General features: G+C 41.8%; 6 protein-coding genes, 2 long non-coding RNA genes and 2 pseudogenes across 28 annotated transcripts in view; 6 read left to right on the plus strand and 4 right to left on the minus strand.

The window, feature by feature from the left end:
• Positions 1–43,052: 43,052 nt before the first annotated feature.
• Positions 43,053–53,632, minus strand: LOC144462703 (uncharacterized). The gene is made up of 3 exons (XR_013490912.1): positions 52,433–53,632; positions 44,006–47,855; positions 43,053–43,863 (listed from the first exon to the last, which is right to left on the minus strand). It is a non-coding gene; the product is annotated as an uncharacterized LOC144462703 (long non-coding RNA).
• A 79-nt stretch (positions 53,633–53,711) lies between these two features.
• On the plus strand, positions 53,712–179,625 carry nlrx1 (NLR family member X1). 4 transcript variants are annotated; one of them, XM_033631404.2, is made up of 12 exons: positions 53,712–53,963; positions 88,775–88,828; positions 96,858–96,970; positions 102,159–102,552; positions 117,404–117,635; positions 130,377–131,544; positions 133,575–133,758; positions 152,179–152,274; positions 155,017–155,103; positions 160,965–161,216; positions 176,558–176,762; positions 177,890–179,625. In XM_033631404.2, exons 2-12 carry the CDS (start codon positions 88,812–88,814, stop codon positions 178,028–178,030), a joined length of 2,889 nt encoding a protein of 962 aa, XP_033487295.2. In that variant the 5' UTR covers positions 53,712–53,963; positions 88,775–88,811; the 3' UTR covers positions 178,031–179,625. The 4 variants fall into 4 exon arrangements, with proteins under 4 accessions (XP_033487295.2, XP_078022946.1, XP_078022944.1 ...); XM_078166820.1 differs by lacking the exon at positions 88,775–88,828; XM_078166818.1 differs by lacking the exons at positions 53,712–53,963; positions 88,775–88,828 and having other exon boundaries at positions 96,823–96,970.
• On the minus strand, positions 81,163–83,924 carry LOC144462701 (uncharacterized). The gene is made up of 3 exons (XM_078166822.1): positions 83,230–83,924; positions 83,052–83,126; positions 81,163–82,890 (listed from the first exon to the last, which is right to left on the minus strand). The coding sequence occupies exons 1-3, from the start codon at positions 83,340–83,342 to the stop codon at positions 81,429–81,431; spliced, it is 1,650 nt and encodes a 549-aa protein (XP_078022948.1). The 5' UTR covers positions 83,343–83,924; the 3' UTR covers positions 81,163–81,428.
• Positions 179,626–183,037: 3,412 nt separating the features above from the next.
• Positions 183,038–190,045, plus strand: LOC117259941 (uncharacterized). Of its 3 annotated transcripts, none has more exons than XM_033631756.2 (11): positions 183,038–187,274; positions 187,357–187,450; positions 187,518–187,743; positions 187,832–188,069; positions 188,150–188,264; positions 188,373–188,444; positions 188,543–188,709; positions 188,830–189,084; positions 189,166–189,489; positions 189,581–189,673; positions 189,755–190,045. In XM_033631756.2, exons 5-11 carry the CDS (start codon positions 188,171–188,173, stop codon positions 189,884–189,886), a joined length of 1,137 nt encoding a protein of 378 aa, XP_033487647.1. In that variant the 5' UTR covers positions 183,038–187,274; positions 187,357–187,450; positions 187,518–187,743; positions 187,832–188,069; positions 188,150–188,170; the 3' UTR covers positions 189,887–190,045. The 3 variants fall into 3 exon arrangements, with proteins under 3 accessions (XP_033487647.1, XP_078022951.1, XP_078022949.1); XM_078166825.1 differs by having other exon boundaries at positions 187,832–188,009; XM_078166823.1 differs by having other exon boundaries at positions 187,832–188,264.
• A 16,122-nt stretch (positions 190,046–206,167) lies between these two features.
• On the plus strand, positions 206,168–226,133 carry LOC117247236 (uncharacterized). Its single transcript, XM_078166821.1, has 11 exons — positions 206,168–210,241; positions 214,173–214,428; positions 214,557–214,659; positions 214,770–214,873; positions 214,964–215,236; positions 215,350–215,415; positions 215,509–215,736; positions 215,833–215,967; positions 216,052–216,114; positions 216,304–216,324; positions 216,435–226,133. The coding sequence occupies exons 3-11, from the start codon at positions 214,557–214,559 to the stop codon at positions 217,359–217,361; spliced, it is 1,920 nt and encodes a 639-aa protein (XP_078022947.1). The 5' UTR covers positions 206,168–210,241; positions 214,173–214,428; the 3' UTR covers positions 217,362–226,133.
• LOC144462803 (uncharacterized) lies at positions 218,209–219,615 on the plus strand (annotated as a pseudogene).
• LOC144462702 (uncharacterized) lies at positions 219,637–226,133 on the plus strand (annotated as a pseudogene). The gene has a single exon (XR_013490911.1). The product of XR_013490911.1 is annotated as an uncharacterized LOC144462702 (transcript).
• Positions 226,134–259,493: 33,360 nt separating this feature from the next.
• Positions 259,494–263,254, minus strand: LOC144462783 (uncharacterized). The gene is made up of 6 exons (XM_078167466.1): positions 263,194–263,254; positions 263,075–263,134; positions 262,780–262,858; positions 262,630–262,683; positions 262,453–262,527; positions 259,494–262,315 (listed from the first exon to the last, which is right to left on the minus strand). Exons 1-6 carry the CDS (start codon positions 263,252–263,254, stop codon positions 260,851–260,853), a joined length of 1,794 nt encoding a protein of 597 aa, XP_078023592.1. The 3' UTR covers positions 259,494–260,850.
• A 9,878-nt stretch (positions 263,255–273,132) lies between these two features.
• LOC144462706 (uncharacterized) lies at positions 273,133–283,472 on the minus strand. Of its 5 annotated transcripts, none has more exons than XR_013490917.1 (8): positions 282,473–283,472; positions 282,007–282,161; positions 281,306–281,454; positions 281,033–281,087; positions 280,681–280,925; positions 280,109–280,268; positions 274,169–274,827; positions 273,133–274,094 (listed from the first exon to the last, which is right to left on the minus strand). It is a non-coding gene; the product is annotated as an uncharacterized LOC144462706 (long non-coding RNA). The 5 variants fall into 5 exon arrangements; XR_013490918.1 differs by having other exon boundaries at positions 274,175–274,827; positions 282,473–283,471; XR_013490916.1 differs by having other exon boundaries at positions 273,133–274,827; positions 282,473–283,442.
• A 2,580-nt stretch (positions 283,473–286,052) lies between these two features.
• The window catches only part of LOC117259687 (EF-hand domain-containing protein D1), a 66,928-nt gene continuing 64,622 nt past the window's right edge, over positions 286,053–288,358 (plus strand). For 5 of the 11 annotated variants that reach the window (XR_013490913.1, XR_013490914.1, XR_004501866.2 and 2 more), the window contains exons 1-2: positions 286,054–286,657; positions 287,535–287,658. Coding sequence is in view for 8 of the 11 variants with exons in the window: in XM_033631290.2 (XP_033487181.1) it covers positions 286,374–286,657; positions 287,535–287,658 (408 nt within the window). In the remaining 3 variants the exon portion in view is untranslated. Of the gene's footprint in view, positions 286,658–287,534; positions 287,659–288,358 lie in introns of all 11 variants that reach the window. The other 6 variants (XM_078166832.1, XM_033631293.2, XM_033631291.2 and 3 more) reach the window with 5 other exon arrangements.

The following is a 288,358-nucleotide window of genomic DNA, read 5'->3' on the forward strand; positions in this document are numbered from 1 at the left end:
CTCAGAGCACAGTGTTCTGGTGGGATAATAAGGCACTATGAGCTCTCTAAGATATGACGGAGCTTGACCATTTAGAGCTTTATAAGTTAACAGTAGAATTATAAATTCAGTTCTGGATTTTACAGGGAGCCAGTGCAGAGAAGCTAAAACAGGAGAAATATGATCTCGTTTCTTAGTTCCTGTTAGTACACGTGCTGCTATAGTTGGCTAGTCTGAGTGGGCGGAAGTTCGCTGCATAGATCAGCCTCTCATTGGGCAGAATGAGCCACCCGCTGAAGTCCCGCCCTACCACCTCTGGTTGTCATAGTCGACAAATGTCCTTTACTAACTTTTGCGGTGTTTGATCATGCGGGGATGTAGCCATTTTTCTGCCATGGTTCGCGTCCTGTAGGCAATATTTTTGTGGGCGTGTTACACCAAAACCTGTTTCCCCCCGGCAATATTTTTGCAAGCGCACCGTTGCTGTGGCGCCACCAAGAACGATTGTGATTGGTTGAAAGATTTGGTTGGGCGTTTTTTTCTCCAATCTTAAAGTGAGAGTCGGCGCAGCCAGACCTTTCTTTTCTTGAGAAAGGTCTGGTGAGCGAGACTAATAGTTGGCTAACACCTCTGGATCCAGGGTGGACTTTTTTTAGATGATGTTTAATTACAGCTACCTTAAAGGACTGTGGCACATAGCCTGTTAATAGAGATATCATGTCTAATATGTGAGTGTTACCTAAAGGTAAGATTTCCTTAAGTAGCCTAGCTGGGATGAAGAAATCATTGCAGTCAATTGTTGAAGAGAAATCAGGGAGAAGCTATCAGGATTAGGTCTTGCAGCTGTGTTTGAGGCCAGATTGGTTCCATTTGAAGCCAGGAGGTCATGAATTTTGCCTCTAATAGTTAGAATTTTGTCATTAAAAAAGCTCATAAAATCATCACTGCTAAGGGCTAAAGGAATACAAGGCTCAATAGAGCTGTGACTCTCAGTCAGCCTGGCTGCAGTGCTGAAAAGAAACCTGGGGTTGTTCTTGTTTTCTTCTATTAATGCTGAGTAATAGTTTGCTCTGGCATTGCAGAGGCCCCTCTTATACGTTCTAAGACTGTCTTCCCAGTTTGGTTAATTGCCAATTCCTTAAAAATTTTCGCGATATTTGTTTTAATTTTCGGTCTTGAGAGTTGTACCAAGGAGCAAACTTTCTTTGCTTTGTTAACTTCTTTTTAAGAGGTGCTACAGAGTCGAGTGTTGTTCGCAGCAAGCCTGCAGCGCTATCGACATGATCAATTCAGGAGAGTTTTAAAATCCGTACGGGAAACCTCTGTTACAGAAGGACATGGAATTAAATTGGACATCGATAGAATCATTTCCTTAAATTTTGTGACAGCACTATCCAATAAACACCTAGTATAGTAACTGTTGCTGAGTGGCATGTCATCTAGTAGAAAGAAATCAAACGTTATTAAATAATGATCTGATAGAGAGGGATTCTGTGGAAAGACTATTAGGTTATCAATTTCAATTCCATATGTCAGAACCAGATCGAGGGTGTGGTTAAAACAGTGAGTGGGTTTATGTACACCCTGACTTAAGCCAATGGAGTCTAATAATGTGATAAACGCAGTAGCAAGGGAGTCATTATCAACGTCAACATGCCTCGTGGAATGTGGGTATTATTATGACTGGGAGGAGTGGATTCATTTAGACTGACATATTCATCTTGACACAGACAGGTTTCAGTGAGGCTGAGTAAATCAATCTGATTGTCTGATAATAATTTGTTTACTAACACTGCTTTAGATGATAGAGACCTGACATTTTACAACACATTTAATTCTCCTGTTTTGTCTTTCTGTCACAGAAGAGGTTTTAATTTTTATTAGGTTGTTATGCACAACTCCTCTTTGTTTGACTTTAGATTAAAATAATTTAGGTGGTCGGGGGACAGACACCATTTGTATAACTCTATGGGTGGGTAACTGCACTAGAAGCTCAGAGAAGCGTGTAAGGCCATGTTTACACAAAAACGATCCGCTGAAAACGGAATCGTTTCTCATTTTCATTTTGAAAGAAGTTCTGTGTTCAGACAACAACATTTTGATAACAATCGCCGTGCACACGGATCCACAAAAATGACCAAAAACGCTGTAGTATACATGCCAGGCCAGTAGTTGGCAGTGTGACTTTGTAATGAAACAACACATGCCTGCGCACATGCGTTTCCTTCGACAGAGCGATGACGTATAAACAAACATATGGCAACCGCACGAACATTTGTCTGGAGGGATGACGAGGTGGAGTTGCTATAGTAAATCTACACTTTAATGGAGAAGCGTTGATAAATTCAAAAGTGCAAGCAGCACAAACAGCGCTCGGGAGTCCGCCATTGTTGTTGTTGAGTGTTTTGTATTGTTTTTCCCCTCGTTCTTTTTTTTTCTTTACATTTGTTACCATGGTTTCCGTCTCTCATTTCCGCCAATCATTGAGATGGACTGGTACAAAAGCAGTAGTCCGCCCACCAGTTCTTCCTCTGTGCTCCCGCCGTTACCCGTGTCACTTCCGGGTCAGAGGTTGTGTGCCCGACAGGTATGGCTGCACGCTACTTCACCTCGTTGGTTGTTTCGTTTGGTCAGTGTGCTCAATGTATTTGTTGTGTTGTAGGGTGACTGTTTGTGTGGTGCTCCATGCTCCCTGTGTGTGCTGCGTTGGTTGTTTGGCGGTGGTAAGTGTCATCTCTCTGTGTGTTATGGTTGGTGCTACTAGGTGGCCAATATTAGTGTGGTCACAGGTAAATGCTGGAAGCTGCCTGGAGTCCTCTCTCCCTCCCTCCTCTCGTGAGTTTCTGTTGCTGTTTAAAAAGGTATGTATACAGTAGCATGCTACAGCATCATTTTTAGTGTATTTAGCAAATGCTAATGATTATTTTCCTTAATCAGGTGTTATTGTAACCACCTTACTGGAATCGCTGCTGCTTTGTTTTCACTGCCGTTTGTATCTGCTGCTGCTTGCATTCATGGCACTCCCCTGCACCCGTCAGAAGCTTCGCAGCATCACTTCCATCAAAATATACGCTGTGTGTCCTGTCTGCACGTCATGTGAAGGACGATTGTTTGGCCGCACACCACGGGCCGGGTACGATTTCTTTTACCGGGGACTGGTCCCCCTTATGTAGAGTGAATGAGTGTGTGAACGTGTGACTGAGTGTGTGAAAGTGTGGGTTCTTATGAGTTTTGCTTTCTTGAACTTTCTTTTCTTTTGGTATAATGGGGCAGTTATTAGTTGATATATTGGTTGTTTAAGCCTTAGACCTGTCCATTACTTATAGTTTTGTTAGTCTCTGAGTTTTCTTTTGTTCGTGTGTGTGTGTGTGTGTGTGTGTGTGTGTGTGTGCAACTCCACTAATTTGTTTAATCTTCCCCCCTTTTCAGTTGCTGTGTCTTGCTGTGTCCCTGGGAGTGGGCTTTTCTTCACTGAGAGTGTGTGTCTGCCACATTTGCCCGGTGATTTAAGTTTGTTTCTTTTTTTTGGTGGATCCCCCCCCCCCGCACTAGCCCTCGTCCATCCACTTTGGCCTCAGCCCTGATTAGGTTTGTTTCCCTTTTTTTGGTGTGAATGAGTTTAATTGGTGATCTTTTTAGAACAAAATTGATTATTTAATAAAAACTGTATTAAACTGTACCTCCTCGCCACGTTGTGATGGTTGACTTTCTCGCCCATGCCTAGTGACTGGAACCGAATGCGCATGTGCGAAAAGTCTCCATTTTCAGAGGAACTGCATATTACATGACAACAGAGATGGTGCCGTTTCCAAAAAATTGTACTCTGGTTTTCAGGCACCCAAAATGCCGCCGTTGTGTAAACGATCAGCCAAAACGCAACCAAAGTTTAACGTTTTCGGTTGAAATCGTCGTATAAACGGGACCTAAGACTGCGACTCTGATTCCTGGTCTCAACTCTGGTTGCAAAATGCTTTTGCTACTTGGCATGCAGTAAGGTAAATTGTAGTAAACATTGTAGTTAGTCTGCGTTATAGAGCTGAGGAAGTATTTGTGTGTGTGTCTGTCTCTACATGTGTTTCAATACGTATGTTTGGTCTGCTGATTTTACAGGGAGGGCACAACACTGTTTAGCGTTTTAGATGTTGACTGTGGATGGGTATGGTTATGTCTTACACACTGATTTAGACAGCATGCTAGTTCAGCTAATAGTGAATTGTCACTAATAAGCTAAATGACAGCTGTCCGTATGTAGACTAACTTGGTTTGACACCTATCGGTTTGACACCTATCGTATCGCAGATACTTTTAAACTTAGATGCTGGCTGAGACAAACAGCCCCCTCTCTCTCTACCAGCACTAATGCACTAATGTGCTGGTAGAGAGAGGGACAGGAGGACAGCAGGACTGACTTACCATGACTGATAAAACCCAAACTTCACTCAGTATTGTGATGTCAGGAATATTATGTAGGGATGGGAATCGTTCTTGTAGAAAACCGGTTCCCAGTGGTCCAATTCCTCAATATTGTTGGTCTGCTTGCCTAACAATTCAGCTTACTGATTGCGCAGATGCATTTGCGTGATGATGCATTTGCGTGATGACATCACACGCACGCTCTGTATTTTGGCTCAGAGTGTATCCAACATGGCGACGAGGTGAAAGCGCGCTAAAGTATGGTTACACTTCACTAAAAAAGACCATACTCAGACAATTTGCAACACCTGCATTGCTTTTATAACAACAAAGGGGGGAAATAGCTCCAACATGCTAAAACATTTAGGCACACAGCATTCAATTAATTTGCATCAGTGTGCCGTATTTGATACTCTGCTCGACGGTGCTGACTCTCAGAGCGGAGCTAGCAACACAACGTCCTCTGTAAATGCCATAGGTAATGTCAAACTCCTCCAGGTCCTGTCCTGTGTTAATGCTAGCACCATTTCCTGTGTCAGCCTGCTTTCACGATATAGTATGAATAATGTCCATCTCCACAATAACATTTAGATGTCGAGGACTGCCAGAGTCTGGCTAGCTCAGAGGCTGGCTCAGAGTTTGCTGCAGGTACCTCTCACGCACCTTTAGCCACCCCTTTTATCAAGGCAGGAAAGAGTAAAATGACCCAGGCTAAAATAAATGAATGTCACTAAGCAGTGACTAGATTTGTGGTGAAAGGTTTGCACCCTTTTGCCACGGTGGATGCCTCTGTATTTCGGTAGGTTAATTTGCTGCATATTGTCTGGTATGGCTCAAATGAAAATTAGAATTGTCAAAGTTGCATTATTTTAACCAGTACAGTTGTTCCCTGTTTCATTCATTCCCATTGCATCTTCTCTGTAGTGAGATGACAAAGACTCTCAACCCAAAATACCATCCCCCACGACAGTTTAACCATCTGAGTAACCATCTGATCCCTGCTTGGTATGGGGTTGAAAAGAGCAATCTGATCTGGTTTGTATAGTTAAGCCTTGCCATAATAGCTTATCATAGGGCTTAAGGCCCATTTATGCTCAACGTTAAATACGGATCCGGATACAGACGGAGCCTTCTGTCCGTGCTCCACGTTCATTTCGTCCGTATTTCTGCAAGTTTCCATAAAGCTTATGAATACGGGCCAAATAGAGCAGTACCACCGGAAACCGTGGGGGCAGTGTTGCTGTCACTACCCGATACATAGCTCTAGTGAGACATGAAGAAGAAATAACAATGGCGGAACTTTTTCGCCTTAAACAGTCAGTACTGATCAGTACTTCTTAAGAAGTCAGTCGTGTCAGTCGGATGAAGTTCAGTGACAAGTAGAAAACCACAGTTCACAGGATATCAGTAACACTGCCACCGAGGAGGAAGAGGAGATAGTAGGGGATGGGCAGCAGTAGCTCAGTCCATAGGGACTTGGGTTGGGAAGCGGAAGGTCGCCGGTTCAAGTCCCCGTCCGGACCAAATGTGGAGCGTGGACTGGTGGCTGGAGAGGTGCCAGTTCATCTCCTGGGCACTGCCGGGGTGCCCTTGAGCAAGGCACTGAACCCCCAACTGCTTGGGGCGCCTGACCAAGGCAGCCCCCTCACTCTGACATCTCTCCACTTTGTGCATGTATAGGTCCTGTTTGTGCATGTATGTGTATTTCGGACCTGTGTGTTAATGACAACGGAGTGAAAAAATTGAATTAATCCCCTCAGGGGGATTAATAAAGTATATAAGATTAATTTTTTTTTTTAAATTAATTAATTAATTAATTAGTCAGAGAGAAAAACACGCAGCAAAAGGTTAGAATTAGATGGCATGACAGTAAAGAATGGGAGATAGTTAATAGAGATTTGTCAGTAATCTTAAGCAGGCTTAGAGGAAATGCAATAGAAAAGTTAGAAAAGATGGGAGATATAATTTACTCATATGGTGCAGAGAGGTTTGGGGTGCATGAGAGAAAGAGGGGTGAGAGGGTACAGTCAGGTAAGTCTAGGCGGCAAAGAGAAATAGAGAAGTTAGTTAAGGAAAGGAGACAGTTAAGAAAGCAGTGGAAAAAGGCTACAGAAGAAGAAAGGGAGGGAATTGATGTGTTACAAGAGGAGCTGAGAAGCAGGCTAGCAGCTCTTAGAAGGTCAGAGCATCTCAGGAAAAAGAGGAGGAAGAAGGAATATGCAAGGACAGCTTTTTTCAGGGACCCTTTTAAGTTTGTTAAAGGATTGTAAAGGAGGTTGAAGAATATTTGAGAAATACATATTCAGATTTAGAGAAGAATAGGATAGTAGGTTTTCCACCAGATATTCCTCCATTAGGAGGTATGGAGCATGAGATGGATGTCAGGCCACCTAGGTGGAAGGAAGTTCAGGATAAAGCATATTTTCAGGATATTAGATTGTATCTTAGTATGGCAGGTTTCACAACAGGTTGGCAGAGGCTAGAAACAGGTATTATGGCAGGGTGTACAATTTATCCATTAGCATTTACTATGGTGATGGAAGTAATCATCAGGGCTTCCAAGTGGGTAGTAGGTGAGAAGAGACGGCAGAACGGGGTGCATCTTTCAGTTAGGGCTTACATGGATGACATGACACTGGTGACCACAACAATGCCATGTACAAAGAGGCTACTAGAGAAGGTAAATAAGAACCCCAAGTGGGCCAGCATGAAGATCAAGCCAAGTAAGTCTAGAAGCATCTCAATACATAGAGGGAAGTTAAGTGATAAGAAGTTTGTCATAGATAATGAGGAAATCACAACAATTAGGGAAAAGTCAGTAAAGAGCTTAGGTAGGTGGTACAATGTGGAGTTGAATGATGAGGAACAGGTGGTGAAATTTAGAAAAGATGTGGCTGAAGGTGTGGATAGAATAGATAAATCAGAATTCCCAGGAAAGCTGAAGTTGTGGTGTTTGCAGTTTGGGCTATATCCTAAGTTAATATGGACACTGTCAATTTATGAAATTCCAATATCCATTGTGGATAGAATTGAAAGGTCGGTTAGCTCCTATATTAGGAAGTGGATGGGCGTTCCTAGGTGTCTAAGTAGTGTTGCATTGTATGGAAAAGGGATACTTCAGCTGCCAGTGTCTAGTTTAACAGAGGAATTTAAATGTAGCATGGTCAGGACAGAGCTGTTGTTATCTGGGATTAAGGATGTGGAAGTTAGGAGTGTGGTTCCAAATCCAACCAAGGGGAGGAAATGGAAGCCAATATCGGCAGTTCAGGAGGCAGAGACAGCTCTTATGCATGCAGAAATCATAGGTAATGTTCAGTTTGGCCGGGGAGGCCTGGGGCTTGGCTCAGGCAAACCAGTATGAAATAAAACAGGTCCCAAAGATAAAAGAAAGCTGGTTGTGAAACAGATACGTAGACAGGAGGAGATATTAAGGGGTGAAACACTGGTGAAAGGAGGTTCCGATGACCCCAAAGACGTGTCTGTATAGTTAAGCTTTGCCATAATAGCTTATCATAGGGCTTAGGAGGTTAATCGCATCATGTCTGTGTGTTTGTGTTTGCCTTTCAGAGCTGGCCAAGCACATGCTCCTCTTAGATGTGAGGACAAGATGGAACTCTGTTTTTGATGATGGAGAGGTTCTGTGAGCAGTTTTCTGCCGTCCAAGCTGCAGCTATAGTTCCGCAGCTATGAAAGCCCATGGAGAAGGAGAGGTATGTAATGTTTGAAAAAAATGACATAAAACTTGGTTGAGTAAAGCTATTATTAAAGGAAACATATTATGGAAAATTCACTTTTTGAAGCCATTTATATGTATTTTGGGGTATTTGGCTTGCCCCCTGATCCACCAACAGTGAAATTTTAACACCATCTCATTGTTTTGGGGTCGGCTGAAATGAAATGCCTGTGGTTAAATGGTCGAATCAGGATAGTGATATACTATTACGTAATAGTATATCAACATTTGCATATCCAGCCCCCGTCTGAGGTTTCCCCACCCACTCTGAGGACTGAAATGTTTGTGACCATCGCCATCTTGAATTTCCCTATGCGGAGCAGGATTCTCAGTACACAATGGCTAGCCGTAAAACGTACCACTGCTCAGTTGTGGGATGTACAGACCCACACATTTCACTACATAGGCTCCCAGCTTCAGAGGAACAACGGTCTGTGTGGATTAATTTCATTTTTGATGGTAATGTCCCAGTGAATGTCGGAAAAAGCCTATACATACAGTACAGGCCAAAAGTTTGGACACACCTTCTCATTCAATGCGTTTTCTTTATTTTCATTACTATTTACATTGTAGATTCTCACTGAAGGCATCAAAACTATCAATGAACACATGTGGAGTTATGTACTTAACAAAAAAAGGTGAAATAACTGAAAACATGTTTTATATTCTAGTTTCTTCAAAATAGCCACCCTTTGCTCTGATTACTGCTTTGCACACTCTTGGCATTCTCTCGATGAGCTTCAAGAGGTAGTCACCTGAAATGGTTTCCACTTCACAGGTGTGCCTTATCAGGGTTAATTAGTGGAATTTCTTGCTTTATCAATGGGGTTGGGACCATCAGTTGTGTTGTGCAGAAGTCAGGTTAATACACAGCCGACAGCCCTATTGGACAACTGTTAAAATTCACATTATGGCAAGAACCAATCAGCTAACTAAAGAAAAACGAGTGGCCATCATTACTTTAAGAAATGAAGGTCAGTCAGTCCGGAAAATTGCAAAAACTTTAAATGTGTCCCCAAGTGGAGTCGCAAAAACCATCAAGCGCTACAACCAAACTGGCACACATGAGGACCGACCCAGGAAAGGAAGACCAAGAGTCACCTCTGCTTCTGAGGATAAGTTCATCCGAGTCACAAGCCTCAGAAATCGCAAGTTAACAGCAGCTCAGATCAGAGACCAGATGAATGCCACACAGAGTTCTAGCAGCAGACCCATCTCTAGAACAACTGTTAAGAGGAGACTGCGCCAATCAGGCCTTCATGGTCAAATAGCTGCTAGGAAACCACTGCTAAGGAGAGGCAACAAGCAGAAGAGATTTGTTTGGGCCAAGAAACACAAGGAATGGACATTAGACCAGTGGAAATCTGTGCTTTGGTCTGATGAGTCCAAATTTGAGATCTTTGGTTCCAACCGCCGTGTCTTTGTGAGACGCAGAAAAGGTGAACGGATGGATTCCACATGCCTGGTTTCCACTGTGAAGCATGGAGGAGGAGGTGTGATGGTGTGGGGGTGTTTTGCTGGTGACACTGTTGGGGATTTATTCAAAATTGAAGGCACACTGAACCAGCATGGCTACCACAGCATCCTGTAGCGACATGCCATCCCATCCGGTTTGCGTTTAGTTGGACGATCATTTATTTTTCAACAGGACAATGACCCCAAACACACCTCCAGGCTGTGTAAGGGCTATTTGACCAAGAAGGAGAGTGATGGAGTGCTGCGGCAGATGACCTGGCCTCCACAGTCACCGGACCTGAACCCAATCGAGATGGTTTGGGGTGAGCTGGACCGCAGAGTGAAGGCAAAGGGGCCAACAAGTGCTAAACACCTCTGGGAACTCCTTCAAGACTGTTGGAAAACCATTTCAGGTGACTACCTCTTGAAGCTCATCGAGAGAATGCCAAGAGTGTGCAAAGCAGTAATCAGAGCAAAGGGTGGCTATTTTGAAGAAACTAGAATATAAAACATGTTTTCAGTTATTTCACCTTTTTTGTTAAGTACATAACTCCACATGTGTTCATTGATAGTTTTGATGCCTTCAGTGAGAATCTACAATGTAAATAGTCATGAAAATAAAGAAAACGCATTGAATGAGAAGGTGTGTCCAAACTTTTGGCCTGTACTGTATGTATGCGCTAACCACTTCACATCAGATAGCTTCTCAAACTTCGGGTAAAGCACTGTCCCCTGCTAGTTTAGCATTGTTTAGCAGTAATGTGCAAAAGAAATACACTGCATTACAATAATAAACAAGCAGCGATGAACGGGCCCTCGCACCTTCACGCGACTGGGGGGGGCTGGCAGGACGCCTTCTGACGCGTCAGATCATTTCTGTCAAAGTTAGATATCGCAGGCAGGAGTGACTCTGCATATACTTGATACAGTGCTGGAATGACATATTTCACATTTTGTATCACTTCCTCTTTCCACTAGAGGGAGTTGGAGAGCGCACTAATTATACATCATGTACATCAAATATACACCACAGCATGTAACTTTCAGATACATCGAAAAATAAGTGTTTGATGAGACCTACTTCCTGTTGCCACTAGGTGGGTCTATCAGTATCAGGCAATATGGTAATGAAAATGTGTTCAGGGCGGGACTAATATGAATCATGTTAAGTTTGGTGGAGACAGGACAATTTATGCCAAAGCTACAGCAATTTCGTTTTTCATGGCGAGACCTCAAGATTCAACGCTCGGCAGCGGGCGCGCCATTCAACATTGGGCAAATCCTGTGATAACATTTGGTCACAACATAGTCACGCTTACATACACCAAGTTTGGAGCAAATCTGATTAAATCTGTAGGACAAGTTCGTTAATTTACAAGCCCTGGAAATGGGCAAAAATGCACAAAAGTGGCACAAGTAAATTCAAAATGGCGGACTTCCTGTTGGGTTTGGAGCATGGCTCCAAGAGGCTTTTTTATACGTGATAGTGTTACAGGTGCCCACCAAGTTTCATACATGTAGGTCAAACCAGCTTTGGGGGCTGCTTAATTGAAACATTCTATGGGGCGCTGTTGAGCCATCTTGGTGCATCAAAGCACAAAAATCACATCAGACAACAGGACTTGCGACCTGTGATGTGTATGCCACGTTTGGTGAGTTTTCAAGCATCCCTTGTCCCTTCAAAACAACATTGTGTTTGATGGCCAACAAGGTGGCGCCACGGTGACAGCGTTTGATGAAAACTCAAAAGCTTCATTTTTAAGCTTCATCAAGGTCTAAGGACTTAGACCAGCAAGTTTGAGGTGGGTCTGATTAACCTGCTAGAAGCGGGACATCAAAGAATGTATAAAGTAGCTTTCTGTTGCCAGAAGGTGGCGCTATGGCGGTGATTCAAAATTCCTCTGTAGATGTGTTCAGGGCTGGACTGTCATCATATGTGTGAAGTTTTGGCAAGATATTCCCACGTGGAGTCAAGTTACAGCAACATTTATCATCACGGCGAAACATCAAAGTTCGCTGCCAGGCCGTGGCCACGCCCTTCGACAAAAACTCAAAGTTTCCACAATAAAGCATCATCAACGTCTTATGACTTTTTTCACCAAGTTTGAAGTGGATCAGGTCAAGTCTGTAGGAAATGTACATTAAAGTCTAAAACATGACATTTCCTGTTGCCAGTAGGGGGCGCTATGTTTATCTCTAATTATTGACATGTAGATGTGTTCAGGGCGGGACTGTCATCAATCCTGTGAAGTTTGGCCAAAATTGGACCATGTATGCTGGAGTTATAAACTACTTCCTGTTTAGTGGCGAGACCCCTAACTTTGACGCCATCCCACGGTCACACGCATCGACGAAAACTCAAGCTTTTGATAACTTTTCATCTTCAAGGTCTTGGGATGGGACAGACCAAGGTTTGAAGTCAATCGGATGAAATCTCTAGGACTAGTTCGTTCATTTATGACCCCTGGAAATGGCCAAAAATGCACCAAAATTGCACAGTAAATTCAAAATGGCTGACTTCCTGTTGGGTTTAGAGCATGCCTCCAAGAGGCTTTTTTGTACGCCTCTGGGCGTTACATAAGCTTGCCAAGTTTCATACATGTAGGTTAAACTAGCTTCAGGGGCTGTTTCCTCAAACTTTTGTACAGGGCGCTACTGAGCCATTTTTTGGAACCCGCACACGAGACCCTTAAAATATCAAATTTTTCACCAGTTCTGAGATGTGTGCAAAGTTTCATGAGTTTTCGGGTATGTTAAGCCTCCCAAAAAGGCAATTCATTTGGAGGAAGAAGAATAATAATAATAATAATAATAATAATAATAATAATAATAAATCCTTGCATTTCAATAGGGTCCTCGCACCGCTAGGTACTCGGGCCCTAATAAAAAATCCTTGCATTTCAATAGGGTCCTCGCACCGCTAGGTGCTCGGGCCCTAAAAATCCTTGCATTTCAATAGGGTCCTCGCACCGCTAGGTGCTGTTAGCTTTCACATACCTAGCACCTCTGCAGAGTAGCCTTGGACCAAGACGTTCACTGCATGAACGTCTTGAAAACGTTGCCATAAACGTTCAAATAAAACATGTAATGTACTTACCTCATAGCCACAGATGTTATGAAGGTTTCCAGGTGTTTGTATATTCGTTATTGTTCAATAAACATGCATTTTATCCCAACAACGAATATACAAACACCCAGAAACCCCCGGAAACCTTCATAACATCTGTGGCTATGAGGTGAGTACATTACATGTTTTATTTGAATGTTTATGGCAACGTAAATCTATAAAGACCTGTAGGTGATACCGAAAAAAGGGGGGTCGTTTTCAAGACGTTCATGCAGTGAACGTCTTGGTCCAAGGCTACCTGCAGAGGTGCTAGGTATGTGAAAGCTAACAGCAAGCTAGCTACTCATATAATTGTATGAAATTGCAATCGATAATCGCAATATTGTCCACAGTAATCGCAATCGCACACATTTCCTAAAATGTGCAGCCCTAGTGTGAAGCAGGCGCAGCATGAAAAAAATAGGATATTTATCCTGCTAATGAACTCAAAGTTGTAGCTCCATATGTTGACTAGCTGCAGCTGACAGCAGCAGTAGAGACATGAGATGAGGAATCTGAAGTGTGTATAATTATAATAAAAGGAGCTCAAATGGATCAGCACAGTGATCACTCACAATGCTGCTCATTCAAGGACACAAGTGTTGCTGGCCTTTTTTCATGATTACGTTTAAAAAAAATCACATGAAAACACATAACTTTCATTCTCTGACTTTAGGCAAGCACATCTGGACAGTCACAGGCTGTTGTCCATCATGTGGCCTGCCAGACAGACCCACCACCAAAGAGATGCACAGTTGCCACACAGCTGTCTCTCAAGACTCTGATGCCACACTTCAGAAGTACGGGTTGGTTGACCTACACTGATTCATTTGTATTTCTAGTATATTTATGAATTTAAATACCATCTCCCCTTGCAGCTTGTTTAGACGTGTTGTCTTATTATGTATCAACAGGCACACAGACAACAGTGTCATGCACTGATGTTGGTGTTGGCACTTCAACAGTGCCCTTTACATCGGAAGAACCATTCTTCCACTCCACACCAATCAGGAGGCCATGTAAGAGACCACGTTTAGAAGTGGAGGATGACGATCCTTTAGCAGGCAGCTCCACTTCACAGATTGTTGAGCCACATGATTCCACCTATGATCCTGAGGACTCGGTCACAGTGCTCAGTGAGACATTAGAAGACACATGAGTTAACTTCTGTTATACAGACATTTTTATCAATGCATTTTAATTGATTTTCTACCTTTACTTCCGCCTGTTTTAAATTTCTTTGTCTTGTCAATATTTCTTTTTCTAATAGAATGGAATCTTCTAGCCCGCCACACAAGACATCTACATATATAGTGTAAGAGAAAAAAAAACACATCTACTGCATAGCCGCATCTTCCTCAGGACCAGAGGGTGGCAAAGTGGACCTCTATACTAAATCACGTTAGAGACATCCACACCCATGAAGACCCTCTTTATCCCCAGTGTCTGCACCCAAGCCGTATCTCCAGAGACAAGGGAAAGTGGTTGAAAGAAGGTGAGTTCTTCAAACATGCTCTGGACATGTAAAGATTGTCATTAATAAACTACTTATCTGCTTTTTGGATGTATTCTATGTCACTTATCTGTGTTTTACCTTGATTTTGTAGTTAAAAAAAATCCCTTTTCCTTTTTTCAGGAACACCTGCATTCCATAAATTGGAGAAAGTGTTGACGAACAAAAGGGTCCTGAAAGATGTGGAGAAGCTCAGCCCTCACTTCCAGACCTCGTCGCTGGAGTCTTTCCACAGTGTGACCACCCAAGAATGTGGTCTTCCCTTTCATTGGAATGTTGTGCAGGTGATTAAGCCATCACTGTACCTATGTGTTCAGTAACAATATGTGTACTCTCCATAACATTTTAACCACTATCTTTTCTTTGGTCACAAGACTCTACCTGGCTGTCCTGCACTTCAATGAGAATGCTGGACGACCCCAAGTAACATCTTCGGATGGTGAGCCACTGTTTCGAGTGAGTTTTCCCAAGTCCAAGAAGGGAGAGTGCACAGCAAAACCAGTGAAAGCAGAGCCAACGTTCCATAAGTTCCATAAAACTTTATTTAAAAAAACAAATTTAAAAAGTACCAAACAAACATAACACAAAATCATGAAAAATAAAATAAATTACTCTTTACACATTCAAAAAAAACAATCAAAACACACACTTTACTAATATTGCACGGGTTTGGTTTATGCAGTGACTTCTTCATATGAATTTTTATTTATTTTCATTTTTTGAATTGCAGTTTACATGGATAAACTGATGGACCTCATCTTTGAAGAGGTTTTCCAGGACCCTGCCCCGTACACTGAAGAGATGCAGCAAATACCTGTCCCCCAGGACCTCTGTGCCAGATTTGACCGACCTGACAAGCTGGAAGTCATCACCGGCTACGTCTCGCGGTTCAATTGAGGGCTGGTCTGAAACCCACATAGCGTCCTTCTTCATCGGGAAACTCTTGCCGTATCCTCAGCACCACACAGGCAGGCAGCACCACTCGGACTCTGCGGCCCAAAAATCCCCAACACCAGCTGAAAAAGCTCCTGTACGCCAAATATCTGTAATGGCTGTAGACAGATTATTATTTTTAAATGTCTGTCACAATAAAAAGGATATACAAACTGTTTTGTATTGTTTCAGTGTTTGATATTCAAGTTTCTCAAGTAAAATATACAAAACATTATTGTTAGCATTGTAAGATACAGTATATGGAGTATTTTGATGTACTTTTCACACTTAGTGTTTTGTGTTACATTAGAGTAAATATGCCAAAGCTGCTTTATGCTCTATTCCCCTCAGACATATGGGTCCGTAGTCGGCTCTATAAAGGCTGAAGACATTCTGCAGTGAGAACACATTCAAACACACAGGTTTGAGTCCAGGATGATTCACCATACATGATGGCGGTTCCGGGAGTTGATGGAGTCTTCTTACAACCTAGTAAATTTTGTAGTGAGTTACAGTATCCAGTTACAGAGGATGACATAAATGACAATTTCCATGTAAGAATTTCCAGTGTTCACACTACCTTTGGTATTTCAAGGCAGCACATGTTTTCTTCCTCTGTAGGCATTGTTCTGCAATTGCCGCAGGAACATCAGCAAAAGTTATAGGTGAAAACAATGTTAAAAAATGTTTAATGGAATTTGTTTTATTAGTAATAACAGAATGCAGTAGTAATGGGAATAATTTATGATTGTAGTCATTATTTTCTACATAAAGTTTATGTTTTATTAACTGAACAACTAACAATACTTGTGGTAGGGAACTTCTGAATTGAATTTCCATTATTGTCATCATACATCATAGTAATAAGTAATAAAGGAGTTAAATAAAAAGAGTACACAATATACATGATACAAATCCAAAAGTGCAAGTCCAGTAGTGCAAAGTAAGTAAGCAGATAATGCATAGTGTCCATGATGTAAACAGTTGTTGCCAGTGTAAACAGTTCACAGTTTAACAGGTGTTAAAAGCAGCAGTGATTAGAGTGAGGAGTTTAGGGTTTTGCATGGCTTATTGACTAAAACTTGATTTAATAAGCACTATCTAACAACATATATATATATATATAATTGATATAAAAACAAATAAAAGTTGTTTTATTAGTAATAAGAGAATGCAGTAGTAATGGGAATAACTTATGATTGTAGTCATTGTTTTGGAGAATAACTTATGATTGTAGTCATTGTTTTCTACATAAAGTTTATGTTTTATTAACTGAACAACTAACAATACTTCTGGAAGGGAATTTCTGCATGGCTTATTAACTAAAACTTGATTTAATAAGCGCTATCTAAAAATAAATAAAAGTTGGAGTAACAAACATAACTACTTACCATTGAGAAACATCTTGGTTTAACCGCTGCTCTCTCTCCTCTAAAACTTCTTCATCTGCATCTGGGTCGGACTCTGGGTCAAACATGTAACCTGAGAGTTGTTGTCCAGTCACCATTTTTCCTCACGCTACCCAGGTTGCTAAGTGATACTGAAGCCGTACTCGCATCAAAGAGCATGGATACCAAGAGGCGAAGCTCAATAGAACGCCCCATAGCAACAGACTCGCCCATGGTTTCGTCCTACCGTAGCCATTTTGGACTGTCAGCAGACCCGCTTGCATACAAAAACACACAGACAAACTGAAGTATATCGCTATTAATTATGCTTATAATGCTACTCACCTCGTGATAGCTTGGTCACAGCTGCTTTTTCACGTTTTTGTAAAGCAAAATATAGACTTTAAAAAAAAAACAAAACAAAGAAAAACAGCCTAGATGGCATCTCTACATATTACATCCACTTATGAGATACATATATATATATATATATATATATATATATATATATATATATATATACATACATACATACATACACATGTATATATATATATTTGTGTGTGTGTGTGTTACCTTCCCTCCAAAACTGGCATATTAAATTGATATTAAAACACTTCAAAACTTACACCTCAGGAGTTCTTACCTGTCGGGATCCTTCGGGAAATGGTGGAAGGCCAGGTGCGGGGTGTTCCACTGATAGTTGTTGCAGTTAATTGCACTACACTGTTTTCTTTTACTTTTTTTCTCCTCTCTCCTTGACATCTTGCATGTTGTCTGGGCGCAACGGTCCAAGCTCAACAGTCCAAAATGGCGGCAGCGCCCCTAGTGGCTGTTGGCAAAATGAAGGCTGAAAAGAGGGTTTTTGAGGGAGGCTAAAATACAGGATCACAGTGGAGTTTGACCAAGAAACTTCACAGACATGTCCTACTGGTGTGTAAGACTTATTTTTTATTCTTGAAAAAGGGGTATAATATGTCTCCTTTAAAAGGTGTTTGTTATTTATTTATTTATTTTGACTGGCAAGATTTGGCAATGAGGACCTAAGGAAAGCAGAGGAGTTTATGCTGCTGATGCAGAAGCATTACACATCCACACTTGTGGTCTCCAGTGAAAAATGTCCAACCTGTGGCCAGATACTGCCCATCCTTCAGAAGTTGCACAAACATTACACAGTGCAGACAGACGACTCTGCATTCACCAGGAGCATCAAGGAAAACATTTGGAATGATCTTTCCAAACGTTACAAGGTACGGTGACTGATATTTGTTAATTATTTAATCATTATATAATGATGAATATCATCATAAAGTTTATTCATATCTAATCTCCTTTTTTCCCTAAGTTTTTGTTGTTTGTTCCCCATTTCAAACTTCAGGATGATGCTATCCAAGCATTCCTGGAGGAAGCCACTGTGTTAGACCAGATTTAAATCCAAAATGAACGGGGATGAAGTCTGGGACAGAGTCAGGGCAGCACCAGTGGCAGCGAACACACAGACAGCAGCAACAGAAGAGGTATTTGAATTTGAAAATGCCTTTGATTGTAGCACATTTCTTTTGTGAGACCTTTTCTTGTTGCTCAGTGGTTCTTTCATGGTGAATTTCTTCTTAAGCTGTCAGAGCTGGGAGAGACACAGAGGCAGGCAGAAGAGGATGAAGAAGAAGATGACGATGTTAGTCTCGCTCTTTGTGATGAAAGATGATAGATTGCATGGATTACTACACTATTTAATTTAAAACTGAACCTTATGGTTATGTCTATAATTTCAGACGTCACCCACTTTAAGTCTTGTTAATTTGCAAAAGTTGATAATTGCAGGTGTATTTTATGTTAACATGGTCATTTTTCAAAGTAGTAGTATCGATAAAATCTTAACGATACCCATCCATAATGTTGACTGTTTTCATTTGGTGCAATATCAGTTTAAGATACTTAATTTTCCTTTGTCTTTTAGAGTACTCACAGCAGGGCCCTGGTGCCAACTTCACTGCCTCCACTACAGCCAGATTCCAGGATGTAGGATACCAAACGGACCCTCCACAAACCGTGTACCACACAGGCTGTGGCATCTTAAGAGATGGTAGTGATCAGCACACAGCTGTACAGGGCTACTCTGACGGACCAGCCCGAGAAGCAAAGGTTTGTAATACAGAAATTATATGTGTTTTTGTGTTTGAGATACAGTACCTGGAAATATTTTACAGTACTGAAATGATGTTTCCCAAAAGCTTAAGAATATATATTTCTGCATCACATTATCACATGCTGTTGACTTTGTTTTTTTTGAAGATTATTTTTCTGGGCTTTTTGCCTTTAATTGACAGGACAGTGTGTGAAATGGGGAGACAGAGAGAGACTGACACACAGCAAATGGTTGCGGGCCGGACTCGAACCTGTGACCACTGCAGCGAGGCAGTGCCTCTGTACATGGGGCGCCGGTACTATCCACTATGCTACCGATGCCCCCTGTTGACTTTGTTTTGATGTTAGAGCAGAAAAAAAGTGTGTACATATATATATATATATAGATATAGACATATAGACACACATACATACACATATTTTCTTACATTTGGACTTTTGAACATTTGAACACCTAAAGAGGGCATAGGTTTCAAACCATGTACGAGACCTTGTGTTGAGAAACTTAAACAGATCTAGTAGTACCTCATGACTCAACATATAATAATAATAATAATAATAAGTTTATTTGTATAGCACTTTCCAAAACATAGTTACAAAGTGCTTTACAGTATAAAATCAAAGACACGCAGCACGCTGCACGCAGTCAATATAAAAACAACAAAATGTGAAAACAATACATACAATCATGATAAAACAGTACACATGTGTAAAGACAATATGCAAGATACGACCCACTGTAAATAAAACAGTGTAAGACAATCAAGCAAAACACAGCCTTACAGCCTTACTGTAAAGATGGGTTTTGAGGAGTGATTTAAAAGATGACACTGACTTGGCTAACCTAAGTTCCTCAGGTAGGGAGTTCCACAGCTGTGGAGCTCTGACAGAAAAGGCACGATTACCTTTAGTAACCAGGCAGGCTGTAGGAACAGTTAGGAGAGTCCTGCCTGTGGAGCATAGGCAGCGGCTTGGCTCATAGGGTACAAGTAAATCAGTGATGTACGAAAGTGCAAGGCCATTTATGGCTTTAAAAGTAATTAGTAAAATTTTAAAATCTATTCTAACCTTAACAGGGAGCTAGTGTAGCACTGCAAGGATGGGAGTGATGTAGTCTTGTCTCTTGTGATCTGGAAACCTGCCTGTGAGGTTTTGTTGACTTGTGTGCACTGTCCGCCAGTCAGCCAAACTTCCACTACACCAGCTATGCTCCGCCTGCGCTGCCAGTAGACCTGGTTTCAGCTGGCGAGCTTTTAGCGCACCTTCGGCAAAGCCTTTAGGCACGAAACTGTCACTGCGCCAAGCTGGATCTGTCGACACCTCCCCCTGCTGCGCTGCCACACCCATCTCAGCGCACCTCGGTCTGCCAAACTACCAAACTGAGCGTGCCTTGGGTTGCGCTGCTCGAAACTAGCTCTGCGTGGGGTTCGCCACCCTGCGCCATGCTGGGAAACTAGAGGATCTTATGTAACCACATCATATAACAGCTGAGTGCTGATGTTGGTGTTCCCACATTATGTAGTAATTGACTATATTGTTAGAAACCTTTTGTAGTCTGCAGCAGATGTTTTCAACTTCATTCAGTCAGAGGACAGATATACAGTAGTTACTGTAATGTCAGATAAGTTACAATTATCATGTTACAGCTAAAATATAAGACAGCTACAAAATAAATACTTACCACTGTGAAACGTCCCGAAGCAGCTTTGGAGTTTTTTTGGCTTGTGTTTCTTCACTTAAATTGAAGAGGCATAGTCCGATAGAACAATTGGATCATACTTACAACCTGAAGCAGATGCAAGCGATCTATCAAAAAGAAGTCAATGCATGTAGAAGTGCAGTGAACGTGCGAGAAAAAGGAGTATTCTCTTTTAGTTGGATTTGTGGAATATTTGGAAAGTCTTTCATAAATGATTTAATAAATTTAATCTTAACTATATAAACTTTAAATCCATGGATGTCAGAGGATGCTGGGGTTGTTTGTTCGCTGCTTCTCCATCGTGAATGAATTTAATTCCTGAGCTGTCTTAGTGCAGGCTAGCACTTTGACAACCTGATCTCACAGAAATACGTGAAATGACTACGACCTCTTAACACCACATTCCGTGGTGGCAGCACGTAATGGAAATTACGTGCCGGTACCACGGAAACAATGCCAATGTAAAGTCAATTAGGATCCTTTTTCGTGGTGTCCACACGGATTCCCTGATTCAATAACGTCACATCAACCTCGTTTTCCTCAATGTTATCTTTAACATTCCTGTATACACACAAAAACACGGAAGTGTCCTTGATAACTCAACAATATGACAGGTTAATGTCAAGTCCATAAAATAAAATAAATGTATTTTGCCAGCTTTTGATAATGTAGGGCTTTAAGAGCATTGTGCTGTGTGCAGATGGGGCGCGTTCGACTACTGTTTTGTAGCTACTGTCTGCCGTGTGTGGGCTTCATTCCATTTCAGATTGCCATCCGTCTGCCGTAACTGAATCCAAACGCCACTAATAAATAAATAAATAAGAAGAAAAAAATAAGGCTGAGCACAGAAGAACCAGAGAGGAAACACCATCACATGGAGCTGTCTGAATTGGAAGGTGGCCGCCGCGGCAATCCGGCCGGCCTCCACTCCACCAGGGGAGAGCGGACCCCAAGCCAGTGCCACAGAACCAGTTGCCCCCCCCACACACATAGTTGAGAACTAAACTATGATAAATGACATAAAATATTAAGATGTAGGCCTAACATAAAATAAATTCGTTATTAAATAAATTAAAACATATAGCCCACAGTAGATAAAAGTAGAGCATGCTAAAAGTAAATACATTAAGGCTAAATAGTATCCAAGCAATAATAAATAGTGTCTAAACAATAATAAATTGTATCTAAGTTATCTATTAGGCTACCATTCCACTCTGTAAATAGATTTTAAAATTTCAATATAATTTTAATATTATTTTTGCTTATTTCATTATTGATTATTGGTTTTACTTTCTAGTAGTATTGTATTGTCTGAGGATGACTCATTTTAGTAACTATCTACAGTAAAAAAAAAGAAAAAAACAAGCAAAAAAACAAATAAAAATCATTTTATACACTGGGCCTTCAAAGTGCTCTCTGAAACTACACCTGGCATGGCTTGTGTCCTAAAAATGAAAAAATCAAAACTTTGTTGCAGAGCTAAACCAAATACATCATTGGAAAGGTCTCAACCTGGAGAGTAACATATGTCAGTATGAAGATTCTGCATGGCTCCTGCTTTCAGCCATTCACCTTTGAACCTTGACCTCAGTGCATGTTTGAGGTCTTATAACTCAGCAACAAAAGGGGGTACAGACATGGGACCAACTGTTATAGAGAGCTCTTGACCTCAACTATCATCTGAGTGTAGTCAACAACTGGGGGTGCTGTCAGATATGAGTAAAATATGGATAAAATTAATTTTTACCCATTTAGAAATTAGATATTTAAAATCTGATTATGCAAGTGTGTTTACCATCCCCTTAAAGTCCACAGTGTACTCTCAATTCAGTATTTACAACTTCCAAATCTAGGAAAAACACTTATATTTTTTAAAAACTACAATTCCCTGGGGCCGCACCATGCAGTTTGATACATCAGCAACATAGTTGTAGTTCTTCTGATTTGCAAAGTAGGGTTCTAAATAGGGTTGTAAAAAGATATATATACCCAATATATCTAATATCTAGTAAAGCCGAACTAGTAATGACACTGCACCTAGATGAACAATGTTAAGAAAAAGTAAAGATGTCGGCTAATTTTCGATATTTTGGCTAATACGCGTATTTAGGACGGTAGGTTTGTTTGCAGCTTGTAAAATAGAGTTGTAAAATAGAGTCCTAAAAAGATAGATCTACTGAATATATCTAATATCTAGTAAAGCCGAACTAGTAATGACACTGCACCTAGATGAACTACGTTAAGAAAAAAAGGAAGGATGTTGGCTAATTTTAGATATTTTAGATAGTACTCTACAAACGGCGTTTTTGGGACGGTAGGTTTTTTTGCGGCTTGTTGTAAAATACAGTCGTAAAAAGATACATCTGCTGATTATATCAAATGTCTAGTAAAGCCGTACTAGTAATGACACTGCACCTACATGAACTATGTTAAGAAAAAGTAAGGATGATGGTTAATTTCAGATAATTTAGGTAGTACTGTAGAAACTGCATTTTTGAGACTGAATATTTGAATAGGCCTATATCAAATATCTAGTACAGCCGAACTATCATGTTATTATTGGTGGGAAATTATAACAGAGGAATATATTTGCCGTTTTGATATCAAGAACACTTTCATGTTTTTGTGTGTATACAGGACGTTGTTGAATCAGGGAATCCGTGTGGACACCATGACAATGGATCCTAATTAGGGACCGAGCCTACAGGCAGAGGACTGCTCACAGAGCAGTCCTCCCTATTGTTTTTGGCTCCGTTTATTAATATTATTCTTTCTCCTGCCGCCTCTTTGAACTGGAATTTGACCCCCTAAACATGCTCAAAAACTCACCAAAATTTGCACACACATCACAACCGGTGAAAAATTTTAGAAAATCATGAAATTAACCCTTAAAGTGCCAAAATGGGCTCTCTAGCGCCACCTAGGCACACAAAAATGGCCGCCACGGCCTGTAGGAACGTCGTAGAAACATGAAACCAAAAGTGGCGTGTTCGTCTCATAGAGTGGAGAGGGCTCTAAAAATCGTCTAAAACTTTTGTCTTTAACTCGCTGCCATGGCCACAATTTTCACTGTACAGACACAATTTATACCACAAAACGTAGGAAAATTTGTCCAGCTCACAGATATGTTGACATGGAATCTCTCACACGTACACATTTTTGCTGAGTGGCTCCAAAGCGAAGGGAGCGCTGATTTTTTTCTCATTCACTCCCATGTAAACTCAGAGGAGAAATTTCTGGAAACAGCTGGGGTGCAACACATTTTAAACTCGCTCCCCGACCACATTTTTGACTCGAGAAATATAAAATGCGACACGCGCGTTCACGAGACGTGGCTGTCTCTCAAAATCACTTTATTTTCTTGCTTGGACCAACGGTTTGGGTATGCGAAGCATTTGTTGGAGGAGTTAAATCCCTTTATAAACAGCCTTTGGTGATCTGCTTTCCTGACGTGTCTGTGTCTGCCACAGGTGCGGGCAAGTCATTAATCGCCATGACAACGGCTGCACACACAGACACAGCCACAGGGTTCTCTGGTCTGTGTGTCTCACAATCTTTAAAGGACAGATTACAGCAGCAGAAACTTCATTTGAAACAGAACACACACATTATTAACCCCTACAGTGCCAAAATGTGCTCTCTAGCGCCACATAGGTGCACTAAACTGGCCACTGCAGCCCGTAGGAATGTCGTATCAAGATCAAACCAAAACTGGAGTGTTCGACCTACAAATAACACGCTAACACCCATGACCTAAATCCAACAGGAAGTGAGCTATTTGCCCTTTCAAAGTAAGATTTCCCCTCAAACGTGCTCTTAAAAAAAAACACATCTCCTCCTACACCATTTATTGTGTCGGCTTTAAAGACGCACACATACCAGTTCAACTGCTGCTAAACAGATCTTCTGTATAACTTTATCTCTCTCATGATCACATTATTTTGATGATTGGACCAGCGGTTTGGGAATGGGAAGAACTTCTTCGAGGAGTTAAATCTCCACTAAAACAGGTCTCTCTGTGTTCTGTCACTCTCTCTCTCTGCTCTTCTGCCAGGTGCACTTACTTCATCACCATGGCAACCGCTGTCACACACAAACTCACAGAAACATGATGTGTGTGTGTGTCTTAATCTTACATGCAGACATGACAGGGGCATAATCTCCATTTTAACCCTTTAGGTGCCAGAGTTTATTGAGGAAAATATTCCATTTTCATTTCAACATTTCAAAAGGCTGTGGCTTGAAAGTGGTGAGAGATAAAGGCATACTGTAAATGAGAAAACTATTCATCATGACCCAAAGTTTGTCATGGGAGTAAATTAACTTATCTAATTTGCATATTGTGACGTCACTAGGCAGCAGCCATATTGGATTTCATAAAGCTCAGTAAAACAACATTTTGAACATATTTACATAGTAAATTTATTTTGTTTTGTGTTGTTTTTGTTGTCTCTTCCTCAAAATAAAGGACGAGGAATCTGATGGGAATAAATTCACTCATCTAATTTGCATATCGTGACATCACTTATCCATACCTACAGCTACAGAAAGCATTCAAACATCAAAACGTTCAGCTCTGTAAGGATTTTCTGATGTTTGTGGCAACATGTTTGATATTTCTAAATAATTCACAGTGACGACATAAGCTGGGGCCCGAAACGGGCGCGAGTGCGAGGTCCTGCCAAACGCTGCTTGCAGCTTTAATTAGGGACCGAGCCTAGAGGCAGAGGACTGCTCACAGCGCAGTCCTCGCCGAAGGCGAGGACCCTCTTGTTTTTGCTGCGTGCGTTTATTAGGGACCAAGCCCAAAAGCAGTGGACTACTCACAGACCAGTCCTCGCCAAAGGCGAGGACCCCCCCTATACTTTTTGCTGCGTTTATTCTCACAGACCAGTCCTCGCCGAAGGCGAGCACACTATTGTTTTTGGTGTGTTTATTATTATTTCTTTCTTTCTTTCTTTCTTTCTTTCTTTCTTTCTTCCGCCGCCTCTTTGAACTGGAATTTGACCCCCTAAACATGCTCAAAAACTCACCAAAATTGGCACGCACATCAGAACCGGTGAAAGATTTTAGAAAATCATGACATTAACCCCTAAAGTGCCAAAATGGGCTCTCTAGCGCCACCTAGGCACACAAAAATGGCCACCACGGCCTGTAGGAACGTCGTAGAAACATGAAACCAAAAGTGGCGTGTTCGTCTCATGAAGGCCTAAAAATCACGCGCTGACACCCCTGACCTACAGTACAGGCCAAAAGTTTGGACACACCTTCTCATTCAATGCGTTTTCTTTATTTTCATGACTATTTACATTGTAGATTCTCACTGAAGGCATCAAAACTATCAATGAACACATGTGGAGTTATGTACTTAACAAAAAAAGGTGAAATAACTGAAAACATGTTTTATATTCTAGTTTCTTCAAAATAGCCACCCTTTGCTCTGATTACTACTTTGCACACTCTTGGCATTCTCTCGATGAGCTTCAAGAGGTAGTCACCTGAAATGGTTTCCACTTCACAGGTGTGCCTTATCAGGGTTAATTAGTGGAATTTCTTGCTTTATCAATGGGGTTGGGACCATCAGTTGTGTTGTGCAGAAGTCAGGTTAATACACAGCCGACAGCCCTATTGGACAACTGTTAAGATTCATATTATGGCAAGAACCAATCAGCTAACTAAAGAAAAACGAGTGGCCATCATTACTTTAAGAAATGAAGGTCAGTCAGTCCGGAAAATTGCAAAAACTTTAAATGTGTCCCCAAGTGGAGTCGCAAAAACCATCAAGCGCTACAACCAAACTGGCACACATGAGGACCGACCCAGGAAAGGAAGACCAAGAGTCACCTCTGCTTCTGAGGATAAGTTCATCCGAGTCACCAGCCTCAGAAATCGCAAGTTAACAGCAGCTCAGATCAGAGACCAGATGAATGCCACACAGAGTTCTAGCAGCAGACCCATCTCTAGAACAACTGTTAAGAGGAGACTGCGCCAATCAGGCCTTCATGGTCAAATAGCTGCTAGGAAACCACTGCTAAGGAGAGGCAACAAGCAGAAGAGATTTGTTTGGGCCAAGAAACACAAGGAATGGACATTAGACCAGTGGAAATCTGTGCTTTGGTCTGATGAGTCCAAATTTGAGATCTTTGGTTCCAACCGCCGTGTCTTTGTGAGACGCAGAAAAGGTGAACGGATGGATTCCACATGCCTGGTTCCCACTGTGAAGCATGGAGGAGGAGGTGTGGTGGTGTGGGGGTGTTTTGCTGGTGACACTGTTGGGGATTTATTCAAAATTGAAGGCACACTGAACCAGCATGGCTACCACAGCATCCTGCAGCGACATGCCATCCCATCCGGTTTGCGTTTAGTTGGACGATCATTTATTTTTCAACAGGACAATGACCCCAAACACACCTCCAGGCTGTGTAAGGGCTATTTGACCAAGAAGGAGAGTGATGGAGTGCTGCGGCAGATGACCTGGCCTCCACAGTCACCGGACCTGAACCCAATCGAGATGGTTTGGGGTGAGCTGGACCGCAGAGTGAAGGCAAAGGGGCCAACAAGTGCTAAACACCTCTGGGAACTCCTTCAAGACTGTTGGAAAACCATTTCAGGTGACTACCTCTTGAAGCTCATTGAGAGAATGCCAAGAGTGTGCAAAGCAGTAATCAGAGCAAAGGGTGGCTATTTTGAAGAAACTAGAATATAAAACATGTTTTCAGTTATTTCACCTTTTTTTGTTAAGTACATAACTCCACATGTGTTCATTCATAGTTTTGATGCCTTCAGTGAGAATCTACAATGTAAATAGTCATGAAAATAAAGAAAACGCATTGAATGAGAAGGTGTGTCCAAACTTTTGGCCTGTACTGTAAATCCAACAGGAAGTGAGCTATTTGCTCTTTCAAAGTAAGATTTTGCCTTAAAACTGCCTTTCCTAAAAAATCTTCTTCTCATACAGCGCTTATCCAAACGGCTTCAAACTTGCACAGATGACAGATCAACTCGTTCTAATCAAAAGTTATTCGTAACTTTTCCATTACTCGCTTAGTTTGGATTTTATGGCCTCCATAAGGTGAGATGTCAGAAAAACGTCCTGGCGATCTTCGAAAGCTGTCCCATAGGAAATGAATGGCAGCAGGGGGAAGAAAGACACCAATCTTAGGGCTTTTTCCAGCATTTACAGCGTCTCCATACTTTGTGTTACAGACTCCATTCCAGCTCTCAAATGTTGCCACACGTCTCATCTATTCACTCATGTTTTCATCTTTTCCATATCTTTTACCGTTTTTGATCTGTGCCTCTCAAAGTACCATGAGCAAAAGTGGAGAAATTCTCAGTTTACAATGGGTGTGTATTGCACGGAATGCTGTGAGCTAGAGTGGAGAGGGCTCTAAAAATCGTCTAAAACTTTTGTCTTTAACTCGCTGCCATGGCCACAATTTTCACTGTACAGACACAATTTATACCACAAAACGTAGGAAAATTTGTCCAGCTCACAGATATGTTGACATGGAATCTCTCACACGTACACATTTTTGCTGAGTGGCTCCAAAGCGAAGGGAGCGCTGATTTTTTTCTCATTCACTCCCATGTAAACTCAGAGGAGAAATTTCTGGAAACAGCTGGGGTGCAACACATTTTAAACTCGCTCCCCTGACCACATTTTTGACTCGAGAAATATAAAACGCGACACGCGCGTTCACGAGACGTGGCTGTCTCTCAAAATCACTTTATTTTCTTGCTTGGACCAACGGTTTGGGTATGCGAAGCATTTGTTGGAGGAGTTAAATCCCTTTATAAACAGCCTTTGGTGATCTGCTTTCCTGACGTGTCTGTGTCTGCCACAGGTGCGGGCAAGTCATTAATCGCCATGACAACGGCTGCACACAGACACAGCCCGTCGGAATGTCGCATCAAGATCAAACCAAACCTGGTGTGTTTGACTTACAAATCACGCGTTGACACCCATGACCTAATTCCAACAGGAAGTGAGCTACTTGACCTTTCAAAGTAAGGTTTCACCTCAAACGTGCTCTCAAAAAAACACATCTCCTCCTACATTGTTTATCGTATCGCCTTCAAACAAGGACACGTGCCAGCTCAACTGCTGCTAAACACATCTTCTTTATAACTTTATCTCTCTTACCATTACTTTTTTTTGATGATTGGACCAACGGTTTGGGAATGGGAAGAATTTGTTCGAGGAGTTAAATCTTCACTAAAACAGGTCTCCTGTGTGTTCTGTCTGTCTCTCTATGCTCTTCTGCTAGGTGCACTTACTTAATTACCATGGCAACCGCTGTCACACACAAACTCACAGAAACATGATGTCTGTGCATGTCTAAATCTTACATGCAGACATGACAGGGGCAGCATCTCCATTTTAACCCTTTAGGTGCCAGAGTTTATTGAGGAAAATATTCCATTTTCATTTCAACATTTCAAAAGGCTGTGGCTTGAAAGTGGTGAGAGATAAAGGCATACTGTAAATGAGAAAAATATTCATCATGACCCAAAGTTTGTCATGGGAGTAAATTCACTCATCTAATTTGCATATTGTGGTGTCATTAGGCGGTGACCATATTGGATTTCATAAAGCTCAGTAAAACAACATTTTGAACATATTTACACAGTAGATTTCTTTTGTTTTGTGCTGTTTTTGTCATCTCATCCTCAAAATAAAGGAAGAGGAATCTGATGGGAAGAAATTCGCTCATCTAATTTGCATATTGTGACGTCACTTCTCCATACCTACAGCTACAGAAAGCATTCAAACATCAAAACGTTCAGCTCTGTAAGGATTTTCTGATGTTTGTGGCAATATGTTTGATATTTCTAAATAATTCACAGTGACAACATAAGCTGGGGACCGAAACGGGCGCGAGTGCGAGGTCCCGCCAAACGCTGCTTGCAGCTTTAATTATTATTGTTCCTCCAAATGAATTGCCTTTTTGGGAGGCTTAACATACCCGAAAACTCATGAAACTTTGCACACATCTCAGAACTGGTGAAAAATTTGATATTTTAAGGGTTTTGTGCGTGGGTTCCAAAAAATGGCTCTGTAGCGCCCCCTACAATACTTCAATGAAACAGCCCCTGAAGCCAGTTTAACCTACATGTATGAAACTTGGCAGGCTTATGTAACACTCCAGGATCTACAAAAAAGCCTCTTGGAGGCATGCTCTAAACCCAACATGAAGTCAGCCATTTTGAATTTACTGTGCAATTTTGATGCATGTTTGGCCATTTCCAGGGGTCATAAATGAACGACTTCAAACCTTGGTCTGTCCCATCCCAAGACCTTGAAGATGAAAAGTTATCAAAAGCTTGAGTTTTCGTCAATGTGTGTGACCGTGGGATGGCGTCAAATTTAGGGGTCTCGCCAGCATACATGGTCCAATCTTGCCCAAACTTCACAGGATTGATGCCAGTCCCGTCCTGAATGCATCTACATGTCAATAATTAGAGATAAATATAGCGCCCCCAACTGTCAACAGGAAATGTCATGTTTTAGCCTTTACAGAATTGACCTGATCCATCTCAAACTTGGTCAAAAAAGTCATAAGACGATGACGCTTTATTGTGGAAACTGTGAGTTTTTGTCGAAGGGCGTGGCCATGGCCTGGCAGCAAACTTTGATGTTTCACCATGATGATAAACGGTGCTGTCACTTGACTCCACGTGGGAATATCTTGCCAAAACTTCACACATATGATGACAGTCCAGCCCTGAACACATCTACAGAGGAATTTTGAATCACCTCCATAGCGCCACCTACTGGCAACAGAAAGCTACTTTATACATTCTTTGATGTCCCGCTTCTAGCAGGTTAATCAGACCCACCTCAAACTTGCTGGTCTAAGTCCTTAGACCTTGATGATACTTAAAAATGAAGCTGTTGAGTTTTCATCAAACGCTGTCACCATGGCGCCGCCTTGTTCGCCATCAAACACAATGTTGTTTTGAAGGGACAAGGGATGCTTGAAAACTCACCAAACGTGGCATACACATCACAGGTCGCAAGTCCTGTTGTCTGATGTGATTTTTGTGCTTTGATGCACTAAGATGGCTCAACAGCGCCCCCTAGAATATTTCAATTATGCAGCCCCCAAAGCTGCTTTGACCTGCATGTATGAAACTTGGTAGTTACCTGTAACATTCTATTACGTACAAAAAAGCCTCTTGGAGCCATGCTCCAAACCCAACAGGAAGTCCGCCATTTTGAATTTACTTGTGCCACTTTTGTGCATTTTTGCCCATTTCCAGGGCTTGTAAATTAACAAACTTGTCCTTCAGATTTGATCAGATTGGCTCCAAACTTAGTGTATGTAAGCATGACTATGTTGTCACCAAAAGTTGTCACAGGATTTGCCCAATGTTGAATGGCGCGCCCGCTGCTCAGCGTTGAATCTTGAGGTCTCGCTATGAAAAACGAAATTGCTGTAGCTTTGGCATAAATGGTCCAATCTCCACCAAACTTCACATGATTCATATTTGTCTCGCCCTGAACACATTCTCATTACCATATTTCCTGATAATCATAGCGCCACCTAGTGTCGAAAGGAAGTACTTCTTATCAGACACTTACCTTTGGATTAACCTGAAATTTCAATGCTGTGGTCTATATTTGATGTTCACAAACATGACACATCATTAGTGTCTACGTGTACTGCAGAGGGTTTAATTTTGATGTCTTGCCATGAAACAGGAAATTGCTATAAATTTGGAGTAAATGGTCCGTTGTCCACCAAACTTGACATGATTCATATTTGTCCCACCCTGAACACATTTATATGACAATATTTCGTGATAGTCATAGTGCCACCTAGTGGTGAAAGGAAGTACTTCTTACCAGACACTTATCTTTGGATTCACCTGAAATTTCAGTGCTGTGGTCTATATTTGATGTAGACAAACGTGACATATCATTAGTAAATAGTAAATAAATAGTAAATAGTGGTGATTTACAAAAACACCAAAAACTGTTTTTACTGTTAAAGTTTGTTACTGTAAATAATATAGTACTTTATTTGTAATACTATATAGAAAATATACATTTTTACTGTAAAGACAAGTTTACATAAATATTTCTGCTGTTACAATTAAAAAAAAAAATACCTTATTTGTATTTTCAAATTTGGCTGTGATTTTTTTTTTCTTTTATTAAAAGCCTCCTTCAAATAATAGCCTGCCCCTATTTGTAGCCTGGTCCCAAATTATTTTTTTGTTAATAGTAGCCCCTGCTACTATTTGAGGAAATACGGTATGTATGTAACATACAGTCACTGGCCACTTTGTGTACACCTGTCTAATCTAATGCAATCCAGTAGAACGACTATACCATGATTATTTTTCCCCGAAGCTTATAAATTTTCGGTTATTGTTGACATCGTCTAGAAAGTGGTGATTCTACTTTGTTTATTATTGAGGTCATAGTGAATGATGGTGGTGTACTGGGGTGGTCTCCTAATTTTGTCTAATTGAGGGGGACAAATATTAGGAACACTTTTAAATATATTGCACTCCAGTACACCAACACCACCCACTACAATCTCAATAATAAAGTAGAATAATCACCTTTCTGACAAAAGCTGAAAATGTAAAATATTTGTAAACGTACAATGTGTGGCAGAGCTGTTGTATTGGATTGTATTAGATTGCACAGGTGTTCCTAATAAAGTGGTCAGTAAGCCCCACATTTACACCACCAATCCATGCCAGCTCTGGGTCTCCCCTCAGCCCCTGGTTGCTTGGCAGCCTCAGCCCCTGAGACCATGCTGATCAACTGTTATTATAAGCTTTTCTCTGTGTCAAGGGGTGTGGCCACTATGATGCCGCCCTCGCCACCAAATACGTTTGGCTTTTAGATGGCTTCAGCGACCTCATATCCTCACGAAATTGATACACAGGTCAAGAATGGCAAGCTCTTACATCTGATAGGGCCGTCGGCCATGGGGGAGACAAAATGCCTCTATAGCGCCCCCTTGAAATTTTCAAAAAAACCTCCCCATAGGGGTTTTCTTGGAGTAGGAAGATGAAACGTCACACCATGTCAGGGTTAACTTACTCTGAGTTTTCACATAACCGCTTCAGTGATGCGTGCTGCTGGCTCCCCGCGTTGACGCGGGGGAGTGAGGGCCCGATCACAGCTGCTTGCAGCTTTAATATTATATTGTTATCTGAGTGTAGAGAGAACACACATGCAAATAAGAGGCAGAACACAGCTCTAGGAAACATGTGAAAATTAACAAACGTGGGTGGGGGGAGAAAATGCTGAACAGGTCCTATAGCTGCAGGATCAGCACCTTGGGGAGCTCCGCGGCAGTCCTGACAGCTGTGCTCTGTTATATGATGAAAACAGGTCTGAATAATATTCCACAGATATTTAGTAAGATCTTTCTTGTATTAGTGATCCCACGCCTGCTTTACCTCCGGTTCTGACGGGCCTTCACCTCCCGCACGAGGAGATCCGTCTCCTCAGCTGTAAAACGCTCACTCTTTCCAGTTGGTAACTAGCTCTCCGCCATGCGCTCCAATCGGGCCTTTTTTAAAGGGAATGAGAGGTGACACTCTGATTGGTTTATTGAATGAAACGCCCAAAACACACCCATGACTAATTCACAGAGTAAGTCCAACCGTTTTAGACTCTCTTTTAGACTTGCACAGTCTAAAAACGCGCTGTCTAACTAGCAAGTGACTGGGACACGCCCATGAACCGCACGCCTGGCGCTTCGCGTTTTAGACCATATAAATAGGGCCCTATGTGTTTTTGAGGCAAATGATGACTTTCTGATTCTAGGAAACATTTATGGGTATATTAACTCTAACCAAAACAAAAATATGTTTTCTGAAATTACAAAAACAATTAAGGTTCTGTGTCAAAGGTATCCTACTGACATCTTTATTTTTGGTGGTGATTACAACATGGTGATGGATGAATGGCTAGATAGATCTCCCTCCAAATACCAAAGACACTTTTACAATCCTGTGTTACTTGATTTTTGTAGTGTGTTTAACCTAAAAGATGTATGGCGATTTGATAATCCTGATACCCACATCTAGACGTGGTTCAAACCAGATGGCTCAGTCAAATCCACAATTGATTTTTGGTTAGTGTCAGATAATGGGCCTGGGCTGGATCCAACTTCCATAATTTCTGCTGCACCTTTAACAGATCACTGTTTGATTAAACTTAATTTTATGTCCACAAACAAATACTTTAAAAAAGGTTATTGGAAATTTAATTCAAACCTCCTGAAAAATGAGCGTTTCTGCCAAGAAATTATTACAATGATCAATAATATAACCATAGATTCAAACCTCTTAACTTATAGAAGCAAATGGGAGTATTTAAAATACAAAGTACGCCAGATTTCTATTTCAAATAGCAAAATATTAAGCAGGGAAAGTAAGGAAAAATAGATGGAAATCATCACAGAAATAAACAGTATATGTAATAAATCATCTCTAAATGAGAACAGCAAACAAAAACTTATAATCTTGCAATCGTCACTGGATAACATCTATCTTTCTAAAGCCAAAGGAGCATATATTAGATCAAGAGCAAAATGGATAGAAGAGGAGGAGAGGAGTTCTGCATACTTTTGTAGATTGGAAAAAAGGAGACAAGAACGAAATGCAATAAGAACACTACTGATAGATAATCAAGAATGTACTGACCCAGACTTAATTTCTAAGGAAATCTTTAAATTTTACAGTGAACTGTACTCCTCTTCTTACTCATCCTCAGATGCTGATGCTTTCTTTGAGCATATTAAAAAGTGGATCCCCAGAATTGATGAGTATTTCAAAAGCATGTGCGAGGCTGAGATATGTATGGTTGAAGTGGAAAAAGCCATGAAATGCTTAACATTAGACAAGTCCCCGGGCTCAGATGGTCTAACAAGCAACTTCTATATACATTTCTGGGTACATCTTAAATATTTCTTTTTTTGTATGTTATAAGAAATATCTGAATCTCATATTCTTCCAACTACTATGAAGCAGGGGTTGATCACTCTCATCCCTAAGCCTGGTAAAGATTCCAAATTAATTTACAACCTTAGACCCATAACCTTGCTCAATACTGATTACAAAATATTAACACATATTTATGCAAACAGACTGAAATCTGGTATTACACAAATTATCTCAGATACACAATCTGGTTTTATTAAAGGGCGATCAGTTCATAATAATATATGACTTGTGCTTGACTTGCTGGAATACAACCATCTAACTGAGGATGAAGGTTTTATTTTATTCTTAGATTTTTTAAAGCGTTTGATATAGTTGAACATAAGTTTATTTTTAGCATCTTAGAACTATTTGGTTTTGGAGAAAACTTCATTAACATGATTAAACTAATTTATAAGGATACTAACAGTACGGTCATACTACCACAAAGCACATGTCTAAGATTCTCAGTTAAAAAAGGAATTAAGCAAGGCTGTCCCATTTCTCCCTTACTATTTATCACAGCGGCGGAAATGCTTTCAATTCTTATAAAAAACACAGATTTTGAAAATTTGATGGTGTTAGGAAAACAACTGGCAATTAGCCAACTGGCTGACGACACAACCATATTCATGAAAAATACTGAACAAATTCATTACCAATACATAGTTCCCCTCTAACAACAATTCATAATATCCCTGTTAAATCAACCGTTAAATACTTAGGCATACACATTACTAAGGACATTAACACTCTAGATAATCTCAACATTTGGAATACTTTCGACAAATGTAAATCATATTTAAATATGTGGTCTCAAAGAGACATCTCTATTATTGGTCGAATTTTCCTCACAAAAATGGAATGTCTGTCAAGATTCATTTACCCAGCCTATTCGCTATCACTTTCTAAAAGTGCAATAAAGACTATAAACCAAGCAAACTTCAATTATATATGGAATAGGAAAACATACTACATCGGAAAAGGAATTATGGTTAAAGGATACGAGGGAGGTCTTAAAGCCATCGATATAGATTGTATTAATAGCACCATTAAAATTAATTGGCTAAGATCCTTGTTAAGAGATGAAAATAGCCAATGGTTCCACATCCCAAACCACATTTTTATGAGTTTAGGAGGAATTAATTTTCTCCTTAGATGTGATTTTGATCTAAAAAAGGGGAACTGCCCATTGGTCCGACATCCCATTGTTCCGACCATATTAAACCCATTGTTCCGAAGTCTGTTCCGAAATCATCATGGTGCCCTGTGGTTAAGGTCTGGTTAGGTTTAGGCACAAAAACCACTTGGTTAGGGTTAGGAAAAGATCATGGTGTGGGTTAAAATGAAAAAGAAAGTGACAAACACATAAGCCGTGAGCCTGCTTCGCCTCAAGCCTTTCCTAGCTGACCCAGAGCCAGTTGCGGCGCACCATCAAGGCAGAAATACACCCGCTGGGAGCCATTCAGCACCGCGGACCGTCAGACTAACGGGCTGTCGGACCAATGACATGGACCCCTAAAAAAGATCCCCATCAAATTATCTGCCTTCCATCAACAGGTTTTGCTATACTGGAAAATGATTTTCAAGCATAATTTTGGTCCCCATAACACCCCATTATGGAATTGCAGGTATGTTTTACTTATAAATAAATCCATTTTTTACCAAAACTGGTTAGAGAAAGGAATATGGTCTGTAATGCATCTGTTAGATAACACTGGAAATATTATACCCTTTGCAGAATTTTGTTCCAAATTTAATCTTAATGACAGAAGGCAATACAATAATATAATCAAAGCAATTCCTTAATCTATAATTATAATGTCCAATAACTTACTTCAAAGTAATATTAACCCAAATCTTCCTTCACTATTGGTGAATGGTCATAATATCAATAACTTAAAATTACCTAACGTCGTAATCCAGCAAACCTTTATTAAAGAATTATATCCATTCTCAACAAACAGAAACTCAATTCTACAATTCTTCTCTAAAAAGGAAGTTGAGAGAGGTTTTGAGCATAACAATTGTTCATTCTGTGATGATAACATTGAAACCACAGAACATTTATTTTATGATTGCAAATTAATTAATGTCTTTTGGGAAGATTTACATGACTGGTTATTCCCCTAATTTGTCAATTTCTCTCATTTTTCTCTTTAACAAAAGAGAATATTTTATATGGCATACCTGTAAAAGATCCAACACATGACCTGGGAATTAATACAATCATCATCCTTGCAAAATTTTTTATACATAAGAACAAATTCATGAAAACAAAACCCCAAATCTATGTTTTTCATAAGGAGTTGTGTCATTATTTCTCATCTTTAAAATGCATGGAGAAAAAGATGGCTGTGAAGCTTTGTAATTTAGTAGAGGAGCTTAACCTCTCAGAGTTCCCCTAGCTTTCTCTCCTTATTTCCTATTTCTTTACTTATTAAGTTTCTTTTTTTTTATTTACTTATGTATTTATTTTCTTTACTCTCATTAATTGGGTAAACTTTTACTGTGACATTTTGACTATTTGTACTGTTAAAACCCTTCTTGAGGCTTGTCTGTAGCCTATGTGGTTGTATAACACTGTACTATGCCAAATTGTATTGTAAATTTGTCAATAAAGAAGAAAAAGAAAAAAGTAAACTTCTGGTCAAGGAAACACCACATCACTCTGTGTGATTATTTATCCCTGTTTTACAGGTATGTGGTCGATAATGTGAACTGTGAAACTGTTTCTGATCATTTTATAAGACATTTTGACTGTTAACCACTACTCTGAGACATTGTTCACAGCTAAAAAGAGTGTTAAATAAAAATTTGGTGGTGATTAATGGTTGTTGTGTTAATTTAAGAGCAGTTAAAATAGGCCAGTCAAATTTGACCGGGAACACTAAAGTAAGGGGAGGGGGGTAAACACGACAGGAGGGTTAAATACAGCCTCACAATTTTCTACTGATGTTGTTGGTGGGTGCGCCGCTTTAAGTGGTCCGACCGGCAACCTGTTGAGACGATTTAGTTCTGCGTTGCCCCTCCGACTCTTCGGCAAGGGGGCCACGGGGGGCTGGACTCAGAGCTATGGGGGCACTGGCCCGTGCTGGCCTGCCCCTAAAACTGCCAATGTGTATTATCCAGCCGATAAACGGTCATTCTAACAGTAGGGTTTGCATTCATAGTTCCAGATTTCAATTTCATGGTGAATAAAAGAGTAAGCAACAACTTATCAATATTTATAGGGGAGCTATTGGCTATACTTTTAGCACTCAGTTGGATTGAAAATGTAAAACCAAGCAAAGTGTTAATAGGATCAGATTCAAGCGATGCATTAACCAGTTTCAAGAGTATGCAGTCAGAATCAGGACAAGACACCCTGATGGAAATAGCTCAAGCCATCTTCAGAATCGAGAAAGTCGGAGTAATAGTGAAATTCATTTGGATACCAGCACATATAGAGGTTGCCACTAAAAAAGTAGAAGTAAATATAACAGTAAATTATAGTAAGGCTGAAGTTAAAAGTATAAATAAATCAGAAATGATTAAAAAAGTGGCAGGAAAATTGGAACAGGGAAACTGAAGGTAGACTTTACTACAGTATCCAAAAGAAAGTAGGAGAAATGAGAGAAACTAAACAGAACTAAAAGAGAAGAAGACATAATTTAGAGAATGAGATTTGGACATTCTGGTCTGAATAGTACACTTAAGTTTACTGGAAAACATGAAACAGGTATGTGTGAATAATGTAATATGAAGGAAACAGTAGAGCATGTTATCATTTGTTGTTACAAAAGGAACACATCAAACTGGAAATAAAGGAAATACTACAGCAGAACATGTAGGATAAAGAGTAATATTTACATTTTTGGAAAAGACAGGAATAGGCAGAAGAATAAGACCGTTATGATCCACACTCCAATTCAGAAGGTGGCGGTAATGGCACCTAAAAGCTGTTTGCCAACCGCCATTAAACATCAGAAGAAGAAGAGTAACACTGTGGGTCGGTCCCAAGTAGTCTCTTAAATTACTGCTAGTTATCTTACCCATAGACATATATACATAGACACCGCATCGACTGCCTGAGCGCGTCCTCGCCGGCCGCCATCTTGGATGGGTCTCGCTTCGCCTCCACAGTGCATTCACTTCTATTGAGGAAGGAGCTGTATGCACAAGTAAAATAGGATAACTCACTGAATTTTCAACTGATTTTCACGAGGTTTGGTTTGTTACAAACGGCACACATGTAGTTATGATACAGGATGCGTTCGTACATTAAAAATGCGGGATTTCATGCTTTAATACCTTCTGCAGATAGTAACGGCATGTTATTTAGGTCACAACACAGTTATTTTATTCACCTCAACCCCAGAGTGGAATATATATATATATATATATATAGATAGATAGATAGATAGATATAGATATACACACACATACCCTGTGCTGCTGCCGTGGTCCTGCCAGATGCCTCCTGCTGCTGCTGCCATCATTAGTCATTAGTCATACTTCTGCTGTTATTACACACATATGATTATTGTCACACATGTATACTGCCAGATATTAAAACCAGATATTTAAACATATTGTACCACAGTAGCCAGAACCATAACTATAATATTATTACTTTCATTAATGTTGTTGTAAGCTACTGTCATTACCATCTGTCCTGCATCTCTCTCTCTCTCTCTCTCTCTCTCTCTCTCTCTTTCTGTCTCATTGTGTCATACGGATTACTGTTAATTTATTATGCTGATCTGTTCTGTACAACATCTATTGCACATCTGTCCGTCCTGGAAGAGGGATCCTTCCTCAGTTGCTCTTCCTGAGGTTTCTACCGTTTTTTTTCCCGTTAAAGGGTTTTTTTTGGGGAGTTTTTCCTTATCTACTGTGAGGTTGCAAAGGACAGAGGGATGTTGTATGCTGTAAAGCCCTGTGAGGCAAATTGTGATTTGTGATATTGGGCTTTAGAAATAAAATTGATTGAATTGATTGATATACACACACACATACATACATATATATATATATATATATATATATATATATATATATATATATATACTGTATAAACACAACATACACAATGCAAAACATAGTATAAATGTATTAATATATTTTAATAAAGAAAACGCTTGATTGTTGATTGAGTTTATTTCTCACACACATTCTCTTTTATACCCACAGCCATCAGACTTAATAATTCTTTGTTAAACAGATGATCTTACAGACTTCTTTGAAATTTTCTTTTCAGGGATTAATAAAGTTCTTCTTATTCTTATTACACTGACTGCTGTGATCCCTCAAAAGTAGTAAAAAACATTTTCAGTATTTACATAAACACTGAAATTAATTTTGGTATTGGTATTATAACTATGAAAATGGGACTGTGGTCAAGATAATTTGAAAAAAGATACAAAAGGATGAGCAGCAGGGGATATTTGCAGCACAGCTGGTGGAAAAGTGAATATGTGCACAAAGGTGTGCTATACATAATGTGCTATACTGTGTTTTGTATTGTGTATATTGTATTTATACAGTATATAAATACTGTGTATATATATATATATATGTATATATATATATATATATATGTATATATATATATGTATGTATCCCACTCTGGGGTTGAGGTGAATGAATAAAATAACTGTGTTGTGACCTAAATAACATGCTGTTGCTATCTGCAGAAAGTATTAAAGCATGAAATCCCGCAATTTTAATGTACGAAAGCATCCTGTATCATAACTACATACGTGCCGTTTGTAACAAACCAAACCGCGTGAAAATCAGTTGAAAATTCAGTGAGTTATGCTATTTTACTTGTGCATACAGCTCCTTCCTCAATAGAAGTGAATGCACTGTGGAGTCGAAGCGAGACCCATCCAAGATGGCGGCCGGCGAGGACGTCGGCTCTGATAGGCAGCGGCAGTCAATGCAGCGTCTATGTATATATGTCTATGATCTTACCTATCCGACTTTGCTAGCTGTTTAGCCCCTCCCACCTGGGAAAAAAAATGTGAGGAGCTAGCGCTAGGAGCGATGAGCGAGCACATTTTTTTCTAACTCACTTAAACGTTATTAAGGTTTGAAATTGCGCATAATTAAGGGCGTGGTCACTTTGAGTGACAGGTCGCACCATCACGGGTGGCTAACTAGCATGCTAACTAGCCGCTGGCTCTGCTGTGCGGAGCTCGGCGGAGCTGAGCTCAGACTCGGTCGTCTGCTCGGCTTCAACTCAGCCAATTCATGCCCATGTTCAAGGCATTGAACCTGTCCTCTCAGCTGTGTTTGTGCCTTTTGGATATTTTTTCAGGCAAATATTGGAGTAATATGGCTTGCTGTTCGATTAATTATACCAACAGACCGTCCAAGAAGTCTGTGCTCCAGGTTTTTCGGTAAGTGAAATTCGGAAATTCTAGTATTATTTTATTTATGTTTATATGTTAGCACTAATTAGCGGGTATCGGTGTCTGCGGTCACTACGGTCACCACCTAGCTTGTCAGCAGCGTGTGTCGGTGTCTGCGGTCACCACCTAGCTTGTCAGCTTATTATTATATTATTAAGCCTTTATTTAATACATGTAAAATCACGTTGATACCGGAGGTCTCATTTTCAAATGCGACCTGTATCACAGCAGCAACATCCACATCAAGTTACAGAGCCACAGGCAATACAACACAAGCTTAGCTCGTTAACTAGCTAACCAGCTAGCTAACGGTTAGCCTTCGAGCAAGACGCCAGTCCGGGGATGCATCGACGTCAGAGCCTGACAGAGAAGTGTTAGGATTTAGGCATTTAGGGAGAGAATATTTTGAACAAAAGGCTGGGGCTGTGTGAGGTTTGAAAATAAAGGTCCACCACGTTAGTTAGCTAACGTGATGCAATGTTAACGTTGTCATATGAGCAGTGTAACGTTAACGTAACATTAAGGCTATACTTGTGTAACGTTATGTAAATTAAAAAGTGGCAAACTGTGTGAAATTACAATAAGGTGTGTAACGTGATTAAAAAACTAATGTGACATTTGACTGTCACATATAAAATATTAAGAAGACTAGTGTATGATATAGGCCTGTAGGCATGTAGTTACACAACAATAGATAATGCACAGACAGAATATGGGGACTGTGATGGCCACCTTTTTGTTTTGCTAACATAAATTGATTATGATCTGTTGAACATTGAAGTAATTTAAGTTGTATTGTTTGCATGTAAAGGTGTCTGTGAAGTAGGTTACCTAACACATATATTACTTTTAATATCTACTTGTCTGTGTAAAGTTTTCCTCTAGGTGACCCAGACAGACTGAACCAGTGGACACTCAACACGAGGAGACAGAACTGGACTCCAAACAAGACTTCCCATCTGTGCAGTGAACACTTTGAGAGTCATCACTGACTCCAGGATAAAGACACCTTTTTTTATACAGTACCTCACAAAGAGTCAAGAAACTTATTAGTTTAAAATGATGAATTATTGTCCATAATACATTTAAATGCATAACATAAATTACTAATTGTCATACATTACTAAGTATTTGATTAGGGCACAGCTTGCTCTGTACTATTACTGATAAGGTGAAATTACTGACACACCAGTGCAGTTTAGTGTTCCCATGATGCAAAAGGCCAAATGAAGGTTTTATCAATCAAGGAACATGACAAGTATTTACCAACTTTAACATTTTAGTGCCTTAGACAGCCGAACATAGCATGATTCCACAGTGGCAGTGAGCTTTGAGAACAGTTCAGTTTCCTTTTGATAGCAACAATTATTTTAATGTAGATGAATTGCATACTGTACATTCATACTCCAGTTGTCTTGATAGTACAGTTAAATTTAAAATCACATTCAAATATAAAGGCGAATGACAGCCACTTGCTCAGCAATAAGATCATTTTGGTGGTGAGTGGGCTTTTAACCAAGACAGGCTGTAGTCAATGTTTTCTACCTGTGTTTTTAACCTGTCATCTTTCTCTCATGTAGGACACTTGAGGAAAGTTACAACGCCTCGACCAATGTGATGTTTACTCCACAGTAAAGAAGTTGTTTCACAAGAAATTAAGATTTTGCAAATTATGACACTGGGTCCTAATCCATAGGTTATTATTATTATTGGAAATATAGTGGTGATTTAAACCATTAAGAAAATATAATCATTATTAATGGCATCTTAATGTTTTCATTTATGTCTTAACATTTACCCAAGTTTGCATTTGTCTTAGCAGAATGTAAAAAAAAAAATAATGAAAAGCTGATGTTATGTGCTGGTTTTGTTTGGACATTTCTTTAAGACAAATGAAGAAAATTCACTGAGAAACGATTCTCCTTTTGTGAAAAACAAGGAAATATCTGCACACTGAATAGTTTTAAGTCCCGTAGAAGGTATTATTTATTTGTGACGTTGTGACATATGAGAAGGTTCTGTGGGTATTGCTCGGTATTGAGGCTTATATAGTGAGGCTAAAAAAAACAACACATAACTGGCTGATTATCTTTCTGTTTGCCTCACTACAAAAAAAGTCACAATACCTTCGCGTGAGGAAGACCCTCTCAGAGTTGGCAACATAGCAAACAAGTGATACCTCCTTGGGGGCTTCAAAACTATTGTGTCCAGCTAATTCTTTGTTTTTCACTTTGAACCCTTTTATCCAGTCACATTCTTCTGTGTTAAAACTAGACTTCTAACAGAGCAGCAAACAAAGGTTACTCTCCAAAATCTTCTCAGGCTCTGCTGCTGGGTGTAAGGTGCTTAGTTATCTTCAAGTACAAAGTTGAAATAATCAGGCCCACACAGAAATGGACTGCTTAATTTTTTGTCAGTGACAATGTTAAACATTATTGCTTAATGTTTTATCTGTAGTGTATGATTTGTTTGCCCTTTCAATTGACAGTCAGATTTGATTGTGAAATACAACATTCAGTCAGTAACAAAGACAAAAGGAGTGCAAATATAAATAGAATTTATTGACATTTTAAACAAGTTATAGATGAATATCAAAAACTCAACATTAGCCTTGACAGTCTGGGCTATGATCAGACCTAACAAAATGTGTCCTAAAGCCCAAATTCAAAAGCAGTGACACTGCCAACTGTAAGCAGTTCACTGTGTTTGGAGGTGGTCTTTAAGACAATTAACTAATTTACTTAAAAACATATAATTTCTAACTGTAAACACATTTCCTGGCCTTATCAATCTTTGCTGGATTGCCACCAGCCTCCCACCTGTACCTTTGGGCCAATGAAGAAAATATTATCTTAATGCCAGGATGCTGGAGGTGAAGCTGGTGCAGGTCCTCCTTCATCATGCTGACCAGCTTGACACTGCTGACCTTCCTCATGTCACTGCCGCCACAGTGGATGATGAGGACATCTGGTGCTGCTCTTCCTCGCAGGGAGTGGGAGGGAAAAGAAGGAGAGAAGGCCTCCCCACTGCAGTCCACCCCAGCCAAACCAGCAGACACGGACGCCCAGCATACTGAGGGTGATTCCCAAGGTCTCTGCAGCTCTCTGGACACCACGCCGGACATAGCTGTCACCAATGCTCCACACTGCATATGAAAGTAAAATGAGTGTAATAAAAAAATTAGCGTTATATATTTAAAAAAAAGTTGAAGTTTTTTTTAAGATAACAGCTGAATCGTTGTTTCAAGGTTTGTTTTATAACGTTAGTTTCAGCTAAACTCAACTTACCTCAAGTTTTGTGAGGGAGCTGGCAGGGCTAGCCAAAGTAGCGTAGCTTCTTAGCCTCGTAGCTTCTTAGCCTAGCTTGTTAGCCTTAGCTAACTTAGCAGCGCCAAGCGAGGTGGGCGGGTTTAAGCAACCAGGCTTCCTTCGGCCGGCCTCTTTGCCCATTTTTGATTATCCGGGAGTTGGGCGGAGTCAGGCACTGCCAAGATGGCGACGTCCAGAGCGGAGTATTTTGAGCTTCAAATCCACTCTTCAGAAACGGATGGATGACGTCACGGTGACGGTGAGTCTATGGTTAAGAGACATGAGACGTCCTTTCCACTGAAGCGTCACGTGAAGCGACGTCCATTCCTGATGACCGCGGCACTGCTGGCTCTACTCCGTAAAGCAGCCAGCGTCTGGCATTACTATGGGTACATCCCAAATCTCATATTCGCTGACCAAAACAGTAGCCCCCACCCCCCGCCGTCATTACTCTGGTCATACAGTTTTGTATGTATTGAGTCATTTGCCGAAGTTTGTGCAATTACAGAACGGTCTGTAGCCCTGCTATTCCACTGTCACTGTGATGAGCATCATTATCATTATTACTATCATCATCATTATTATCACTATTATTAAATCCACTTGCCATCATTCAACAAGTCAGCTGCTGAGTGATTAAGACATATCAGACCTGTCAAGGCCAAAACACATCGGCGGCGTACGACGCACGTCAAAACAGCCGCCCCCATTATTTTCTATTTACAAACCCACACCGGCGGCGGCTCGAGGCGTGTCCACGTGCCGCGCCGCGGCACTTTACGCTATTGTCCTATTTTTCCAGTGTCGCCGCCCTTGAAAAAGCGCTATTTTGTACTTCCCAGCCTAGCGGACTGGAATGTGAAATAGAAATCCGGTTGACGCCCGCAGCGCGACGCTTTTTGTGTGTGTTGGAGGCGGCACTTGACTCGCGTCAATGACGCCACCGTCATATGACGCCGCCAGTGTGTTTTGGCCTTGAGTCTGCCTCAATCAATCAGTTTTATGTATAAAGCCCAATATCACAAATCACAATTTGCCTCACAGGGCTTTACAGCATACGATCCCTCTGTCCTTAAGACCCTCACAGCTGATCAGGAAAAACTCCCCAAAAAACCCTTTAACAGGGAAAAAACGGTAGAAACCTCAGGAAGAGCAACTGAGGAGGGATCCCTCTTCCAGGACAGACAGATGTGCAATAGATGTCATACAGAACAGATCAACATAATACATTAACAGTAATCCATATGACACAATGAGACAGAGAGAGAGAGAGACAGAGAGACAGAGAGACAGAGAGAGAGATGCAGGACAGATGGTAATAACAGTAGCTTACAACAGCATTAATGAAAGTAATAATATTCATTAATATTAATATTAATAATTAATATTACCTACAGGCTATTAAACATTATTCCACTCACATGACATGCAAGACAATTAATGATCGGCAAATGTGTGTGTGTGTGCGCGCGCGCGCGTGCGTGGTGTTATATCAACACGTGTGGTTTGTTGGACTAAGAGTCTCATCCTACTCTCCAATGTGCTATGTGTGAGCTCAGTCCTGCGTGTTCTTTAATGAAGCAATAGGAGAAGATATTCGGTCTCAGTTAATGTAGTCCCTGACGAACAACAAAGGTGTGTCAGTTCACGAAGTCTGACCTCCTGTCCTTTCCCTGACCCAGTATATTTGAGCGTAACAGAGTGTCATTGTGCACGCAAGGCGTTGTCCTCTTCTCATTGGCAGTTCCACTTCCTCCTTCACCACACCACGCCCCTGCCTCATGTTAATCTGACTCCTTCCCGCTGGCGGTGGGGGCGTGGTTCCACTTTATCACAGAACACAGGTCAACAACACAACTCCCTACACTTGCTGTACCTTACTATCTGTATATCACTTTCTATTCTTTTTTACCATATATGAAACTAATTATCTAAGCATTGCGGTATGTGCTCCTCAGACTTCATGTCTCTTCCTCTCCTGTACTTCTCCACTTCTGCAAAGCAAACACATTCAGATCAGCTGAAATCATCTCAGTATTCTCATTGTTCACACATCTAAAACTTATATAGTGAAACACAACTTATAGTAAAACACATAAAATCATTCTATTCCCAACAGTCCCCCTTTTGGCCTCATAGGACTGAGGCCACTTTTTTTTTCAGTCCCAATGTATCCAGGTCCCCCTTTTTAGGTCTTGTGATTACTGCACTGTTTCTTTTGAAACAAAAAGTTATAACTCCCCCTTTTGGTCTCATACACATGAGACCACTCATACTTTGTCTTCTTCTGAATCTGAATCTGAATCTGTCGGCGGTTCCCCCCAATAGGGTGGCCGTCTCCATTTGAGTCATCTGATACGGTGGGGGTTGTGGATGTTTTCTCTCCACTGCTGACACTATGATCCTTTCACAGAGAGTCCTGATGCATGGGATGCAACAACAGCCACACAATGCTAACACCCTGAGCATTCCCACCAGAGACAAAAATACCGATCCCACTAGATTCTTCCACTTACCAAACCATTGTTTAAACACTCCGCCTATGGGGTTATCAATACCTGAATGCTCATGCATCTCTTCGGACAGTGTACGTAGCCCTTCCAGTGCTTTAGTGACTGACCCATCTGGAGCTGTGTTATTTGGGATGACAGTGCAGCAGAGACCCTGGAACATAGAGCAGACACTCCCTTTCTCCGCCAAAAGCATATCTAAGGCAATTTGGTTCTGGATTGTCATTAGGGAGGTGGCCGCCAACTGCTCCGAGAGTCTCCCAACTGCATCTCTGGTGCTGTTAGCCAATCTGAGAACATTGTAATGAACATAATTAATTCTGTCAACATTCTTGTTAGGGGTGATGGGAAACAGTGCAGCTAGTATGGGTATGTTTTCAAAACCCGCAGTTTATATTGATCTGGAACCCCACGAGGAATGCCTATGGCGTCTATATACGTGGTGGAGTCAGAGCCAATGTCAAACGTGTCTCTTTTCTTTCTGCTAGAACTGGCCTGGGAGTCCCTCAGCCCTAAGAGGACCAGAGGCACTGCCAGTAGGACCAGTGCGCACGTGCCGGTCCAGGTAGATGGCAGGGATAAATGGAGGGTTTTATCTCCACAGTTTATCACAGAACACAGGTCAAATTTAAATCCCATGGCTGTTCCCCTCGTATAGTTCATACTTATCTATGCAGCTGTCGGAAGGTCTGCCTGTTCCCGCACTTCTTTTGGTTCGGTTTCGTGGTTGCTCTGTGGCTTTGTCTCTGGGGGAAGACTCAAAATATTAAAAAGGTAAAACAATAACACAGGTCAATACAAACCACTTATGGTGGCGTTGCTCTATTCCCAACAATCTCATCATTTCCTCTATAATGCATAAATGAATGTAAATGTAAAAAGTAAAGGTAAATATGGAGTGTAAATATAAAAATGTGGCAAGCAGACTTTCAGTATATCCTGGCCTGCTATATTCAATCGTACTCTGGGCAAAGTGTTGCTTCAGAGGAGCTTCTAACCTTCACATTGATCACAGGATATCTTTACCGCACTTATGCTGAACTAAGAGTAAATGTAGGTGTGAGTGAGTTTTTTTTTTTTTTTTTATTGTCTCTTATGTCTTCCAGTGTTCGGGCAGGTGTCTCTGCCACTGCACACTGACTCCAGTGATACCATGTGTCACCTTTTCCCTGTAGTTTGACGGCGTGGGACGTCCGTTCCACGACTTTGTAGGGGCCAGTCCACCTATGCTCCAACCACTTTCTTTTAATCACCTTGAGCAGGACCCACTCTGATGTTGGGTGCCCCTTTCCTTCTGCTCTCTCCCGAGCTGCTGTCACCTGTTTGGAGAAAGCTGACATCAATGCTGTTAGTTGGTCATAATACGGTTTATATTTTAGAGGACTTTCTTCCTCTTCTGTAGTTTGAATCCCAGCTCCCGGTCCCGGGAACTGTTGCCCTGTTTTCAGCTCATATGGAGTAAAACCTGTCAGTGAGTTAACAGAGCTCCTGATGGATAATAGAGCTAGGGGTAGTGCATCCACCCAAGTCATTTTAGTCTGGGCACAAATCTTGCCTATTTTTCCCTTAATAGACTGATTCATTCTTTCCACTCTGCCCTGTGACTGTGGATGATAGACTGTGCCAAATGTATGTTTTGGCCCCAATGCCTTCTCTACCTGCTGTAGGTCTTTGTTTTTAAAGTGAGTCCCGTTATCAGATCTGATTCGTTTGGGGAACCCGTGCCTGGGGATATATTGATTTCTCAGAAATTTGATTACTGTCTTTGCATCCTCTGATTTGGCAGGTATGGCTTCTGGCCAACCAGTGTATGCATCCACTGCCACCAGAAGACACCTGTATCCTCCCACTCTCTCTAGCATGTCTGTATAGTCAATAATGACCTCTTGACCTGGGAGTTTAGGGAGGGGAAATCTCCCCCTGATGTGGTTTCACTGTGGGTCTAACATTGTATTCTGTACATATCTTACATTCTTGGACGTGATTCTCAATCATTGCTGGCAAAAACGGGTGCCACAAATGAGTGAGATATCGCGCCATTTGCGTTTTCCCACAGTGAGTCACACCATGAGCTTCTTGAAGGACTGATCTCCTCAGCCCTGGGGACAGTGCAGGTCTCCCATCTGGAGACCCCCACATACCCTCTGTCTTTACTGCTCGTCTTTCTCTCCAGACTGTAAGCTCCTCTGGAGAGGCTTTCTGCTGTTCTGCTATTAACATATTTACATCACAGGGCGGCAGGAGGTCATGCACTGTTCTCTCTGTTTGTAGCATTACATACTGCTGACTGTATCCTGCCTTTCTTTTGGCTGCCACATCTGCTGCGTCATTCCCTCTGGAGACAACTGTCCCTGTTTTGTCATGACCCTTGCACTTAATCACTGCTACCTGTGCCGGCTTCATCAGAGCCTCCCGTAGTCTCCTCATGTCCTTCTCATGCTTAATGGGGGTCTTTGCTGCTGTTAAAAAGCCAGATCTGATCCACTGTGCCATTTCCACATGGATTGCTCCTACGACATAGGTACACATACATAGTCTACACATAGTCTGTGTAGATGTTCACTCTTTTCCCTTCAGCCCATTCTAATGCTGCAATCATTGCTTGGAGTTCAGCCAATTGAGATGATTCTTTTCCTGTCACACTTTCTGTAATCACTTCCTCAAACCCTGTCTCTGTCTGTCTTACCACTGCATATGCTGCTTTGAGTCCCTCCGTTGGATGTCTAAAACAACATCCATCTGTGAACAGTGTTTTTTACACATAGGGCCTAAGTCTTTGGCTTGATGTTTTGCATGTACTGCCAAGGATATGTGAGGGGAGGCTTCCTCCGCCGCCTCATACCACTGCAATTGCTCTGAGGTCAGTTCAACAGCTGCAGCCACTCCCTCATTTCCCACCAGTATGCAGGTGGATGTTATCTCCTACATTTTCCCTTCTATCTCATTATAAAATGCTTGTTGATACAGCTCGTCGCCATTCCTGTCATAATAAAGAGTTACATGGAGGGGATCGGGAGGAGGCGTGTAGGGATTTAATGACTGAACCCAGGGACGCCAAGACTGATAGAGAGTGCTAATGCCAGGCGTCTCCATGGTTTCTGGCTCGAGAAGGTCCCAGTAGATATCAGCCCAATGTCCTTCAGCCGTGGGGGAGGTATCCGCTGATAACAACATTTGCGAGGAGGAATGCACAGTTGTTAACGAGCAGTTCACAGTGTAGCCATTTGGGAAGGTCACTATCAGCCCATCTGGGTGCAGAGTATGGAAGCTCCACACTTCAGCAGCACATCTCTCCCCAATAGATTCACAGGGCATGACAAAGAAGAAACATATCTGTGTGAAAATGTCTGTTCAGCCTGGAGTATGGTGGTAGTGAGTGGTTTGGTGAGCGGCAGATTTTGTGGTTGTCCCGAGAACCCAGTTAGTTCAGCTGCTGAGAATGATATTTGGTGTTTAGACACAGGGAGATTCAAGGTGGCTCCACAAATAAAACACCCTCTACCGCCCTGACCCCCTCTTGGGCCGCCACGACCCCCACCCCTGCCTCTGAATCCTCCCAATGGGGAGGGCAAGGATCAACCCACTCTGGGGTCGGAAATAGATCTGGAGCGTGTGTGGGGGAGGGCGGAGGCTGCTGAACCATCTGATTGGTTGATTTTTTCTCTGCTTTTTTGCATCGTTGGTTTTACGACATGTATCTTCCAATTGGAGTTTCAACAGCTGAACCTGTGCTGACTCTGTACTGTCCTTCTCTGCCTTTCTCTGATGGCATTGTATATGACTTTATTAATCCTGTAAGCTTCACTGCTCTCTCCTCGTATTCTTCCCCTGAGTCTGTGTCTGACCATATCTGATCTCCCTCGTTGTCTGCTTCCTCTTCTGCATCATACTGACCTGGTTCTTGCGTCTTATTCTCACTCTCCCTTCTGCTGCTATTCCTCCCTGAATCTTCTCTATTCCCCCTTATTTGGAACACTGTTTCTGCTAGTGCTCTTGACTCTTCCCCTCCAGCCTCCACTTTAGGTGTACTGGTGGAGAGAGGGCCCTGTTTTATGCTCCTGCCGCTGCCTCTGCTATCTATGCTGCACACCTCCTCTTCCTGTTCCTTGCCCCCATTGAAAGACCTCAGGGGGTCCTGATGCACACTCTGTGCATTAGACAAAACGTTTGCTACTTCCTGTGTCAGTCTCTCTACATGTGCTAACCCCTGTCTTATTTCCCTAGTTACTTCCTGTTTAGCTTTCTCATACTCCTCCTCATCCACCACATCTGCATTGATCACTCCCTCCTTAATCACCAGCAAAGGCATTTGCCTGTTGCTCCCCAAGTATGGTGGTGGAGATGGGGCTGGGGGTGTCTGAGGTAGCTTGGGATACAATCTATTATGGGTGGGCTCTGGTGGTGCCAGCGCAGGAACTGGCACAGGAGTTGGCGGAGTTTGTTTGTCTCTGTTTTGTTTTTGTGTGAGTCTTATCAGTGTGTTTCCAATAAGCCATGGCAGTAACTGCCATCTGATGGAGCAAGGCGCGTTTACGTTCCTTCTCCTCCTTCTGGTTTTTTCCATTGTCTTTTTATGAGTTTTGGTTTATTCTCCTTTTTTGTATGTTCTACCAAATCATCTCTTGCCTTTACCTCTGCAGCCAGCAATTTCTTTGTAACATTTGCTGCCTCCTCATCGCCAGGAAGCTCATTTTGGGCCTGTAATGCCTTCCATAAATCATCAAACTCCTTTCCTACAGCCTGTCTCTGCTTATCTATTACTCCTGACAATAACTGTTTCCTAATCTCCCCACACTGTGTTTTTACTAGGATGGGAGGACACCCACCCTGCTCACGATAGTCCCTGTCAAATTCACCGTCCATGATGTCTCTCTGTCCCTCCTCTGTCCTTACTTATTTTACTCAGAGGGTACTACTCGTCACGATGTTACAAAACTTCACACAATTACAACAATACACACAATACTCAGCGCCACGTGACCGCTCTGCAGCGCAGTCCGCGCGGACTTATTTTCCCCTTTCTACCTTTGTGATTTTGCTGCTTAAGTTCCACCAAATGCAGGCCGACACACCCAAGCTTCTACACCGCTCTCCTAGGAGGGTGCGGGGTGCCTATGGCTCGGCGGCAAATGGCTTCTATCTTAAGGCGAAATTACACAACTTCCTTTTTTTTTTCCCACAGAACGCGACCACCGCACAGGCACGAAAAGAGTTGGAATTCGAGTCACCTCTAATAGACTCTACACAACTCTTTCGCCCCGTAAAAATAGCTGGTTGTCGGTAAGCCACTCACAAAACAATAACCCCTTAAAAGACTTATTTATTTACACTCCCAATATCAGGGTGGTTCTGCGGACCACTGAATAGATGTCTCAACATGAGCGATAGTATTCAGTGTTAGGGATCACATGGAAAACGCTCCCCTGCCCGCAGAACTCTGTAACCTCTTTTTTGTGTTGTAACAATCTACACAAAGGTCTTTCAACCTCAGACAACTCGTGTCTTCAGACTATATTCTCAGCTGTCCAAGGAGCAACCTTATGGGTTCCCCCCCGAGCTTATCAACCTCAGGACACTCGTCTTTTTCTTTTTTAGAGACTAGATGGAAAACCTAGTCTCAGGGCTTTTCACCCGACTATGTTTCATATTTAGGAGTCAAATTTATGATTTGCTCCAGGGCCTTTCACCCTGTCCTGTCGAGGTGTTGACTATGTTTCGTATTTAGGAGTCAAATTTATGATTTGCTCCAGGGCCTTTCACCCTGCCCCGGGGCATTTCACTTTTGTGTTTTAATTTTATTCCTTTACATTTTAGACTAGGAGACTGTAGTAAAATGACAACACAATCTTTTAGCATTTCCAATTGCAGGACTTCGATAAAACAGGCGTCTGCTTACCTTTTTCTCAGGCCGGCCAAGTGTTGTCACGATACTGTCGTCTTCGCTGAATAGTTGTCTTTATTCCGTCACTTCTCCGTCTTCATCACGTCGGGGTCACCAAATTGTTGGACTGAGAGTCCCATCCTACTCTCCAATGTGCTATGTGTGAGCTCAGTCCTGCGTGTTCTTTAATGAAGCAATAGGAGAAGATATTCGGTCTCAGTTAATGTAGTTTATTAAGCAGTAAAGGAATAAAATTACAGAGCTCTGGGTCTCAACTTCACGTCCCTGACGAACAACAAAGGTGTGTCAGTTCACGAAGTCTGACCTCCTGTCCTTTCCCTGACCCAGTATATTTGAGCGTAACAGAGTGTCATTGTGCACGCAAGGCGTTGTCCTCTTCTCATTGGCAGTTCCACTTCCTCCTTCACCACACCACACCCCTGCCTCGTGTTAATCTGACTCCTTCCCGCTGGCGGTGGGGGCGTGGTTCCTGTTTTGAAAGACAAGAGAACAACACAACTCCCTACACGTTCTGTACCTTACTATCTGTATATCACTTTCTATTCTTTTTACCATATATGAAACTAATTATCTAAGCATTGCGGTATGTGCTCCTCAGACTTCATGTCTCTTCCTCTCCTGTACTTCTCCACTTCTGCAAAGCAAACACATTCAGATCAGCTGAAATCATCTCAGTATTCTCATTGTTCACACATCTAAAACTTATATAGTGAAACACAACTTATAGTAAAACACATAAAATCATTCTATTCCCAACAGGTTCTGGACATGATCAGCTGCACATTTAACAGCCACACATCACCGACAGTCCGCTGAACAACGCAACGGGTTGTGAATGAAATAAACTTAATTACAACATGACAGTCTTGCACGAAATATCATTAACGTTACTCTTTGTAGTCACGTAGGCATGTGAACTACAGCGTTTCATTGCAAAGAATGCATGTAACGGGTACACTTGCGCTGTTTCTCCGCCATCTCGTTCAAATGAGCCAGATGAAGAGGGCGGGTATTTATACGTCATGGCGTTCAGCTGAAAAACGCTTCCGGATAGGAAGCTCTCGACCATCCTAGCTCGTAGCTGCTTAAAGCTTGCTGCTAGCTCCTAGCGCTAGCTCTTCGCTGCACAAATCAAGGCTATTCCAGAGCCCTTGACGGCACTGGGCTATTCAAGAGAAGGCTGAGACACGGGGTCAAACATGGGGGGTTGCACATGCGCAATAACATCTGGTCAGCACTGTCACCCTCCAGAATCGCAGCTCAAGTTACATTGCGCATGTGCAGTCCCCCATGTTTGACTCCGTGTCTCAGCCTTCTCTTGAATAGCCTTGGCTAGCAGTAGCACTATAAAAAGACTTGGGCCGGACCCTGTGTCTTTGTAGTCACATTACAATGCTAATTTAATCACCAGATGGAGTGAGCAAGAAAGGCCAAAGCAAAAGAATACAAGTAATTAGGATAACGTCAATGTCCGCATACAACGACCGATGGGAGACAAGGGCGCAGGGTGATAAGACGTCATTATGTAAGTGTGGTTTTATCTTCCATGACGTGACATTTCATTTATTGTTTGCATGAACATTAACTGTCAGCTGGTTCAGAGTCTGTGGGGACATAGACAACTTTATGTGCCACCAGCTGGCAGCCTGACGTTACTTCGGCTGGCTGCATTAACTTCACTCGTGTTTCCTGTTACCATCGTTGTGACAGATAGTGATCGGAACGCGATCATGAAAGTAATATCATCAAGTTTTTAAATGTGTCAATAGGTTAACGTTACTTCTTGTTTATGTAATTTTGTATTAAAGTCGGCCCTCCGCCAGTCTTTTGGGAGTAACACAGCACACTGCAGAAAAACTATGTTATGACACAAGGGTCAGCCTGACCGCTTCAGCCTATTTAAATGTTGTTGGTAACGTTACATAACTGCACATATAGGCTACCAATAACTGTGTTTACATCGTCAGAAACGTTTCCTGATTGTTAAGAGATCGAACTTGGCTTTGGTCAGTCAGTCTATAGAGCTGTAATTTCTCAGCTCTGAGGAGCTTCTTCTTTTCTTTTTTTTTTTCAAAAACTTTATTGAGAATTGCTGGCACACACAGATACGTATAAAAACAATACAAGTATGCTGGTGCAACCTTGACAAAAAATGACAGATATAAAACAAATCATTTACAATCAAAAGTAAACAAGAAAGACATGAGAAGTGAAGAAGACGGAGGGGGGGGGGGGGGGGGGGGGGGTATGGCAGGCATTTCACGTGAACACTTTATAAGTAGAGCATATATTAAAGGTTTTATAGCTTTTTTGTTCTGTGAGGGGGAGATCGTTGATATATACGGTTCCATTTCTTTTATAAACACAGAGGAATTTGTTTTTTTGTTTGTGAATTTACACTTGTGTATGTGAAACTTAGCCAACAGTAGAATTAGATTAATAAGAAAGAAAGCGTTCTCATCTTTACTTCTGTAGTCACAACAGCCAAATAAAAATCTGGGAAAATACTAATAATTAGGAATTTATTAATCTCATTCCACAGTTCACGAGTAAATTCACAATACCAAAATAAATGAGAGCATGTTTCGGGAAGAGATTCGCAGAAGGAACATTTTACATCAATGTCATTCTTCAGTTTTTGTAAAAAGTGTTTGACTGGATAGAATCTATGGATCAGCTTAAATGAAACTTCCTTTACCTTATTAGTTAGAAGAAACTTCTGTGGTAAAGACCAGACTTTTTTCCAGTTGATATTACTGACAACTGCATCCTTAAGAAGTAAGGCTGTATCATCTGCCAGCTGGCTGATAATTATTTTCCTATTGGCGATAGTAATGCCTTTTAAAGGGCTGGCTTTAATCTGTAAATTAAGAAGTTTTGCAGCTAGAAGGAAGAGGTATACAGACAGAGGACACCCTTGATGAATGCCACGTTTTAAAGGAAATCTTGGAGAAGTGCCGTAACTTAGTTTAATAGAGCTATTTCCATTTGTTTATAATGTTTTAACTGCTTTACAAAAGAAATTGCCAAAACCGAATTTGCTTAGAGGCACCATCATAAAATCATGCTCTAAGGAATCAAAAGCTTTATTAAAGTCTAAGAAAAGAATAAAACTGTCATCTTGAATGAGATCTGAGTAATCTAATACATCTAAAACTAACCTTACATTATTAGAAATATGTCTGTTTTGCATATAAAACCTGATTGACATTCGTCTATTACGGTATCTAGTACAGATTTCAGCCTGTTAGATAGTACAAGTGCAAACATTTTGTAATCATTATTTAATAAGGATATTGGGCGCCAATTATTTAATATGAGATGATCTTTCTTAGGTTTAGGAATGAGGGTGATAAGACCTTGACATAATGTAGGAGGGAGTGAACCTCTGTCTGTACTTCCTGCATATAGTTCTTTTAGAAATGGGGCTAAACTTTCACAGAACTGCTTTTAAAATTCGGCTGTAAAGTCATCTGTTCCAGGTGATTTATTGACTTTTAAATGGTTTATAGCATCAATGATTTCATTCAATGTAATAGGGCGGTCGCAAAAAATACTATCTGCTTCACTCAGCTGATTAATATTAGGAATAGAATCAAAAAAGTCAGAGCTAGATTGATGGCAGTACTTGGAGGTATAAAGATTACTGTAAAACTCAGCACAATAATTAGCTATTCTCTTTTGATCATCGCTAATTAACCCTTCAATTTTCAATTGCTGTATAGCATTGTTTTTAGATTGTTGTTTTTCTAGACTAAAAAAGTAGGCAGAATTCTGCTCACCTTCTTTAAGCCATCTTCTACGCGATCTAACAAACGCTCCTTCAGCTTTTCGCTTGTATATCTCATCCAACCTATGCTGTTGCTCAGCAAGCTCAATCTTTTCTGACTCACTGAGAGCCTCTAGTGGTCTGGACGATAAAGAAGTAATCTTAAGTATTGTATCATTTTCTTCTGCTCTTCTTATTTTTGCCAAATCACCGCTGTATTTTCTCAGGTATTCAGCAATCTCATACTTCATTAACTCCCAATTATTGCTATATACATTTTCATTCAGAGCTTTGTTCCAATAATGTCTAATCAATCTTTCAATTTCAGTAGTTACATCTTTATATTTAAGAATGGTGCTATTAAGCTTCCAGTATGAGGATTTAATGGAGGAGGGAAAAGACAATAAAGGAATATTGATGCTGATAGTTTTATGATCAGATAATGGCGAAGGCAGAATGTTTGTTAAGACATTTTTCAGATCTTTAGAGACCAGCCAGTAATCAATGCGTGACATGTTAGACAACAACTTGTTGCACCATATATAGGATTTCTGTAATACATGGGTATCTCTCCAAATATCAGTTAAAATAAATTTATCCATTAACCTCTTCAAATGAGAACTGGAGAAGTCGGAGTTCCTTGGAGGCCACCTGTCAATTTGATTATCCAGTGTAATATTGAAATCTCCACCAAATATTATTGAAGAATTTGGAAACTTTGAAAGCCAGTGGAGCAGTCGCTTTTCTAATGTATCAATATAAGTGTTATTTTCTGCTTGTGAATTAAACCCATACACATTGACTAAGATGTAGCTTAAGTTTCCAATCTTAAGAACAAGAAATATGAAATGGCCATCTTTGTCACAGTCTGAAAATAAAACTTTCCCATTAAAACGATTTTTCAAAATGCAAACACCAGCTGAGCGTTCTGACCCATGGGACATCCATAAATCTTCTCCCCACTGTGACTTCCAAAAATTAACATCCTGTTCAGTTGAGTGGGATTCTTGTACAAAGCAAAAGTCAGTGTTATGCTGTTTGCAATATAGAAATGTAGCTTTACATTTGCAATATAGAAATGTAGCTTTACGTTTGACGTGGTTTCTTAAACCTCTCACATTTAGTGAAATAACAGATAAAGACATAAAGAATGAAAAAGAGTAATAGAAAAATAAAATAAAGTGCTAGACCAAGTAAAGAGAACTTATGGTCACTAAGGGTGTACTTACTTACAAGTAGATGAGAAGAACAAACCCTTTTCAAAACAGTTGCGAACATCTAGTGTGGTTTCAAGTAAAGCAATAACCTGAGGAGACAGTAAAATACGCTCAGTGTAGCAAACATCCTCTCACAAAATTTAACCAAGGCACATTCTTCTTCTCTTTTTAAGCAGAGGTTGGTAAATTTTTAGGTAGGTACATAACTAAAAATAGCTGCATTAAACTGTAGTTAGAAAGGACTTTTATAAAGTACATGTATATCTTCAAAAAAAAACAAAAAAAAAAACAATAAAATAGAAATAGCAGCTTTTAACTTGAAGGCACCTCACTCCTTACTAACATTACCTTGCCAGTGTAATTAAATGTCCACTGTAGAAAAGAAAAAAAACAACCTCTGGCATTAGTCCAAAAGAGAGAAGAAGTGAAAAGTAAAATTGTAAACCTTACTGATAACACCTCATGTTAACATTGGCTCATCAACCGTGTTTCTATGGTGGGAATATTTCAGATCCATTCACAAAAGCACGGCCACCAACGAAGAAAGCCAGCTTGTTTTCTTTACGTGCCTTTTCCACAGCAGGCCACAGCCAATCTGGAAATCCATCGGTAAAAAAAAAGAGAAAAAATTTTTTTTTCTTCCTTTACCTCTGGAGGCACAGCCCGAGTTTTCGACTAACGGAAGTGCAGGAGCCTCGGCGATCGCTCACGCCCTTAACTTCCGGCGGTGCCCCCAGGGAATCACTGTGTTGTTTACAAATACTTCGGGTAGAAAACCAGCAGAGTTTAGCTATATATCACATTTTTCACGTCACTATATCACCGTGTAGACTAATCTGATGTTTGTTAAGTCTATCAACACAATGATTGAACAAACATTACTATTTCTGTGTGTTTTGTAATTAACATGGTTATCGTAGATTAGCTGGGCTAACCGTTAGCTGTTAACGTTAGCCGTTAGCGGTGTCTGTAATAACCACAGACTGTATAAAAATAAGGTAATAACTCAATAAACGGTCTGTGAATAAAATATTTTTTGCAGCGGATATCTTAGTTACAACATGAGTGAGCTAGCAAAGCAGTTTTGTGTTGCTATGTGTGGTATTTATTCAGTTATGGGAAATCACGATGTCTAGAAAGCAGCAGTGGCTGCAGCTGACAGGGACAGTTAGCAAAGCTAACATCAGGACGTCATCTATTAAAAGCCTCCCGTTGTCGGATACAACATGAAACTACTCCAGTTTGCTCAATCATGTTGTAACTAAGACATCCGCTGGAAAAAAAAAAAAAATCACGTTGATGAGACGGCGTTTTGGGTGGATCAGTCGCTATGGGCGCGGAGCTTGCTGTTTCTGTAGGTACACATTTCCTGGGGACACCTGCACGTCTCGGCCACGCCCCCTCCATTGTGATTGGCTAAAGCGCAGCATCGTTCAAACTCAAAGCCCTGCCCTCCCCCCCTCTGTAGTCATCTTTCACACAGGGCTGCTGACAGATTCTACAATGTAAATTGCAGAATCTGTCTTGAGAGATTAGGCCACAGCTGGTTCCTCTTGTGTCTGTCCTCTGTCGACAAGTCCTCTGCCAGCTTCAGGTTGTTGCTCTTCAGGAAGGATGAATTTTTCGCTGCACGCCAGATGGCATCGTGGTAGATCCGGGAGGTGAACTGCATTATGATGCCTCTGGGTTGGTTGTTGGTTGGTTTCCTGGACCCCAGGCGATGCACCGTATTGACGACGCCTGGTAGTTTTTCTCTGGCCTCTGGAAGAAGAGCCTGGCACACCTGGATGACTTCTTTTCGCACGTCCTGCTTTTTCTTCTCCTCCAAGCCGTAGAGTTTCAGGTTCCAGCGGCGGGTGTAACTTTCCAGATGGGCTAAGCATTTCTCATGTGTGTCACGGCTTGCTTCGTGTTTTTTAATCTTCGACTCGATGTGATCAGCTCTGTCCTTCATGGTCTTTATATCAGCACAGATAAAGTCAAATGCTTCCTTGACACCTGTAATCTGAGTAGCGTTTTCTTTGACTGCTTTTTTCACTTCTGCAATCACACTGGAGTTGTTACTGACCATCTTTTCCAGGGCGTCCGCTCTGTTGTTTATCAGCTGAGAGAGAGAGAACTGGGAGAGGATGGTAGCCATCCCCGTGTCTTCAACTTTTCTCTGTTTAACTGCAGGGGGCTTAGTCGGTGTAATGGGAAGAGGTGGAAGCTCTTCTTCCATAAATAATACCTGTACTTGGCCGTTATCTGCGTCGAGATAGTCATGCATGTTGTCAATGAGTGCATTCTTGGCCTCAATTAGCCCGTCGGGAGCGGGAGGCGTGGGTATAGCAGGCTTGCTAGCAGAGTTAGCAACACTCGCTAGCATCTTCAAAGCATCGCTTTTTCTTTTCTCAGAGCTTTTCATTTTGGCTTTCGGCATTCCCCAGAAGTAGCGAGTAGAGTTACTGTCGTTATCAGCTAAGGTAGTTCGTCTGTTTGCACCTCACACTTGCAAAAAACAGTTGGGTTTGCGTAGCTCGTCGTCGGACGTCGCCGCCATGTTGATGGCTACGGGCAGCAGTAAACAAACGCAGTAGTTGAGTTGCATCAAGTGAAGAAAGCGAGGGAAAAGATGTTAAGATGCCAGAAAGAAAGGGAATTTACCGGGATACATTGAACCACAAAGCCAGGGACCGGTATATGGAGAAAAGGAACGCTATAAATGGTTTGGACCTAGCCTTGGACCAAGACATTCAAACGAACCCCGTTTTTCGTTTGGGGGTTCCCGGTCTAGACCGATTCACGTTTCCATAAACATTCAAATCAAACATGTAATGTACTCACCTCATAGGCACAGATGTTAGGAAGGTGTACGGGGGGTTGCCATGTGTTTGTATATCCATTATTGTTCAATAAACATGCATTTTTATCTCGGATGTCTGAAATTTTCTTCACCCCTTCTTCGTCCTGCAATGAATGAGTGCAACGGCTTTCTACTGCGCCACAGCGCCACTATAGTGGTTGGGAGGTGTGTTGCACATTGGTAGTAAGAGGCTCTAGCCTTGGACCAAGACGTTAATTGCCTCTTACCAGAGATATTGGATAAAGGAGATACCCCACCGTAGGCTTATCCAATGTTAAGAAAACGCTTACTCTTCCTGTCTCCTAAGTGGGCATGGTTAGCTCTCCCTCCAATCAGAGCCTGTTCTCCCTCAACCCCCCTCTCCCCCCTCCCCACCACCTCGTGTTGATCAGAGGATCTGTGGATGTCTGTGTATGCGGATCGAGAAGCAGGTGGACGCAGTCGACTGAGTTCGAGGTAAGTGGTCAATAAGTAAATAACTGTAAGCTAACTGTGATTTTGCGCCTGATTTTACCGCCTGTTTATCAAGATCACGAGATCTCGCGAGAACTTGTTTTCTGAGACGGACAGGGCTCAAACACAGTTAACTTTCTCTTGATTTGTGCGGATGAAAAATGCAGCTTTAGTGTCAGAATGTTGGTAAGATGTGTGGCTTGTGGAAAATGAACCCAATATTTACTTTAGTGACTAGAAGGCGAAAGAATTGACCTTAAGTTGTGATCACGTTCATTTTCCTCATTGATGACAATACATTCAGAGCTGCCACAAGTCTCCTACGGGGGTGTGGCGCTGACGTCGCTGAATCAGGAAGTGAGCTGAGTGGGGTATCTCGCTTTATCCAATATCTCTGCTCTTACTACCAATGTGCAATACACTTCCCAACCGCTATAGTGGCGCTGTGGCGCAGTAGAAAGCCGTTGCACTCATTCATTGCAGGACGAAGAAAGGGTGAAGAAAATTTCAGACATCCGAGATAAAAATGATGAAAAAAATAAAAATGTTTATTGAACAATAACGGATATACAAACACACGGCAACCCCCCGTACACCTTCCTAACATCTGTGCCTATGAGGTGAGTACCTTACATGTTTGATTTGAACGTTTATGGAGACGTGAATCGGTCTAGACCGGGAACCCCCAAACGAAAAACAGGGTTCGTTTGAATGTCTTGGTCCAAGGCTAGGTCCAAACCATTTATAGCGTTCATTTTCTCCATATACCGGTCCCTGGCTTTGTGGTTCAATGTATCCCAGTAAATTCCCTTTCCTTTCTTGCATCTTAACATCTTTTCCCTCGCTTTCTCCACTCGATGCGACGCAACTACTGCAATTGTTTACTGCTGCCCGTAACCATCAACATGGCGGCAACGTCCATGGTGACGTCACTGTGCCCATTCCCTATACAGAGTGCGCTTGTTGTTCCAACTGTTTGTGTTTCCCAAAAAATCAGTTTTGTCTTTAAAAGCTTAGACCACCAAATGGTTTGTGCCACGCTGTTTTTTTTTTAAAAACTACATTTCAGGAATTGTGATGTTCCCTATTTCAAGACACTAACAAGCTAAAAGCCCTTTTAGAGACTCTAAAGTTCAATACATCTCAATATATGATAGCCTTTAAGAAAAACCAAACAGAATTAAAGCTAAAAGCAGTAATGAATGGTCCCTCGCGCCTTTGCACACATTGGGTCTCATTCATGAAAAGTTAGTAAATCTGTGTGTAGATTTGCACATAAAAGCCTACTCTACTAAAAACCTACTCCGGATTCAGGAATGCTGCGGGAAACTCAGATTTGACAGCGCGCTCCCAGTAATCAGCAATTAGCATGAATCCCCACCCATGGATAGCCAATGACCACCATATAAGGAGGTGTAGGTGAATCCTGTCGACCTGTCAGTCACGGCGCAAAGAAAGAAAGAGAGAGAAAGAAAAAATAATTTTTACGAAGCGGAGATCGAAATAATTTTGGGTGAAGTGGACTTAAGAAAAAACATTTTAATTTCTTCAGTTAGTAGTGGTGTGACAGGGACAGGCAAAGCGAAGGCCTGGAGGGAGGTAACAGATGCTGTTAATGTTGTCTCCGTAGTACAAAGAACCATGTCAGAGGTGAAGCTTAAATGGTTTGATATGAAACTGGAGGCAAAGAAACGCATAAACACGCACACACAAAAAATACAGCGGTCACCAAACAAACAGAAGATTCATTTGTGGGGTTTTGAATGAAGTGGGAACGGGAAACCAGAGATGTTTTGTGCGTAATGCTAAACTCTAAATCAGTGATGGCTGTCGGTATGTAGAGCTATTTAACATTTATTTTAACAAATTATACGGATAACATATAGCCTACAGCAGTTTTGTATGCATCACCTTCAAATTATTTGAATCTTAATAGCCTAAAGCTCTGTTTAATACAACGTAAATTAAACATTTTTCAAATCAGATTTATTCATTCAAATGATCAAAAAGCCAAAAAAAAAACAAAACAAAAACAAAAAAACGTGTTGTCTCAAATAATTCTTTCAGCTGGCGCGTGCTCCTTCGTGGCTCCACCACCTGCTGCCCCTGCTGAACCCAGGCACCAAGGCCGAAGAGGCTGTGATCTGGCTGTCCTTACGTATATTTTTATTATCATCATTCAACATGTAGAAAGAACGTGTAATCTATTGGGTCGATTTACATAGATAATTCACAATCATGAACCTAATCTGGATCTTAAACCTGCTTATTGCCAACTAATTTAACTAAATGTGTTACATTTTTAATATTTTGTCATGTTTAGATTATGTGTTTCAAAGGCATCTGTGTATTGTCTATAACAGAGTGCAATACGAATTAAAATTGTAATTTCCAATAGTGACAAGCAATATTTATGTGCTTTACTAAATTTACACAAGCACTACGAGTGGTCAGGAGCAGGAGTAGATTTTGTTAGTAGCTACGAAAAGATCAGAGCTACTAAAATATTGATGAATGCAAACATGCACGTAAATTTCCATCTGCGAACAGTTTACACACAAATTCCTTCTGCTCACATTTCATGAATGAGACCCAGTGGGAGTACTAGCAGCCACCGTATGGCTGATGCAGCCGTTCATTTAGGCCTGTGTGAAAGTCTGATTCTACACGCAGGGATGAGATGGTATATCTTCCATAGAGTAAGCATCATCAAGGTCTTGAGGTGGATCTGGTCACCCCTCTGGGAGGAGTATGTCAAAGTATGAAACAGCTGGTGGCATTATGCCTATAACTTAATTTTAGCAGGTAGATATCATGAGGCCGGGACTCTTATCATGCAAGAGAAACTTTAGGAAGACTGGACAGTGTTTGCTCAAGTAACAACAACTTCCTGTTTCATGGCGAAATGTGCAAAATGGTCGCCACACCAATGGCAATGCTGTTAGACAAAAACTCAGAATTTGTGGTGGATCTGGTCAACCTGCTAGAAGTAAATTACAGTATAAACATGTCATGTAGACACCTAATGGCCACGACTCTTATCATGCATGACAAATTTTAGGCAGAAGAATAGAATAGAACAGAATAGAATAGAATAGACTTCATTGTTATTGTGCTGCAGTGAGATTAGGAGGTATTCCCTGAGAGTGAAACAGTATAAAAACATAATACAGACCACAAAACACTGAGGCACATAGATGAAATAAAGCAGCACTTAAAATAGCGTGTTAGAGAGTAAAATAGCATGATGTTTAAAAAGTACACAATGTATTCTTAACTTACAACGACTTCTGTTTTGTAGTGAAACGTGTTAAACGGCTGCCATGACAACACTGTGTTTGTGGAACTGTGTTCAGCACTCAGCGTTTACAAGAATCATACACACACACACACACACAGACACACACACACGTATATATGTAATTATACATATGTGTATATATAGGCTATATACATATACATATATAAAATTACGTGTGTGTGTGTATATATACTTTTTTTTATTACATTTTTTTTAATTATAAACACATAACAACAAAGCAGACATACCAACACATCAAAATAGAAATAAAAAAGTGAAAAAAAAAGAAAGAAAAAACCCCCCAAAAAAACAAACAATATAAGACAGTAATAAATTAGAAGGATAGATGGGGAGGGAAGGGGGTGTACAATGTTATGAAATCATATATATGATTGTATACATATGAACATGGTTGCATATGCACATACATACACGACCATACACGCACACACTCACACATATGTATACATATATGATCATATACACATATATAGACATGACCATGTACATATATACATATGCACAGGTTTACAAATCATGTATGGTACCTGGTACAGGCTTTAAATCATAATAAAGCATGGTTTTAGGGTATTATAAAATCATATTAGTATAATGTCTATTTGAGTCAATAAAAGCATGTACAGTATCCCAGTGTCCTTGTAATCCTTTATCAAAGTCCAGAAGTAAGTTAGTAGCATGTTCCATACTTAATAAATCCTTTGAGCCATCCAGACAAAGCAAAACAAGAAGGTTTATGAGTCTTCCAATTCATGAGAATGATTCTCTTTGCAGCCAGGAAGCCCATAGTCAGAAGGACATGCACAGATTTTGATTTTATATGGTCAGGTCTGTGACCAAGAAGGCATGTGATAGGACAGGCAGATATTCTGACTTCTAATATGTCTGTTAAAACATTAACAACTCCAGACCAAAAAGTCCTAACTGCAGGGCAGTCCCATAGAAGATGTATAAAAGTTCCACGCCCTCCGCAGCCATGCCAACAATTATCTGATAAATTTCTACCCATTTTAGACAAGTGAAAGGGGGACAAATATGCTCTACACAATATTTTAAATTGTATAGTCCTATATCTCACACATCTGGATGATAACGTGCCCCTCCTCCAGATACTATTCCACTGTTCAGGAGTGAGTGAGGTATGAAGATCACTCTACCATGCCTGTTGAGTGGGAATGAATGGATTAGGTAGGGCAAGGGATAGAAGTTTATATATGTTAGAGACTATACCACGCTTTGTGACAGCTTGTATTAAGCTTCGGTCTAATTCATGCTTAAATGAAAGGGTAGTGTTACCATGTATTCTTTTATAAATAACAGATCTAATTTGACGATAAACCAAAAATGATGACTCTGGAATATTAAATTCACCTCTCATTTCAGCGAAGGAGCGGATGTCATTATCATTGAATAACTGTCCTACAGTGAGAACCCCAAGTTGTTGCCACAGTTTGTTATTCAATGGGGTCCCTCCAGCAGTCAATAATATATTGGACCAAATCGGACATGATGCTAATAATAATCCATTCACTCTCAGTCTATTATGTAGCATTTTTGTAATGGAGCAAGAAAAATTAATTAAGGAGTTTTTGAGAGTTGCTGGAGGTTTAGCAGAGTACCACAACAAGGCAGCCGAAGTATGGCCAGCTTTAGAAATAAGCATCTCCTCCAGCCACTCCCAACTGCCCTTCTTAAAGTATGGTTTATAAGCCAACACCATGGGATACCTTGCATTGAATGATAGATAATAACGATATACATCTGGTACACCAATGCCACCTTGTGATCTTAATACTGAAAGTTTCTTATGGCCTATTCTGGGTTTCTTTTTATTCCAGATAAACTGGGTAAACAGTGAGTTCATTTTTTTGAACCAAGAAAAGGGGAAATGGTATGGAATAGCCGAAATTACATATGTAATTCTGGGTAAGATATTCATTTTAAGAATTTCCACCCTTCCCCAAAGTGTGATGGGTAATACTGTCCATCTATTTAAGTCATCTTTAATTTTGGCTAATAAACTAGGGCCGTTCAAGTGGAAAAGTTTAGCAATAGATGAGGTAATAATAACACCAAGATATTTCATACAATTACTTTTCCATACAAAAGGTGTTCCAGCTAAATCAGATTGTGATGTATGTTGGTTCAGTGGCATCGCTTCACTTTTACTCCAGTTTATCTTGTACCCAGAGAGATGACTAAAGGATTCAACCATATCAAGAAGAGCTGGTAATGAAACTGAGGGATTACTTAAAGTGACCAAGATATCATCCGCGTACAAATACATTTTAAAGCTAAAATCACAAATAGAGACTCCTGTAATATTATTATTAGCGCGTATAGCACAGGCTAGTGGCTCCAGGGCGAGGACAAATAATAAAGGCGAGATGGGACATCCCTGATGGGCGCCACAATGCCAATTAAATAATGCTGATTTCAGCCCATTAGTTTTCACACTTGATACTGGTGTGTTATAAAGTGCCTTTACCCAGTGTATGAATTAAGATCCAAAATTAAATCTGGAGAGTGTGGCTAGGAGAAAAGGTCATTCAATTCTTCATGCCTATTCGAATGCCTTCATAGCGTCTAAAGACGCAGCAATACAGGAGTATCTAACTGATTTGCAGCCGTTATAATGTGTAAAAGTCTGCGCATGTTATTGGCAGAGAGGCGTCCCAGAATAAATCCAACTTGATCTAAATGAATTAGAGAAGGGACCACTTTCTCCAAACGCAGAGCTAATACTTTTGCCAGGATTTTATAATCATTATTTAAAATACTAAGCGGTCGGTAGCTATCCATCTGCAGGGGGTCTTTACCTGGTTTAGGGAGAACAGTTATGGTAGCACGCCGCATGGAGGGTGGCATTAATTCAGTTTCAATAATTTCCTAATATAGCATTAAGAGGATTGGTGAGAGAGCTTTATCAAACCGTTTATAAAATTCGATACTAAAACCATCTTCTCCGGGCGTTTTCCCAGAGGAGAGTTTTCCTAGTTGCAATCTGAATCTCGGTTTGGGTGAGCGGGGCATCCAGATCTATTTTATCTTGGGCATTAAGGGCAGGGAGTTCCAATCCATTAAAAAAAGTATGTAGTTCCTGATCACTCGCCTTAAATTCAGAATCATATAGTTTGGAATAATACTGCATAAATGCCAAATTAATAAAATTAGTATCAGTTTGAAGGGTGCCATTGTTATCTTTAACAGCTGGTACTGATTGCATATTCTCAACCTGCTTGAGTTTATGGGCAAGCATTTTCCCTGCTTTGTCTCCTGATTCGAAGTAGTGTCTGTGTAGCTGAAAAAGAGCATACGCAGTCTCCTCATGCAACAAATTTTGAAGATCAGCTCTAGTAAGTAAAGACCTCTTTAATTCAAGATTAGAAGGGTTTGACATATGCTGTTTCTCAATTATCTTAAGTTTATTCATAAGTTGGGTTTTTTTCTCAAAGCGTTTCTTTTTTTCAGCAGCTGCATAACCCTGTAAAACCCACTGTTGCAAATTTACATCACTTTTAACAATTCTAAAAAAAGGCCTGCAAATGTTTTTTTTTTCTCAAGACCACATTTACATAGTTAATGGGTCTTATTGTTTGTCCTCACAATGCTATTGGATAGAAAAAGTGTTTATAGGTCTGGTCATCTGGCCATGAACTCACTCTACCTGCAAACTTCCCGTTGAGCTCATCTCCTTTTTTTGCATGACTGGATTTGTCAGGATTAAAGTAAGTAAAATTCCTTAAATATTTTTTTTATGTCTGTTACAATGTCTAGAACATGTACATATTTAGTTATTTTGGAAAACATTCATCAAATTTGATTTATAGTTTGTTATGTCTGTTGTAATTCTACAACGTTGGGTCAGTGTGGTAGTCAAAATGGCCTGTGCTTCCTTACACATTACATAAGGTCACTGCACTTCTCACATGGTCACAAATTGAAAAAAATGTAGTAGAAATTTAAAGTATTAGATGATTCATTATAACAAAGCTCTAAATGTGCTTTTCTGTTAAATTTTTTACTTAGTTTAGCTTAGACCATAATTAAACACATGAATAAATTGTATGGGGTATTTGAAACTCCAGCATCTATAGCAGTATTTGAAACTCCCTAGTAGTATATAGGGACCAGCTTTGCGCGTGCACGTGAAATGCGCGTGCGTGCGCGTGCGCGTGAACCGCGCGTGCGTGTGTGCACGCGAAACGTGCGTGCGTGGGGGTGGTTCCGAATGAAACCGTAGCTATTGGCTAATCAAAAGCCCCTCCTTGCGGCCGGATGTAGGTGGTGTGCATATATATACAAGGGATTTTCTCAGCAGGACATCCTCAACTTCTTGGACGGCGAAGCTACGGCGGGAGGAACTCTGATTTTTTTTTTTCTTCAACGATCGCCTGTATTCTGCAAGACGTTTCTGCAACCATGTCTTCCTGCACCAGCAACAGTGGCATCGGGTCAAGCGACCGCCCAGGTATGTCTAATGACCCGGCGACGGTTGTGGATGCTCGGGCCCCTTACAAGAAAAGGAGACGTGTAGGAAGTGGTCTCGTTACTCCAGAGAATCGTGAATTTGAGCTAGAGCTGGAGGGGGTTAATGGGTATGTTTACAATGTTAAATATCAGGACTCTGTCGTTACACTCAGTGCGGCCACCGGTCGCAGTGTGGTTCCAGGCGTTGAAACATGGACGGTCAGTTTGATGCATAGAGATTGGAAATTGTTTTGGTCAGAGGTCTGCCCTGACCTAGACCAACCCGGTTTCCCAGAGAGTATTTATGTCTCGCAGTGGGTCAGCAAAACGGGCCCCGAGATGTACCGCGTCGAGACGGATCGTTTTAACAAACGGCGGGAGGACTTTATTTTTCTCAGTGTGTGCAAAGATCGAGAATCTGTGATCGCGAGCAGAGGCCACGACGCATGGGGACAACAACCCTACCCTCTTACACTTCAAGAGCGTGACGAGTGGTTTAAAACTGTTTTCTTTATTCAGTGGTGCGACTGGAGATCTCTGCAGAAATTGTTTGACGAAGCTGACAAGGGCATCAGAAGAGACAGGATCCTCTCTTCTTATCAGAGTGTTAGAAAACGTCTTCTTTTCGATGATGCGCAGGCTAATGCGCGGGGTAGTCACCTTCCTTCCCTGTGCCGCCCGAAAATCATCAGACACGTCGACTACTGATAAAGCCTAGGTTAGCATAACTTTTGTATTTTTTGTCATTTTAAATTATGATAAACGGTGTATAAGATGTTAATGTTTTTTTTTTTTTGTTTTTTTTTACAGGTAGTGTCCTTATCAACACCTGTGACGACGATGATACTAGAGGGTGTTGGGAAAACGATTGCGGTGGTGTGGAACCCTGCACACCTCATATGAAGTCGCATGAGGCGCTGCTTGTGAAGAAGAAGGAGAAGAAGAAGGAGGAGAAGGGACATGTCTCGACACTGTCCCTGACAAAAGACGACGTGGACACGATCAAAGACTTTCTATCACGCTGCCAGTATCACGCAGGGTGGGAAAAAACAAAAGCTCTCTGCAGCGGGTGTAAAATCAGCCACCCGAGTCAGCGTCATCACTCATGCTTGTTTGAATTTGATCAGATCAGATGTATGTATTTTGACCAGATTCTGGACTCTGTATTCAAGCAGTCTCTAGGAAAAGCTCTACATTACCTGTTTGCGCAGATATCACCGGGGGCTTTCTCACAAGACAGGCTTTTAGGAGCGGCCGAGACTCTGAGACACTATCTCAGACCCGGATGTGACGGAATATCTGCCAACGAGGAAATGGAGACGATGGAGGACCACAAGCACGAGACCGCTTTACGCAACGCCTTCACCGTGTGGACCAAGTGCTGCTGCTGCTGCATATCGACAGATTTGTAATATTTACCACAGAAAAAATGATGTTGTTGTTTGGGATCACAATAGCCACGTATCTTTTGTCGTGGAAAAGACGCCATGCCATGAACAGACTGACATCACTTCTGTACGGGGTAATTACCGGTGACTGTGTCCCACGCGACTGTGTTACATTCAACAACCATTTAAACGATATAAGGACAAATGTTATAAATTGGAATGATACCGTGTGTGCGGCAGCACACAGTTCATCAGCGGTTAAAGATGTGGTAACAGCATATTTCACAAACTGTAATGAGTCTGAGGCGTTTGCAACAGGCCACGTTATTTGTCTTTGTGCATTTCTTTGTGATGCGTGTGTTTTGATGATTAAAAATGGTGTGCCATTAGATGTTTGTGATGCAGTTCAGCACCTAGTGCGACACATGATAGACAGAGATGTGACGGTGTGTGTAAAATACCTAAACATGTTGAAAAACCATAAATAAATAAATAAAAGACGGTGTGTCGACCTCATTTTGGCCACTTGTGTTGTTGACTGAATATGGAGCGCACGCTAGACAAGATTTACCACGACCCCGCACACCCAGGGGGTCTTGGAGGTGTACAAAAACTTTGCGACGCTGTTAGAAAATGCACTGGGGAGGCTCCGGGGATGCCTGAAGTAAAGCGTTACTTGCAGGGGCAAGATGTGTATACCCTCCACGCTAGAGCAGCTGTACACTTCCCTAGAAATAGGGTGTTGGTTAGCGGTATTGACAAACAGTTCCAGGCCGATCTGGTGGACATGAGTGAATATTCAGCAGAAAATGACAATGTGCGCTACCTGCTGACATGTATCGATGTATTTTCTAAATATGCATGGGTTAGGTGTCTTAAAAACAAGACCGGTACATCTGTTGCAAAGGCGTTTGAAGACATTTTGAACGAAGGCCGCATACCTGTAAAACTCCAAACCGATCAGGGGACAGAGTTTTATAACAAACAGTTTCAACACCTAATGGAGGTGTATAAAATTAAACATTTCTCTACCTCAAACGAGACTAAGGCTAGCACGGTTGAACGTTTCAACAGAACATTTAAGACCCGCATGTGGAGATATCTAACGTCTGTTAATTCGCGTAGATATGTTGATGTCGTCCAGGACCTCGTCAACGCTTACAACAAGTCTCACCACAGATCGATAAAGATGGCCCCATCCGATGTAAACAAAGACAACGAGAAGCTCGTCTTTAACACGCTGTACAAGGAGAAGAAGAAACCGCCGAGGATCGTATCGTTCAAATATAATGTAGGGGACACTGTGAGAATATCAAAACTCCGAGGGGTGTTTAGAAAAGGTTATGAACAAACATATACAGACGAGTTTTTTACAATAACTAGGCGCATAGCCCGTGACCAGCCTGTGTATAGAATATCAGATTGCTCGGGTGATGAGGTAAAAGGCGCATTTTACGAGCCTGAGCTACAGCCGGTAATCATTGACAAAAACAAGGTGTTTAAAATAGAGAAAATAATATCCAGAAAAACTATAGGCCGGAAAAAGATGGCGCTTGTGAAATGGTTGGGGTGGCCTGAGAAATTTAACTCGTGGGTCTCTGAAAAGGACATCGTTGACGTGTAATATATATATATATATATCACGGGGCGTTATCTGTTTACACAGCCACTTTGGAATTGTCGCACGTCCCAACAACATCAAGAAGATGGAGAACAAGAACGGATTTTATGTCACGTTACCGAGTAATGCATCGCTACACGTGTATCCTAATAACAAGATATGGCGCTACCGAACAAAATTAGCAAAACCGATCGTTCTGAGCGAACCGTACGAGGTGGGGGTTATTGAACTTCAGTACCCTAGGGTGTGGTCAACGTTCCCTGCTTCTGACGCGGACGTGTTAATATACGACAGTAAAACCAACCAGACAGCCACTATAACACTGTTTGCAGGGTTTTACGACTCCATTCCCAGAATACTAAAAGAATTTAATGCTAAATGCATCGGCAACCCGATAATATCGCGCTTAGGTCTTCAATATAACAACATTACAAATCATGTTTATTTTTCGGGAGGAGAAGGATATAAGGTGACGTTCCGCGGGAAACTGGCCGAAATATTGGGTTTTAAGCCCGGTGAGCCGTTTGAGATACCGGTGACCCCTATTTTTAAGAAAATCTACGCCAGTCCTCACCCCGCAGATATTTTTGGGGGAGTTTATAATATATACGTTTACAGCGATATCGTTGATTATCAGCTAGTGGGAGACAGCCACGCGCCGCTCCTCCGATGTATAAATATAACGCCGGAGGTAGGTCGTATGCCCACTCTGACATATGACAAGCCACACTATACATCGCTCTCCAAATCTGTCATTGACGATATCGAGATATCGTTAAAAAACGATCAAAACCAGTATATACCATTCACGTACGGAAAAGTGATTGTTAAACTACACTTTAGACCTGTGAAGCAGTATTTCTAGACCTGAGAAAATGGCCTACACACCATATGTGCGTGACGATGCCCGATATATGACATATTACATGAACCAAGCGGGTGGCGAATTACCTGGATTTATAGGTTCAAGTACACAATACGGTAACGGTTTAGGCGGCATATTTCGAGGCTTGCTTAGAATGGCTGTACCGTTATTTAAAAAAGGATTCAGCATCGCCAAGCCACATTTAAAAAACGCAGCTGTAAACATTGTAGGGGATATGGCGTCCAACATTGCCAGAAGCGCTGTATCGAGACGACAGGAAGGAAACGGGTTGATGGTGATCAGAAAAAGATTGTCCAAAAGACCCCCCTCGTCGAGGGGTCGCAGCTCCGGCAGGTCCAAAAAGCGTAAAACGACCGTCAAAGTGACACGACGCATCAGAAAGAAGTCGGCCGCCAAGAGAAGCGCAACTTCCAAAAGACGCTCGGTGATTCTGCGTAAAGACATATTCTAGTCTGAGAAGAGAAAACAACAGCACCGGCCATGGCTCTCATACACAACCAGTCGGAAGAATGTGTGAAGACGGAGCTGGATCTGTTCACAGTGCCGTACACACAGACATCCATTGAAAAATCTACATTTGTCGAAATACCCCCGGTTTCGGCATTACGGGATGCCGGGCCTCTGGAATTTTTTATATCGGCCTGCGGCGAGGATTACATTGATCTAAACGATACCTACCTGTACATGCGCGCGAGAATCACGAACCCCGATGGTACCGATTTGGCCCAAGCCGCAGATGTGGGTTTTGTCAACTACCCCGGGTGTACGTTATTCTCGCAGGTGGATATCATGTTAGGAGACAGGCTTATAACCCAATCTTCCAACACATACCCGTACCGTGGGATAATCGAGTGTTTAATCAACTACGGAAAGGACACCTTGGATACACAGTTTAGCAGCGGCCTGTTTTGTAAAGACACAGCAGACCACATGAATGTTGCCTCCATAGCCGGAGATAACGAAGGCCTAGCCGAAAGAGGGCGATACACTGTCAACAGCCGCACTGTGGAATTAATAGCACCAATACACTCCGATTTGTTTTTTCAGGAAAAGTTATTGTTAAACGGTATAGACATTTCCCTAAAATTTATTCGATCAAAGGACGAGTTTGCCTTAATGACTGCGCAAAATAATCAATACGCCGTGAAGATCGTATCGGCTAGCTTATTTGTGAAAAAGGTGGCCGTGGCACCTGCCGTTAGATTGGCGCATAGCAGGGCACTGCAGCACACTAACGCTAAATACGCTATTGACAGAGTGGCTCTGAAAACATTTTCCATACCTGCAGGAACAAGAGTGTGCAACCAGGAAAATCTTTACATGGGACAAATCCCCAAATTCGTCATCATAGGCTTTGTTGACCATGAGGCATATTCGGGGAGCTATAACCGGAACCCCTTCTGTTTTCAGCATTACGATACAGAGTTTATTAGCCTGTACGCAGACGGGCAGTCTCACCCTGCAAAGCCCTTTCAGCCACTATTTCAGAGAGGCCAGTATGTGAGAGAGTATTTCCAGCTGGTACAAACTACAGGACGTCATTTAAAAGACAGGTCTCTGGCCATATCACGTAATGATTTCGGGAATGGTTACACGTTATTCTGCTTCAATCTGGAACCGGACGACGGTCGTGCAGGGAACGTATCACTGATTAAAAGTGGTAATGTGAGGTTGGAAGTCCGTTTCAGAGTACCTCTACAGCGCACCGTTAACCTCGTGTGTTATGCTGTTTACGATTCTGTTATCGAAATATCAAACAAGAGACAAGTACTTTTGGATTATTACTAAAAAGAAGAAGAAGCGGTATCAGCCATGAACACTATAGAGCTGACCGGCATCCTCAATAAAAGAATCATTAACGGGACAAATTTTTTAGGAGTCCTGGCATGCGACCAGCTGTCAAACCATAAAGGCACAGCGTTCCCAGCCATGCTGGTTGTGAATACACATCCCTCTAACATGCCCGGTGAACACTGGCTCGCTATTTATATTACGAAACAGAAGCATGGATATTTTTTCGACAGTTTTGGAAACCCTCCCAACAGCGACAAATTTCCATCGGAGATATACAGATACCTCGTTGAAAACTGTGCAGGCGTGTATTATTCCCAGAGGCAGGTTCAGAACAACTACTCTACAACCTGTGGACAGCATTGTGTCTTTTTTCTGTGTCATATACAAAGAGGAATTCCTTTTACAAGAATATTAAACATGTATAGTGCTAATCTGGCACGCAATGATGCTATGGTGTGCAAGTTTGTAAACAAAATACAGCCCTCTGTATGCCGTGGATATAATTTCACATGTGTACAGTGCAGCAACATGCAGTGTGATTGTGAATAATTCTAATAAATAAAAGAGAGAGAAAGCATGATCCGCAGTTCAGACATTCCATTTATTTAACACATTTGTAGAATACATTCATTTGGTCAAGAATTTAATAATAGTAATAATGTAAATAATAAAAAATACATTCAAGTGGTCAAAAGTTAAAACAAAAATACATTAAATTGGTCAAGAATTTAAAATGAAAAAATACATTCAAGTGGTCAAGAATTTAAAATGAAAATACATTCAAGAATTTAATAATAGTAATAATGAAAAATAAAAATACATTCAATTGGGCAAGAGTTAAAAACAAAAATACATTAAATTGGTTAAGAATTTAATAATAGTAATAATGAAAAATAAAAATACATTCAAACGGCATTCAAAAGTAAATATTAAAAAAAGATAAAGAAATCAGAACAACTGTAACAAAATTACACACATCCTTTTATTACTAAAAATCCTCCCACTGTGAAGTGTTTAGTCTGTGAGGTAGTGAACGTGTTGAAGCAGGTGTCCTTAGTGGGGTGCTAAAGTACCCAGGTGAGTCTATTACCGACCGTTTTTTCCCCTTGCTTTTATGGGCTGAAAAACTAGGGGCGTCTCCGATTCTTTTATACTCAGCTATATCGCCACGCACCTGTTTGTTAGGGATGGCCATTAAAGGTATGTTTAAATGGGCTAGGGTTTTTAGGAACACGTCCCACCCCAGTGGTCTAGAAATGTCTGAAATGTTGTGTGATGCAGTGACACTTTTCACCAGGTCATACAAATGAGTACCGTGGAGGGGACGACCGTTAACAACAATTTCAGCGTTGTCTGTCCAGGATAAAACATGCTTTGAGCGGGTAATTGCATCTAGAATGTATTCAGCATTTCTCTGACTTCTTTTGGGAATGTGTTTTAACACACCCTCTAAAACCGTGTCCTTTTTATGCCCATCATCATCATCATCGTCAGGTCTGCGGTCCTCGGGTCTAATTTCGGTATCAGGCATTGACAGGGTCAGTACAGTTTTTTCACGCTCACCCTGTCTCACCAATGCCAAATAACGCTGCAGTACTTGAGAGTATTTTTTGGCCTTTTCATATATGTCTGTGTCCGGTAGTTTCAAAATGTCAGACATGGCTCGGTCAAGATCGTTTTGTACTACCTGTCTTATGCTTGCAGTGTTTTGGTCCTGATACTGCTGCTGCTGCTGCTGCTGCTGTTGTTGCTGTTTTAACATGTCAAGCTGATGCTGAGGAACCAAAAACATCTTCTGCGCATGCTCCATATTCTTCTTTCTTAACCTCTGCTTATCAGGCTTGTAATAAATGGTATAGCTGCTCCAAGTAGTGGTAGTAAAAACCCGCCGCTCTGGTTAATCGTCTTTTTCTTCTTTAAATGTTTAACATTTTTGTCCGCAACCAGTCTGATGATGCCTCTCTTCTTTTTTAACTGAGCGTACTGTTTTTTAACTGAGCGTACTGTTTTTCTGTCAAAGGGATGTTACCTCTCAACACATTTAAAGCTATTTCACAGAGTGCATCGATAAAGTCTGCGCTAGCGCCACACACAATGACCCTTCTCATACCCGGCGTTGCTTTATATAACAACTCCAACATGGCTAGATTCCTCTGCACGCGTGACGACATTATTTAGCCCTTTGTTTTTTAGGCATATAACAACGTGCTGATTTGATAACAAAGCGGTTCTGAGCCTCAAGTGGTCTGGAGTGGCAGCTTTATAATCTATGAGGAGATACCCGTATGCAGAACTAGTGGCGTCATTAAACGCCTCTAAAAAATATTTAGTGTTTCCAGGAAACATCTGTTTGCCCAGAAGTGTAACCTGATATTTATCCCTAGGGTTTTTGAACAAGACAAGGTAGTTTGTGTTTAAACTAATGGTTCTGCTAGCCTTGCCTTGTATAAACAAATTTTGAACCAGATATATACAGCTGAGATTTCTATGGTGGACATATTTGGTGAATACATTCTGAACTTCTATATTGTTACTGGCGTCATTCATTAAATCGTCTATGACGAGTAGATTAGTCTTGTCCGGGGGTAATAACTCATCGTCACACAGGGAATCGGGTAACCCTTTAACAAAGTTGATGTCTCTTAATTTAAGGAGTTGGTCATATAAAGGCTGCCAGCATGAGTATACGTAGACCAAATTATCAATGTTATGTGAAATAACTATAGATGCATTTTCAATAAGACCCTTGACAAAATACGTCTTTCCACAATTTGAGGGACCACTCACCACCAAACTAAACGGATGCTGCAGTCTTGAGTCAAAAGAGATGTTAGTAGCCATAAGGCAGCGTGCTGTAGTCTGACAGGACTCTGCGCTTGTTATATACCACCTTGACTTTTTTGTGTACTATGTCATTTTTAAGATGAAACTTCTTTTTATCACGTCTGATGGTTTCCGCCTCTGTGATCACATGCATCTGAGTGTTCTGATTGGTCACAAAGGACTGGACCAACCCCTTAAGCGACTCGTGGGTGAGCACTGCTGCATTTTTGGCGTTAAGTGTGACACCCTTGCACTTGACCTGCGTTTTACCAAGTTTTGTGCAGTAGGCGTAACACTTTGGACCCCCAGACACAAACTCTGTGATATAATCTTCCTCTGGGAGCCCGCACACATCACCGTCATTGATCTCGTCGGTTAAGTCACCCAAGTATGAGCCTAGAGGGGGAACCCAATCACCTGGGCTGGACGTGAAAATGACGCTGTCCGTGTCACAGTACAGCACACGCTCCTGTAGCCTGTCCAACAAGTCATACAGCATCAGCCTAGCATAGGCGGTGGTCATAGCCCCTATGAACACATTCACATCATTCACTCTGGACGCCTTACCATCTGCGTGACACCACTGGACAATGGCCACGTCATCGGATATAAACCCAAACTGACGCACGTCATAATGGTCGCTGAACATGAGCTGTGTGAATCTCTCCGGTTCTGTAATTAACTCGCAGGAGGGCATGTTACTCCGCATGCTGAATCTGCCCCACAATGAGTTCAGGAGAAGCTTGTTACAATTCCTGACCGCCTTGTTGACACAGATTTTGTCAGCATCGAGTAAAATCCCCTCCTTTTCATGGTAGTCGCGTATGTACTGGGCTTTTTCTGCAGGAGTAGTGACATGCCCGGGGTAGCCTGACGCCTCCTGCTTACACTTCAAAAACGTCTTGACATATTCCTTGAACAATGTGTCTGTCTTGTTTGGGAAATGCCACACTTCATCAATGCAGACAATCTGGTACCCCTTCTCGACAGCTTTCTGAAGTTCAAATGAGACCCACACACCTGACAGCTGTCGCTCGGCGTCAGTATGCGCACAGACACTGGTCTGGTTTAACTCCTCAGCACACCTGCCACACAATGGAAACATGAGCCTTTTGTGACACCTGTAGGGTAGTACGGGGTGGTACAGACCTCTGGGAGGAAGCACGGTACACTTTACAAACCCGAAATAATTTTCTACCGGACCAAAATCTCGGTGGATAATTTGAGGGTGTCCAACTGGGTATTGTTTTTTTGACTGTACAGTAGGATACAGGCTTGTGAAATCGTAGTATCTGATTTTCTCATCTGCGTTATCAGCCTTGTGGTACATTTTGATGGCGTTTGTACGCCCTCCAAAAAGGGCTTGTCGTGGGTCGAGGCGTTCTTTGGGCCTGTAAGTGTTGAGGTGCGCCTGAACAGATGGGTCTGAACGTTTTAGCGCCTCCCACTCACATTCCCACATCACCACCACACGCAGACCATGCACGCTTTTCAACGCTGATATTTTTTCACAGAATGAGTGGTACAGACTGCCATAGGGTTTTTTGGTGACAGGATTCACTTCGGTCTGGACGCAACACTTGACACATCCGTGAAAAAAGCATCCCGCAAACTCGTAGCAGGTGTTTGTGGCCGTGTTATACCCGTCCACAAAAAACTGCCCAAATCGGTGCTCACCGCGGTTCAAAGCGTGTCTAATCTCGGAGCCTTCTACCTTGGCCACGTATTCCAGCCACTGCATAGACACCTCAGAATAGGTTTTATTCTGCTGGGTGTATGCGCCTTCATACGTGAGGGCGAGGGTGTCTTTGGGTAGAAAACGCGTTTTGAAAACGCCCATGCAACTCGACGCCAGTGTCGTAAACGCGAACGGGTCGAGGTCTGTGCACCTGATAAATGTCTCACGATAAATTAGACAGGCCTTGCGAAGCACTTCTACATCATTAACACAGTAGTGGCGAATTTCTGTCTGGAAATCAAAGGTTTTCTCACGGACGGTGTCATACCACATCATGAACCTATGCTTGTCGCTGTCAGACATGGCGTTGTACCCGTAATAAGAGGGGTCGGGGTATTTGCCCACATAGTACTCGTTCGCCTCGGTGTTGAACTTGTGCGGAAAATACCCCTTCTCCATGTCCTCAAAACCCATGGCAGCCGGTGTCCTGGATAAACGCATGGGTAGAAAGCTGAAAGAATCGATCCAGCGTTGCTGGAATGCCTTGTCATACATCAGGATGACCCTACTGCCACGCATGGTTACTGTGGGAGGGATCCCCTGTTGCACAAAATATTCCAGCAGTATGTAATTATCAAACCCAGAGGCGTTGTGTGCAATAAATGTGTACCCCTTATATTTTGGCTGCCGGTACCGTTTAACAAACGTGTCAACGCATTTCAGGGTGTTGAAACAAAATTTGTTTCCCTCTGTGTCCATAGCGCACACAAAGTTTGCTTCGTGCTTGCCCTCGTGATAACGCGTCTCAAAATCAAAAAATATGTATTTTGTGTGTGGGGTTTGTTTTTTCAGCGGCTGGATAAAACACTGGTGTACCGCATCGCTCTCATTTAGGGCCTCACCGCAGTGTGTACACTTTGGTGGTGTGCATTTATGCTGCGTTCTTGCCGCCTTGTAGGTTTTACCGCACTCTTCACAATATTTCACTTTGTCACACGGCGCTGCGTCGTGTTTAGAGTGAGGGTGTTTATGCTGATGATAGCAGTGTCTGGACTTGCAGATTCGTTTACACTCTGTACATTTTACAGTGGCCCCTGTGTGCATGTGACACGGTGTATAACAAACATTGCAGAGGTATTTACAAACGTGCTTAAACGGTTCTGTGTATGAACCGTAACAGTAGTCACACACATAGGTACCGCCAAAGAAACCGGATTTATTTACAATCAGGTAATAATGGTCATTGTGCAGGTACATCCACACAGTGCTGGCGTGTACTGCGTCATGGGTTTTGTAACACTGTAGGTGTTTACGCCCTGAACCATGGTGGAATACTACAATTTTTAGGTTTAAGTGATTTTCAAATTTTGTGATATCAGAGAGCGACACCTTGTGGGTTTCATCAAATCCTACAGCGCTATGCAGTTGTTTAGCATACTGCATTTTATCAGCGGCAGACAAGCTTTCATTAACAAAATGGGCGAGACAAAGAGAGAAACAAAGACTGTTCTGAGACCCATCGTTTTCAGGGTTATACAGGTGCCTTCCCTTCTTGGATAAAATTTCATCATAAGGGACGCTTCCTAGCCTCAGTCTAGAGCCAGCACCACTACTACCACGTGCCACGGTCACAACAAACTCCAGATCATCATCTGTCAGCGACGTGTCATTACTCTGCACAACTTGAGAGATCACCTCCAAAAACTCGTCAGCGTTATATGCGTTGTCAGAGCTTAAAACAGCTTGCACATCGCTGGCTAGAGATGGTCCTCTCAAAACCACATTTAATACACTACCTGCAGGAGAGTCCTCTAAGGCTGCACCAATCACGCCTGACAACCTCTCTCTAACACTGTCAATTGCCTGGGTGATATTATCAAGACTAACGTCTCTGAAATCGACCCTCTGGCGAAATTCGGCAGCGTTGAATCTAGGTATGTCACGGACACACAACTGTGCACCGCCTGTACTGGTAGACGGCACAGCGGGTGTTCCTTCTACCGGATTTCCTGCACCGTGTTGACAGACCATAGAGTTACTCACAGAACCGACAGCAACATGTTCAGCAGAGACCCCACGATCACACACATTCACACCAGAGACCCCACGATCACACACATTCACACCAGAGACCCCACGATCACACACATTCACACCAGAGACACTCACGGCCCCAGAACCGACAGCAGCATGTTCAGCAGAGACCCCACTATCACGCACACATTCACACCGGAGACACTCACAGTCCCAGAACTGACAGCAGCGGCATGGTGAGGCTATATTATCATCACTGTTATTATCATTGTCACTGTTGTTATTATTATTAACACCGATTTCTACAATAACAGCAGCATTAGATGTAGCGGGAGTAGCAGCAACACCAGAACCTGAACCACATGCGTGTGGTGGTGATGGCGATGATGATGAGGATAAAATTCTGTCTCTTAAAAACAACGCTGTTCTCTTCTCTATCCCCCGCATTCTTTTTAAAATGTATCTGGACCAGCGCATAACACTGCTGTGGCTAGCCAATACATCTGGTCCAGAGGGTGTGTTAAAACGTTCCCTAACTGTACCTGTCAAAGCACGCCGCCCCTCTGTAGTGCACTGGGACGAATCGACATTATCAGTAAAATGTGTGCTTTCGTCATCGGTGTCATAACGACCATCCCGACCTGAGTGCTCATTCGTTTTTAACAGTTTCCTTGGTGGTGCCATTATCTACGTCTACTTACTGTGTGTTCCTGTTTTTCTACACAATGCGTCTACTAGATTATTTATTGATGTTGTGGTTGTGTGCTGTAGTTCAATTAAGGTACCGACGCTCTGTTTAATCAACTGTACCTGTGTATTAAGGGCTCTGTAGCGTCGCTTGTTAGTTTTACTGTTCCTAATCAGGTTTCGCCGTTCGCTTGCCAGGAGGAGGTATCGCGTCTCGGCAATTCTTTTCTGCCGCTGTTCGCGCTTGATTAACCTAGCCTGCTGCCTGCACCTGATTTTGAGCAATACGTTCTCTCTTGCTAGAGCAGGCTCTGGTATGGGAGAATCAGAGGGTGAGACAGGGTCGGTAATAGGCTGAGGAGGAGTAGGTGGAGGCGGGGTGGACGGCGGGGACGTATGGTTTACGACACTCTCAACACCGGCATCAACAACCACCCCTACTGAAGGAGACAGGGGGAGAGGGACAGGAGGCTGAGGAGGGCTGGAGGGCGGGGGCGTATGGTTTACGACACTCTCAACACCGGCATCAACAACCACACCTACTGGAGGAGGCAGGGGGAGAGGGATAGGCTGAGGAGGGGTAGTTGGAGGCGGGGTGGAGGCTTGGCCTGGATATGCGTCAACAAATACCACGCTCTCATCAACAGCATCAACAACAACACCAACAGCTGATGGGGGAGGCCTGGGAAGAGGGATAGGGGATGGAGGGGGGAGGAGGACCCTGGGGGGTAGCGGCGGGGTGGAGGCCTGGCCTGGATATACGTCAACAAATACTATGCTCTCCTCTTCACCATTTTCAACAACAACGTCAGCAAAAACAGCGGGAGGGGGAGGAAATGAAGCGGGTATAGGTGATAATGTCAGTAAATTGGGTAAGTTACTGTGTCTGTAATCACCAGTACTGTCTAACAGGTCATCAAAATCTGGAATATAATCATCACCTCTTAATAATGTAGGGATTGTGGGGAGATTCCCCACACACACACCTCTCCCCGCTGCGGGAGCAGAAGCAGCACCAGTATCAGCAACGCCAGCCTTCACAGGTGTACTTGTAGAAAACAGATCTTTGCTTACTTCGTGCTGATGCTGTAGGCTGGTGTCCAGTGGTGGGAAGAGCGACTCCTGATGACTCCACAAAGCCTCTACAGATATTCCCTCGTGAAATAGCCGCCGGTGCGGAGGAGGAGGAGGAGATGGTCCGTGTTCCTCACTGATCGATGCCCTCTCACGCTGCTGGGCGCCCGCTGTTCCGCCGACTTCCTCTCGGCCGTTAGAAAACGAGTTCACAGACTCCCCGACCTCCTCGAATGTGTCGTTGAAGCACTCCTCAACACTCGCTGGAGCCGGTTCTACACCGCCTGATCCTTGTGCGCTCCACGCTCCACCCGCAGATAATCCCTGGGCAACCAGTAACGCAGCTACCGCAGCGTTTGTTTCTTGCGTGGCCGTCAGCTCAGGCGGTTGAGTACTGTTTATTAAAAAAAAATAAAATAAAAAAAAATACAACATTAACGTTATCATTATTATTAATATTATTATTATCATTATTAGGCTGCTATTATTATTATTATTATTATTATTATTATTATTATTATTATTATTATTATTATATATAACGACGTGTCTTACGTGAGAAATCCTTGTCCTGACGGTGTAACCCTCTGGAAATTTTCAGATGGGTAGTCCTGGTGAATCGCCCAGGCACTGTTATGGAAAAACAAAAAAAACGATATGTTAGCAGTATTCTGTATCCGACACATATTAGCATAATATTCATATAAAGTAGCATTAAAACATTATGTCTTACGTGTTAAACCCGCTAGAGAACTGATGGAGGGGTCTCAGCGGCCTGCGCTGTGCACTGTGGAGAAAGAGGAGGTAAAACAGATGTTTACAATGATGCCGCAAGCATTCCCCCATTAATGATAAATAAAATATATAAAGAAAACAGTCTTACGGTATAAGATCTCTAGCAGCAGAGGCTGGAGGGTCTGTTCTGCTCCTTTTCAACGAAAGTGAGCGTCTTTGTGTTGCAGCTGGAAAGTAATACCATTATTTAGCCTAGTAACACACTCTTTAAAATAATAATAATAAAATACATTCATTAGGTCAAGATTTAAAACGAAAATACATTCATTATGTTTAGAATTTAATATCAGTAATAATGAAAATAAGTAAACACACACACACACACACGATCACACACACACACACACACACACACACACACACAACGAAATGTTATTTTAACTTACGGCCAGTGCGGCGGGGTGCAGGGGCACGGTTTTCAACTCCGGAATCGTCAGCAACTGCGCCTAATAAGAAAACACTTTTTTTTTTTTTTTTGTAGTTGTAGTTTTTAGAATGTTTTTTCTGAGAAAAATTAAGTATCTAGAGAGCAATGTTATCCAATATAGTTTAGGCACGCTTACCGTTAATTGAAGCCATTGTCCGCAGTAAAGCAGTAGAAAAGGGTCCGCTGTGTTTCACGCAACCTAGCCTTTTTTTAAAGAAAATGTCCTCTGCTTGTTTCACAGAGATTTTTATACATTTGGGTAAAACATTAAGCAAGCACGACACACATCACTAAACCCTGATTGGATGTTGGTCTAGCCTTGCCGTATGATTGGCTACTGTACTTTCTTCACATGTTTTGCCCAGACATGTCTGAACATTTATTACACCAAACAGATGGTGCACAGCAGGGGGTCGTTGTAAAAAAAACACCTGGGCATTCTTAATTCCTCTGATTTCGGACATCCTGGCACCACTCGCAATGGTCTGGGGTAGGCGAGGTGTTGAATCAACACTTATCGTCTCTTTCCGGTCCGGGGCAGCGGCGGGGTGGGGGGGTGGGTGGGGGGGGGGGGGGGGGGATGTCTGAGGGAGGGGATTATTACGCAAGGAGGGGCTTTTGATTAGCCAATAGCTACGGTTTCATTCGGAACCACCCCCAGAAGGAGGCGCTATGTTTAACCAATGAGAGCAGGATTTCATATGATGTTTGTGGGGGAGGGGGATTGGGGGAGGGGCGTGTGGGGGGGGGGGGGGGGGGGGGGGGGGGCAACGCATGCACGTTTCGCGTGCACACACGCACGCGCGGTTCACGCACACGCGCACGCACGCGCATTTCACGTGCACGCGCAAAGCTGGTCCCTATATACTACTCTCCCTGTATCTTTGTAGTTTTTTGTTTGTTTTTTAACTTCTAAATGATCCTGAGCTATTTTTCTCAGTGTTGCCCAAGCAGCAGTTTGTAGCATTAGGAGATAGAAAAACGGGTTCTGAATGTTCTGGATTTGTTGGGGGGATGCCTGTTGCATTGTTCAGGGACAGGTGCGAATGGTCTTGAATGTGAACCTGTAAGTGCTCTGGGGGGATGCATGTGTTCCTTTAGTGATTCAGCGACATCTAAAGAACTGCTTTGCCCATCACTACACCAAAGTGTAATAACATCAGCTGGTTCAAACTAACTGATGAACAGAGGCTAATACAAAAGTGGTAAAGTGAGCTCAGCAGTGTGACATCATGTGGCATATAATATATATTTAAACAAGAGTTTAAACTGGAGAAGGATCTGTGGCATGAAAACAAAAAAAGGCTGTTTGTAACTTTAGAGTAAATAACACCAGAAGTCCTGAAGTCAGTGAAGATGTGACGGGCTGGACAGAAACCAGAGGATCTCTAACCTCTGTGATGGTGATGACGATGATGATGATGGTGTGGGACATGAGTTTCATATTCAGTTTGAATGTCAGAATGAAGCTTAATGACTTCCAGAGAAAGGTATTAGCCAAAGTATTATTTGAACCGTCCATCTAAAGTCATCTGTTAACTGGGTGTTTTGTCTAAAGAACGTTCTTCCTCTGTTTGAGTAACATTGGTTGTACTTTGGCCACGCCGTGTGCCATCCTTCTGTTATTGTATGTAATGTGATATGGTCTTGAAAATGAAAATAAGAAACTGAATGTATTTGCCATCATCCAAAGGTTTTTATCACCTTAATTGGGATCAGTGGACCAACAGTATCTCTTTAGCCCATGAATTTAACGATCCAATGCCTGTTGCATTGTTCAGGGACAGGTGCGAATGGTCTTGAATGTGAACCTGTAAATGCTCTGGGGGGATGCATGTGTTCCTTTTCATGATATATACTGTTATGGGGCTAAGTAAGCAATCAACCCTGCAAATGAATACTTAAATGTTCTGTATATCTGTTAAGACAAAGTGAGTACAAACACAGAAGTTCTGCTCCCAACTATGCCCAACGTTGCAAATTTTCCTATTTCCCTAAAAACTTACTAAAATGTAAAAAAATTGAAAACTCTTTGATTTCTACATCAGAGGCCTCCTAAAACAATATCTGAGAGGTCAAAAAAAATGTGCTCATTTTTTTCTATATCTGGGTCTTACAGGGATAACTAATCACCCATCCTCTGCAGGTGGCTTTAAAAGCCTCCCAAACAGTGAAGATCGATGAGACAGAATCTAAATTAATCTCAAAAAATTCAGTAATCCTTTTTTCGATAGATTCAACAAACTTATTGCTATTTAATAGGGAATTATTCAGTCTCCACTGTTTGGTTTTGCATAAGTTGGGTGATGGGAAAAAGGAGACAGAGACAGGTGCATGGTCTGATAATACAATGCTATGTATCTGAGAATCAATAATATTATGAGTGTACTGATTGGATAGCAGTATATAATCAATTCTTGAGTAGGAATTGTGCACTCTGGAATAGTAGGTATACTCTTGTGCACCCTGGTTTATCAATCGCCAGGTATCAGATTCACCAAGTAAAGACTGTAATTCCTCCATTGCTGTCCCTGATATTCTATCAGAGGATGACAGGGGCCCTGGACAATCTAATGGTGTCCTCGCTAAGTTAAAGTCACCAGAAAGGCATATAGGTCCTTCCACCGCTTTAGAAATTATAGGGCCAAGAGCTGAGATAAAAGTTGCCTGATGAGTGTTGGGAGCTTATATGTTTACAAGAGTACATTTGGTGTTGTATAAGAAACCAGATACTATAATGTATCTACCATCCTTATCTCTTACGATATTGCTAGCTTTAAATGGGACTGTTTTAGCAACTAGAATACAGACTCGCTTGGCTCTACCTGAGCCAGGGGAGAAAAATACCTGTCCCACCCAATCCTGTTTCCTAAAAATTCTTTTTCTAAAATTCTATTCAAAATTTAACATTTTTCTACTAAATCATTAACAATTATGTTTCTAATATCTAGATGTCTTTTTTCAAAGTCCTAACAATTGTCTCCCACTCCTATAAGAATTCATTTTTCACAAAAACAGGGGTATTCTGTCCTTTTCCACTTTAAGTGGTGTCTAAATGCATTTTTCCTCTTCCTGATTTGACTGTATTTAAAATAATGATACTTTTTATTGTCTACTACTTTTTGATAACTGAAAAGAATGTAACTGTTTTTTGAATTGTACTTTTGAATTGTCTGTATTCTGTCTTTTTTAGTCTTTAAGATTATACTTGAATGGAAATTGAACCTTGATCTTATTGTGCTTTTTTCCTGTCTCACCTGTGTGGCAGTTTGTGTTGATTGACAGCCCCTCCCATGGCATGTGCCTGTAATTGAAGACACTCCCTCTCATCATAGATCTCACCTGTGTGTCCTATAAAATGTTTGGTAGCTGAGAGGCCGTTTACACGTCGCCGGCTATTTTCATAAACGGACATTTCACCATCTCCGTTTTCAAAAAGATCTTCGTTTACACTTACCTGTGTATATATACACAAGAGCATGCCAAACCTATAGGTGGCAGTGTAACGAGAGGCTCAAGTCTTCCATGTATCCATTGTCACCATAGCAACATAGGTCGCACTTTTGACACAGGCGCAAGTTCCGGCGCATACTGTGACGTCGGCTGCCTATAACTCCGTTTATCTCCGTTTATCTCAGTTTACATGCAAACGCGCAACCGGAGTTTTCCAAAATCTCCACTCTGGCCGGAGTTTTTAGAAAGACTCGTTTTCAGAGGAGAAATCTCCGTTTGCGTGTAAACGAAGGGCACAAACGAAGGAAGATGTCTCCGTTTATCAAAATCACCGTGTACGTGTAAACGGCCTCTCAGTGTCTTGTAAAACCCTGATGAAGACGGTCTAGTCGAAAAGTTGGTACTTGAATTAAAAAAAAATATTTTTGCATCGAGTCTTAGAGTGTGCGCCTGCTCCTCCAGTGTTTGGTTGATGTTGGCATGTGGTGGAATGTACAACACTGAGCTAACGACCAATGTAAACTCCCTCGGTACATGATAATGACGGCATCCGATCAAAGTTGCTCTTGATTTAGGTAACAGCTCATGGACACGATCTCCACATCTGACCTCCGCTGACTGTTGAAAATGAACAATGGGTGAGACCAGGATGGAAGGATCGAGCAAACTCTCTGTAAAAACCATGAATTTACAGACCTTATTGTGCCGTTAAAAAGCCATCCTGCTCCTGTGCTTATTCAGCTTATTATCCAGCACATTTGGTAGAAGAGTATTCAGAAGAGGGGGCCAGTCTTCACATTTCCTCAGTGTGACAAGGACCACGGCACAGGACCCTTGTGTCCTCCGTTTACCAGGAATGGCGTCAGGTGATGTCAACCATGAATATTCCCTGCTGTCCTATGATGGTGGTGAAAACGTGCAGAATCTGTTCTGTATGATACTGTATGATAGAGCTCGTATGGATGGTGCGCACCATTATTATCTGTATCATCTTCTTTACAGATCTGGCCAGTGGTTGTTGACCTATCTTTATCTTGACCAAAGAGTTGAGAGAGAGAACAGACTGACCAGTTGACAGTGACTATTCAAAAACTGACCCCTTTGTAGATTGCTAGCATAGAATCAAAACTCAAAAAATTAAAAAGTGAAATTTCTAATCTTAATTATTTCTTCACAAAATACAAACATGGTTTAGTTGAGAGAAAATGAAAACCTGTCCCTTTGGAAAGTGTTTCTTAGACATAATGCAAAGGCCAGGCATGCCAGTTATTGCATTCTCTACCTTTTTGATTGAAATTATTGAAGGCACCCCATGCAAAAAGTTATGCCTAAATTCCTTGAAATGGAATGCATAATGTGTATACTTAAAGTCTAACATCAGCCAGCAGTCTCCATTTTCCCTGCATTAGCTGGTGCATTGCTACATTTTTTGGTGTGTTACTGCCACCAATTGTCATCACCTCAGCGCTTGCTCTTGCAATGGGGACCTACTCACCAAAACATTGCTCCATAGTGTTACTAGTGGTTAAAAAACTCCACAGGGTACTTTGAAGTTCCTTTTTGCACACATTGTCTCACTTTGTATGCTGACTGTTTTTCACAGAACGCTCCGTGACATTCTGAGGCCACCGAACAGAAGGATGACCTCACTGCACAGGTTGGTGACATAATGGTTTTGATACTGACAGGATGGTTTTGATAGAGGCTAGAATGTTAGTTATGTCCTAACTGACTGATGTTCAATGATAGCGAAAATTGAAAATTTGAGCATATTGCAGACTGCTGACCACAGTCAGCCCTGATGTTGGGTGTGGTAGAGTGAGCACTTGTAAGGTGTCCTCTTCCTCACAGTGTGCTGTCATTTGAGTGTGATTGCCATACCATACTGCTGTGTTTTCCCATACATAGAAATCATTTAGAGTAGGAGCCACTCAAAAGTTCCCCTTCCCAGCCGGCTGTCAGCTGGCTGCCTGTCGAATCCCAGCCAAATCCCAGCCAAGTTCCAGCCGGCTGCCAGCCAGCTGCCGTGCTGGCTCTCCCCCCCTCCCTCTCCTATTTTAATCCTAAACACTCCCACTCGTTCAATTGCAGGGTATCGCCATGAGATGGTGCCTCTCTCACAAAAAAACAGCCTGCAGTCATTCAGTTTGTCAAACGTGGAAGTGTATCGTTTCTATAGCAACCTTTCCTCTTCGAATGTTAACTTCCATTGTTCGGATTGGCGGTCCTTCACCTTTTTTTTACAAGTCCCACCATTACGAAAATTCCTGCCTTTATTATTCGAAATGTCGGCCCTTCCTCTTTTTTCTAAAGGATCCGCCATTCCGAAGTTTGGATATTGTGGAATATGGCACAGCTACAGTGCTGCAGTGCAGACATTTCAGTCGCACACTGCGCGTCAGCAGCGGGCAGCAGTATAGAACTGGGCTTTTACTGATGCTGAAGGCTAGCTATTTACTTGATTAGACTTCTGTTTTCGTTAGGATATTATTTTTTTCGTTATTGTATAATTGTTTTCAGTTAATCAGTGAGATCACATCTTCAAAAAATGTCTGAAAGAAAAATAACCGAAAAGGTGTAATACTGAAGATTTCGTTTGTTTACAAGTTATTTTGAATTTGGAAACCTGTTTTGTTGACCTTTTTGTAATAAATTACGGAGCCCGGCAGTGGCCGTGAGAGGAAAAAACATACATCGTGCGCACGTTTTAATTAATTTGAATCCTCATTCATTCATTCATTCATCCAGTCATTCACTCTGGACTTGCTGCTTTGCATGGGATTGTTGTCAGCAAAAGGCAATTCACGAGGATATTGAGAGTTTTAGAGGATATTCTGTGTGTAAAACTGTGTGTAATATCTTATAATATTTGTGTTCTTGTGAAGAAACCCCGCTGGATCTGCTGCGCCTTCCCAGTTGAATTACGCACGGCACAGGCGCTCAGATGCGCATAAAAAACCCATGAATGAAGCAGCAGTCCTGTCCTTGTGTCCAGTGCACTGATGTCTAACGTTTAACGTTTGTTGAGCCGTCATCACGTTTAATTGGCACAGCTCTGACAGCCGAAATACACCGGGTACCAGCGCTACACGTCAATCGGCGGAGTAGTGCGGGTTTTTTTTTTTTTTTTTTAAACTTTTTAATTTTTTAATTTCAACTGAGGGTACAAAAATAATAAATTGATGGTAGCCTACTGCATGCTTTTGTACACTCGCAGAACCGTGGAGCTATTCCTCAAACAAATTTGCTACGAGCTGATTGGCAGTTGAAACAGGCAACTTGCCTTATGATCTAAAACCAGCCCTGGCAACTGCATGAAACGCATCTGTCAATAAGTCTCTTCAACGTCTTGAATAGAATCTTGTACAGTAGCCTAACTGTATAGATCTTGTCAATACACAGTGGGCCCTACGTTAAGACTTTACTTGTAGACTGAATAATAAGAGATTATAATCACAACTTTACAGGATTTGATAAGTAGCCGAAGTTTTCACATACAGTACAAAGACCCCTCTGTTTTGACAGCGGACAGTCTAGTCAAAATAAAAAAAAAAATAAAGCGGCCCGGCGCAGTTGTTTTTGCTATTTTGGGCAAGAGAATAAAAACAATTATTAAAGGGGATGCTGAGTAGTAAGATCCGTTGTGTAATTAAAAGGGATAATGCACATTCAGCCACACACTACGCTAACAGGCAGGGTCCCCTCTGGTTTACACGTAGGCTATTGAATGTTGTCGGCTCATGTCGGCTGCCGGAATGTGCGCCCTGTGAGCTGCCCTTCCCCCTCCAACGCCAGTATGATTTAGCATAACTATGCCATACCCTAACCTTTTGTTTGTGTTTGCGTACTGGGTTATTTGGAATTTCTACACTGAGGGCCGAATTCACAAAGAATGAACTGCGGCCGCTGATAGCACCTTGAATTGCACTTCACTTGCACCCGCAGTTTGCTCCGTCTTAACGTCCTGATTTGGCCCTGATTGCAATAAGCCACATGGCAAAGTATAAATGCTGGCTTTGCGCCAAGAACACCGTGGCAGAACAATGGCAGACTTTGTTTGGCAAAGTACTGAATACTGTATACCCTCATGTAGTGATGTCTGCTGGTGAGTCAGTCTAACAGTGTCGGATGGGTTGAGGCTGTGGATTTGACCACTTTATCACTATTCCCTCTCACTTGTAGCTGTTTTTTCGTTATCTTTTGAATTTAATATGAATTATGGAACCGTTTTTATTCACGTTTGTTTCCCCCGTTTCGTAAAATAAATTATTGAAAGTTACTTTTGAAGTGCGTTTTGAGAACGACCGCAGACTGTCACCTGTTCAACGCATCAATATCTTCGGATGCCATTAAAGTAATAATGATTATAATAATAATGTCAAAATATTATTTACGGACTGATTTAACAGACGATCATTGCTGCCACGATCACTGGAAAGTCTTGGCGAGAGGCTTCCACAGAGGAGCGCCCAGTTTGCACCAGCTTTAAACACGTTATTTACTTCACCGAGACAGCACCGAGACACAATCTGCTTGGCAGCGCAGTTAGTGGAGCATTTCACCCTCTGCGTGTGCTTTGTGATTTTGACGGGATCTGTTTGCTCCATTTTTACCAGTTTAGCGGCCGCAAAAGCCACGCAATCCTTTTGTGAATTCGGCCCTGAGTCTTTTAAGGCTGATGAGCAGCCTTCGTTTCCTGTCAGATTGCGTGTGACTCGTTCATCCAAACTTGGTCGGGATTTGTAGAGGACATGTATATGCTGCTCACTATAAAACGTGGTTACTATAAATAAATGCATCTCTGTGCAGAGAGGGAAATATGTGCTGCCTGCGTCTGAGCAGGAAGCTACAGTAGAGATGCGCGTCCTGGCTGACGCACGGCTGTCTCGCCATACGGATCATTTTGGATTTATTTTGAGACATCTGATATTGATGCCTCCACCCTTTTTTTTTAAAGATAGATTTTTGGGCATTTTCAGCCTGTAATGGATAGGACAGACAAGTGTGAGGGGGGAGAGAGAGAGGGAGTGACATGCAGCAAAGGGCCACAGGCTGGAGTCGAACCCGGGCCGCTGCGGCAACAGCCTTGTACATGGGGTGCCTGCTCTACCACTAAGCCACCGACGCCCCATTGCTGGTGCATTCATTAAATAACATTTTTGCCAGCCGTGACACACCGCGACGCCTGGTATTGTTTTACTAACATGAGTCATCCTCAGACAATACAATACTACTAAAAAGTAAACCAATAATAACAATAATGAATTAAGCAAAAACAATATTAAAATTATATTGAAATTTTAAAATCTATTTACAGAGTGGAATGGTAGCCTAATAGATAACTTAGATACAATTTATTATTGTTTAGACACTTTATTATTGCTTAGATACTATTTAGCCTATTATTGTATTTACTTTTAGCATGCTCTACTTTTATATCTACTGTAGGCTTTATGTTTTAATTTATTTAATAACGAATTTATTTTATGTTAGGCCTACATCTTAATATTTTATGTCATTTATCATAGTTTAGTTCTTTACTCCAGTGTTTCCTCAGTGGGAGCCGTGTGCGCTGGGGCGGCCGCTTGTTCTGTGGCGCTGGCTTGGGGTCCGCTCTCCCCTGGTGGAGTGGAGGGTGGCCGGGTTGCCGGGGGCGGACGGCTCCATGTGATGGTGTTTCCTCTCTGATTCTTCCGTGCTCAGCCTTATTTTTCTCTTCTTATTTATTTATTTATCAGTGGCGTTTGGATTCAGTTATGACAGACGGACGGCAATCTGAAATGGAATGAAGCCCACAGACGGCAGACAGCAGCTACAAAACAGTAGTGGAACGCGCCCCATCCGCCCACAGCACAATGCTCTTAAAGCCCTACGCTATCTGCTGGCAAAATACATTTATTTTATTTTATGGCCTTGACATTAACCTGTCATATTGTTGAGTTATCAAGGACACTTCCGTGTTTTTGTGTGTATACAGGAATGTTAAAGATATCATTGAGGAAAACGAGGTTGACGTGACGTTATTTAATCAGGGAATCCGTGTGGACACGACGGGAGATGATCCTAATTGACTTTACATTGGCATTGTTTCCGTGGTACCGGCACGTAATTTTAACTCATGACGTGCTGCCACCGGAATGTGGTGTTAAGAGGTCGTGGTCATTTCACGTATTTCTGTGAGATCAGGTTGTTTCACCTTGTGAGTGAGTGAGTGTGTGTGTGTGTCATCGTGGCAAAGTGTGGTCCACGGCTGCCTTTTACGCACAGAACACACATAACCATTATGCCATGTCTTAGTGGGACTGTCCAGTGATTTCAGGCTTTTAAATTTTCAGGCTCTCAGATCTCAGGCTGTATAGTAACTAATGCCGAAAACTAAGTAGTGAACCAACTGTATATAGGTGCAAGGTGGCAACGCGTCTCCCTGCTCCAGCTGCAGGTAGCTCGTACGGATCAATGTTATTTATTTCTTGGATCTTCTCCAAATACCTCAGTTTGAATCATGATAACACGGCAAAAAAGTCACACAAAGCACGGTAAATGAGATGGAGTTTAATTACAGTGGGGTAGCCTAATTAACGGGAAACACAGGAACAAGTATAGGTTTTGAAAGATAAAAAGAGAGCGTCCTCTTGGCTTTTCACATGGTAATATTATTTTTAAAAATATGGGTTGCATACAGTAGTTGTAATTCGACCTAGTCATAAAATGCTACTAGGCTAAATAGAGGCTCCGTGGAGCCATGGACCAGTTGATAAGCCGTCTTTCCCAAATCTGCAGATATTACAGTATTTTGGTGATAATCACTGCTCCTCCCCGTGGACAAATGAAGCATTGCAACTGGTTTTCACACAGGTCTCTAGGGGCGTTACAAGTCAGGGCTGCATTTCCTACGTCATTGCAGGGGATTAAATTAACTTCACGGAGCAGGCGGCAAGCTTGCACGGAGCCGTCACGAATCTGCCGGGGACCTGCCGGGGACCTGCTGAGGTTCAGCCATGGCAATAGGGGAACTTTTGAATGGCTCCTACTGTAAGCAGGCTGCCCAGATATATTAACAGCAGCTGAAGTGTACTTGGCGACCCATTTCAGCATTCTTTTGCTGAGCAGCGAACAGCAGAGAGACGCAGTTAGACAATAGTTGGTGAACATAGTGGAGCATTAGCAGCTATTTCCCTCAGTTGCTGGCAGAGACCAAAAACAGAGCTAAAAGAGGTAGAATGTTGGACTCCAGGTGGACATAAACATCATTACAAATGACTGATCATATTGCTCTGTCTGCTGGATTTGGAAATGAGCAACTGGTCACATTCAAAATTACAACTTTACAAGGTAATAATATAATAGTGTTGTGTTTTCAGCTTGTTGAGCTGCCCATAAATGACCAAAAAGAAATCATTAATATACAGTACAGGCCAAAAGTTTGGACACACCTTCTCATTCAATGCGTTTTCTTTATTTTCATGACTATTTACATTGTAGATTCTCACTGAAGGCATCAAAACTATGAATGAACACATGTGGAGTTATGTACTTAACAAAAAAAGGTGAAATAACTGAAAACACGTTTTATATTCTACTTTCTTCAAAATAGCCACCCTTTGCTCTGATTTACTGCTTTGCACACTCTTGGCATTCTCTCCATGAGCTTCAAGAGGTAGTCACCTGAAATGGTTTCCACTTCACAGGTGTGCCTTATCAGAGTTAATTAGTGGAATTTCTTGCTTTATCAATGGGGTTGGGACCATCAGTTGTGTTGTGCAGAAGTCAGGTTAATACACAGCCGACAGCCCTATTGGACAACTGTTAAAATTCATATTATGGCAAGAACCAATCAGCTAACTAAAGAAAAACGAGTGGCCATCATTACTTTAAGAAATGAAGGTCAGTCAGTCTGGAAAATTGCAAAAACTTTAAATGTGTCCCCAAGTGGAGTCGCAAAAACCATCAAGCGCTACAACGAAACTGGCACACATGAGGACCGACCCAGGAAAGGAAGACCAAGAGTCACCTCTGCTTCTGAGGATAAGTTCATCCGAGTCACCAGCCTCAGAAATCGCAAGTTAACAGCAGCTCAGATCAGAGACCAGATGAATGCCACACAGAGTTCTAGCAGCAGACCCATCTCTAGAACAACTGTTGAGAGGAGACTGCGCCAATCAGGCCTTCATGGTCAAATAGCTGCTAGGAAACCACTGCTAAGGAGAGGCAACAAACAGAAGAGATTTGTTTGGGCCAAGAAACACAAGGAATGGACATTAGACCAGTGGAAATCTGTGCTTTGGTTTGATGAGTCCAAATTTGAGATCTTTGGTTCCAACCGCCGTGTCTTTGTGAGACGCAGAAAAGGTGAACGGATGGATTCCACATGCCTGGTTCCCACTGTGAAGCATGGAGGAGGAGGTGTGATGGTGTGGGGGTGTTTTGCTGGTGACACTGTTGGGGATTTATTCAAAATTGAAGGCACACTGAACCAGCATGGCTACCACAGCATCCTGCAGCGACATGCCATCCCATCCGGTTTGCGTTTAGTTGGACGATCATTTATTTTTCAACAGGACAATGACCCCAAACACACCTCCAGGCTGTGTAAGGGCTATTTGACCAAGAAGGAGAGTGATGGAGTGCTGCGGCAGATGACCTGGCCTCCACAGTCACCGGACCTGAACCCAATCGAGATGGTTTGGGGTGAGCTGGACCGCAGAGTGAAGGCAAAGGGGCCAACAAGTGCTAAACACCTCTGGGAACTCCTTCAAGACTGTTGGAAAACCATTTCAGGTGACTACCTCTTGAAGCTCATTGAGAGAATGCCAAGAGTGTGCAAAGCAGTAATCAGAGCAAAGGGTGGCTATTTTGAAGAAACTAGAATATAAAACATGTTTTCAGTTATTTCACCTTTTTTTGTTAAGTACATAACTCCACATGTGTTCATTCATAGTTTTGATGCCTTCAGTGAGAATCTACAATGTAAATAGTCATGAAAATAAAGAAAACGCATTGAATGAGAAGGTGTGTCCAAACTTTTGGCCTGTACTGTAGCTTCATGTAAATGATAAAATGCTCTGGCTAATTCAAATCAAAAATCAAAATGGAAGAAGGACGAGGAGTTTAGGTGTAGGTTAATAGGTGGTGTGTTCACATTCTCTAAAAGTTCGTCTACCACAAAACTGCTGTTGTTGTCACCGTCACTCCTGCATAATAAGAGGTATTACAAAAAATACGCTTACTTAGTTAAAGTAAAGAATATGAGCTGGTTCCTTCTGGGAAAGAACCATTCATTATATTACTTAATAGTCACACTTCTTTAGAATGCCCCTATACTCCTACTTGACATATACAGTACATGTCATGCAGTCTGGAGCTCCCTGTGTGTGAATATCTCAAAACAGCATGAGACAAGTCTCAGTTAAATTAAGAGGTGTAATTTTGTGTGCTTATAAAACCTGTCAATGCATTGTAGGTATGTCAGTACTTCAGTACCTGCTACAACCTGCAAACAGCCTAATAGCTGCTGTTCTCTGCCAATACACCAGCATGTGAGGCAGATCTAGGATCAGTTTTTAATAAAGTTGGTTGTTGACTGTGGGATTGAAATAACCTTTCTAGCTTGTCTCTGTGGATTTGCATGCTATAAAGACTGTGAATAAGCCAACTGAACCAACCGGTATGATATGTTATGTTTCCAGACAGCTGAGCCAGCTGCTCGGAGCATGGAGGTGGAAGAGGAGGGTGGAGGTTTCTCTGTACCCAGCCTCGGGCTTTCACTGCAGGACCTTCTGCTCCACCACCTCAGGACCAGGTGCACAACTCAATTCAAAGCTTTATTGCTATTTGATAATCAAGACAACATAGTGCTTCCTTCATACAGCTACAGCAGTAAAAAGCTGTCTTCACTGTGAAAATACAGAATGTTGTATTTAACACTTAAGTTTCATTACAGTTGAATTCACTGTAGCTTTAGTGATTGGTCAAAGGTTGCAGGACGGTGGTATATGAGACCACAGAGTACTATAAGTAACAGTTGTTGTAACAGCAGCAGTGGTAGAAACATTGAGCACGGTTACATGCGCACAATAATCAGAACTGGGAATAATCAGGTAATGGTAATAATCTGATTTGACGTGTTTACGTGCACTTCAATAATCTGATAATCAGAAAAACCTGGTTTACATGATTCAGTCCTTCAGTTGGATTTCTTCTCAAGTACATGACATAAAACTCAAACTTCCTGTTACAGTAGGTACTCATATCCTTGAAAAACCTCAAAGTATGCAAGTCATATATTTGCAAAATAAAGCACTCATCATGCTGACAGCTTATATTCTTACAGTACTGTTTGTTTTTATCATTAACAAATACATGTGAGAGCATTCTAATATGTAGTTTAATGTGGAGCCAATTTTACATACTTTGGGTAGATTCAGAGTAAAAGTACTGCAAAGTGCAATATACAAGTGTATTGTATATAAACTTGTCACACAAAGTGCATAACATATAAGTAAGATAAAATAAAAGTGACAATTTAAACACTGAGAATATAAAAATATATTATTTTGTGTTAAATCTTTATCTGAAAGGAAACAAAAGCTGTCAGATTAACATAGTGGAGTAGAAAGTACAATATTTCCCTCTAAAATGTAGTAGAGTGGGAGTATAAAATAGCAAAATCCGAAAGAAACCAGATTAAAGGGTATGCATGCACCGAATAATCTGACTATTGGGGAAAAAACTAGGTGTGTTTATCTGATTTCTCATGATCAGATAATGGCTTTTATCTGATAAAGCCTATCGGATTATGCTGTTTACATGACCACTTGAATAATCAGGTAACTCCAGAAATCAGATGATTGGTTTATTAGTGTGCATGTAAACGCGCTCAGTGTGTGTTGAGGGGCTCTCCAACAATTTAGTATTCCACTTTCATAAAGTTGGGAGAACAGTGAGAGACAGATTAAAAAAGAATCTATGCAGCAGAGGCAGAGATCGTTTTTGTTCCTGGTATGAGTCAGGCTCCAACCACACTGAATCTTTCCCATGAGATGTCTTTGAGACTCTTCCTGCCTGGTAAATATCCACCATCAAACGCCACACCTCCATTTATTTAAAGCAAGCTTTTTGTCTCAAAAATTGCAGCTGCAGGCTACCGGTAAGCTATACTGTTTTATCTTTGATGTGTTGTTTTTTTGTGACAGTCTGAGTCAGGATGCACAATACCAGTACGCAGAAACAGAAAGGTTCTGTTTTTACAAGTGGGTCCCTGTTTTGTTACGTTTTAAACATTAATCCAGTATTGCTGCACATTTGTTCCAAGTGGTAGTTTAACTTAGTTTACTTTAATGTAATTTAATTTGACTTAATTTAATTTAATTTAACTTAACTTAACTTATTTTAAATCAAGTATTAAGTCGTAAGTTTGCTCTTTCTGACAAAATCAGCAGGTTGTCAACAGACTTTTTCTGCATTGCCTCATTTGACTGCTGCTCCCTCCCTGCTGTTTGTTCCTCTCCTCCCACCTGTGCACTGTGCACTCTGTGCTAGACAACAAAATACCATACCTTGGCGGTTTTCACAGGTGGCGCTCTGCTTGCACTGCTAATTACACCACCATTAAAATAGGGCCGTAAAAATCGAAAGAACGACCTCCACCAATAACACCAAGGTTGGTTTGTTGATATGAAATCCTCTCTGGGTATAATTTATAGTTGTAGCTACATTAGTAGAAAGTGTGGTAATATTAACATTATTAAAAACAGGAGCAGTATGTCTGGTCTAATCATCAGTAGTAGGTGTTAAGTCTTGTTGTTGAGTCTCAAGTGTTTTCTAGTGATTTGCAGGGCGATCTCTAGTGGTTGCTAATGTTTTGTCAAAGGGTCTTCATTCATTACCCTTAGTAAGGGTGTTTTGTGTTGGCGAGGGCCTAGATTCTCAAACTATGGTGGTACGTGAGCTCCCTCTAGTGGTCATAAATATATATATTTTTTAATTAAGTTAATTTGAAAACATACAATATTATCAAATATCAAATAATATTATCAAAGTACAACAGAGTTTAATGTACACGTAGGCATCAGCACATCAACTCAATGAGTCATCCTCCGGAGCAAGACTGGAATTTCTTTGTCTGTGCACTCGCTTTTATTGTGAAGATTTCTGCTGAGTCGTCTTTTTTCTTTAACCCTACCCACTTGGGGCTGAACATAATGGTGTCACATTTCTGCTGAGTCTCCACTTTTTTCTTTCATCCTACCCACTTGGGCTGAACTTAACGGTGTCGCAGCTTCTCCGTTCTTCCCTTGAAGCCAGCCTATCTACTTGCACTCGTAATGCTTTCCTGGGCAGTCTAGGCCTGCCTCTTCTTACCAGAGTCATATCAGGACAAGCTGGAATTCCCCTAACTTTCCACCAATGTTTCTGAGCCCATCCTCATGCTATTTTTACAAGATGATGCACAGTGAATCCTAGGTACTTCTCCACCACAATGCTTAAGTGCTCAATGAGTGTATGTGTGTGTCATAGGAATACATGAAATAATAAACCAGCGTGTGACTTGTCAGTGCAGAGTACATTGCTTCAACACGTATCTTTAAAGGTCAACTTAAAGGTACAGTATAAACACTACAGTAAATCAGTACATTACACTACACTTAGAATGACAATACATAAAACATGATAAATTCATATTTGTCTTTCCTTCATTTTTGTCTCTACTATGTAGAGAGTACTATGTGCACTTTGCGCATGCTTGAGACACAATTCTTTACGAGTTGAAGTGTGCCTGGATATATAAACAGAGGTAAAAATGTAGAGACTGAAGATGAGTGGTTCAAGAACACTACAATCGTGGCTCCAAACTGGAACTATCACAAAGAGGACTGCTTTTCAGGAGGAGAATATTTGGAGCAGATGTGTTGAAAATGAAGTGGAGGACGACAGTAAACCGAGCACAAATGCTAGCGGCTACTCAAGAGGCGCAAGTGAAATGTCCACAGCACCTACTAGCATCATGCGGTATCTCAAATTTGGATTTAGCTGGCTGAAAGTAATACTATTATAATTTTGGCTGTTGTGGTACAATATGTTGAAAGTATATATTAATATCTGATAGTGTACATATGTGACCATAATCATATGTGTATAATAACGGTAGAAGTATGACTAATGATAACAGCAGCAGCAGGAGGCATCTGGCAGGACCACGGCAGCAGCACAATCACACACGTCACACCATCCAGGCACCGCTGCAATATACAATAATGTTAGCTAAATGATGACTAATTAATAGATGCCAATGTATCAAGTTAAGCTAGTTAACAAGAATACTAATTGTTATTGTTACCTATGTTAAATCGCTTGCTAGCTAGTTTCATGCTAGGAATAAACCCACTCCTCCTTTATAAGAACTTGTGCTCACTATAGCTTTGCACATATTTTTTTTAATCTTTATTGCCACAATAGAAAGAGCAGGGTCAGGGAGGAGACAGTGGACCAGAGGCAAGCAAGGATGATCATGCAGGGTCTTCACAGGTGAGAAGAGAATATAACTGGCTGAGAAAAATATGTAGAGCATAAAAGTGACTTTGCGATCAATTTCCACAGCTATGTCACCACTACTATTCTTAATCCTATTATAAATTTTGCTTTGCACATTTATTATCTATATTATTACAATAGATAGAAGAGGGACAGGGAGAAACCAGGCAGGTATCAGGACAAGGACCTGACAGCAGCACCAATTATCAACCCAAGGCTTCACATGTAAGGACAAATTATAACTGGCTAAGGAAATGTCTATAGTATAAAAGTGACTCTAAGATTAATTTTCAGTTTTCAATTTCAGAACTACTCTTATTTATACTCTAAAATGTTTTTCAAGTCATTAATCGCCATGACAACGGCTTCAGGCACAGACACACACACAGCCCTCTGTGTGTGCGTGTCTCACAATCTTTAAAGGACAGATTGCAGCAGCAGAATCTCCATTTGAAACAGCATCTACACATTATATATCAGTGTTTTCCGTCTTCCACATACTACTACAGCCTTTATTACTGATAATACTGTTGCTACTTTTGTGAATATGACTGTTAAATACTATTGTAACGTACTGTAATATAAAGTCCCTCTATTGCCAAAAATGACCTTGCATACCCTTGACATTGCTTGTTTTCTCGACATTATGACTCTTACGAATAATTTGCACTGTCTGCATGAGCTGGAGGCCGAAACGGGCACAAGTGCGAGGTCCTGGCCAATGCTGCTCGCAGCTTTAATTTTCTGTGTGTTTGAGAGATAAAGAGGTGCTGAACCTTGCAGTGTGGCTGTGGTGGGAAATAATCAACAATAAATAATCCACATATTAGAAATAAACATGTCTCCTGTGTGAACTGTCCGTAGCTAATAAGGTAAGGCTCCGCCACTGTATGTTTAGGCTGGTCATAATGGTGGTACTTGGAGAGCTCAATTTTTTCTCAGCCACCAATTTTTTCTCACCACCCGTTACATTTAAAACAAGATTCTGACTTTGACTCTCACATCCAATGCAGAATGATCCGGTATTATACAGGATGGGTGGCAACCTATTCCTCTCTGTAGGTAGGCGATGGAAACTGTACCACTGGTAACAGAAATGATCTCTTTCTGTTCTGGGTGCATGTTCGACATGAAGCTTTAAATTAAGCGTAGTCTGGTTGTTAGTACAGCACAACAAGTTACTTTCCCAAAGCTCTGCAAGGGCATTTTAGAAAATGCTAATTTAATGTTAGTTAAATATTGGTTAAAAACAAAACAGTATATGCTAAACTGAAGACAAACTGCTCTCAGAAGAGCTGCCATTCTCAGTTTGCTGCTATCATTAGCCAGTGGAACAGCCTTTGAGACAAACTATCTTACTGCTATTTCTGATGATGTTGTATGTCTGAGAAAATAACCTTGACGATGTCTTAGTGATGCCAGGAAAGTGTACATACACCTCTCTTTCTCTCTCACAGAAAATCCTGTAGAGATCCACAAGAGAAAGCTCTTCCTGTGGTTCAGCCACCTTCCTCAGGAGGAGAAACAGTTTGGTGGTTACTTCAGCCCAGAGACCATGCATGTGGATCCACTGATCCTGGAAAGAAATGCTGAGGAAAGGGCAGTACTGCTCAGTTCCCCTCTCCAAACCCACACTTCATCCAGCCATTCTGTGACTGTGGAACAGCTGTTTGAGCCCACAAATGCCAGCAGTGAGGGCCGGGGGCTCAATGTGGTGCTGTATGGGGCTGTGGGAACAGGAAAAAGTACCGTGGTACGAAAGCTGGTGCTGAATTGGTGCAGTGGGACCGCCCTGACCCACTTCAAGCTGCTGGTTCCTTTCTCTTGTGAGGACCTAGGCCAACTGTCAAAGTAAGATATCTTTCTGTTGTAAGTGGCATTTTTCACAGTTGTCTCACACGTCAAATATCCTGAATTTGGAATCATAATGTTTTAGACATTTCCCCCAGCATCACAGCAAATCAACACATTCTAATTATACGACTAGAAGGGTACTTGGAGAGTGCAGACCTCTGCGAAGGCCAGTAGTCCTCTGTCAGACCTATTCTGGGCCCGAGCTAGAAGAAGGAAGTGAAGTGTGTACCCAGGAGACAATCATGAGGATACAATAACATGCATTCATTAGTTTGAATAAGCCATACGACCTCCACCAATAACACCAAGGTAAGTATTACAAGCTAATATTTCCATATAACTGTAGCTTATAAAGGTAGATCACCTAAATGTGAAGCAGCAAATAACTTAGGTACTAAACTTATGAATTTGCTAACGTTAGCTAACGCTAGCTACTTATGCTAATGTCGTACAGAGAAACAATAGCTTATGTTAGCAGACTCATAAGGTTAGTACAGAGGATATTAGCCACCTAATGTTACTTTACCTAACTGTATAAGTTAGAGTCATATGGAAATATTAAGGTTATATGGTTTACCTCAGTGTCATTGGTCTAGGTTGTGTGGCACAGGTTATGTTGCATCAAAGTTAACCCTTTTCACTCTGTGATACAGTGGCATCTTAACATATATTACATCATTTATTTATTAATGATAACCATGACAGCATGATGAACAATACATATGTATCATTAACATAACAAAGGGCTGGGTTAAAATAATCGATTTATCCGATTCAAATCGGTCTTCACTGGAATGACCCAATATCAATTCGTAAAATCCAAGATCGATCTTTTAATATATTTTTCCCATGGATGTGTGAAGCTTTAACCACGTTAATCTCACCGGTAGTAAATGAGCCGCAGCGCTAAGTAATGAACAACCGTTGTATTGAGAAGCTCGGACGTTACCTGCTCTTTTATCTGTAACTGTTAGCTTACTTTTTTACATTTGGGTGTGATTTATTATCATGCTGCAGCGCCTCCTCCTAATGTATATGCGTCCTGGCTGCTGCGCCACTTTCACGCACACACACAAGCTATGTTTCCATCTGAAAGTGATTTGAATCATTGGGAAATGAGTTTGAGAATAAAGACGAAATATTACGAGAAAAAACTTAGGGTTAGGGTTGGGGGGTTAGTGGCCAACAGGAGCTGGCCACTACCGTGGTGCTGAAACTAAATCAATCGATGTCAGGCATGTCGATCACCCACCACTTCATCAGCGCATGTCACACACAGCCTACTTATTTTTTGTCTTATTATTATTTTTCTTCCGCCAGATTTTGTTGCGTAACTTGTGCCACAGCTCTGAGCGCACACAGGGTCTTCATAAAACATAGATTCAAGATTCAATATGCACAGTAAGGACACGCGTTTCCCTGCAGAATGAAATTCGTTCTTTTCTGTCACCAATTAATGCCAAACAATATAAATCTGAAGTATAAAATAGACCAAAATATATACGGTGCGCACTGTTTTAACATCTCCTTGCTTAGGCTAGTGTAATATTAATGTGCGTGCCGCGTCTGGATCTGTGAGCATTTGGTGGCTAAGAAGAGTGTTAAGAGTGGGTCAGCTCAATCTTACAACTCCTTAGTGAAAGAAACAAGCGTTAGTTAGGGGACAAGAGCCAAGGGTCACAAAGACTCATGTATGTTAAAAGTTACTAACAACCGGTGTATTTACTGTAGGTTATGTGTCCAGGGTCCTTTGCCTGTGGAACAAGTAACATGACCACTAACTTGTCCCCAAACGAACACTGTTAGGCCTGTGTGTTTCACCAATGTTCTTTATGTATTATGAAGAATGTCAGACTGTCCAATCAGTGGCAGAGCTGGGCCCGGAATCACAAACAGCGCATTTCGACTGACACAGAATCAAATTGTCAGAACACCGGCACGGTGCCGGTTCCCGTACCTAATTAAGTAGGCTACTTACAACGGCATGAAAGACAATCTGACATTCTGATTGTTGTTGGTTATTTCCTTAAAAACTACGACTTTATTCTCGTAATATTATGACTTTAATCTCATTAAATTACGACTTTAATCTCATAATATTTCGACTTTATTCTCGTAATATTATGACTTTTTCTCAGTTATGACTTTATTCTCAAAATATTACGAGTTTTTTCTCGTAATATTTCGATTTAATTCTCGAAATCTCCGATTTTTTTTTTCTTCAATGTGGCCCTCCGTCATAGCTGAAAGCCTATTTGTTAATGAGTCTGTGTCAATGTGATTTGTGTTGCAAACAGTCTGGATTAGTGCAGAGATTGTTTAGTTGTGTGCAAGAATCTGTTCGTGAGCAGTATTAGCACACTAAACACTGACAGCATTAAATCAAATACAACAAGTTAAACAGTCTTGGGGGCGGCAGTAGCTCAGTCCATAGGGACTTGGGTTGGGAACCGGAGGGTCGCCAGTTCAAGTCCCCGTCCGGACCAAAATATGGAGTGTGGACTGGTAGCTGGAGAGGTGCAAGTTCACCTTCTGGGCACTGCCGAGGTGCCCCTGAGCAAGCCCCCAACCGCTCGGAGCGCCTGTCATGGGCAGCCCACTCTGACATCTCTCCACTTAGTGCATGTATAGGTCCTGTTTGTGCATGTGTGTTTTCGGACCTGTGTGTAATTGACAAACAGAGTGAAAAATTGAATTTCCCCTTGGGGATTAATAAAGTATATAAAATTTTAAAAAATTTAATTACATAAAAAAAATCGCTTAGCCTGTAAAGCTGTGATAAAGATATGCCTAATTGTTACTTTACCTATCCTTGAGTGGATGGGAGAAAGAGTCACTTGGTGGTGTACTGCTTTGTTAGCCGGCAAAAGAAGGCTGGTAAGAGCTGTGGTTCCAGCTGCAGTCTTTGCTGTGTCCTTGTTCCCAAGGTTCTGATCCGAGGCACTGGGCGCTAACTCACTTAGTTCCTTGTTGCTGGAAAGCTAGTTGCAAACCTTGTGCTTGCAAGTCCAACTTCTTTGGTTCAGGTTTGCCTCAGCCTTGAGCGTGGGCAAGACGGAAAAAGGTCCAGCAGGAAAAAGGTGTGGGGTGCTCCGCAGTTCCCGAGTAAGAGAGATTTGTCTGAAGGGAGCAGACCTTCTACAGATGCCTGTGACATCACAAAGTCACATGTCACTGTAAAAGTCCTGTCCAATCAAGTTGTCCTGTCCAATCAAGCTGTGGCACTGAGGTGTGAGGCGAGACATCCTGGAGTTGGGTGTCAAATAGCTGTCTTTGTTTGAGAATGAAGAGCATGCAGAGAAGGAACCTTTAAATGTCCAGTGTAGATTTTACCAAATGACAAAACATCTGTGGTCCTGTGAATCCCAACATTGGTATGAGTTCTTCTGGGTCATCGTGTACAGTTGCTTCGCTTTCAGGACTCTCTCCGGCAGCCATTCTTGCCTCTGAACTTTTCTCTATGCTCTTGCTCTCGCCGGCTCTAGCACGCCTGTGGTGTACAGCAGTGAAATGGGTCCCCGCTAAAACACTTTGCCGCCACGTACGTTCCGGACGTTTTTTTGGCTATTGCGGTATATGAAAAATTCATATCATAATGAAAATAAATACCGGTTTTCAGTACGAACCGGTATAGCGCACAGCCCTAAGTGAGGATGAACTGGGAACGTCTGGCTGAGGCCCCTGTCTGTGAGGTCTTCAACTCCCACATTTGGAGGAATTTCTCATGCATCCAAGGGGAGGTTGGGGACATGGAATCCGAGTGATGCATGTTCAAAGTTTCCATTGCTGAAATGGCTGCTAGGAGCTGTGGTCAGAACCCGCTGGTGGACACCAGCAGTGAGTAAGACCGTCAGGCTGAAGAAGGAGGCCTTTCGGGTCTTGCTGGCCCAGGGGTCACCTGAAGCAGCAAACAGGTACCAGTTGGCCAGGAGGGCTGCAGCTGTGGTGGTTGCTGAAGCCAAAACCCAGGTGTGGGAGGGGTTTGGGGAGGTTAAGGACTTTTGGTTGGTCTCAAGGAAGTTCTGGCAGACCATTAGACACCTCAGGAAGGGAAAGCAGGGTTTGTCTCAGGCTGTGCTCAGCAGAGAAAGTGAACTGCTGTTCCGAACTGGGAATATCGTCGACTGATGGAAGGAGCACTTTGAAGAACTCCTGAACCCGGTCGTCACGTCCACCGTGGAAGAGTCAGAGCCTGACAACTCGGGGAAACTCTCGCCCATATCCCTGGCAGAAGTTGCTGAGGTCGTCAAAGATCTCCCCAGTGGCAAACTGCCATGTGTGGATGAGATTCGCCCTGAGATGCTGAAGGCTCTGGACTAGGGATGTCACAATACCAAAAATTCAGTAGTGGTTGCCGATACTAGGGTTGGGAATCTCTATGTGATAGACGATTCGATACAAAAACGATATATTTTTAATACAGAACGATTCGATACGATTTGATACAGTGTAGGAACGATATGATTAGATACAGTGTAGGAACGTTATGATTCGATACGATTTGATGCGATTCTATGGTTAACATTTGTTGATGTAGACATTAATCATATATTATAAAATAAAGAAGCCAATTCTATAAAAGTGACATTCTTATAATATTTTCAAATTTGTAAAAGACCACATCCCCAAGCATTGTTGCTGTATGGCACTGGCAAAAATAAAATAAAAAGACAAACAACAACAAAATCATACATTGTCTGTGTTTTTCTATGTATCTTATATGGACTTGAGTCTGGAATGAAGTTTATCATAACGCTGTACAATATAAACATAAAGCAGAATAAAATAATAACATGCAATGTAGGGGCAGAATCTGACTGATAACATGGACTGTGATGACTAGCAGCTTATCACTGACAGCATGTCAGACTATTTCTCTGTGTTTGCTACACTCTGTGTTTGTCATTTATAAAAAGATAAATCACTTTTCTATAATACATCAATGATATTTCAATGGAATAAATTACTTATTGACTTATTCATACTTCAAAAACAGCATCAATAAGTGATTAACATAGGGGGGATCAAAATAAAATAAATAAATAAAATAAAAATCAACCAGCCACCCTCCTCCCCTGACAAGTAAACAGTCCCTAAAGTGCGGTGAGGTTTGTGGAAATGTGAACGGCTCGTTTCTCCTCTGACACGTCACATACCTGTGTGCCGCCACAGCTCGGCTGTTCAGGTATTTTTGGGCAGTCATGACATCGACGAAGACTTCTTGGACCTGGAGCCAGGCTTCTCGGTCGCCGGTAAGCCGTTATCTTGTGCCACGGAGCACTATGGCCGCCGTATTTGACAGGAATACGTATTTCTGTCTGTGTCTGTGACCCCCGTTCAACCCACAACTGGCAGGATTCGCCTTTACGGCTGGGCTCCACCGGCTGCAAACGTAAGCGTCATGTCAGCGTAGCGTCGCGGCGTATTCATTTGGGCTCCACTGACTGCGTACTGAAGCGACACGTAGAGAAGCCAGCGGGGTTGTTTACCGTTTGCCGAGCCGAGAGGCTGCATGTAGGCTGCATGAAATGTTAAAGCATTTTCCACCTAAGTTATTAGGCCTACATATATTTGAGTTATCTACAAGTTTACTGTACTGTTTGTCATCTACTCTTTCAAATGTCCGCCACGGACATTTACACAATGTCACGGATAAACATAGGTAAATGCATGAAAAAAAATCATCACATATCACCTCTGATAATGGTTTATTCATTTAAAAACACATTGTGCTCGTTTAGCACACTATTTCATGTAGTTTTTATTTGCTGGAGGGTCGCGTAGGGGAGTGTAGCGCGACAAAAATAGGAGAGTTGTCGCGCGGCAGACGGGGGTTGTCGCACCGCTCCCGGTGCCGGTGGAGCCGTTGTAATTGATTAACAGGGGGGCGAGCTGCTACGGGACTCGCGCTGCAGACGTGTTGCGCCGCTGACGTGCCCGGTGGACCCTAGCTGTTAACTTAGTTTAAGCTGCGGTTTGGCTGCTGCCTGGTTTATCCAACCAGCATTAGCTTCTGTTCCTCAGCTCCACTGGTCAAGCTGGCGCTGATGTTTACATCCATTATCGTTGTCAGTAATGCCTGCTACAGAGCATGCCGCCGGCTCTCGCGTTGTTTTAGAAATGCAAACTGTTAAAGTCAGTCAACCGATTGCTAGTCTCGCGATACCCGATCCATGACTCTACAATCGATTCATTTAAGGATTCATGGCTGATTCGTATCAATTGAGGAAAGCTGCTACCGACGCAGCCGTATCACTCGCTTGTCAAACCGGATAGCCGGTCGTATCAGTTAATCGTTCCCAACCCTAGCCGATACCAGTAAAATTACACCATTCTCGATACCAAAGTTGATACAACGGTAAAAAAAAAAAAAAATAAGTAAGTAAGACCCCATGTGCTTAAACAAGAAATATTTTATTAAAATATTTGCATATAAAATAACATTTCTATCAATAGATTGATATTACTTATATTTTTTCTTTTTCTCTTTTCCTCTTTACCTGTGTTTCGTTGTAAAAAACATTGATCAACAACCGCAATAAACTCAATAAACTATTTAAATATTTACTATTTAAATCACGAGCCAACCACAAGAATGGGTGGAATTTCCTTGGTTTCATTTATTGTTTGTCCTGTCCCGGTGCAAATTTTTTGACGTCTGTGGTCCAGTTGTGGAAAAATCAAACGTCCCAGTACAATTAATCAAACACACCCCAACCGCTGTGTCTCAGAAGTAGACGCGCATGTGCAGTCACGTTTTGCTGAGAGTGAAATCCCTGATCGTTAGCTCACATGCAGCTTGTTCAAGCTGTTCTCTGTGTTGTTGAAATTAAACAAAATAACATGGAACATATCTGCTATTATGCTACTGATTTTAATTGGGATATTTTTTGATTAAATTAATGACATTTAACGGAGTGTTGCAGGTCTCAAAGGCTGGGCTCATAGGAGACCACGGACTCTCTCCCAAGGGAGGGGCTGGGGGAGAGAGGGAGATGTCTGGAGTCTGGACAAGGCTCCGCACAGAGCACTGACGGTTCAGAAGCAATTTGAAACAATTTAAAAGCAATTAATGAACAGAAAAAGTGGTGTTTAAAACTGCATATATTGCTAGCAGATAGGGCTGCACGATTAATCGTAATAAAATCGTGATCTCGATTCATATGCATATGCGATCTAATTTTTCAATGACAGCGATTCTGCTGGCCCCGCCCGTGCCGGGAGTCGGGACCTCATCTGCATGAAACAAGCGCTCCCAACAATGCAGCGTTATATAAGGTGACCAGATTTCTGCGATGAAAATCGGGGACATTTTCAGTGCGGCGGTGAAAAGTCATTAAATATTATCATTATAAAATAAAAAACGGGGACAAGTACTTTTTCATGTATTTTGACCAGCTTTTATTACTCAAAAGGTTGCAATCAAACAAATGAGTGACATCACCAACCATCCATCCACAGAGGAAGACAAAAATATCTTAATCTTATTAGCTTGAGTTACATTTAAGGATTCATGGCTGATTCGTATCAATTGAGGAAAGCTGCTACCGACGCAGCCGTATCACTCGCTTGTCAAACCGGATATCCGGTCGTATCAGTTAATCGTTCCCAACCCTAGCCGATACCAGTAAAATTACACCATTCTCGATACCAAAGTTGATACAACGGTTAAAAAAAAAAAAAAAGTAAGTAAGACCCCATGTGCTTAAACAAAAAATATTTTATTAAAATATTTGCATATAAAATAACATTTCTATCAATAGATTGATATTACTTATATTTTTTCTTTTTCTCTTTTCCTCTTTATCTATGTTGAGTTTGAGTTATGATGGATTTTTTTGGTCAAAGGTTTCAACTCATAACTGAATACTAAACTGATATTTATGACACAAAAGGTGGCAATCAAACAATGGTTGACATCACCATGATCTCCTCATTCATCCACCTCCGTAGCCTCTGCCTCAGGAGCCTGGGTAGAATAAGAGCAGAGGAGAACATGAGAAAAACTGCAAGAACAGAGCCAATAGTAAGTGAATAGTTTCTTAAAGAAGTAGCAGTTTTGGTAAAATAATTTAATTTAATTTGGTAATGTAATTTAGTCATTACAGATTACTACAGTCATTGGTTACCCACACAGCACTGTCTGGTGCCAGCCTAGAAACCACAGGAAGAGCAACTGAGGAGGGATCCCTCTTCCAGGACGGACAGACATGCAATAGATGTCGTACAGAACAGATCAGCGTAATAAATTAACAGTAATCCGTATGACACAATGAGAGAGAGAGAGAGAGAGAGAGAGAAAGAAGGTGCCCGGTGTATTATAGGGGGGTCCTCCGGCAGACTAGGCCTAAGTCAGCCTAACTAGGGGCTGGTACAGGGCAAGCCTGAGCCAGCCCTAACTATAAGCTTTATCAAAGAGGAAAGTCTCAAGTCTAGTCTTAAATGTGGAGACGGTGTCTGCCTCCCGGACCGTAACAGGAAGATGATTCCACAGGAGAGGAGCCTGATAGCTGAAGGCTCTGGCTCCTGATCTACTTTTGGAGACTTTAGGGACCACGAGTAACCCTGCGTTCTCAGAACGCAGTGTTCTGGTGGGATAATATGGCACTATGAGCTCTCTAAGATACGACGGAGCTTGACCATTTAGAGCTTTATAAGTTAACAGTAGGATTTTAAAATCAATTCTGGATTTTACAGGGAGCCAGTGCAGCGAAGCTAAAACAGGAGAAATATGATCTCGTTTCTTAGTTCCTGTTAGTACACGTGCTGCTGCATTCTGAATTAGCTGGAGAGTTTTTAAGGACTTACTAGAGCTACCTGATAATAGAGAGTTACAGTAATCCAGCCTAGAGGTAACAAAAGTGTGGACCAATTTTTCTGCATCTTTTCTGGTCAGGATAGGCCTAATTTTCGCAATATTACGCAGATGAAAAAATGCAGTCCATGAGGTTTGTTTTAAATGAGAATTAAAAGACAAATCTTGATCAAATATTACTCCGAGGTTTCTTACGGTAGTGGTAGAGGCCAGAGCAATGCCATCTAGAGAAACTATGTCATCAGATGAAGAGTCTCTGAGTTGTTTGGGGCCAAGAACAATAACTTTAGTTTTGTCTGAATTTAACATCAGGAAATTGGTGCTCATCCAAGTTTTTATGTCTTTAAGGCAGTTATGGAGTTTAGTTAATTGATTACTTTCTTCTGGATTCATCGATAAATACAGTGCTATGATGCACTCTAAATCCTGACTGAAATTCCTCAAATAAATTATTATCATGGAGAAAATCACACAGCTGGTCTGCGACTACTTTCTCAAGGATCTTTGACATAAAGGGAAGATTAGATATTGGTCTATAGTTGGCTAACACCTCTGGATCCAGGGTGGGCTTTTTTAGTAGAGGTTTAATTACAGCTACCTTAAAAGACTGTGGTACATAGCCTGTTAATAAGGATATATTGATCATATCTAATATATGAGTTTTAACTGCAGCACTTATTATTTATTTATTGTTTTAACACAGTCTCAGGTCCCTATGGCTCCAGGAAAATCCTATGCAACCGAAGCAGTCTTCCACCTCCTCCTTTCTAAAACAGAGCCACAACAATGTCATCACCTGGTAATATCACGCTAATGTTACAGCTTCACCAGTTATAGATATAAAAACAGTGACATAATGTTAACGTTCACTGACTTTTATAACCTTACGTTAGGTCTTCAGTTCAGATTAAACAGACGCACTGAATGTTACCTCACTTCACACACACGCACAGTGAAATCTACTGCCAACTCACACAAAATAAATAAGTTCATACACAACATACCATTTAACGTGGCCGCTGGTCTCCTTTTCTGTCCTTTTTGCCGCTTCTAGATTGTTGTTGTTGTTGATGCTGCTGCGTCTGGTCGTGCTTCCTGATAATGTCTGTACGTCTTATGACGTCTTCTCTGGTGATGCGTTTACTGACTACCGTAATAACTGGTGTTTGAGTCTGCGCGCATTTTCTCCCATTCAGTATCAAAATCGGGGACATTTTCAGGGACAGCTTTTACCAGGGACAGGTCACCAAATCGGGGGCTGTCCCCGGAAATCGGGGACGTCTGGTCACCGTAGCGTTATACCACGTGATACAGAGCGACAGCTGGCTGGCAGTTTGGAAAGCAGCGAGACAGGAGGGAAACACACTGCTAACTGTAGCCTCAGTTTGTGCCTCATACAGATCTGCTGGTAAAGTTAACTGAGCGTTAGCAAGCATGATAAAAGATGGCAGAGAGGCGATGTTGTGCAAATAAACCAAAGATTTATTAATTTTCTGTAGCAGTAAACACATGGGCCGATAACAAATGTGTTAACTAACTATGCTAAAGCTTTACAAGCTATTCAGGGCTGCCGACGATAACATTAACACGACAAACAGCAAGGCTACGGCTAACAAGTTAACGTACTGACACTCCTCAGACAGACAAACAGACAGACAGACAGACACACACACACACACACACACACACACCGGACAGCCTCTCAGTCCTTAGCCGCTAACGTTAGCTCATGTACAACACAGATACCACACAGAAACTTTTACAGAGGGTCATAATGTGCTTCTAGTGACTGTCAAATCGCCAGCGAAAGTTGTTTAAAATGCGGACACAGAGAGCAGCTGAGTGCCTGCTCTCATGGGACAAAGATCCTCTGAGAAGAAAGACGGATCACTCTGCTCAGCCACCAGGAACAAACTGGGAGGCAAAGATCCTCTCTGAGGAAGAGGGTTCACTTTGCTGCAGGGTTCACCAAAATGTTTTTTTGTTTGTTTTTTTTTCTTTTAATAAATTGAACACACATTAAAGAACATACAAGATCCTGTAGAGAATTAATTCATATAATACAATACATTAAATATTGTCAAATTAAATGAAGGAAGAGGATTTTTTAAAGGCAAATAAAATAGTGGGGATTTATGTAAAAATATACATAGAGACATATAAATAATTATACAATTAAAGATATGTAGGCTATGTTAGGTGAATACTCCTGTCAAATGCATGGTGTTGAAACATTTAATTTTGATCTTCCTTAGTCCATTTAGACTTTATTTTATCATAACAGTAACAATGAATATTATGAATTGTTCACATTTTAATTTAATTTTAATAACATTTATCACACAGCATTTTGTGGAAAAGTCAAATGTTCACTTTACAGTTTTGATAAACTCAGTAATGTTTCTCAACACATATATTGTTTTGTCTTCATTCAATGTAATTAGCACATATTGTTATTGCACCATTGGTTTTGGCCTTGGTGCCCCACATTTTGGCCGTGATGCCCCAATAAATTTGTATTTATCAAAGGCCAAAGTGGAGGAGTGTTCCCTCTCTGCTGACCAGAGTTTATGTGCATTGTGTCTCTTGTATCAGGCACAATCATAGGTTTTGTTATTTAATGATATTTTTTTATTATTTATTTATAATTTTTGTTACTTCTCCTTTTGTATCAGGAAATAAGCACAATAAATCTTTATGTTGAAAAAAATCGTGAGAGAATCGTGATCTCAATTATAAGCCAAAAAATCGTGATTCTCATTTTTTCCAGAATCGTGCAGCCCTACTAGCAGATCTATTTTCTGGCCTAAAGGGCGGCCGTGACTGGTTCTGAATGTGGACTTTAGCAGGCAGCCGCTCTCTCCTCTTCCTTGTCACCCCCTCGCGCTGAATGTAGGCATGGACTGTAACGCTATATGGCATATACTGCCCCTATCAGTTCTGGAATAGTCATAGCACAGATTCTTATGCTGGTATCGGTTCTTCCTGTTTTTCAAGAAATGAGTATCGCCGGGGGTTTTTCATCATGGAATTGAAAGGTATCGCGAGTATCGGTTCTCATGACATCATTACTCTGGACACTGTTGGGCTGTCGTGGCTGACACGCCTTCTCAGTGTCGCATGGAGATCAGGTACGGTGCCTGCCGAGGACAGACCAGGGTGGTTCTCATTTTCAAAACAGGGGACTGGAGGGTGAGGCTGTTTGTGATATTCATGGACAGGATCTTAAGGCACAGCTGGGGGGAGGAAGGGGTTCCGTTTGGGGACCTCAGAATTGCATCTCTGCTTTTTGCAGATGATGTGTTTCTGTTGGCTTTATCACAGCGTGATCTCCAACATGCACTTGGGCGGAGTGTGAAGCAGTCTGGATGAGAGTCAACACCTCCAGATCTGAGGCTATGGTTCTCTGCTGGAAACTGGTGGATTGCCCCTGCCAGGTTGGGAGAGACTTACTGCCTCAAGCAAGGGAGTTCAAGTATCTTGGGGTCTTGTTCACAAGTGAGGGTAGAATGAAGCGTGCGACGGATCTGTGGTTTGGTGCGGCTTACGCAGTGATGTGGGCGCTGCGCCGGATCATTGTGGTGAAGAGGGAGCTGAAATGGAAGGCCAAGCTTTCAATTTACTGGTCCATCTACATCCCAACTCTCACCTATGGTCATGAGCTCTGGGTTGTAACTGAAAGAATGAGATTACGGATACAAGCGGCTAAAATGAGTTTCCTCCATGGGGTGGCTGGACTCAGCCTTAGTGACCTATCACTAAGGCTGAGCCCAGCCACCCCACGGAGGAAACTCATTTTCATAAGGAGCTCGGACATCTGGGACTTAAGCCTTAACACGGACCTGACCTTGTAATAGATCTCCAATTAAAGTATCAAACTGACTTGGAAATCATTCATAATTATTAATAATAATTAGTAATTATGTTAAATAACGTGACTTAATTTACATCAAATCACCTTGTGGGGCACCATTCCCGAAAGGGAAATATTATTTCTACCGTTTTTTTTTCCCCGTTAAAGGGGTTTTTTTGGGGAGTTTTTCCTTATCCGCTGCGAGGGTCATAAGGACAGAGAGATGTCGTATGCTGTAAAGCCCTGTGAGGCAAATTGTGATTTGTGATATTGGGCTTTATAAATAAAATTGATTGATTGAATTGATTGATTGATTATGCCAGTAAAAGATATCAGTGTCTTAAAATTCACTTAACTATCAATTTGGAATTTTTATTGATAATTAAATTAATAACAGTAACCAAATTTAATAGTAAAGCCTGAAGGATTTCGGAGTTCTTCACACAGCAGAGGTTGACTATTCACTCACTCTTGTGCAATATTTACCAGACAGCAGGTATGATTACAAAAAATTGTATTTATTCATAAAGTGAGCAAAGCAAAACCAAAACACAGAAATTCTAACTAACTATATACAAGCTTGGTGAGTATATGTCTGTGAGTGTGAGTGTGAGTGTAAGAGAGAGAGAGAGAGAGAGAGAGAGAGAGAAAGACAAAGGTGGGTGTGGTAATCAAAGGACCAGAGATAGAGCGGGTCGTCCACCAATCGGAAGACTCAATCAGTTTGATCCCCAGTTCCTCCAGTCTGCATGTTGAAGTATCCTTGAGCAAGATACTGAACCCCAAATTACTCCCAATGATGCTTTCATCGGTGTGTGTGTGTGTTAAAAACTGAGTAGCAGGTGGCACCTTGTATGGTAGCCTCGGCCACCAGTGTATAAATGTGTGTGAATGGGTAACGACTAGACAGGCACTATACAAGTGCAGGTCCATTTACCATTTGGCCTACAAAACAAAATGGCTGGTAACAGAGAACTACAAGATAGCCGAATCAAAGCTGGCTTCAGACTGGGGGGAGGTCTTGTCTGGCTGTGTGGTCAGGACAAAGACAAAGGAAAGGAAGCTATAACTTTGATTTGCATCTTGGGTGTAGCCCTGTTTGTAAACTAGTCTGCAGTATGTGAATGTGATTTGTGTTGCATAAAGTCTGGATTAGTACAAGAGATGTTTAGTGCATGCAAAACGTTGTCTGTGAACAGTATTAGCAAACTTACATCACATAGCTTTGGTGAAGCCATCGAACCAATGACCTAACTGCAAACAATCACAACAATAACTCACTAACGGCATTAAATCACAATCAACAAGTTAAAACAGTCTTGCTTAGCCTGTACAGCTGTGATAAAGCTATGCCCAGTTGTTACATTACCGATCCTTGAATGGATGGAAGAAAGAGCCGCTTGGTGGTGTGCTGCTTTTGTTAGCTGGCAGAGGAAGGCTGGAAAGAGCTGTGGTTTCAGATGCAGTCTTTGTTGTGTCCTTGTTCCGAAGGTGCAGATCCGAGGAAGCTGGTTGCTCAGGGTCTTTGCAGAGTTAGACGCTGGGGTGCTAACTCAACTTGGTTGTCGCTCCTTGTCACTGGAAAGTTAGTTGCAAACCTTGTGCTTGCATACTAATATCTCTGGTTCAGGTTTGAGAGAGTCTGTGAGCAATTGCCCTCCCTTCAGTGGTCAGTTGGCGCTGACCAACTCAGAGGCCATTGTCCAAACAATGGCCTCTGAGTTGGTCAGTGCCCAGGATGTCTGGGCTGGCCAAAGGCCCAGGAGCTAGAGGTAGTGTTAGCAGGTTGACAGCTCACGAGCAAGAGCAGGACTGTCTGAAGGGAGCAGACCTTCTATAGTTGGCTGGGGACATCACACAGTCACATGTCACTGTAAAAGTCCTGTCCAATCAAGTTTGAGACTTGTCTCTCAAAGAGGTGTGAGGTGGGGACCACCTGTGGAGAAGGGTGTCAAATAACTGTCCTCTGTGAAGAACAAAAACAATCTCTCACCTTTTGAGATGACAAGAGGAGAAACCTTCACAGGTCCAGTTAGGATTTTAACAAATGACAAATCATCTGTGGTCCAGTGAATCCCAACATGGGTATGGTCGGTCATACAGTGACTGCTGCATCATATTGCTGTTAGTACAGCGTGTTACTAAAATATTTACAAAGTAATAAATCCTCTCCCTCATAGGGTAGCGTCCTTAAGGGATCTGGTGAGCAGGAAGTACCTCCACCTGAGAAAAAACCCCCTGCTTAGTGGGGAGGGAAACCAGGCCAAAGACGTGCTCTTCCTCTTTAATGGGATGGAGAAGATGAACCTGGACTTCAGAATTGGAGCCACAGAGCTTTGCAGTGATCCCAATGAGGTGCTTCCTCCAGGTGTAGTGGTGGTCAACCTGCTGAGGAAATACCTCCTGCCTGAGGTAAGTGACAGTCCACCCTCACTTTTCTGTTGAGTCTTTGAAATCTGTCTTAGACTGTCATCTATCCGATTGTCATGGGCAAGTGCAAATCGCCACCATGATCGTTGCCAGTAATGTGGAGAATCACTTAAAAGTGCATTGTGTAGAATTAGAGAGGGATTTATACATATGCGTCGAATCAACGCCAAACTAGACTGACGTGCACCTCCCCAGAAATGTAACTTAATGTTACGGCAATGCAGACCACTTGTCTATTTTTGTAAGCTGAAAACCATTTCCCTCAGTGGAAACAAAGCTTTTATTGACTTTATTTCACAGATAAGAAATAATAAATTGTGAAGATAACAAGCCCCCACAAAAAAACATTTTAAAGTCTTGTGCATTCTTTATCCTGGCTTCATATGAGTAGAGGAAATCTCAGCAGCTAGGCTGATTTGTACAATGTAAATGCCATAGGCTTGTGCTAGTAACATTAGCATATTGTATTTTTGGGGAAAATGTGTCCTGCAAAAGACAAGTCCTTTTTTGTGAATCCGGCAAGTTAAAATGAAGCAGATTTGTGTATTTGTGTTTAAATTGTTGCTATTAAGCCATGTTTAATGTGTGTAACTGCAGAGTGACACAGAGACACTGCTGTGGAAGTAAAACTGCTCACAATGGCGTAGGCCACATGTATAGGCTATGGCATAGGCTTTGCATAGAGCTGATGCACAAGTATAAATCCACCTTTAGTGGCATCTAGCGGTGAGGTGGCAGATTGCAATGAACTGAATACAATTCTGCTCCCCCCTCTGTTTCCAAGTGCAACCTCTGGATTCCATCAGGCGCAGCTATGATACGTTCTGGCTACAACACAGCTGCTGGAGGTTATCTTAGCTACTCAAGACAAATCTTGTGATTCCACCAGACATAAAGCAGCACATTTCAGAACCAGAGTTATCCCAGAAACGCTTCTCTGCTCTGCAAAAAAATTGTGCCTAGTCCATATTTGATGGAATTGTATTGCAACTATGGTGGCCTTTAGCTTACATAAAAACATGTAACACCTCTCTCTAGAGCCAGTGTTTGTTCTGGGTTACCATAGAAACATGGCAGTGCAACATGGTGGACTCCAAGGAAGAGGACCCAGTCCCTTTGTAGATATAAAGAGATTCATTCCAAGGTTACGAAAGCACAACAGTTCTTAGTTTCAGGTGATGATACACTCATGTAAAAATAATTATAAACATTACACTGAACATACATTTTCAAGGCAACACTGTTGCTCCTATATGTCACAGGTTAAAATCTAAGGCTTTTTTCATGCACCTAACAGATATATTTCTCTCAAATTTGGTCACAAATGAATTCAAATCAATGTTAGTGAGCACCTCTCCTTCTTCAAGATAATCCATCCACCTGACAGGTGTGGCATATCAGGATGCTGATTAAACAGCATCATAACTACACAAGTGTGCCTTGGGATGGCCCCCACTGAAAATGTGCAATTTTATCACATGACACAATGACACAGATGTTTTGAAGGAGCGTGCTATTGGCATGCTGACTGCTGGAATGTCCACCAAAGCTGTTACCCATTGAGTGAGTGTTCATTTCACTACCATAAGGCCTGTGCAACAAAATCCGTGTCTTGATGAGATATGCCCATTCGAAGTTTGCAATTTCAGTTGGTTGCTATAGTGCCCCCCTTTGGCCAATTGATGTAATATTGCTTCATTCGCATCCTCCCATGACCCTCTACCACTGTGCTAAATTTCACATGGATTGACCAAGTCAGTGAGGAGAAAAACGTGGAACAGACACACCCACAGACAGAGTTTTTGTCATTATGTAGTAAGACAAGGAAGGAAATATTAAAAATCCTTTATTGTAGCCAACATTTTGCAGTCTTTGTCAGGGCTTTCAAAACATACAACACAGGTATGGCCACACCTATTGTGGCAGGAACCAATCAGAGGCCATCACATGACTCATATATTGGTGTTGTAGGTGAAACAAATGGACAATAATGAAAAAATAACAAGTTAATAAAATAAGTTTCATGAGATAAGATACCCAGAAAAAAATAAATTAAGGATAAGGAATCATCTCCATTATGACGTGTTCTAATGGCATATTTATGCTCAGCAAGGCGATCCCTCAAGTGTCTTTTTGTACAGCCTATGTAGAACAAGCCTTCCACACATGGACACGTCAGACAGTAAATAAGAAAAGTGGTGTTGCTATTAATAAAATCATTTTCTTTATAAGTGCTGTTTGTGTTAACATCCACAAAATGTTAAGTTTGTATGACCTTGTCACAGTGAGGGCAATGCGTACATTTAAAAGTGCCAAAAGGTTTAGATAACAGGGTTTCCGCTACATGTAATTGATCGTGGCGCGCTGCCACGGCAAAATAAAAGCCGCCACGCCTTCAGAATGCTGATTTTTTTTTATTTTTATTACATTATATATTTATTTCTATATTTGTGCACACATACTTACCATAATCAGAGTTTGAAATGATAATTTAAATATCATGAAATGTTATGTGACACTACGCTGCAATTAACTTTATTTTGAAAAACGAACACCGGAGTCATCACCTGCCTGTCTGGCTGTACTGCAGCGTGCTCAAGAGTGGAGGGGAGGCAAAGAGACGACAGTCTGAAGTAGAGGGAGAGAAAAGGGGTGAGAGATAGGTAGTGCTGTGTAGAGCTTAGATTGGGCCCAAAAAATCCAACCCGACCCCATGCATGTTCTGTCCGAGCCCTGCCCGGCCCGTCCCTTTAACTGTAATTATGAGCCCGAGCCCGGTTTAAATCCGACATTTTTATAAAGATACGAACGTGAACATTGAAGGCTGACTCTCGTCTTTCTTTCCATGGCAAGCTTTCGTCATGTGCCTCTTAAGTGTCGAGGTCCCCGTCTTTTTGCTGTCCTATACCAGCACCGCGCTGCACTTCGTACACTCGATGAAGCCGACACACACGTTGTGAACAACTCACGTGTGCGTGCCAGTGGCGCTGTCAAGGTGGGGGCCATTTATTAATTTGCGACACCTGCTACCTGTTTACCACGCCCCCTCTCATGGCAACCAGGTCAGTGTAAGAGCACATTCAAGATCAACAGTATTCAACACACTTTTAATTGTTTTTATGTGTAGGTGAAGACAGACCTGAGAAACAGGCAGCATCAATGGGCCACCTCATACGACAGAGCCTTAGAGCTCTTTTTCAAAAAAGTGCTCTCAGCCAGGCTGCAACCTGTGCCATTAGATTAGGCTACAGTTGTGTATATAGTTGTGCTACAATTGTGTAATGAATAAATAGGGTATTTATAAAAACATTCAGTTTCCGTCATCGCCGGAGCCCTCCCCCACAGTTTCAAAAAATCCTGGAGGAAACCCTGGATAACCAAGTGCTTTTTTTTTTGTCTGCTGGAAGATGTGTGCATAAGTCTGTCCCTAAGCCTGGGGGCGTGTCTAAAAGAAAAAAATAGGGAGTTAAGGAAAGACTTTGCTCAAAACAGTATGACTCTCAATAATGGCCCAATTATGTTTATGATACGTTTGATTTGTTTAGCATGTGTACTGTATGTTGTGGCAAAAAAGTGGATGAGACTGAGGTGCAGGCTTCTGCCTGATGTTTTGTTTTTTTGGAATAAGTGTATCATGCTATAGAGTGACTGTGCTCTGTGCACTGTAAAAAGCCTGCTTAACCACCTTGGGTTTGTAAGCTCTTTTATGAAAACCTGTTGGACATAGCCTTGGCCTGTGCAACAAAATCTGTGTCTTGATCACAGATATGTCACAGGCATTTGAACTGGCCATAAGGAATGTTTTCTTTAAAGGGGGTGGGGTGAAAAGAGTACGCTTTGAGAATTGTGTCACGTGAAGTAATCATCCTAAAAAGTGTTGCATGTAACTGTCCCTCAACCCCCCTAAAAATCGTCAGATCCAAAAAATTGATACTGTGCTAAGAGTATTCAATATAAAGCTTGATATTGTTATTAATGGAGTTCATGTATTTATGAAAATTCAAAAGTTGTCCTAGTGCCATCAAAAATTATAAGCACCTCATTAATATAGCGGCCATACCAGGTGATACAACGATGGAAGGGATTGGCAGGATATAAAACATATTCCTTTTCCACAGACCCAAAAATAGACAAGCATAATTGGGAGAGAAAATAGAATTTATTTAGTGGTTTGTCTTTTGCCCCAGCTTACGCTGGAATTCCACTGGATGCGTGTCCGTTGCGGAACGGCAGCGCTGGTTATCCACTGCGTGCTCAGCCGTCTGTCAACACCCACCGGCTGCGTTTGCTGTGCGGACCGGTGAAGCTCCGCCGGAAGACATCTTGGTGCACCGCCATGATTAACCTCTCCTTGTCCATGGTGTCAGCGGGGTGAAATGACATCTGAAAACCTCTGACCTGTTGACTTCAGGCACTGTGTATTTTATTTTCAGTATTAAGCGGATGTTTTATTTTGTTTCTGTGCATGACTTCCTGCCCCACGCGATCTGCTCTGTGCTGAATTGCTGCGTTGTGCTCCGGCATCCGGCAAAAATAGAAGTGCTGCGTATCTGTTGCGGAGGGCTCCGGAGTGCCGCAGCTGAGACGGAGCTGGAACGCAGCACAGCCGCAGCCCGTGGAAACACACACATTTACTAGAATTAAATCCTATCGGCTCCGCTGCCGTGCCGAAGCACAGATGCAACCAACACGCATCTGGTGGAAAGTGGGGGTTATACCTGGTGTATTTAATACCAGAGTGGATTGATTGCTCTTTTACCACAACCTTCATCTTATGATGTAGTATTTTCACAATGCAACACACAATTTTCCTAAAACAGTTATCCCTGACAAGAATGATCAAAAACATCAAAAGACAAAACATGTGGAACCTGACACTAGAAAACAAAAGGCTGGAACGCTAGTAGAGCTACTGAGACGAACTGGTACTGAGAGGAGGGAGCACACAGACTAAATACATGAGGAGAGGGAAGACAATGGGACACAAGTGCAACATATTAGGGTGGGGCAGGTAATCACACCGGAGGGAAACTTGACAGGAAGCAATCTGAAATGAGAGGAGAGTAGAAAAAATAAAACAGGAAATGCAGAACTGAAATGAGGACAAAACTTGACAAGACATGACAGGCGCATTACACTTATCAAGTAAGTGAACTTTGAGGTGACAACGCCTGAACGCAACACTAGGTGGGTTCCCATCCACCTATTTTTATTCGCATTTTCAACATTTGCGAAAAGAAACTTGAATGGAAACGCCAGAAATTCGAAAAAAGGCCGAAATATCGCAAAAAAGTTTTTACGCTTGGAGGGGGTGGAAAAGTCAGCGTATCGATATTAGGAAAATGCAACTTTTGGCAATGGAAACAGATTTAGCGAATAAACAATGACGTAGGCTACCGAATCCTACTTCTACTTCACACACACACACCTGTGTGAACTTAGAGAGAGGTAATTACTCCAGTGTCAGGTGAGTGTAGGCTATTTCACAGCTGTGAATGTGTGCGTTGCCTGGTGTACCAACACAGACATCACGGCATTATGTAGGCTACGCTGACAACGCTGATATGAGTGTGATGAGAGCTCTCGCAATAGCCAAGAAGTTCCCAAGGAATCTCTCCATCTCGCCGTAGTCATGGATGTGCCGGTAATTGTTTACATCAGTTGTGGACATGAGACGCTCTCAATGACGTCATCTCACGGCGCCCTCTTCTTCTACGGGTGTTCTTTTGCATTTTATTTTTTCATGAGAAGCGCCGCCTTCTGCTCGACCTGTTGACCCCCAATACTCGCAAAACAATAATGAATGGAAACGTGCATAAATTCGCATTTTCTTTTGCGCATTTTCACATAATTGGCTTAAAATTTGCGATACATTTGGATGGAAACCCAGCTACTGGCTCCGCTCCCTTGAGTTGTACACAAACTGAATGTGCCGTGCAGCGGTTCGGGCTGGGCTCGGATATGATTGTCTCGGACTCGGGTCGGTATCGGTCAGGAAAATGCAGCACAAGCAGCGATCTAGCAGTGCTCACCTGTGTGTGTGTGTGTGTGTGTGTGCTTGTGCGCATCAGGGCAGAACTCTGCCGTGGGCGATACAGAGAGCAGAGGAGGGAGGCGGGGCACCCCCCTAATATAATGGTAGAGGAAACACTGTCGTGCAATGTTCTCCTTTATTGATCCTTTATTGAGGATACTACTGATGTTTTGAATAGGATTGTTATCTTTACTGATAGTCAGTCTCATTTTCTTCTCCCTATGGCCATACAAAGTTTGCATACTAATATTGCCCACCAGGAGGGGTTAAAAGTCACTACTTTTCAGACAGAGATGATTCTACCTCCTCTTCTGATTATCTGTTGAAATTGACAGATTGGGTCACCTTAAAGGAAACATCCCTTAGGGCCAGTTCCAACACCTGCGACACATCTGTGATCAAGACACGGATTTTGTTACACAGGCCAAGGCTATTTCCAACAGGTTTTTATAACAGCAGGCTTAGCAGGCTTTTTACAGAGCACAGTCACTTTGTAGCGTGATACCTCTTAGAAAATTTTTTTAAAAAAACATCAGGCAGAAGCCTGCACTTCAGTCTCATCCATTTTTTGCCACAATATACAGTACACATGCTAAACAAATCAAACGTATCATTAAACATAATTGGGCCATTATCGAGTGATATTTTTTCCAGTCTTTCCTGAACTCACTGTTTTTTCTTTTACGCACCAACAGGCTTAAGGACAGACATATGCATTCACATCTTTTAGCAGACCAAAAAGGCACTTGGTTATCGAAACTTTAAGTTATTTACATAACCCCAGTTCTCTGAGTAATATGAGTGAGATGCCTCACGCCTCACTGCAGACCTCAGAAGCATTAATCTCATTACACTAATCCTGATTGGCTGGTGAACGTGTTCGTCCGCACCAGGTAGTGCTGCCTACCTTAAATAGCTGCTGCAGACGACACAGTCTCATTCAAGATAAGCATCTCTTCTCACTCGCCCAAGCAAGAATGGTTGTCTGGTGAGACATCTCACTCATATTAGTCAGAGAACCGGGGTTATGTAAATAACCTAAAGTTCTCTTTCATAATATTCATTTCGATGGCTCACAATGGGATGTGGTAGCTCCCGTATTGCCAGACAAGCTTATCTAGTGTCCACCAACCCACAGGGAGAGCCGCTCTGTTCCAGCTAGGACTCCAGGACTGCACGTGCTACACATGGGGGCGGAGACATCCAGCATATAAAAACGGACAAAAGTGAGAGGCGAAGACCAACTCGCCGCAGCACAAATATCCTGAACAGAAACTCCCCTGAATAAGGCCCAGGATGCGGCCAAGCCACGAGTAGAGTGCGCTCGCAGACCCGCCGGCGGCTGCAGACCCTGACTCTTATAAGCCAAAGCAATCGCCTCCACCACCCAGTGGGAGAGGCGTTGCTTAGTAACAGGTTTTCCCTTATGAGGATTAGCCCAGGAGACAAACAGCTGATCGCTCCTCCTGAAACCCCCAGTCTTATCCATGTAAGTGCGCACCACACGAACCGGACATAGTGCACGCGACTGCCGCTCTCCAGGCGGGGCTGCGAAAGCCACAAGGTCAATAGGGGAACATGAACCAACCACCTTGGGCACAAAGGTCGGGTTTGGCTTCAGAGTCATCCTTACATCACCCGGTGCGAACTGAGCGCACGCAGGATGCACCGAAAGCGCATGGATGTCGCTAACTCATTTAGCCGAAGCCAGAGCCAGTAACAACGCTGTCTTGAAGGACAGGTGTTTCAGGTCCGCTTCCTCCAGTGGTTCGAATGGGGGGGCCCTTCAGCCCCTCCAGAACCACAGCCAAATCCCACGGAGACACTAGCGGTCGGGAGACAGGGAGAAACCTGCACGCTCCCTTCATAAAACGGCAAACCAGCGGGTGTTGGCTCGCTGTTTGTCCCCCAAACCCTACATGACAGGCGGCGATGGCTGCCAAATACACTTTAATCGTGGAAAAGGCTTTTCGCTTGTCAATCAGGTCCTGCAAAAATGACAATATCACTCCCACCGGGACACTGAAAAGAAATGTGTCCCTCTTTGTGACACCATTCCTCGAACACTCTCCACTTACAGCCATACAGAGACCTAGTGGAGGAGGCTCTAGCGTTTTGGATAGTGGCAATCACTCTCTGTGGAAGCCCCACAGCAGTCAGATCGAGCCACTCACGGGCCAGGCCCACAGCGCGAGTCGCTCTGGGTGTAGGTGAAACACCGTCCCCCCTCCCTGCGACAGCAGGTCCCTGCGCGGCGGGAGTTGCCAAGGCAGAGCGCGCAGCAACTGATAAATCTCCGCTAGCCAATGCATTGCAGGCCGGTGTGGAGCTATTAGAATCAGTGTGTGGCCATGTTCCCTCACTCTGGACAGAGTGGGGGGTATTAGAGCCAGTGGAGGGAACGTGTAAAGAAGCCCGTGCAGCCAGGAATGCACTAATGCATCTACGCCCAGGGGGGCATCCGTGCTGTGCAGGGAGAAGAACAGTGTGCACTGCACATTTCCCCTCGACGCGAACAGATCCACCGCAGCCCGACCGTAGTGCGCCCATATCTGCCCCACGATCTCCGGGTGCAGAGTCCACTCCCCGTATACTGGCGCGCCCCTGGACAGCAGGTCCGCACCCGTGTTCAGGGTCCCCGGGATGTGCGTCGCTCTCAGGGAGAGGAGACGTTCGCTGCTCCAGAGGATCAGTTTGCGTGCCACCATGTGTAATTGACGGGAACGTAACCCCCCGCCGATGATTGATATACGCCACTGTTGTCGTATTGTCCATCCTCACCAAGACATGATGACCAGCGAGAGACGGGAGGAAGTGTTTTAGGGAGAGAAACACCGCAGAGAGCTCCAGAAAATTTATGTGAGACCGTTGGAGACCAGCACTCCAACGTCCTCTCACAGACTGGCCCTCATGTATTCCGCCCCAGCCCGACAGACTTCCGTCTGTAGTGACCACTTTCCTGGACAGGACGGAGCCCGTGGGCCTCCCCTGGGTCAGGAAAGACGTGGTTCGCCAGTGACACAGCGCTCTGACGCACTCCATTGTGACCGGCACTCTGACGCACGGGGTCCAGCCTAAGGGAAGCCACCCAATACTGGAATTCCCTCATGTGGAGGCGGCCAAGACGGACTACGAGAATGGCAGACGCCATCAGCCCGAGTAATCAAAGACATAATCTGAATTCAACAGATCTGCGTAGACGAAAAAGCGTGAGGCACGCCCTGAAGGTCTTTACTCTCTCCGCCGAGAGGCGAGCTGTGAAAGACACCGAGTCCAGCAACAATCCCAGAAAGATTACGCTCTGTGCCGGAGATAGCATGCTCTTTTCCGCATTTATCACGAAACCCAAGTCGGACAGGTGTCGTATGAGAGTATGGGTGTGCGTCCTGGCTCCCTGCTCCGATTGCGCTAACAGCAGCCAATCATCCAGGTAAGTGGCCAGGCGGATGCCCTGCCACCTCAGCGGGGCTATTGCCGCTTCCGTGCACCGTACGAACACCCTTCGGCTCAGACAAGCCGAAGGGGAGTACGCGGTACTCGTAACATACCCCGTGGAAAGCGATCGCACTGTTTATTTTGTTTATTATTTCTATTTTGGCTTTCTTTATTAGCTGCACCCTCTGCCCTTGGCCTGGATGCATCAGCCTGTGTGAAGGTTTTATGCTGTTCAGGTGGAGAGGGAACTGGAGCCTTCCGAGGGAGGCAAAGCTGGAGAGCCTCGTCTTCCTTCTTCTTGGCTTCACATAGTCGCTGCATAGAAGCTAGCGCAGAGCCGAAGATACCCTTCGGGACAATAGGCATATCCAGGATGTCATCCATCTCTCTGTCTGACAGGTTGGTGAGGTTTAGCCACTGTGCCCGTTCCTGTAGGACCATTGTTCCCAATGCTCTTCCTGTGGCCTGGACCGCGCAGCGTTGGATACGGAGACACAAGTCGGTGATAACCGGTATCTTCTACCACGTAGCTGGGTCCTGTGTCCGCGCAAAATCCTCGCATATCTCCGCCTGGTATGCCGTGAGCATGGAGAGGACATTAAGCGCTCTGGCTGAGAGCGGTACCGCTTTATAAGCCTTCTCGGTTAAGGCAGACTGAAACTGGTCAGACTTAGACGGCAGTGCAGGGCTCCTGGAGGACAGCGTTGACAGCCGGGGGTGAAGGTGGGTGGCAATGAGTGGCTCCATTGGAGACATACGGAGCAGACCCTGGCTCTCCATCGCTTCACAGTTGAGGGACGAGGCACCGGGTATCGGGCACCTGCTGCTGTAAGGGCTTTCTATGACTGCGCAACCTCATCAAGCAGCTCCGGGAAGATGGAGAGGATTTGTTTTGTAGCACTCTTAGCCAAGGGCAACTTCTTCCCCTCGTAGCGGGATCTGGTGGTCTCCGTTACGACAGCAGGCCACGGGATGGCCAGTCGGTCTGTAGCGCGTCTACACACGTTGAGCATGTCCGAACTGGGGAGAGGAGAAGCCGGTGTGCTGCTCTCATCTCCATCCCAAAAAGGCAGCGGAGGTCCCGGGCTGCGCAGCCCGGGCTGGGGTGATGAAGATGTCGTCGTCCTCTTCATCCTCTGATATGAGGATATCCGAGGCCTCACCTTCATCTTCTCCGTAGTCCAATTCTAGGACGTCCTCCTCTGGCGGGGGAACCGGAGCCAGGTCCAGCTGTGAGCCCCAGCTGGCACTAGCTGCTGGTATCACCTCCGCAGTGGCTTCCCTCTCCTTCCCTCTCCTCTGTTTAAGGTAGGCGGCACCGGGTGTTCGGTGGGAAGGTAGGGGTCACGTCCAGACAAGCTAGCTTGGCAGGCTAGCCGTCTGCAGAGACTTTTGATGGTGAACACAGCACAGTGTTGACACGAGCCAGGAACATCGATAGCTAGCCGGGCATGTTCCAGCCCTAAGCAGCTCGAGCAGACCTGATGTGTGTCTTTGCTCGAAATCTTGTTTCCACAGGGACGGGCCCCGGAGTCTCCGGCACCTCTGGTGTGTGGAGTTTTGGCCTCCATTCCTCGCGAGCTAGTGTGCTGGCAGGGAGTCGAGGCAGCTAGCTGGTGTGCTAACTGTGAAGACGTCGAGGGATTAGCTGGAATGCTAACGCTCGACGAAGCTCAAGCTACCGTTTTGAGGAGTCGAGAAAAGATTACCAAGCCGTGGAGGGCGAGGAAAACACCAAATCCGATCTGGTGTGATCGAAAAAGAAGCAAATCCAAGCTAACGTTAGCTAGCGCCCAGCGACGGAAGTTAAATAAGATCCATCTGTGGACGGTTAAGCTAGCTAGCTCCTGACGCGAGATATGCTCCGAGTGAGAAGAGGTGTTTGAATGAGACTGTGTCATCTGCAGCAGCTATTTAAAGTAGGCAGCACTACCTGGTGTGCATCCCATAGTGAGACATTGAAACGAATATTGTGAAAGAGAACCTTTTAGCACTTTTAAATGTATGCATTGGCCTCACTGTGACAACATTATGCAAACTAAACATTTTGTGGATGTTAACACAAACAGCACTTATAAACAAAATTATTTTATTAATAGCAACACCACTTTTATTATTTACTGTCTGACGTGCCCATGTGTGGAAGGCTTGTTCTATATAGGCTGTACAAAAAGACACTTGAGGGATCGCCTTGCTGAGCATAAATATGCCATTAAAACACGTCATAATACAGATGATTCCTTATCTTTAATCTGACAGAATACAGAAACTTAATCAAAGGGAAGATTTTTGGATCCATCAACTGGATGCTTTAAAGTATCCTGGTCTCGATGAGGATATAGACGTCACATGTTTTTTGTGATTTGTCATTATTCTCCACAAGCTTTGCCATTTCTTTCTTACAGTCTGTGGGTTAGGATAGGTGTTTATGTATTTAAATGTATTTTTTCTGGGTATCTTATCTCATGACACTGTATTTTATTAACTTGTTTTTTCATTATTATATATTTAATTCACTTGCCATACCAAAATATGGGTCATGTGATGGCCTCTGATTGGTTCCTGCCACTATAAACGTGTGGCCATACCTATGTTGTATGTATTGAAAGCCCTGACGAAGACCTGCAGTGGTCGAAACACGTTGGCTCTTTTAACAATTTAGCTACTACAATAAAGGCTTTTTAATATTTCCTTCCTTGTTTTTCTTCCTTGCCTTTCTGTGTATCCTACACAGGATCAGTACTTGGCCATAATTTAAAGCCTTACAGGTGGTTGAAGGAAATTAAAAGCAAAAAAGTAAAAGATAATGTGGAACAACTGCAGGAAGTGCTGAGTTTCATTGACACCTACTTAACAAAGTAATTAATTAATGAGTGAAAGCAGAACTTTGGTTAAAAAGAGAAAGTGTTTATAGCAGATTGTTGAGTATGACATGACTGACATATTGTGCCAATAGAATTAGAGCTGTGGAAATGTGCAATATGAACAATTTACCATGTAAGCCATTATAGTATAGGTCATATTTCCCCATCTCTTTACCTTGCATTTATGAGGGACTGGACTCTGTTCTTCAGAGAGATACTGTGTTTCTGTCTAATCAAAATCAATGAACATAACTAAGGTGTAACAAGCCTAGGGGTTTGCAAAAGTAATCAAAAACATTCACATTTTGTAATCCTTTTTTTCTCTAAAGTGTGTTATTTTTAATGTGTGTGATTCATGGTTATGGAAGTTGGCTGCTGTATGTTTCCCAGGCCAGCATCTTGGTTACCACCAGACTGTCTGCCCTGGACCTTATTCCTCAGAAGTATGTGAGTCGCTATGCACAGATTTGTGGCTTCAATGATCCAGACCGCCAGCGGGCCTACTTCACCAGCCGCCTACTGCAGCAGAGTGGGGAGATTTCACGTAACCATGAGGCCCAGGCTCTTATAGAGCTGCTCTACCTCAATCTTCAGAGAGAAAGCCAGCTGGCTACAGCTTGCTTCCTCCCCTCCTACTGCTGGCTCACGTGTGCCACCTTACACTTCCTCCATTTCACAGATGCTAAAGCACCCATCCGCACACTGACTGGCATATACACTAGTTTCCTCAGACTCAACTTTGGTGGTGAGGTGCTGGGCACAAGGACAGGGACAAATGTACCCAGTCAGGAGCACCAGAGTTCTCTGATGTTATATGTAGTCCGTACAGTTGGGAAACTTGCGTTCGACGGTGTAACATACAAACGCACGTCGTTCTCAGAAAAGGAACTGGAGCAGTGGATAGGAGGAAAGACCAAGACAGATGAGGAGCTACATCAGCTGGCCATGTTCCGGACTGACGTGCTAGACTTCTTCTTGGCTCCCTGTGTACAAAATGTCAAGCATTTATCCAAAGAGCCCAGTCAGAATGATGAGAGACGGTATGTATTTGCTGTCCCAGCCATGCAGGAGTATCTGGCAGCCCTCTATGTTGTTCTAGGAGAGAATAAATCAGCTCTGGAGAAGCTGAGTAGGCAGGTGTCTGTGGCAATTGGTCAGGCAAGTGAGGATGTCAGTGCCCTTGTCAACATCCTTTCTAAGTTCATCCCCCTCAGAGTATTTGCCATATTCAACCTCCTTAAGCTTTTTCCAAAACTGTATGAGAAAATCAGCGGTCACAATAAAGGCAGCATTGCCAAAACGATGGCAGCTGAGATGTTCCGCACCGAGGATAGTTACAATGAAGATGTCCTGGATCAGGTGGAGCAAAGCCTTCTAGGAGTCCATGGCCCGCAGCCACAGCAGTACAGTGAAGGCCAGCCATTTGAGCTCTATCCCATCTTTATGGGTGGACTGCTGCATTATGGTAACCGTGTGCTTCTCCAGCAACTTGGCTGCAGCATTAAGAGCACCACTGTGGCCCAGATCACAAATGCCCTTCGGAAGTACCTTGTCAGAGGTATCGTATATGTTCTTTTCAGTTTTGCCTAGACAGTACCTTGTTTTCATGTTTAAAGAAGTTGAACTCACCTTAGTTTAAAATCTCAATGCAATTGAATCGAACACAACTGGACTTAGTTTTGTCTTAGATGACATTTCACCTCTTATCCAAAAGGCTTAATCAGTTCATGCTTATCTGACTAGGCTGGAACTAGTCTGACAAACTGGTGTGGAAACCCAGGTATTTAAGGCCACTGATGTCATTGGTTTGTTAGTGCTCCAAGGTGTGTCAGTGACGGTCGTTGAAACTCCTGCTGCAACGGTGGTCATTGGAGTCGTTGGAGTCACAGGAGGCCATTTGTGAACAACCATTGTTTGTAGAGGTTAAGCTGTTAAATCTCCTGGGCAAGGATGGGCATTATAGGTGGGGGATAGGTGGTGTTGGAGATCTCCTCTGTTGAGAGATGTTTTTTCCAGTTTCACATAAGCTGGGTTTCCATCCAAATGTATCGCAAATTTTGTGAAAATGCGCAAAAGAAAATGCAAATTTATGCACGTTTCCATTCATTATTGTTTTGCGAGTATTGGAAGTCAATAGGTTGAGCAGAAGGTGGCGCTTCTCATGAAAATAAAATGCAAAAGAACAGCCGTAGAAGAAGAGGGCGCCGTGAGATGACGTCATTGAGAGCGTCTCATGTCCACAACTGATGTTAAACAATTACCGACACATCCATGACTACGACGAGATGGCTATTGCGAGAGCTCTCATCACACTCATATCAGCGCTGTCAGCGCAGCCTACATAATGCCATGATATCTGTGTTTGTACACCAGGCAGCACACATGATGCAGCGGTATTCAACACATCCAGTTTATTCAGGTAAGTTGTGAAATAGCCTACACTCACCTGACACTGGAGTAATTACCTCTCTCTAAGTTCACACAGGTGTGTGTGTGACGTAGAAGTAGGATTCGGTAGCCTACGTCATTGTTTATTCGCTAAATCTGTTTCCATTGTCAAAAGTCGCATTTTCCTAATATCGATACGCTGACTTTTCCACCCCCTCCAAGCGTAAAAACTTTTTTGCGATATTTCGGCCTTTTTTCGAATTTCTGGCGTTTCCATTCAAGTCTTTTTTTTGCAATTGTTGAAAATGCGAATAAAAATAGGTGGATGGAAACCCGACTATAAATGGCTTCTTTTAACGACCAAGTTTCAACGACCACCGTTGCAGCAGGAGTTTCAACGATGTCATTGACACACCTTGGAGCACTAACAAACCAATGACATCAGTGGTCTTGTGAAGGCCTCCTCAGAGGTTAAATACCTGGGTTTCCACACCAGTTTGTCAGACTAGTTCCAGCCTAGTCAGACAAGCATGAACTGATGAAGCCTCCCTCTTGGATAAAAGGTGAAACGACTTCTAAGACAAAACTAATTCCAGTTGCATTCACCTGAATTGCCCTGAGATAACTATGACCTGGATAAATGAGAATATCCACAGGCATCTTAGTTTCGCCGCCTGTCGCGAATTCGCGTCTAATCGCGTCTTTGCATTGACTTTGTATGTAATCTCGACGCGCGAATTTGCGAATTCGCGTTTGGTGGGTACACAACATTAGACATCCAGTCCATTCAGGCCAAGCAGTTATATTAAATTCTGAATCCCAGAGTGTTGTTACCTTTCTGTTTAACATTAACTTGTCAGATACTGGACATTATCAGATGGAGCTTCATGTGTTCTTATGGGTATAGAAATAAAGTAAGTCTTTTATATGCCCACTGCAAAAATTTCAGGATGAGTTCACCATAGCGTCCAGTAAATTAGTTACTTTTTACCAGTGGATTGTACAAAAAAAACCCTCATTTGCTCATAACTGAAAAGTGTGAGTTGAGACAAATCAAATGTAAAATTAAAAGTAGGGTGAAAATGTGCCCCAAGGTTGTATACCAGGAGTGATAGCACTTTTAAAGTACTCTTATTTCATTTTCATTCTAATCAGAATATAATTTGAATAATGGGAATCTTTTATCTCATTTAATGCTAGAGCTGAGCAAGCCACAGCCACCAGAGGAGCTGATGGATCTACTGGTCCTTCTGTACGAGTTTCAGAACCCCCGACTGACTGCAGAGGTCCTGGCTTCAATCCGAACCATCCGTCTCACCAACATTCGTATGACCTCACTCAAATGCTTCATACTAAGTTCTGTGCTCTCATGCACCCCTGCAAGGTAAAGTTGTTTTTGTTTTTTGTTTTTTTGCTGCTTGACATGATGCTTTTATTTCTAAATTGCTTTTCATTTACAATGTGGATCTAAAAGAATCACCCTCTCTCAACTGGAGCTGCAACTTCAACTCATACCAAAGAAGTTCCTGTGTCTTGCTTCCCAGCTGCTGCACAAAAGTGACGGAAGTACATACCAGAGCAGGGTGTGTTGCTCTCTGCCTCTATTCAGAGACAGCACATTGTGCTCTATCTAGGTTGCAAAATGTACATAAACATATTTATTCAGCGCCTTTTCATCAGGCATATTGTAAAAAAAAAAAATCAATCAATCAAAAAATACACTTGAAATGTAACTAAACACTTAAGGCCATTGTTACGCCCATGAGACGCAGCTGAGATGCAAGCCTGCACAGCGCCAGTACGGACAGCTGAACAGATTAAAATGAGAGAGCATCTGTTTTGTGAGACATGCGAGGGAAAAACAAGTCTGAAACACTTACGGTTTAGACTCGGGTGAGTCTAAGCATTATTGTCCAAGCCTCAGTGAAGGAGTCTGAACATTGTAGACTCAGGATGTATCCACACCAAATCAGGCGTTGCAGCGATCCTCTGCAGGGTGTGTGTGGCGGTGTCACTTAAATGATCCTTTTGAGAAAGACACATGAGCATACAAAATGTTTTCCTGTGTGTGTGTGTGTGTGTGTGTGTGTGTGTGTGTGTGTGTGCGTGCGTGCGTGCGTGTGCACGTGCATGTGCGCACGTGTGTTTTTTGTTGTTTCATGTTATTCATTCATGTTTATTTCCATTCTGCATTGCAACACCCTCCGTTAAAGGGATAGTGCACCCAAAAATGAAAATTCAGCCATTATCTGCTCACCCATATGCCGATGGAGGCCCTGGTGAAGTTTTAGAGTCCTCACATCCCTTGTGGAGATCGGCGGCGGATACTGTAGCCTGTATCTCTGACTTCTTCTCTGTGCTCTGCGCTCACGTGTGCGCGCTCAGGGTGATCGGTGATGCACGGTCTCTGAAGAGCAGCAGTCTCATCAGTACTGATGTCCAGATTCTCAAGTGCAGGCATCGCCAATTCCCAGTCTGAGCAGCAAAGACTTTCCTCATCCGTTGGCATTGCTTTGCATTTGAAACAACTACACCACCAGGTTTCCAGTCCTCGACTCCGGTATTCTGCTGCGGCTGCTTTGTCTAGTAGCCTGAGTTCCGCATCCGTATACTCGGGCTCAAACAAATACGGCTCAACAAAGAAATGCTGTTCCTCCTCAATTTCAAAGTCTTCAGACATGTTGGGCTGTCCTTTGCTAAAAGACCGTAGTGCAAATTATCTTTTAGCTCTGTGGTTACTGCTGTCTCCCCCTGCGGTGCACGTGTCACGTGATGTAAACACGGGTGAGCAAAGTTCATGCTTTTGCTGGTCTCGCGCAAGTGCGCACACTTGAACGCGGAGCACAGAGAAGCAGTCAGAGATACAGGCTACAGTGAGGCTAAAAACAGAGTTCATATGACGTTTTTCGAAAAACTTTTTATGTGGGGGCTGCAGCATCACTACGGATGAGCAGTATGGAGATACTTTGTGGATTCAATTTTGTGTTCTTGGACGTTAGTCTGGGGCGCTGTCAGCCATTAGGTGTGCTAGCCGCTCCCCCCGCCGATCTCCGCAAGGGATGTGAGGACTCTAAAACTTCACCAGGGCCTCCATCGGCATATGGGTGAGTAGCTAATGGCTGAATTTTTATTTTTGGGTGCACTATCCCTTTAATGAAATGTCCTTGATTACAATGGTTGCACTCAAAACTGGTGGAAATGAACAGAACTGGTTCAAAAACCAGAGCTAATTTGGTGGAAAAAGGGTACAGGTGTCTCTATTTTAACCTGCCCAGTTCTTTGGTTCTTTTTAGGGTCATCTGCTCACTTTTCCTTGTGGTTTCCCTGTTTTCTTGCTTTATCCTGCAAAGTATTCTCCCTGTTTTTCCAGCACACCTGTCTTGTGTCAGTCACCCTGGTGTTGCCCCACCCTGGTGTTACATGCCACACCCTCTATGCAGCCACAGCGCTAGTATTGGGCCCGGGTGGGCCTGGGCCCACCCATTTTGACCCAGGCCCACCTAAGCTGGACAAGCAGATGATGGAGCTGAACACCCGTTTCAAGCCCGACACATATGACTTAATGAGAGCCGTTGCTGCCTGCTTGCCACGGTCAGACACCTTTGGGGACAAGGCTCTCATCCAGCCCACCTGCGCGCACTTTTCCATTCCCGTGCAGGACACAGAGCACACTGTGTTTGTGCAGCAGCTTAAAAGAAAGTCCACAAATGAGAAAAAATAAACATTTTGTTCACTGGTTGAAGTGCTCAGTGCATGCCCCTGTGATATATTCCCCAACATGAACACTCTCCTGCGGGCCCTACTTACATTGCCGATGACCACATGTACTGTGGAGAGACTCTTTTCAGCTGTCAGTCAGATAAAAACAGGCACCAGGGCAACAATGTTGGCAGATAGACTGAACTCTTTGTCCCTGCTTTCATTTGAAAGGGAATTGACTGATTCACTGGAATATAAGGACATTCTTGCTGTGTTCAGCACAAAACCTTGCGTGATTTTTAAGGCTTTACTGTAGGATACTATATAACCTGCATCGGTACCGCTGCCCACCGCTATGGTGGGCGGAGGAATTAATAAAATAAATTCAAAAAGAATCATTAGGCTACAAACACTCGATTTCTCCCAGTCAGAGCCAACATAAAAAATAGTTCAGTGAATTCCTGCTGTATGTTAGTGTGTTGGCTTTTTATCCATGAAAGCCAGGGACACTTGGCTCCAACACACATTCAAGAACTTCTCGTCACGTCACTTCAAAAATTAAATGTGTTTATTTTACAATATCAGAATAATTAAGTTAATAAAGCTATGAAACGAAAAATCCCAAAATCATCGAAAAACTCCATATAGTCTAAAAAGACTCAGGGCCGAATTCACAAAAGGATTGCGTGGCTTTTGCGGCCGCTAAAGTGGTAAAAATGGAGCAAACAGATACCGTCTAATTCACAAAGCACGCGCAGGGGGTGAAATGCTCCACTAACTGCGCTGCCAAGCAGATTGCGTCTCGGTGCTCCGGTGTTATTTGCACGTATTTAAATGAGGTAATATGCATATATTTGGCGCAAAAATTGCCCCTTTCTATGCAAATGAGCCTCATTGATAAACAACGTCTAATTCACTAACACCAGCGCTATTAGCCACACGCAGTTTGAGTGAAGTAAATAACGTCTTTAGAAAGCTGGTGCAAACTGGGCGCTCCTCTGTGGAAGCCTCTCGCCCAGACTTTCCAGTGATCGTGGCAGCAGTGATCGTCTGTTAAATCAGTCTGTAAATAATATTTTGACATTATTATTATAATCATTATTACTTTAATGGCATCCGAAGATATTGATGCGTTGAACAGGTGACAGTCTGCGGTCGTTCTCAAAGCGCACTTCTGTCACGCACTTCAAAAGCAACTTTCAATAATTTATTTTACGAAACGGGGGAAACAAACGTGAACAAAAACAGTTCCATAATTCATATTAAATTCAAAAGATAACGAAAAAACAGCTACAAGTGAGAGGGAATAGTGATAAAGTGGTCAAACTTGGTCAAATCCACAGCCTCAACCCATCTGACACTGTTAGACTGACTCACCAGCAGACATCACTACATGAGGGTATACAGTATTCAGTACTTTGCCAAACACTTACCATGCCATGCCATGTGGCTAATTGCAATCAGGGGCAAAACAGGGGAAAACTGCACTCAGCTGCCAAACTTTGTGGGCGTGTTTGCGCTGGTATATCATTAGCGCAATATCCTTTGTGAATAGGACGTTAAGACGGAGCAAACTGCGGGTGCAAGAGAAGTGCAATTCAAGGTGCTATCAGCGGCCGCAGTTCATTCTTTGTGAATTCGGCCCTCAGTGTAGAAATGTCTTCTCTCTCTCTCTCTCCCTGCATTCCAAATAACCCAGTACGCAAACAAAAGGTTAGAGCATAGTTATGCTAAATCCCTAGCATTGGAGGGGGAAGGGCAGCTCACAGCGCGCACATTCCGTCAGCCGACATGAGCCGACAACATTCAATACGTGTAAACCAGAGGGGACCCTGCATGTTAGCGTAGTGTGCAGCTGAATGTGCATTATCCCTTTTAATTACACAACGGATCTTACTGCTCAGCATCCCCTTTAATAATTGTTTTTATTCTCTGCCCAAAATAGCAAAAACAACTGCGCCGGCCGCTTAATTTTTTTTTTTTTTTTGACTAGACTGTCTGCCGTCTAAACAGAGGGGTCTTTGTACTGTATGTGAAAACTTCGGCTACTTGTCAGATCCTGTAAAGTTGTGATTATAATCTCTTATTATTCAGTCTACAAGTAAAGTCTTAACGTACTGTGTATTGACAAGATCTATACAGTTAGGCTACTGTACAAGATTCTATTCAAGACGTTGAAGAGACTTATTGACAGATGCCTTTCATGCAGTCGCCAGTGGCTGGTTTTAGATCATAAGGCAAGTTGCCTGTTTCAACTGCCAATCAACTCGTAGCAAAGTCAGCTGGTCATGTGGGGCTCAATGACAGTTTTGGACAGAGAGAAGAGAGAAAAGAAAGGAAAAAAGAATTCCACCTCACCAATTTGTTTGAGGAATAGCTCCACGGTTCTGCAAGTGTGCAAAAGCATGCAGTAGGCTACCATCAATTTATTATTTTTACACCCTCAGTTGCATAGACCGTGGAACCGGGGGGGCCAAGAGGGCCATGGCCCGGGTAACTTTTGTACTCTAACATAGAGGGCTGCATTGGGATTGGGTCCCGCCGGGTCCCGCGGGTCCCCATTAAACAGTAGAAGAAGAAGAAAAAGAAGAAGATGTAGCCTAGCGACAGGATGTCAACACAGGAACTTGGTGCACATGTTTCCACTCCATATTTATTCATAAATGGACAAATATGCCCTGAACCAGCTTTCATACCAATTTGCCGCTTGCTCCACCTGTCTGTCTCTCTGTCTGTCAGCTCCATCTGTCATGAGACAAACATGAAAGAAGACGTGCAGTTTATTGTGTTTCACCGGAGACGAGCTGTCATTACGCGCGACTATTACGCACGTCTGCTGCTCTTTATAACTCATTGTGTGAACCAATGTTGCATAATAAAGATTTACCGCCTCGTAATTTTTAACCGCCCCCTCAGTAACTTCATCCTGGCGCCGGGCTTGCCTTAACCTCAATCACTGCGTGATTATATAAAGGTAGAAAAATAAATAAACACAGAGGAGGAGAATAGAATATGAAACAGCCTTTATTTCATTAAAAACTAAATGAAAACAACGAAATAGGAGCGCTATTCTTGACCAGTGCGTCAAAAGACATTCAGACCAGGGAAACGAAACAAACAGCCCCATGAATCTCTTTATTAGCCTATAAAATGACGTGTTTTCTCCTGCGGGATGGGAGAAGACACAAAATCAATGCATCTCCATTATTGTGCAGGCATAAATTCTCAGAGTTTTGCGGGAGCCGGCGGGAGTGGACATACACATTGCGGTTACGGGCAGTAATGGTCAGAAATTCAGCGTTCTGGTTACCTTTCAGTAACTGCGCAGCTGCGCTTGTTTTGTTGTTGTTGTGTGTGTGTGTGTGTGTGTGTGTGTGTGTGCGGCTCTGCACATCAGTCTGATATGAGTGATGACTTGTGATGATAATGAATATGATGTTGATTTAGATTCAAGACAGCAAGATGAGTTTTGGTTGTGGTTGTGGTTGTGGACTGGATGTACTTTGTTGCTTGCTATAGTTTGCTATACATCTGTGCGTTTATGTGTAAATAGGCTTGGCCTGTTGTGTGTCAATGTTAGAGTGGGATCAGAGGGGTTAATCTGAGCAAGCATGTGTTCGTGTTCATGCGTGTACTGTAGATGTGACTGTGTGGTGTCAGAATAAAAAAAAAAAGTGCTCCGCAACGTTATTTAATACATCAGTAATATTGTCTGTTCCAATGCATATGCCCCCCCCCCCCACACCCTCTCCGCGTGACTTGAAATTATGGCCCCCCCTTGTTCAGATGCGTTCCGCGGTCCATGCTCAGTTGAAATTAAAAAATTAAAAAGTTTTCAAAAAAAAAAACCCCGCACCATTCCGCCGAAAGACGTGTAGCGCTGGTACCCGGTGTATTTCGGCTGTCAGAGCTGTGCCAATTAAACGTGATGACGGCTCAACAAACGTTAAACGTTAGACATCAGTGCACATGACACAAGGACAGGACTGCTGCCTCATTTATGTTTTTTATACACATCCGAGCGCCTGTGCCGTGCGTAATTGAACTGGGAAGGTGCAGCAGATCCAGCGGGATTTCTTCACAAGAACACAAATAATATAAGATATTACACACAGAATATCCTCTAAAACTCTCAATATCCTCGTTAATTGTCTTTTGCTGACAACAACCCCATGCAAAGCAGCAAGTGCAGAGTGAATGACTGAATAAATGAATGAGGATTCAAATTAATTAAAATGTGTGCACAATGTTTTTTTTCCTCTCACGGCCACTGCGGGGCTCCGTAATTTATTACAAAAAGGTCAACAAAACAGGTTTCCAAATTCAAAATAACTTGTAAACAAACAAAATCTTCAGTATTACACCTTTTCGGTTACTTTTCTTTCAGACATTTTTTGAAGATGTGATCTCACTGATTAACTGAAAACAATTATACAATAACGACAAAAATAATATCCTAACGAAAACAGAAGTCTAATCAAGTAAAAAGTCCATTAGTAAAAGCCCAGTTCTATACTGCTGCCCGCCGCTGACACGCACAGTGTGCGACTGAAATGTCTGCACTGCAGCACTGCAGCTGTGCCATATTCCACAATATCCAAACTTCGGAATGGCGGATCCTTTAGAAAAAAGAGGAAGGGCCGACATTTCGTAAGGCAGGAATTTTCGTAATGGTAGGACTTATGAAAAAAAAGGTGAAGGACCGCCAGTCCGAATAATGGAAGTTAACATTCGAAGAGGCAAGGTTTCGGAAAGGAAGACAGTTACCCCTGAAAAGAGTCGTTGCTATAGAAACGATAAGCTTCCACGTTTGATAAACTGAATGACTGCAGGCTGTTTTTTTTTGTGAGAGAGGCGCCATCTCATGGATACCCTGCAATTGAACGAGTGGGCGTGTCTAGAATTAAAATAGGAGGGGGGGGTAGAGCCAGCACGGCAGCTGGCTGGCAGCCGGCTGGGATTTGGCTGGGATTCGACAGGCAGCCGGCTGACAGCTGGCTGGGAAGGGGAACTTTTGAGTGGCTCCTACTGTATGGTTAAATATGTTCTTCTGTAATTAAGAATAATAAGATAAGCTACTGAATTTAAATAAGAAAACAGTTGAGTTAAATAACGTTGGACAGTTCCCTGTCGTATTATTTGATGAAAAAAAGGAGAAGACCTTCCAAAGATATAATTCTGTTTCAGTCTTTTTTGTGTGCTGGGAACGTTCAATAGAGATATGAAGTTAGTTCTATGTCATTGTCCACTTCAGCACTGAGTTGAGGACAGCGACACAAGGGAGCCACTCCGGTGCACCGGTGTCACTGTCCTCAATGCCGCAGAAAAGCGCTGAAACAGAGATAAAGGGGAACCCGTTCTTTGCTTATTTTAACTGGCCCGTCCAGTTTTCTGGAGGCCCACCCACAATCAAAATCCTGGCGCCGTTACTGCCTCTTTGGGTTCTTCCCAATACCTGGGTTTAATCACAATACCCAATCTCGCATCCACATTTCCCTCACTTGCATCACTTCCTTGCGTCTTAGCCCCACCTTTGTACGACATGGGGGAGAGATGCGAGGATGAGGCGCGAGAAGAGAAGAAACGTGGAAATACGTCTTTAGCGAGATGAGACGTCCTTTCCCCTGAAGTGTCACATGAAGCGACGTCCGTTTTTGGTGACAGCAGCAGCTGATCACACACACACACACATATATATATATATATACACACATATATATATATATATATATATGTGTGTGTGTGTGTGTGTGTGTATATATATGTATATGTGTGTATGTATGTTTGTATGTATGTATGTATGTGTGTACATATATATATATATATATATATATATATACAGTCAGGTCCATAATTATTTGGACAATGATACAGTTGTCATCATTTTGGCTCTGTACACCACCACAATGGGTTTTAAATGAAACAATGAATATCTGCTTAAAGTGCAGACTCTCAGCTTTCATTTAAGGCTTTTTTCAAAAATGTAGTATGAACCGTGTAGGAATTACAACCATTTCTTCACACAGTCCCCCAACTTTAAGGGCTCATAAGTATTTGGACAAACTATCATAATCATCAATTAAACAGTCAGTTTTAATACTTGATTGCAAATCCTTTACAGTCAATGACTGCCTGAAGTGTTGGACCCATAGACATCACCAGATGCTGGGTTTCTTCCCTGGTGATGCTCTACCAGCCCTTTACTGCAGCCGTCTGCACTTCCTGCTTGTGTTTTGGGTGTTTTGCCCTCAGTTTTGGCTTCAGCAAGAGAAACGCATGCTCAGTTGGATTCAGGTCAGATGATATGACTTGGCCATTGCAGAACATTCCACTTCTTTGCCTTAAAAATGTCTTTGGTTGCTTTTGCAATATGCTTCAGGTCAATGTCCATCTGCACTGTGAAGCATCGTCCAATGAGTTTTGAAGCATTTAATTGAATCTGAGCAGATAATGGTGCCCCAAACACTTCAGCTTTCATCCTGCTGCTCTTGTAAGCAAGACAAGACTTCACTAGAATAAATACAGAGGGTTTATCACAAGATGCAAACCATTGGTTAGCCTTAAAAATGGAAGGCCAGATTAGAGTTTGTCAAAAACCATCTAAAAAGCCTGTACAGTTGTGGAACAGCATACTATGGACAGATAAAACAAAGATCAACTACCAGAATGATGGGAAGACAAGAGAAGGATGAAGGGAAGGAACTGCTCATGATCCAAAGCACACCACCTCATCAGTGAAGCATGGTGGAGGTACTGTTATGTCATGGCCATGTATGGCTGCCAGTGGAACTGGTTCTCTTGTATTTATTGATGATGTGACTGCTGACAAGAGCAGCAGGATGAAAGCTGAAGTGTTTGGGGCACCATTATCTGCTCAGATTCAACCAAATGCTTCAAAACTCATTGGACGATGCTTCACAGTGCAGTTGGACAATGACCTGAAGCATACTGCAAAAGCAACCAAAGACATTTTTAAGGCAAAGAAGTGGAATGTTCTACAACGGCCAAGTCATATCATCTGACCTGAATCCAATTGAGCATGCGTTTCTCTTGCTGAAGCCAAAACTGAGGGCAAAACACCCAAAACACAAGCAGGAAGTGCAGACGGCTGCAGTAAAGGGCTAGCAGAGCATCACCAGGGAAGAAGCCCAGCATCTGATGATGCCTATGTGTCCAACACTTCAGGCAGTCATTGACTGTAAAGGATTTGCAACCAAGTATTAAAACTGACTGTTTAATTGATGATTATGCTAGTTTGTCCAAATACTTATGAGCCCTTAAAGTTGGGGGACTGTGTGAAGAAATGGTTGTAATTCCTACATGGTTCATACTACATTTTTGAAAAAAGCCTTAAATGAAAGCTGAGAGTCTGCACTTTAAGCAGGTATTCATTGTTTCATTTAAAACCCATTGTGGTGGTGTACAGAGTCAAAATGATGACAACTGTATCATTGTCCAAATAATTATGGACCTGACTGTATATACACATACATACATACGTGTGTGTGTGTGTGTGTGTGTGTAACAGTTCTACATTGGCTGAACAGTGCTTCCCAACAACATTTACATCCACACACCAACTGTTGTTTACATACACGCATACGCCGCCTCCTCTGACCTTCCCCGAGGCTGATGTGCAGTCTCTGTGGTGGATGGAGAGTGTTTGAAGCAGAAGAGCCGAGTCTGGCAAGTTGTCCGAGAGCCAGGTTTCCGTGAGAATAAGAGCACATCATTCCCTTATCTTGCGCTGAGTTGTAAACCTGGTTGTCAGCTCATCCATCTTATTTTCAAGTGAGCGGATGTTCGCTAGCAGCAGGCTAGGTAGCGGTGGTCGTGTAGCTCTAGCCTTTAGCCTAGCATGTAACCCGCCTTTCTTGCCCTGACGCCACCTTGAACGCACTGTTGGTCGGCTGGAGGCCAGTGTTGCTGTGTCTTGCCAGCTGGAATTGGCTTGGTCCAGGCGCAGGAGATAGTCAAAGTCCAACAGGCTGTGTTTAAGCTCATGATGAACTTTGTCGATGTTCAGAAGTTCTTCCCTGCTGTATCTCACTGTCGCATATGTATGTGTCGCACTGCCTGTGTTAGATACATATAAACCGTAAAAGAAATACAAAATAGCGATGCCGACGGAAGAGCGCAGCAAATACTTCAGCCGCGATGGGCGCCGTGTTGTGTGTCTGGTCAGTTCTGACAGGAGGAGAGAGGTTCCAGCCAAAACTTGAAAAGTAACAATAAAAAGAGCCAATTTTGTTGGAGCTTATTAATACTACAGTCTTTATTAATTTTGCTCCAGGGCCGTTTAATGCTGGGTCTCAGTACCCATCCCTACCTGGGCCACTGGGAGGTTGCTTCTAGGCTGGATGTGACCTGCTGGCTGCCAATTGAACAGACCAGGCCTAAGTTTAATATTTGGAAATCATTTCCAGCGTTTCTGCATCTTCTGTTGTAAGATTACAGGCTATGGTTTACTTTTCACATCAATGACTTTTCATTGTTCCATAGACCAAACATTCCCACAGTTAATTAGTAACACTATTTCATCTCAGATCATGTGAAGCAGCCTACTTCATACATGGTTCTGATGATGTTGCTTGTAATTAACAGCCCTGCCTCTTTCACATGCACATGCTCGTAGCTGGATAGAAAAACCCAGAGTCGACCAAACTAGTTGATAACCAGCTTTGTAGCACCGCTTACCCAGGCAGCCAATGTTGGGGTTAGTCAAGCCAGATAACAAAAAGATATCCTGGGTAAGTTGAAACAGCTTCATAGTACAGAGGCCTCTGGTGTCGCAGTTTCATTTTTGCCTCTCGTTTTGGTTTCTCTGCCTGTTTTTTTTCCTTCAAGTTCCTGTTTTCTTGCTTTTGCTTTTGCGCTTTGCTTCAAATGCCTGCAGTAACCATGACACAAACAAAACAAGTACTTTCCTTTGCAGGACAGTTCATATAAGCTGTTAATAAGTACTTTATTTCTTTTACTAACTATAGTAGTTCACGGTTCGCAGGGACTGCTGGCGTCTTCAGTTCTGTCGGTCATGTAATTAGCCAAAGCAGTGTGACATCTGAGGCCTGTACTACAAAGCAGGATTTGAAGTTGACGAGGTAACTTTAGGGCTAACTCTGAGTTTTCAGTACTACGAAGCTGGTTCTCGTTTTACCAGGATAAATTACAGTAGCAACTTATGCTGAACAGCTAACCACATACTTGCAAAAATAATGGCATTCCCATCAGTCTCCATTGTACTTTGTGTTTAGTGCTAATTAGCTAATTACTCTTACTCTTATTGATCTACAGTCTGTGGCTGAGGCCATTTGCTCAGACAGACAGGGAGTGCTATCTTTAGGCTGTGTAAAACAGAAAGTGCTTGAAGACAGCAGCAGTATCCTGTTCTCACAGTTTTGTTGAAAATAGGTAGATGTTATGGTAGAAATAAAAATTAGGTCAGAGGGCAAGTTTAACAGAGCCAGGCTCTCTTTGACTGGGGCTTTAGGGTTTGTAGAGCATGCTAAGGCAGAGTTAACGGGTACCACAAAGGTGCTTATTACTTTACTCTGTTAACCTAGGCTTTCTTTCAGGTTCTGTGCGCGTTCCCATAAAATGAGTCAAATGATGCAATCAGTGCTTCATTTGACTCATTTGATCAGTTGTGGGCTGCGTATATCCACCTTTCAAAACATATTATAATACTTACAATACTGTTGCTTCAAATGAGGTGAGAGAGGAATGTTGGCAGAAAATTATTAATCATGTAAAATCACAAATTAATATATTATAGGAATATAAATACAAAAGCACATGACATACAGTAAGTGCTGCTGTAACTGCACAGCTTCATTGCATTTACAGTGTATTTCCTCAGCTGAGAATCTGTTTTGCTGATAGGTTGACATTGACTATAGAGTCACCAAACCTCGCTAAAACACTAATCTTGCTTCATGGTACAGCCCTCTGGTCTCCGTTGTAATTTTGTGCTATGGGTAGGTTAAACAAGTTTTGACACGCTTACAGAATTTCTACCTACAGAAGTCTTCAATTCAATTTCAATTTTATTTATAAAGCCCAATATCACAAATCACAATTTGCCTCACATAGCTTTACAGCATACGACATCCCTCTGTCCTTAGGACCCTCGCAGCAGATAAGGAAAAACTCCCCAAAAAACCCCTTTAACTGGGAAAAAAGAAACAGTAGAAACCTCAGGAAGAGAACAGGACAGAGGACAGAAGTGCAATAGATGTCGTACAGAACAAATCGACATAATAAATTAACAGTAATCCGTATGACACAATGAGACAGAAAGAGAGACAGAGACAGAGAGAGAGAGAGAGAGAGAGATGCAGGACAGACGGTAATGACAGTAGCCTACAACAACATTAATGAAAGTAATGATATAATAATATTATAATTATTATTCTGGTTATTGTTGTACAATATGTTGAAAGTATATATAAATGTCTGATAGTATACATATGTGACAATAATCATATGTGTATAACAACAGTAGAAGCATGACTAATGATAACAGCAGCAGCAGGAGGCATCTGGCAGGACCACGGCAGCAGCACAACCACACACATCACACTATCCAGGCACCACTGCGATATAAGTTAACCTGCGAGACAGGGGAGCACAAAGGCTCCGGAGAAGAAGCCGCGTTAGTGACATGAAGTACGGCCGAGTTAGCAAGATGTATTAACAGGACATGTGAGAGTGAGAGAGAGTGAGAGAGTGTGAGAGTGAGAGAGAGTGAGAGAGTGAGAGAGAGAGAGAGAGAAAGAGAGAGAGAGAGAGAGAGAGACCAGTGTATTATAGGAGGTCATTATAGGAGGTCCCCCGGCAGACAAGGCCTAAGTGAGCCTAACTAGGGGCTTGTACAAGCCTGAGCCAGCCCTAACTATAAGCTTTATCAAAGAGGAAAGTCTTAAGTCTAGTCTTAAATGTGGAGACGGTGTCTGCCCCCCAGACCGCAACAGGAAGATGATGCCACAGGAAAGGAGCCTGATAGCTGAAGGCTCTGGCTCCTGATCTACAGGAAGTCAGTGCAGAGAAGCCAAAACAGGAGAAATACACACGTTTCTTATTTCCTGTCAATACACGTGCCGCTGCATTCTGAATTAGCTGGAGAGTTTTTAAAGACTTACCAGAGCTACCTGATAATAGGGAGTTACAATAATCCAGCCTAGAGGTAACAAAAGCGTGGACCAATTTTTCTGCATCTTTTCAGGTCAGGATAGGCCTAATTTTCTCAATATTATGCAGATGAAAAGATGCAATCCGTGAGGTTTGTTTTAAATGAGAATTAAAAGACAAATCTTGATCAAATATTACTCCGAGGTTTCTTACGGTAGTGCTAGAGGCCAGAGCAATGCCATCTAGAGAAACTATGTCATCAAATAAAGAGTCTCTGAGTTGTTTGGGGCCAAGAACAATAACTTCAGTTTTGTCTGAATTTAACATAAGGAAATTGGTGATCATCCAGGTTTTTATGTCTTTAAGGCAATTATGAAGTTTAGTTAATTGATTACTTTCTTCTGGCTTCATCGATAAACACAACTGTGTATCATCCGCATAACAATGGAAATTTACAGAGTGATTTCTAATGATGTTACCTAAAGGAAGCATATATAGAGTAAATAGGCCCATTTCCACCGCAGGAACTTCGGGGTAATTTTACGGGGCCGGGGCCATTGGTTCGTGTCTCCACCGCAGGAACCACCCCCGAAGGACAGAGTTCCAGAACTTTTACAGGGCCTAAACAAGTCCCTGCCTCGGAATAGGTACTCAGAACGGCCCTGAGAGACTCCTGGCTGGGGCTTGGGGATTACTTGGTGCTTATTGGATATACTCAAGGCGGGATGTGACGTTTTGTAATAACTATGGTTATCGTAGATTAGCTGGGCTAACCGTTAGCTGTTAGCCGTTAGCGGTGTCTGTATTAACTCATTAACTCAATATACGGTCCGTGAAAAAAATATTTTTTCCAGCGGATATCTTAGTTACAACATGATTGAGCTAGCAAAGCAGTTTTGTGTTGCTATGTGTGGTATTTATTCAGTTTTGGGAAATCGCGATGTCTAGAAAGCATCAGTAGTGGCTGCAGCTGACAGGGACAGCTAACAGCAGCAGCAAAGCTAACATCAGGATGTCATCTGTTAAAAGCCTCCTGTTGACGGATACGACATGAAACTACTCCAGTTAGCTTAATCGTGTTGTAACTAAGACATCCGCTGGAAAAAATAATTTTTCAAGGACCGTTTATTGAGTTATTGAGTTAATACAGACACCGCTAACGGCTAACAGCTAACAGCTAACTACATCCCTACGTCGCCCCGGTCAAAATGGTCGCGCAACGATTACATCACATCCAGAGCCTGGTAACTTTACAGGAACCTTCCTCCTGCTCCGCTCTCTCAGTGGAGACACGGCGGTTGAGAGGGCCGAGCGAGAGGACGTTCCTGTAGTAGTTCCTGCCCCCCAAATAGTACCAGGAACTTCTTCAGTGGAAACGGGCCTAATAGGATTGGTCCGAGCACGGAACCTTGCGGAACTCCAACACAAACTTTAGTACGTAAGGATGATTTATCGTGAACATGAACAAACTGAAAACGATCAGATAAATAAGATTTAAACAGCTTAGCGCAGAACCTTTTAGGCCAATTAAGTGTTCCAGTCTCTGTAGCAGAATTTGATGGTCAATTGTGTCAAATGCCGCACTAAGATCTAATAAAACAAGTACAGAGACGAGTCCTTTGTCTGAAGCAATCAGAAGGTCATTTGTAGTTTTAATTAGTGCTGTCTCAGTGCTATGATGCACTCTAAATCCTGACTGAAATTCCTCAAATAAATTATTATCATGGAGAAAATCACACAGCTGGTCTGCGACTACTTTCTCAAGGATCTTTGAAAGAAAGGGAAGATTAGATATCGGTCTATAGTTGGCTAACACCTCTGGATCCAGGGTGGGCTTCTTTAGGAGAGGTTTAATTACAGCGACCTTAAAAGACTGTGGTACATAGCCTGTTAATAAAGATATACTGATCATGTCTAATAAGGGAATGTTAACTAAAGGTAAGACTTCCTTAAGTAGCCTAGTTGGGATGGGATCTAAGAGACACGTTGATGATTTAGATGAAGAAATCACTGCAGTCAATTCTTGAAGAGAAATTCAGGAGAAGCAATCTAAATATATATTAGGTCTTACAGCTGTGTTTGAGGGCAGACAGGTACTATCTGAGGACAGAAGGTCACGAATTTTGCCTCTAATAGTTAGAATTTTGTCATTAAAAAAACTCATAAAATCATTACTGCTAAGGGCTAAAGGAATACAAGGCTCCATAGAGCTTGAAAATGTTATCCTAAAACAGCCATATACAGCCATTGACATGAGATTGCATAGTGCAGTTTTAAATTGTTTTGCATATATTAAAGTACTAATGCAATACTGCAATACTAGAAAATTCCCCAAGAAATTTTGATGGGGGCCCAATCTGGAAATCCATCAGTTAAAAAAAAAAAAAAAAAAGTTTTCTTCCTTTACCTCTGGAGGCACTGCCCGGTGGTTTTTCGACTAACGGAAGTGCAGGGGCCTTGGGGATCGCTCACCCCCTTCACTTCCGGCAGTGGCCCCAGTGTTACACTCCTACCTGCAACTCGAACCAAACTGCGGTAAAAACGTTGCCGCTAATGCCCTGTTTTTCCTGTCGTGAGGAGTGGAAGGTGTGCTCACAATGCACAATGCTTGTAAGTTGTGCTGTTGTCCATGCTTTTCACGTTGACGAGACAGCGTTTTGGGTGGAGCGATCGCCATGGACGCGGAGCTTGCTGTTTCTGTAGGTACACATTTCCCAGGGACACCTGCAGATCTCGGCCCCGCCCCCTCCATTGTGATGTAATGTAATGTAAATTGCAGAATCTGTCTTGAGAGATTAATGGGTGCCTGCTACCGCCACCGACTACCAAGTACATGTGCACATTTACTATATGTACTGCCCACTACAAGTGCTGCATACTACATGTGATACATATTACATGTACTACAGGTACTGAGCACTGTGTTTGTATGATATTGTAAGTATTTACAAAACATCACAAAATGTATTTATTAACATTCATAATCCCAAAAGTAGCAACATTAGTATTAGTAGTAAAGGCTTTAGTACCATATGATAGAGATAAAACGTTGGTATATAATGTTTATATATCATTTTCTGCTCCTTGTCTTTGCATTTAAGATTCAGAGACACACACACACCCACATGTCTATAATTTTGTATGTCAGTCATCATTGCTATGGTAATTAATGGGTTCCTCTGAGAGAGTGGAGGGGAGAGGGGCATTCAGCAGGTCAGAGCAGGCAGCTGTTGTGAGTTGAAACCTCTCACAGTCCTCCTTTTCTAACAAAAGCCATGAGTTCAGTCATCAACATAATGATATCACAAGAGAGGAGATACTCCTGAACGTGTAGGCTGCGTCCAACTCACTCACAACTGACTATATAGTGAGTAGGGTGAGAGTGAATGCTTTAGGACACAGTCATAGGTATGTCTTTATGTTTGTGGTGTCAAAATTTGAGCTGCTGAGCAGGTTAAAAAACTGGTACTGTCAGCTGTTTTCAAGACATTTCTCATCTCAGTTTATGACACATGACTAGGAAAAAAATGGCCTGTCTTTGCTTGGAGGCACAATGAGCTAAGTGTGTATGTCTATTTGATTCCTCAGTAACATGTCTGCAACCAGCACACATTTTCCTATGTTTTGATGTATAAATTGTGTATATAGAGTGAAACCTTTGGCAGTGAGAGCAACTTGTTCAGAAATTTTTAAGATTTTACAGTTCCTCCACACTCTAGCTGTGATGTCATCCACTCTAGCTACGTCCCATAGACAGTCATTATAATATCTGAAACATCTGAAAAACATCATGAAATGTTAACTGCCATTTCATAAAAACTGTAATAGATATCAAAATGCCCATGTAGCCCAAGAAAGTTTAAAGTTTTAAGATTTGTTATGGCCCCAAAGAGGAGTGATTGTAGCTCTGTTCACGTCGATTTCCCAAAGATCTCCCATTACTTTAAAATGGGAAAGTTTATGCAGGTTTTTGCAAGTTTGTGTAAAAAAGGCTTGGCAAATCTCTGAGAAACGTCATAGCACACCATTCCCAATCATTCCACACATTTTGATGGATTTTTTGCCTGGCAATGTGCTGGCAACACTGCAAGGCAAGTTTCGCAGCAAAATTTCTATGGAAGATGAGTAAGAAAAAAAGTGCAAGAAATAATATATAGTGTGTCTGCCGTTGCACAGCAGGCACCCTCAGTTACCCCCAAATTCCACCAGATGTGTGTTGGTTGCGTCTGCGGTCCGGGACGGCAGTGAAGCCGATCCGTTTCAATTCTAGTCAATGTGTGTGCTTCCACCGGCTGCAGCTGTGCTGCGTTCCGGCTTTGTCACAGCTGCGGCGCTCCGGAGCCCTCCGCAACAGATACGCAGGACTTCTATTTTTGCCGGATGCCGTAGCACAATTCAGCACAGAGCAGATCGTGCGGGGCAGGAAGTCATGCACAGAAACAAAATAAAACATCCAGTTAATTTTCAAAATAAAGTGCACAGTGTTCACGGCGGATCATATTTCCCTGCACTACACCTTGAAAACGTCATAATGGGCGGAGGCAGGCCTGAAGTCAACAGGTCAGAGGTTTTCAGACATCATTTCACCCCGTTGACACCATGGATGAGGAGATGTTAATCATGGAGGTGCACCGAGATGTCTTCCTACTACTCCTCTGTTTTTTTGGTTCTGTTTATAGAAACTACATCTTGTTATATCGCGTGATTATGCGTGAATTTGCGAGATGTCGTGGGTTCTTGTGACTCCCGCTGTCCGGCGGAGCTGCACGCTCCGCACAGCAAACACAGCCTGGGGGTGTTGACGGACGGCAGAGCACGCAGCGGATAACCAGCGCTGCCGTTCCGCAATGGACACGCATCCAGTGGAATTCCGGCGTTAGAGTTGGTTAGGGCATCTCCATTTTCAATGCAAAAAAATAGTATGGTTAATGTTGTAATAGATTTTTTAAACATGTGTTTTGGTGTCTTCCTGTAGTTATCACCTTGAAGAACTGGACCTGTCCTCCTGTCTCCTGACTCATAACATGCTTCAGATGCTGTGGCCTGCCTTCAGACACACACATAACCTCAAGTGAGATCAAATCAATTAACTGCTCTGTTGTGGTTTGCAGTGAATAACAAGGACAGACCTCTGAAAGGAAATGTTTTTGTATAATGCTGAGAATTGTACATGTTACTCTACTAAGAAGTTTCCAGTGTTTGTTGACCCATAATTAGGTAAATTGCATTTGTATGGTGACTTTCTAGTCTTTTGAGCACTGAAAGTGCTTTTACACTACATGTCACATTCACCCATTCACACACACTTAATTACAGCGTTCAACAAAGTTTATTTAATAGTAGTCAGATTAGACAATATGAAAATATCTGGGGGCCAGCTGCTTCTCACATCATATGGGTTATTGAAAGAATAAGGGTCCCATACAATTGAGCTCAAGGCAACAGTGTCATCTTTCACTGAAAAAACTTTCAGCTTTCCACTGCTACTGAGAGTGGTGGCCCTTGTTGTCAACTTTATGCTTCTTTGCTGTGGACATGTTTGCCACTTGGTAGGGGTGTAATGATACATCTATCTGGAGCAATACATTGGTTCAGTGATCCATTATCGTCAAAGTGAAACATCAGTACATATTGTCATCTTTTAGATGGGCCTTAATTTTGTTGACTTAATTAATGACCTTTATTGTGTCACCATTTTAGTCCAAGCACACCACCTGTCTAAACATTGAAACTAATGGTCTTGGGCCAGATGGCAAACAGCCAAGAAAAAGACAATGAGTTGATTAAGTGCTATTACCTCATACTGATCGGAGGCCCCTAAATCAAAGTGAAATCAAATCGTGGCAGACTTTATGATATCAGCAGATATTGTATTGTTGTCCAAACTATATATATATATATATATATATATATATATATATATATATATATACATACATACATACATACATACATATACACACACACACACACACACACATATATATATATATATATATATATATATATATATATATATATACACTACAGGCCAAAAGTTTGGACACACCTTCTCATTCAATGCATTTTCTTTATTTTCATGACTATTTACATTGTAGATTCTCACTGAAGGCATCAAAACTATGAATGAACACATGTGGAGTTATGTACTTAACAAAAAAAGGTGAAATAACTGAAAACATGTTTTATATTCTAGTTTCTTCAAAATAGCCACCCTTTGCTCTGATTACTGCTTTGCACACTCTTGGCATTCTCTCCATGAGCTTCAAGAGGTAGTCACCTGAAATGGTTTCCACTTCACAGGTGTGCCTTATCAGGGTTAATAAGTGGAATTTCTTGCTTTATCAATGGGGTTGGGACCATCAGTTGTGTTGTGCAGAAGTCAGGTTAATACACAGCCGACAGCCCTATTGGACAACTGTTAAAATTCATATTATGGCAAGAACCAATCAGCTAACTAAAGAAAAACGAGTGGCCATCATTACTTTAAGAAATGAAGGTCAGTCAGTCCGGAAAATTGCAAAAACTTTAAATGTGTCCCCAAGTGGAGTCGCAAAAACCATCAAGCGCTACAACGAAACTGGCACACATGAGGACTGACCCAGGAAAGGAAGACCAAGAGTCACCTCTGCTTCTGAGGATAAGTTCATCCGAGTCACCAGCCTCAGAAATCGCAAGTTAACAGCAGCTCAGATCAGAGACCAGATGAATGCCACACAGAGTTCTAGCAGCAGACCCATCTCTAGAACAACTGTTAAGAGGAGACTGCGTGAATCAGGCCTTCATGGTCAAATAGCTGCTAGGAAACCACTGCTAAGGAGAGGCAACAAGCAGAAGAGATTTGTTTGGGCCAAGAAACACAATGAATGGACATTAGACCAGTGGAAATCTGTGCTTTGGTCTGATGAGTCCAAATTTGAGATCTTTGGTTCCAACCGCCGTGTCTTTGTGAGACGCAGAAAAGGTGAACGGATGGATTCCACATGCCTGGTTCCCACTGTGAAGCATGGAGGAGGAGGTGTGATGGTGTGGGGGTGTTTTGCTGGTGACACTGTTGGGGATTTATTCAAAATTGAAGGCACACTGAACCAGCATGGCTGACTGATGGTGTCACCTGTAACTCAGCTGGTCAGACTGCCAGCAGTTGGTTTTACAACACAAGGCACATTGCCTGTTTCTACAGCCAGTCAGCTTCTAGTTAAGTCCGCTGGTCAAGTCAAAATGACTGCAGGCGGCATGTTCACCTGCTGTGACAGGTGCTCTGTCCCCGCCGAGCCCTCTGTTTCTGTCCTCATGTGTGCCAGTGCTGCTGCTTGCTGTATGTGCTTATGCTCCATCCACACACACACACACACATTCTCATTGACTGATTAATTGGTGCTTCATCACTACTACAAATCCAACTGTAGCCAGTATCGCACACTATCCTCATTCAGATTTTAAGAAGCTACAAAATATATTTAGCCAGAAAATAAGTCTGAAAAGCTGCAAATCAGAACGAAAGTACAGAGAGGTGTTGCATGGAGATGATACACATTCTCATCTTGTTGCATTGGTGTGAATGCATTGCCCCTCCGACTTCTCGGCAGGGGGGCCACGGGGGGGCCGGACTCAGAGTTACAGGGGCACTGGCCCCTGCTACAACCCCCCCCCCCAAAACCGCCATTGTGTGTCAGCTTTGCGATAGTCTAGTGATCTGTCCAGGGTGTACCCTGCCTCTCGCCCAATTGTCTCTGAATGCCTCCCATGCTCGTAGCATGTGTTTGCTGTGTGTGTTCTGATTGTTGTGTCTGCCTGTCTTTGTTGTCCTCAGTCTGCAGTTTAACAGCCTGGGTCCCGAGTCCTGCATCCTCTTGAGAGATCTGCTGCTAGACCCCAAAAGTTCTATCAGAGCTCTACAGTAAGATTACATTTTTATACATGTCTTTGTTTCTTTTTTGCCTGTGTATCTGCTATGTCATTTTAAAATGTTTCAACATGATAAACATTAGAAAAGACAGGCACTTTGGACAATTTTATGTTGCACCTTGACCCTATGCAGCAGGGCCTGTTGAAACACATTTCCACTCTACAGTACAGCATGTCTCCTCTCAACTCAATTCACTCTTTCTTGGTCTACATAAGTGCTCGATACTACCTGGTACCTTGTATTGTTTTTGGTACCACCTTGTTTAAGGTTGCTAGCAAGCTGAGCTGATACTAGAAGGTGGAGTTCAAACATTGCAGACCACTGATTGGTCAGAGAGAATGATCACTAGAATCATAAGTTGTACAACACAGGACAGTCTGCACAAACCCCTCATTTTCAAATAGTCAGACTACTGTTAATAGTGACCACAATTTTTTATTCACTCAACCCAAAATGTCAGCCCACAAAACTATGCCTAAAAGTGCAAACATTCCTCTACATGGTTGCCAATTAAAGATTGAGTATCATATTAAGGATGATGTCACAGCAGTTTCATGCAGCATCACTATGGCAAATCCCGCCTAAAGTGAGGGGGTACCATCTACAGTACAGTAGCGAGTTTTTTTTCTATTGTGCAACAAAATGCATTACCAGTGTAAGACAACACAAAACATGGTGTTAAGAGTTTCACTCCCCTTTCTTCGCCTTGCAGCTCTGGTACTCATAGAACTGAGTTATGTCCAGTAACTATTAGTACTGATGAAAGAATCTTGCCAGCAGAAACACTGGGAGTTTTTGCAACTTCAGTGCAGAGGATTGTTATATTTATTGCAGCTTCAGTAATATCTTCTGCCACTTCCTGGCAACAGGAAATGACCGATTCTCTTCTGTGATGTACTCCTCGTAATTTTGTACAGTCTAGATGTACAAAATTTGGTGGGCATACGCATTAACTCTAGACTTTAAAAAAAGTTGGGGCGCCCATTAGCTCACTCGATAGAGCAGGCACCCCATGTACTGTAAAAAGGCTTTGTCCTTTCCGCAGCACCCCTGGGCTCGATTCCGACCCATAGCCTTTTACTTCATGTCATCCCCTCTCTCTCTCCCCCTCTCTAAAAAACTGTCGTATTGATTGCAGACAAAAGAAGCCCTAATTTTTTTATTTATTTTTTTAATTTAAAAAAAAGTTTCTTGGGGCCATGCTCAAAACCCAACAGGAAGTTGTACACATTCGGTGTTAACTTTCAGTACATGATTTATACTTTTACAAACTCAGGAATGGTGTTGCTACAGACAATTTACATGATTCCACATTAACAGGAAGCTGCTGTAACTCAACTGTCCATTGTCAAATCTGTCTCAGATGTGCTGCATGCTGGATAAGATTCCTGACCACAAGACATCTACGTGCTAACCTTGAGTCAGGCAAAAGGCAATAGGAAGGCAACAGGATGTAGGCATTGTGTGACAATCATTATTCGATTTACATGGATTTTACCTTGCATGGTCCATATTTGACATGCCGCAACATAATGCATGTGTAGCACATGTTCTGTTGCACCATGAAGGAAGTGGTTCAACATTTCAGCACAGCCCACTCCACAGAAAAAAAATATCTAACTCCTGTGGGCAATGTCTGACTGTCACAGAAATGCCACGTCGTCTGGAATCTTGCTGATAGCCTTGATATGCGAGAAAGTAAGAGGGCCCTTTCATCACTGCTTCCAGTTTTAGTTATTATTAGGGTTCAAGTCCCAAAGGAGCAGCACACTATCGAGTTTGTGGCAGTCTCTTAATTGTCTTATAGGGAAGCCCATATTGGTGTGAGCTGGAATGAGCTAGAAATATGAAACTTGGCCCATAAACTACAAATTATATGGAAATGCTTACCAAGAAATATTTATGTAATTAATGCTCAAAAACGCGATTTTGGAAAGCCAAGCCCCTTCCACTGTAAGTCCAGTTGACTTGAAATTTGGTAAATGATAAATGGACTTGCACTTGTGTAGAGTCTTTTCAGTCTTCCAACCACTTAAAGGGCATTTACACTACAGAGTCACATTCACTCATTTACACACACAGGTTATCATACAATGTGCCACCTGCTACTCAGTTTAAACACACTCACATACCAATTTAGGGTTCAGTGTCTTGCCCAAGGATACTTTGACATGCAGACTGGAGGAGCTGGGGTCAAACCACCAATCTGGACGACCTGCTCTACCTCCTGAGCCACAGCTGCCCCAATTGACATACGTATCCAGATCAATGTGCTCTACAAAAAAAGCTTCTCTTGGACAATACATGTTTACCATGGTGGATTTTTTTGCTAAATTGCATAATGTAAAAAACAGTGATATTAATAGACTTTTGGGATTTTGACTCTATCAGCACTTAATTTGGAACACAGCCTGGTCTGACTGAGATACACCATCCTACTGTAAATGAACAAGACTGGTCAGAAAACGTGTGCGCCATCAAAAACCTAATCAAACGACGGGAATTAGCAGTACATTGGCCGTAAGATTTCTCAGTACATGTTGGAGAATACATGCACCAATGCATTTTGAGCCTGACTCACAGAGGGCGCTAAAGATACCACAAATGTGTACCTCAAAACCAGGGGGACTGGACTTCACCAAATCTGGTGCATATGCCCTGGGGGCAAGTATCGATCAAGCTCTGAGGTGGGAGTTTGATTGGTGCATGTGGACATGGCCTGTTAAGCATAATACTGTATTATAACTTTGCACAATTCCCCAGTGAGCTGGAATGAGCTAGAGACTTAAAACTTGGCACCGTAACTGGAAATGTTGTCCAGATGCTTTGCATCGTATTTGATCTCAATCAGCCTGATTGTGGCACTATAATTAACAGCTGAAAAATTTAAAGGCCACGACCCTTAAACTGAGAGTCTGATTGACTTGAAATCTGACATCTCATTGTACACTACAGTAAAGCCTGTTGGACAAGTAAGGCCACCACAAATTATGTTTTGCTATTATGCATAATGTGAGAAACAGTAAATAAAAATACTTTTTTTGCATATGGACTTTATAAACACTTAACTTTGTATGCAGCATTGTGGGATAGAGAAACACAATCCAACTAGAAAGCAAGATTGGTCAAAAAAACATGGCCACCATCAATCAAAAAGTCTGCAAAGGACGGGGCTCAGAGGGAAATTTGCCATAACTCAAATTTTGAGCGATCCTGATTGAATTCGGGAAAGACATCCTGCACTAAATCCCGAACATACCCACCAAGTTTTGCTCACATTCGGTAAAGGGGGTACAAATCAATGGCTTTGAGTGTGCAATTATTGAAATGCTGCATATACTCTAATGATGAAACAAGAGTGTGATTGTCTCACTCTTTCTTTTAACAACATTACATCAGCTGAAGTAACCCACTCAATTCTGTCAAGGGCTTTCATTTATGGCAGTTGAGCTGGGTCTGTCTGTTGGCCAAGAAAGGGCTTGAACCCTCAATGCAGCTTGTGGCTGTATTACATAATATTTTTATATTTTGAATTGTCATCAATTGTCAATTTACTTTTTTTTAACATAATAAAGGCATTTCCATCATTATATATATATATATATATATATATATATATATATATATATATATATATATATATACACATATATATATTTAAAGGTTGTTTCATAAATGTGTCTGATTGAATTTGTGCTCAAACAGTCAAATCAAATCACATTTATTTATATAACACCTTCTCATACAAGTAAATGTAACTCAAAGTGCTTCACAGATACACAGTTTCAGTCAGGCGAAATGCAGTTCAAAGTGCAAAAGTACAGGTTAAAGTGCTACACCATTTGAAACAATGGTGCAAGATACAATAAGATAACAAGAGGTAGGAAAACAGTATAAAAAACAAATGTACGCATACGCACACGTACAAACTTACATGCATGCGTATACACACATACATCTATATACACAAACATACATGCCTAGACGGATATACGCATACATACACATGCACACATTCATGAGAGATAGAATCAATAAAATAGCTCCAGGATGGTTAAAAGGGTGGGGTACAGTGTGACATCTAATCAAAGGCGCGTGAAAAGAGAAATGTTTTCAGTCTGGATTTAAAACACGTAGTGGAGGGAGTATGTCTGAGATCATAAGGAAGCTTGTTCCAGCTCTCGGGGGCAAAAAAGCTAAAGGTCGCTTCGCCACGTCTACTTTTGACTCTGGGGACAGATAAAAGGCCGCTCTCTGGTGACCGTAGAGATCTAGTGGGCTTGTATGGTATTAGCATGTCTGAGATGTATTTTGAATCCATGCTATTAAGAGTCTTGTAAACTAGGAGCAGGATGTTAAAATCTATTCAATATGAAACAGGCAGTCAGTGTAGTGATTTAAGACTGGGGGAGATATGAGCAAACTTCCTGGTGTTTGTCAGGACTCTAGCAGCAGAATTTTGAATGAGTTGGAGTTGTTTGAGTGCCTGTTTGGAAAGTCCAGAGAACAGGCCATTACAATAATCTAATCTGCTGGATGGATAAGAATTTCCAGATCATGCTTGGACACCCTTAATTCTAGTTATGTTTTGTAGATGAAAATAGGCTGCTTTGGTTATTAACTTAATGTATGCATTAAAACTTAGGTCTGAGTCCAAAATGACACAGAGGTTTCTGACCTGTGAGTGCACTTTGAGCTGGACACCAACACCTGTCCTTTTTTCCTTAGCTCCAAAAATAATAGTCTCAGTTTTGTCTTTGTTTAGTTGAAAGCTTTGACAAATCCAGTTATTAATTTGTTCCATGCAATCCAGTAGGGAGTTAACTGGTGCAATGTCGTCATGGGAGAGAGATATGTAGATCTGTGTGTCGTCTTGCCTAATGGAAGCATGTATAAAATAAATAAGAGTGGGCCCAGAATTGACCCTTGAGGGACACCACACTTAATGCTTGTTCAATCAGATGTAAAGCTGCTGAGGGAAACAAAATAGTCCCTATCTTGTAAATAGGATCTGAACCACTGTAGTACTGTGTCGGATAGGCCTACCCAGTTTTCAAGTCTATCCAGGAGTATGTCATGGTCGATGGTGTCAAATACTGCACTTAGGTCCAGTAGGACAAGGACTAAAACTTTGCCTGCATCTGTGTTGAGGTGAATGTCATTTAGGACTTTGATAAGCGCGGTCTCTGTGCTATGATTAGCTCGAAATCCAGACTAAAAGCAGTCAAACAGGTTACCTTTGGTTAGAAAATCACTGAGTTGTTTATAGACAGTTTTCTCTATTATTTTACCTATAAATGGCAGACTTGAGATAGGGCGGTAGTTATTCAGTGTAGAGGAGTCAAGACCATTCTTCTTTAGTAGGGGTAGTGTAATGAAGGACTGAATGACTTTAAAACTGAGCAGTTATTTTTTTAATGGACGTTTCTTTGCTTTTCTGGCACAAGAGGGGGAATACATAACAGCAAAAGCAAAATAAACAATAACAAAACATTGGCAGGCCATAATTTCACAATGGGTACATCCCAAGGGTAAAGCATTTGTGCCATACCAGCACAGCTTAAATGGTCAAGGTTGCTGTTGCCTCAGTTTACTGTAAGTACGTACCCCTGCCATGTGAAACCACCATAAGTTTGTCCATAATACAGAGTCCATTAGTCCGTCACAGTCACAGGCTTTCTGTGTCCCTCTCAAGCCTGCATGTACAGTGTGTTCTGAGTATCAATTCAATCAATCAGTCAATTTTATTTTTAAAGCCCAATATCACAAATCACAATTTGCCACCGAGGGCTTTACAGCATAGAGTAGAGTAGAAGACTACCAACGTTTTCTTATTGCAATGTGTTTTTCAGACTGTGTGACAACCCTCTGCTGGAGTCTGGAGCCTGCACCCTGCTGGAGGCTTTACCAGAGAACCAGTCCCTGACACACCTGACCCTGATGCACACTGGGCTGGGGGACCAGGGGGCCTTGGAGCTTGCTGAGAAGCTCCAGCAGCACACAGCACTCCAGGAGCTCAATGTGGCTTATAACAACATTGGAGACAATGCTGCCCTGACTCTAGTGGATGCCTGCAGGGAACATCCCAGCCTTCATACTGTGCAGTAAGCAGCTCTTCTCTTCATCTGTGGCTGTATTCATGTAGTTTCATTTTGGGTGCCATAGACATACACACGAGTGTCACAGTCTGTCCCCCTCAAAGATCATATTAGTACATTTTTTAAATCAAGTTGTCTAACATTTTTTTGCATTCATATGGAAAATTACAGTTAAGATTGTATTACCTTAAAGCAAGCTCACATCATTAACCCCAACAAGTAAGATAAAAAGCCATAAACAGACAGGCAGTAGCTCAGTCCATAGGGACTTGGGTTGGGAACCAGAGGGTGTGTATATCCCATATGTATATCCAGGATTGGGATTTGGGGTGTTATTTTGGGTCTCCGGTGCTGCCACACGCATACAAACTGTGAAATAAGACCGTCCATGCTTTGTCAAGTGAGATACGGATTTCTGAAAGTACCCCACCTGCAGTTTCCAGATGAGCCAGTCAAATTCAGCGCAGACAATGATGTCATTGGCCGGTACATTTGAATATTTCCCACCCACCACCCCATCCCATCAGAGCATACCTACAGTGGCTCCACCCACCAGATACAGCGCTACCTTCTCAGAGATCCCAGCTGCAGAGGACAGAAGAGCGCCGTGAATTGAATTCATTTTTGAAGGCAACGTCCCAGCTACAGTTGGCAAAAAACTGTTGGTGTGTGCTAACCATTTCGAGACTGACTGTTTCTCCAACCTCGGTCAGTACAAGGCAGGATTAGTTGGGAGACTTTTTCTAAACAAGGGGTCACTTCCAACTTTGCATGGAATACCTGCAGACGAGGGACATGTAAGTATACAAATAATAAGATGTGCGTTTGTTTTGTAGATTAGCGTGAACTCGTGCGTGTTGTAGCGTGTGTTAAACGCTAGCTTCTAGTTAGTTTGCAGTCAGCATGGTTTCTCCTGCAAACCCAACAACCAGCTACACTCTCCGCCAGGTTTAAGAATTGGGAACTTGTGAAAGTAATGCATTTGAAAATGATTTCTAAACTGAAATATGTTGTGCACAAAACAGTCCAGTGCGAAACAAGTGTGTGGTCGAGACTACAAGTTCAGACGGCAAAGGTTAGCTAGCTGCTACCGTAGCTTTTGGTACATCCAGTGTTGGGTAAGGGTTACTTTAAAAGTAATCAAAGTACGTTACTGCGTTACTTTTTAAAAAAGTAACCAGTTACTTTACTGCGTTACTCCCTGAGTAAAGTAACACAATTACTTTAAAAGTACTTCCACCGTTACTCCCTGAGAAAAGTAACTCAAGCACTTTTGAAATACTTTTGAGTATTCTACCTTTCCTATTGGGCAATGGACCACAGGGCACTAAGCCTACATTTTTTTGTCTCCAAAATTAAAGTTATGGACCACTTGCCCTTCACTGAGATTCAATTCTCCCATCACAGTCATCACTTTGACCAGTAGAAACACAGAGCGATCTGCTGCCGTAGACAACTGTATGACAACAACACCCCAGCATTTTTAATATTGTGAAACAGCAGAGGCACTTTGTCAACCCGCTGAGTTAACGTTACTGTCATTAGCTCCCAGCTTCATTTGAAACAAACTACATTATAGACGGTCCGTTATTTATTAATCCCTTTGTGTATTTATATATTTACTTTTTATCCACTCCGTTGTCTTTATAAAGTTAACATATTGCACCGTCATTTCAAACTCAATACTTGTTTCAAATTAAAAGCCCCTTATAACCTCGGCTAAGAGAATCCCTCCATTTTCTAAATAGGCTTTTATACTGAAACATTTGTCAGAACTTCCTGTGGAAGATACAGTAGCTTGATAGTTTACATATGGCGCTTCAAATGTAGCTCCTGCCATCTGCTGACGCTTTTAGGTGACTACAACAACATGTCGGCTGGCACATGAACAGACACAGTGACTCAAATAATAGTGAAAGTAATAAAAATAGGACAAGAATAACCCGATGACATCACACACGCCGTAAAAGACGACCGGGGATAATTGATGAGTACCAGCGTGTAGCGTGTACCAGGCATAATGCAAGTCCTGAGTCTGAAATATGTCTGTCAGCAAGTCCTACTCCACCTATTTAGACTCCACCGTAGACAACGGCAGCATTTTGTCCGACCATATAGCAAGCCACAAGCTCTGTGGCTTCTTTCAGACTGATAGGTTTAACGTTATCTCCGTTATTAGAACCAAACGACAGCCGTTGCTGTTTCGGAGCTGAAGGACCAGCGTTCTAAAAGTAACGGAAGTAACTGATGTCTTGTTTGAAAATGTAATTAAGTATTTGATTACTTTGTAACGCGTTATACCCAATTATGGGTACATCACACCACAAGTTACAGTAGTATCCAAACATTTTGTGTAATACGTTTCTGATCTTGCAAATGATTGTGAATCGACTTTAAGGAGGACCTATTTCTCCCTTTTGCTCATGTTTTACACAGCGTTATAGCTGTAGGTCATGGCTAACTGGCTAAGCTATTGTTTTGAAACGCTTTTGCTATTTGGCACACAGTAAGTCACACTGCTAGTCTCAGGAAGATGAATTTAACAATGAAATTGTGGAGAATCTAATAGACCTAACAATTTGCAGCATGTCCGTATTGACAAAAGTTTCAACATGTCTATGAGTGATGCCTCATCTGAGTAGTTAGGCTAACTGCCACTTGCTTGAGTGATTAGCCGACAGGCAGCAATCAGACCTGCATTTATTTGTCAAAATGTTTGGCTGTACTCTGTGTGATTTGATTTGATTGTGAATCGGCTTTTATCAAACGTTTTATGTCTTACACGCTTACTTAGACAGCATGCTAGTTTGGCTGATAGCGAATTGTTACTAATAAGCTCAAATGACAGCTGCTTGTATGTAGACTAACTTAGTTTGACACTTATCGTAAAATTAGGCAGATACTTATCAGCGGAGAGGGAACAGGACATGAGGACAGAGGATAGGAGGACAGCAGGATAGAGGATAGATAAACTTCACTCAGTATTGTCATGTCAGGAATATTATTTATAAATTAATGTTGCTGTTGTAAAAATTACTGTTGCTGCTCTAGAAACATTAAGGTATATTCGAAATATTCAGTTATCCTGTTCTGAATGTATTCTTTTTTAAATCAGTATATTTTCTAAAAAGTAATTATTTAGAAATGAAAAAGAAGCAATAAGAAGTATTGATAAAAGTAGTAGTCGGTAATACCGGATTTTCGCCACTTGGTGGCGCAATTGACTCATTTAAAATAAAAAATGACCATAGGACAACAGAGTGACCGTATCAAGTTATTTCTTTTATTCCTTACAAATAAATTTTGCAGCTTACTCAATCAGTGCAGACAATGGTTGCCTCCTTCGTCTGGCTCAAAGCCAAAGCGTTGCCATAGTGGCGCATTCCTTGATTTTGTCGAGACTAAATTGTCCGCCATTATCGACTCCCCGTCACTATTAAACAAACTCCAGGCTACAGTAGAGGCGCATGCGCACTCGCACCTCCTAGCTCAGTCCCCGCCCCACCCCCTCTCTCTCCTGCTTGCTGTGCGCTTGGTGAAGAGGCAGACACAGATGCTCACAGACTCGGGCTTACTATAAGCGGAGTGGACTACGTGTAAAAATGTCCGTGAAAAATTCCCGTGATGTGAAAAATACATGCCGAACAGTCTTTTGTGTGACACTGGTGCGCGGAGCAAAGTCTGCGCGGTCGTGCTTTGCGCGCACAGGGCTTGCGGATGTTCACTTTTACCGGGCGGACCTCCGCAGCGTCCGCTCCGCGTACGTTCTGCCCGAGTATGCAGTCCGGTCGGTCTCAAAAAATAAAACCCGGTCCAAGACGGAGTACCGGACCGAATTGGTATTACCGAGAACCGACCCAACCCTACTACAGCCAGATTCCAGGATGTAGGATGTCAAAAGGACCCTCCACAAATTGTCTCAGTGGGCACACAGTCTGTAGCATCTCAGAAGATAGTAGTGATCAGCACACAGCTGTACAGGGCTACTCTGACGGAGCAACCCAAGAAGCAATGGTACGTAATACAGACATTATATGTGTTTTTGTGTTTGAGATACAGTATCTGGAAATATTTTACAGTACTGAAATGATGTGTCCCAGAAGCTTCAGAATATATATTTCTGCATCACATTATCACATGCCTTTGACTTTGTTATGATGTTAGAGCAGGGGAAAAAAAGGTGAAAAAGGGAGAAACTTAAACAGAGCTGGCAGACCCCCATGACTCAACATGTAACCCTGGTGACTCTGTTGTTACAGAGGAACCTGAGCAAAAATGTATTCTTTAAGTTTCATTTTACCCTTAGAAAAGGCATTAAAACAGACCCTATATGCAGTAATTTGTAAATGATTTTATTTTTATTATCAAAATAATAACATCAGATAAAAAGTATTAAATAGTTGTGGCAACACTTGAAATATAAACAAGAAAGGTGGATTCAGGGAAGCACTTAAATTACACACAAGGAAATCAATATTTAAATTCAATAATTTACAGACTTTAGATGACCTAATGAGTCTTCCCCCATAATCCCCAGCCCAAAGGACCTGGCATCCCAGTATCAGAGAATTTCAAAGGGGGAAGTGGTTGCCTTACACGACTCTCACTTCAGCCAAGGGGCGGTTGGAGACCAAAGCAGTGACCAGCTGGATCAGGAAAACTCGTGGCGTGTCAAACACAGAACGGGATGGACACCTGAATGGAAAGAATTGCACGCTATTAGTGTTGCAGATAAAACACTGCTGTGTTTATATTTATATTTCTATCTATTGTATATTATTTATACATTTTTTTGTAGTTTTTCTTTTTTTACATGTGCTAAAAATAAAGTTCATTTGACAAAAGACTTACTTGTCATTTCTATATGTGTTTTTATATATATACATATATATATATATATATATATATATATATATATATATATATATACAGTACAGGCCAAAAGTTTGGACACACCTTCTCATTCAATGCATTTTCTTTATTTTCATGACTATTTACATTGTAGATTCTCACTGAAGGCATCAAAACTATGAATGAACACATGTGGAGTTATGTACTTAACAAAAAAAGGTGAAATAACTGAAAACATGTTTTATATTCTAGTTTCTTCAAAATAGCCACCCTTTGCTCTGATTACTGCTTTGCACACTCTTGGCATTCTCTCCATGAGCTTCAAGAGGTAGTCACCTGAAATGGTTTCCACTTCACAGGTGTGCCTTATCAGGGTTAATTAGTGGAATTTCTTGCTTTATCAATGGGGTTGGGACCATCAGTTGTGTTGTGCAGAAGTCAGGTTAATACACAGCCGACAGCCCTATTGGACAACTGTTAAAATTCATATTATGGCAAGAACCAATCAGCTAACTAAAGAAAAACGAGTGGCCATCATTACTTTAAGAAATGAAGGTCAGTCAGTCCGGAAAATTGCAAATACTTTAAATGTGTCCCCAAGTGGAGTCGCAAAAACCATCAAGCGCTACAACGAAACTGGCACACATGAGGACCGACCCAGGAAAGGAAGACCAAGAGTCACCTCTGTTTCTGAGGATAAGTTCATCCGAGTCACCAGCCTCAGAAAAAGCAAGTTAACAGCAGCTCAGATCAGAGACCAGATGAATGCCACACACAGTTCTAGCAGCAGACCCATCTCTAGAACAACTGTTAAGAGGAGACTGCGCGAATCAGGCCTTCATGGTCAAATAGCTGCTAGGAAACCACTGCTAAGGAGAGGCAACAAGCAGAAGAGATTTGTTTGGGCCAAGAAACACAAGGAATGGACATTAGACCAGTGGAAATCTGTGCTTTGGTCTGATGAGTCCAAATTTGAGATCTTTGGTTCCAACCGCCGTGTCTTTGTGAGACGCAGAAAAGGTGAACGGATGGATTCCACATGCCTGGTTCCCACTGTGAAGCATGGAGGAGGAGGTGTGATGGTGTGGGGGTGTTTTGCTGGTGACACTGTTGGGGATTTATTCAAAATTGAAGGCACACTGAACCAGCATGGCTACCACAGCATCCTGCAGCGACATGCCATCCCATCCGGTTTGCGTTTAGGTGGACCATCATTTATTTTTCAACAGGACAATGACCCCAAACACACCTCCAGGCTGTGTAAGGGCTATTTGACCAAGAAGGAGAGTGATGGAGTGCTGCGGCAGATGACCTGGCCTCCACAGTCACCGGACCTGAACCCAATCGAGATGGTTTGGGGTGAGCTGGACCGCAGAGTGAAGGCAAAGGGGCCAACAAGTGCTAAACACCTCTGGGAACTCCTTCAAGACTGTTGGAAAACCATTTCAGGTGACTACCTCTTGAAGCTCATGGAGAGAATGCCAAGAGTGTGCAAAGCAGTAATCAGAGCAAAGGGTGGCTATTTTGAAGAAACTAGAATATAAAACATGTTTTCAGTTATTTCACCTTTTTTTGTTAAGTACATAACTCCACATGTGTTCATTCATAGTTTTGATGCCTTCAGTGAGAATCTACAATGTAAATAGTCATGAAAATAAAGAAAACGCATTGAATGAGAAGGTGTGTCCAAACTTTTGGCCTGTACTGTATATGTATGTACATATATATATATATATATATATATATATATATATATATGTGTATATATATATATGTGTATATATATATATATATATATATATGTATATAATGAATCTTTAGTGTTCAGAATTGAGTTTACACATTACATTATATTCTCATTATATGTCATAAAAACACTTTTCTTCAGTTCTGTGCTGTTAGTATCCATAGTCATACCTGTAAATGTTAGATGTTCTGTGGGGTGTACGGATTCAAACAGTCGGGCTCCAGACCTGGATGGTGTATCATATATGTAGGATGAACTGGAACCTGGTACATTACCCCAAAACCTAATGGGTAAAAAAGACACAAGTCATACTGTTTTATAAATATTTATAAAAATGTTAGAATATAAATTGCAAATAAAGACTCAGGAGACAACATCACTGCATAGAACAAATACTGATCCAGGGAGCAACGTGTTTTACTATGAAACTTTGCTTACATATAAATGCTGTGGAAAAACTGATACATTGGTACATTGTACATATTGTAGATTACAAACACAAGGTGAAGATGATTATAAAATGCAGCTACATTTTAGTAGAATGGTTTCAGTAAACATTACAGCTAAGACATCTGAAGGTACCAGTTATTTCTATTAATTTGTTTTTGTATAATACAAAAAGCTGTCATCTCAGTCTGCTGTGGTAGAATTGATGAATTCATGGGTTAAATCTTTTGTGTTTTTAACGAGGAATGTGTTATAAGCAGAATTTATTTTGGCATACCCAACACAAGCTCCATTAGTCTGATCGATAAGGCTGTTTAGATTAAAAATGAGTTTTTCTTTACACTATGTCATATAACAGCTGAGTGCTGCTGTTGGTGTTTCCACGTTATGTTGTAACTGACTATATTGTTAGAAACCTTTTGTACTCTGCAGCAGACCTTTTCAACTTCATTCAGTCAGAGGACAGACATAGAGTTGTTCCCATAACGTCAGATAAGTCACAGTTATCATGTTACAGCTGAAATACAAGACGGCTATAAAATAAAAACTTACCACTGAGGAGAAACGTCCTGCTCCAGTGTTTGTTTCGCAGCTGTCTGTCAATTTGTGCTTCTTCACTCAAATTGAGCTGCCATAGTTAACTTTAGCTTTAGCCTCAGCGGTGTCGCTTACGCCAGTCACAGATAAGGTAAGTGGCATGACATTTCCGATTCACGTTCTAAGCGTTGCACCAATCACAATAGACTGACTGAGCTGACCAATCAGAGCATACTGTGCTGCTGGGGAGGGGGTAGCCTTGCGTCACCAGGCTCTTCACGTACGGGGAAGAGCCTGGTTTCCATTCACTCTGAATTTTGTCAAGGCGGAGCCAAGATGGCACTCTGAGTGGACATGTTTCTTGCAGCGGAGGTTTGGCAAAGGCAATTCTCACAAAATTCTACACTTTTAACAACAATTTGCACAGCAAACGACTACTCCAAGTTTCCCCAAGAACTTAATTTATGTTACATCGACAATAATTTGTTTCTGACAAGTTCTCAACTTCTAAAGTAAGTCTGCCTTCTAACTCAGAGCTAACATCAAGCTAGCTAAGTTGATGGCTACGCAAGAGCTACAAAAGATTCTGGAAGATATGGAAATACAAACCGCAAGCGACAAGAGAACAATACATGAAATGCATTGTTATGACTGCAATGCTGAAGATGGCGGAGTTTGTTACTTCCTCCAAAACACACCCACTAAAACTCAACCTGCCAAAAAGTTGAAAAATACCTCATCACCTACGGAACCTTCACTGATTGAAGTACAAAATACCATCATAGAGATTCTCTCTGGAAAAATCAATGAAAGAGCAGATCAACTCGAGAGCATGGTCAAGAAAAACTCGGCTGAAATCGAAAATGTGAGTGAGGCCCTTAATTCAATCCATAATGATGTGATAGACTTGAGAAAGGAAAGTGACAAGTTGAAAACTGAAAATGCTGAGCTAAAGAAAAAGATGACAACAATGGAAGAAAGGATTATTGAGCAAGAGAGATACAGCCGGAGATCGTGTCTTTGCCTTTATGGTGTTGCTGAGAATCCTGCCGAGAATGTTAAGCTCAAAGCCAGAGAAATCTGCAAAGCAGTAGTCTCAGAGAAGGATAAACATGAGGTGGCAACTGTGTTGGACGTCGCAGAGATGTGCGACCACGTCCGATAATCATAAGATTTGTGTCGAGAACATCGAGGGACCTGACATGGAAGTCTGCGAAACAGAACGACTTCTTGAAAAGTAAAGGATACAGCTTCAAGGAGGACCTCACTGCCAGTGACAGAGAAGCCAGAAGCTGCCTGTCGCCAGCAGTGGAGAAGGCAAGAAAAGAGGGCAAGTCTGCATACTTCAGTGGAGCCAGAGCGTTTATTGAGGGGAAAGAACTGCATCCTGATGGAAAAGGAAAGTGAAAATAGCTTAAATTCACAACGATCTCAATGTTGTTTACATGAACATTTGACTATTATTTGATAAATCAACATCATTTAAGGTGTCGATGAGGTTACATGTGAAATTGAAATAGCTTTTTTTCATTAAAATCTCTTGTTTTACAACAGTGAATGCAAACTTGTTCAATAAGGTTTGCTGTGCTGTTGTTAATTCAACATGTTAAATATGCAAGAACCCTATAGCCTTTCGTAAACGTTAAACTCAGTCTAAAAAGAGTGAAATTTTTCTTTTTTTCCTTGCTCTAATGTCTCTTTCCGTGTTTTCTATAAATGCCAGGGGAATACGAGACCTATTTAAAAGAAAAGCCATTTATTTATATTGCAGAGGTAAAGGTGCTGATTTTCATTTTGTACAGGAAACTCATGCTTGTCCAGCAGATGAGTCTTTTTGGAAAAATCAATGGGGTAATGAAATGTGGTTTTCCAATGGAAATAATCGGTCAGCAGGGGTCGCCATATTAAAGGACAAATTCAAAGGCCAGATATTACACAGTGAAACTGATATGTCAGGGAGATGGATCATTTTAGTTGTTGATATGAATCAAAGTCAATTTATTTTGATTAATATTTATGCTACCAACAATAAGACCACCAATTTAGCATTGTTTCAAAGTATTGAATCAAAAATATATCATCTTTACTCAACTTATCCACTTGCTAAAGTAATATGGGGAGGTGATTTTAATACTGTTTTTGATGAAATTATGGATTGATGGCCTCCAAAAAATTCAACTACTAACTGTGAACTGGAAAATATTTGTTTAAGGATGAATTTAATCGATATTTGGAGACAGAAAAACCCACAGAACAACATGTATACTTGGAGTAATAAGAATATGTCTTTACTATCACGCACAGACTTCTGGCTTATCTCTAAGGATCTTGTCCCTATGGTTGGAGATATCTTGATAGAACCAGCAATTCTAACAGACCATAGAGGGATCTTCATCAAAATCATTCTAGAGAATTCATGCACAGCGAAAAACAACACAGGCTATTGGAAATTTAATAACTTGTTATTGAAGAATGTAGACCTCATAGTGGAAAATAATATTATTATTGACAAGTACTGGAATAAAGTGTGTATTACTGGTTCTTATGGATACATTTGGGAACTAATGAAATATGATATTTGAAGAGCTGCACTTAAAAAAGGTAAATTCATGGCAAATTGGAAAAAAACAGAAAGAAATTGAGATTATCAGAGATATTTTGAATCTGCAAACAAAAAACTGTAATGATTTAACTAATGAAGAGATGATGAATTTGAATAAGTTGCAAAGCCAATTAGAGAATATTTATGAAGAGAAAACTAGAAGTGCTTTTATTAGATCAAGATGCAAATGGCTTGAGCAAGGTAAGAAAAATACTAGATATTTTTAGAAATGCAGAATTTGCAGCAGTAAGTAAATTGATTATCAATGGCACAATCCATTGATCCTAAAATCTCTCAACATGTAGCTCAGCTTTATCAAAATTTATATTCTTCAACCTTTACACCCTCCCATATTGAACCATTTTTAGACAATATTTCAGCAGATTCAAGAAAAATAAATGATGATCTTAGAGTCTCATCTGAAGAGGAGATATCGTTGGCTGAAATTAATGAATGTATTAAATCCCTTAAAGAAAACAAATCTCCTGGTAGTGACGGTTTGACAGGGGAATTTTATAAGACTTTCAATCTTAAACTTGCTCCTTTCCTACTAGCCATGTTTAAAGCTCCCTCCTACATTAAGGCAAGGAGTAATCACATTAATTCCCAAACCAAAAAAAGACAGATTACACATAGCAAATTGGAGGCCTATCAGTCTGCTGAACAATGATGCAAAATTATTTGCTTTAATTTTTGCTAGGAGGTTAAAACATGGATTAGATCAAATAATAGATATAGAGCAATCTGGTTTTATACAAAAAAGACATATTAGCAAAACATTCGACTAATACTGGATATGATAGATTATCGTGATTTAATACCAGATGACAGTTAAATCTTATTTATGATTTCTACAAAGCCATCTCTTTTTTTGGCTTTGGAGAATATTTCTGTAATGCAATTCAAACTCTATGTAAGAACTCTTCCAGCTCTGTAAAACTGAAATGTGGCACATCAAGTCAGTTTGACATTCATCGTGGTATTAGACAGGGTTGTCCAGTATCTCCTTTTTTTTGTTTATATTAGTAACCAATGGCCACTCAGATTAAAAAAAAATCAGCCTTTATGGGTATAAATGCAGTAGGCAAGAACTTCAAATTATGTCAACTGGCAGATGATACTGCAATTTTTCTTAAAGATCAGAATCAAATTGTAGAAGCTGTGGCTTGTATAAATGCATTTTCTGATGTTTCTGGTTTAAAGATTAACTTGGATAAATCTGTCTTATTTCCAATTAAAAGTTGTAATTTGTCAAGCTGTTATGGGATTCCAATTAAAGAAAAGGTAACCTACCTAGGGGTTGTTATCTGCAATGATGCGGAACAGTGAAGTAAAGCCAATTTTGATCCCATTATTGAAAAAACAAAATTAAAATTGAACTCATGGTTAATGAGAGATATATCCTCATTTGGAAGGGTCTTGCTATCAAAAACAGAAGGTATATCTAGATCTGTCTATGTATCATTATCACTTAATGTCCCAACAAATGTTATTAAACAACTGGATAAGATACTACATTTGGAGGAAAAAACCCATTATCTCAGAAAAGAAACAATCAAACGTAGTAGGGAACAAGGTGGTCTTGAGGTCTTGGACTTTAGTTTATTAAATAATACATTTAAAGTTAAATGGCTTATTAAATTCCTAAAGAATCCTGACAGTATATGGTATGCTTTCCCATCATATTTATTTAATTCGATTGGTGGCATTGATTTTTTATTAAAATGCAATTTCCCCATTGATAAAATCCCAGTTAGTTTAGCTAATTTTCACAAACAAGCTCTCTTAGCGCGGTTGTTACATGCCAGGCAGGGGCCAAGTGCAGTTGTGTTTGTGTGTGTGTTTTTCCCTCCTGGTCTTCTCTCTCTCTCTCCTCCTCTCTGCTCTCCAGGTGCCATCAACCTGATTGGCCTGCACCTGTAGAGTGTGGGGAGTTGCAGACTGGCCAATCACATCCAGAGCTCTTGCATAAAAGGACCATGCCTGCAGTGATCACTCTCTTCTCCTCTGCCTGCTAGAGCTGCTGCACATGTTGAGTGAACTTGGATGCAGGGTTGGTGCCACCTCTGTATTTATTTTGGTTAAGCTTCTTTTATAGATAAGAGAGTCAGGTTTTTGTTTGAGTTTTGTTTAAAGTTCAGACTCAGTTTAGGTCCAGTTTTATTGTAACTCTTTCTGTTTATTTGGCACAACCACCTTGTCCCACCCTCCTCCACAATTGTGATCTTTTGTTAGTAGATTTAATTATCCAATAAACCATTTTCTTTGTGTATACACCCGCTCTGACTCCATCTTATTTTTTGATTGTCGTGTTGATGTCTCCTTTCTACCTTGCCATCAAGGGAGACGTAACAGTGGTTATTAGTTTATAAGCACAACTTCAGTCCTCATCGGTACTATATTTAGAATAACAAGGATATTCTACACAAAAGAAAATCCCTGTTTTATCGCTCATGGTATGACAATGAAATTTTGCTTGTATGCCAGTTATTAAATAAGAATGGTGTGTTAATGTCATATTCAGAATTTATTCAGAAATTCAAGATAACAATCACACCTAAAGAATATGCCATTATCTTCAATGCAATTCCTGCCGGTTCACTTCTGTTTTTAAAGAACTGTAACCTAACATTTAGTTCTAGGCAGACTTTTATTGGAGATATCAATATTCAAGATAAACCTTGCAGTAACAGACACATTAGAAACGCATTGAACTATACTGTAGCCCCTGCAGCGAAAGTCTTCTGGTCGTCTATCATGAGCAATTTACAGTGGGAAAAAAGCCTGTAATGTTTTAAATAAATATTGCATTAGTAATAAAGTGAAAGAAGTATCTTACGAAGTGTTACACTGAATTTATCCCGCTAAGGAGGTCTTGGAGAGATTTAAGTTAAACATAGACTATTCTTGTACTTTCTGTAATGTTGACAAATAAACAATATTTCATCTGTTTCATCATTGTCACCATTCAAAGAAGTTTTGGAATGATATGCAAGACTTTGTAAATGAGAAAATGAATACTACTGTAAATCTTACTGTGTTTGATGTGATGCTATATTTTATTTTCAGTAGGATGGACAACAACACTGCCTACATAATACAACTTCTAATTCTTGGGAAGTTTCATATACACAAATCAAAATGGTCTGGCTCTAAACCCTGCTTTCGTCGTTTCATTGTTGAACTCCAGCAGTTCGGCACAACACTTGAATGTGTTAACAACAACAAAGCTGCAAAGACACTCAACCTGTTAAAGACTGCATTTAATTTGAGTTTTGAAAGGTCTGGCAGTGAACTCTAGTACCCCTGGTCTGTTCAGTGTTCAGTGATTTTCTGCCATATGTTTGTTAAACCTCATATTTGCAAATAAAATATTGTGGGGGAAAAAAAAAACAACAAAACTCTGAATTTTGTCTGGATTCTGGTTCCGGTCTAGAGAGCGGATCCGGAATTCACCAAATTCACCAGTAAAAGTGTTCACCCAAGTAAAACTTTAAATTCTGGCACACCATCGATTTACAATAAAAGAAAAAGGTTAACTTAATGGCTTGGGGCTTTTCTTGTAAATTATATTCTTGCCCAGTTTCACCGCATTTTTATTAGCTTGGTGCTTTTATTTTGACGGAAAGGCGCATCCATCAAATTCCGGATCCTGTCTCTCTCGCCCTCGTTCCGGTTCCTTACCAAAACGGCCACTAAACGGCCCCAGACTAGGGAGGAGGTTTGAGAAAGAGCCTTGTGCTAATAAAAAAAAAAAAACAAAAGCAAAGATATAATGTATTTTTAGAGCATTTATTGTGCAGAATGCAGATCTCAAAACTCAAAATTAAAACCCAGTACTCTATGGTGCAAAATGTCCCCTGGGATCTATATCAAAAGGTAATTTCCTTCTTTTAGCAAAATCCTAAATGACTGAGTTGTGTTTTTTCCACCTGAACCTTTATGCTCTGCCATTTCTCCTCTAATCATCACACTGTAACCTGTGACAGGCTGCTATGATACCACAACTATCACACACTCACATATGGAGTTTTTTGTGGAGCCCCTAGCGTCACATAGGTTTACATTACCAAAGGTTTATGACAAACTCTCTTGCCGAAAACCAACTCCCGTGTGCGCACAGCGAGAGAGGAGAGGGAGAGACGCTGTGCTGCTGCCAGAGGAGACACTGAATGAGTTCCCTCTGAGCGGTAAGTCGCTAAAAGAGTCTGAGAAGTCCGGGGCTGTTCATAAGACATTAACTCACTCACTCACAAGTTCTCCAGCAACACATGTTGCACGTGCTACGCTAAATCACGGACGTGAACCAGCTCCTCTTGCTCCGCTGTCTCTGTGCTCGCAGCCATTTTCACACTGAGGTAGGTGCGATGACGTCATCGACGATAGGACGGTAGAGCGCAAATCTCTATCGTGGGCCAAATTTATGTCATTTCTACCGTCTACCGCATATACCGTGCAGCCCTACACGCAATCAACTCACTGCAATTGCACTGGTACAGTAGATAACAATGGACAACACACAAGATAATAAGGCAGCAGCAGAACCCCCATAAATTCAGGCACGTTCAAAGGACAGACTAATAACCTCAGTTAATAATACTAGCTGTATGTCTACCCAAACACGAAAATCTGAAATCAAACACCACACAACTTCATCCTAAAGGCTTAGCCTACTTCCACCATTAACCATAGGCGCCCCCTCTTGGACAGAATACAGCACAACCAAATTATGACAACAGAAACATAAATCTTACACCAACCACAATGCATATTACAATAGCTTCACCAAAACATGAAAAGAGCACTGCACATTTCAATAGCTCTATCAAAGCACTAGTTACAACAGAAACAAGAAGGACCCTATGTGTTATAAGCCATAATAAATGTTACAGCAGCCACAATGCATATTACAATAGCTTCACCAAAACATGACAAGAGCACTGCACAGCTAGAGTATAAAAATAAATATGTGTCTCTCAGTGTCTTCTTTTAAATCTCCTCTTAAGACTCACATTTACTCACAATTAACAATGGCAAACCAACACAGGGGCACTGAATATGAATACTGAAGAGAAACTCAGTATACAGTCTGCTAGCTGTTTCACATGTAATCCATTCTTACTAGGTTTCTTTGTTGATGTAGTGTCCTGTGTCTCTCTGTAGCTTGTATCTGAACCCTCTCAGTGATGTGGGAAAGCAGTCCCTGTATGTCCGAGGTGTACCCAAGAGCCACAGCGGTCGGCGGGTTAAGGTCCTGGCTTCAGTCACTGAGGGCTCAGACATCTCAGAGGACTGGCACCCCATCCTCAGTGTGATACGGGAGAATGCCTCATCCTGGGACCGTGAACGTGTCAAGCAGCAGCTTAAGGTACAATAGACTACGTGGGCTAATAAGAAAAAAAACTCAGAATGGCAGAGAGAGGAAAGCCCAAAACACACTCAGTGTGACACACTAAGGGAGCTTTCACACCTAACCTGTTTGGTTCGGTTTAAACAAACTCATTTCCATTTGCCCGGTTAGTCTGGTTTGTTTGGGCTGCAAATTAAACCCTGGTGCAAACCAAACAACAGTACTGAGACCACCTGAAAAGGTGGATCTTGGTCGGTTTCCACGTAGACTCTGGTGTGGTTTGTTTGTATCCTGGAAGCAAATGAACCAGCCACAGGATATGCAGATATGTGATTTTAGCATAATTTCAAAAGTTAAACAACTAATAAAACCATCCGCTGATTATAAAATTGATCTGTATTATGTATAAAGCCTATTTATGCATTTGGTAACCATGGTAGCATAATTGCTATCAGTGCCGGTATTTTCCCTGATTTATAAGCATTAAAACTGCGGTGCCTGTATCTACCTCTGTGTACTTTGTCAGTTAATTTAGTCTGTTAACAAGTGTGTGACAGTGATCCCACAGGAATAAGCCCTGAATCATTACTGTCTTTACCCGGTAGTCATTATTTACAACATGCATTTGATTTGCAGTCCAATAATAGGCCCACTAATAATGCTTACACTTAGTTCGGCATATTTCTTCCTGAGCTCTTTCACCAAAGAATATAAATGTATACATCTGAAGCATTAAAGTGATGCATAAATTTCTGTCAGTAACTACATGGGTTCTGACGATGCACTGATGATGCAGAATAAAAAAATCACCATAACTGTCCAATCGCTGAGTGACTTGTCAATGTCTGTAACATCGTTTTTACTTTTTTTGGTTGAACCGATGAACCAAATTACCAGTGGAAAAGCGCCCTAAGTTACACAAGCATACATCAACTCAAATTACATGGCTAAATATAATAAATAATAATAAATAATAATATAATAATAAATATAATAAATAATGATAAAGTATCAAAAAAACATCACAAAGTGTTCCATTAATCATTCATTTAAAAGCAAAAAGAAGTATGAGAATTTTGGATGTGAAAATATTTTTACATCAGGTGAATTGTTGGGTGTGTGTCACCTAGTCTTTCTGTTTGCAGGTTTTCCTTAGGGATCTGGAGTGGGGGCGTCAGCAGCAGCAGAGCCTCTGGAAAAGGCTGCACTTTCGGAGGGTGGAGAAGGGCGTCCGGCAGACTCTACAGATGCTAGAGAAGAACACTTTACCTCCATCCATGGGATAAAGCCAATAACCAATAAACACCAAGAGGTGAAACACCAGTGAATGCCTATAGCAGTATATCAGGCTGGAATCTGAGTGTTTCCACACAGGAGAAAAATCTGCAGCTAGTCTAAACTGGAGGTACAGGAGATCTATCTTCATTATTATAAAAAAGATGACCTCATTCAGTGATATTTACAGAGCAGTTTAAAGAGACTCCCTGAATTAGTTTTAGCACTTCCTTAACTTGGACCTTTCAAAATGTCAGCAGAGAGCTGAAAATCATATACATCAAGGTTTTAACCAATTTTTGCTGCAATATGCATTTCAGTTCTGTGTGTTGTGATGGTCATGTGATGCTCCGGAACAAAGATGAGCAGCTTGACACCCATGCCCCTGTATGTATGAAAAATATAGTGACAGACCTCTGAATTGACCGCAGGTTACAATGAGGCAAACTACTGACACAATTCAGTGGATGTGCAGAAAAATTTAAGCTTTGTAGGACAAACTGGTGATTTAGTTTGATTTTATTTTTTTTGTTTGTTTTTGAGTTCGGAATGTAAAATGTTTAGAAATTAGATTTGTTGTCATAAGCCACGCCCACTTTAAGCACTCATTACCAAATTTTATGCATTGCCAGAAGCATGACTCTAGGACTGAATTTGTGATGCCCCCTAGTGGCAGAATATGCCAAGACTGCGCAGCCAAGCTCAGACCTAGCATCCAAACATGTGCACCAAGTTTGGTTACTGTCACTTAAAGGTCCAATGTGTCAGATTTAGGGGGATTTGGTGGTATCTATTGTTGACGATTGCAGATTGCAACCAGCTAAAACTTCTCCCAGTTAGAATTCCTCCAGTGTTCATTGTTCAGAAAGTTTTTACTGTGAGCCTAATTATTCACACAGGTGTCTTCCTTTCCGAACAAAACACTGAGTAAAGCACTTTAAAACAGTGTTTTTCCAACACAGCACATCACATAATGGCTGCTTGCTACAATGGCCAATGCAAAAATGCAAATGTCCCTCTCTAGAGCCAGTGTTTGGTTTGTCCATTCAGGACTACTGTAGAAACATGGTGGTGCATCATGGTGATCTCCATAAACTATGAGCTGCTCCCTGTGTAGATATAAACGTCTCATTTTAAGGTAACCAAAACACAAAGATTATTATTTTCAGGTGATTAGAGAATAAAGACAACACACTTATATTATATTCCATTTATGCTGATATATCCCCCTAAGTGCAACACACTGGACATTTAAGCCAATTATGATTTATCAGTATTTATGTAAAATTGACCTTAAAGTCAAGTCTGAAAATGTATAAGTTATTACTGATTGACATGTAAATTTCCTTGATAAATTAAGATCACCGAAGTCTGTAGATGATCATGGCAAATTTTCACGATAATTGGCCCAAAGGTTTCTGACGAGTTTTCGAAAACAGGATTTTGATAATATTGAGGAAAAAAGTCATAAAACTAGATTTTTTTGAGGAGACCATTTGAGCAAAGATGCAGATGAACTGAGAGATTTACATGATGAAAGAATTTTGATTAGACCAAACTGTTGTTCACAATAATTGCAAAAAAGTAAATTTGATCATTACAGTGCCACCTTGAGGTCAATGAGTATCATTTTATGTGCCTGAGACGTAGGTGGAATTTGCAGGACTTTTTTGCTGCATGAACACTTTTAGCAAAGAACAAGAACAATAGGGCTCTGCTTGAACCCCTAATGAACATTAATACATATTAAAGCTGCAAGCAGCATTGGGCGGGACCTCGGACCCTCGCTGTCGGCCTCCAGCTCACGTAGACAGTGTGAATTAGCCTATTCGTAGGAGTCGAAATGTCGATAAAACAAGCAGTGTCAACAGAACGCAAGGTCATTTTTGGCAATAAACCCATGACTTGGGAGTAGAACTTTGATGGCTTCTGAAAACCAAACTACTGACGAAGACATCAATCAATCAATCAATCAATCAATATAATACCGTTCTTAATAAACGTGTTGGTAGTCTTCTATTCAAAATTAAACAGAAATATTTTGAACTTGGAGATAAACCAGAGAAACTGTTAGCTAGCCAGCTTAGAGGTGAAAGGGCTAAACAGGCCATTCACAGGATAAAATCCAAATCAGGCAGACTCCTAACCAATCCGAGAGAGATAAATGCTTGCTTCAGGGACTTCTATAAGGAACTGTATTCTAGTAAAGGCCACTGAAGCAGATTTCTGTAACTTTTTTGCCAATTTAAATGTTCCCCAATTAGATAGTGCAGCGAGAGATGATATGGATGACCCAATCTCTAAAACTGACCTTTTGAGTGCTATTCGAGCCTTCCCCTCTGGAAAAACATCCGGTCCAGATGGCTTTGGCTGTGAATTTTATAAATCATTTCTTGACAAAATAGTTCCGCTCATGCTGAGAATGGTGAACGATTCTATGAGAAATAAGACGCTCCCCAGTTCATTATATGAAGCAAATATCTCCTTGCTTTTGAAAGTAGGAAGGGAAGAGTTTGATCCTGCAAGTTACCGACCTGTTGCTCTCTTAAACTGTGATCTGAAAATAATAACTAAAGTCTTGGCTACAAAATTAGGTAGGCATATTTCCACGATTGTACACCCTAATCAGACTGGACGGGTCGGTTTTCTTTTAGTAATGTCCGTTTGCTTTTAAATACAATATACTCAGTGCATGGGAAAAATACACAGGCTGCTGTTTTATCTCTTGACGCCCAGAAGGCATTCGATCAGATCAAATGGCCTTACATGCTGAAGACACTAAAACAATTTGGATTTGGGGAAAATTTAATTGAATGGGTGAAAATAATTTATCTTAAACCAGTATCCTCTATTCTCACTAATTCAGATAGATCCCAACCTTTTGAGTTGCAGCAGGGTGTAAGGCAGGGCGACCCTCTTTCTCCTCTTCTTTTTGATATTACTTTGGAACCACTTGCAATAGGTATAAGGGGTCACCCAGGTATTCATGGGGTAAAGTTTGGTAATGTTGAAAGCCTTGTTAATCTGTATGCTGATGATTTATTGATCTGTTTATCAGACCCAGTGGTGTCAGTTCCCACCCTCCTGAATTATATAAAATCATTTAGTAAATTGTCTGGGTATACAATTAACTGGGACAAATGTGAATTCATGCCATTGACAAATATGTGTCCTACTTTCTTGAAATCTTCACCATTTAAATTAGTTACTACCCATATTAATTATCGTGGCCTTGAGATCTCCAGAAACCCCAAACTTTTACTGAAATTGAATTTTTTGGATATGGTGGATAAACTAAAATCTAATATTAGGAACTGGAAGCTGCTCCCTCTCTCAATGATTGGCCATATCAATGCCGTTAAAATGGTTGCACTTCCCAGCTTCCTGTATCTTTTTCAAAACCTCCCTATTTATTTGCCATTATCTTTCTTTAAACAACTGGACTCAGTTGTCCTGTCATTTGTCTGGGCAGATAAACCCCCTCGCATTTCTAAAGCCCATCTGCAGAAGAATTTAAAAAGTGGGGGTCTCGGCCTCCCTGTTTTTAGGCATTATTACTGGGCTGCAAATGCGAGGGCTCTCATTTTCTGGCAGTGGGGCCCTCCTTAGGATGACTGTTCCTCTCCACTCTGGCTAAAGATTGAATCCATGTCTGTGTCACTAACCTTGCTCCCAGCGTTGCTCTTTTCAAATGTACAACTGTCTGACAAGTTATTTGGCTACAATTTCGTTCTTAGTAATTCTTTGAAGATATTGAATCAAATGAGAAAATTCCTTGGATTACCAAATGTTTTGGTAAATGCCCCAATAACAGGCAATCACTTGTTCAAACCAGGACTGACGGATGGGGTTTTTTTGGACTGGAGGGAGAGGGGCCTATGTTGCATTTCAGATTTTTACATAGATAACAATTTTGCTTCTTTCCCTCTGCTCCAGGCTAGATATCACCTTCCTCAGTCACATTTTTATCGATATTTACAGGTGAGACATTTTGTAAGGGAACACATTTCTGATTTCCCAATAAGACCACACAATTATAATTTTTATGATACATTTCTCTTACAACCAAACTCCAAACATTTGCTTTATCACTGCTTTTGAGACACCAGCGAGTACCAGTCACCTCAGGGAGGCATGGGCAAAAGAATTGGGAGTTCCACTGTCAGATGAATTATGGGAGGAGGGCCTGTCCAGTATACAGAAGTGCTCTATAAACTCTAGATATCGGTTAATTCAATTTGAAGTCACACATAGACTGCATTATTCCAAAACTAAACTTAATAGAATATTTGAATCAGTGTCTCCCATGTGTGATAGATGTGGCAGAGCCGAAGGTTCACTCTCACATTTATTCTGGCACTGCCCAGTACTGGACAACTTTTGGAGTGACATATTTAACTGGTTTTCTAAGCAATATAAAATAAACATTCAACCAGACTGTAACCTGGCAATCTTTGGCTCCTTTGAAAGGACATCGACCCTCCCTTCCCACTGTGAGCAGGCTCTCAAAACAGGCATGGTAGCAGCCAAGAAATTGATTTCACTCAACTGGAAGTCTCCATCATCCCCTTGCTTTAAGAGGTGTCTCAACGAAATGGTTTGTGTTTCTAGGATGGAACAGATTCGCCTTAGCAGAGGGAAGGCACCAAATTCTTATGAGAAAGTGTAGAAGCCATTTTTGGCTTTACTTGATGAGACCTAAATGACTAATGTATTAATCAGGCTGCTGTGTGTTTGTAAAAAAAAAAAAATTTTTTTTTTTCTGTACCGTCTAAGGTTTTGATCCTCCTCTCTGGGTTTTCTTCTTTTTTTTTCTTTTTTTTTTTTCTTTTTTGAGTGTGTGTTTGTTTTTTATTTTGTTTTGTTTTTTATTCATACCCCTGACGGTATCACGAGACAGGAAGCACAGGACTACTTTGGTTGCTATATATATCCTCATATAGCCTCTGTCTTTCTTTTTATTACTTCAATTACTTCATGTAACAATGTCAAAAAAAAAAAAAAGTTAAAAAAATTAAAATAAAATATTCCAAAAAAAAAATCAATCAATCAATATCACAAATCACAATTTGCCTCACAGGGCTTTACAGCATACAACATCCCTCTGTCCTCAGTCCCCAATGAGACAGAAGGGGAGACAGAGAGAGATGCAGGACAGACGGTAATGACAGTAGCTTACAACATTAATGAAAGTAATAATATTATAAGTATAATTCTGGCTATTGTGGTACAACATGTTCAAAGTATATATTAATATCTGATAGTATACAGATGTGACAATAATCATATGTGTATAATAACAGTAGAAGTATGACACAGACAGACACAGACACAGAGACACACACACACACACATACACAGACACACACACAGGCTTGTGTCTGTCAGAGTGAAGCCATTGTTATGCTAATTAATGACTGCATGCAGTTAGGTGACAGCCCAGGCACTTCAAGATGAGTTGACTAATGACTAATGATAACAGAATCAGCAGGAGGTATTTGACACCACAGCAGCAGCACAACCTCACACGTCACACTATCCAGGCACCACTGTGATAGAAGTTAACCTGCGAGACAGTGGAGCACAAAGGCTCTGGAGAAGAGGCCGAGTTAGTGACATGCAGTCTCCTGCTTCCCCAGTAGAGCAAACACACACTAAATAATAAGCAGTAAAATTACCCGTATTTTTCTCCTACTTGTCCATTATTGAGGTTTGCAAGCCATTGTTGCAAAGAAAATAAAATAAATGCTATGTTAGTGTTGATGTGGATGTGTGGGTTAGGGTTAGGGGTTAGGCAAAAGAGTTTGACCTCGAGATCTCGTATTTACATGTTTTTGCTATCAGGCATTCATTTAGGAAATTGTAGGAATGAGACACATGAGCTGGTCAATTTGGTCTATGTTATCCTGTCAGGTGTGTGTGACCACACACACACACACACACAGGCTTGTGTCTGTCAGAGTGAAGCTTTTGTTATGCTAATTAATGACAGCATGCAGCTGACAGAGAGACAGGATGACAACAAAATGGGTTGAAAGTTTCTCGAACTACTCCTTCCAGATCCCAAACCATGGGTCCGATCTTCAATCTGAAGGCATCACTACATAGATAAACTTGTTGTGAATGCAGAGATATATAGCTTTTATGTGTGTGGAGTCAAAAATGCGACCTTAGTTGCAAGTTTTAGATATGTTAGCCCTCATCTTTTCTTCCGAAGATCGTCATGAGTCTTTGTGTCCTACAACTTTGACAATTATAAAATCCAATCTGTTTGAGTAATGACAAAGTCCTTCACAAGTAATGTTCACCAGGGGTAGAGCTGTCATGTGTGCAAGTTTGAAGCAGTTATGATAAACGGTGTAGGAGCAAATATTTTTTGAGAGAGAGAATTTGTGAAAAACGTCGTCTTACATTGAAAGGGCAATAGCGCACTTCTTGTTGGATTTAGTCAGTGGTGCGAGCACATGATTTGTAGGTCTTGATGAGACGAACAAGCTAGTTTTGGTTTGGTCTTTCTACAGGATTCCTACTGGTCGCAGCGGGCATTTTAGTGTGTGTAGGTGGCACAAAAATCGTCATGAGGTTTTGTAACATGTCACCTTTGAAAGGCCATAAAATCCAAACCGTTCGAGTAATGAAAAAGTTGTACAGATGATTTGTTTCCCGGGGGTTGATCTGTCAGGGTTGCGAGTTTGAATCCAATATGATAAACGGTGTAGGAGGATTTGTTTTTTTAAGGATTTTGAAGAAAAAGCATTTTTGAGGCGAAATCTTACTTTGAAAGGGCAAACAGCTCATTTCCTGTTGGGGTTAGGTCAGGGGTGCAAGCGCGTTATTTGTAGGTCTTGATGAGACGAACAAGCCAGTTTTGGTTTGATCTTTCTATGTCATTCCTAAAAGCCACAGCAGCCATTTAGTTTCTATCCTCCCCATTCATGTTTGCAAGTGCGACACTTTGTGGGCCATCGCAATCTTAGGATTTAACGACTTTTCCCATTCACTTGAATTGGTGAGTCCCGAATTTCAAGATCTTGCAAATATGGCCCGAGTTAGACGCTAGGAATGGGTTAAGTTCACTAAGTGGCCACCAGGTGGTGCTATAGCACCAAAAGGGAGTCCATAAATACAAGTTTCGAAGCCGTAATTACAAGGACAGTTACATCCTTCTTGAGTAGCATGTCTGAGCGAGAGTCTGGGGCCCCAGAGCACAGCCTGGGCATGGGGAGCTTGCAAGAGACTGCTTAGGGACACGAAGCGCCCACCTGGTGGGTGCTGCCATAGCGCCAAAAGCGAGTCCATAAATACAAGTTTCGAAGCCGTGATTACAAGGACAGTTATATCCTTCTTGAGCAGCGGGTCTGAGCGAGAGTCTGGGGCCCCAGAGCACAGCCTGGGCATGGGGAGCTTGCAAGAGACTGCTTGGGGAGAAGTGCCCACCTGATGGGTGCTGCCATAACGCCAAAAGCAAGTCCATAAATACAAGTTTCGAAGCCGTAATTACAAGGACAGTTATATCCTTCTTGAGCAGCGGGTCTGAGCGAGAGTCTGGGGCCCCAGAGCACAGCCTGGGCATGGGGAGCTTGCAAGAGACTGCTTGGGGAGAAGTGCCCACCTGGTGGGTGCTGCCATAGTGCCAAAAGCAAGTCCATAAATACAAGTTTCGAAGCCGTAATTACAAGGACAGTTACATCCTTTCTTGAGTAGCAGGTCTGAGCAAAAGTCTGGGGCCCCAGAGCACAGCCTGGGCATGGGGAGCTTGCAAGAGACTGCTTGGGGACACGAAGTGCCCACCTGGTGGTGCCATACCACCAAAAGTGAGTCCATAAATACAAGTTTCGAAGCCGTTATTACAAGGACAGTTATATCCTTCTTGAGTAGCGGGTCTGAGCGAGAGTCTGGGGCCCCAGAGCACAGCCTGGGCGTGGGGAGCTTGCAAGAGACTGCTTGGGGACACGAAGTGCCCACCTGGTGGTGCCATAGCACCAAAAGTGAGTCTATAAATACAAGTTTCGAAGCCGTTATTACAAGGACAGTTATATCCTTCTTGAGTCGCGGGTCTGAGCGAGAGTCTGGGGCCCCAGAGCACAGCCTGGGCATGGGGAGCTTGCAAGAGACTGCTTGGGGACACGAAGTGCCCACCTGGTGGGTGCTGCCATAGCGCCAAAAGCAAGTCCATAAATACAAGTTTCGAAGCCGTAATTACAAGGACAGTTATATCCTTCTTGAGTAGTGGGTCTGAGCGAGAGTCTGGGGCCCCAGAGCACAGCCTGGGCGTGGGGAGCTTGCAAGAGACTGCTTGGGGACACAAAGTGCCCACCTGGTGGGTGCTGCCATAGCACCAAAAGCAAGTCCATAAATACAAGTTTCGAAGCCATAATTACAAGGACAGTTACATCTTTCTTGAGTAGTGGGTCTGAGCGAGAGTCTGGGGACCCAGAGCACAGCCTGCGAATGGGGAGCTTGCTGGAGACTGCTTGAGGTCTGTGGACAAAAGTCCATAAATACACGTTTCGAAGCCATAATAACAAGGACAGTTTTGTCCCCCCCAGAGCACCGCCTTGGGCTTTTTAGGGGCTGTGGGATAGAGCCTGGTAACCCCCAGGTGATACAGACTTGTAATGTTTAAAATCCACTTTAAAGGCCAGGTTTAAAAGGTTTTCAATCTGAAAGTTGACAAAAAGTCCCACCCATTTTGGGAATCCCCACCCCCCTTTACGACTGACTCCTTACCTTGGCCAATAAAAGAAGATCAAGTACTATATAAGCTCAGTATTTGACACCAATCTTCACAGAACACTGATGACGAGCAGACAACATTAAAAGATAGAAAGGCCGTAATTTCAAGGACAAGGACTCTTGGTAATGTATATTTTTTATTACTTAATAAAGTCAAGTTGTTTTAATTGTTATTTGAATAACTTAACAACTTTATTACTAAACTTTATTACTGAAGTATTATAAAGTAATAATTTCAACAACTTTATTCAGTTACAATAAAAGTTAAAAATAGAAGCAGACCTGTATGTTTAAGGCAAGCATTACCAGTTTTTGAAAGATTACAAGGCTGGATTCGTAATGAATTATCAATATAAGTTTGTTGTTTGGTTCTTTATTTTATGGACATGTGGCAGTGAACATGAGGAGATGTCCTGCATGCCGGGTAAACTATGCCAATGTCTCTGAACACCTTTGGTATGTCCATGGTGTCACCGACAAAGTAGAGAGGAGGGTCCTCATCTCAATGCAATCTGGACGGTAAGTAAAAGATTTTCAGAGAAACTACAGAGGTTCGTGATAACTGTACTGTGCTAACCATGTTCCGACAATGTTTGTTTAGATATGCAGGACCACTTTCCTGCCCTGAGGCACGTTGCAACAACAAGATGTTTGTCCGGCTTGACAGGCATCTAGCAAGTGTCCACAAAGTGATGGTATGTTTTTTTGCTCGCTAAGTACTTGCACACTTCCAAATGGCAATACTATGTTCTGTGTTAACAGGATGAGGGAAAAAAAGAAATGCTGAAAGGGGCGAGACACAGGGCAATCAAGGAGAGGTTGAAACTCATCCACCAAGAAAAGGACTACAGAAAAGATATAGCAGCACTCCAGCTTGTGGTGGGTGATCTCCAAAAGGAGGTTACAATGATGAAAAATTGAGGAGAATGCCACAAGAAACCCAAGAAAAAACGCACAGAAGCTGAAGCTGACAAGACAAAGGCTATTGGTTTGTCACCAAATTGTCAAGTTTTGTAATTCCTCTGTGTTGCCCTGGCATTGTCCTAACAATTGTCCTGTTTGTTTATTGTTTCTAGAGGATCTGCTGGAAAAATTCAAGGCAGTGCAGTTGGGCTCCAATCCTGGCTGGAAGGGCAAATCCAATGCCAGCCAACTTGTGACCCATGTCAGGCTCTTCCTCTCTTATATGTGGGGGAGAGAAGGCGTACCCTCACTGAGTCTGAGCTTCCTGAAGGACACAGAGAAAGTTATATTGTACGTTTTCTTGACGTCAAGAAATTTATATCATTCTACCGGGAGGAGAATTTCAAACAAGTAAGGGATTATCTTTCTCAGGGTCAGGCTCTGTCAAGAACATGTGTAAATAACTTTGGATGCGTCTTTTTCTTCCTCAGGTTCGTCTTTCACTGACCCAAATGCTCTCCCTTGAGAGGACCCTTCAGAGGGAGATCTCTGTCGTGGGCAAAGAGATTGTCACGCACCGTCAGGAAGTGCATTCTGAAAAGAGCAGTAAGTACACATTTTTCTATATATTCATTATTTTTACATTTTATGTTTAACTTGGCTATTCAGTGGTAATTATCACTGTGTAAAATGTACGACTCTTTTTAATTACAGAAAAGCTTCTGACAGTGGACCAGCTCTCCATGTTCAAGGAGTTTGCTGCCAAGGAAATCCCTAAGAGTCTCAGTAAGTAACTAAAAGTACAGGTTACAAGCAATAATTATAAGGTTTTTCAAAAGTCCATAAATACAGGTTTTAAGCCGTAATTATAATTTGTCTTTCAGACAAACTAAAGAAAGACCCCTTGAGGGACACCTACTTAAGGCAAAGTGTGGGTCTGCTGGCGGGCTACCTCTTCACCTTAAGTGGCCACCGAAAAGGTGTCCTTGTGTCCCTTCTTGAAAAGGAGGTCCTTAAATGTGAGAGAAGTGGTGACGACTACGTCATATATGTAAGTAAATGTTAACTTAACCAAGCATCAGGTGTATTTTTACATATTGCTTTTGTGGATTCATTTATCTTTATTCCATTATAGTTGTAATATGGTCCATCTTTTTATGTTGGACTCTAGGCCAAATCTCACAAGACTGCGGCCACATATGGTAGGGCCAAACTTGCCCTTACCAAAGCCGAGTACACCTGGCTAACAGACTTCGCAAAGCTGCGGCCCTTACTGCCAGGCTACAGCCCTGAGGTCCCCACATTTTTTTTTAACTCTGCTGGTGGGGAGCTGGAGAAAATGGGGGACATGGTGACAGACATCTGGCACAAGGCTGGTGTGCCGGATGTCACCATCACTCTGGTCAGATCAAGTCTGTCAACTCTGGTAAGTTCATGTGACACCTTTTTTACTTTTTGTCGGATTGGGGTTGGGGTAGGTGCTGACTTCTGCTTTCCCTTTCCCTAGGCCCAGAGACGTCTGGAACCTTCTCAAAGGAGCAAAGTCACCCATTCCATGTGCCACAGCACCTCAACCTCCGACAAATTTTACGTCGGAGAGGAGAGCGTGTCTGAGGCACATGCGACCCAAAGTATCTTAGACAAGGTAGTTTCTCCTCCCTCTCCCTTGCCTGCAGCTAAGCCCAAGGCAAAAAGAAAGTCAAAAAGGATGCGTATAGCATCCGGCAGTGACTCTGATGAGCCTGCGCCTCCACCTGCCACCACACCTCATCCTGCACCTCAGCCTGGACCTTCATCTGCCACCGTACCTGTGGAGAAACTCCCAGATGTGGTAAGCACTCTAGACTTACATATCCAGATATATGAGGGACACATCCATCATTTTTGCTTATTCCATTTAATTTTTCTCTTTTTAACAATAGGAAAGCAGGACATCAATCTGGACAGATGACCTAAAAAATGGCATCAGAAAAGCATTTGCCAATGCCTGGCAGGAGGTGATCACCAAGGACATGGTAAATATTGTGGTATTTACTATGAAAAATATGTCGTGGAAATTATTCATGTAATTAAGATGGATTGTGTTTGACCTTTAGATTGCTGACATTCTGAGCCAGGATGAGGAGCTTTTGAAGAAGTGTGCACTCCTTAATATGAAAATGAAAACCGTCTCCAAGTTGATTGCAGACCTCCAGACTGAAGACTCCAGGGAGACTGAAGACATTTGATGTTTTATATTTGTTATTTGTATTGTTATAAAAATGAATAAGTTGTTCATTATTTGAAAAAGCAATATATTTTGATAATGTTAAGTTATTTGTTGCTTGTTTTAAAGGGTGTTTTTTTTAATAATATTTTTGATAATAAATACTCTCAAATGTTCAAAATGAAATCTGTCGTTTCATTTCATTTAGTAAAAAGTAAATACAGAATATATAGGGGGAACATTTCTCTCTCTTAACATTACGGCTTTTCACAGAGGAGGTTTATGAGGCTTCTGCCCAACCTCCGAGTGTCAGTTTTCCTCCTTGTCCACACACCGCCAGACAACCAGTGGGAGAGGTTTGTTTCCTTTTAAATACGGCTTCGAAACTTGTATATACAAACTCCTCAGGTCAGAGTGATGGGCAAGTTCCCCAGAGGGTTAAGCCTAGGGGGTCTGAGTGAAAGGCAGCCGCCCTAGAACATAGCATGGGACTGTGGGGATTGGGGGAGGCTGCTTGGGGGCTTAGTGACAGAAGCCACAGTCCATAAATACAAGTTTCGAGGTCGTAATTATAACGACACAAACTGTCAACCTCTGGTTCTCTACATAGCTGACAGAGGGACTCAGAGATGGGTAGGGGCATCACAAACATCCCCTCTCCCTCTGGTTCTCGGGTGGTGTACTTTGGTCACCATGACTAAGTGCCGTGCATGAGCTAAAGTCCATAAATACAATTTCCAAAGCTGTAATTATAAGGACTTTTCTGTCCTTCTTGAGTAGCAGGTCTGACGAACAGTGTGGGGCCCCAGAGCACAGCCTGGGGATGGGGTCCTTGCAAGAGACTGATTGGGGGCTGTCGACTAAAGTCCATAAATACAAGATTCAAAGCCAGAATTATAAGGACCTGAGTGATGTGTACATGGAGTTACCCAGGAATGAAGCACTCTCTGTGGGATCAATGGCTCCACATTCACCCCCTCTATCCCTGGATCTTTACACAGGATTGGAGCACTCTCTGTGGGATAAATAGCTCCACATTCACCCCTCTATCCCTGGGGCCGGTTGCACCAACTGGTCTTTACTAAGCCTGGTCCTAACTGCTAAGTCGGTCTTAGTTAAGACAGTCTTTAGAATGGACTTAAAGTCAGTTGTACCAACAGGGCTTACGCCTGGTCTTAACTACGCCCAGTCTTGGTGATGTGCGTTCATGAGAAAGCGAACGTTACTATGTTTTTTGCCTAGCAACAAGCGTTGCTAAGATACATTGTTAATTTTCTCACTTATCACTTCACATTTTGCAGCATCATTATGGAGGATCAGCGCAAAAGAAAGGGCAATTACACAGGTAGTGAAATAAGAAAATTAATAGAGCTGTACAGTCAGCACAGAGACACGCTGACAGCTAAGCAGTCAAACGCTGTCACAAACAAAAGGAAGCAGTCCATCTGGAGAGAGATCACGGAGGCCGTTAACGACTGTTCCGACTCTGGCAGCCTGCGTTCAGAGAGCGATGTGAGAAAAAAGTGGAAAGACCTTCTGAGTAAGGCGAAGAAAGATGTTTCTGCAAAAAAAAAATCCCTGTAACCGGTGGGGGTCCTCCCCCGAAAACATCAATATATAGTGACATTATTGTTGATATGTTTGGGGAGAATTCCCCTGCTTTTACCGGCTTGGTTGGCGTGGAAAGTGGCAGTGTCGACCCACCAACGGAGGAGGAGGATGCAGCGGATGTGGTCCATCTAAGTGATGAGAGCATTACTTTGAATTGTGAAGGTGTGTAACCTATTTCACATAAACTACCCATTTAATTTCGTATTTATTCAAGTCAGATTTAACGAATTTGCTATTTGATTTCAGACTCGACCGACGCCTCTCCCCCTCAAACCGGCAGCAGCGGAGCACCAGCCAAGAAACAGACTACTCTGAACTGTGATGGTGTGTATGCAACATAGGTTCGCAGCCGTGCGTAACTGTCGCGCGCAATGACAGCTTGTCGCCGGTAAAACACAATAAACTGCACGTCTTCTTTCATGTTTGTCTCATGTCAGATGGATTTGTCATCCAAAATCACATACTACGGTGCGCCGTGAGGCCAAACCTAATAGGCCCTACAACACACAACAAACGGCGCTGTCCATGGTTCTCAAATTACCGCAAATAACAGGGGGTTATGGTGTTTCACTCTCCTCTCAAACACCTTAACCCCCTCATGTTTTACAGTATAACTAGGCTGCTTCTTAGCGCGTAACTCCCGTTGACTTATGTCCTACTTTACACCAACTTCCACAGAAGTACAGAGTAACTCTTGCTCACTTCCCCCACTATTTCCCCCGTGTTTTACAGTATAACGAGGCTGCGTCTGAGAGCGTAACTCCCGTACAATTACGTCCTACTTTACACCAACTTAGAGTAACTCTTGCTCACTTTCCCCCGCTACTTTCCATGTGTTTTACAGTATAACTAGGCTGCGTCTTAGAGCGTAACTCGTACAATTATGTCCTACTTTGCCCGGACTTACAGTGTAACTCCTCCTGGTCTTTTTTTTCCCCACCAATCATTTTAAGTACCAGGTATATTAAATTAAATAGTCTGCTGTACAATATGAGCACAGCCTTTCGCTCTTTGCAATTGTTACAATCTTGTTTTTTCTAAGTGTCAGCAGGCAAATATCACCCCTATTCCAGAGATGTACTATTCATTATGGTTTGGAAAAATAATATGTTGGGAAATGGCTATACAGTATGGAAACTGGCTAATAACAGGCAGGCTGGTAGCAAACTTACCTCTCTAAAATGCACATCTACGGAAGTCTCATACTGTCATCCAAGGGCAAAACACAAACTATACAGTAATAAATCCACAATAATGAGTCATTCAGAGTTATGAAATGTTTTTATTATGTGATTACACAGAAAACACATGACAGGCACTATTCCTCTCATCCATACTCCGTAAGTACAGTAATTTTTATTTATTTCATTTATCCTTTATTTAACCAGGTGAGTCCCATTGAGATTGACATCTCTTTTACAAGGGAGCCCTGGCCAAGAAGGCAGCAAACCAAAATTACAACAATAAAACATCATAAAACATAAACAGTACATAGATAGGTACATGAAGTACATATAGTACACATCAAACTGTAATCAGTGTCTAAGTAGATCTTAATTTCCCTGTAACTAGTGTCTAGGTATAGCCTACCTCTCCTGTGAGAACTGCCAAACTACGGAGAACCGGGCTGTATTATGAAGTTTGCACTGTTATCCCCTCCTTAGTGTGTAAGTACACCCTAGCTCTCCTGGAGGTACACGCTAACTACGGAGAACCGGGCTGTATTATGAAGTTTGCACTGTTATCCCCTCCTTAGTGTCTAAGTACACTCTAGCTCTCCTGGAGGTACACGCTAACTACGGGGAACCGGGCTGTATTATGAAGTTTGCACTGTTATCCCCTCCTGTCCATGAGACTTCACGATAGAGGATAGATAGTTCTGATTGTGGTGGGGATGATATTCAAATTGGATGGGGCTTTGAATTTAAAGGCATGTCTGCCGGTTTCAGGAAATATTCTGGGAACTTTGAAATATGGTTGCTCGGTGTGCCTTAGGTTATTCCTGAGGTATGAGGGACTAAGGGTTGTTTTAGATAGACAGGGTAGTTAAAGGACAATTCCGGGAAATTTCAACCTGGGGCTGTAGTTTCCTAACATTTTAGGTCTAAAAGAAGGATTCTGAAGATTTTTGTATTAATCACTCCTATTTTGCAGTAGTTGTGTCCGTCACCTCACTGCTGCGGCAGCGATGAATGGGAGGGGATTGCATTTATGCTGTTTACATCCCTCAAAACCGCATTTTTTTCCCACAGACAGCGTCAGGTGGCTACTCAAACATACACTGAGGGGTTGGTTTACTTCAAGCAAGCTGACATGTTTGGAAACGGAGCTGTAATACAAAGTCTTGCGACGTCTCGCATGAGTCTGCAGCTGACACGCTCAGTGTGTTTACATGCAGTCTGAAGCTCCCGTTTGTGTCATCAACACAGGAATATCAACTCGGAGGCACGGCGGTTTCGTAGTGTAAGCATTTTCTCAATAATGGCTGATGACTTCATGTAAACAGACTAAACCAGCTCCTTCCACTTTCATGGCGATTTTACAGCCATTAGGTTTGTTTTTTATGTTCCGTTCCGGCATTTTAATTTAATATCTTAAAGTTTCCTTGTTCTTGTTTCTTTTTTTATTTTCCAACATTATATACAGTTTTATCTTTGCTTTGATTGTTAGTTTATACGTGTGCTGTGTGTTTAAATAAAACAATAAATTTAAACATGTTGAATTCTTTTTTCTTATTTTATGCAAAAATTGTCTGATGACATGTTGTATGGTATTAGTTTGTGACACAATAGTGAATTGAACAGAACACCTAATCCCAGGTCCCTTGCTGTAACATCAGAGGGACATAGTTTGCTTGACATTGTCAACAGAGAAAGTACCGGGTTTATTTTCTTACAATATTCGCGTATGATTCCTCAGTTGTCTTGAAGTTGCTTTAATGTTTGTTTGTTTGTTAGGTTTTACGTTGTTAACTGTCAATTACTAGATCGCTCTGGCATAGTCTCATTGATCAAACAAGGTGTCAATCACAGCCACTCTGCTTAGACCAGCAGTCATTGGTCAAACAGGGAGGTGCACATTTCCCATTGGTTAAGACAGGAAGTACCACCTCTCAGCGAGGCCGAGGAGAGAGGCTTGTACTGCGCAGGCACAGGAATCAGACGACGGAGGGAAACTACACAATGTCTACGGTGAGAAGTGTTGCTGTAAACACAACGATAACACTCTGAGATCCTCGCAGGAGACGTGAGGGAGGGACCGAGGACCTGAGCTGTGGGAGTGTTAATGCGTTTATCAGTGTCTTGGTAAGTTGATGCTAACGCAGCTAGTGATGTTAGCTTGTGCTGCAGAAGACGCCCGTCATATCCACCTTATTTTTCACGGAAACACGGAGGCAAAACAGACTGCAGCCAGCTTCCGTTTCTTTGTACGACACTTCCAGTCCTGCACTCTTACCACTGTGTAAATGGGAATTGCCTTGTTGTTTACCTTGCTGAGTTTAGCTATATATATGTATATGTCACATTTTTCACGTCACTATATCACCGTTTAGACTAATCTGGTGTTTGTAAAGTCTATAAACACAATGACTGAACAAACATTAGTATTTTCTCTGTGTGTAATTAATAACATGGTTATCGTAGATTAGCTGGGCTAACCAGTAGCTGTTAGCCGTTAGCCGTGTCTGTAATAACTCACTAAACTCACAAAGTGGCCTGTGAAAAAAATATTTTCTCCAGCGGATGTCTTAGTTACAACATGATTGAGCTAACTGGAGTAGTTTCATGTCGTATCTGACAATGGGAGGCTTTTAACGGATGACGATCCTGATGTTAGCTTTGCTGCTAGTGTTAACGTTAGCTGTCCCTGTCAGCTGCAGCCACTGATGCTTTCTAGACATCGTGATTTCCCAAAACTGAATAAATACCACACATAGCAACACAAAACTGCTTTGCTAGCTCAATCATGTTGTAACGGCTGGATGGTTGATACGTACATGCTGATTCAGGTGCTATCAGAGCCGATCCGCGCATCACTATGGCTTAATGATCAACTCAGTCAATTAAAACAACCCGTCCTGTGTTAGGAGTGTATGTCGCTGACAGAAAGAAAGAAAGAAAGAAAGATAGAAAAGCAGCGTACACCTCACATATTTATTTCTCACAGTTGCGCACACGTTTGGCTGGCATGCAGAAGCACCGTCTGTGTGTCGAGGGTGCAAGCCGCAGCTTCAGCTGCTCAGGTAGAGAGGCTTAGCCCGGTGTGTTTTTTCACTGATTCGGTTCTGCAGGTTCTCTGCTGGTACACTGGAGACGGGGATCAAGCAGTTTGTCTCGCTCGGGATAGATTGTGCTTTTTTGGTTCATAGTTTATGATTGACGTGAGATTTATTAGCGTTTAGAGGGAATAAATTTCCGTTGTAACGGAAACGTGGGCACAGTTATCTATATAAAATACACAGACTAACTAACTAACTAACTGATTGACTAACATAAACAACTGAAAATTGAAAAAAAATTAGCTTGCACCGTTAGCTCCAGTAAGGGAAAGCATGAGGGAAAGCGGCTGACCGGAAGTCACGCACAAAAAAATGCAAGTTGATCACTATTTACTTCCGTGTTTGAAAATAAGGTGGATAAGCCGGTTCCGCCGCTGCCGACGCAACTCCTCCTCCGTGAAAATATAATAAATAAAATACAATAATAAATTAAAGCTGCGAAGCAGCATTGGTAGGGACCTCGGCCCCTCGCCGTCGTCCCCCAGCTCACAATCAATCAATCAATCACTCAATCAATTTCACAAATCACAATTTGCCACACACACACACACAAACACACACAGGCTTGTGTCTGTCAGAGTGAAGCCATTGTTATGCTAATCAATGACCATGTAATTAGGTGACAGCACAGGCACTTCAAGCTCAGTTTGACTAATGACTAATGATAACAGAATCAGCAGGAGGCATTTGACAGCACAGCAGCAGCACAACCTCACACGTCACACTATCCAGGCACCGCTGTGATCGAAGTTAACCTGCGAGACAGTGGAGCACAAAGGCTCTGGAGAAGAGGCCGAGTTACTGACATGCAGTACGGCAGAGTTAGTGACATGCAGAGAAGGAGAGAAGGGAGAGAGAGGAGAGAGGGGGGAGAAAGAGGGACAGGGAGTGGAGTGTGTGTGTGTGTGTGTAATTGGTGTCGCTAAAAATTGCAAATTATGAGCTGCAGGTTGCTTTAAGGTTACATTATTATTTTTCTCCATGTCTCTCTCTCTCTCTCTCTCTCTCTCTCTCTCTCTCTCTCCCTCTCCCTGTCTTTCTCTCTCATACATACACCCACAATGAATATTTGGTATGTATACTCTGACTAGGAGTTAAAAATCAAAAAAAATATTTATATTTTTATGGTTGTTTTACAAGAAAGACAAAAAAAGTCCTGAAGGGCAACAGTGCCTATTTTTATTGAAAAATAGAAACTGCCCCCAAAAATGATAATGCATCAAAATTGATGTTGTTATTTATCATTCACATGTCACAGATTGTGATAAATAAAATAAAAAAATCCATCCAACATTTATCATATAGTTAATCTTAATTCATGTTTTTTTCCCATTAAAGTAACAGTGACTTCATGTAAATAAAATGGCAAATAAATTGTGAAAATCCTCAAAAGGAATGAATATTTGATATGCATAATCTGAGTACAAGTTGGTTAAAAGATTTAAGCAAAAAAATGTAGAGAAATATATTAATATTTAATATTTTTTAGTTGTTCACACCGTCCCGAAGGGGACAGGTGTGATTTTTTTATAAGGGGGCCCGCAGGTTTAAAAATGTAGGGTTCTTATGAAGGTGGTGTGGGCTTATATTTTGAAAGTTGTAGACATAAGCCATGTGACCTAATGAAACTTTGACATGTGTGATGATCAAACAACACATCCATATTCATTTGAAATCATGTGACCTAGTGAAAGCTTGAGTGATGTGTACTGGCTGTTGTGAGGATCTACGTGCAGTAATCACACACAAATACATACTAAGACCTACAATATTGAATTAATATCTGATTGTATACATATGTGACACTAATCATATGTGCATAATAACAGTACAAGTATGACACATACAGACAGACAGACATAGACGGCCGAGTTAGCGACATGCAGAGAGGGAGAGAAGGGAGAAAGAGGACAGAGGGGGGAGAGAGAGAGAGAGAGAGAGAGAGAGAGAGAGAGAGAGAGAGAGAAGGGGTGACAGGGAGTGGAGTGTGTGTGTGTGTGCGTGTGCGTGCGTGTAATTGTATCGCTAAAAACTGCAAAGTATGAGCTGCAGGTTGCTTTAAGGTTACATTTTTTTTTTCTCCATGTCTCTCTCTCTCTCTCTCTCTCTCTCTCTCTTTCTCTCTCTCCCTGTCTTTCTCTCTTTCTCCCTGTCTTTCTCTCTCATACATACACCCACAATGAATATTTGGTATGTATTAGTTAAAAATCAAAAAAAAAATTAATATTTTTATGGTTGTTTTTCAACAAAGACAAAAAAAGTCCTGAAGGGCAACAGTGTCTATTTTTATTGAAAAATAGAACCTGCCCCCAAAAATGATAATGCATCAAAATTGGTGTTGTTATTTATCATTCACATATCACAGACTGTGATAAATAAAATAAAAAAATCCATCCAACATTTATTATATAGTTAATCTTAATTCATGTTTTTTTTCCATTAAAGTAACAGTTACTTCATGTAAATAAAATGGCAAATAAATTGTGAAAATCCTCAAAAGGAATGAATATTTGATATGCATAATCTGAGTACAAGTTGGTTAAAAGATTTAAGCAAAAAAATGTAGAGAAATATATTAATATTTAATATTTTTTAGTTTAGTATAATTTTTTATAAGGGGGCCCGCAAGGTTAAAAATGCAGGGTTCTTATGAAGGTGGTGTGAGCTTATATTTTGAAAGTTGTAGACACAAGCCATGTGACCTAATGAAACTTTGACATGTGTGATGATCAAACAACACATCCATATTCATTTGAAATCATGTGACCTAGTGAAAGCTTGAGTGATGTGTACTGGCTGCTGTGATGATCTAAGTGCAGCAAACAGACACAAATATATACTAGTTAATGTCAGTGGAGACACTGAGCAGGACTACATGTATTCCAATTCTTAATGAGTTAAAAGACTTTAACCAGGACATCTTGTATTTACAGGTTTTTGGTATCATGCATTTCTTTCAAAGTTTTAGGAATGACTTTGGTAAATGTTATACTGTCATCTCTGTGTGAGCACACACACACACAGACACACTTCACTCTGACACACAGGCTGTCAGAGTGAAGCTTTTGTTATGCTAATTAAGGACTGCATGCAGCTCACACAGACAGCAGAATGGGTTGAAAGTTTCTCAAACTAGTCCTTTTAGCTCCCAAACCGTGGGTCCCATCTTCAATCTGAAAGCATCACCAGATAGATAGACTTGTTCTGAACGCACAAATATAAAGCTTGTATGTCTATGGACTGAAAAATGTCACCTTAATCACAAGTTTACAGTGTGTTGGCCCTCATCTTTTCTTCCAGAGATCATCATGAGGAGTTGTGTCCTGCACCTTCTAACGCTTCTAAAATCAAAACCGTTCAAGTTATGACAAAGTCCTTCACAAGTAATGTTCACCAGGGGTAGAGCTGTAATGTGTGCAAGTTTGAAGCAGTTATGATAAACGGTGTAGGAGCAAATAATTTTTGAGCGACAGAATTTGTGAAAAACGCCATCTTACATTCAAAGACCGACAGCGCACTTCCTGTTGGAGTTAGGTCAGGGGTTGCACCGCGACATTTGTAGATCTTTATGAGACGAACAAGTGAGTTTTGGTTTGGTCTTTCTAAGTGGTTCCTACCCGTCGCACCGGGCATTTTAGTGTGTCTAGGTGGCACAACAAATCGTCAGGAGGTTTTGGAGCACATCACCTGAAACACGCCATAACATCCAAACCATTCGAGGATTGAAAAAGTTACGCACAATAATTGATAAGGACACTTTGAACAATAATGTGTGCGAGTTTGAAGCCGATACGATAAACGGTGTAGGAGGAGATGTTTTTTAAAGGAATTTCTTTTTTTGAGGAAAACTCATTTCCTGTTGGATTTAGGTCATGGATGCGAGCACGGGATTTGTAGGTCTTGATGAAACGAACACGGCTGTTTTGGTTTGATCTTCCTACGACGTTCCTACTGGTTGCAGCGGCCATTTTAGTGGTCTGAAATGTTAGGTGGCGCTAGAGAGCCCATTTTGGCACTTTTCAGATTCATTTTTTCATTTTATAAAATTTTTCGCCAGTCAAGACATGCGTGCCAATTTTGGTGAGTTTTGGAGCATGTTTAGGGGGTCAAATTCCAGTTTAAAGTTGCGTACGCTGAAAGAAAGAAACAAAGAATAATTAAAGCTGCAAGCAGCGTTTGGTGGGACCTCGCACTCGCGCCCGTTTCGGGCCCCAGCTTATGTCGTCACTGTGAATTATTTAGAAATATCAAACATGTTGCCACAAACATCAGAAAATCCTTACAGAGCTGAACGTTTTGATGTTTGAATGCTTTCTGTAGCTGTAGGTATGGATAAATGATGTCACGATATGCAAATTAGATGAGTGAATTTATTCCCATCAGATTCCTCGTCCTTTATTTTGAGGAAGAGACAACAAAAACAACACAAAACAAAATAAATTTACTATGTAAATATGTTCAAAATGTTGTTTTACTGAAATGTATGAAATCCAATATGGCTGCTGCCTAGTGACGTCACAATATGCAAATTAGATAAGTTAATTTACTCCCATGACAAACTTTGGGTCATGATGAATAGTTTTGTCATTTACAGTATGCCTTTATCTCTCACCACTTTCAAGCCACAGCCTTTTGAAATGTTGAAATGAAAATGGAATTTTTCTTTTGCTCAATAAAGTCTGGCACCTAAAGTGTTAAAATGGAGATTGTGCCCCTGTCATGTCTGCATGTAAGATTTAGACACACACACACATCATGTTTCTGTGAGTTTGTGTGTGACAGCGGTTGCCAGGGTGATGAAGTAAGTGCACCTGGCAGAAGAGCAGAGAGAGAGAGTGACAGAACACAGAGAGACCTGTTTTAGTGGAGATTTAACTCCTCGAAGAAGTTCTTCCCATTCCCAAACCGCTGGTCCAATCATCAAAATAATGTGATGATGAGAGAGATAAAGTTATACAGAAGATCTGTTTAGCAGCAGTTGAACTGGTATGTGTGCGTCTTTAAAGCCGACACAATAAACGGTGTAGGAGGAGATGTGTTTTTTTTTTAAGAGCACGTTTGAGGGGAAATCTTACTTTGAAAGGGCAAATAGCTCACTTCCTGTTGGATTTAGGTCATGGGTGTTAGCGTGTTATTTGTAGGTCGAACACTCCAGTTTTGGTTTGATCTTGATACGACATTCCTACGGGCTGCAGTGGCCAGTTTAGTGCACCTATGTGGGGCTAGAGAGCCCATTTTGGCACTGTAGGGGTTAATAATGTGTGTGTTCTGTTTCAAATGCACTTTCTGCTGCTGTAATCTGTCCTTTAAAGATTGTGAGACACAGACCAGAGAACCCTGTGTCTGTGTCTGTGTGTGCAGCCGTTGTCATGGCGATTAATGACTTGCCCGCACCTGTGGCAGACACAGACACGTCAGGAAAGCAGATCACCAAAGGCTGTTTATAAAGGGATTTAACTCCTCCAACAAATGCTTCGCATACCCAAACCGTTGGTCCAAGCAAGAAAATAAAGTGATTTTGAGAGACAGCCACGTCTCGTGAACGCGCGTGTCGCATTTTATATTTCTCGAGTCAAAAATGTGGTCAGGGGAGCGAGTTTAAAATGTGTTGCACCCCAGCTGTTTCCAGAAATTTCTCCTCTGAGTTTACATGGGAGTGAATGAGAAAAAAATCAGCGCTCCCTTCGCTTTGGAGCCACTCAGCAAAAATGTGTACGTGTGAGAGATTCCATGTCAACATATCTGTGAGCTGGACAAATTTTCCTACGTTTTGTGGTATAAATTGTGTGTGTACAGTGAAAATTGTGGCCATGGCAGCGAGTTAAAGACAAAAGTTTTAGACGATTTTTAGAGCCCTCTCCACTCTAGCTCACAGCATTCCGTGCAATACACACCCATTGTAAAGTGAGAATTTCTCCACTTTTGCTCATGGTACTTTGAGAGGCACAGATGAAAAACGGTAAAAGATATGAAAAAGATGAAAACATGAGTGAATAGATGAGACGTGTGGCAACATTTGAGAGTTGGAATGGAGTCTGTAGCACAAAGTATGGAGACGCTGTAAATGCTAGAAAAAGCCCTAAGATTGGTCTCTTTCTCCCCCCTGCTGCCATTCATTTCCTATGGGACAACTTTCGAAGATCGCCAGGACGTTTTTCTGACATCTCACCTTATGGAGCCCATAAAATCCAAACTAAGCAAGTAATGAAAAAGTTACGAATAACTTTTGATTAGAACAAGTTGATCTGTCATCTGTGCAAGTTTGAAGCCGATTGGATAAGCGGTGTATGAGAAGAAGATTTTTTAGGAAAGGCAGTTTTAAGGCAAAATCTTACTTTGAAAGGGCAAATATCTCACTTCCTGTTGGATTTAGGTCAGGGGTGTCAGCGCGTGATTTTTAGATCTTCATGAGACGAACACGCCACTTTTGGTTTCATGTTTCTACGACATTCCTACAGGCCGTGGCGGCCATTTTTGTGTGCCTAGGTGGCGCTAGAGAGCCCATTTTGGCACTTTAGGGGTTAATGTCATGATTTTCTAAAATTTTTCACCGGTTCTGATGTGCGTGCCAATTTTGGTGAGTTTTTGAGCATGTTTAGGGGGTCAAATTCCAGTTCAAAGAGGCGGCGGGAGAAAGAATAATAATAATTAAAGCTGCAAGCAGCGTTTGGCGGGACCTCGCACTCGCGCCTGTTTTGGCCCCCAGCTTATGTCGTCACTGTGAATTATTTAGAAATATCAAACATGTTGCCACAAACATCAGAAAATCCTTACAGAGCTGAACGTTTTGATGTTTGAATGCTTTCTGTAGCTGTAGGTATGGATAAGTGATGTCACGATATGCAAATTAGATGAGTTAATTTATTCCCATCAGATTCCTCAAAAACAAAACAACAACAACAGCACAAAACAAAAGAAATCTACTGTGTGAATCTGTTCAAAATGCTGTTTTACTGAGATTTATGAAATCCAATATGGCCGCCACCTAGTGACGTCACGGAATGCAAATTAGATGAGTTAATTTACTCCCATGACAAACTTTGGGTCATGATGAATAGTTTTGTCATTTACAGTATGCCTTTATGTCTCACCACTTTCAAGCCACAGCCTTTTGAAATGTGGAAATGAAAATGGAATTTTTTTTTGCTCAATAAACTCTGGCACCTAAAGGGTCAAAATGGAGATTCTGCCCCTGTCATATCTGCATGTAAGATTTAGACACACACACACATCATGTTTCTGTGAGTTTGTGTGTGACAGCGGTTGCCATGGTGATGAAGTAGGTGCACCTGGGAGAAGAGCAGAGAGAGACAGACAGAACACAGAGAGAGACCTGTTGTAGTGGAGATTTAACTCCTCGAACAAGTTCTTCCCATTCCCAAACCGTTGGTCCAATCATGAAAAAAATGTGATGATGAGAGAGATAAAGTTATACAGAAGATCTGTTTAGCAGCAGTTGAGCTGTCATGTGTGCGTCTTTAAAGCCGATACAATAAACGGTGTAGGAGGAGATGTGTTTTTTTAAGAGCACGTTTGAGGTGAAATCTTACTTTGAAAGGTCAAGTAGCTCACTTCCTGTCGGATTTAGGTCATGGGTGTCAACGCGTGATTTGTAAGTCAAACACACCAGTTTTGGTTTGATCTTGATATGACATTCCTACGGGCTGCAGTGGCCAGTTTAGTGCACCTATGTGGCGCTAGAGAGCCCATTTTGGCACTTTAGGGGTTAATAATGTGTGTGTGTTCTGTTTCAAATGAAGTTTCTGCTGCTGTAATCTGTCCTTTAAAGATTGTGAGACACACAGACCAGAGAACCCTGTGGCTGTGTCTGTGTGTGCAGTCGTTGTCATTGCAATTAATGACTTGCCCGCACCTGTGGCAGACACAGACACGTCAGGAGAGCAGATCGCCAAAGGCTGTTTATAAAGGGATTTAACTCCTCGAACAAATGCTTCGCATACCCAAACCGTTGGTCCAAGCAAGAAAATAAAGTGATTTTGAAAGACAGCCACGTCTCGTGAACGCGCGTCGCGTTTTATATTTCTCGAGTCAAAAATGTGGTCAGGGGAGCGAGTTTAAAATGTGTTGCACCCCAGCTGTTTCCAGAAATTTCTCCTCTGAGTTTACATGGGAGTGAATGAGAAAAAAATCAGCGCTCCCTTCGCTTTGGAGCCACTCAGCAAAAATGTGTATGTGTGAGAGATTCCATGTCAACATATCTGTGAGCTGGACAAATTTTCCTACGTTTTGTGGTATAAATTGTGTGTGTACAGTGAAAATTGTGGCCATGGCAGCGAGTTAAAGACAAAAGTTTTAGACGATTTTTAGAGCCCTCTCCACTCTAGCTCACAGCATTCCGTGCAATACACACCCATTGTAAACTGAGAATTTCTCCACTTTTGCTCATGGTACTTTGAGAGGCACAGATGAAAAACGGTAAAAGATATGAAAAAGATGAAAACATGAGTGAATAGATGAGACCTGTGGCAACATTTGAGAGTTGGAATGGAGTCTGTAGCACAAAGTATGGAGACGCTGTAAATGCTAGAAAAAGCCCTAAGATTGGTGTCTTTCTCCCCCCCTGCTGCCATTCATTTCCTATGGGACAGCTTTCGAGGATCGCCAGGACGTTTTTCTGACATCTCACCTTATGGAGCCCATAAAATCCAAACTAAGCGAGTAATGAAAAAGTTACGAATAACTTTTGATTAGAACGAGTTGATCTGTCATCTGTGCAAGTTTGAAGCCTATTGGATAAGCGGTGTATGAGAAGAAGGTTTTTTAGGAAAGGCAGTTTTAAGGCAAAATCTTACTTTGAAAGGGCAAATATCTCACTTCCTGTTGGATTTACAGTACAGGCCAAAAGTTTGGACACACCTTCTCATTCAATGCGTTTTCTTTATTTTCATGACTATTTACATTGTAGATTCTCACTGAAGGCATCAAAACTATGAATGAACACATGTGGAGTTATGTACTTAACAAAAAAAGGTGAAATAACTGAAAACATGTTTTATATTCTAGTTTCTTCAAAATAGCCACCCTTTGCTCTGATTACTGCTTTGCACACTCTTGGCATTCTCTCCATGAGCTTCAAGAGGTAGTCACCTGAAATGGTTTTCCAACAGTCTTGAAGGAGTTCCCAGAGGTGTTTAGCACTTGTTGGCCCCTTTGCCTTCACTCTGCGGTCCAGCTCACCCCAAACCATCTCGATTGGGTTCAGGTCCGGTGACTGTGGAGGCCAGGTCATCTGCCGCAGCACTCCATCACTCTCCTTCTTGGTCAAATAGCCCTTACACAGCCTGGAGGTGTGTTTGGGGTCATTGTCCTGTTGAAAAATAAATGATTGTCCAACTAAATGCAAACCGGATGGGATGGCATGTCGCTGCAGGATGCTGTGGTAGCCATGCTGGTTCAGTGTGCCTTCAATTTTGAATAAATCCCCAACAGTGTCACCAGCAAAACACCCCCACACCATCACACCTCCTCCTCCATGCTTCACAGTGGGAACCAGGCATGTGGAATCCATCCGTTCACCTTTTCTGCGTCTCACAAAGACACGGCGGTTGGAACCAAAGATCTCAAATTTAGACTCATCAGACCAAAGCCAAATGTCCATTCCTTGTGTTTCTTGGCCCAAACAAATCTCTTCTGCTTGTTGCCTCTCCTTAGCAGTGGTTTCCTAGCAGCTATTTGACCATGAAGGCCTGATTCGCGCAGTCTCCTCTTAACAGTTGTTCTAGAGATGGGTCTGCTGTGGCATTCATCTGGTCTCTGATCTGAGCTGCTGTTAACTTGCGATTTCTGAGGCTGGTGACTCGGATGAACTTATCCTCAGAAGCAGAGGTGACTCTTGGTCTTCCTTTCCTGGGTCGGTCCTCATGTGTGCCAGTTTCGTTGTAGCGCTTGATGGTTTTTGCGACTCCACTTGGGGACACATTTAAAGTTTTTGCAATTTTCCGGACTGACTGACCTTCATTTCTTAAAGTAATGATGGCCACTCGTTTTTCTTTAGTTAGCTGATTGGTTCTTGCCATAATATGAATTTTAACAGTTGTCCAATAGGGCTGTCGGCTGTGTATTAACCTGACTTCTGCACAACACAACTGATGGTCCCAACCCCATTGATAAAGCGAGAAATTCCACTAATTAACCCTGATAAGGCACACCTGTGAAGTGGAAACCATTTCAGGTGACTACCTCTTGAAGCTCATGGAGAGAATGCCAAGAGTGTGCAAAGCAGTAATCAGAGCAAAGGGTGGCTATTTTGAAGAAACTAGAATATAAAACATGTTTTCAGTTATTTCACCTTTTTTTGTTAAGTACATAACTCCACATGTGTTCATTCATAGTTTTGATGCCTTCAGTGAGAATCTACAATGTAAATAGTCATGAAAATAAAGAAAACGCATTGAATGAGAAGGTGTGTCCAAACTTTTGGCCTGTACTGTAGGTCAGGGGTGTCAGCGCATGATTTTTAGGTCTTCATGAGACGAACACGCCACTTTTGGTTTCATGTTTCTACGACATTCCTACAGGCCGTGGCGGCCATTTTTGTGTGCCTAGGTGGCGCTAGAGAGCCCATTTTGGCACTTTAGGGGTTAATGTCATGATTTTCTAAAATTTTTCACTGGTTCTGATGTGCGTGCCAATTTTGGTGAGTTTTTGAGCATGTTTAGGGGGTCAAATTCCAGTTCAAAGAGGCGGCGGGAGAAAGAATAATAATAATAATAATAATAAACGGAGCAAAAACAATAGGGTCCTCGCCTTTGGCGAGGACTGCTCTGCTCTGGACTGCTCTGTGAGCTCTGTGAGCAGTCCTCTGCCTTAGGGCTCGGTCCCTAATTAAAGCTGCAAGCAGCGTTTGGCGGGACCTCGCACTCGCGCCCATTTCGGCCCCCAGCTCATGTCGTCATTGTGAATCATTTAGAAATATCAAACATATTGCCACAAGCATCAGAAAATCCTTACAGAGCTGAACGTTTTGATGTTTAAATGCTTTCTGTAGCTGTAGGTATGTAGAAGTGATGTCACAATATGCAAATTAGATGAGTTAATTCATTCCCATCAGATTCCTCTTACTTTATTTTGAGGACGAGATGACAAAAACAATACAAAACAAAAGAAATGTACTGCGTAAATATGTTCAAAATGGTGTTTACTGAGATTCATGAAATCGAATATGGCTGCCATGTAGTGACACCACAATATGCAAATTAGATGAGTTAATTTACTCCCATCAGATTCCTGTTCCCTTATTTCGAGGCTAAGATGACAAAAATGGCACAAAATAAAAGAAATGTACCGTGTAAATATGTTCAAAAGGCTTTTTTACTGATATTTATGAAATCCAATATGGCCGCCGCCTCGCCCTTCAGCCGAGGTCCCTAATAATAAGAAACGCTACAAGAATAAGAGGGTCCTCGCCCTTCAGCCGAGGTCCCTAATAATAAACCTTACAAGAACAATAGGGTCCTCGCCCTTTAGCCGAGGTCCCTAATAATAAACGCTACAAGAACAATAGGGTCCTCGTACTTCAGCCGAGGTCCCTAATAATAATAATAATAATAATAATAATAATAATAATAATAATAATAATAATAATAATAATAAACCTTACAAGAACAATAGGGTCCTCGCCCTTCAGCCAAGGTCCCTAATAATAATAATAATAATAATAATAATAAACCTTACAAGAACAATAGGGTCCTCGCCCTTCAGCCGAGGTCCCTAATAATAATAATAATAATAATAATAATAAACCTTACAAGAACAATACGGTCCTCGCCCTTCAGCCGAGGTCCCTAATAATAAACTTTACAAGAACAATAGGGTCCTCGCCCTTCAGCCGAGGTCCCTAATTAAAGCTGCAAGCAGCGTTGGGCGGGACTTCGCACTCGCGCCCGTTTTGGCCCCCAGCTTATGTCGTCACTGTGAATTACTTAGAAATATCAAACATATTGCCACAAACATCAGAAAATCCTTACAGAGCTGAACGTTTTGATGTTTGAATGCTTTCTGTAGCTGTAGGTGTGTAGAAGTGATGTCACAATATGCAAATTAGATGAGCGAATTTCTTCCCATCAGATTCCTATTCCTATTTTTTGAGGATGAGATGACAAAAACAACACAAAACAAAATAAATCTACTGTGTAAATATGTTCAAAATGTTGTTTTACTGAGATTTATGAAATCCAATATGGCCGCTGCCTAGTGACGCCACAATCTCCAAATTAGATGAGTTAATTTACTCCCATCAGATTCCCCTCCCCTTTTTTTGAGGATGAGATGACAAAAACACCACAAAACAAAAGAAATCTACTGTGTAAATATGTTCAAAATGTTGTTATACTGAGATTTATGAAATCCAATATGGCCACCGCCTAATGACGCCAAAATATGCAAATTAGATGGGTTAATTTATTCCCATCAGATTCCTCTTCCTTTATTTTGAGGATGAGATGACAAAAACAACACAAAACAAAATAAATATGCTGTGTAAATATGTTCAAAATGTTGTTTTACTGAGATTTATGAAATCCAATATGGCCGCCGCCTAGTGACGACACAATATGCAAATTAGATGAGTTAATTTACTCCCATGACAAACTTCGGGTCATGATGAATAGTCTTCTGATTTACAGTATGCCTTTATCTCTCACCACTTTAAAGCCACAGTCTTTTGAAATGTTGAAATGAAAATGGAATATTTTCCTCAATAAACTCTGGCACCTAAAGGGTTAAAATGGAGTTTGTGTGTGACAGCGGTTGCCATGTGCACCTGGCAGAAGAGCAGAGACAGACAGACAGAACACAGAGGAAACCTCTTCCCATTCCCAAACCGTTTGCCCTTCATCAAAATAAAGTAATGGTGAGAGAGATAAAGTTATATAGAAGATCTGTTTAGCAGCAGTTGAGCTTGCACTTGTGCCTGTTTGAAGCCGATACGATAAACGGTGAAGGAGGAGATGTTTTTTTTAAGAGCACGTTTGAGGGGAAATCTTACTTTGAAAGGGCAAGGAGCTCACTTCCTGTTGGATTTAGGTCATGGGTGTCAGCGCGTGATTTGTAGCTCAAACACGCCAGTTTTGGTTTGAGCAGTTGTAGACTTTCCTATGGGCCGCAGTGGCCAGTTTAGTGCACCTATGTGGCGCTAGAGAGCCCATTTTGGCACTGTAGGGGTTAATAATGTGCAGGGGCGTCGCACCCGTGGGGGATGGGGGTGTTTTCACACCCCCGCTTTTACAGCAAGATGATTTCACCCCCCCCACACATTTTCCAAAGGTAAACCCATTTGCCCACCCTGGCAGTGCACCAGCATAGAAAAATGGTATGATATGATATGGTTTGGTATATGTTCATATTAAGAATTGATAACAGATTAAATTTATTTTAATAAATATGCATGTTCATAATGAATGACTCTCAGTTCATAATGACCGACTCTATGTTGGAAGAACCTCTGAATACTGTCTGGGAGCATTAATTTTGGAGAGGGAAACAGCCAAAGGCAGGCAGGATGTGGTGCTCATGTGCCACCCCTGGAACACCCCCACATTTAAAATCACTGCTCCATCCCTGATAATGTGTATTTGCTGTTTCAAATGAAGATTCTGCTGCTGTAATCTGTCCTTTAAAGATTGTGAGACTCACACACACACACACACGCACACACACACAGAGCCGTGTGAGCGTGTCTGTGTGTGCAGCCGTTGTCATGGCGATTAATGACTTGCCTGCACCTGAGGGGCACACAGAGAGCTCAGAGAGAGCAGATGAGCAAAGGCTGTTTAATATGGGTTTGGACTCCTCAAACAAGTTCTTCCCATACCCAAACCGTTAGTCTGTTCAAGAAAATAAAGTGATGATGAGAGACAGCCACTTCTCGTGAACGCACGTGTCGTGTTTTATATCTCTCGAGTCAAAAATGTGATCACAGGAGCGAGTTTAAAATGTGTTGCACCTCAGCTGTTTCCAGAAATTTCTCCTCTCAGTTTACATGGGAGTGAATGAGAAAAAAATCAGCGCTCCCTTCGCTTTGGAGCCACTCAGCAAAAATGTGTACGTGTGAGAGATTCCATGTCAACATATCTGTGAGCAGGACAAATTTTCCTACGTTTTTTGGTATAAATTGTGTATGTACAGTGAAAATTGTGGCCATGGCAGCGAGTTAAAGACAAAAGTTTTAGACGATTTTTAGAGCCCTCTCCACTCTAGCTCACAGCATTCCGTGCAATACACACACACACTGCGCTGCTGAATCCTGAATTGCTACTACGTCATGTCATTTTTTTTTTTTCTGAGGAAAACCCCGCAAAAGAAACAGGTTCCTGCAGAACGCTGACATTTGACTCCACATGGATTAGTGCCTACGTGCAGTGATAGCTGATTGGACCTCCCGGTGGCATGATTGCTCATCATCATCATCGGAGCTCATAAAAGCCTCATGCTGCAGGGCGTGATCAGCGTTTTCACATCGACTCTGAGGTAAGTGGCCTTGTTAATCCTGTTAGCTTTATGCTAGCTTAGTGTCAGCTTGTTGTGTTATAACTTTGTGCTGCTAACGTGAAATGTAGCTAACTCTACTGATTCCTAAGACCCAGCTGCTTGATGTGGACATATATTAGTGAGTGTTGAAGGCAGTGCAGTGGATGGGAGCGATGGATTTTAAACATTTATTGATGGTTTTGGCTTTGTGTGCTAATGTCCGTTAGCTGTTAGCTTCATTTGATGTTAGGCTTGAGTGAATTAGCTTTTCAGATAACTATAGCTAACTTTTGTTTGATAAACTCGACGCCTAATGCACAAGTGGTTGATTTAAAGAAATACTGTGAAATTTTAAAGGCAGTGCAGTGGATGTGAGATGGATTTCTAATATTTATTGATGGATTTTAATTTGTGCTTATGCTAATGTCCGTTAGCTGTGTATTGTGTTTGATGTTGGCCTTGAGTGAATTAGCTTTTCAGGTAACTACAGTTAACTGTGTGATAAACTCGACGGCTAATGTAGAAGTGGTTGAGTTAAACAAATATTAAGTAGGCTATAAGATGAAGCACAATACATGTGATGTATTTTAAGCATTTCTTGAAGGTTTTTGGTCAAACAGGATTTTTGCTGATGCTAGTGGGAAGCAGTATTATTGAACACAGCTATATTTGACCTACATTTACCCACTGTTCATCAACTGTAGTCTGACTGTAATGTTATATGTTGATTGTGATGCTCTTCAGTCCTGCTGAGACTGAAATTACAGAGCGTATGTGTGTTTGTCTCTGTTTCTGTCAATGTTATTTAGCCCAGTTGGGGTGTAGATTGACTTGTGTAATGTAGTAATTGTATTTAATATGGATGCTTTTGTGTTAGTTGAACATGTTATTTAAATTAAATTTATGTGTAGCTGTGTGACTGTATCTCTGTGTGTCTGTAGCTCTGCGTTTTGTAATGTAGTGTCAGCCATTTTCCTTTCAGTAAGAACATTTAATATGGATGTTGTTGTGTTAGATGAGCATATTGTTTAAATGGAAAATGTCTTAAAATGGATGACTGTCGGTGATGGATTTTAAACATTTATTGATGGTTTTGGCTTTGTGTTTATGCTAATGTCCATTAGCTCTTAGCTTTGTTTGATGTTAGCCTTAAATGAATTAACTGTTTGGGTAACTACAGCTAACTTTTGTTAAACTTGATGCCTAATGCACAAGTGGTTGATTAAAAGAAATACTGTGAAATGTAAAACGCAGTGCCGTGCATGTGAGATGGATTTTTAACATTTGTTGATGGATTTTGATGAAGTAGCATGATTTATGCTGATGCTAATGTCTGTTAGTGGTGTGTTTTGTGATGACATGTTGCCTTATGCTAGCTTAGGTGATGACTTTGTGCTGCTAACTGTAGCTAACTTTACTGTGGTAAACTCGATTGCTAAGGCACAGATGCTTGATTTAAAGAAATACTGTGAAATTTTAAAGGCAGTGCAGTGGATGTGAGATGGATTTTTAATATTTATTGATGGATTTTGATTTGTACTTATGCTAATGTCCGTTAGCTGTATATTGTGTTTGATGTTAGGCTTTTTAGCTTTTCAGGTAACTACAGCTAACTGTTGTGTGATAAACTTGATGGCTAATGTAGAAGTGGTTGAGTTAAACAAATATTAAATAGGCTAAAAGATGTAGCACAATACATGTGATGTATTTTAAGTATTTATTGAAGGTTTTTGGTCAAACAGGATTCTTGCTGATGCTAATGGGAAGCAGTGTTATTGAACACAGCTATATCTGACCTACATTTAGCAGCTGTTCATCAACTGTAGTCTGACTGTAATGTGATGTGTTGATTGTTGTGATGCTGTTCAGTCCTGCTGAGACTGAAATTACAGAGTGTATGTGTCTGTTTGTCTCTGTGTTTCTGTCAATGTTATTTAGCCCAGTTGGTGTGTAAATTGATTTGTGTAATGTATTTAATTGTATTTAATATGGATGTTGTTGTGTTAGATGAGCATATTGTTTAAATGGAAGATCTCTTAAAATGGATGACTGTCGGCGATGGATTTTAAACATTTATTGATGGTTTTGGCTTTGTTTATGCTAATGTCAGTTAGCTGTTAGCTTTGTTTGATGTTAGCCTTGAGTGAATAAACTTTTTGGGTAACTACAGCTAACTTTTGTTAAACTCGACGCCTAATGCACAAGTGGTTGATTAAAAGAAATACTGTGAAATGTAAAATGCACTGCCGTGCATGTGAGATGGATTTTTACCATTTGTTGGTGAATTTTGATGAAGTAGCATGATTTATGCTGATGCTTATGTCTGTTAGTGGTGTGTTTTGTGATGACAACATGTTGCCTTATGCTAGCTTAGGTGATGACTTTGCGCTGCTAACTGTAGCTCACTTTACTGTGGTAAACTCGATTGCTAAGGCACATTAAAGAAATACTGTGAAATTTTAAAGGCAGTGCAGTGGATGTGAGATGGATTTTTAATATTTATTGATGGATTTTGATTTGTACTTATGCTCATGTCCGTTAGCTGTGTATTGTGTTTGATGTTAGCCTTTTTAGCTTTTCAGGTAACTACAACTAACTGTTGTGTGATAAACTCGATGGCTAATGTACAAGTGGTTGAGTTAAACAAATATTAAATAGGCTGTAAGATGAAGCACAATACATGTGATGTATTTTAAGCATTTCTTGAAGGTTTTTGGTCAAACAGGATTTTTGCTGATGCTAGTGGGAAGCAGTATTATTGAACACAGCTATATTTGACCTACATTTACCCACTGTTCATCAACTGTAGTCTGACTGTAATGTGATGTGTTGATTGTTGTGATGCTGTTGAATCCTGCTGAGACTGAAATTACAGAGTGTATGTGTGTGTTTGTCTCTGTTTCTGTCAATGTTATTTAGCCCAGTTGGGGTGTAGATTGACTTGTGTAATGTAGTAATTGTATTTAATATGGATGCTTTTGTGTTAGTTGAACATGTTATTTAAATTAAATTTATGTGTAGCTGTGTGACTGTAGCTCTGTGTGTCTGTAGCTCTGCGTTTTGTAATGTAGTATCAGCCATTTTACTTTCAGTATGAACATATATTTAATAATGCTGTTGTGTTAGTTGAGCCTATATTGTTTAAATGAAAGCTCTGTGTAGCTGTGCGTCTATACCTTAGAGATTTGTAATGTAGTGTCAGCCATTTTCCTTTCAGTAAGGACATTTAATATGGATGTTGTTGTGTTAGATGAGCATATTGTTTAAATGGAAGATCTCTTAAAATGGATGACTGTGTCGGTGATGGATTTTAAACATTTATTGATGGTTTTGGCTTTGTATTTATGCTAATGTCCATCAGCTGTTAGCTTTGTTTGATGTTAGCCTTGAGTGAATAAACTTTTTGGGTAACTACAGCTAACTTCTGTTAAACTCGACGTCTAATGAACAAGTGGTTGATTTAAAGAAATACTGTGAAATGTAAAACACAGTGCAATGCATGTTGGATGGATGTTTAACATTTGTTGGTGGATTTTGATGAAGTAGCATATACTGTTAAAATGAAAGCTCTGTGTAGCTGTGTGTCTGTAGGTTAGAGATTTGTAATGTAGTGTCAGCCATTTTACTTTCAATGAGAACATGTTTTAATATGGATGCTGTTGTGTTAGATGAGCATATTGTTTAAATGTAAGATCTCTTAAAATGGATGACTGTGTCGGTCATTTTATCATGTTATCATGTTATGTTTAAAAAAATATATAAAAAAAATTATACAGCAGCAGTTTATCCAGAATATGTAGAGAGAAATGCTGTTGATTTATATCTTATAGGTATGTTATTACATCATTGTCTCTAGCAGGCATTTAATTGTACTGATTTTCTACATCACACTTATTGTTAAATAAAGCAATGCGTTTTCTTTAATCTACAGATAGCCCTCTCACTTGACAGTGTGATCTGCTACCCTCCTGCTTTGACAACTGCGATTGACCTGCGATCTGCACTACATCTGTGATCCTCTGATCCAGAACTTGTACACTACACACACAGATACATTCATTCAATTGTGAACACACATAACCAACTGATCAACACATTTCTGATTCCGTACATACACACGCACACACACACACACACACACACACACACTTGATTATTTTAGTAGGTGTCTGTCTACTGCTTCCAAGGTAAGTTGAGCTATGTATGTATTTGAAGGCTGAGGCCAGAGTAGTGTGGCTTTTGAGTCAGAGTGATTTGTATGATTTCTTTGTGAATGTTGAATTAATTTGTTTTGGTTGTTTGTGTATGTTTTTAGATGCCCCGTGCCAAGTCCCACCGGTGTGCCCAGGCCATGAAGAGGAGGATGGCGACGGCGCAGACTTGGACACCCCTGCCACCTGTCCCCGAGTTTCGTGCTCGTATGTATCACATAGGTTTTTTTTACATGTTTCAATGGTACAAATAATATGTAATTTAAAGATGTGTAAAACATGTGTTGACATTGTTGAATTTTGATTTGCCTGAACAGGGCGTGGTACTGGTTACCACCATCGTGTGCGGAGATGGCCAACTTCGGAGCTGACCCAGCGCAGCTTCAAGTTGGTCACTCCAGCTCAGCATCCAGAGAAGCAGGTATGATTTGTCTTATTCATAAAGACAGTGATGGTTGCATGGTGTCATGCCTGGTGTCTGTGTTCTAAAGCAATGTCTCTGTTGTCGCAGCACGTGTTTGTTGTTGGAGACTCCCACCTGCCCGCCATCGTGTACGGGTTAGTGGCCATCCCGGAGGGCTGTCTGTCTTTTGGTTTTCAGTCTGTTCCAGGTGCAGACGCCAGGGAGCTGAGGACGGAGGTGCTGCGTGCTGCTGTTCCGTGGACCCTGGATGCCGTGTGTGTGCTCGCGCTGAGCAACAACCTCACTGCCAGCAGGACCATCAGTGAGGCGGCGTTGGACTTCGGTGTGCTCCTGACCACCGTCTGCAGCCACTGGCCCAAGGTGTGTTTTATGTATTTATTTATTTGTTTTTCCTTTTTTTGTTATTGCAGTCACTGTTATCAGTGTTTATTTGGTAGTTGTGAACAGACTGTTGTGTTATGTGCTTGTTTAAGGGAATTAATGAAGAAATGGTTGCGCACTTCCCAGTCCATCGGTTGGAGCTGTGGTGCCATGATGGCGTAAGTACAGGATACTTTGTTGGTGTGATATAAGACGTGGTGGAGTTTCATGTTTTTGGAGTGACATGTTGGTTGTGTTAAACTGTCTTTCAGGTACACCTCAGCGACTCCGATGGCATGCCCATCCTGGTGCAGCTGCTGTGGAACGTGGCCTACCTCCAGCTGGCACCCCCTCCGCCCGCGCCTCTGGTGTCTCCCCGGAGATCGTCGGGTGGCCGGGTGTCCCCCAGTCTGGTCGTGACGGGGCACGTTCCCGTGCCGCGTCACAGTGACCCCAGCGAGTGGGCGGTGGTTGGACGGCAGGGTGGACGGCAGGGCGAGGTAATGTGTTGCTTCAAGACAATTTGTGGCTTAAAGCTGTGCAAAGTTTTTTGTTCCAAAAATGAAATCGAACCAACTCTGTTTTTGTTTTGTAAGGCTGGAACATCTCTGGTGGGACAGTCTGTCATCCCGTCCAACCCTGTGTGGTTCAGCAGTGGCATGTTGGACGCCATGGAGAAGGTTTCCCCTTCTTCTGGCTCTGGCTGCCCTGCTGATCCGCCAGCTGGGCAGGTAAGCTGTTTACACATTGTGTCAATACTGTAGAGGTCAAATCGGGAGGACAGTTTTTAAATAGGTTTGTTTTCCTTCCTACAGACCTTCCGTGTGAAGCATCAGCCGAGAGGTGTTGCCACAACGCGCAGAGGACGAAAGTGGCAGGTTGGTGTTTGGTTTTTTTTTTTGTTTGTTTGTTTGTTTGTTCGTTTTTGGTAGGATGTTGATGTGGAATTTTTTTTATATTTCTAAAACATATGCCGCGACAAAGTGAGTGCTGCATTTTAATGGTTTTTGATTTTTATTCTGTCTGCAACACCTGTGCCTGCCCCTGTGACCGAGTCTGCCTCCAAGCCTGGCCCAGCAGTCCAGGAGGTGTGTTTCATTTTAAATATAATGTCACTAATTGATGATTTTAGGAAGCAGTAACATGTCGTCTTTCGTTGTATTATTTAGTAAAACCTCATATTTTGTTTTTGTGCCAGGTGCAGGTCACAGCCCAGCTGTCCGTGGAGGTGGTGGAGGAGGTTGCTGCAGCGTGCCTTGCTGTGCCGATGAAGTCCGCCGTCCAGGAGGGAACCCGGATGTCACAGAGGATCGGCACAGATAAGGATGTTTTTATTCCTTTTGTTAGTGTTCCTGATGTTAGTGCAGTTGTGTCAGAGTCAGACAGTCATGTTGTGGCAGCAGAGGGTAGCAGAGGGTTCAGGCTGGGGAAGGTTGTGAGGGGAACGTTTCACCAGGGAGATGAGCGGTTTGTGTATGGAGGGCGGCAGTGTATGGCTATAGCTTTGGCCAGCTTAGCCAAACACACGCTGAGTGTGTTGTCGTGGGATAGGTTTGATGTTGATAGCGTGTTGGTTGTAGGTGATGAGTTGTACACTAGTTTGCGTGACCTGAACATTTTTAGCCACGAATCAAATCTGCTCTGCTCTGTTGCAGATTTGCCAAAGCAGTTTGAGGTAGGTGAGCAGTTGTTTAGCTTTAGCCACGGTGACACAGTGTTGGGTGAAGTAGGCGTGACTGAGGGTGAACACATCGAAAGTGGTGTGTTCATCAGTCTGAGAAATGGACTGGAGAGGATCTTCAGACAGTATAGTACATGTATTATGACACTGTGTGGGAGTAGTTCTGTCATCATTTGTGAGGATGGATGGTTTGCTGTGGTAGACAGTCACTCGCGTTGTGACATTGGGTTAGTGCATAGTGATGGTAAAAGTGTGGTGTTGCAGTTTGATTGTCTGGATGATCTCTATGGATACATCTGTTGTTTGGCAGACAGTCTCAGTTCTAGGCAGAAGCTCTTTAAGCTGTGTGGCGTCAGTGTCAGTGAGGGTGCAAGCCCAATGCTGTCTTGTGTTTCTGTGGAGAGCTGTATTACTGAGATGAGTACTGCTCCAGTGGCAGTCTAGTGATGTTTCTGAGGCGAGGGTAAAACACATTTCCTCAGGAAATTGTGTGTCTGAGTGTGGTGTTGGTGTAACTGTAAGTCCAGCACTGTCTGGCATTTCTGTTGTGACTTTAGCCAGTCAGGTGAGCAGTGGTTCAGCGGCAGAGTCAACAGTTAGTGATGGTAGAAAGTGTAAAATTTCTTCTCGCACTAGTGTGTTGAAGAAATTAAAGACATTTGATGTTAGTGAGGTTAATGCAGATGTAGAATTTGTTAGTGCTGCGGCAAATGAGCTGCTCTTCCAACCTCTTAGTGTAGATGTCTGTAAAGCTTTGTGTAACAAGTTGAATATAGACTTTGGGAAGGTCAGTGGTTTGGTGTCCACAGAGGTGGGGCTGTTAGGGGTCCCGTGTTTAAATGAGAGGATTGTGGCTGATGGTAACTGCTTCTTCAGAGCCATCTCTCAGGCTGTGAGTGGCTCACAGAAGCACCATCGCAAGATTAGGCTAGCTGTATGTAAGGAGTTAGAAAGGAATGCAGATAAGTATGCAAGTCTTCTGAGAAGTGAGTATTCATCTGTTTCAGAATATCTTCAGCAGTCCAGGATGAGAAATGTGAACAGTTGGGCTACAGAGGTAGAAATCCAGGTCACAGCAGATTGGTTAGGAGTTAGTGTGTGTACTTTTTATGATGGACGTTGGTTGAAGTACAAGTGTAACACTATGTGTTTGTTAGCAGAGTGTATTTATGTAGAGAATGTCATGGGACAGCATTTTGAGAACACTCTGTGTGTGCATAAGCCTGGACTGCAGATTTGTTATAGTTACTGTAAACTTAGTGATGTGTCAGGTTATAGCATTAGGTCTAGAATGACAGATGTTGTGGATAGTGAGAAGTTAGCCGTTGGATGTAATGAATGTGTAGGGTCTGAAGGCGTAGGTCGTAAGCCTGTAAAATCAAAGTATTTGAGGCAGAGAAAAGGGACACAGGAGAAAATCAGTAGGTTGCTTAGGGAGAGACGTAAAGTTTATGAAGATGTATCAGGAGAACGTATTGTATAGAGAAAGTGTTAAAGCGAGGAAGGTTAGTAAACAGAGAACATCCAGCACAGGCAGAGAGTTAAAGCGATTAGTAAAGCTAAGAGTATAGCTAAGTATAGAGAAAGCATCAAGCACAGGCAGAGGGTTAAAGCGATTAGTAAAGCTAAGAGTATAGCAAAGTATAGAGAAAGCATCGAGCACAGGGAGAAAGTTAAAGGGAGTTGTAAAACTAAGAATATAGCGAAGTATAGAGAAAGCATCGAGCACAGGGAGAAAGTTAAAGCAAGTTGTAAAGCTAAGAGTATAGCGAAGTATAGAGAAAGCATCGAGCACAGGGAGAAAGTTAAAGCGCTGAGTGTTAGTAAATATAGACAAGACACCCAGCACAGACAGAGGGTTATGGATAGCGTCAGGTTGAGTAGGAAGCAGAGGATGGAGAAGTCAGTCGACTTTGGTTTTGTTATGGAGCAGTTTTTGGAAAAGGTCAGATGGTCCAGATTTTGTGTGTTGTATGTGTCATAGGTTGTTGTTGTTTAGAAATCAGGTGCAGAGCTGTGTAAGGGAAGTGTATGGTACAAGTTTAGCTACAGCGGGTATTGCAGAACAGTGCATTAGTGAGAAGTATTTGCATAGATGTAACAATCAGTGTGTTGTGGTCAGCTGTGGATTTGTCATATGTGTCATCGTAAGATTAGTGCAGGTGAGATGCCAGCTGAATGTTGGAGTAATAACTTGGATGTTGATCCTGTTCCACCAGAACTGGGATGTCTGAATAGTATAGAGCAGCATTTGATAGCCTTGCATATTCCTTTCATGAAAATGTTGGCATTGCCTAAAGGGGGGCAAAATGGAGTACATGGTCCAGTGACCTGTGTTCCCGCCAACATTACGCAAACTAGTGATGTGTTGCCGCGTTCGAGTATGGAAGGGTCTTTGGTGCAGGTGAAGTTAAAGCGCAAGTTGACCTATAAGGGACATTACGAGTACCAGTTTGTGGATCCGTTGCATGTAAGACAGGCGCTGGAGTATTTAAAGAGGACCAATGTTCATTATAGAGACATAGAGTTTAATGAGGAGTGGATTAGTGAGTTTTGTAGGCAGGAAGATGGGGACGGGGAAGAGGCAGGATCAGCTAGTGAGGATGAAGCTGGTAGAGGAAGTGAGGAAGCTGGTACAGGAAGTGAGGTTGTTGGTCAGGTTGTAGAAAAGGCTGAGGTTGATGATTTAGCAGAATAAGCAGACATAGTACAAGATGAAATGTTACATGACAGACAGCAGCACTGCATGTTTCAGGACACTTGTCTTATGCCTGTTGATATTGGTCAGGAAGCATTAGATCAGTATTTTGATGATATCGTGAATATAGCGCCTGCAGAGCGAAATAGTCCAGTTAGGATGCTCTCTGACCAGAGTAATGAAGCGAAGTGTTTCCCTGTGTTGTTTCCTGTGGGTCAGAAGACCTTCCATGACAGTCGGCGTTATCAGTTGAGTCTGTCGCGTTATTTCAACAATAGGATTATGCACTGCGATGGTCGTTTTGCACGTAATGTAGAGTACATATTTTTTGCTCAGTACATGTCAGAGGTTGATCAGGTGATGTCGAGTGTTTCTGTAGCGTTGCGTAAAGGTAAGGGAGGTCAGAGGTCTCAAAGGATTAGTCGGAGTATGCTGAAGGATGAGGAGTCTCTGAAGCAGTTGTTGCAGTTTGATGATGGATTTAGGTTTTTAAAGCCTCTTCGTGGGACCCCTGCGTTTTGGATGTCCGTGCAGAAGGACGTCTTGGCGTGTGTGCGTCAGTTAGGGATTCCGACGTGGTTTTGCTCGTTTTCGTCTGCAGATCTGCGCTGGCAGAATCTCCTGACCAGCATCCTGAAGCAGGAAGGCAGAACGCAGATGGCAGAGGATTTGGAGTGGGCAGACAGGTGTCAGTTGTTGCGTGGTAACCCACTTACAGCAGCGAGGATGTTTGATTACAGATGGCATTGTTTTCTGAACGAGGTTCTCATGTCTCCTGCTCAACCAATTGGCAAAATCATAGATTATTTTTATAGAGTTGAGTTTCAGCAGCGCGGTTCTCATGTTCACTGTCTGTTTTGGATTGAGGGTGCTCCCCAAATTGATAAGAATACAGACGAGGAGGTTGTAGAGTTTATTGATAAGTACGTATTGTGTGAGTTACCCTCAGATGATGACGCATTATTGGACATTGTGTCATCAGTGCAAACACATTCCAAACGACATTCAAAGTCATGCAGGAAAAAGAAGACTATGTCGTTTTAATTTCCCAAAACCTGTGTCTGAGCATACATTTATTTGTAAAATAGAAGAAAAAAAATGCACATGTGACAAGAAGGTGGCAGAGAAGACAGGGGAGGACCTTAGGCAGAAGACAAACCAGTCTGTAGGTGTTTTGAGAGGAGTAACAAGATGAAAGTAGAGATTGCGAGGTCTATATTGGAATCCGTTAAGAAAGCAGTGGAAAGTGAGTCGTTTGGTAGTGTAGAGGAGTTATTTATGAGTGTGGGCATTAATCAGGAGATTTTTGAAATGGCATATAGGAAAATGCAAAACAAGACCAAGGTAGTTTATAAGAGAGGAGTAAATGAAGTTTGGGTCAATCAGTATAGCAAGCAGTTGTTGAAGTGTTGGAACGCTAATATTGATGTGAGCTTTGTAACTGATGAGTATGCAGTTGTTGTGTATATAATATCGTATATTACAAAAGCAGAGAGAGAAATTGGCCTGTTATTGAGTAATGCCCAAAAAGAAGCCAAAAACCGAGGGAATGTCTCAGCTAAAGACGCGTTGAAGAAGTTGGGTAGTGTGTATTTGCATAATAGGGACGTTAGTGCGCAGGAGCCAGTGTATAGGTTAACGAACTTACATTTGAAGGAGTGCTCTAGGAAGGTTGTGTTTGTGCCGACAGGGAATAATATAGTGAAGATGAGTTTACCCCTCAGTGTTTTGAGGCAGAGAGCATCTGCACACGATCTTAGCACAGAAGATATGTGGATGACGAGCTTCGTGGATAGATATAGGAACAGGCCCGACGGTGATGTGTTTGAAAATATGTGTATGGCGACATTTGCGTCGGAGTATCGTGTTCTTTCCAAAAACGAAAAGTCTCCGGACATGATTCGATTGAAAAATGATTTGGGCTTCATTTTGAAGAGAACACGTACTCAGTTTGCGGTTGTTCGGTACATGCGCATGAAAGAACATCCAGAGTTGCATTTTCAGAGTTTGCTGAAGTTGTTTCTTCCATATAGAACTGACTCAGACCTCAAACCTGAAGGCTTTGAGCTGTTTGAACAGTTCCATGAGGATGGAAGTGTGACATTTAGTGACAGGTCAGTACATGCGGTTAAGGACGTGGTGAAGGATAATAGAGCAGTGTTTGATGTAGATAATCCAGATTTAGAGCGTGCGCAGGAGATTGCAGAGCAGCATGGTGTAGATGAGGAGGATGCTTGGGGGGAGCTGTGTCCTGAACAGGAAGTTGAACGCCTTGAGTGTTTAGAGGAGAGAAGGCAGCAGCAGGGATCTGAGATAGTAGAGGAGCAGTTACAAGAACGTCTGGAGAATGTGCCAGATTTGGTTGTTGGTAGTAGACAGGTAGCGCAGTTGGAGAGGAAGAGGAATGTGATGTGTAGAAGTGAGGGCTTAGCTTTAGTTAGGTCTCTGAATGAGACATGTGAATGTGTTTTATAAGGTCAGACAGTGGTGTTTGCAGAAGGTGATGGGTAAAAACCCAGAACCTCTGCATGTGTTTGTGACAGGTGATGCAGGAACGGGGAAAAGTCATTTAATTAGGGTTATTCAGTATGAGGCAGGGAGGTTGTTGTCCACACTTTGTGATCAACCAGACGATATTCGTGTTTTGTTAACTGCACCTACAGGCATAGCTGCATACAATTTAAATGCAGCAACAGTTTATCACACATTCAGTATTGGCACACATGCCAGTTTGCCTTACATCCCTTTGGGTGAGGACAAACTAAACTCTTTGAGAGCCAAATTTAGTCACCTCCAAATTGTAATCATAGATGAAATCAGTATGGTTGATCACAATCTGTTGGCATATGTTCATGGTAGGTTAAGGCAGGTGAAGCAGACGGGCGACTTTTCCCCATTTGGTAATGTCAGTGTGATAGCTGTTGGAGACTTCTATCAGTTGCCTCCTGTTAAAGGGAAGCCTCTGTATAGCTGTCCGCTTGGTGTGGACCTGTGGTGTGGTTTTAGTATAGTGGAGTTGACACCATAGTTAGGCAGAAGGATAGTGTGTTTGCAGCGTTGCTGAACAGGTTGAGAGTGCGTTCAAAGGCCACCCCCATGTTAGCTAGTGATGGTGAAATATTAAAGACTTGCGAGACAGGGGAAGAGAGCTCTGCTTTGCATATTTTTCCAACCAATATGCAAGTAACTGAGCATAATTTTATGCAGTTGATTACCATGTGTCCAGATTATGTTAAGATAGAAGCCAAAGATTTCAAACATAACAGGAAAACAGGCCAATTGGAATGTACAGCAGGGCATCATAGTAATGCGGACACATGTTTACCGGAGAGTTTGTGTTTGGCAAGGAACGCACGTGTTATGTTATGTAAGAATGTAGATGTTGAGGACAGTCTGGTCAATGGCGCATGTGGCACGGTAACTCATATCGATTTTGGTAATGATGAGAAGTTTCCTAAAACAGTTTATGTCAAATTTGATGATGAGAAAATTGGCTCACAGAGGAGGAAAACACGTGCACATGCGGCAGTAGAATGCAGGTATTCTACTGCTATTGATCCCGAGGAGGACAGGGCAACTAAAGCAGGTGGTCTGCGATTTCAGTTTCCTCTTAGGCTAGCGTGGGCGTGTACAGTGCATAAAGTGCAGGGATTAACGGTAGATGAGGCTGTAGTGTCTTTGAAGAAGGTGTTTGCACCTGGGCAGGCGTATGTAGCTTTGAGTCGTGTTAGGGCTTTGTCTGGACTGATCATCAGGGATTTTAAAGAGAAGGCCATTTACTGCAAGGATGCCATAAAGGAGGCCTTAGACAGCATGCCCCCATTTTTAATTGAGCAGCCTAAACCTTCATTAAGTGCACAAAGTTTCTGTGTATTTAATGAACGTTCAAAATTTAAGTCGCCACCTGGCAGATTTGGTGTCTTGCACACAGCATTTACAGCCTAAATATATTGCTGTCACAGAAACGTGGCTCACTGCACAGTCCTCGTTAGACAGTGTCCAAATTGATGGATATGCTTTCCACAGTCGTCCGTGAGGTTTGTGTTACAGCAGCAGTAACCCCAAATTGTTAGAGCTCCAGGAACATGGTGGCGTTGGTTTGTACAACGTAGGCAATTTGGACTGTAGCATCCTGCAGGCACCCGATTTGAATCTGGAGTGTTTGGTGTGCCTGTGTACCAAATTTAACATTCTGATGGCAGTAATTTATCGTCCACCATGTTATCCAAAGTCTTTATTTAAACAAAATCTGGGGAAATTACTTGATTGGTTGAATCCAATTAGTGACACAGTTGTAGTGATGGGAGATTTTAATGAGAATGTTTTGAAAAAATCATCAATTTGTAAATTCATGGGGCAAAAAGGATTTCATCAGCATGTAACACAGGAGACAACAGAAAAGGGGACATTAATTGATCACGTTTATATTAAAACAGCACAGTATGATGTGGAATGTGCAGTGATGCCCACGTACTTCAGTGATCATGAAGGTATTCTGTGTAGTTTTAGTGTGAGAGATGATCAGGGTGAGCTAGAGGACTTAGACAGGTTGTTTGAGGACTTTCAGGATGTAGAGGTGAATGCGTAGTGTTTAGATGTGGATTAGATCAGGTTGGTTTGTGTAGCTTCATGTGACTCATACAAAGTCCCAGTGCAAATGTAGGCAGTGGTGGTGTTATTATTGTTGTCATTGTTTATCTGTAGAGTTTTAAGAGGAAACTGACTTGTAGTTTGTTGTTGTGTTGAAATTGTGTAGGTTTGCACTCACGTGAATTTGTTAGTGTAGAGTCTGTCCCACTCCATTGTGTGAAGATTGTGTATTGTAGGGAGATTTGAGTGTGTTGTGTGGAAATGTTTTTAGTATGTTGATATGATTATTGTGTAGAGATTTTAGGTGAAACCAATCATGTATTACAGGTGGAATGAGTTGAGTTTTAGCTGTTGTGAATAGTGTCAGTTCATTAATATAATCATGGTCTGTCTGCCACATGTTGGTTGTTGGTCTCTGTTACGACTGTGAATGTATGTATTTATGCATGTTAGAGTTTGTGGTTCTTTCACTCCTGATGTGTTCATATGCAACTGTTTCAGTCATGAAAATATGAAAAGGTTAATTTGACTCAAACAATTACACCTCTAGAAAATAGACAGGCTTGATGTTGCATGTTTTCTGTAGCCCTCTAGTGTTGAAAATTCTGATCAGTAACTTAGAAAAGATGCAACAGTTAAATTATGATGTTACATATGAACACAAGAGGAAATGATTGTATTTAATAAGTGAACAGTTAATATTATGGTTATTATTTATTCATGTATTTATTTATCAGTCAATCAATGTTATTGATAAAACCCAATATCATAAATCACAATTTGCCTCACAGGGCTTTACAGGATACGACATCCCTCTGTCCTTGGGACCCTCATGAACCCCCCCCCCCCCACACACACACACAAAAAGGTAGAAAGCTCAGGGAGAGCAACTGAGGAGGGATCCCTCTTCCCAGACGGACAGACAGGCAGTAGATGGCATACAGAACAGATCAGCATAATAAACAGTAATACGTATGACACAATGAGACAGAAAGAGAGAAATACAGAGAGAGAGGGAGACAGAGAGGTGCAGGAGAAATGGTAATGACAGCAGCTTACAACAACATTAATCATCTGGCAGGAGCACGGTAGCAACAGTAGCTTTTAATACAGGAAGTGCAGTCGGTAGTTCAGATAAGAAATGCTCATGTTTGTGTACATGACCTTACAGCAACTCTGACCTTACAGCAAATCTGTTCTGGCACCACAAGGCACAGACTCTTCATTCTGCATGTCTTAGCTGCTGAACAGGACACTTGTAAACAAAAAAGGTTGCTGCTGCTGCTGCTGCTGCTGCTGCTTTTGTTGTTGTTGTTGTTGTTGTTGTTTCCACGAATTCTCCTCCCCCTTGTGTCCCTCCAATCTTATGTTTTCTCTCTCCCTCTCCCTTTCAAACTTTGTATAGCTCATTGACACTGCTTAAATTAATTGAATAGTTGGTTGGTGGCATTTCCTTTTTAACAGTAATCTTTCTTCTCTCTGAGGTGGTTGAAAATGCTGTTGTGATGGAGCGTCCCAACCTCTGCAGTCCCCAAGTGATGTTGATGAGCAAGTGGAATTTTCGGACAAAAGTTCCACATGTTTGTTTGTTTTTGTGCGTGTGCATGTACATGTGCACTGTAGTCTGTGAGGGGCATGATAAAAGTTCAAAAAGTAATCCCATGTCAATTGTTGTTTGAGAGCATGGACAGGAAGAGAATGTAGGACTGTTAATTGATCATTTTTTTCTACATGACCTATAAAGTGAAACAATGAGTTACGTAAATGAATGTCCTGACATGTTTTGTTGCCATATTTGCAACCAATGTATTAACTAAAATGTAACTGTGATATGTTGGCTATGGAAACAAAATGTCATCTCCAAAGTATCCACATTCAAATGAAATACACTGTAATGATAAATAAACTATATAATCTTAACTACAAAATGGTGTCTGTCATACTGTTAAGAATTGAAGTGTACTGTAAAAGACAAAGGTCTGTGGTGACTGTATTCCTGGTTTGTTGTGTAACACGTTATGATGTTTGTACATGAATATATACATACATCATATAAATTTTAACAATTTAAGGATAAACATAAAACCAACATTAACATGGATAAAACATGAATTACAAAGGAGAGTAAATTATAAAAACATTTTTAATTTTTTTTTATTTTTACCAAGACTAAAGTGGTGATTCAACAAATTGGCTTGTAATTTTGGAGTGTAACATTTCCTCCAAGATATGTATAGTTTCCTGATGTTTATAACACTCAAAAAAATTAGAGGAAGTTGTAATGACATTGGATTTGTTCCTGTTATGGACTTAAGCCTCCAGAGGGGGCATTCCAGGTAGGAGGTTCAGCAAACTCAGTCTAATCCAGAACTCTGAGCTGACTTGTGGAATTGGAGGTGCTCATTAATGCTTACAGCGAATATGAGCGTATATTTAGTAAAAAAAAAAAAAGTTACATTGTTAAAGCCGCAAAGGAGAGAGAGGCGGCATGGGAGAAAATTGCTGCCCGAGTCGATGCGCAAGTTTGAATGCAGTAGTCCATTAATTTAACATTTAACCACACTTGATTGAAATTGTAGCATACAGGTGAAAAAGTGGTAGAGTGGTTTTGAATAAAATCTCATTTTCATGTAGGTGCAATTTCACAGGGGAAAACACATGTGGAGGCAGCTTAAAATGAAATATAAAGACATCATTCAAACAGGTAAGGCATATTTTACAGGGCCATGATCGCACCTTTCTTTAGTTTTATTCATATCTGATTTATTAAGCAAAGTAGCTTAAATAACCTGTCATTCAGTGGCTATATCATTATGTCCTGTAGGCCACTAGTAATTTAATTTAACCCCAAAAAATACTGTTTCAAGTTGTATGACCTTGGAGTGTCAGATTTGATTTGTGTGGCTGGAGAATGTTGTTGAGGTAAATGATTGAGTGTAATGAAAAACTGTTGTTCAAACAGATATTTATTGGAGAATGACAGCACATCTGAGGCGTAAGGCATTGTGAATTAATTCTGCTTCAATATTGATCTTATTTCCTACATACAAACAACCCATGTCTGTCTGACAGCTTGCTTCAGGCTCGGCAGTAGGGAGGAGATAGGGTGAACTCAGGGTTTATTACAGAAGAACTGCCAGTGAGCAGGTTAAGTTCACAGAGTCAGTTGCCAGCCATGGTGATTGACTTAGTTTGAATTACCTCTCTTTCTGGAATTGAAAACCCAGAGTTTCCCTCATTTCAGGGTTAACATACTCAGAGTTTTCACTAAACCCGCTTTCTGGAATACCCCGGAGGTCATTCAGTTGGGTTTGGAGAAATAATATTGATGAAAATAAATGGAAATACTTTTAAGGTCATTTTTAAAGTGATTTAAAATTTAAAACTTCTTGACCTGTTGAAGAGCTTGGGTGTACAACAAATGAATGTCATTTTAAAAAAGAAGTAAAGGGTTCTTATGGTGTGAGCTTATATTTTGAAAGTTGTAGACATAAGCCATGTGACCTAATGTGTGTAATGTCAGGTGTGTGTAATGATGAGAAATACCCACAAACATTCAGTGTTGTTCCTTATAAATGTACCTAGGAAAACGCAGACGACATGATTTGGGAGTGGAACTTTAATGGCCCCGTGCCATGGGAGGTTGCTGCTGGGGTGTGTGTGATTGTGTTGTTTTGTTTCTGTTTGCATGAGTGACTTGACTGATAATTAAGTCACTTGTCATGCTGCATACTACATGTGCTACAATTACTGAGCACTATGTGTGCAGTATATTACATTCCATTACAATGTGTATTTAATCAGTCATAATCACAAAATTAGCAACAGTATTATCAGTAATAAAGGCTGTAGTAGTATGTGGGAGATGGAAAACACTGATATATAATGTTTAGATGCTGGCCGCAGAGGCCATTTTAGTGCGCCTAGGTGGCACTAGAGAGGACATTTTGGCACTTTAGGGTTTAATTTTTTTGATTGTCTAAAATGTTTTGCCAGTCCTGACATGCGTGCCAATTTTGGTGAGTTTTTGAGCATGTTCAGGGCCTGGCGAGGACTCCTCTGCCTTCGGGCTCTGTCCCTAATAATAATAACACAAAACAAAACAAATCTACTCTAAATATGTTCAAAATGCTGTTTTACCGAGATTTATGAAAGCCAATATGGCCGTCACCTAGTGATGCCACAATATGCAAATTAGATAAGTTAATTTACTTCCATCAGATTCCTCTTCCTTAATTTTGAGGATGACATGACAAAAACACCACAAAACAAAAGAGATCGACTGTAAATATGTTCAAAATGCTGTTTTACTAAGATTTATGAAATCCAATATGGATCGCCTAGTGACGACAAAATATGCAAATTAGATAATTTAACTTACTCCCAACACAAACTTGGGGCCATGATGAAAAGTTTTCTCATTTACAGTATGCCTTTATCTCTCACCACTTTCAAGCCACAGCCTTTTGAAATGTTGAAATGAAAATGGAATATTTTTCTCAATAAACTCTGGCACCTAAAGGGTTAAAATGGAGATTGTGCCCCTGTCATGTCATCAGGTAAGTTTTAGAATCGCGCACACATCATGTTCTGTGAGTTTGTGACAGTGGTTGCCATGATAACTAAGTAGGTGCAGCTAGGGTCGGAGTGACTGTGCGTTCCCACCAAAAGATTTATGAGCGTCATAAGCAGCCAGCAGCCATTCATTTTCAATGAACACTCACGACGAAGAGCGTCACTCGCATCGGCTGCAGCAAGCAACCGAGAGCAGCGCGATGCCAGCGACCTGAGCATCAAGCTGAAGTTGAGAGAAGCTGAACTTTATACAAATGAGCATCGCCGCCGCCGAAGCAGCAGCGAGCAGCAGCCAGTTGCAGATTGTGAATATTCTCAAGGCAGGACAGTGAAAGAAAGAAAGAAAGAGATCTTCTGCAGTGCAGCTTGAAAGCCCCGCCTCTTGGCAGCCTTCTGCAAGCCCTGCCAGAGCTGCCAGGCAGCGCGATGCCAGCGACCTGAGCGACCGCTGGCGATTTTGAATCTTTTGGTGTGAATGCACAGTGAGAGAGACAGAACACAGAGAAGAGATGTCTTTTAGTGGAGATTTAACTGCTTGAACAAGTTCTTCCCCTTCCCAAACCGTTGGTCTTACTTTGAAAGGGCAAATAGGTCATTTCCTGTTGGATTTAGGACATGTCAGTTTTTGTTTGATCTGTCTACGACATGCCTACAGGCCACAGTGGCCATTTTAGTGCACCTAGGTGGCGCTAGAGAGCCCATTTTGGCACATTAGGGGTTAATGATGTGTATTTGCTGTTTCAAATGAAGATTCTGCTGCTGTAATCAGTCCTTTAAAGATTGTGAGACACAATCAAATATGGGTTTGGACTCCTCGAACAAGTTCTTCCCATACCCAAACCGTTGCTCCAATCAAGAAAATAAAGTGATGGTGAGAGACAGCCACTTCTCGTGAACGCACGTGTCGTGTTTTATATTTCTACAGTCAAAAATGTGGTCACTGGAGCAAGTTTAAAATGTGTTGCACCTCAGCTGTTTCCAGAAATTTCTCCTCTCAGTTTACATGGAAGTGAATCAGAAAAAAATCGGCGCTCCCTTCGCTTTGGAGCCACTCAGCAAAAATGTGTACGTGTGAGAGATTCCATGTCAACATATCTGTGACCAGGACAAATTTTCCTACGTTTTGTGATATAAAAATTTTGTCTGTACAGTGAAAATTGTGGCCATGGCAGCGAGTTAAAGACAAAAGTTTTAGACGATTTTTAGAGCCTCTCCACTCTAGCTCACAGCATTCCGTGCAATACACACCCATTATAAACTGAGAATTTCTCCACTTTTGCTCATGGTACTTTGAGAGGCACAGATTAAAAACGGTAAAAGATATGAAAAAGATGAAAACATGAGTGAATAGATGAGACCTGTGGCAACATTTGAGAGTTGGAATGGAGTCTGTAGCACAAAGTATGGAGACGCTGTAAAGACTAGAAAAAGCCCAAAGATTGGTCTCTTTCTCCCCCCTGCTGCCATTCATTTCCTATGGGACAGCTTTCGAAGATCGTCAGGACGTTTTTCTGACATCTCACCTTAAGGAGGCCATAAAATCCAAACTAATCAAGTAATGAAAAAGGTATAAATAAGATCTGATTAGAAGAAGTTGATCTGTCATCTGTGCAAGTTTGAAGCCGATAGGATAAACGGTGTATGAGAAGAAGATTTTTTAGGAAAGGCAGTTTTAAGGCAAAATCTTACTTTGAAAGGGCAAATAGCTCACTTCCTGTTGGATTTAGGTCAGGGGTGTCAGCATGTGATTTTTAGGTCTTCATGAGACGAACATGGCAGTTTTGGTTTCATGTTTCTACGACGTTCCTACAGGAACGTGTGCCTAGGTGGCGCTAGAGAGCCCATTTTGGCACTTTAGGGGTTAATTTCATGATTTTCTAAAATTTTCACCAGTTCTGATGTGCGTGCCAATTTTGGTGAGTTTTTGAGCATGTTTAGGGGGTCAAATTCCAGTTCAAAGAGGCGGCGGGAGAAAGAAAGAAAGAATAAACGCACCAAAAACAATAGGGTCCTCGCCTCACAGAGCAGTCCTCTGCCTCCGGGCTCGGTCCCTAATTAAAGCTGCAAGCCCCCAGCTTATGTCGTCACTGTGAATTATTTAGAAATATCAAACATATTGCCACAAACATCAGAAAATCCTTACAGATCTGAACGTTTTGATGTTTGAATGCTTTCTGTAGCTGTAAGTATGTAGAAGTGATGTCACAATATGCAAATTAGATGAGTGAATTTCTTCCCATCAGATTCCTCTTCCTTTATTTTGAGGATGAGATGACAAAAACAACACAAAAGAAATCTACTGTGTAAATATGTTCAAAATGTTGTTGCACTGAGATTTATGAAATCCAATATGGCCGCTGCCTAATGACGCCACAATATGCAAATTAGATGAGTTAATTTACTCCCATGACACACTTTGGGTCATGATGAATAGTTTTCTCATTTACAGTATGCCTTTATCTCTCAACACTTTCAAGCCACAGTCTTTTGAAATGTTGAAATGAAAATGGAATATTTTCCTCAATAAACTCTGGCACCTCAAGGGTTAAAATGGTGATGCTGCCCCTGTCATGTCTACGTGTAAGATGTAGACACGCACAGACATCATGTTTCTGTGAGTTTGTGTGTGACAGCGGTTGCCATGGTAATTAAGTAAGTGCACCTGGCGGAAGAGCAGAGAGAGACACACAGAACACAGAGACACCTGTTTTAGTGGAGATTTAACTCCTTGAACAAGTTCTTCCCATTCCAAAACCGTTGGTCCAATCATCAAAATAATGTGATGATGAGAGAGAGAAAGTTATACAGAAGATCTGTTTAGCAGCAGTTGAGCTGGCATGTGTGCGTCTTTAAAGCTGATAAAATAAACGGTGTAGGAGGAGATGTGTTTTTTAAGAGCACGTTTAATGACTTGCCTGCACCTGAGAGGCACACAGAGAGCTCATGAGACAGCAAATCAGCAAAGGCTGTTTAAAGGGCCAGTGTGTAATATTTGGCATGGTTTATTGTCAATCTGAATCTGAATCTGAATATTCTACCCATTAATATGTTTATACAAGTGTATGATCGCTATAAAATAAAATTTGTTTGGTTTTCGTAGCCTTATAATTATGCTTTTATATATATATATATATAGCAAGGGCCTTGCTTTAGAGAGATCGCCATCTTGCGCCGCCATGTATGTACGGCAGACCGAGTGGACAATCCAGCCAGCCAGAGAACGCGTTTTGCGTGTATAAATGAACCAACGAAGACAGCGGAAGGAAGGAAGAAGGAGGAGGAAACAGCAGAGTGTTAGTAGTTCGTCAATAGAGAGTAGTGAAAAGTTTTTTTAGTTATAAAGTTTGCGAATGGACCACACTTACCACGCAACAGGAGAGAATGAACCCGAACCGTCATCTGCGAGGAAAAGAAGACGCAACTTCACTCCTTGTGATGCACTCTCTGCGGCGCTTTTCCTCCTGGTGATATCTCCCCAACAATGGCAGCAGTAGCACCGAATCCCATTCTGTGCATTCAGCCTCTCTTCTCACCCGCTCAGCATCAAACACATGGAGTTCCTCATCTGTGTGCTCCGGCTCAAACAGGTATGGCTCTGAGTCTGTATCCGCTACAAGAAACTCTTCAAAATCGCGTTCAAAGTCGTCCATTGCAGCTACTATAGTCCGGAGATATTGCTAGGCTAAATAAACAGCTGAGCACTGTTTACCGGCTACTCTGTCAGTCAGTGTGCGGGCTGGAGATTGGCGGAGCAGAGAGGGAAGGGGGTCCCCACTTAGTATCGTAAACGAATATGTGTGTAAAGTTAGAAGTGTGTCTGTTACGCTATAAGAGTCAGAGTTTGGGACGGAGTGGTGTGTTACCGGAGTTTCTGGAGCGCTCAAATAAACGGGCCTTTTTCCCGAACGCTCCTCTGGTCTCCTGCTCGTGAGGGATTCATTACAATATCGTAACATGGTTTAGATTTCTAAATAAACATTCACCTCGTCACTAGATAGACCTACTCCTGAAAAACTCGTGCGCAAGGCTTTTTGTCCCTGCGAGGCCACGGTCATTTACCCGACAGGAGGGGTGAGCGAGTGAGCCCTGCAATCTATAATTTGACCACTGATGTCACTGTTTCCAACGGTTTTCAACCCATTTTACACACTGGCCCTTTAATATGGGTTTGAACTCCTCGAACAAGTTCTTCCCATACCCAAACCGTTGGTCCAATCAAGAAAATAAAGTGATGGTGAGAGAGAGCCACTTCTCGTGAACGCACGTGTCGTGTTTTATATTTCTCGAGTCAAAAATGTGGTCACAGGAGCGAGTTTAAAATGTGTTGCACCTCAGCTGTTTCCAGAAATTTCTCCTCTCAGTTTACATGGGAGTGAATGAGAAAAAAATCAGCGCTCCCTTCGCTTTGGAGCCACTCAGCAAAAATGTGTACGTGTGAGAGATTCCATGTCAACATATCTGTGAGCAGGACAAATTTTCCTACGTTTTTTGGTATAAATTGTGTATGTACAGTGAAAATTGTGGCCATGGCAGCGAGTTAAAGACAAAAGTTTTAGATGATTTTTAGAGCCCTCTCCACTCTAGCTCACAGCATTCCGTGCAATACACAGCCATTATAAACTGACAATTTCTCCACATTTGCTTATGGTACTTTGAGAGGCACAGATTAAAAACGGTAAAAGATATGAAAAAGATGAAAACATGAGTGTATAGATGAGACCTGTGGCAACATTTGAGAGTTCGAATGGAGTCTGTAGCACAAAGTATGGAGACGCTGTAAAGGCTAGACAAAGCCCTGAGATTGGTCCCTTTCTCCCCCTGCTGCCATTCATTTCCTATGGGACAGCTTTCGAAGATCGCCAGGACGTTTTGTAACATGTCACCTTAAGGAGCCAATAAAATCCAAACCGTTCGAGCAATGAAAAAGTTATACAGAAGATCTGATTAGCACGAATTGATCTGTAATGTGTGCGAGTTTGAAGCCGATACGATAAACGGTGAAGGATGAGTTGATTTTTTTAGGAAGAGCAGTTTTGAGGCGAAATCTTACTTTGAATAGCTCACTTCCTGTTGGATTTAGGTCAGGGGTGTCAGCGCGTGATTTGTAGGTCTTCATGAGACGAACACGGCAGCTTTGGTTTCATGTTTCTACGACTTTCCTACGGGCCGCAGCGGCCATTTTAGTGTGCCTAGGTGGCGCTAGAGAGCCCATTTTGGCACTTTAGGGGGTTAACTTCGGCGAGGCCTCTGCCTCCGGGCTCGGGCTCCGGGCTCCGGGCTCGGTCCCTAATTAAAGCTGCAAGCAGCGTTGGGCGGGACCTCGCACTCGCGCCCGTTTCGGCCCCCAGCTTATGTCGTCATTGTGAATCATTTAGAAATATCAAACATATTGCTACAAACATCAGAAAATCCTTACAGAGCTGAACGTTTTGATGTTTGAAGGCTTTCTGTAGCTGTAGGTATGTAGAAGTGATGTCACAATATGCAAATTAGATGAGTGAATTTATTTCCATCAGATTCCTCTTCCTTTATTTTGAGGAAGAGACAACAAAAACAGCACAAAACAAAAGAAATCTACTGTGTAAATATGTTCAAAATGTTGTTTTACTGATATTTATGAAATCCAATATGGCTGCCGCCTAGTGATGCCACAATATGCAAATTAGATGAGTTAATTTACTCCCATCAGATTCCCCTCTCTGTTTTTTGAGGATGAGATGACAAAAACAACACAAAAGAAATCTACTGTGTAAATATTTACAAAATGTTGTTTTACTGAGATTTATGAAATCCAATATGGCCGCCACCTAATGACGCCGCAATATGCAAATTAGATGAGTTAATTTACTCCCATGACTAACTTTGGGTCATGATGAATATTTTTCTCATTTACAGTATGCCTTTATCTCTCACCACTTTCAAGCCACAGTCTTTTGAAATGTTGAAATGAAAATGGAATATTTTCCTCAATAAACTCTGGCACCTAAAGGGTTAAAATGGAGATTGTGCCCCTGTCATGTCTGCATGTAACATGTAGACACGCCACACCTGTCAAGTTTTGGATTTGAAAACAAGGGAAATTTTCCGGCACCCACCGCGAGCCGTCCCACCACCCCAACCAAGCTCCAGTATCCCTTACATTTTAAGACAGATGTACAGGAACTCTAAAATAACCACTTGTCAACCACTTACTAACAACAATTAGGTGATCAGAATCTGATAGGCCTACCTTTGTTGACATTGAAATGCTGTGAACATTCCTATGTTATAATACAGCCTAAATGAAAACACAAAAGGGTATATGAAGCACATTTATTTATTTTACATATTTTCAGTTTATATACAAGTCAAAATATTAGATATTTACTGTTCATTTCACATTGCTTGTCTTTAAGTTAAACATTTACGTTTTATTTTCATAACATATTTTCTTTTAATTTCTCATCTTTACTCATGTGGCTCTCTGGCATTCAATGACTTATTGTACAGATTTGTTGCAGACTTTGCATCCTTTACCACTTTTTTGGAAGGAGTGTATTTGTGGGCTGGGCCAGAGTGGTTGATTTTACATGACAGTAAAGCACAAACAGTGCTGTTGTCTAACAACATCCTATTCTCTGTAACAATCTTTCGCACCATACTAAACATCCATCCTTCCCTACCAGGCCCCAGAATCTGTCGATTTTGTCTTCTTGGGGGAGTTGCTTGCTATCTGTCACCTGGTAGTCAATGAGTTCCTCTCTCAGCCTATCGTCACTCAAGCTCAACTGAGGGAACAGGGCCCCTAGCCTTTCCACTGTAAAATAAAACAAGTGTTTGACTGAACATTGCAGATCTAAACCATGCAATATTTCATTCATTCATTCTATCAATGGGGAACTGACCCTAACATGTACCTGTCCCTGGAGTAATGTCAAGGCGAGCAGCAGGGTCCAGCACTTTCATGTCCCTCAGGAGTGGATGGTCGGGGGGAAAGGAGGAGAACGTCTTCCGAAGCACTGCTTCATAGAATCTTCTCACAGATCTACAACAGCATAAGAGTAAAAAAATGCATTAGTGGCAATATTTTAGGCACACTACAGCCTATACTCTCATACTGTCAAAAGATGATATCATAATTATATAACTGCTGGGTAATATACTCACTGAAAGATTTTCTTCTCGGCTGACACAGGTACCACTTCCACTGGTACCTGGGCTGCTCTGATGCCACAGCCAGTGGCCAGCTGTACTAGGTGGCAGATGCAGCCAAGGTCCTGGACGTGGGGCTGGCTGGTCTTCAGTCTGCTGATAACTGAGTTGTGCCTGCCTTTCATGACACTTGCATTATCAGAGTTAAAGGCTATGGTTCTCCCATGGGATGCCTCTTTGTCTATTGGAAACAGGAAAAAAATGCCACAAAATGTCTCAGACAAAACGTAAGGTTATAATTAAATGCAAACTACTACACACAACAACACAGTGCAGTTCCCCTACCTTAATGCTTCACTCAGCTTTTCATACAGATTTTCTGCATTTCCCACGTTGCATATAGGCATCTCCATGAATCTTGTAGCGACCTGCAGAGTGGCCTCATCGTAGAGTCTTACCAGGATGACGAATTCTTTGTCTGTTTTTCTGTTGTTTGAGTCATCGCACATCAGTGAAAAGGGCTGAGTTCAGCATGTTTTGGCCAACTCGTCATCTAGCTCTGCTGCTATGGCACCTGTTGAGTGAGTGCCCAGTAATTAGCTAACCTAGCCTACAACTTAGCCTACAATATGCATGCGGGACATTATCAAATAGGCATACATAATACTCATACTTAATTTATGCTTGGTGGATTTTTCATGCTGACTGACATCGTTCCTTCCCCCATGGGAGACGCTAAAATCGCAGTTACAAATCTTACAAAACGCGTGACTGTGCCCCATCCTGCTCCTCTTTAGGAAGGTAAATTCGTTGTCCCATTTATCGAGGTATTTACATGACTTTTTTGTTTTTTTGACAGGAACGCCTTCTCCATTTTCTTCGCATCCATCCATCTCTCTCGTTTGTTGTTCCAGGTTTGTTCCCGCTGTTGACACTAACCTCGCGACAACTGCCACCCAGGCTACTGCTGGCGGTAGTTCTCGCAACAACTGCCACCCAGGCTCCTGCAGGTGGCAGTTCTCGCGAGGCTAGTGACAGAGTTCAGTTTGGAGAGGCAGAGGAATGTTTTTTTTTTAAAATTATATTATAATACAGGAGATTTACGGGAAAATACTAATACGGGAGGACGGCGGGAAAGAGGGGTAAAATACGGTAGTTTCCCGGCCAAAACGGGAAACTTGACAGGTATGCTCACCTGATGTCCAGCCAATTGTGGTAGGCTGGTCTGGGCAAATGTCCAGGGCTGATTTTATAACTCGGTCCAGCCCTGGGCATACGTAATGTGATGTCTTTACCGTCATCACGTAAAGTCTGCAAGAGCGGGAGTCTGCAGCATCATAAAAGGAGCTAATAGACAGGCTTGAAGTCTGTTTCATTCATTTCCGTGGGAACATTTGAGAGACTATCATGTGTACGGTGATCACTGCAGTGCTTGCCTATGTGATCGTTCTACTCCTTACAAGATACCAGAGACCGAGGGTTGTTTTACCTGACCCAGTTATTTAGGTGTTTGTCTGCAAGACATACAGGTGAGTTTGGTAGTGATTGTGAAAAGTTAGTATGATGACATTTGTGTTAGACCATGGCTGTTGGGGTCTCACAGATGGTGATGATGTTTATAATAATAATAATAATAATAATAATTATAATAATAATAATTTGTATTACAAAATCAATTTTTAAGCTTTATATTAGCTGGTAATTTTGGTATTTTTTTTTCTCGTGTTGCAGACAATGGCCCCTTTCACAACCTTAAACACAAACACACATTCTATTCTATTCTATTCTATTCTATTCTATTCAAAGACAAAGACAAAGATCAAGGACAACTCTGAATTCAAAACAAAATAAACTACATGGCTTAAAAAAATGACAGTCAATTATTCTTTTCAACAATTTTTGAAATTAATTTGTCTAGTTAGGGGCCAGGCGGCCTAAGCTGCCAGGACCCTATTGTTATCCTGGATGTTCTTCTTCTTCTTTCTTCTTCTTCTGAGGAAATCCTACTTCCCATGCGCGAAAAATCACCAAACTTTGCACAAACGTCCAGTCCCATGCCAGCGGCCAATAGTCCTGATGGTGGTGCTACAGCAAGCCTCTAAATTTCAAAATTTTGAAAATTCATAACAAATCAACCATATGTGCTACAGATTTGCAACTTTCACCAAAATGTAGCCCCAATACTGAAGAAACTTTTGTACATTTAAACCTATTGCAAATTATGAAGTCCATCACTGTTTTTTTTTTCAAAAACTGTAAAACCTATTAAACCTATCTCCTCCCACAATTTTTGCTCAATTGACACCAAACTTGCTACAGAGCATCTTCAGACTATCCTACACAAACAATCCACACAGATTTTAGATTTTTTGAAAACTGAGCCTACAGTGCATCAAAATGTTGGACTGTAAACTGTATTGTAAACATATACTTGCAAATTCTTGCTAAATACATTTTCAATGTTCATTAAAAAAATGACAAAATTTGTCATGGTAGATAATGTTTGGAAAATATCAGAATTTTATCTCAAAAACTGAATTTTTTTACAGCATTTTGAATTTCATTCTCATGCGAACAATTGGAGTCAATGCAAAAATGGCATTTTTAAACATCAGTTTTTCACTTATGGAGCCAATAAATCATTGTTAATAACAAATTACCAACATCTCCATGCTGTCTAGATGCAATTTGTGTATTTTCGGATTTTTGTCTTCATAACTGAATTTTTGACAGCCGTTTGAAATCTGCCTTTATACACTAACTGCTGCTGTCTTGCACACAGGTGACTGGCTTAGTCAATTTGTGAAGCTACATGTGACATTTCCATTTGCCAATTAGCTCAGTGAGATAGAGGATGGTTCTTGGTGTTGAAGATTGTGCGTTCAAGCCTCAGCTCGTGCAACATTTACATATGAGAAATCTACCCAAACTTTTCATAAAGGTCCAGTCCCATGCCAGATGTCCTCAACTGGAAACACAAGACAATAGTCCTGATGGTGGCACTACACCAAGCCTCTAAATTTCAAAACGTTGAAAATTCCTAACAAATCAACCATATGTGCTACAGCTTTGGAACTTTCACTTTGAAATTTGCTTTTCCATGGCATGGATGGCTATTGTCTGGCACCCTGATGCTTGGCTTAGTCAATTTGTGAAGCCACATACGAACTGTCACTTGCCAATTAGCTCAGTGGATGTTGAACACATTAGTTCATAGCTATCTTTTGCTTTACCCTGTATCTTCTTTTAAGGTTTTCCCATTTCTGTTTTGCTTGCTCGCTGGACACAATACCATTGAGCTTCATTTCTATGAGAATTTTTCTGGGAAGAATCCACAGTATTCCACAATAAAACAAGATGCAAATCTACAAAAATAGCTTTTTAATTTCTTATTATATGTATAGAGAAGCATGTACCACTAAGTCATTTTAGCATAAACCATCATTACCATACTCATATAAAGCCCTCAGCTAAAGGAATGTCTTACACCTGTGAAAAAGTGGTCATATTCCTCACGTAGTTTAGTGAGCTTAAGGGTTTGCTCATCTGTCCCTGCAAATAACAAGATATAAATCCCATTTATAGGCTTTTATTGTGAGTGAACAAAACAAGTCATACACATAGGCTATACACATTCAAAAACAGAAATGTTTATTTATGGAACCAGACTATTACTAATTAATTTGGGTATTGACCTTCTGGCCTGCTGACGTACTGCGGTAAGCGTGTTGTGTCATTTCTGGTGTTTCTGTGATAGCGTCTCTGTGCTGCTCTTGCAAACTCCTACCAGCTTGTTTTCTGTTTTTCCTCACTTCAGTTGCTTAATATCTACTTCACGTCCTAACGTCCTAGTTCTGCATAGCACTTATTATCTCCTCTTTCTAACGACTTTCTTGCTAATCTTAGCTGTTGTTTGCCTGTTATTAGCCTTGTTAGCTACATTAGCTTAACAGTTAGCGATGACTTCTCCGTCTCCTGTTCTTTCTTGCTGGGTGTGCCAGATGTTCAGTTATGCCTCTGCCTCCTTTAGCGACAGTGGTAAATGTAACAAGTGTAGTTTATCTGCTGCGTTGGAGGCGAGGCTTAGTGAATTACAAGCGCGGCTCTTCACCATGGAAAATCACTCAGTAGCTGCGGTAGTTAGCCAGCCCCCTGTAGCTGGTGCGGAGCCACTTAGCATAGCCTCTGCTAACAGTCCCCCGGTAACCCCCGTGCAGCCGGGAGGCTGGGTAAATGTCCAGGAGAAGCGTAGTACCAAGCCGAAGCCCACTGTTCACCACCAGCCTGTTCATGTTTTCAACCATTTTGCAGAGATCCTAAATCCCCATCTATTTGCCCACTGAACAACCTGGTCCAAGGCCTTTTGAGTTTGATTAAACAAATAGCCAATATTTTCCCTCTTCTCCAGATGGTGCCATCATCTGCAAATAGAGACCTCAAAAACCTTTGGTGGACTTCTTGAAATATATCATTTATCATGACATTGAAAAGGACAGGACTAATGACTTAGCCTTGGGGTGTACCATTCTCAATGTGTTGACATTGGTCATGGAGTTTAATAAGCATGCCCTCCCTCCCCATAGAGTTGTATGCTTTTTTTGATGTCGAGGAACACTCCCATTACAGCTTCCTGTTTAATTATAGATTTCCTAATATCCTGGTCTAGCACTACAACAGAATCCATAGAGCTTCTTCCAATTCTAAAACCATTTTGAAAGTTCATGAAAAATGCATTAGTTTCAAGGAAATAAACCACCCTATTTTTAACCATTCATTCCATTACCTTACACAAAACAGATGTCAATGCTATAGGCAGATAAGATGATGGACATGAAAGATCTTTTCATGGTTTCAAAACTGGGACCACTATTGGTTAAAAAGACTGAGTATTTCATGCAAAGCAATGTCATCTAAATGTTGAAGCAGTTCATAACGGAACTTATCTTGGCCTGGGGTAGTATTTGCCCCCGCCTGCACTGCATCTTTAAGGTCTTTCATAGAAAAAAACACATAGTGTGAATTGTTTTCTTCACATACATAGTTTAATTTCCATTCCTCTACTTTCAATACTTCTTTGATCCCAAGTCCTTTTTTTCTTGTGGTTTGAAATTATGAACATCCTGAAAAATTTTAACACACATATCTGCTTTTTCTTTACTATTTACTGCCACATTACAGTCATTGCTCAGAAAGGCATTATTATCTTGACAATATTTCTATCTGCCTGACTGGAGTATCTGGGCCTATATGGAGGTAATTTTGTTTCTTTTTGTTGCAATCATATAAAACTGTTTTGAGAGCATATTTCTTGAACTGCAATCAAAAATCAAGTTTGTAAGTAAAAACGTATGATCATTTTGCTTGTAAATCAGTGCTCTTTGCATGCAAGTTAAAAAGTTTTGCTTGCAGATCAGTCCTCTTTGCTTGCGAGTTAAAAACTTTTGCTTGCGAGTTAAAAACTTTTGCTTGTAGATCAGTCCTCTTTGCTTGAAAGTTAAAGTTTTGCTTGCAAGTTCAACTGCACTTAATGGGCGGGGCCTACGCTGATGGATGAGAGAAGAGTTTCTATTGGTGGGTTTGACATGGCTCCATACATACAGAGCGGGCTACACCCATGATTCCCTCTCTCACAATGTCAATATCTTAACTATATTTACAATGAAGCTTGATTCTGCACAAAATCAACAACAGCTACCATCAGTTACAGTCCTTACAACCTTAGCTAATGTGTTGTTACAGGTTAGATTGTCAAAATTAAAGTAATAACAGCGTAAATCCCTGAGGAACTACGCTAGCATTAGTGACGGTTGCATCCACTCGTATGCAGTTACCTTAAATTACAGTTCAAACAATATTACGAAGCACAATACGAACTATATAAACAAGTTATCTATTAATGGTACACTACTGATAAAATCTGAAGGTGCTTAGGTGACATTTACCCACCTGAAAGAATAAATTAAAACAAACTGTGGTTTTGCTGGTCTTCAGTAGCTTTACTCTAGGTGTATCTGCCAACTGAAGAACCAACCGTTTATATACTCAGATTTGCTCTCGTGCCTTTACTCAAATCAGTTCTGCTTTAAATTGAATGGGGGGTATCTGTATGGTATCTGTAGATACAAAATTGATATCATATGCGTACAATAATGTCACAATTGAGTGGGCATCGCCGCCTACTGCTTTGACATGTGTATTACATCACTTGGTAGCGGGTTTTGCGGTTTCATGTGGATATCTTTTTTTTTTTTTTATCACACCACTCGTGTAGACGAATTTATTTTGGAAACTGGAGGCCGAAAAACTTCAGTTTCAGAATTGATTTTCGCCACAGCTCCCCTGTAAACTACAGAGCTCCCATGTTGCTTTGCAAGCGTACTAGGCTGATGAGTAGAATTTAAGAAACAGGCTAAATGACATGATGTTGCACACTCTTGTACAGTAGGTGGCGGTATGCACCTTTGAATTGTTTGCAATCTGCCAACCCAGAGAAGAAGAAAAAAAAACATGCTTTGCAACCTGTCATTCCAATTGAGACTGGCCAATAGAGACGTGTCTTACAGCTTTCAGTTTAGGCCCCACCCACCAGGTTCAACTTTTTACTTGCAAGGCTTTTTGACTTGCAAACAAAAAAGAAATGACTCGCAAACAAAACTTCAGGATTTGCAAACAAAACTTTTGGATTTGCATTTTTTAATCAATCTTTTTTTTACTTGCAATAAAACATTTTTTGATTGCAATATTGATACTTCTGCTCTCAAATCTTTTTTTGATTGCAAAACCTACTCTGTTTGATTGAATAATAAAGAAACAAATGTAGCTCCATAGGCCTAAGGTCCCACAAAACTTCCTCCAACATTTCTTTTCTGCATTCTTAATACTTTTCCTCACTAATCCTCTGCATCACTTGTAATAACTAGCATTTGCCTGAGCAGGGTTCTTATGCAGACTTCTGAACGCTTGACTTCTTTTACTGACTGTCTTATCACAGTCCCTATTCCACCAAGAAACAATAACACAACCTGGGGACCTCTCTGAAAGGGATTGTTTCAAAGGCTTCCCTCAATATCATTGCCAGTGATGGACTGGCCATCTGGCATATGGGCAAATGCGAGAACGGCCGCATGGTTCTGCTGCCGCTGGCCGCCAGGCAAAAAACGGATTAAAAATTAAAAAATAAATAAATCTTCTCTTGGTGGCCCAAAACGGCCACAATATACATATAAGTAGCAGCCTAAATATAATTTTAAATAAATATGAGTGAAATGGGGCTACCGGTAATATAAAGTGTTTTTGGTCATCAAGCATTTTCTTGCGATCATTAAGTGATGACATTTGACATCTGACAGGTCACAAATGAATGATGGGTAATGCACTCAACGTCAATGACAACATCACAACAAGAAAAGAAAATGGATCGAGGCACGAAAAGACGGGTGGAGAAGGGTGGAGCGGAGAAAAAGAGAGAGAGAAAAAAGGAAAGCTATGCTCGCGGAGAGTGAAAAGTATGCGAAAATATCAGATTTATTTACAAAAAAGTGTTTACCTGGCAGCGACAGACCGAGCACCTCTGCAGCAAGTGCAGCTAGCAGTACGGCCTCTGCCTCAGAGAAGAGCAAACTCCTTCGCAGCCTGCTAACTACTTAAAGGTAAGACATAATAATAATAATAATAATAATAATAAATAATAATAACTTAATTTGTATAGCACCTTTCAAAACGGAGTTACATGCTTAACAATAAAAACAATTACACAATAAAAACAATTAGTACATAAAACAATAAAACATCAAATAATTTAAAAACAGTTACAATAATTAATTACAATCAATTAAGAAAAGACCATACGATAAATGTGAGAAGAGATTTAAAAGAAGACACTGAGAGACACATATTTATTTTTATACTCTAGCTGTGCAGTGCTCTTTTCATGTTTTGTTGAAGCTATTGTAATATGCATTGTGGCTGGTGTAAGATTTGTGTTTCTGTTGTCATAATTTGGTTGTGCTGTATTCTGTCCAAGAGGGGACGCCTATGGTTAATGGTGGAAGTAGGCTAAGCCTTTAGGATGAAGTTGTGTGGTTTTTGATTTCAGATTTTTGTGTTTTGGTAGACATAGAGCTAGTATTATTAACTGAGGTTATTAGTCTGGACTTTGAACGTGCCTGAATTTATGGGGGTTCTGCTGCTGCCTTACTATCTTGTGTGCTGTGCATTGTTGTCTACTGTACCAGTGCGGTTGTAGTGAGTTGATTGCGTGGTGTGTGTTCTGAATTTCTGCATTCTCATCATATGGTTAGCTTTCCACATGCTCCCATGCAAGCCACAAATCAATTTTATCATTCATAATGACTGCCTGAATATCTCCTCTGCTGTTGTGCATCAAGGCAGTGAGTGAGTGTGTGAGTTTGTATGGTAGTTGTGGAACACTCTGTGTCTCTGTGGTGATCTGAAACGTTCCGCCAATGGTAGTGTTTTTTATGTGTAAAATCATCAATCATAGTACCTAGTAATATGTGGGAGGGGGGATATGAGACACCACACCTGTTCTTTCACAAATAAGGAACTGATGATCTAAAATGACGTAAAAATGCATATTTTTTTTTTGTAAAATAATATGAAAATTTTCACCCCTGGCTGGCCGATGCGCCGCCATGGGGCCTCTGTGTCAAAAATGCCAGGGCCTCTTTTTGGTCCCAGTCCGTCACTGATCATTGCAGATAAGAAATGATTATACTCATCTATAGGACCATCAATATTGACGTCCCCTAAACCAATTGCACCCCCTTCCTCAAATTTGCCGCATTGAGCACGGGCAAAATCAAGCCCTTGAACCCTGTCTCAGGTTCAAAAACCCGAGACCTTCCAAACAAGCTGCTCCCAGGTCTGTAAACAGCCTGCTCCGTTGAAGTGAATAGTTCTTCCACTGGATCAGGATGAGTCTCACTGTCTATGGACGTCCACATTCCCTTTTTTTTTTTTTTTTGCATAAAAAGTTCTTGATCCAGTGTTCACAGTTTACCATTCACTGAGGATAAAGCCCAAGAGGGGACTCTGGGTAGATGGTCAAGAACTACTCTTGTGACACATCTCGTCATTCCTCTTAAGGTCATGTTTTTTGTTTTTTCTTTCATTCATGTTTCATGTTTCCTGTTTTATTGTGAATCTTACCTCTCCTCTTGTTTCAGACCAATTCACTTCCTGCCCGTGTTTTCCCTCCAGTTTTGATTGTCTGCCCACCCACATTAGATTCACCTGTGTCTCTTATCATCCCCCTCTCTTGTGCATTGAGGGGCTGTCCACACCAACGTGGGTATTTATAAAACTGTGACTCTTTGCTCACGGTTTGGCCTTTCATCCACACGTAACCGCAGTTTTGGGCCCCTGTAATATGGAGCTTTATCCCTAGCTTTAGAGAGTGGTCTATCAGTTTGAGAGCATTATTTATTGATTTCACATTCAAAAACCCTGCCCTCGCACTCAAATAGCCTCTGCTTGCACCTGGATCTACTCTGTTTCTGCTCAAACTGTGTGCTCGCACTCAGATACCATTTGCTCACACAGATTTCCTGCTCGAGCTTCGGCTTTGCTCCTCACGCTCAAACTGTTTCTGTGCGCTTGTGGAATTTCTGCTCTCAGATTTCTGCCCTGCCCTTGGATTACTTACTGCTGACCAATGAAATGATCCCTGCCTCCTTGTGGGCGCGCTTGCCTTAGTTTTACAGCGTCCCATCCCGGCGGGTACTCTTTAATCGGGTTCATCCACTCCCATCCTCCAGGGAAAGCCCTGTAAATTAAATGTTCTTCTCTTTTGGAATAAAGGGACTGTTAATTTACACACGTGCGCCATATATATATCTTTAAATTTAATACTCTTTTGTCCCAGCTCATCAAACGTCTCTGTTACGTCGGCTTTGGGTCGGCCCAGTGCCGTAGAATATACCCACCCACATACGGAAGTCGCCACTGAAGGCAGAATTTCATCTCATCTGTTTGTTTGGAACTGAGCTCACAGGACACAGCATCTCATCGCAGTTGGTTTAAGCAGGGGTGGGTAGTAACGCGTTACAAGTAACACACGTGAGTAAAAAAGTAGTTTTTTGAGGAAGGAGTACTTTTTAAGTTCCTTTTTTAAAACTGTACTTCTACTCTTACTCAAGTATTTTTTTAAGCCAGTAAACTACTTTTTCCTTCACTACATTTGCCATTTACCTTCGTTACAACTACCGTATATTTCTAAATAGCCGCCGGAGGTTTGACCCCATTTTGCGTATTAAACGCCGGTCTGATTAAATGCCGGGGCAATTATTTCCTCATTCATTGCCTCAAGGAGGGGTGCGCTTTTACGCACTGGTCGGTGGTGAAGTGGCGCACATGACTCGTGCTATGGACGGACGGACGAACAGCCACGTATCTAAAACAGGTAATACATCTGGCTACATCTTTCCCACATCAAATATCCGTGATCGCCTTGACCCGCCTGCTTAAAAGCGCACACAGTCCGTGTCCTCTCACCGCGGATGCTGTGATTTCATGGCCCGGTACTCATTGTAGCCCACTCTTATAAGACCCAATCATAATAATAATAATAATAATAATAATAATAATAATGATAAGTTACTGTGGACCTATATGCCATCCCTTTTAATAAAATTACCAGAAGAGTTCGCTGAAAAACAGGTAAAGTCAGCCTGAATTACTCGCGTATGGTGAAAATCGCTGACATACATGGGAAATACGGCTTCTACAGGCTCGCCATAGCTCACTGTCAGGACTCAGGGACCAGAATTCAGGATGGCAGACCGTCAGAATGGTGATATTTCGGTGTGGCGGCCTGTAACTGTTGGTTAAATGGCCCGTTCGGATAACTGGGGCTTTACTGGTATAATGCAATAGCACCACCCAGCGGTGAAACCCGTGTACACGAAAAAATGACCAGAGCCAGGTCGAAATGAAGAGCTTCTTTTTGTTTGAAAAGAGCCAACTAAGTTAGCATGTTAGAGATTTATGCACATATAATCCCAGTTTAGGACATATTTCTTACAAAACAAGAGAGAGATGGGATTTTCATTTTGTTACTGTTATGGTCATTTGTAAAATAGTTCTGGTGATCTGGCAGGAAAGTCCTACAGGGACCTGTTATACCTTTACAAACACATTTGTGGACGGAACTTGGGAACATTATAGCGCTATTGTTTACTATATATTGAATGGTTTCTTATTTATTTTATTGTTTTTTTATTTATTTTGTTAACAGCGAAAAAGACGTAGAAAAGACAAAGAAGTTGGGATGTCATTTCTGTTTTTAAAGCAAGGTCATCCACTGAAATTACAGATAGGGAAAAGGAGAAAGAAGAGGTTAGGTGAGGAAAAGAGGGGTAGAGTGAAGGAGATGGAGAGTGGAAGATTGGTACCTGCTTCGTTAAAAAAAAGTTTTATCAAGTGCTGTTTTTTCATTATTTTGCACTGGTCCGCACACCCTAAAAAATATTCAAACGTAAAGTAACTTGTACTTGAGTAAATTATTAACCAGGTACTTTTTACTTTTACTTGAGTAGGTTTCTCAAATAGTACTTTTACTTCTACTTGAGTAATTTTTTATGTCAGTAATTGTACTTTTACTTGAGTACAGATTTTCAGTACTCTACCCACCCCTGGTTTCAGGTAAGCTAACTGGAATAAATTGGCAGAAAATAGCTTTGTTGTTTATTCTGTGACTGTTAAAAGAGGTTAGTAGTATATAGGGACCAGCTTTGCGCGTGCGTGCGCGTGCGTGTGAAACGCGCGCGCGTGCACGCGAAACGTGCGTGCGCGTTATGAATTGTGGATTATGAATTATGAATTATGGATTATGAATTATGAATTATGGATTATGAATAATAATTCCCCCCCGCAACCCCACACCCGTCATATGAAATCCTACTCTCATTGGTTAAACATAGCGCCTCCTTCTGGGGGTGGTCTCGAATGAAACCGTAGCTATTGGCTAATCAAAAGCCCCTCCTTGCGGGCGGATGTAGGTGGTGTACGTATATATACAAGGGATTTTCTCAGCAGGACATCCTCAACTTCTCGGACGGCGAAGCTACGGCGGGACGAACTTTGATTTTTTTCTTTCTTCAACGATCGCCTGTATTCTGCAAGACGTTTCTGCAACCATGTCTTCCTGCACCAGCAACAGCGGCATCGGGTCATGCGACCGCCCAGGTATGTCTGATGACCCGGCGACGGTTGTGGATGCTCGATCCCCTTACAAGAAAAGGAGACGTGTAGGAAGCGTGCTCGTTACGCCGGAGAATCGTGAATTTGAGCTAGAGCTGGAGGGGGTTAATGGGTATGTTTACAATGTTAAATATCAGGACTCTGTCGTTACACTCAGTGCGGCCACCGGTCGCAGTGTGGTTCCAGGCGTTGAAACATGGACGGTCAGTTTGATGCACAGAGATTGGAAATTGTTCTGGTCTGAGGTCTGCCCTGACCTAGACCAACCCGGTTTCCCAGAGAGTATTTATGTCTCGCAGTGGGTCAGCAAAACGGGCCCCGAGATGTACCGCGTCGAGACGGATCGTTTTAACAAACGGCGGGAGGACTTTATTTTTCTCAGTGTGTGCAAAGATTGAGAATCTGTGATCGCGAGCAGAGGCCGCGACACATGGGGACAACAACCCTACCCTCTTACATTTCAAGAGCGTGACGAGTGGTTTAAAACTGTTTTCTTTATTCAGTGGTGCGACTGGAGATCTCTGCAGAAATTGTTTGACGAAGCTGACAAGGGCATCAGAAGAGACAGGATCCTCTCTTCTTATCAGAGTGTTAGAAAACGTCTTCTTTTCGATGATGCGCAGGCTAATGCGCGGGGTAGTCACCTTCCTTCCCTGTGCCGCCCGAAAATCATCAGACACGTCGACTACTGATAAAGCCTAGGTTAGCATAACTTTTGTATTTTTTTTTTGTCTTTTTAAATTATGATAAACGGTGTATAAGATTTTAATGTTGTTTTTTTTTCTGCTGTTTTTTTTTTTTTTTTACAGGCAGTGTCCTTATCAGCACCTATGACGATGATACTAGCGGGTGTTGGGAAAATGATTGCGGTGGTGTGGAACCCTGCACACCTCATATGAAGCCGCTTGAGGCGCTGCGTGTGAAGAAGAAGAAGGAGAAGAAGGAGGAGAAGGGACATGTCTCGACACTGTCCCTGACAAAAGACGACGTGGACACGATCAAAGACTTTCTATCACGCTGCCAGTATCACGCAGGGTGGGAAAAAACAAGAGCTCTCTGCAACGGGTGTAAAATCAGCCACCCGAGTCAGCGTCAACACTCTTGCTTGTTTGAATTTGATCAGATCAGATGTATGTATTTTGACCAGATTCTGGACTCTGTATTCAAGCCGTCTCTAGGAAAAGCTCTACATTACCTGTTTGCGCAGATATCACCGGGGGCTTTCTCACAAGACAGGCTTTTAGGAGCAGCCGAGACTCTGAGACACTATCTCAGACCCGGATGTGATGGACTATCTGCCAAAGAGGAAATGGAGACGGTGGAGGACCACAAGCACGAGACCGCTTTACGCAACGCCTTCACCGTGTGGACCAAGTGCTGCTGCTGCATATCGACAAATCTGTAATATTTACCACAGAAAATTATGTTGTTGTTTGGGATCACAATAGCCACGTATCTTTTGTCGTGGAAAAGACGCCATGCCATGAACAGACTGACATCACTTCTGTACGGGGTAATTACCGGTGACGGTGTCCCACGCGACTGTGTTACATTCAACAACCATTTAAACGATATAAGGACAAGTGTTATAAATTGGAATGATACAGTGTGTGCGGCAGCACACAGTTCATCAGTGGTTAAAGATGTGGTAACGGCATATTTCACAAACTGTAATGAGTCTGAGGCGTTTGCAACAGGCCATGTTATTTGTCTCTGTGCATTTCTTTGTGATGCGTGTGTTTTGATGATTAAAAATGGTGTGCCATTAGATGTTTGTGATGCAGTTCAGCACCTAGTGCGACACATGATAGACAGAGATGTGACGGTGTGTGTAAAATACCTAAACATGTTGAAAAAACCATAAATAAATAAAAGACGGTGTGTCGACCTCATCCCGGCCACTTGTGTTGTTGACTGAATATGGAGCGCACGCTAGACGAGATTTACCACGACCCCGCACACCCGGGGGGTCTTGGAGGTGTACAAAAACTTTGCGACGCTGTTAGAAAATGCACTGGGGAGGCTCCGGGGATGCCTGAAGTAAAGCGTTACTTGCAGGGGAAAGATGTGTATACCCTCCACGCTAAAGCAGCTGTACACTTCCCTAGAAATAGGGTGTTGGTTAGCGGTATTGACAAACAGTTCCAGGCCGATCTGGTGGACATGAGTGAATATTCAGCAGAAAATGACAATGTGCGCTACCTGCTGACATGTATCGATGTATTTTCTAAATATGCATGGGTTAGGTGTCTTAAAAACAAGACCGGTACATCTGTTGCAAAGGCGTTTGAAGACATTTTGAATGAAGGCCGCATACCTGTAAAACTCCAAACCGATCAGGGGACAGAGTTTTATAACAAACAGTTTCAACACCTAATGGAGGTGTATAAAATTAAACATTTCTCTACCTCAAACGAGACTAAGGCTAGCACGGTTGAACGTTTCAACAGAACATTTAAGACCCGCATGTGGAGATATCTAACGTCTGTTAATTCGCGTAGATATGTTGATGTCGTCCAGGACCTCGTCAACGCTTACAACAAGTCTCACCACAGATCGATAAAGATGGCCCCATCCGATGTAAACAAAGACAACGAGAAGCTCGTCTTTAACACGCTGTACAAGGAGAAGAAACCGCCGAGGATCGTATCGTTCAAATATAATGTAGGGGACACTGTGAGAATATCAAAACTCCGAGGGGTGTTTAGAAAAGATTATGAACAAACATATACAGACGAGTTTTTTACAATAACTAGGCGCATAGCCCGTGACCAGCCTGTGTATAGAATATCAGATTGCTCGGGTGAAGAGGTAAAAGGCGCATTTTACGAGCCTGAGCTACAGCCGGTAATCATTGACAAAAACAAGGTGTTTAAAATAGAGAAAATAATATCCAGAAAAACTATAGGCCGGAAAAAGATGGCGCTTGTGAAATGGTTGGGGTGGCCTGAGAAATTTAACTCGTGGGTCTCTGAAAAGGACATCGTTGACGTGTAATATATATATATATATATATATATATATATCACGGGGCGTTATCTGTTTACACAGCCACTTTGGAATTGTCGCACGTCCCAACAACATCAAGAAGATGGAGAACAAGAACGGATTTTATGTCACGTTACTGAGTAATGCATCGCTACACGTGTATCCTAATAACAAGATATGGCGCTACCGAACAAAATTAGCAAAACCGATCGTTCTGAGCGAACCGTACGAGGTGGGGGTTATTGAACTTCAGTACCCTAGGGTGTGGTCAACGTTCCCTGCTTCTGACGCGGACGTGTTAATATACGATAGTAAAACCAACCAGACAGCCACTATAACACTGTTTGCCGGGTTTTACGACTCCATTCCCAGAATACTAAAAGAATTTAATGCTAAATGCATCGGTAACCCGATAACATCGCGCTTAGGTCTTCAATATAACAACATTACAAATCATGTTTATTTTTCGGGAGGAGAAGGATATAAGGTGACGTTCCGCGGGAAACTGGCCGAAATATTGGGTTTTAAGCCCGGTGAGCCGTTTGAGATACCGGTGACCCCTATTTTTAAGAAAATCTACGCCAGTCCACACCCCGCAGATATTTTTGGGGGAGTTTATAATATATACGTTTACAGCGATATCGTTGATTATCAGCTAGTGGGAGACAGCCACGTGCCGCTCCTCCGATGTATAAATATAACGCCGGAGGTAGGTCGTATGCCCACTCTGACATATGACAAGCCACACTATACATCGCTCTCCAAATCTGTCATTGACGATATCGAGATATCGTTAAAAAACGATCAAAACCAGTATATACCATTCACGTACGGAAAAGTGATTGTTAAACTACACTTTAGACCTGTGAAGCAGTATTTCTAGACCTGAGAAAATGGCCTACACACCATATGTGCGTGACGATGCCCGATATATGACATATTACATGAACCAAGCGGGTGGCGAATTACCCGGATTTATAGGTTCAAGTACACAATACGGTAACGGATTAGGCGGCATATTTCGAGGCTTGCTTAGAATGGCTGTACCGTTATTTAAAAAAGGATTCAGCATCGCCAAGCCACATTTAAAAAACGCGGCTGTAAACATTGTAGGGGATATGGCATCCAACATTGCCAGAAGCGCTGTATCAAGACGACAGGAAGGAAACGGATTGATGGTGATCAGAAAAAGATTGTCCAAAAGACCCCCCTCGTCGAGGGGTCGCAGCTCCGGCAGGTCCAAAAAGCGTAAAACGACCATCAAAGTGACACGACGCATCAGAAAGAAGTCGGCCGCCAAGAGAAGCACAACTTCCAAAAGACGCTCGGTGATTCTGCGTAAAGACATATTCTAGTCTGAGAAGAGAAAACAACAGCAACGGCCATGGCTCTCATACACAACCAGTCGGAAGAATGTGTGAAGACGGAGCTGGATCTGTTCACAGTGCCGTACACACAGACATCCATTGAAAAATCTACATTTGTCGAAATACCCCCGGTTTCGGCATTACGGGATGCCGGGCCTCTGGAATTTTTTATATCGGCCTGCGGCGAGGATTACATTGATCTAAACGATACCTACCTGTACATGCGTGCGAGAATCACGAACCCCGATGGTACCGATTTGGCCCAAGCCGCAGATGTGGGTTTTGTAAACTACCCCGGGTGTACGTTATTCTCGCAGGTGGATATCATGTTAGGAGACAGGCTTATAACCCAATCTTCCAACACATACCCGTACCGTGGGATAATCGAGTGTTTAATCAACTACGGAAAGGACACCTTGGATACACAGTTTAGCAGCGGCCTGTTTTGTAAAGACACAGCAGACCACATGAATGCTGCCTCCATAGCCGGAGATAACGAAGGCCTAGCCGAAAGAGGGCGATACACTGTCAACAGTCGCACGGTGGAATTAATAGCACCAATACACTCCGATTTGTTTTTTCAGGAAAAGTTATTGTTAAACGGTATAGACATTTCCCTAAAATTTATTCGATCAAAGGACGAGTTTGCCTTAATGACTGCGCAAAATAATCAATACGCCGTGAAGATCGTATCGGCTAGCTTATTTGTGAAAAAGGTGGCCGTGGCACCTGCCGTTAGATTGGCGCATAGCAGGGCACTGCAGCACACTAACGCTAAATACGCTATTGACAGAGTGGCTCTGAAAACATTTTCCATACCTGCAGGAACAAGAGTGTGCAACCAGGAAAATCTTTACATGGGACAAATCCCCAAATTCGTCATCATAGGCTTTGTTGACCATGAGGCATATTCGGGGAGCTATAACCGGAACCCATTCTGTTTTCAGCATTACGATACAGAGTTTATTAGCCTGTACGCAGATGGGCAGTCTCACCCTGCAAAGCCCTTTCAGCCACTATTTCAGAGAGGCCAGTATGTGAGAGAGTATTTCCAGCTGGTACAAACTACAGGACGTCATTTAAAAGACAGGTCTCTGGCCATATCACGTAATGATTTCGGGAATGGTTACACGTTATTCTGCTTCAATCTGGAACCGGACGACGGTCGTGCAGGGAATGTATCACTGATTAAAAGTGGTAATGTGAGGTTGGAAGTCCGTTTCAGAGTACCTCTACAGCGCACCGTTAACCTTGTGTGTTATGCTGTTTACGATTCTGTTATCGAAATATCAAACAAGAGACAAGTACTTTTGGATTATTACTAAAAAGAAGAAGAAGCGGTATCAGCCATGAACACTATAGAGCTGACCGGCATCCTCAATAAAAGAATCATTAACGGGACAAATTTTTTAGGAGTCCTGGCATGCGACCAACTGTCAAACCATAAAGGCACAGCGTTCCCAGCCATGCTGGTTGTGAATACACATCCCTCTAACATGCCCGGTGAACACTGGCTCGCTATTTATATTATGAAACAGAAGCATGGATATTTTTTCAACAGTTTTGGAAATCCTCCCAACAGCGACAAATTTCCATCGGAGATATACAGATACCTCGTTGAAAACTGTGCAGACGTGTATTATTCCCAGAGGCAGGTTCAGAACAACTACTCTACAACCTGTGGACAGCATTGTGTCTTTTTTCTGTGTCATATACAAAGAGGAATTCCTTTTACAAGAATGTTAAACATGTATAGTGCTAATCTGGCACGCAATGATGCTATGGTGTGCAAGTTTGTAAACAAAATACAGCCCTCTGTATGCCGTGAATATAATTTCACATGTGTACAGTGCAGCAACATGCAGTGTGACTGTGAATAATTCTAATAAATAAAGAGAGAGAGAAAGCATGATCCGCAGTTCAGACATTCCATTTATTTAACACATTTGTAGAATACATTCATTTGGTCAAGAATTTAATAATAGTAATAAAATAAAAAATAAAAAATACATTCAAGTGGTCAAGAGTTAAAACAAAAATACATTAAATTGGTCAAGAATTTAAAATGAAAAAATACATTCAAGTGGTCAGGAATTTAAAATGAAAATACATTCAAGAATTTAATAATAGTAATAATGAAAAATAAAAAATACATTCAATTGGTCAAGAGTTAAAAACAAAAATACATTAAATTGGTTAAGAATTTAATAATAGTAATAATGAAAAATAAAAATACATTCAAACGGCATTCAAAAGTAAATATTAAAAAAAAGATAAAGAAATCAGAACAATTGTAACAAAATTACACACATCCTTTTATTATTAAAAATCCTCCCATTGTGAAGTGTTTAGTCTGTGAGGTAGTGAACGTGTTGAAGCAGGTGTCCTTAGTGGGGTGCTAAAGTACCCCGGTGAGTCTATTACCGACCGTTTTTTCCCCTTGCTTTTATGGGCTGAAAAACTAGAGGCGTCTCCGATTCTTTTATACTCAGCTATATCCCCACGCACCTGATTGTTAGGGATGGCCATTAAAGGTATGTTTAAATGGGCTAGGGTTTTTAGGAACACGTCCCACCCCAGTGGTCTAGAAATGTCTGAAATGTTGTGTGATGCAGTGACACTTTTCACCAGGTCATACAAATGAGTACCGTGGAGGGGACGACCGTTAACAACAATTTCAGCGTTGTCTGTCCAGGATAAAACATGCTTTGAGCGGGTAATTGCATCTAGAATGTATTCAGCATTTCTCTGACTTCTTTTGGGAATGTGTTTTAACACACCCTCTAAAACCGTGTCCTTTTTATGCCCATCATCATCATCGTCAGGTCTGCGGTCCTTGGGTCTAATTTCGGTATCAGGCATTGACAGGGTCAGTACAGTTTTTTCACGCTCACCCTGTCTCACCAATGCCAAATAACGCTGCAGTACTTGAGAGTATTTTTTGGCCTTTTCATATACGTCTGTGTCTGGTAGTTTCAAAATGTCAGACATGGCTCGGTCAAGGTCGTTTTGTACTACCTGTCTTATGCTTGCAGTGTTTTGGTCCTGATACTGCTGCTGCTGCTGCTGCTGCTGTTGTTGCTGTTTTAACATGTCAAGCTGATGCTGAGGAACCAAAAACATCTTCTGCGCATGCTCCATATTCTTCTTTCTTAACCTCTGCTTATCAGGCTTGTAATAAATGGTATAGCTGCTCCAAGTAGTGGTAGTAAAAACCTGCCGCTCTGGTTAATCGTCTTTTTCTTCTTTAAATGTTTAACATTTTTGTCCGCAACCAGTCTGATGATGCCTCTCTTCTTTTTTAACTGAGCGTACTGTTTTTCTGTCAAAGGGATGTTACCTCTCAACACATTTAAAGCTATTTCACAGAGTGCATCGATAAAGTCTGCGCTAGCGCCACACACAATGACCCTTCTCATACCTGGGATTCCTCTGCATGCGTGACGACATTATTTAGCCCTTTGTTTTTTAGGCATATAAACAACGTGCTGATTTGATAACAAAGCGGTTCTGAGCCTCAAGTGGTCTGGAGTGGCAGCTTTATAATCAATGAGGAGATACCCGTATGCAGAAGTAGTGGCGTCATTAAACGCCTCTAAAAAATATTTAGTGTTTCCAGGAAACATCTGTTTGCTCAGAAGTGTAACCTGATATTTATCCCTAGGGTTTTTGAACAAGACAAGGTAGTTTGTGTTTAAACTAATGGTTTTGCTAGCCTTGCCTTGTATAAACAAATTTTGAACCAGATATATACAGCTGAGATTTCTATGGTGGACATATTTGGTGAATACATTCTGAACTTCTATATTGTTACTGGCGTCATTCATTAAATCGTCTATGACGAGTAGATTAGTCTTGTCCGGGGGTAATAACTCATCGTCACACAGGGAATCGGGTAACCCTTTAACAAAGCTGATGTCTCTTAATTTAAGGAGTTGGTCGTATAAAGGCTGCCAGCATGAGTATACGTAGACCAAATTATCAATGTTATGTGAAATAACTGTAGATGCATTTTCAATAAGACCCTTGACAAAATACGTCTTTCCACAATTTGAGGGACCACTCACCACCAAACTAAACGGATGCTGCAGTCTTGAGTCAAAAGAGATGTTAGTAGCCATAAGGCAGTGTGCTGTAGTCTGACAGGACTCTGCGCTTGTTATATACCACCTTGACTTTTTTGTGTACTATGTCATTTTTAAGATGAAACTTCTTTTTATCACGTCTGATGGTTTCCGCCTCTGTGATCACATGCATCTGAGTGTTCTGATTGGTCACAAAGGACTGGACCAACCCCTTAAGCGACTCGTGGGTGAGCACTGCTGCATTTTTGGTGTTAAGTGTGACACCCTTGCACTTGACCTGCGTTTTACCAAGTTTTGTGCAGTAGGCGTAACACTTTGGACCCCCAGACACAAACTCTGTGATATAATCTTCCTCTGGGAGCCCGCACACATCACCGTCATTGATCTCGTCGGTTAAGTCACCCAAGTATGAGCCTAGAGGGGGAACCCAATCACCTGGGCTGGACGTGAAAATGACGCTGTCCGTGTCACAGTACAGCACACGCTCCTGTAGCCTGTCCAACAAGTCATACAACATCAGCCTAGCATAGGCGGTGGTCATAGCCCCTATGAACACATTCACATCATTCACTCTGGACGCCTTACCATCTGCGTGACACCACTGGACAATGGCCACGTCATCGGATATAAACCCAAACTGACGCACGTCATAATGGTCGCTGAACATGAGCTGTGTGAATCTCTCCGGTTCTGTAATTAACTCGCAGGAGGGCATGTTATTTCGCATGCTGAATCTGCCCCACAATGAGTTCAGGAGAAGCTTGTTACAATTCCTGACCGCCTTGTTGACACAGATTTTGTCAGCATCAAGTAAAATCCCCTCCTTTTCATGGTAGTTGCGTATGTACTGGGCTTTTTCTGCAGGAGTAGTGACATGCCCGGGGTAGCCTGACGCCCCCTGCTTACACTTCAAAAACTTCTTGACATATTCCTTGAACAATGTGTCTGTCTTGTTTGGGAAATGCCACACTTCATCAATGCAGACAATCTGGTACCCCTTCTCGACAGCTTTCTGAAGTTCAAATGAGACCCACACACCTGACAACTGTCGCTCGGCGTCAGTATGCGCACAGACACTGGTCTGGTTTAACTCCTCAGCACACCTGCCACACAACGGAAAAATGAGCCTTTTGTGACACCTGTAGGGCAGTACGGGGTGGTACAGACCTCTGGGAGGAAGCACAGTACACTTTACAAACCCGAAATAATTTTCTACCAGACCAAAATCTCGGTGGATAATTTGAGGGTGTCCAACTGGGTATTGTTTTTTTGACTGTACAGTAGGATACAGGCTTGTGAAATCGTAGTATCTGATTTTCTCATCTGCGTTATCAGCCTTGTGGTACATTTTGATGGCGTTTGTACGCCCTCCAAAAAGGGCTTGTCGTGGGTCGAGGTGTTCTTTGGGCCTGTAAGTGTTGAGGTGCGCCTGAACAGATGGGTCTGAACGTTTTAGCGCCTCCCACTCACATTCCCACATCACCACCACACGCAGACCATGCACGCTTTTCAACGCTGATATTTTTTCACAGAATGAGTGGTACAGACTGCCATAGGGTTTTTTGGTGACAGGATTCACTTCGGTCTGGACGCAACACTTGACACATCCGTGAAAAAAGCATCCCGCAAACTCGTAGCAGGTGTTTGTGGCCGTGTTATACCCGTCCACAAAAAACTGCCCAAACCGTTGCTCACCGTGGTTCAAAGCGTGTCTAATCTCGGAGCCTTCTACCTTGGCCACGTATTCCAGCCACTGCATAGACACCTCAGAATAGGTTTTATTCTGCCGTGTGTATGCGCCTTCATATGTGAGGGCGAGGGTGTCTTTGGGTAGAAAACGCGTTTTGAAAACGCCCATGCAACTCGACGCCAGTGTCGTAAACGCGAACGGGTCGAGGTCTGTGCACCTGATAAATGTCTCACGATAAATTAGACAGGCCTTGCGAAGCACTTCTACATCATTAACACAGTAGTGGCGAATTTCTGTCTGGAAATCAAAGGTTTTCTCACGGACGGTGTCATACCACATCATGAACCTATGCTTGTCGCTGTCAGACATGGTGTTGTACCCGTAATAAGAGGGGTCGGGGTATTTGCCCACATAGTACTCGTTGGCCTCGGTGTTGAACTTGTGCGGAAAATACCCCTTCTCCATGTCCTCAAAACCCATGGCAGCCGGTGTCCTGGATAAACGCATGGGTAGAAAGCTGAAAGAATCGATCCAGTGTTGCTGGAATGCCTTGTCATACATCAGGATGACCCTACTGCCACGCATGGTTACTGTGGGAGGGATCCCCTGTTGCACAAAATATTCCAGCAGTATGTAATTATCAAACCCAGAGGCGCACACAAAGTTTGCTTCGTGCTTGCCCTCGTGATAACGCGTCTCAAAATCAAAAAATATGTATTTTGTGTGTGGGGTTTGTTTTTTCAGCGGCTGGATAAAACACTGGTGTACCGCATCGCTCTCATTTAGGGCCTCACCGTAGTGTGTACACTTTGGTGGTGTGCATTTATGCTGCGTTCTTGCCGCCTTGTAGGTTTTACCACACTCTTCACAATATTTCACTTTGTCACATGGCGCTGCGTCGTGTTTAGAGTGAGGGTGTTTATGCTGATTATAGCAGTGTCTGGACTTGCAGATTCGTTTACACTCTACATTTTACAGTGGCCCCTGTGTGCATGTGACACTGTGTATAACAAACATTGCAGAGGTATTTACAAACGTGCTTAAACGGTTCTGTGTATGAACCGTAACAGTAGTCACACACATAGGTAACGCCAAAGAAACCGGATTTATTTACAATCAGGTAATAATGGTCATTGTGCAGGTACATCCACACAGTGCTGGCGTGTACTGCGTCATGGGTTTTGTAACACTGTAGGTGTTTACGCCCTGAACCATGGTGGAATACTACGATTTTTAGGTTTAAGTGATTTTCAAATTTTGTGATATCAGAGAGCGACACCTTGTGGGTTTCATCAAATCCTACAGCGCTATGCAGTTGTTTAGCATACTGCATTTTATCAGTGGCAGACAAGCTTTCATTAACAAAATGGGCGAGACAAAGAGAGAAACAAAGACTGTTCTGAGACCCATCGTTTTCAGGGTTATACAGGTGCCTTCCCTTCTTAGATAAAATTTCATCATAAGGGACGCTTCCTAGCCTCAGTCTAGAGCCAGCACCACTACTACCACGTGCCACGGTCACAACAAACTCCAGATCATCATCTGTCAGCGACGTGTCATTACTCTGCACAACTTGAGAGATCATCTCCAAAAACTCGTCAGCGTTATATGCGTTGTCAGAGCTTAAAACAGCTTGCACATCGCTGGCTAGAGATGGTCCTCTCAAAACCACATTTAATACACTACCTGCAGGAGAGTCCTCTAAGGCTGCACCAGTCACGCCTGACAACCTCTCTCTAACACTGTCAATTGCCTTGGTGATATTATCAAGACTAACGTCTCTGAAATCGACCCTCTGGCGAAATTCGGCAGCGTTGAATCTAGGTATGTCACGGACACACAACTGTGCACCGCCTGTACTGGTAGACGGCACAGCGGGTGTTCCTTCTACCGGATTTCCTGCACCGTGTTGACAGACCATAGAGTTACTCACAGAACCGACAGCAACATGTTCAGCAGAGACCCCACGATCACACACATTCACACCAGAGACCCCACGATCACACACATTCGCACCAGAGACACTCACGGTCCCAGAACCGACAGCAGCATGTTCAGCAGAGACCCCACTATCACGCACACATTCACACCGGAGACACTCACAGTCCCAGAACTGACAGCAGCGGCATGGTGAGGCTATATTATCATCACTGTTATTATCATTGTCACTGTTGTTATTATTATTAACACCGATTTCTACAATAACAGCAGCATTAGATGTAGCGGGAGTAGCAGCAACACCAGAACCTGAACCACATGCGTGTGGTGGTGATGGCGATGATGATGAGGATAAAATTCTGTCTCTTAAAAACAGCGCTGTTCTCTTCTCTATCCCCCGCATTCTTTTTAAAATGTATCTGGACCAGCGCATAACACTGCTGTGGCTAGCCAATACATCTGGTCCAGAGGGTGTGTTAAAACGTTCCCTAACTGTACCTATCAAAGCACCCCTCCCCTCTGTAGTGCACTGGGACGAATCGACATTATCAGTAAAATGTGTGCTTTCGTCATCGGTGTCATAACGACCATCCCAACCTGAGTGCTCATTCGTTTTTAACAGTTTCCTTGGTGGTGCCATTATCTACGTCTACTTACAGTGTGTTCCTGTTTTTCTACACAATGCGTCTACTAGATTATTTATTGATGTTGTGGTTGTGTGCTGTAGTTCAATTAAGGTACCGACGCTCTGTTTAATCAACTGTACCTGTGTATTAAGGGCTCTGTAGCGTCGCTTATTAGTTTTACTGTTCCTAATCAGGTTTCGCCACTCGCTTGCCAGGAGGAGGTATCGCTTCTCGGCAAATCTTTTCTGCCGCTGTTCACGCTTGATTAACCTAGCCTGCTGCCTGCACCTGATTTTGAGCAAAACGTTCTCTCTTGCTAGAGCAGCCTCTGGGGTGGGAGAATCAGAGGGTGAGACAGGGTCGGTAATAGGCTGAGGAGGGGTAGGTGGAGGCGGGGTGGAGGGCGGGGACGTATGGTTTACGACACTCTCAACACCGGCATCAACAACCACCCCTACTGAAGGAGACAGGGGGAGAGGGACAGGAGGCTGAGGAGGGCTGGAGGGCGGGGGCGTATGGTTTACGACACTCTCAACACCGGCATCAACAACCACACCTACTGGAGGAGGCAGGGGGAGAGGGATAGGCTGAGGAGGGGTAGTTGGAGGCGGGGTGGAGGCTTGGCCTGGATATGCGTCAACAAATACCACGCTCTCATCAACAGCATCAACAACAACACCAACAGCTGATGGGGGAGGCCTGGGAAGAGGGATAGGGGATGGAGGGGGGAGGAGGACCCTGGGGGGCAGCGGCGGGGTGGAGGCCTGGCCTGGATATGCGTCAACAAATACTATGCTCTCCTCTTCACCATTTTCAACAACAACGTCAGCAAAAACAGCGGGAGGGGGAGGAAATGAAGCGGGTATAGGTGATAATGTCAGTAAATTGGGTAAGTTACTGTGTCTGTAATCACCAGTACTGTCTAACAGGTCATCAAAATCTGGAATATAGTCATCACCTCTTAATAATGTAGGGATTGTGGGGAGATTCCCCACACACACACCTCTCCCCGCTGCGGGAGCAGAAGCAGCACCAGTATCAGCAACGCCAGCCTTCACAGGTGTACTTGTAGAAAACAGATCTTTGCTTACTTCGTGCTGATGTTGTAGGCTGGTGTCCAGTGGTGGGAAGAGCGACTCCTGCTGACTCCACAAAGCCTCTACAGATATTCCCTCGTGAAATAGCCGCCGGTGCGGAGGAGGAGGAGGAGGAGATGGTCCGTGTTCCTCACTGATCGATGCCCTCTCACGCTGCTGGGCGCCCGCTGTTCCGCCGACTTCCTCTCGGCCGTTAGGAAACGAGTTCACAGACTCCCCGACCTCCTCGAATGTGTCGTTGAAGCACTCCTCAACACTCGCTGGAGCCGGTTCTACACCGCCTGATCCTTGTGCGCTCCACGCTCCACCCGCAGATAATCCCTGGGCAACCAGTAACGCAGCTACCGCAGCGTTTGTTTCTTGCGTGGCCGTCAGCTCAGGCGGTTGAGTACTGTTTATTAAAAAAATAAAATAAAAAAATTACAACATTAACGTTATCATTATTATTAATATTATTATCATTATTAGGCTGCTATTATTATTATTATTATTATTATTATTATTATTATATATAACGATGTGTCTTACGTGAGAAATCCTTGTCCTGACGGTGTAACCCTCTGGAAATTTTCAGCTGGGTAGTCCTGGTGAATCGCCCAGGCACTGTTATGGAAAAACAAAAAAACGATATGTTAGCAGTATTCTGTATCCGACACATATTAGCATAATATTCATATAAAGTAGCATTAAAACATTATGTCTTACGTGTTAAACCCGCTAGAGAACTGATGGAGGGGTCTCAGTGGCGTGCGCTGTGCACTGTGGAGAAAGAGGAGGTAAAACAGATGTTTACAATGATGCCGTAAGCATTCCCCCATTAATGATAAATAAAATATATAAAGAAAACAGTCTTACGGTATAAAATCTCTAGCAGCAGAGGCTGGAGGGTCTGTTCTGCGCCTTTTCAACGAAAGTGAGCGTCTTTGTGCTGCAGCTGGAAAGTAATACCATTATTTAGCTAATAACACACTCTTTAAAACAATAATAATAAAATACATTCATTAGGTCAAGATTTAAAACGAAAATACATTCATTATGTTTACAATTTAATATCAGTAATAATGAAAATAAGTAAACACACACACACACGATCACACACACACACACACACACACACACACACACACAACGAAATGTTATTTTAACTTACGGCCGGTGCGGCGGGGTGCAGGGGCACGGTTTTCAACTCCGGAATCGTCAGCAACTGCACCTAATAAGGGGGATTATTACGCAAGGAGGGGCTTTTGATTAGCCAATAGCTATGGTTACCTTCGAAATCACACCCCCCAGAAGGAGGCGCTATGTTTAACCAATGAGAGCAGGATTTCATATGACGTTTGTGGGGGAGGGGAGTGGGGGAGGGGTAGGTGTACACACGCACGCGCGTTTCACGTGCACGCGCAAAGGTGGTCCCTATATGCTACTGAGGTTCCTGGTGAGTGGTGAGGCACGACTGGGTGTAGCCTATATAGCACAAGTCCCCACCAGCTAACGTTATCTTTCGTTAGCTGATAGCTAGTTTAGCTCATGCTAGCTAACAGGCTACAACTGTGGTGTTTTCATTTTATTTTCTCTAGCTGACGTTATCTGCTCATCTGGTTATCATGAGCACTCATTTTGGGTTAAAGTGGAAGTGCCCGGAGCTGCCACCCATGGTCCTGGGCAGGGCTTGAGACTTGGGATCCACTCACCTATGGTCCCGCCCGGGCCTGACCTCCGCGGCCTGGACGGATGCTCAAGTGTGGGTGAGTGGAACGGAGAGGACCACGGAGGTGAAAGAGTGAAATTTAAGGATGCCTTTGGTATGTTGTTAATGTGATTTTATGGGCAATTTATCAGTCGAGGTCTCCTCCTCTGCAAAGCAAACTGACCTGGTGGCTACAGGTAATAGCGCAGTTTTGAAACCACTGTTTTTCCGAGATGAAGGACTGATTGTTGAGCTGCTGTTAACAGTTAATGGAGTTAATGCCGGATCCCGTTATTTAACCGTTTCAACAATAAATTAAGCAGAGTGACAGACCCAAAGCCTTCAATCTGGCTAAAATACAGCTGAAATGCTAACAAACAAAAAAAAAAATACAGTGGTGAAGTTGGGATTTTTTAAATTTTTTTTTGAAGTTATGTGCTCATCGTCTTTTCTGTCTCTTGCAGGCTGCCAGGAGAAGTGGACTGGCCATCAGATATTCATTCATTCATTCATTCATCTTCTAACCGCTTCATCCTCTTGAGGGTCGCGGGGGGGCTGGAGCCTATCCCAGCTGACATCGGGCGAGAGGCAGGGTACACCCTGGACAGGTTGCCAGACTATCGCAGGGCTGACACATAGAGACAGACAACCATTCAAGCTCACATTCACACCTACGGACAATTTAGAGTTATCAATTAACCTAGTCCCCAATCTGCATGTCTTTGGAGGTCATGGAGGAAGCCGGAGTGCCCGGAGAGAGCCCACGCTGACACGGGGAGAACATGCAAACTCCGCATAGAAGGGCTCCCACACCCAGGATCGAACCGGCAACCCTCTTGCTGTGAGGCGACAGTGCTAACCACCACACCACCGTGCCGCCCGCCATCAGATATTGTTTGTGGAAATTTGAAAATAAAGTTTGTCAAATTGACTTTTGTCTCTTCATTGTGCACACTTACACACGAAATAGGGTAACAGTCAAGCTAGTTTTGAATGTTATCATTGATTTCTCACATTGAATGGTGAAATATTTGTAGTTTGAAAAGTCTGACCTAAATGAATAAAGGTCATAGTTAACGAAGCACATGAATACATTTGAACGTGGCGTGGTATTCATTTTCGATTAAAGGCCGACGTCTCAGCGACATCTTGGCAATGAGCAAACGTTCTCCCTGCTATGTGTTAATGATCTAAACTTGGTACATCGGGCCGACATCAGCCAGATGTGCTATCTGGGCTGAGTGCTGATATAGTATAACATCACTGGGACTTGTAACAGTAAAATCACTCTGCTCACAGGTGTTATAAATATAAGTACAACCGTTAATTAACCAACTGTCACACTCGCTACATTGACGCAAACTGACACTAGCGTTAAACCAAGAAGATGGATATTTTCCCCAAAATTACATTTGAATTAAATTATGAGTGGTCGTCAGGAGAGGACGAGGAAAAGAAAAGCCAGGACTCTCCAGTGCAGACCTCCAGGTGTGTTTGAATCTGGCCGTGCCAACATCCAGGTTTGCCAACGTTTCATCAGCTGAACTGGACAAAGTTACACAGTTGCAGATCAATGTAAATACAAAGTAGCTTGTGAGTTCCAGGTGTGTGTGCTGCGTTGCCTCGCAACAGACTAGGGGAACTGTTTTTTTCGCGGAGCTACATAACATACTTAAATCATTTATTTCATCACCTTTTGTTAACATTTCCTTACTCAGCACTGTTGTTTAAGCTGTTGTTGAACTGTTGTATAAAAGCAATATCACATGAGAGGTCGTGACGTTGTACTGTATATCGTCACATGGCTGTAATTGTCTTCGACACTCGGCCTGTGGCCTTGTGCCACAGTGCCCATGACCGAATCACAGCCGTGATGATATACAGTATCACTCCCTATTGCTTAATTAACTACATATATACATATATATATATATATATATATATATATATATATATATATATACACAGTACAGGCCAAAAGTTTGGACACACCTTCTCATTCAATGCATTTTCTTTATTTTCATGACTATTTACATTGTAGATTCTCACTGAAGGCATCAAAACTATGAATGAACACATGTGGAGTTATGTACTTAACAAAAAAAGGTGAAATAACTGAAAACATGTTTTATATTCTAGTTTCTTCAAAATAGCCACCCTTTGCTCTGATTACTGCTTTGCACACTCTTGGCATTCTCTCCATGAGCTTCAAGAGGTAGTCACCTGAAATGGTTTCCACTTCACAGGTGTGCCTTATCAGGGTTAATTAGTGGAATTTCTTGCTTTATCAATGAGGTTGGGACCATCAGTTGTGTTGTGCAGAAGTCAGGTTAATACACAGCCGACAGCCGTATTGGACAACTGTTAAAATTCATATTATGGCAAGAACCAATCAGCTAACTAAAGAAAAACGAGTGGCCATCATTACTTTAAGAAATGAAGGTCAATCAGTCCGGAAAACTGCAAAAACTTTAAATGTGTCCCCAAGTGGAGTCGCAAAAACCATCAAGCGCTACAACGAAACTGGCACACATGAGGACCGACCCAGGAAAGGAAGACCAAGAGTCACCTCTGCTTCTGAGGATAAGTTCATCCGAGTCACCAGCCTCAGAAATGGCAAGTTAACAGCAGCTCAGATCAGAGACCAGATGAATGCCACACAGAGTTCTAGCAGCAGACCCATCTCTAGAACAACTGTTAAGAGGAGACTGCGCCAATCAGGCCTTCATGGTCAAATAGCTGCTAGGAAACCACTGCTAAGGAGAGGCAACAAGCAGAAGAGATTTGTTTGGGCCAAGAAACACAAGGAATGGACATTAGACCAGTGGAAATCTGTGCTTTGGTCTGATGAGTCCAAATTTGAGATCTTTGGTTCCAACCGCCGTGTCTTTGTGAGACACAGAAAAGGTGAACGGATGGATTCCACATGCCTGGTTCCCACTGTGAAGCATGGAGGAGGAGGTGTGATGGTGTGGGGGTGTTTTGCTGGTGACACTGTTGGGGATTTATTCAAAATTGAAGGCACACTGAACCAGCATGGCTACCACAGCATCCTGCAGCGACATGCCATCCCATCCGGTTTGCGTTTAGTTGGACGATCATTTATTTTTCAACAGGACAATGACCCCAAACACACCTCCAGGCTGTGTAAGGGCTATTTGACCAAGAAGGAGAGTGATGGAGTGCTGCGGCAGATGACCTGGCCTCCACAGTCACCGGACCTGAACCCAATCGAGATGGTTTGGGGTGAGCTGGACCGCAGAGTGAAGGCAAAGGGGCCAACAAGTGCTAAACACCTCTGGGAACTCCTTCAAGACTGTTGGAAAACCATTTCAGGTGACTACCTCTTGAAGCTCATCAAGAGAATGCCAAGAGTGTGCAAAGCAGTAGTCAGAGCAAAGGGTGGCTATTTTGAAGAAACTAGAATATAAAACATGTTTTCAGTTATTTCACCTTTTTTTGTTAAGTACATAACTCCACGTGTGTTCATTCATAGTTTTGATGCCTTCAGTGAGAATCTACAATGTAAATAGTCATGAAAATAAAGAAAACGCATTGAATGAGAAGGTGTGTCCAAACTTTTGGCCTGTACTGTATATATATATATGTAAGGGATAATAGTGAGCCGGTGACTGTTGAAAAATAACTCCCGACAGGGGAAGAGGATGAACCCAGTTAAAGAGTACCCACCCAGCCGGGACGCTCTAAAACTAAGGCGAGCGCGCCCACAAGGAGGCAGGGATCATTTCATTCATTCTATTGGTTGGGGGATTTTGACAGGGTTGTTACACAAAAAATTCCAAGAGCAGGGCAGAAATCTGAGAGCAGAAATTCCACAAGCGCACAGAAACAGTTTGAGCGCGAGGAGAAAAACAGAAGCTCGAGCAGGAAATCTGTGCGAGCAAATGGTATCTGAGTGCGGGCAACATGGTATCTGAGTGCAAGCAACATGGTATCTGAGTGCGAGCACACAGTTTGAGCAGAAACAGAGTAGATCCAAGTGCAAGCAGAGGCTATTTGAGTGCGAGGGCAGGGTGAAATCAATAAATAATGCTCTCAAACTGATAGACCACTCTCTTGAATAAAGACAGGGATAAAGCTCCATACTGTAACCAGAGTTATTTGTAACCGGAGTCCAGGGTGAACTTTTTGGAAAAGTCCGGTGTCAGCAGTCATGTGTGGACAGCATAACCACAGTTATTTTGTCTCGTCTCCATTGTATGACGTCACAGTGTGCAACGTAAACAGAAAACAGCTGTGTTATTACCCGAGCCAGTGTGTGCGAGAGACGATTTGAGGATGGACCTAAACAAAATACTGCTGCTATTTAGCAGCATATCAGCACTTTGTGGTTGTATCATACAACTAACGCTACTCAACCACATCCAGCAACAGAGGCGCAAGAGTGTGCTGCTCCTGCTGCATAATAGTATGCTTGTTGCTGTTTTTCTGGTAATGACGTTTTACTGTCTTCTGATTGGCTACAATGGCCTTACAGTTAGGAGTTATATCACCACCTACTGCTTTGGTATGTGTATTACATTGCTTGATAGTGGAATTTGCGGTGTCATGTGGACGGAGGTATTTTTATTACACCGCTTGTATGGACGCAGATTTTTTAAAAACTGGAGGCCAAAAAAGTTCGGTTTTAAAAATACCTGTGCTCGTGTGGACTAGGCCTTAGTGTGTGTTTCTCCTCCTCTCTGTGCCAGTTTGTAGTACCTCAGTGTCTAACGTTCCAGCCTTCAGTATTTCCTAGTTTTCTATTTTACTGTTTTTTTTGGGGATTATTGCCTGTTTGCTGACTTCTGCCTTTGCCTTACCCCTTTTGGATTTGCTTGCCTGGATTGACTGATTACTGTGTACCGAACCATCCTTTTGGTAAGTAAACTGTGAATTGTTTGAACACAGAACTGCTTTTGGAGTCATGCTTTTGAGTCCTGCTTTTTGTGGAGTACCAGTTATTACACTCTTGTAGCATGGAGTGAGGACTTTCAGTTAATGATGTATTAGTTCTGTCAAGTATTGCTCATCTAAAAAGCGTTTTACCCCTAAAGTAAGACGTGGGATGCAAAATATGGAGACGCCTAAATCTTAGTTTTGTTCATCAGTTTATTAAAGATCAGGAATTAAAAACATCTGACCAGATGATTCTTTTTTACCCAAATCATTTTTTTTCTTTAGATATCTTCAGATAAGAAGTTTTTTGCTCAAACATCCAAATTGGAATAGTCTTGAGAAAGCTGGTTCCCTTACTGAGCAATTCTTGATAAAATTTCAAAACAGAAAACAAAGAAAGACTGATATCCAATGTACATAGAGCATTATCTAATGTGAAGACAGCACTTCATGTCAAGTAAACATTAGAAGGGGAACTTAAATTGGAAATTAAGTGAGGAGGTTTGGGAAAATATATCATCAGAAACTGAAAGAAAGATATGAATTCATAGTTATGGAGAGAGTTCCAGTGAAAAGTAGCAAACAAATTTTTTAGAACCCTTCACATTCTTTTTAAAGTAGATACCAGTCAAACGAGTGCATGCTGGAGGAACTGTGGAGAAGAGTCTGCAAACCACACACATATATTTTGAAAGTGTCCTCTCTCGATAATTTCTGGAGGAAGACATTTGACTCACTTAAGAAAATATTAGGCTTTCAGGGACTCGTTGTTGGCCATCCCAGACGCGGTGATGAGCAGGAAAAAGATACTTACTGCAATTCCTCTTGCAGCAGCCATGAAGGCTATAACACTGGGTTGGCATAAAAAACCCTCCAACTCATGACACATGGCTGTCAGTTAAAAGAATTTACACAATGGAAAAAATTACCTTCATGCTAAGACTGCAAAATGAACAACTCACAGACTGATGGGCACCATGGCTAAAAGTGATGGGGGTGGCAAGGAGATAAGCAGGCTTGGGGGAATCTTTTGAGTTTCACCAACCAATATGTAAGTAACTTTCTGGAGATGTGTTGGGAGATTGCGGCCACCAAGGTCAGGGTAGTCTCGCCACCAGACAATCAGAGATCTCTGCCTTCTGATAGTCTGGGGACACTCCATTCTAAAGTGTGTTTAACACACCGGAGAAAACGGCCGGCAACAAAGCAATGCCTCTTGCATTTTTTAAAAGGACACCACTCCCGGAAATGTGCGCTCCCGCTTTTCTCGTCCGCAAGGAAACAAACACATAGAGAGCTTGAAAATGGATGCCAAGAGATTTAACTCCGTTTTATCAAACGTGTGCTCAGTCCACAAGATTGTGAAAATGAAGGACTTACAGCGACTTTGTTTAAAACTTTTAACGCAGTCGGACTATGTTTATGAGCACAAGAGTTCAGCAAGCCACCGAAGGACCGCCCTGCGGATTTACGATTGGTTCTGCAACGTAGGGAGTTTTTTTAAACTCTGAAGTTGTATCCACCCATCTAAACACAAAATCAGGGAGAAAGACGTCAGTCTTTAGTTAAGCAAAGCGCAAGGTCAGGGTGATGTTTTTTTTATATGGTTTCTGGTGTGTATGTTTCTCATCTGTCAATATAGCTGGTTTTGTTTGTTTTGTTATGGTCATTTTTTGTTTTATTAAAATCAATTTCATTGTTACGCCCCACCCTTAGGCGGCCATATGGAGCGAACTAAACTCCAAAAACTGACCCAACAATAACCACACAAACACCTTTAAAACATTAAAATCCATGGGATTTATTAGAATTAAAACAGGCAAACAAGACAACAAAAACCCCATGGTGAGAGGCAGCGGGACCAGCAGTCCCCACACCAGAGCCTCTCCCCTCTGCTGCTGGCGCAGGAGCTCTTAAACACCTCCTCCATGCCAGGTGTGCTGCACCTCCTTAGGTAATGCAGCACACCTGAGCAGATCTACAAGGGAGGGAAAAGGGACAGCAGCACAGAAGACATACAGCCATAACATTCATATTATTGTTATTTTTTGGTTCTATCTATTTATTACTACTATTTACTCTACTTATTTTTTTTTTTTCAGCTAATGATTTTATAAGCACATTGTTTTTAAAAAGGCTTTGTCTCATGATGGGTAACACAGATAAACACCTGTATCTTGTATATTTTGACTGTGACTGAATACTCTAGTGTTAAAAAAAAAAATAGGTCCAGTGTGTTACCCATTGTTAATTTTTTTTAATGTTTATTAGTTTTAGTCACATTTTATTCATTTTTATCCTTTATAGTGAAGTATCAAAAATCGGTGCCTGGAAGTGGGCCTGTAGGCTCCCGACCTTGAACCTCTTGTCTCTTGTCAGTTGTTCTCAGATGTCGATTTGGTACCTTAGGCTCAGCTGGCAAATACTTAAAGAAACACTGGAAACAGGCAAAGTCCGATGCAATCAAGTTTAATGTGTCAACAGGCTTTAACACATACAACTTAGCGAGTCAGACTCCGGAGTGTGACTGCCAACCTGCTCTCAGAACCCAGGCTTATATGCTGGTGGAGATTCAAATGAGTCTCCACCTCTTTTTGCTAATCTTTCCCTCTTAAGTCCAATTCTATTGGTGGAAAACCTTTCTTTGTGTCCAATTCTGATTGGGCCCATTTTTAATGGTGTAATGCAGCCTGGAATTTCCCAAGTTTTCTTCCCTTAGGTCTGGTCTCGCTTTCACTCTATTTTTAAAAAACATGTGTATTTTGGGGACTTTTCTATACAGTCCTCAGTGCTTTCAGTCTTATGCAAGGTGAACCTTTAGAGTGCAATCTGTGAATGTGTGTATGTATTACAGCATTTGAGTATGTGTTTCATCGTTAAACAAGACACAGTGTGTTCTTTCAGTAGATGCATACAACATGATTACATAGTCTGGTGCTATGGTGCTATGAGTACTTTTACACATACAGCAATGTTTTACCATATTTAAATGCAGATTAATGATCATATAAGTTTCTTAATCAATTTATACATCTTAACCTTGCTGCTTGATTTGTTGGCTCAAACTTTTACACTACAATAGTTTAAGTCTAGTTTTAGTCGATGAAAATTCATGACATTTTAGTCAAAATGTTTTCTATATTTTTTTTAATCTTTAAATGAATCCAGTTATACGGAGCCCCTAAAGTCCCCAACAAAGAAAAAAAAACTATTTCGTGCGCACGAGATACTAACTCGAGTGCACGAGATAAGCTAACTCGAGCGCACAAGATAGTATCTTGTGCGCAGGAGATAAGCTAAATCGAGCGCACGAGACACTAAAATGTGCGCTCGACATACAATTATTTCCGACGCTGAAAGCTCAGACAGATCTACAGAGCCCCTAAAGTCCCCAAAAAAGAAAAAAAGAAAAAAATCTTGTGTGCTCGAGATACTAACTCAAACGCACGAGATAAGCTAAATCGAGCACACAAGATACTAAAACGTACGCTCGTCATACAAATATTTCCCACGCTGAAAGCTCAGACAGGTCACTATCTGAGTCAGTACCATGGCTGTGTACTATACGTTACAGTGCAGCCAGGCAGCATCAGCTCTCTGCCAAGTTTTCCAGCGCATCCGCTTGAATATCAAACTGTATTTTGTGAATACAAATTATATGCTGATGTTGTAAATAGTACAGGCTATAAACAGTAAGCAACATCTAAAATGATCCTCACTAATAACGAATAATGAATTATAATATAGCCTAATAAATCTATACACTGCGACCACTAGATGACTGCCGGCTGCTGTCCAGTCCAGTACACAAGACACACTGGTCTCTGTGAGCTCGTACATCATGTCCAGGTAGAACAATTACTGTAAAGCACTTGTGGATATTTTAGGCTTATGTCCATGGACGTCGCAACTATTTTCTGAAGGGGGGGGGGGGGGGGAATTTTTGTTGGGAGGGGCGGGGGAAGCACACACACTTATCAGTGATTAAGGATTTGATTTGAAGTTATTTTATAATAACATGCAGTTATCAGACAAGAATGTTTTGTTAAGAAAATGAAACTTTGATAACTAAATCTCTCTAAGCAAATGACCATGTTGAATTGGAATTAGTTTATCATGTTAAATGTCCGCAATTGTATGAAATTGCTCCAATGCAATCTTTGTGCATAATCACACAGCCTGATATGCCCTGCAAACACAGTGGGACTATGTTCTGAAAGCACAGAGCATAAAAATGTCTTTTTTTTCTCCCCCGGTCTGCTGTCAGCAGGAGCAGAGATTTCAGCACCACGGACAGCGCGCGTACAAAGTTTGCTGCTAGTGAAATTATACATAATAAATGAAGAGTGACATATTTTCAATAAAAAACAATGAGTTGAACGTTCATTTCAAGCTTCTGTAGTACAACGAATTTCGGAATTGTGCGAGTGACGGAGAGCGGGCGGCAGTGTTTGATGCAGGAAACTCAATATGGACTTGAAAATCAATTTCGGAGTGGGGGGTTTCGGAATGGAGGGCAGTCCCCTGTTGGAACATTGTGTGCGCACAGCCCTTCACCACCTGGATCCTAAAATAAACACCTCTTTTATTACATAATCATGCTTCCGTGTTGCTCCATTCAAATAACAAGAATTGCGGTTTAATACTCTTAATTATAACAGCCAGCTTATTGAAAAATGTTGGGCTCGGGCCCATAATTACAGTTAATTGGACGGGCCGGCCGGTCCCAGACATAACGTGCACGGGCTCGGGCCGAGTCGGGCTGGATTTTTTGGGCCCAATCTAAGCTCTATTAGCCACTCTTGTGGAAAGGGGGTCAGTTCTGGGGAACCCACATCCACTCGTTTCCCCTGAGCCGCCTCAAGAACCGCCTGCTATCGCCCTGCAACTACGCGGAGTCCCTCCTGATCAAAACGCCGCTCCACCTCTAAACGCAGCAGGTCCAGGGCCTCTGTATGTAGTCAGGCAGGCTGCATATCACATCAAAAGCATAGATCTATGCATTAATGATATGAAAGAGATAAATGTAAGTCAGTCATTTTTCAATAAGCTGGCTGTTATAATTAAGAGTATTCAACCACAATTCTTGTTATTTGAATGGCGCAACACAGAAGCATGATTATGTAATAAAACAGGTGTTTACTTTAGGATCCAGGTAGTGAAGGGGTGTGCGCACACAATGTTCCAACAGGGGACAGCCCTCCATTCCGAAATTGATTTTCAAGTCCATATCGAGTTTCCTGCATCAAACACTGCCGCCCGCTCTCCGTCACTTGCACAATTTTTGTTTTTTGGGGACTTTGTATCAAAAATTAGAATCAAGGTGACAGGTTGTATAAAATTTCATTTAGACATTTTTTCTACAACTACAAATAATTTCTACACACATACAAACATGAGTTATGACTATAACTGTAAAACCAAACGATGACCATCAACATGGTCTTTACCTTGAATAATGCCATCATCTACCTATCCTCAAGACCATATATTCACAAAGACATGTGACTGACTTAGGGAGGCTTGGCAGAGCATCCAGGTGATCACGCCTCCTCCTTTTGCATGGAACGCCTCTTCCTCTTCCCTGGAACCCAGAAAAAAAGGCCTCTCTTATTATGCAATATTTCAAAATAATAGTAGTAATACTCGTACTCGTACTCGTACTCGTCGTCCTCCGCGTATCCGGGTTTGGGTCACCTCAGCAAAGAAGTCCAGACAGTCCTCTCCCCAGCCACTTCCATCTGCTCTTCCGAGGGAACCCCGAGGCGTTCCCAGGACAGCCAGGCAATGTAATCTCTCCAGCATGTCCTGGTGCGGCCCCGAGGTCTCCTCCCGGTTGGACATGCCCGAAACACCTCCCAAGGGAGGCGTCCGGAAGGCATCCTTACCAGATGCCCGAACCACCTCAACTGGCTCCTCTCGATGTGGAGCAGCGGCTCTACTCCGAGTCCCTCCCGGATGTCCAAGCTCCTTACCCTATCTCTAAGGTTGAGCCAGGCCACCCTGCGGAGGAAACTCATTTCGGCCGCTTGTACTCGCAATCTCGTTCTTTCGGTCACTACCCAGAGCTCGTGACCATAGGTGAGGGTTGGAACATAGATCGACAGGTAAATCGAGAGCTTCGCTTTCTGGCTAAGCTCCCTCTTCACCACAACAGACCGGTTAAGCACCTGCATCACTGCTGACGCCGCCCCAATCTGCCTGTCAATCTCCCGCTCCATCCTACCCTCACTCGTGAACAAGATCCCGAGGCAGACGATCCACCTGAGGCAGGACCTCCCCCCTCGACCTGGAGTGGGCAATCCACCTTTTTCCGGCTGAGGATAGAATAGTAGTAATAGTATTAGTAAAAACTAGTAAAAGATAAACATGTTGATTTTTCTTTTCTTGCCACATTTGACGGCATCCTTAGCATTTGCCTATACTGCCTATGCCACAGGCTGGCACTGGTACCACTGCACCTACCATCTAGTATAGGTAGTCTATTGAAAATTCTTAGACCATGTAACCCCCAATCAGATGGACTGTTCAAACATCATCTGGGCTGCAGCCAGCAGGTCCCTTTTTCCCTACATTTTTTTCAGCATTACTGGTGGTGGCCTTGCCTTATTTGGCATTTGCCAGAATTGCCTGATGGCCAGTCCAAGCCTGGACACACGCACATACAGACTAGGAGAGTATTCAGAAATACTCGCTCCGGGTGCTGAAAAGCACTTTGGCACAAACTGGGCTGTTTGTAAATTCAGAGCTGTAGGAATATAGCTTAAGGCTCGGATATATAAAACACCACATTCCCAGAGCAGCAGAGTGCCAAGCAGAGTGAATGTGTTGTCACCTGGATGGTTCATTAATTCATGTAGAAATACAATGCTCTGTGTCTTTAAACAACACCGCTCTCATTTTAGTGTGGCACATCAGATTGGATTTTCAAATGCACCCAAGATCTTTGCTTTACAGTTAGATTCCTCTTTTTTGTCTTCTGCCAATTCTTTTTTCTTTACATTGCACTTTTTAACAGCAATTAAGCCTATACTTAACTCATAAAGAAGATCCTTTGGATAAGATGAATCAAGACAACAATTTACTGTTATTATAGTTTATTTGTTTATTTATCAGGGACAATGCATATTAATGAACAGTGAACTGTAAATATACTGGAATTAGCCAAAAGGCTAGTTTTCATCCACAGTCCCTGGCCAGATCTGAGTTGGCAGCCTAAGTAATAAAAAAGTTTGAACAAGTTTAAAACAATATCATTGCATGCAGTTTAAGATATAAGATAAAAAAATATAGTAACAGGTAAACATAGCAACACAAACATAAAAGCAGAGCAAGCCAAGACTCTACAAATAATTACAAAGCAGCCTAATTCACAAGAAACAAACATAGACTGCGACAAACAACAGCAAGACAGTAACAATTACAGAGCAGCCTAATTCACAAAAAAAAAAATGGCAGGATTAAAACTTAATACACCATCCTAACTTTTTTCCCGCAAAAGCTACGCACTGAAACCAAACAAAAAACTACTTGGGGTACGTCCCAAGTCTCTTAATTTTATACTGCTAACTCCTAACTCCTTACTTGAACCGGAAGTCGTTCGAGGTCTGCCATCTTTAAGGCCGTCTCATGTCTCTTATTCCTGCCAGTAAGGAGTTAGCGTTAGGAGTTAGGAGGGATCTGTTAGGTGTAATGAGTAAGGTAACACGAGAGGTTCCTAACAGGAAGTATTTTTCGGCTTGAGGCGCTGATGTATAAATACCCGCCCCCTACATCTGGCTCATTTGAACAAGATGGCAGAGAAACAGCGCAAGTGTACCTGTTACATGCATTCTTTGCAATGAAACGCTGTAATTCACATGCCTACGTGACTACAAAGAGTAACGTTAATGATATTTTGTGCAAGACTGTCATGTTGTAATTAAGTTTATTTCATTCACAACCTGTTGCGTTGTTCAGCAGACTGTCAGTGATGTGTGGCTGTTAAATGTGCAGCTGCTCATGTCCAGAACCACACGTGTTGATATAAAAACACACACACACACACACACACACACACACACAAACACATAAACACATTTGCCCATCATTAATTGTCCTGCATGTCATGTGAGTGAAATAATGTTTAATAGCTTGTAGGTAATATTAATTATTAATATTAATTAATATCATTACTTTCATTAATGTTGTTGTAAGCTACTGTCATTACCGTCTGTCCTGCGTCTCTCTCTCTGTCTCTCTCTGTCTCTCTCTCTGTCTCTGTCTCTGTCTCTCTCTCTGTCTCATTTTGTCATACAGATTACTGTATTTATTATGTTGATCTATTCTGTGCGTCATCTATTGCACGTCTGTCCGTCCTGGAAGAGGGATCCCTCCTCAGCTGCTCTTCCTGAGGTTTCTACCGTTTTTTCCCTGTTAAAGGGTTTTTTGGGGGAGTTTATCCTGATCAGTTGTGAGGGTCCTAAGGACAGAGGGATGTCGTATGCTGTAAAGCCCTGTGAGGCAAATTGTGATTTGTCATATTGGGCTTTATAAATAAAATTGAATTGATTGAGGTAGACTGACAGGTCTGATATGTCTTATTCACTCAGCAGCTGACTTGTTGAATGATGGCGAGTGGATTTAATAATAGTGATAATAATGATGATGATAATAACAATGAAAATTATAGCTGCTGCGCAGCAATGGTTGGGGCCGGGCAATTTTAGGCAAAGGCAATTCTGAGCAACACACACACTAAAACAAAGCATATCACAACACTGAAGTTATATAATTATGGCATGCCCTTCAAATTGTGGATGAGTGGCTGAAGTGATCAGACTCATAATATACAAAGGAAAGAAAAAACTCAAGAACAAGAAAGTAAGAATAACATTAACTGCTAGCAATTATGAACAAACTGGCCTGATCTAGCTTAAAGCTAAACATTATCCATGGTGACAAAGATGAAAACATTTTTTAAAATGTAAAAGTAGCTATTGGATAGACTCTGCATATTGACTGATAGCTAAGCCAAATAAACAGGGAAAAGAGACAAGGGATAACAGGGAAAAGTGCTGATAAAGAAACTGCCTGGATCATAATTATTTTAACCTTAGTAGTCTCTAATCCACATAGTATGATGCCTGAACATAGGACTTTCACATTAGAATCAGTGTTGCCAAGTCCACTTATTATAAGCGACTTTGGGCTTGTTTTTCTGTAAAGTCGCTTACAAATATTGGTAGTCGCGGGTCGCGTTTTTTTTGGGCTTATCTCTAAAGCGTAGTTGCTTATTTGGGCTTGTTCCCAGCTCCATAATAAGTTGTCAAGCAGATATTTTCGATATGTTATTTAAACGTAGGATAGTTTGTCTTGCCTGTTCCCTCTGTCCCTCCCCTTTTCCCAAACACACCAATCAGAGGCAGAGCAGGGTAATGGGTTTTTTTCTGGTTAGGAAAACGTCAGTCCTCTAACTAAAAGAAAAAGTTAGATGAGTACATAAAAAGCAATAATAAATAAAGAATTTATGAATTCAGGATGATATTTATTTGTGTGTGCAAATTTTAATTATCAGAGGTTTACTGTGTATATAATGTACTTGGTACATCAGTCTATATTTGATATCCCATCTGTTTTCTAATGTTAAATAATGTTAAAAGGTGGTTTAACTCCCTCTTGTGGTCATTGTCCTGAAGCTCAGGGGGGAGAAAAATAAATAAACTGTGTACCGTGGGTACAGTTTTGTAAAATTGCGCACAGTTTACTAATCTGTCACCATTGGTTGTAAATTGGCAATCTGTACCATAGACTGTATAAAATAAGATCTGTACCCACAGTTTAAAATCCATCCCCACGGACTGTAAAACCGTGCACATAGTTTATTTAATTTTCTCTCACTGGAACCTGGGGGGGGGGGGGGGGGGCTCCGTAGAAAAAGTTGCTTGTTTTGGGCTTGTTTTCACAGGCCTGGGGCCTGTATCACGACACGAGATCAACCTTTCCTGGGTTACCCAGACCTATCCTGGGTTGACTAACCCTAACAATGGCAATCAGGATAACCGGTATCACGACGCTGGATATCAACTCGGTAAATCAACCCAGGGTTGCTTTATCAAAAGCCGTGAACGCGCACGCAGCGGACCAATCACAATCATGAGAGAAGCACAGCGTCACTGAGCGTCATCACTGAGCGTCCTCACTGAGCGTCCTCACAGAGTGCCGTATGTGAGGGGAAAAAAAAGGATTTCTTGTGAGGATCAGAGATTAATTCTACTAAAATATGAGGAGGAGGAAAGCAACATTAGAGAAAAGGCCAACACCGTGGCAGCTGCAGGAGGAGGAAACATGCGTGGCAACGCATAACGGGATGAATAATGTTTAGTTTTAGTTTAGATTAGTTTATTTGCACATAATGTTAAAAATAAGATTTACAAGATTAAAAAAAGAAAAGTGCCGGAGAGGTTAGAAGCCACTAAAAGCTTATCAAAGAAATTCCCCTGTCAAAACATCAATGAAATCACATGATAGAGAAGAAAAAGAAACGGCTCAGGAAAGAAGAAATAGAGGAGGAGAGAGGGAAAAATCAAGACAAAACAAGGTAGCAAATAAAATGATGTCCCTGCTGAAAAAAACAGAGATATAAATAAATAAATGAATACATTTATATCAGTGTGCTGAACAAACATATTTACTGAACATGATTGTGATAAACTGTGCTTTTATTTTCATTTTTAGGATGCCAACTTTACATGTGGCCAGGTACTATAGACGAAAACTAGCCTTTTGGCTAATTCTGGCATGTTTACAGTTTTGTTTATTAACATGCACTGTCCCTGTCAAATAAATGAATAAAAAATAAAATTAAAATAAATGATTGACAGATTTAGTGTCTGAGATTTTTGGCAGCTGTAATAATTAATGTAGTGTCTTTAGGTTGGATTTTGTGTTTCTTTGTATTTGTCTAATATTATAATTTCCTCTTACTTGAAAATATGCCACTCTGCTGTACAAATCCATAATCCGCGAATAGTCATTAACTACAAACACCACCTCCCTAAACTTAACCCAGTCAGGGAATACACAGGAATCTTGACGTTAATTTCAATACCTCACTGCCACTTTGAGCTGTAACCGTTTACATCAGTGACACCTTTAACTTAACAGTTTTAGTTTGTGATAAAGACTATAGACCACTATTATACAACAGAATTCAAATAGGCTGGGAGAATAAATCAAAGGCAAAGTTTATTTTACTTTTTTTTTTTATTCGTGATATGCCCTGAGAGCGCCAGAGTGTACTTTGTGTGCTCTCTGGTCTTTTGAAAAGTCGTTTGTGCCTCTGAATTTTTGCCCGAGTGCGCTCTGGCACACATAATAGTTGTTTTTTAATAAAACAAATAAATTCACGCACTTTCACAATGTTTTTGAGGACTCAAACTCTTTAGACAACTAATTCAGAAAAATACCTTCAAAATTTAAGACCTCTTTAAGTCGTGATAAGACTTTTTAATACTTTAAGGGTCTTAATTTCCCCAAAATTGATTTATCAACTTTTAATACTTTGCAAGACCCCGCGGACCTCCTGTCAGTAAACCATTTTCAGGTGAGCAAACATACCAAACATGCAGCCTTGCATCACTGTTCGACTGAATGGCTGCTTGTTTCCTTTGCCAGCCCAGTTGAAATGACAGGCCAGGGAGTTGGTCAAGGCAGGTGACAGCATCCGTCTGATCATAGAGTCTGATGAGGTGCCCCCAACCAAAGCCAAGCGAGCAATCTAGAGATGAGAGAGAGAAGTGGTTGTCATCAAGATGCTGCCCACACAGGAATCCTTTTATTTTTGCATCAAGAATCATTTTATCATCGAATCGTGGCCCTCTCAATCAGAATAGAATAGAATAGAAATGTATTTATTTAAAACAGGGACAATGCACAAATAAACATTAATCTTGTAGGAACAAGAAAAGATGCCAGGTTATAGCAGCTTTGCTAATTTCCATCCATAGTCCCTAGGCAGGTAAGGAAGGAATTGAATCGTGAGGTACCCAGAGATTCCCACCCTTAGCTCATACTGGGCTGTGATATATGAAGTTGTTTCCTATGTTTATGTTTTTTTTCCTATGATACTGTACAGGCAGTAGATTGTAAGGTGTTAAGTATATTGCAGTTCAGTTTGTCAAATAAATTACCATGCTTTGACAAACTGATTCATTCTTCAGTGATGATTCTGCCTCATTGAAGTTGTCTTCATTCATGATCGGCAGGTCAATGGGAGTCATCTCAAGGGTTGTGCCTGGCGCTGGTCCCCTGTGACCACCTGGAGTAAATCTGGCATCTGCCAGTTCACTTTTGATGAACTGCACATCTCTTGACATTTCCTTTACTACCACTACTACTTCAGCGAGCATTGTGGTCATCTTCTCGATGGAAAGGTCTTTAAAAAAAAAAAAAAAGAAAAGAAAAAAAAAAGAAAATTGTTAGTAAGAGAGAAAGTAAAACTTGCAAATTACTAAGGAATTACACAATTTGAAATAGACTTGCCTTTCAAAAGCTGCCTGGTGTACTGACTTTGACCTTGCATCTGTGTGCTTAACACCTAGTATAAAACAAGCATCCATGCACCTTAATCACTGCACACATTGAAAGGCATTATTTAACTTCAAGTCTGCCATGGCCACCCACATATAATCCCCACCTCAGCCCACTTTAGTTTTGATCACAAAAACAAGACTAATCTAATTTGTTCAAATAATTTTATTTTACATGCTCTAAATTAATAAATTGTGGTTATTAGTGAGGAGTGCTATCACACACCATTTTGTGGATGTTGAGGGCGACTGTGGGGGGTGTATTGCCTCGAACTGGATCCTGCTATATCTGTTGGGATATATATATATATATACATCCAAATTGTTTACTTGGCTGTAACTTCTGCTCGTCTTGGAAGTGGCTTGTATTGGAGGCTGAAAGAAAAACAGAATGGGCTAATTTTTTATGTTGCAATACCACAAAAAATAATTGTTGCAATAAAGAGATTTATCTGACAAAATCAATGTAATGTAATCAATGTAAATCAGTGTCCAGTGCCAGTGAATTGCTTTTTACTGTTTTAATTTGCTATACACATATCATTATGGCCTCATGTGATTTTTCATCAGCATTTTAGTAGCATGTAGTCACAGTAGTAATGAACAAACAAAACAAATATAAACTGAAAATAGAATAAATGTAAAATAAAGCAAAAACATCTGCTGTTTTTTCACTTTCCTCCATAAATTAAATCACACTACTGACATCAAAATACTGAGTGACAGTTAGAAAGACTTAAGACATTCGTCTTACGTTTTTTTTATATTATGTTGAAAATAACCGTTAGTTTTATACCACATTTAGGCTATTTCATGTGCTAAGCTATATACACCCAGTCGTGCCTCGCCACTCACCAGGAACCTCTTTTAACGGTCACAGAAGAAACAACAAAGCTATTTTCTGCCAGTTTATTCCAGTTAGCTTACCTGAAACCAACTGCGATGAGATGCTGTGTGCGAGCTCAGTTCTGAACAAACATCGCGGAGATGAAATCCCGCCTCTGCGGCGACTTCCGTATGTGGGCAGACATTCTACGGCACTGGGCCGACCCAAAGCCGACGTAACAGAGACGTTTGATGAGCTGGGACAAAAGAGTATTACATTTAAAGATATCCGCCCACAAGGCCGACGCTTGTCAGACGTTATAAATTCAGGGCCGATGTGTCGTCCTCAGGCCGACGTCAGCCAGATGTATGTGTGCTATCTGGGAAGTTATCGTTAGCCAAAATGCACTGTTAGCTAAAACTGATGTGGCTAACCTGATGCTGTATGCTCAAAATGTGCCAGGTAACGTTAAAACAAAACGTTAAAAAATTTAATAAACTCCGTTAAGCACAAAAGCGGCAGTTATCATTCGTAGAATCAATAAAATCAGTAATATTCCCAACTTACTTGAGCAGTAGCCGAGCATGGGCAAAGGGGAGGAGGAGGAAAATGGCTGCTTCTTCTTCTTGGCAAACGGAACGGCAAACCCAGCTCCTTCTTGGCAGATGTTTAATGTTACCTGGGATGTACCATTTCACTAGGTTTAAAGTTTGGAGTGTTGGGCTGTTCCACTCCTTGCTGTCACTGTTCAAAAGCACCTTTTAGATGTCTTTGTCATTATAAATTACACACAAACCTTCAGAAGACTTTAACATAGTAAAAAGGTACGTCCACAGCAAAAGGTGCTTAAATTAAAATGTATGAGACCCCCCCACCCTCTCATTATATGGTCTCACCTAGTTCAGTCTATGATTGAAACAGCATTAGTAAAACAATATTGATTCAGTGTTGGCATTTCAATCTACAATCTCAACCATCATACAATGTGGATTCAATGATATATTTTCAACATAAAAATTTTAGAAGGTTGATCAACCATTGATTTTTAAACCTTAACTAAAAATCAACCTTTTTGACCATAACTCAATGTTGATTTAACATCTTTTGCTATCTGGGAATGTTGATCTGGAAACAGTGATAATTAAGGATGCATCACTGCTACTGTTGTCATTTTGATCCTTAAAGGCAAATACCAACATTTTGGGAAATTAGCTTGTTCAAAACCTTTAAATTCGCTAGCTAGCTCATTTAACATTGAACCAGCTAGTTGACTTGCTTTCTTCCTTAAAAGTGCCAAAATGCACTGATGGTACTATGTCAGTGTAGCTTACTCTGCAAAAGTTATTAGACAAGCTAATTTCCCCAAATGTTGGTTTTCTCCTGGTTCTTTTAGTGTTATTATTGTGTTAAATAGAAAATAAATAAATAAATAAAATAAAAAATAAAATAAAATAAATAAATAAAATGCCCGGCCTGTATTTCCAAATTTACACATATGTCAGTCTGGCTCACATGTGAAAGTATCTGCTGTCAGAATGGCTGTAGCGCAAAAGGCCTATAGGCTTAAATTGTTTTGGTTATCTATCTATAAAGCAAGAAGCGCCTGTGTGTCTGTCTGTGGCTCGCATCTCTCTGACTGTTTGTCAGATCGGCCTAAGCTTTCGGATATGGCTTGCGCATGGCACAATGGTGTGCATCCTTTATTTTGAAGTTTTTTGGTCAAAGTTTTTTGGATTATATATGAACACAAAGACTTTTGGGTTAATGTATCAAGTTATTTCCTCCAAGTTGGTGCTCACCAAGAATGTCTGCAATTTTTGCTGTGTCCAGTTGTAATTTGACTTTTCCTTTGAAGGCACTGGAGTGTCTGCCAGTCACACTCAAGCCCATCCTCCCAGGTGATTTTAGTTGACCTCTAGGTAGATGCAACACAGGTCCAGCTGCCATATTTTAACACTTTGGCCACAGAAAAAATACACTAATGGGCGGGGATCAGCTCAGGAGTACTGCTTCTAGTGTTGGAACATGGAATCGATTTATTGTCACATTTTACAGATTGTCCCTACAATGTGCGGTCAACTATAAATACAAATATTGACGATCTGGTAGTTGACAATATGATAATCTACCAAACTATTGTTTTCTTTAATTGACAATCGCAGCAGTCTGGTCGGTGCAGTAACACTTAAGCTACTTACTCAATCCAATTGGAAAGACTGTGGCACATGTAATAAAGGAACATTGACAGTATTCAGGCATTGCTATTGGAAATAGTGTTAGCTAGGGGGGATTGTTGGCAAGCTCAGGGGAGGTTGCTTCTGCTGGCTGAGCCTGGGGGAAAAGATGTTCAGGACTCTTCGGTCGTGAGGTGCTACCACCAGCCCTAATTCATGTGAGATTCATCAGGTGGGTGGTAGATAGTGTCTTTTAGGATTTAGATGAATTTACAGCAGCACCCTACCTTCTTAGCGTAACATAGCTGGTTGACGAGTCTGGTCCAGCTTTGCCAGCCTGTTCAACCATCTTATTCCATCAACCATTTTATACCATCTTAAACCATCAACCAGCCTTTTCAACCAGCTCAGACCATCAACCAGTTAACACCATCTAAAACCATCAACCACCCTATTCAACCAGCTTCTAGACCATCAACCAGCTAAGACCATCTAAAACCATCAACCACCCTATTCAACCAGCTTAGACCATCAACCAGCTAAAACCATCAACCACCCTATTCTACCAGCTAAGACCATCTGAAACCATCATCCAACCTGTTCAACCAGCTAAGACCATCTAAAACCATCAACCAGCTAAACCCACTAAGACCATCTAAAACCATCAACCAGCCAGTTTTACCAGCTAAAACCATCTAAACCCACCAGCTAAGACCATCTAAAACCATCAACCAGCCTGTTAAACCAGCTAAAACCATCTAAAACCATCAACCACCCTAAGCTGGTCTAAGCTGTTTTTTTCAGCAGGGGTGTAGGTTAAATTACTCATCACTGGTTCAAGTGACTACAGTACCTGTACATCTGACACTGATCACACCCTTGAATCCCATGAAATCAATGCTGCGCAAATGAATTGCGTGTATTACAATTATCGTCTAACATCATTGCGTCTGATAAATTGGTCTTCTTTGTCATAACGTTATATATGCTACAATAAAGCTTAAAGCTGATGCCACAATTAAATCATATCAACACCAAATTGATAGTCTGAATAAAATCATCCTGATATTGAGCTGTGTTAGAAATTAACAGCTGCGCAGAAATATACCTAGTCTCCCTCTTTAAAAAACAAAAAGGAAAATCCCTCAAACACCATGAAGTGTAGACATGATAGGCTACTTTCCACATTTCCAGCAGCAAAGCTGTCAATTAGGCCCATTATCTTTAACAGGGAGCATTTCCTCCAACAAAACAAAACATTGGCACTAATTAATGGTGCTATTAAGTGTCCGCAAATGATCAGTTTCTTTCTTATGAAGGGGTGGGATGAAAGTTCGACTTCTTTCCACTCCGTTTTGAACAATCTTTTCATTGTCTGTTGTTGTTGCTTTCTTTTCTTTTTTAATGTTCAAAATAAACTTTCAAATCAAAATCAATCAAATGAATTAAACTTCCCGTCATGACTGGGCTGCATTTCTGTCAGCGGAGTCATTTTTTTCCGAACAGCTGATTGGCCAGTGGGTGGTGCTTTTTACAGGATCAGATTCAACCCTGAACTTACCCTGCTCCGGAGCAGGATAGCCGTTCAGAGTAAGTTACCATGGTGATCTACCCCGATAAGAACTGAACCGGCTTCGTGAGACCGAAAACCCAGGGTTAACCCTGAAGTTACCTCGCTAAGACAAAATCCTGCTTCGTGATACAGGCCCCTGGTTGCTTATTTGTCTCGCGAGATCTGGCAACACTGACAACAACATGCAGGATAACAATAGGGTCCTGGTAGCTTAGGCTGCCCGGCCCCTAATGATGCTCATCACAGTCACAGTGGCAGGGCTACAGACCGTTCTAATTGCGACAAACTTTGGCAAATGATTCAATAACAATGGTAATACATGCAAAAGTGTGTGACCAAAGTCACAGGTGGGGCCACCGTCATCAAAATAGGACGTCGCTTTACATGACGCTTCAGAGTAAGGCCGTCTCATGTCTCTTAATCAGCAATCCTCGCTCCTCACTCCTGACTCCTTGCATGTTTTCCTAAGTGGGAGGGACTAAACAGTTAGATAAGGTGGCTAGATAAGGTGGTTAGCAGTAATTTTAAGGGACTTGGGACGTACCCTTGGAACCCTCATTGAACAGTACTAGAGATGACCGTCTTATTTTGAAATGGTGCGACCGGAAGCTCTGTCCCCTCTTATTAGCTGGCCACAGGCTCTTAGACAGTAGTAGTTGAAACGGCTGTCGGGCTCCTCTCTCTCTCTCAAAGCATCAGTGAGCAGCCTGGCATTCTCAGCATGGCGTCTGAAGAGCTGGCTCGGAAGCTACAGTCGCGGCTAGTTGCTACGTGGGAGGATGAACCGAGGCCGGAGCCCGTACAGAGCCTGGCCCAACCTAACCCGCAGGAGGCCGAGGCAGCCTGCGGCGAGTCGTCCTCCGAGCTGTCGGCCAAACTGATACGCAGGCAGGACATCAACGAGGGCAACGCTGCGCCTCGGTTAACCCGTATCTTCAACCCCTACACCGAGTTCAAGGAGTTCTCCCGCAAGCAGATTAAGGACATGGAGATGATGTTCAAACGGTAAGGTCGAAACAGATAGTCCCTTTGCTTGTGTGGTTCGAGGTGTTTACTTGTAGTCGTTGGGAAATGAGGCTGAATGAGTATGTAGGGCTGGAGGCTCATGATGAGATTAAAACGCTGCTGACGTAAAGCCTCCCGGTGAAAGCACAGGCTGTTGCACTGCGGTCGGATGATTCACACAGAGTCCCTGCTCACTGCTGGCCCTCTTCACTATCAGCTGGCATTTTGTCCTTGCTAGGACATTTTATCCGTCTGTTGTTGTGTCGCAGCCACCCATCTCCAATAAAAAAAATATAGGGAAAACTTGTTAATTTAGGGGTTAACTTTTACTGACAACCACAACTGAACGAAATAAGCAGGGCAGTGAAAATTTGCCGTGGAGTTGCAGTTAGAAAGGATGATGTAGCCTAATGAGTAAGAACAAAATCTGAATACATGATTCCACTGCAGTGTCCTAAAGCCCAAAGTGACAAGTTCATAGTAGGGCTGCATGATTATAGCCAAAATGATAATTATGATTATTTTGATGAATATGAGATCACAATTATCTATCACAATTATTTGTTGATTTTTAGGGACGAAAATACTGATCTGTAACATTTAGCCTAAATATACAGTGCTGCTTTCATGGTCCGTGTATCATCCGATCATTCAGTTATTCCATTCAATCTAGCAAATAAAAAACGAAAAAACGAGTCAATATTTAGTTTTTCTGTGTAACCAAAAAATGGAAGATTGGTGTTTGTTTTCCTATTTTCAGCTCAAAACAGAAAATATAATAAACGAAAACAAAATAATAAGTCTAATTTACGTTTTCGGTTACTGATTTTCCCATTTCCCATGGTGTCTTTCTATTGCTCGCGCATGCGCAATAAAGTAGCGATGAAGATGGACGCAGAGAGATGAAGATGGACGCATCCTTTGTGCTATTCAAGGCCCCCAGGAGGGTCACCTTCAGAGAGGAAGACATGACGGTGGAAAAGATGGCTAAAATATTACAGGTAATATAGTCCTCAAAAGTTGCTTAACGTTTACAAACAATAATATGTCTCTTTCCCAAAGATATTTAGCTAGCTAATTCATGCTAGTTTGTTAGCATTAAGTTTTACATTTACAGAATGTGTGACATTGGCTGAACTCTAAAGACGGCTAGTTGTCAGGCACATAGATATTAATCCATAAGTTACTGATCTGTTGGAGTTATGTAAAGTTATGAGATACATACAGCCTCCCATCCTGCCCCTTAACCCCACTCAACCGAGTTTATTAGGTCCATCAAGATAAACATAATTTGGTCTAATGTGATAGTCCTACTATAATTAATACCTTCATGAAGGTTATTATGTTCAGTTTGTGTTGAAACTGTTTTAGAGAGGTGAACTGGGGAAATGCATGGGAGCACACAGACTTGTGTTTTAGAGAGGTGTTGATGTGGCTATTTTTGAAGTTGCAGTTAATGGTGCTGTTGAACTGTATTGTGTTGTACTGACAGGTGTTTCTAGTATTTTGTGCACCCTCTTTATATCAGTGAGACTAGGTTCAGTGACAGAAACACCTCTGTGTACAATGTAATACAGTTCATTATCACCACCATCATTATCAAAATGATCATACAGTTAAAGCAATGCTAATTTAAAACTGTTTAAACAAATAATAGACATCATGACTTCTACATTTTAACCAGTCATGATTTATTGCAGG

The sequence above is a fragment of the Epinephelus lanceolatus genome, chromosome 4 (assembly GCF_041903045.1).
Source record: "Epinephelus lanceolatus isolate andai-2023 chromosome 4, ASM4190304v1, whole genome shotgun sequence".
NCBI classification, from domain to species: Eukaryota; Metazoa; Chordata; class Actinopteri; order Perciformes; family Serranidae; genus Epinephelus; species Epinephelus lanceolatus.

Bases quoted from the DNA above. Each gene is read 5' to 3' on its own strand.
- LOC144462701 (XM_078166822.1), bottom strand. From the start codon at position 83,342: ATGGGGGAATGCTTGCGGCATCATTGTAAACATCTGTTTTACCTCCTC. The intron at 83,127-83,229 runs GTAAGACATAAT...TTTCCATAACAG, and splicing joins TTCTCTAGCGGGTTTAACAC to TGCCTGGGCGATTCACCAGG. The intron at 82,891-83,051 runs GTAAGACACGTC...TTTAATAAACAG, and splicing joins TCAGGACAAGGATTTCTCAC to TACTCAACCGCCTGAGCTGA.
- nlrx1 (XM_078166818.1), top strand. From the start codon at position 96,838: ATGATATGTTATGTTTCCAGACAGCTGAGCCAGCTGCTCGGAGCATGG. The intron at 96,971-102,158 runs GTGCACAACTCA...TCTCTCTCACAG, and splicing joins CTCCACCACCTCAGGACCAG to AAAATCCTGTAGAGATCCAC. The intron at 117,636-130,376 runs GTAAGTGACAGT...TATGTTTCCCAG, and splicing joins GGAAATACCTCCTGCCTGAG to GCCAGCATCTTGGTTACCAC.
- LOC117259941 (XM_078166823.1), top strand. From the start codon at position 188,129: ATGCGTCTTTTTCTTCCTCAGGTTCGTCTTTCACTGACCCAAATGCTC. The intron at 189,085-189,165 runs GTAAGTTCATGT...CCCTTTCCCTAG, and splicing joins GATCAAGTCTGTCAACTCTG to GCCCAGAGACGTCTGGAACC. The intron at 189,490-189,580 runs GTAAGCACTCTA...TTTTAACAATAG, and splicing joins TGGAGAAACTCCCAGATGTG to GAAAGCAGGACATCAATCTG.
- LOC117247236 (XM_078166821.1), top strand. From the start codon at position 214,557: ATGCCCCGTGCCAAGTCCCACCGGTGTGCCCAGGCCATGAAGAGGAGG. The intron at 214,660-214,769 runs GTATGTATCACA...TTGCCTGAACAG, and splicing joins TGTCCCCGAGTTTCGTGCTC to GGCGTGGTACTGGTTACCAC. The intron at 214,874-214,963 runs GTATGATTTGTC...CTGTTGTCGCAG, and splicing joins CTCAGCATCCAGAGAAGCAG to CACGTGTTTGTTGTTGGAGA.
- LOC144462783 (XM_078167466.1), bottom strand. From the start codon at position 263,254: ATGAAATCCTGCTCTCATTGGTTAAACATAGCGCCTCCTTCTGGGGGG. The intron at 263,135-263,193 runs GTAACCATAGCT...CCCCCTTATTAG, and splicing joins TGGGGGGTGTGATTTCGAAG to GTGCAGTTGCTGACGATTCC. The intron at 262,859-263,074 runs GTAAGTTAAAAT...ATTACTTTCCAG, and splicing joins TGCACCCCGCCGCACCGGCC to CTGCAGCACAAAGACGCTCA.